Consider the following 288358-nt stretch of genomic DNA (forward strand, 5'->3'; position numbering starts at 1 on the left):
CCGGGTGACTGTCTGTGAGGAGTGTGGTGTGTTCTCCCTGTGTCTGCGTGGGTTTCCTCCGGGTGACTGTCTGTGAGGAGTGTGGTGTGTTCTCTCTGTGTCTGCGTGGGTTTCCTCCGGGTGACTGTCTGTGAGGAGTGTGGTGTGTTCTCTCTGTGTCTGCATGGGTTTCCTCCGGGTGACTGTCTGTGAGGAGTGTGTGATGAAGTGGTGGCATGTGTGTGTATGACTGTTTATGTGCTAGAAGACACATTGTGAGTGAAATAAGCGACTGATGCCAAGGCTGAACATTTCTAATATTAAACTGTATTTGTCCAAAGACAATAACATGGGCAAAATCAGACAGCCAGGATTTCTTACATCATAAACCTAATGAACCAATCCCAACACCTTGTATGGCACAGCTTTCAAGCTTCAGGTGAGCAACAGAGGAGAGAATGGAGACAGAAGTGCAGACATGCACAGACTGGTAAGACATTTGGAGATTGGTTTATTGGAAATGATTTGATGAAGAGAGGTGAGTTTTTATAAGTTATTTGTTTTAAACATCAGTGAATATGAGCGTTATGTTGCTACAGAGCAGCATCGGTAGCGGCCTAAAGCCACACACTGACAAAGCACCACAAGGGTGACAGATCTGGTGGTCCCATAATCCCTTATAAATTGCCCACAACCTGTCACACACTGCCCGACCCTGTTGCTGGTGGAGTGCTGTGTGAGGGGTATGTGGAGGGGCCGGCTTCAGTGGGGCTCTGAGGGGCCGCTGGGGCCTGGCCTGACTCACCAGCGCCAGACGTGAGCACTCCTCTAAGAGACGGGGGGCGAACATATGCCCTGGGGCTGCCCGAAACCTGGAACATTAAGTCTTGCCATGGTGGCTCAGCTCAGCTGTGAACCCTGAGCTAGTCTGGCAGCTTGGCTGGGAGTGAGGATCTAAAGCCTGGACCACCGAGCCTGGTGTTATGGCCTTTGAGTGGAGAGGGAGTTCATGGGCTGATTTTTATTTTATTTTTTGTTGTTGTAGGAGAAAGTTCGAAGACAAGAAGCAGCCTCCAAAGCCAAGCCAAGTTCTGAGGGCAGAAGACTCACTCTCTGCAAACCAAACCAAACCAAACCACTGCTTCTTAAGATGGAACCAGCAAAATCGTGGTCTGCAGAATCCCACCAAGGTGTCGTCTTGATTACACACAGGACCAAAGGGCGGCCAGATGAATTGACTGAAATTTTGCTGAAGATGATGATATTGATGCTCATGATGCCAAACCAATTTTTGCCTCTGTGAAGTGGAGGAGAAACTTGAAGCAGATTTACAGAGAGGTAGAATGAAAGTGAGGCCTGTCGCCTGGCCCCAGACGGACGCGACGGCCACCAGCCGAGAGAAATGGGAGGATGAGGGAAGGATGAGTGCCCAAATAAAAAAAAAAAAAAGCTTTTTCATCTCGCCTAAATCTTCACTCCAGCATTTGATAACTCGCTCTTGATTATGCAGTGGGAACTGCATAAGGACATCAGTGCACTCGTCTGAGGCACTGAAGCATTTTTTCCCTCTCTCTCTGCACAGCCCTCGCTGTGTTTTTGGCAGTTACAACTGACCATCATGTGCCGCGGTGCCAATTTTTGTGAAAACTGGCACATATGGCAGCTGAAGTGCCATATGCCATAACAGAATATTTTTGGCTGTTTCCACCATTTGTATAATCGCTGGATCCGGTTTAAAAGTGGCTCATTATTAATTTATTCTTTTTCTCTCCCCATTTTGTTCCCCTCCAGATGAACCATTTGATGTGAATGCATCTCAGAGTGTTAATTTAAGGTAGACTGATGGGAGAAACAGCACTCAGTGACCTGCAGAGGAATATAAAAGTGGACTACATGGTTGTGCTAACTGTGGCTTTCATGTGTGGGATTGGTGTAGGAAGCAATGTGCAGAGAGAGAGAGAGAGAGAGAGAGAGAGACAGACCTCTCTCCTTCTGCTCTCAATAGACACTTGGAACTTGCCTTCTTCGCTGCCGTCAGGTCTCTGACTCCTCTTCCTTTTCCTCTTCTGCCCTCCATTGGAAAAAGAATGGAAATCCTTCAGCGCTGCTGACAGAGCGCTGCTCTAATCTGCTTTGCTGCTGATTTATGAGATCACTTTTAATACAAGCATCACAGAAACCTTCCTCTGTTGTACATGGCCACTCTCTGACCTGAGGGTCCCCTCTCTCCATGCTGTGTCTTTAAGGCAATCACACGGGGGCTCCTCCACACATAGATGAGTGTCAATCCACTGTAAATCAACAGAGGAGTCATTTTAAATGTGGCGTATATAAAAAAGACAAAAGGGTATTTGTTTATGACACACTTCCTGAATATCAATTTGTGTTTATTGCTCAATAAAATGACAGACATTTCAAGATAATGTTTCAAGTCTCTTATATATTTTACTACATTCATTCATATGTTAATTGTCTGTAATCACTTGGGGTTATTTTATTGCACTGAGCCAAAAATCATAACCACATTAAGCTTAAAAACATCTTAGTTACATACACCATTGATTTGCATTAATATAATCATCCTCTCTCCTATTTCCTCACATTTACACATTAATCTATTAAAGTCCTATATGTTCTGAAATTTGCAACTAAATGGTGGCAAGGCTTATATAAACAACATGGCCAAAAGTGTGTGGACAGCTGCTTATCCAACATTTCCTCTCACAATAATAAAAGTATCACTAGGTCCTCTTCTTGCTAAACTTTAGACTATAGGCTGAAACATTGCTGTGACGATTTGATTGCCTATCAGCCATTAGACCTTTAGTAAGTGCCGGTGCTGATGATGGATGGATAGTTTTGATTTGATGCCACTCCAAACTCAACCCAAATCTACTGGATGGTGCTCCTTGACTCCAGAGAATACAGTCGCCCTGCTCCACTGCCCTGTGCTGAGGGGGGTTTACGCCCCTGTAGCTCACTGTTCACAGGAAAATATAGAGATTAGACGAGAAATAAATGGAATATATAGGACTGGCCATGTAAAACCACACCAAACTTTTAAATATACTTTGTTAAATTGCCTATAGCCTCCTGAATTATGATTTATATATTTAGTCTTTTTTTGCACTGTCGTAGGTTCACTTCAAATCCAATGAGTCCGAGCATGAAGCCGAAAATAACAAAACCTATGTCATGCTCTGAATATTTATGGACCCCACTGTCTGAGGTATATTCTACTTCACCCATATCCTAATCCCTATTGTAATTTTGGTATGAAGTATACATCATCAACCATAATCTCTTACAAGAAAATGCCTCCTACAAGATGACAACGCACCAGTTGAAATCATTAAACAAAAAACAAAACAAATCCTCAGTGCTTTGTAATTATTTCAAGTATTAAATCTATAGCCTTTAATGGTAAATATGCAAATCTCCTCCTTCTGTTAATAAAAATATCATTGTAGGTTACCAGACAGCCTGTCATTGTCATAAGACACACAATGGATGAGCTGCTAATCCGATGACAGCTTACTATATTTTCTTTGTCCTTCTTACGTGAAAGATTACATACGTGTGCCTGGTATAATATATATCTGAGCTGAAAGTGTCCTCAGATTTGGCACATTTTTAGACCATGCAATTGTTGCTTCTAAAAGCAGACATGGATGCAGACTGGTAGTGGCTTGACCTCAAAGCACTACAATTAGCCTTAATACGGGTGTCATAGATCTGAAATCTGTGCCGTGCCATATTTGACGCACAGAGGAGGCGGTCTGTCCCTGTAAAAACACTGGTGTTAATGGGGGCTATTTGTTGTAAAACAATGAGGGAGGAAAAGGGGGGGAAGACTCGTTCTGTCCGCTGTGTGGCCTCTGCCTGCCACCATGAGCCTGTAGTTCACAGCTCAAGCAGATGGCTACTGATTGGGCAAGCTTTGTGGCTTTATTTCAGAGCACTGTATGGGGGGAAAAAGGTCCTTATCATGCTTGGCTAGGCAAGAGAGAGAGAGAGGACCAGGAGGAGATTTACGGCTAAGAAAGCGTAAATCCTTATAGACCTATGCCACCCTCTTATAATACGGCAAACGCATGAACTGGGAGGAAAACTCCACCAATTTGAAATGCTTAGTGCAAATTACATTTTGTATTTTATGTGTCATTTAGCGTCTATTCGGAACAAGAGGACAATTGTGCTTGACTGCCTACATTTCTGTGTGTGTGTGTGTGTGCGTGTGTGAGCGCATGATTGTCAGAGTGTGTGAAATGTGCTCATGATTAAAAAACAAAAAAGTGTTGCACAAAAATAGTCTGCGAGGTAAATAACTTTTTTTTGTTCTTTAACCGAAAAGACATCCATCCCATTAGCCTACTCAGTTCCACTTTAACATCCAGCTAACACCTGAACACGTTATACCATAATTTACCATGGAGGCTCTTTAAATTGATGGAAATAGTGGTAGAAACAAAATGGAATTATATAATTTCTTCTAAATCTAAGAGTCATATTTACAATATAGTACAGAGGATCTAAATTTTATAAAGTGTTTCAAATTGACTTATACAGACCATCACACAACTCAAAAACACCACCTTTCTGGTAAAGAAAAAAAAAATCATAGCATCCATGCTCCTGGCTGTGAAAATACAAGAATGTCTGATATGAATGAGCAAAATATAAATTCAAGAAACATGACAATTGCTTTGGCTTATCATGAATTATGAGGAGATCCAATTAAATAAGTTTAGACTAGCCTTGTCTTGATTTTCCCCTTTTAGAGGCAATATTAAGAACTCACCTTTAGTCTATATTTTAGTACATTTACAGCATTTAGCAGACACTAAACAGGCAAATTACAAATGTGTTTAACTGAAGGATGGACAATGCATCCTAGATCATGTGAATAGAGTCCAAAACACTCAAACCAATACAGTTAGAATCAAGAGCCAGGTACCTACAATAGAGGGATACAACATATAGTGCAGTACCAGATCAGAGTCAGGACGAAATAGCCATAAAAGAGAACCAGTAGTGCAATAGCTACAAGACATTTCAGTAAATGATAGATTAATATATACTGAAATACTGCACAAAGAGATTGGCCTTGAAGTCTGCATTGTAAAGTGCTCCGGTCAAGTTCACTTGATGTAACCTTACAAAATATACTCTGAAAAGGGACAGGGCTAAAAAATGTAGGTCTTTCCTATCTACAGATAATCTATATCTTGATATTTTCCTAGAGTTGTGTTCCTGCTACCCAACACCAGCGTTCAAATGTCTGTTTGGCTTTAAGGAGTTGTTGCGTTAGCGTAGACGCATGAGGTAAATTTAATACTTGTTTTATATGATTTTTTTTCACTTGCTAAATGAGGAATTCAGAAAATAGATGCTTGAATGAAGTAAGGGCAACTTCTTTTTAAACTGTATCCTAAGACTGGGTTGCGTTAAAATTAGATAATTAAAAAAATTAAACTCGTTCCCACAGTAGCTACATGCTAACTTCTTGGTGTGGACCCCTCTCGCCTTCCCCTCAGGTGTTCATTTAAGATGCGCGTTTCTAAAAAGCAAGCTGTACGTGTAAATCGCCGCAGATTAAATCCAGAACGGAGATTAATTCCAATTTTTCCAGTGATTCAGTTCTATCTGCTCACTGTCGTTACAAACGGAGGGAATGCGGAAGGAGAGATGGGTTTAAAAGGTAGAGAGCCGTTAGGAATAAAACGGTTTTAGAAATACTGAGGTAAAACAAGCTCTCTGTTGACGGACGGTGTCTAGGTTAACTGCAGTGGGTTTAAGGGTACAATAACGACTGTTCTGGGGCCTGTTGAAAACCAAGTATCAATAGTAATAGTCGAAATAGAGCTGCATTTGATGTAATAATCATCATTACATTGTTTTATAGCAAGGTGAATGACTACTGTTAGGCTGCTACAGCTAATTACAATTACTACTCCAAGCCCCCACTTATAATGGTATTACTTATTCAGCCACTACTATTAATATCGTTATTACAAATACAATAATACTAAGGCTAATAATTCTTTACAAAAAAATAGTACTACTAATGCTAACACAGCTACAAGTGCACACTTAGCAACAGTATTTGTAATGCACCCAAGTGCTTACACTTTTAAAACTTTCTGAAGGAACCACTTGCAACATGTTTTCTATCATGGGAAGGAACCATGGTTATTTGGGTCATCATGGTTCTAGATATCAGTGCTATTACACGGCACTGAAGACTGCTCTTGCTACAACAGCACCATAAGTGTTCTTCATGGTATAGAACACTAGATAAAATGCACTAAATAAATATGAAGAGCTGAGACAAAACTCTGTTTGTCAATGTTTAAAGAATGATTTTAACAGCACACATCATCTTGTATATTATTACCAGAAGTAAAATAGTGATTATAAATATGCTACATAAAATGGAGCAATTATATGTTATATATATATATATATATATATATATATATATATATATATATATATATATATTTATAATATAAATGAAATACATTTTACTTTGACTCATTGGCAATTTCACTGTGGTTGTACAATGACGGAAAAGTTCTTGAATCTTGGGTCTAAAGGAAAGACTTTAGTGACTTTCAGCAGAACAATTAATAATATTGGTTTACCATCCTCATACTGTATGCTCAATCTCAATCACCTACCAATAAAAACAGTGACAGTAATGGGTTCTATCAGCATACACCCATCCATAGAATTAGCATTATTTTCCTTACATTATACAGTAACCAGAAGCTCTGTCCTACATTTGTGTACATTAGATGTGCATCAAAAGCTGTGGACCTGCTACTACACTACACCTCAAAAACTGTTGTAGAAGAGTCGAGGAGCAATATGTGAGCAGTTGTAGTGATCTCTCTCTCTCTCTCTCTCTCTCTCTCTCTCTGTGTGTGTGTGTGTGTGCTGGGCTCGGTCAGTAAGGAGTTAAAGGGCGGAGTCGCTGGAGGACACGCCTCATTGGGCAGATTATGCGCAGCAAACAAAACGTGTGTGTGTGAGGCGGAGAGGCCGTCAGTGTGTGTGTGTGATTCAGTCCCATCTGCGCTCCCTCTCTCTCTCTTTATCTCTCTCTCTCTCCCCCTCTCTTCTCTCTCCATCGCTCTGTCTCTATCCTTCTGTGAGTGTGTGTGCGCGCGCGCGTGCGAGATGAACTGACGGAGCCTGGGAGCCCTGCTGGATTATTACTATTCTGATTATCATCATTATCACCATCATCTCCATCACTGTTTTCCACCTTCACTGAAGCAGGTGAGTACGCGCGGTTCACTGCAGCTGCACGGAGCAGCGGCTTCAGGTTTTCAGGGGCAACTGACACTTCTCTGGGCTTTTGAGAGAGATACGAGTTACGCCTTAAAAGTTGGAATAATAACAAAAGCAGGAGGAGGTTATAAATCTCGCCGAGGTCAGCGGGTTCAGCCTGGGGCTGCGGGGCTCTCCAGTGTTTCCACTATTTTAGCTCAGATGCATATTCATTGGGCTCTTTTGTGTGATTTTGGTCTCGTCTCTGAGAGAGAGAGAGAGACTAACAGCTGCCAGAAAGAAAGGGGTGTCCGCTGAACCGGGGCTCTACTGAAAGAGTTAAACAATAATAAAAATAACACTAAGAAGGATTTTTAGCAAAGGAAATCTTCGTAGAGGAAGTGAATCAAAGCTGAAAGGCAGAGGGTCCAACTCGTGTGGAGACTGTGTGGAGTCCGCGGAGATGGTGAGGATGTGAAGTTTTGTCTCCGCGCTACTCTTACAGCATATTAATGTGTTGCGTTTTAGAGGAACGTGTGTGTGTGTGTGTGTGTGTGTGTGTGTGTGGTAGTGTGATTAAATTACCGTCATGAGACCATTCTCCAAGAAAAAAGAAAACTCGACAATAAAAAATGTAATAACTTTAGAGATAAAATTATTATACAATTTATTATTATTATTAAAATTATTGTTATAATTATTATTTATATTATTATTATTATTATTATTAAAATACAAACGAGGTTCATTCTATTTCAATTTCAAAATTAAGAATTGTAAAACAAAATAAATAAAATCCACCCAAAAACAAAACAATGTGGCAATGTGCCTCATTGGAAACTGTCTTACACAGCTTTAATATCCGCCTCCCTCAAGGTTTTTTTAGTAAGGTGTTTTTAGGGGTGGTTCTACAAAGAAACATTAATTGACTGTATTTGACCGTTTCCTTCTGAAATATGTGGCTGTCCTCTAGGGAAAATCTGTCGTAAACGGTCCTCAGTGACATTCAAGTGCTCTCCAAAACTAATTTTTGGTTCTGTACACAACAGAACTACATTTACGGGCCGTGTCCACCACCGAGGGCCATTAAATTAAGGAGTGGGACACTTGATTGTAAACTGCCTGGATTCTTTCAACACTGTGGGAAAAAAAAGTACAAATAAAAGACATCAGATAATATTTTAATATTTAATAAAGCTCCCTTCACAAATTAAACGTCGCTTAAAATCGCTTACAAATTGCAGTATTAAAGCCCCAGCTCCTGTAAGCTCCTAAAGGCGAGCAGTAAGGCAGTGTGCAGGGAGCGCTGGGAATAAATGTGGGATAAAGAGGTTTAGAGCAAAAGAGATTAGAGTCTGGGTGGTTATCAAAGGAGAGGCGTGTGGATTTTTATAAAATTTAGCGTCTGGATGTTAGCCTTCCCTTTATTCGTTTAATAATAAGTTAGGACAGTGAATTACGGACTCTCTCTCTCTCTCTCTCTCTCTCTCTCGTTTTATCAGTGTCTCTGTGCCTCTCTCGGTGTTTTTCTCGGTGTTTCTTAGGCGGAAATCGCACGGTTAGTAAATGTGAGCTGAGGAAAGAGTCATTAACTGTGTGTGCTGCTTTAATTAGTGTGTGTGTGTGTGTGTGAGAGAGAGAGAGAGAGAGAGAGAGAGAGAGAGAGAGAGGTGGATTATGGTAATGAACGCAGCAAATAAAAACACTGGGAGACTTAAAAAAAACAATCCATTTTTTTTAAACGTATAAAATATTTAAAAAAAAAAAGAAAATAAAAAATCTAAATAAAAAATATGAGAAGAAACAGCTGACAATTCAGTTATGGATTGTATTATAAACATATTATTATTTTTATGATTATTAATTGTTATTGTTATTATTATTGCTTTGCCGTTTTATTATTTTATTATTGCTGTATAATTTTCTATTATTATTAGAACTAGTAGCTGTAGTAAGATGAATATGTGGCATAATAATTATTGCCATTTTTTACTTTAGTGTTTGTGTATTTTATTCTCACTATTTTAACTTTTTTAGGGGGGGGGGGTTGTTGCTAAGTTACTGTAAGTGCTGTTAAATATTATTAGTAGCAGTAACTATTACTTTTGCATGGTTTCTTTCTATAAATCGTTCACTGTCTCTGTAGCTTACGATAGAAAAAATATGTTTTGTGTAAAAAAAATGTTTTGTTTCTCAGACCCGCTTTAATAGAGCGTTAAAATAATATGAAGCATTATATATAACATAATATGAAAAACGGCATAGTCACATTTAGGGAGTTGAACCTAACAGCCTTTATTTCGTCCCGGAAATACATCACGGGGGATCCGTTCAATCAATAGCTGAGCTGGTTATGCGGGGTCATAAAGGGTTAAAACAGAAATGTACCGTTAATAAGTCAGAGGCCGCTAAAAGTCCGGAGAAATGCTCGGTTACTGCGAAGTTAGTGTTAATCCGAGCACAACTCCTCGAGCTCCCGGGTTAGTGTCGAATTTTATAACGTCACGCCTATCAAAAACTTTTTATCCTATACAAAAAATTGTAAAAAAAAAAAAAAAAAAAAGCTGCGCCCAGAGCAAACCGCAGGGAAAACAGAGAAAACGTTCTTTGAATGTTGGTGCTACATATACAGCCAATTAAAAACATCTTACGTCAGTTAATCAGACTGATAGTCAGAAGGTGAAATGGTCATCTGAGTGTTCACAATTCAGCGCAGACCCGCCGTCTTTAATAAAGAGTTGAACTGAACAAACACAGGGTTAAACGGAGGCTGTGGGCGTGCACTGAAGCACAGCTGGACATAAACGAGCATTGTGGGGTTTTTCAGTGATGAGGATTTTACTAAAGAGGAGCAGTACATGTCTGACGTGCTGAAAGAGGCAGGCTCGTGTGCAAAAATACTAACACCCCTTGTGTGTTTTGTGGATTGTATTAGTGAGCTCACCCTCAAAAGTCACTGTTCCTCTACGACTTGGAATGCATTTATTTGCAGTAAATAAAACATACAATTTCACCATGGGGTTCCCATACATTTGCAGCTGAATCTGGCTATAAATTTTTCTACACTACTTGAACACTCCAGCTGCTCTTTTAACGAATAGGAAAAATAGAAATGTCCCACAAGGCCATGGAATAGATTCTCTTAATTTCAGCCTGCATTCAGATCATTCTGAGATACATTTGGGGGTTGGATGTGTATTAAAATGGACCTTGCTAAAAGACCAGAAGCCACTGATATTAACTTTGACCCTCTCTTCGTCTTGTTCTGTGTGCGGAAGGTGATGATGGAGGAGTGCAGTTCTCAAAAGCTGTTATGGGACGGCGAGGCCAAGGCGATGCAGCAGTGTCTGACGGACATCTTCACCAGCGTCTACACAACCTGCGACATCCCAGAGAATGCAATTTTCGGACCCTGTGTCCTCAGCCACACGTCACTGTACGACAGCATCGCCTTCATCGCCCTCAAAGCCACCGACAAGAGGACTGCACCTTACATATTCAGAGTAAGACCTCATATCCAGATTCACCTCACACTCGGTGTCAGCTCTGAGCACACTTCAGTCCGGCAAAATGAGTTTAACACTGTGGAGAGTGTGCTTCCCTGCAGCTCTGAGAATATACAGTGTGCAAAGGCTTCATCATTCAGCAGCTTTGTTTATAATTAGTCTTTGTTAAATTGTAGCACAAGCATTACATTAAACACATTCTCTGCCTGTTTATGTGATCTCAATACTACAAAGCCTTTGAGAAAACTGGTCCCAAATCAGTGATTATACTGATGTTTATTAATGTGGAAGGCAAATTTGGATTGCCCTGTAACTGAATGAAAAATACAGGGCATACACATTTTACAGCAGTGGGTTTGCCGTTTCAACATTTGTTTCTCGCCGACCGTAGGTGGATACCTCAGCCGCGAACAGTTCCTCTGAGGGTCTAATGTGGCTGCGGCTCGTCCAGTCTGCGCGAGACAGGGAAGAGCAGAACCTAGAGGCCTACGTAAAGAACGGGCAGCTGTTCTACAGGTCGCTCAGGAGAATCGAGAAGGACGAGGAGCTGCTGGTGTGGTATGGAAAAGACCTGATGGAGCTTCTGCTACTGAGCTCCAGCAGAAACCAAGTCAAAGGCAAAGGTACATTCCTGAAAGTTTGTGTTAAATTTTGCTCATAATCTGTGCATTTTAAGAACTAGCTACATTTGCATCTGAGCAAGGATTCATCAAGATGAAGATGTTTTTAGAACAAGCTTAATTATATACAAAAAAAGAAATAGATTCATACACATGCACCACTGGTCTAAGTAGATGAGCAAGCCATGCGTAAAGTTAAAATGCCTTATTAAATTACTCCACAAAAGGGAAGTCAGGACTTGAATGGAATGAACTACTTTTGTTTAGAGGGTGGTACAGAACACGAATTTACATAGTAATTCTCTGAGATCATTGCTGTATCACTGCTACAATCTAATGCTAATATTTGACTGTTTGTTTGTCTAAGCAAAAATACATATCCAATACACAGAAGACATTTTTAATGGCCCATGACCATGACAATGAATACAGACAATGTGGCCTGTATCGTCTAAAAATACAGCAAATAAGAGAAAATGTGCTGAACGATGTTGGAGTTTTGTTCGTTTCCGTTAGAGGCTTCCATTGACCTATTTTTCCTTAGCCGTTTTTAATTTGATGTGAAATTTGGCTGATTATTGCTCATGTGCTTCTCTATTTTTACACACATGCAAATTGTAAATAAATCCCATTAACGTTACTTTAATTTGGGTTCTTCTAGGATCGCCGCCATACCTGTGTCCGGACTGTAGTCAACGGTTCCAGTTTGAGTTTCCTCTCACGGCTCACCTGCGATTCCGCTGCACCAAGAGACTTCAGAGCATGGCCAGCATGGAGGATGAGGCGAAGGAGGCAAGTGAACAAGCCAGCATTCCTCTGACAAGGTCTAGCCCCAAGCACGGCCGCTCGGAGGGCTTCTCCGGCTCCCAGGATGGAAAACCGTCCACAGACTTCCACAACCTCGCCAGAGACTTGGAGAATAACAGGACCAGTCCTCCCAGCGACAAAGAGGCCGAGATCTTGAGTGAGAGCTCGGGAAAGCGCAAGTTCTCTGAAATGGAGGACAGCAGGGGCATGGGACTGTCACAATCCCTGACAAAGTCGAAGGAGGAGCTGGTGAGCTCAGCTCAGCACTACCGTGGCGTGTATGGCCTGGAGGACAGTAGGCGGCCTTTCTCTCCCTCTGCCTCGGACGCACCCGAGGTGAAGCGGAGCGCCTTCACAGAGGTTAAGAAATCACCACAGACCTCAAAGCACGGTGGCAAGAACTCTGAGAACAAGGCAGACTCAGGGCGTCCGAGCGGGAACCTAAGCGAGAAGCATGTGAGCATCCGGCAGGTTCTGAGTGAGACGCAGCTGCCACAGTCACGTATCGAGAGCTCCACGGCAGGAAGCGCCTTCACCTCGGTTCTGCAGCAAGACACCGGGAGTTCAGAGCGTAAGAGTGCCTTCAGCCAGCCCTCGCGCTCCTTTGCACAGCTCTCACCGCTAGTCATGGCACCCAAGATCCTGTCCGCGGTTGACTGCCACCCGGCGGTGGGGGACACTGTCTCGTCTAGCCGACTCTACCAGGCCGACCACTTGGCCGCCAAGATTCAAAGCTCCGAACTGGGCAGTAACTGCCCTGTACCCGGAGCAATGGCCAAGCAGAGCCCCTTCCTGTATGCCACGGCCTTCTGGCCCAAAACATCAGGCCCCATCCAACTGCAGATGCCCTCAGCCCTCACTCTCCTTCCACCATCCTTCACCTCGCTCTGTCTCCCCGCTCAGAACTGGTGCGCAAAGTGCAACGCCTCCTTCCGCATGACCTCAGACCTGGTGTACCACATGCGCTCGCACCACAAAAAGGAGTATGCCATGGAGCCGCTGGTCAAGAGGAGGCGTGAGGAGAAGCTCAAGTGTCCCATCTGCAACGAGTCCTTCAGAGAGCGCCATCACCTCTCCCGCCACATGACATCCCACAACTGACATCTCACGGATTTTTACTCTTTACTCTTCACTTGTCAATGGCTTTGTTTCCCTGTTTTTTGGTTCTTTATTCCAACAAAGGAAACCAATCTGGAGAAATACTCACATATTTGATCTCACTTTCACAAGGACATTTCTACAGCATCCTTTCTTTCAAACGTCATATGAATATTATTATTATTTTATTTTTTTGTGTGTGTTTTTGACTCTAAATTATATTTATCATAAAGAAGCACTTACTATTTGGGTGAAAAACCAAGGAATAATAATAATAACAATGTGTATAATGTACTTTGTATTTTGTACATATTAATGTATAATGTATAGAAATTGAATTGAAATGTAGTTCCATTTCTTGAAAAGAAGGAAAAACAAAAAAAACTATTCACTATTGACTTTTCACGTCTATAGGCCTATGGGTGAAATCCTGAAAATACCTGAGAATATGATGTTGAACTATATTTAAGAATGCATGTAAATGATAGTTATTGGTTTCAGATTCAGTCTATTCACAACAATGTACATACTTGTTTTCGTTTGAATACAAAGTGTAATATTTTGTGTCGGTGAGGAATAGATTCAGTGTTTCTTCCTTTTTCTGAAATTTACTATTTGATAGTTTATCTAACCATGTTGAATGCATTGACAATAAAAATAGCTTTATTTTCATTGGACTGCGTGATTCATTCGGAAACATTATATAACGTGCCCTTTAAAGTCAGAAAAGGGTTAAACATGATTAGTTACTAAAGGACAGTTTGTTTTAATGTGAGTTTGCTGTGTTTGCAGATTATAAAGGTTTATAAACTAGTTATGTATTGTAATGTTTCACTGAAATGTACTGCAGCTTGATTCATTTATTCAAAATACAGTATAAAAACTAGAATAATAACTGACAGGAGTGGGTGTGTATGGTGATATTTAGTGTAGAGTTACACTGAGTTTATAGTGAATATGCTGTGAATATTAAATGGTGATATTACACAGTTTAAAAGCGTGTTTACAGTATTCTGTGATTTGAGTATGGTGACAGTTGTACTCTTGAGTGTGATATCTGTATCGTAATAGTTATAAACAGTGTACAATGAGTTGGTGATATTTAGTAGTTATACAGAGTGTATGATGGGTACGATGTAGCACAGGGTGATACGACACAGTGTTTAAGGGTTTACTGTGATACACTTATTGTGATAAGTGTACACTGTTTGTTGAGTGATATCCTGTATGGTGGTAGTTATGCGTTAAGTGTGATATATTGCATGGTTATAGTTGTACACTGTAGTGAGTATGATATACTCTATGAGGATTCTTTTACACTTATTGTGTAATAAGTGATATACTTTATGATGATGGTTCAGTGAGTGTGTAGCCAATGTGATACACTGTATGGTGAAAGTTGTACACTGGGTGTGTAGAGTGTGATAATCTATTGTGATGGTTGCACACTGAGTGTGTAGAGAGTGTGATAAACGATTGTGATAGTTGTACACTGAGTGTGTAGAGAGTGTGATAAACTATTGTGAAGGTTGCACACTGAGTGTGTAGTGAGTGTGATAAAATATTGTGATGATTGCACACTGAGTGTGTAGTGAGTGTGATAAACTATAGTGATGTTTGTACACTGAGTGTGTAGAGAGTGTGATATACTTTATTGTGATAATTATGCACTGAGTATGTAGTGAGTGTGATAAACTCTACCATGATGGTTGTACAGTAAATGTGTAGCGAGTGTGATATATTTTATTGTGATGGACATACACTGAGTGTGTAGAGAGTGTGATAAACTATTGTGATGTTTGTACACTGAGTGTGTAGAGAGTGTGATATACTTTATTGTGAAAGTTGTGCACTGAGTGTGTAGTGAGTGTGATAAACTATAGTGATGTTTGTACACTTAGTATGTAGTGAGTGTGATAAACTCCACGGTGGTTGTACAGTAAGTGTGTAGTGAGTGATATACCGTAATATGAGAGTTGTATACTGCGTGTGTGATTAGTAATGCAGGTTGTTGCAAATGTAGCGTAAGCTGTAGTGAACGTCTGCGACATCCTATAAAATGCGCGAGAGCGCACGAGCAAGACACGCCACGAAGTGCTTCCTCGGACCTCTGAGCGCGCGACTCACCGGAATCTCATTTTCATCGGTAAACAACGGCTACAAGTTCACAAGAAAGAAGAGAAAATGAATGTGTAGTTGACTTAGATGTGTACAAATATATCTACATATACTGAGAGAAAATGTGGCAAAGGACGTTATAATAATAATAATTATTATTATTTTTTTTATTATTAATAGTAGTAGTAGTAGCAGTAGTAGTGTTATATAGTACTAGGCCTACATAATACATATAAATTAAATAGTAAAATTAATAATCAAAAGAAGAATCATAATTTGTAAAACACAATACATAATATATATAGACTGTGTGATAATATAAAGCGTATACAATCATAGAAATGATCTGTCCAGACATTCTGCTCAATTTAAATAGCAATTTTATTATTTTAAAATAGATTTATTATAATTGAATAATTTAATTCAGCTAAAATTCTATATTAAATTTATATTTTTATATTAACTCATTATAAATACTGTACTGACGGTAAATTTACGAGTAACTTAATAGCGATAATAATATTAATAATAATAAAAATAAAAGCAATAAATATTATTTTCATAATACAAGCAATAAAAAAATAATAATAATTATTATTATTATATTATTATTAAAATAATAATAGCAACAACAACAACAACAACAACAACAATAATAATAATAGAAATAAAAGTCTTGTTATAATGCATACCTAATAAATGTCATTAAAATATTTAAAGCTGATAAATAACTTTAATTCTATTAATTCCAGCGGTGTATTCACGATGGTGCGGTGGTGCTAGGTTAATGTACTGATATTTTTAAAACATTTTATGTATTTGTTTCAGAGCTGTTGTTGTTAAAATGGATAAAGACACTGTAACGTGGTCTGCGCTGCTTTATGAAGCTGCTTTAAAGAGAGAGAACTCAACACGAGTCATTTAACCACAAAAATAATATGGCCCTCCAAAACAGAGCTTAATGAAAAGATACATCACAGGCTTCTGCGAGTGTAAAACAGGGTCATAACCCGAGCAGGGGCTCAGTGTAAACAGGACAGGATTTACAGCCACGACGGTCGCTTTATAATCAATAGCTACCAGCATATGACTGTTTTCTTTACATTTTATTACATTCGTATGTCTCTCTCAGGACGAAATGCAAATCATTATTTAGTCTATGGGATGGAAATAGTCTGCAGGGTATGTGTGTGTGTATGTGTGTGTGTGTGTGTGTGTGTGAGAGAGAGAGAGAGAGAGAGAGAGAGAGAGAGAGAGAGAGAGAGAGAGAGAGAGAGAGAGAGAGAGAGAGAAGAGACTAAAATAGCTCAACAGTGACACCAAGCGTTCACAGTGAGAATTCTCTTCAGAACAGCTTATTAAATTCTACCGTCCGGAGAAACCTGACCCTCACTCTGCATTAGTCCTTACCCAGACGTTAGGAGGCACTCCACATAGCAGCGTTTCTCAGACTATCCCGATAACTTAAACATCCAGTCAGACGTTAAGGTTTGGGATATGTTATTTGCTGAGTTGTGTCCAATGCCGTTTCTACCGGAAGTGAACTTATTGTGAACTCAGGCATATACACTCATAATTGACATTACATAATAAACTTTGATTCTTGGTTCCTATAGCCATCTTTTCTTCAGGCGTTTACTAAGTTGTTCTTTGTAGTTTTTTTTTTCTGCCCATTTTCTCCGGTGACACATTAAGGGTCCCCAGTAAACAAGGAACGTTCCCTGGACGTTCAAAATAGGTCTAAAAGTAGTCTGTCCGTCAAGGACATATTTTAAACGTCAATGGACGTCCAAAATCCATCTTAATAAGTTAGTTAAGTGGTGACCAATTGATAACGTCAGTGGACGTCCAAAACGCGTTTTATACAAGTAATTTATTTCGGGACCAATTAATAACGTCAATGGACGTCCAAAATACGTCTAATAGTCGTCTTTTCAATGTCTGTGTTTGGACGTCTTTTCAACTTTCATTTTCAACCTTAAGAGAACGTTGATTAGACGGCAGTCATTACGTTATTTCCACGTTGAATCAACGGCTAAATGTTTACTGGGTCTGGACCCATGACTTTATAAAAATGATTTGTTCTTAACTGGACTGTGCTAAACGCGACCCTGAATTGGATAAGCGGTTAATGAGAATGAATGAATGAATGCATGAATGAACGAATGAATGAATGGACTGTGCTATACTCTTACTGCATGGCTGTTATTTTTCATCAAGCATGTAATAAAAGTACAGAAATGCCTGAAATGCTTTTACTGTGCTCCCTCACAGCTCCACCCTGAGAGCAAGAAGATGGCGGACCACTGTTGGTGACTGAGGGCAAAGTTGGAGGTCCACTAGTGTTTTGCACAGCGTTTTCTGGGCGGATCACTAGTGATTAAACTGAATTTTAGAGAAAAATGCCGCATTTTAGCACTTTTCCATTCACAGTCCAATTTACATTTTTTTTCCTTCATTAGGTTTTTTTTGTTGTTATTCTTTATAAATAAGATTAGTATATAATTTTAATCCAGCACAGTGTCAACATTTTTAGCATTTAATCATTTTATATCAGTTTTATACTCATTATTATATCTCTCAGAGTTGTTGGTAATATTTGTATTAGTTTGTTTTTTACAATAAAAGTCTCTTTGAATGTAAAATCTGTTTGAGGAGATTATAAATGAGTTATATCCTGTACAGGACAGTAATCTGAGTGGCCCCCTGGTGGAACAGCAGTGGTCTACAGTCAGTGGTGTGCCAGCCTTTTTATGCCATCCATCCATCCATCCATCCATTATTTATAACCCTTATCCAGTTCAGGGTCGTGGTGGGTCCAGAGCCTACCTGGAATCATTGGGCGCAAGGCGGGAATACACCCTGGAGGGGGCGCCAGTCCTTCACAAGGCTTTTTATGCCAGTGGACTGATATATGCTTGCTGTCTGGGCAGGGTTTCATAGTCCTGGATTCTAACCAATACAAACTAGTTAAGGATAAGGGAAAGCACTTTTGTAAGTTGCTTTGGATAAGAGAAACTGCTGAATGCTCTAAATGTAAAATGGGTCGGCTCCTTGCTGCACTGTTTTTGAGGCTGTGATATGTTCTTCCTGTGTTTGCGCGGGCTTCTTCCGGGTTCTCCAGTTTCCTTTACTTTAAAAACATTCATAACTCCCAGAGCAATGATTGATGAGGTTTGCAAAGCAGAGCTAAATCCGTAAATATAAGCCAGGTAAAAAAAAAAAAAAAACGATGTTTTGAGAGCCCAGTGCTCCCTCTACAGGAGAAATAAGGAACCAGAAACGTTGTCCCAAACAAATTTGCTTGGAACTTAGTCTACATTCAAGACTGAATACAATAACAACAGTCCCAGTCTACAGTCAACAGCATGATGTTTATACAAATGCTGTCCGTAGCTGACGAAGCACTCTGTATTTTTCTGCTGTGAAATAGTTCTCTGGGAAAATGGAGTAAACTCAGCAGGGGAATCTTGATGATCTCCTGGAGCTGTGTTCACCTCTGCTTACAGAGATATTTACTGCCCCCTGTCCCATGCTTTGAGGCTTGGGTCATGGTCTCCTCACTAAGCTCCAGTTACATTTGTCACCGTATCACTCAGCACTCAGGGGTCAGGCCTTCTCGCATGCGACCAATGCGGTCACCCTTGGCCAAACCAGCCGGCCTGCTTCTCATAGTTAGCGCATGATTGTGTCCTATGTTGAACTTCACCTCCATCAATAGCCAAGTTTAAAACACCCCTGCTCCAATTACGTTATTTTGTTGATTTTCACACTGATAGGTCATAGATGTTACCTCTTATAATTCACAGCTTCCAGACCGTCTACATTTAAAGGTCAAGTGTAAAATCATTAGCTTAAAGTGTGTGGACACACTGCTAATCCGGTATATTTTCTGAAATGAAGGGTATTAATAGTTTAAAGCCTTCTCAGAAGAGCCTCCTGTCCATGTTTTCCTGCAGTAACAGCCCCTGCTCTTCTAAGAAGGCTTTATGCTGTATGTTGGAACACTGCAGATTCTGCAGATTTAATAGCATTCAGTCACAGACGGAGATGGAGATCCGTCACTCCAGAGAACACAATTCTTTGTACTCCTCTATCTATAAGTTTGGCAATGAGTATGGTGGCCTCAGACTCATGTACAGCTGCTCCAGGACATTCCATTTTAGCGGTGAATGCTGCAAATACATCCCTGCCATTGCACACGTTTCAGTAGGACCATTACATTTCTATTTAGAGAAAAATAAGTGGATTTTAAACCATTCACAATCCTCTTCTGTAACTGCTCTCCCTGTGTCTGCATGGGTTTCCTCTGGGTGCCACGGTCTAAAAAATATATGGGTTAGGATGAAACAGTTCAAGACAATGAATAAATAAATAATTACTGATAATATAGCCAACAAACATTAAGTATTTATTACAACATGCAGATTAAGATGCACACAATTCTATACTTCCTCTGTTCTTGTTTTGTAACCTCTTGGCAACTCTCTCTCTCTCATTAAAACAGGTCAACACGATCTGAATTAAGAGTGTGTAAAGCTGGATTCCAGTATTAATAGATTCCTCACACTCACAACACTGTGACACCCGAGAGGACCGTGGAGACCATCTGAAGCCAAAAGAGTGATTTACACCCATACATTTCTGATCACTATAGGAAACTTCATTCAGCACTCCGCACACCCAGCTATATTTATATATTACACACTGTACTGCACGCAGACTTCATAACACTTGATATTGTCGGTGTACATTTCCAAATTCGCATCTACACTAGTTTTAAAAAAAGGAAATTCAAAAAGGAAATTAGTTAATTCTGCTGTTTAAAGACACTCCCAGATTTCCAGTTGTTTGAGCTCCATAATAAAAAAGAAAATAAGAAGCATTGCAAAAAATGGGATTTTCACATGTGAGTCTTAGTTCACCACAATCGTTACCACGAAAGGAGGGGGGGTGCCTCTCCTCGCAACCAGGTCTTATGATGTAAGTTGCCGCAGTAACAGATTTAAGATGCTACTGGATATAAGCATTTGATGATATTCAACCACAACATTAGGAAACCGACGCAGACACAGGGAGAACACACCACACTTCTCACAGACAGTCACCCGGAGGAAACCCACGCAGACACAGGGAGAACACACCACACTTCTCACAGACAGTCACCCGGAGGAAACCAACACAGACACAGGGAGAACACACCACACTCCTCACAGACAGTCACCTGGAGGAAACCCACGCAGACACAGAGAACACAGCACACTCCTTGCAGACAGTCACCTGGAGGAAACCAACACAGACACAGGGAGAACACACCACACTCCTCACAGACAGTCACCCAGAGTAAACCCACGCAGACACAGGGAGAACACACCACACTCCTCACAGACAGTCACCTGGAGGAAACCAACACAGACACGGGGAGAACACACCACACTCCTCACAGACAGTCACCCAGAGTAAACCCACGCAGACACGGTGAGAACATGGGAACTCCACCCAGATGGGACTTGAACCCAAGATCCCAGGCGAACGTGCTAACCACTAAGCCACCGTGCCGCCCAGTATATCACTTGTTAGAAGGTCCAGTCAATGTCTTCAATAACAGACACCCAATAAAATTTTCCTCTGGGAGATATTTGGTTTTTACTAAGCAACAGGTTTCTTCAGATGTTTATTATTATTATGGTTTTTACAAAATCAACGTATGCCATCCAGAAGCAATGACTGCATTATATCTTTGAAATTGAAATGACTTTGAAGTTGAATAAGGCCCTCAGGAATAACCTTAACCAATGCATTCATTCATTCATTCATTATCTGTAACCCTTATCCGGTTCAGGGTCGCGGTGGGTCCAGAGCCTACGCAGAATCACTATGCGCATGGCAGGAACACACCCTGCAGGGGGCGCCAGTCCTTCACAGGGCCTTAACCAATACAATTTATTCAAATACCAGGGAAGTTAGAAGTCATATGAAAGTACATTGCTAGTATTATCTACAAAAACCAGATAATATAGTAATTATATTAGAATTAATTAGCTGCAATGGCTAATGCACCTGACTGGCCAAGTAGAGTGTCACACTAACCGGCTGTTGTGAACAGTCTGGATTTCATGACCTCTGGTTTAAAGACTTCCAAGAGACTCACAACGTCGTCCTTACAGCAGCGAAAGCAGACAAACGAATTTCAGGTGCCCACAACATTTTGGCTGTAAACATGTTTTTTTTTTAATAGTTTCTAAGTGCACAGTCGTAGTGGACATTATTTTGTCCAAAACAGAATATGCCCCATACAGCAGTGGACTGCGGCTATTTTAACACAGAACCCACTGAGCCCGTGTCTGCGCTGACAGGCACAAATTTACACACAGCATGCACTGTAAAGACTTTATAGAGCCGCTGTGTTCCTCCTCTCTGTCTGATGACTGCTCAGTAACTGCACACACACATAACACACACCGCGCAGACACACACAAGCTGTACACGCACACACATGCCTTTCAGATTCTCAGTATTACACGAAAACAACAATCACGGAGTCTGTGGATTGCACCTGTTACTCTTCCTCGAACTAACACTTCGCATCAGCTGCAGATACGGCTGGGTTTCTCATTAACGGAAAGCAAGACTTTTTAATGCAAAACGTGGAGCAGCTGCCCATGAGTCTAAGGTCACCATGCTCAATGCCAAGTGTCAGTTAGTGGGGTATAAACCGTCTCAGCATTGGGGAGCAGGAACTTTGTTCACTAGGGCAATGCAGATATATGGAGCTGGAGTGGTATATGGAATCCACCCTCACTACCCGACCACATCAATGTGTAAGTGGCTGAATGTCATCAAATCCTTACAGCAAATATCCCAATAAGTACTCTAAAGCCTTTCCAGATGAGTCCAAGCTGTTACTGCAGCAAAGTGGAGACACAGTCCTTATGAACAGCCTGGATTTGAGAAGAAACACTTTTAATATAGTTGCTGTTATAATTTACAAGCGTGAGCCTTGTGACTAGAAACCCAATAAAACAATGTGAATACTGATACAGTTCTTAGAGGACTGTGGTCACAGGGCCCCGTCCACATCAGTCTCTTGTTACAGTCCGGTCTATACCTTATGAAAACATGCTCATCTTTTTTTAGCTGATAGATCAGCCGTGAGCAGGCATCTGCACTCAAAGCAAATATCTCCGGTTCACATGCCGCAGGGCAGAGTCATCCATGCCGAGGACATGTCACTGCTTCGGACGCTAACAATGCCACACAGCTGCTGTGACCCTGCCGCGCCGCTTATCTGCAAACTGCACCCAGACATTATCTGTCCAAAGTGTCCACCACAGCTCTCGCCTCCTCTGTGGGAAGGGAGTGAGTTAAATGTTTTTATAAATCACATTTAAAACAACTGACACTGAGACAAGTGTTTACAGTATGAGGTGTACAAATAGGTTTTAAAGCATTTTTTTTGTGAGTGTAACATTTAATTGTAATTCAAACATTCTCTTGCTCTTTTGTGATTTTATAGTAACTTGCGTAGTATTTAAAAAATTAATTCGTTTTGAAAACTGTGAGTGAAGGATTTATTGGTCACTGCCTTTGTTATGAGCTCCATTAAAATAGTGATTTATTTTTTAACAATTGTAAATGTATTGTATTAATTCTTAATCTTAAAAATGACAATCATCGAATCTAGTACTGTGCAGTTACCATAAAACAACAAAAGATCAGGATAATGTTTGAATTCATTCATTCATTATCTGTAACCCTTATCCAGTTCAGGGTCACGGTGGGTCCAGAGCCTACCTGGAATCATTGGGCGCAAGGCGGGAATACACCCTGGAGGGGGCGCCAGTCCTTTACAGGGCAACACAGACACACACACCTACGGACACTTTTGAGTCGCCAATCCACCTACCAATGTGTGTTTTTGGACTGTGGGAGGAACCCGAGCACCCCGAGGAAACCCATGCGGACACAGGGAGAACACAGACAGTCACCCAGAGCGGGAATCGAACCCATAACCTCCAGGTCCCTGGAGCTGTGTGACTGTGACACTAACCTGCTGCACCACCGTGCCGCCCGAATTTTCAAAATGAAAACATTAAATGTAAAACCCACATGCTCACAATCCCATGTTGTATGCTACTTTTTAAAATGAAAAATCATCTTATCTTTTAATGTTTAATCATTATTATATATGTTAGTAACAGATAAGAAACTGACAATGTCTACATTTGTTTAAAGCACAAAATATACTCTGTTGGTTGTTAGTTATTAATTATTTTAATTACCAGAAGTGTAATATATTTCTGTAATAAGGCATGATATTATCAATGAATTTGTCATTACTTTTATTGTTATTAAATCAGTGTGGGGACTTCATTACTTTACTGAGCTTTCCTTACATCTCTGGGTTTATTATTATCTACTTTTTTTAGTATACATATTTGAAATAGAGCAATAAAACATTCTTTCATTCAAAATACGTGGAAAGAACAGGGGATTGTTTCCCTCACACGGAGTTATATATCAATTGTAAAGTTCTGTGACTGAAAACTATTATTGTTCACAAAAAGCACACATAATTAATAGATGCTATGTTCATTTTTATATCTACACCTTTAAATCTAGGACTGTAAGTTTACAGCTGTTTGTCCAAGAACCATTAAAAAAGTTTTATTTTTAAGGGTGTACCATGAAGATGATGCCCTGAGATTTCCTTCCACCAGAGTAAAAATACGAGCCCGCGGAAATCCACTGTAAATCTATACTCAGCTAATCTGTGTCTCCTCTGGAGGTGTTCTGGATCTCTCTCTCTCTCTCTCTCTCTCTCTCTCTCTCTCTCTCTCTCTCCCCCTGATAGGTACAGATGAAGCCTGATTTACTGCAGGGGAGATTCCCTGCTAATCACACAAGCCATAAAAAGACTCTGTTTGTGGTTTTTATTTTCTACAAGGCCACAACATTCGTCACGCATTACTCTCTCCACACAGAAGACGACTGACCAGCATCAGAGCCAGAATACACTGACGTGAGGAATGACACCTGTGCAAGAGGCCAACACTCGGATGACGACCAAGAGAGGGACAAAAACACACACAGGAAGAGAAGACTGAGTGGGTACAGTTCTGCTAGCAACAGTCAGAGAAGTGTCTGAAGGGTTGTGATCTTTGAGCTGAAGGTTGTAAACACAAATCTACAAGTGTCATTCATTCATTCATCCATCCATCCATCCATTATCTGTAACCGCTTATCCAATTTAGGGTCGCGGGGGGTCCAGAGCCTACCTGGAATCATCGGGCGCAAGGCGGGAATACACCCTGGAGGGGGCGCCAGTCCTTCACAAGGCAACACACACACACACACACACACATTCACTCACACCTATGGACACTTTTGAGTCGCCAATCCACCTACCAACGTGTGTTTTTGGACTGTGGGGGGGAAACCGGAGCACCCGGAGGAAACCCATGCAGACACAGGGAAAACACACCACACTCCTCACAGACAGTCACTCGGAGGAAACCCACGCAGACACAGGGACAACACACCACACTCCTCACAGACAGTCACTCGGAGGAAACCCATACGGACACAGGGAGAACCCACCACACTCCTCACAGACAGTCACTCGGAGGAAACCCATACGGACACAGGGAGAACACACCACACTCCTCACAGACAGTCACCCGGAGGAAACCCATGCAGACACAGGGAGAACCCACCACACTCCTCACAGACAGTCACCCGGAGGAAACCCATACGGACACAGGGAGAACACACCACACTCCTCACAGACAGTCACCTGGAGGAAACCCACGCAGACACAGGGACAACACACCACACTCCTCACAGACAGTCACCCGGAGGAAACCCACGCAGACACAGGGAGAACAAACCACACTCCTCACAGACAGTCACCCGGAGGAAACCAACGCAGACACAGGGACAACACACCACACTCCTCACAGACAGTCACCCGGAGGAAACCAACGCAGACACAGGGAGAACACACCACACTCCTCACAGACAGTCACCCGGAGGAAACCAACGCAGACACAGGGAGAACACACCACACTCCTCACAGACAGTCACCCGGAGGAAACCAACGCAGACACAGGGAGAACACTACAAGTGTCATTATACGGCAAAAATAAAAAGTCTTGCTCATCGCATGTTTCTTCTGAAATGAGGGGCCTTATGTAGGTTGCTTCAGTAACAGATTTAAGATGCTACTGGATATAAGCATTTGATGATATTCAGCCACAACATTAATAGGGGTGGGGTGCTGATGTTTGACAGTGATTTCCAGGTCACAAACACCACTCCAAGGCATTCCAGAGGTATTGGATGCGGCGCCATCACTTTAGAGAATGTTGCTCAGTTTGGATACTCCCCCATTAGCTGATGATTGGCATTGGGCATTGTGACCTTAGGCTCATGTATAACTGCTCCAGTGTGTCTCATTGTGTTTCCTGCTTTACGCTGTGGGAATATACGCTGTGATATATGGAGATATATAAGCTGTGTGTATGTGTGAAATCTGTGTGCATAATGGCTGCACCGTAACTTAGCTGGATTCACTAGTTATTGGAAACAAAGTGTGTGCGATCATCTTTAAGTGCCGTTTGTTGTTCTGTCCAAATGCTGGCGCAGTTTGGTCTTTATTTTTGTTTATTTTATTCCCATTTTCCATTCACAGAAACGGCTGACAGTGGCTAGTTCTGAGCTAATGCCTTCATTCGACAGGTGGCTGTGTCTGTAGCAAGTGAACAGGTGCTTCTTTGTTCTTCACCAAATGCACTGGGCCAGTGCCGAGACCCGCAGTCATTCCCACACACACATTAATGAGCCTCGCTTTGTCCTCTGCAAACATTTAGATCTTTTGCGCCGATTAAACGCTCGGCTGATCCGCAGACTGTTTTGACGTGACGTGTAGGAATTGAGTGGCTCTACTCACGTCTGGGTGAGAGGAAAGTGGGGTATAATGGAGGGGGGCAGGGAAATGGGTGTATGGAGGAGTCAGAGTGAGGGGCGTTGACCCCTGAAGCCTGAAAATATGTCTGTGGGTTTGGAGTAAAGAAGGGGATATAAACAGAGCAGCTGGGATAAAAGCGGGGGCTAAGCTCTCCCCATTACTTAAAATGACAGCAAAATAAGGTTTAATTCTTGGCATCTATCCCAGTAAACATTTAGCCGTTGATTCAACGTTGAAACAACGTAAGGTCTGCCGTCTAAACAACTTTCTCTTAAAGTTGAAAAAGAAAGTTGAAAAGACGTCCAAACACAGACATTGAAAAGACGATTATTAGACGTATTTTGGACGTCCATTGACGTTATTAATTGGTCCCGAAATAAATTACTTGTATAAAACGCGTTTTGGACATCTACTGACGTTATCGATTGGTCACCACTTAACTAACTTATTAAGATGGGTTTTGGACGTCCATTGACGTTTAAAATATGTCCTTGACGGACAGACTACTTTTAGACCTATTTTGAACGTCCAGGGATGTTCCTTGTTTACTGGGATATGTTTGTATTTGGAGTTCATAAATATTCCCCATGATCCATTATCCATTTGTACATAACGTTTTTTGCGTCCACTACACCTAGTTTTACCTTTGCAGAGTTTGCAGTCACAATTTTGGGTGCGGAAAATAAAGTAAAATTATGTTGTTTACACATATTTACCTCATTACCCCTTTTCCACAAGGGAACACAGTTCAGGTTGAAACATCTGTGACCTGCTTTGGTCAAAATAACATTAGAACCAGACACCCCAGCAGTGTTTGCTCCGTCTGATCAGCTCTGTTCAGAAGGGCGAGTTTCACGCCTGTTCCTTTAAATGATAATGAGCTGCTGTTCACCCCACAGCAGTGAGGAGCGAGGGACATTTTCACCTGGTAATTTTCCCTCTCTGTTTTAACCAATACACATATTTGTGTCAGCGCATGTTGTGTCTGTTCTGTTCCAGTTTAACATTGTTTTGGTATTCTTATATTAATGCAGGTCCAGGGCTGTGATTGGAGAGACTCAGACCAGGAGGTGGGACTACTAACCCAGGAAACATTTAGCTGTTGATTCAACGTTGAAATAATGACTATGACTGCCGTCTAATCAACGTTCTCTTAAGGTTGAAAATGAAAGTTGAAAAGACGTCCAAACACGGACATTGAAAAGACGACTATTAGACGTATTTTGGACGTCCATTGATGTTATTAATTGGTCCCGGAATAAATTACTTGTATAAAACGCATTTTGGACGTCCACTGACGTTTAAAATATGTCCTTGACGGACAGACTACTTTTAGACCTATTTTGAACGTCCAGGGACTTTCCTTGTTTACTGGGAACCTCTGTACTCTATGTAAGAATCAGCACAAAATCAGAGCGTATAACTCTATACCACATATTCTAAATTACAAAGCCCAAAAATGACTGACGTAGTCTGAGGGTGCATCTAATTTCACCCCTTCGCCCTACCTTAGTTTTACCTAGAGGAAGGGGTGTCTTGATTGTTGTTGGCTTCAAACAAATGGCTATGAATTCCTTGTGAATCACTGGCAATATTGGCTGTACGTGTAACCAAAGAAAGCAACAAATGTCAGTGTTTTCTCCTTTAAAAGCTGTGATAAACATTGTATTATCTTATTTTAATGTAGTTTCAGTGTATTACAATCCTTTACCTGATTAGCTTAACAAGAACAAGCTTAAAACACTGATAGTAGTATGCAGATGTCTCAGAATCTCCAGTTCCCCCTTAAACAATGAAGCAATTTCATTCTAGCATCTGTGGCTACTGCAGCATTTAAGGTGGAAGTGGAAGCTTCAAGCAGAAACCCAGTAAATAAGCAGCTCAATTCAGCTTCATATCACAGAAAGTTAGGTGTTGAGAGATAATACAGGTTGTCCAATGCTTTTGAAGGCATATGATGCCCTAAATTTATTGTTTAATTTATTGTTAAAGTAGAGCAGTTTCATGCTAACGGTGTAGCTAATACTTGAGCTTATACCACAGCTGCTCAACTTAAGAAATTTAGGAAATATTTTATAACACATGGTCCTTCTTTAAGTATTTAAACTAAATCCTAGTCCTAGTCATATTCACTTCATACTGAGATTCATAAAATGTTTACACTGCCGTGGAATAATCTGACTGATCTGTTAGCTTGCAAAGCTATAAGCTAATAGTAGACATAACCCTTCAAACATTCAAGTGTAGGCTGGTGTTATCATTCACTTCTACGTTTCACTGATGTAACTGGGAAGCAGCTCTCAAATATGATGCTACAGTATGTAAACTATTGAAAGGTGTTATTTTTAGCCTCCCGTCCAATATTATGAGTAGCGGCGACTGGATATAACCCAGAATGTCCCTCCACGGTTCTGCCTTGCTCGGGTGGAATGTTCTGGATGACTGAAGGCATGTTCACAAGGCCCACGGGGCAGAGGATCACATACACCACTCCACCGCTGTTTTAATTAAACAGTCCACGCAAGTCATCAGACTTGTGGTGCAAAGTAACAGTGAACTTCCAAACAGTGAAATGTCAAACAATAATTAAAAGACAACCATTAGAGATTCCCAATTGTCTCCACCACAATCCTAATCACATGCTCATCGGAACATCAAAAACTAAAGAGAAACAGCATTTTATACCTTGCTGGTGTTGTTATTTGAAAAGTGAAGTGTGGAGTTTGCTCACAGGGCTTGGTATACACCACAAGATCAGACAGAAGATTAAAACCACTGAAGGTCTGGTGTATAACATTGATAATATCATTTCAATGACTCATGTGAAGGAGTAAACGGTTTGTGGCAGTCGGTGAACAGTTATTGATGTTTTTGGTGGTGTCTTAAACAGCAGGTAGCAATCTTGATGTCTTGCCCCACCCCCCCTCAGAGGGCAGTGAGACATTTAAAGGGGGGGTCAAATATTTCTCCAGGACATAAAGCGAAGACAGTACAGCGCAGATGTATTCTTCAGTGGAATCTTACAGTCCTTACATTATTGCATTTTAGTTAACCTTTATTTAAGCTCTAGCTCTGTTTTACTTAGAGTTTCAACAAAAAAATATACACAAGAACATAGTAAAAGTCATTATGTAAAGTACTTTAGATATAACGTCTAAACAAAATAATCTAGACTCAACTGACTTCTCAACTGGCACGGTGGCGCAGCAGGTAGTGTTGCAGTCACACAGCTTCAGGGACCTGGAGGTTGTGGGTTTGATTCCCGCTCCTGGTGACTGTCTGTGAGGAGTGTAGTGTGTTCTCCCTGTGTCTGCGTGGGTTTCATCCGGGTGACTGCCTGTGTGGTGTGTTCTCCCTGTGTCCGCGTGGGTTTCCTCCGGGTGACTGTCTGTGTGGTGTGTTCTCGCTGTGTCCACGTGGGTTTCCTCCGGGTGACTGTCTGTGAGGAGTGTGGTGTGTTCTCCCTGTGTCTGCGTGGGTTTCCTCCGGGTGACTGTCTGTGAGGAGTGTGGTGTGTTCTCCCGGAGGAAACCCACGAGGACACGGGGAGAACACACCACACTCCTCACAGACAGTCACCCGGAGCGGGAATCTAACCCACAACCTCCAGGTCCCTGGAGCTGTGTGACTGCGACACTAACCTGCTGCACCACCGTGCCTAAAACAAGGTACCAACACAATCTTTTGATCATTTCTAGTAGGAGTCTTTCTCAGTCTGTGCAGAAATTCTTGTTCATCAGTGTGTTTTTATCTGCATTGAAGGCAAAGATGCTCTTGTGCTTTATCAAACGCATGCTGGAGATACTCAAAGGCTTTAGCAGATGTAGGTGCACAGCAGTAAATGAAAATTTTGAAAAGAAAAAGATTTGCATTCGGAATAGGTAAATAATAAAGCTAAACTAGCTGATGTTAGCATTCACCTATATACAGTTGACTTAATCAAATTCAGACACATTCAGACAGCAAAAAGTAGTGTTTAAAACTAAGCTTAGATAGGTAACTACGTACATTAACCTACAGGGCCTTCTCTAGCTGCACAACAGCAATTATAATGAAGACATGAACTAATGTTTAGTTAACTAAAGTGCAGATGAGAAATGCTATGGCCTACTTTAGGGGTGTCAGAAATCATATTACAAAATTCTTCCAGACATGAATATGGCAAATACACCGTCCTCCAAAATTACATAATGCAGTTTCAACATTCCTGAGCCAGGGGAGGCAATAACAGGCATTTACAGGTCAGTGGAGCATCACAATGATTTTGAGGCTGTAAATTTAAGGAGAAATATTACAGAGTGACTTTAACAAGGGCTAAATAGTGATGGCCATAGGTCGTTTTTTTCCCCTCAAATTCTCTCCAATATCGCAGGTTTTCTCAGTGTGCAGTGGTCAGTACCAACCAAAAACGGTACAAAGGAGGGCCACTGATGAACTGGCAACAGAGAACATGGGCGCCTGGGTCTCACCAATGTGAGTGGGGTTCAAAGGCTATCTTGTCCTTTCTGTTCCCACAGAAAAGACTATTGTAGCACAAAGTCCTGAACAAGTTCATGCTGGCTCTGATAGAACAGGATGAGATCACACACTTCATCAGTCAGTGCTTCAGTAGTTTACGATCTTCTGTCGGACTCGAGCAGATGGACGCGCCCTTGCTCCCTACTCATTCCAAGGAGAGCCTTGGATGTCTGTAACCCTGCCACTGGTTCACGGGTTGTGCTTCCACAGGGAGTTTGTTTCCCCTTGTGATGGTCTGGGAAGGCTTTAGACTAGATGTTGAAACATTGCTGCTTGGTTTTGATTGCATTCAGCCATAGTCATAAGTGGGTTCAGGTCCCAAACACACCACTCCATCTCATCTCAGAAATACTGGATGGAGCTCCGTCACTCCAGAGAGTGCTGCTCTACTGCTACACAACCTAATGTGGTGGCGTGACGAAGCAGTTGTTTTGGGTTGGGCGTGGTGGGCTTAGATTCATGTGCAGCTGCTCCGGAGTGTCAAATTCTGCTGTATCATCAGGAGATCACAAGCTTGACCCACAGTGATGCCTCTGGGCCAATATTACGTCTGGCAGTATCCCGTAACCTGCCTTGATGCATGGGCCCTGTCATTGGCCAGATAGTGATCAAGCGTGTGAAAGAAATACAAATGTTTTTCTGGTGATGGGGAGATGAATCCATTTGTACACTCACTGTTTATACACATCTGGGGGATTACCTCACTCTAGATACTGCAGGAAGGAATGACTCTCACGATTTAGAAGGTAAACTCTTCCACACTGTTTACATTAAAGTCATCCATCGAGGGTCCTGTGAGGAGAGGAACAGGATTTGCAGATGTCTCCGTCATCCTGGGACTAAGATTAGAACGTCTTCATCACACAGTCCTTTGAAAACCCCAGAGAACCATCTAAATAAGGATGTCATTACATTCTGGTGGAGAAGGTTTCAATCACACGATTCAAGGTGCTGGTGCGAGCGCAGGACTGTGCAGAAGGCCACCCTATATGTTATGACCAGTCAAAATAGTGTGTTATGTTATGACCAGTCAAAATAGTAACTATGTACATGTTATTTGTGTTTCTGCAGCAGGCATTAGCACAAAGACTTAACCATTCATTCAGTCATTCATTATCTGTAACCGCTTTTCCAATTCAGGGGTCTGGAGCCTACCCAGAATCACTGGACACATTCACACCCGTTGACACTTTTGAGTCGCCAATCCACCTACCAATGTGTGTTTTTGGATCATGGGAGGAAACTGGAGCACCCGTAGGAAATCCACGCAGACACAGGGAGAACACACACAGGAAACCCACACAGACACAGGGAGAACAGACCACAATCCTCACAGACAGTCACCCGGAGGAAACCCACACAGACACAGGGAGAACACACCACAATCCTCACAGACAGTCAACCGGAGGAAACCCACGCAGACACAGGGAGAACAAACCACACTCCTCACAGACAGTCACCCGAAGGAAACCCACATAGACACAGGGAGAACACACCACACTCCTCACAGACAGTCACCCAGAGGAAACCCACACAGACACAGGGAGAACACACCACACACCTCACAGACAGTCACCCGGAGCAGGAATCGAACCCACAACCTCCAGGTCCCTGGAGCTGTGAGACAGAGACACTACCTGCTGCGCCACCGTGCCGCCCTTAAGACTTAACCAAAAATTATTATTTAATATTGAATATTTCAGCATGAGTTTCATTTTTTCTAGTGTACTCCCCAGCTGCCTGCATTAAAGGAACACTATAGGCTTTTGTATGTTCTGATTTAACTTCTTGGATCCCTCTAGATTTACAGAGTGTAATTCACATTTACAGCACTGCCTTTACCTCAAGGGAGAGGAGGAAGGGGATGGGTGGTTTCCTACCCTCCTCCAAAATGTACCTAGTGCATTTTCTGCAGTGCTTAGCCCAGAGTAGCAATGACATTACCTGCATTTCCCCTGTTACAGCTCAGTGGAACATCACAATGATTTTAAAGCTGTAATTTTTAAGTACAAATACTACCTACTGTTACTTTAAGGAGACTTAAGCCTCCAAATTTAGAAGTCTTAGAAGTTGGCTGGATTTTCCAATCACACACAATGCTCCAACCCATCCCAACTCATGCACTCCAGAGAATGCAATGGTCCACAATCCACTGTTGGTTCCTTTTTATGTTTAAACTTGGAACTTGATGGTGACCTCTGAGCCATTTTTTCCCTGTGGACATTATACATTCGATTATTCAATTGTTCATTCATCTTCTGTAAGTGCTTTGTCCTGATCAGTGTTGCAGTGTGTCCAGGTGTGTGTGTGTGTGCAGCTAAAAATAGCTGAGTAGAGTGTATCTGCATAAATACATCTTTAAAAAATAAACTACATTCATTGTAATGCCTAAAAGTAAGGCTGAAATCCAATGGAAAACTGAATAACAGATTGCCAGAATTACTGACACCTTCACTGCAGCTCTGATCATACTTAACCATATGGCCCAGACACCTCAGAACCCCATGAAGGGTCCCATGTGCTCCCAAGAAAATGAGCTCTTCTCAGTGAGCAGCTAAGAGAGGACCACTGCTCTGGACAATGTCTTTGTTTGGTCTTCAGAGGACTGCTGGACATTTCAAGGGTCGTTTAAAAAGCCTCTTCAAACTGTGATTACTTACATTATTCATGTATGTTTTCATCTGTCATTTGCATATGTTTCTGTTTAGTTTGTACCCGAGTTTGGACATGCAATAGACTTTCATATAAATAGTAAGTAACTGGATCTGTTTCCTTTGAGTAAATGTTTGTTTATTTTAGTATGTTTAGGCTGTAGTGTAGTATGATAGTGTATTTATTTTACTTCAGATTTGCAAAGAAAACTTGTGTGTGGTGGAGCTGGGCTGTGCAAAGCATGCCCCATGGCCCTGGTAAAGGCTGCTGCTGTATTGTGGTTTATTTGGTACTTCTTGTTGTTGTTGATGCTGTAATTCAGTAGTAGTGTTGCTGTGTATGATCACAATGCTTTTTGTTGTGATTTGCTAATCCACTGTCCTCGTGTCTTACCCTGTATTGTCCAGGTGTTTGTTCCCATGTTTTACTGTGGTGGGTGTTTCCCATAAGCCAGTTACTAGGCTATTGCCATGTGGTCATTTGGATGAAGTTTCTTAAGTGGTTGCTATGGTTACTAACTGGGTGTTGTGGTGTTGTAAAGGTGTATCTTGATTTTTACCTTTTTATTAAATGTATTTTGGTGATTTCAAGTGGTTGCTACAGTGTAGGTAAGCTGTTGCTATGGCATCCCAGGTGATTGCTAGGCTGTTACATTGATGTCACAAGAGATTTTTATGGTGTTGCCAGGTTGCTGCTACCATACCAGGTGCTTGCTTAAGCGTTGCTAGGTTGCTGCTCTGGTGTCCCTGGTGATTGCTAAAGTGTTGTTTTAGGTTGTTGTTGTGTTGTCTTAGGCGGTTGCTATGGCAGTCGCTGTGGTATTACAAGTGGTGGCTTAATTGTACTAGATGGCTGCCAATGAGTTGCTAAGAGGGTGCTATGGTAAATGTTACTATAAAGTGTTCCTAGATGTTTGCTATGGTATCCCAGGTTGTTGCTAGGCTGTTCTCAGAGGTTAGACGTCTAAAGGTCGGTTCCCTGTGCTGGGTTCATCACACCCTATACCCCGAAGCCCCCTTCCCGGCGGGTGGGCTAATGGAGGGCTGATGTGGCGCCGTGGAGTGAAAGCAAAGGCCCAGGCGTATCTCCCGAACCCGAGCCTTTCACGATGAAATATTGAAGTCAGTCTGACTAATGGCGCGCGAGGCGGAAGGAGCCGGATGAATAAGTGAAAACGTCTTTAAAGTGTCACGTGCGCATGGGCAAGGCGCCACCTGACCGCTTGCGCGAGGGTCCTTCCTCAAACTCCGCAAAACAGGCGCCGCAGTCCCTACAGTCTCCAGCGCTCGCGCGTAAATGGCGCGGCATCGCTTGGGAGAGCCACTGCTGGCCGCGCGCGTGTATGTGTGTGTTTGAGAAAGAGAGAGGGGGGGGTGCACCGACATAGAGACAGGGGGAGAGAAAGTGAGTCAGAAAGAGACAAAGTGGGACAGAGAAAGAGAGAGACATTTGGGGAGATACAGAAAGAGAGACAAAAAGTGTGTGTGTGTGTGTGTGTGTGAAAGAGAGAGAGAGAGAGAGAGAGAGAGAGAGAGAGACCTTCCCAACTCATGAGACCCGCATCAAGCAGTGAGATCATTTGTGATATAAATATCTCGCGCTCTGCTCTTGGGCACATGCCGTCGGTGCTCTGCGCGCGCGGAGAACAGCACCATGCTGCAAGTTTTCTAACCACAGAGAGAGAGACCGACAGAGAGACAGGTAGAGCGCGCGCTCTGGGGAAGAATGCATGCTCCTCTCTTGGTTGTTGTGTTTTCTCAGCTGATTGGCACCACACTTTCCGCGCGAGACGAGAGAGTCTCCGGCCGCAGGACCGGGAGTCTGTACTGCAGGGTGGGCATCGGCTTCCACCTTCAGATTCACCCCAACGGACGAGTGAACGGGAGTCACGAGCCCACTCACTTAAGTAAGTAGCTGTCTATGGCTCAGAGACATTTCTGATACGGCGTGAGTTCCGCTGAACCTCTGTGTCCACCACAGTTTGAGTAACCTCCTCAGAACAGCATGATTGGGGGAGGAAAGCTCTGAAGCAGCTGCACAAGAGCCTAGGGTCACCATGCCCAGTGCCATGTATCGTCTAGAAGGGGATAAAGACCCAGGAACCGAGGTGTGCAACAGAGGCGAAGAGCGTTGCTTTTGAACATTTGTTTGCGCGTTGGTGCAGAATAAGAGCTTAGAACCTAGAACCTAGATCTCAGAGTTTCTGTGAAGAACTCTTAAAATGGGACCTGTACATGATTTTTAAGATTCGGTTTTATGTTATTTTATATTTATTATAATATATTTATTAGTGTGATTTTTAAAATTATATTTATTTAAAGAACTTAATTAATATATCCATGGATTTTTAATTTTTTTTATCTTGTAACAACAGCAAATCCATTTTCAGAAGGTGAGAGCTCCACTGAGCTTTAAAGAACTATAGTTTCCCTAAGAAACACACACACATATAAAACCCTGTTTAATGATACAGAACCCTTGAGGAATTACTAGCGAACCCTTGAAAATGAGCTCATAATTTTTTAAAAGCATCCATTTTGTGAGGCTAGATCATACTTTGCAAACTTACAGTCGTCTAAAGTGATTGTTATTAAAGCACTTGTCATGTGGTCATCCACTGGTCTGAGTGTGTTTACTGGGAAGTTCAGAAGTTGGGACTCCTTGGGCAGGAGGAAACTCCAACCTGGAAGAACAGGATAGCCTTGCTTTTAAGTGAGTGGACATTGTCTCACCTTGTGGAACCTTAATCCACAATCCTGAGCGAGCTCTTCCAAACCCCCAGAGGTGGTATAAGAATCAGGTTTGCATTGCATGCTTCATATTCCACCTCTGGCAAGTTGAAAGTGGTCTTTTGGGATTGTGGTTTTGGGGTTGGGATTCCTGGGAGTCAGAGGGTCTGGAACTGTGGTAGCAGACCAGAGGACCCCCCCCCCCCCCCCCCATGACAGTGCTGCGACATTCAGTGTCTATTTACTCCATTATTTACCCACTACTAAGCCAAGAAGTGGAGTGGTAGTAAAGCTTGTCAGTGTGAGTCAAAACACTGGTCTACATGATAACACTGGTATATAGTAGCAATGGCAGTGAAGCTGGTGGGCTGCTCTGAGCTGGTCAGAATGTTGTTATGTTTTTGCAGAAGCGAGCACAGATTATGCTGCTGCTCCGGGGTGAAACGCTTGTGACTGGGAGATGGGGTATGTAAACAGGTGTACCAGCTTAGAAGAGAATCTGATTTGGTAGAGAACCAGAATGACTGCCATCTTTAATATGCAATGCACTTGATAGCTGTTAATGGCTCTATGTTTGGGAGACATACCATAGTATTAAGTCTGTCCACAGGGCCCAGTGTGTGGATCGAATAAAAACAAAGGAGGTCACTGAGAATTAAAACCAAGTTGCAAAGAGGTCACTGGGAATTAGATCTAAATTCTTATGGCTGTTTAACAAAACACCTATCTGACCCAGGTCGGCCTCCCGCTCCCAGAAATGACTTAGGCCTACACCTAATATAACAATGAACAGAGTCAAAACATCTTGATAAACCTGGACACATAATTTTGAGGCCTGGGCTTTGCAGAATCAAAACAGTAAGATAGTGTTACGGTCATGAAGGCCCATCCAGAATGATGCCAAATTCATTTTCCATGTGGAAAGTAAGGCTGTTGTTCTCGTCAGAAATCCCAAGGAAATATATTTTGCATTTTGGTATGGCATTCTGCCACACTGTACATCCACAGCGCCCGTGTCTGATTTTGTGTCGCTGGGCTAGTTTGTTAGCTTTATGAGTATTATAACTATTTGATTTAATCCAGTAACTAATTAACTCTAGCTTACCAACAAATGTACATAATCTTAAATAGCCGACTACCATTTCAGAAATCCTGAGGAAACATAGAGTTTGGTACTGTGTCCCGCACTGTACCTCCACAGCATCTGCTTTTTATGTGGATCATGGAAATGAAAATAGACTTGACAACTGCTAGATTATTGAAACTAATAATTTTATATTTTGATTGAATCCTGTTAATTGTTAACTCTGGCTAGCCAACTAAGATACAGAGCATAGATGCTAGCATTTCAGAAGATATTTTTAGCATATGTTTCTGTATTTTCACAGCAATTGCACTTTATTTTGTGTGGGTTTCTAGGGAGTGAATTATGATATTATACTATTATTTTGATATTATATTTTTAATAAATTAATAATATCATTAATATAACAATTTAATTTAATCCTATAATTATTTAACTCTAACTAAACAGCTAAGATGCGCAGCATTAGTGAGTTGAATAGCATTTCAGAAATCTTGAGGAAATATATTTAGCATTCAGTTCTGTACATCCATAGGGTTTGCATCTGACTTGGATCTGGTGAGTGAAGCTGACCTAGTTAGATATTATTTATATGAGTTGACTTAATGCTTAGTTAACTATAAAGTACACAATTGTACTTAGCCGACGCATTGGCTAAGAAAATCCTGAGAGAAGTATATTTAGCATTTGGTACTGTGTCCAAATCTGGTTTTGTGTGAAAGCATCTGGTTTTGTATGAATCTTGGAAGTGAACATGGTGTTGACCTCTGCTAGCTTATTGCGATGAATAGTTTAGCTTTTTGATTGAATCTTATAATTAGTTCATTCTAGCTAGCCAGCTAACCTACACAGCATTAATTAGCTAGCTAGATTTTTAGAAGTCCAGGGGAAACATTAGCATTAGCATCCGGGGGAAACATTTGGGTTTCTTGTGAGTGAATTATGATATTATATTATTATTTTAATATTATTTTATTATGTTATATATTTGTATAATAGATGATTGATTTAATCTTATATTTAATTAACTCAAGCAAGCCAATTAAAGTAGACAGCATTAATTGGCCAACTAGCATTTAAGACAAGACTAGACAGTTACTAGCTTTATGATATTAATAATTATTCTATGTAATTATATATCTAGTCAACTCTAGATAGCCAGCTTGTACACAGCATAATTAATAGGCTAGCATTTGATCTGATGGAATGATATTGGGGAAGGACAAATGCCCTTAGGATTTTTTTTTCTGCATTTAGCCACATTAGCATTAGTAAACTCATGTACTGATGAAGAATGATTAGATCTGGATCAAAAACACTTTTCCAACGCATCCAAAAGCTTTTCAGTGGTGTTTCAGAAATAAGAGTTCCACTCCTCCACAAGCTTCCAGTGTCAGCAATGGGTGCTCCTTAAAGTAACAGCAAGTACTGCCACCCTTTGTATTTTCTGATGTTATTCACGGTGTAAGGCAAATCAGCTTTTGACAGAAATCCCTATCTCTATAACGTCTATTTGTGTCTGTCTGCAGGTGTGCTGGAACTATTCGCTGTGTCTCAAGGAGTCATAGGAATACGAGGTGTTTTCAGCAATCGTTTTCTAGCCATGAACAAGAGAGGATGGCTTCATGCTAGCGTAAGTCCAATTCAACACAATCCACATTCATATGAATCTATGAAGCCACAGCAGAGTTCTCACAGAAGGTCAAACATCCATTCATTCCCTGTATCCTCTGAGACGAAAGTTGACCGTCGCCTCACACGTGGTGCCGAATCTCGGCCAGGTCTGGCCTTTGTGTGGATCTCTGCATGTTGGCCTTGTTGGAGAACAGCAAAGATTTGCTCAGAACATCATGACAGCATGCCGGCTTTACCCACGATCATCCGTGGGGGTCCAGGCCGGCGGATAGAAGTCAGAGCTTATTAGCATGTGCTAATGGGAAAGGCAGATTAGACCAGAGCCTGGAATAGCTGATAATCTCACGTCAGAAGGGAAGGGGAAAAAATCAATATGGAGAGCAAACAGAAGCGTGCAGCTGCTGAGATGGAGAACTAGGAGCAGTGTCTGGATTCCAGCGGCGGTGTCAGAGATCTAAGAGAGAGCAGATCCTAAATGACTGATTGGAAGTCACTTTTCAGACTCGGGCGTCATGGAAACCAGACGTGTGTATGTAGCTGTGGCAATGAACTAATGCTGTTCTTTCATTAGAAGTAGAATCCCTCCCGTTATCGTATGTCTGTCCTGCAACATAGTGTAGTGTAGCCTGCATCAGTGATGGGTGTTAAAGTACATTTACAGATCAATTTTGTGATTGTGTTTTAAATGCAGTTAAGTTTATATTAAAGCCTAAGCACCAGCTCTATGAAAGTGTCAAACAAATAAATACAGTGGAATTTGAGTTCCTAACTTGTGTTTATTGATAGTCAGAAAACATGTTATTTCTTACTAATTCAAGGAATAAGGTTTAAAAGACCGTTGGTCCGCCCCCAAACGGTGTTGGGAAACTCTAATAGGCGTCTTGCCTGTGACGTAGATGGTGGACAACAACTCTAGAAGCTGCACTTAATTTAATGCAAAATGACGAAAAGGTGTGTTGTTTTTGGCTGCAATCATTCAATGTACAGTGGGACATCTGTGCACAAATGGCCCAAAGATCCCACAATATCCAGAAAATGGACTAAATTTGTCCACTTTAAACGGGCACTTCCGCTCACTCCGTTATCTGTAGCTCATTTCACTGGCGCTTTTCCAACAATGTGGGCATGTAAGGACACCAACGAAAGGTGTTCAAGAGCCTCTGTAACATGGAGGTAAACAGGACACTCACTTCGCCTGTTTTAGTTGGTGTTAGTTAACGTTAGCTTGACTTGCTAAACTCGGTGGCTCAGATTATACTCGGCTACGTAGCTGCATTACGGAGGTTTATAGTGTCGGATGAATTCGAGTTCGACTTCGATCACATTTACAAGAATAACGGTACCTCTAAATTTGAGTTTAGCTTATTGCTAGGCTATTGTCATGAATAATGTTGGTTATTTAACTAGATACTGTCATAACAGTCAGTCATAACGGTGTTTTACCGCGGCGTTGTTCAGCTGTTGTCCACCAGTGACGTCACGGTTGCATTCAAGAATTTCCGTAGCGAGCTCGGGTTTTTCCGTCAATTTAATAAAATTGTCAGTTTTAAAGCAAATTAAGCTGCTATTTTCATTTTAATTCATACTTATATCTGTCAGTAACTACAATAATGTGGAATATTCATGGAGGTCCATTAAGTGGTGCTTATCCTTTAATGTAGTCTACACTCTCCATAAGTAAATCTGTGTAAATGCGGCCTGATAACTTAAATGTATCTTGAAATATATGCCTATGTATGTATATTGCATAAATATATTTAAGTACTATTGTATAGGCACTTGCATTATATATGGATCATACATATAATTTTGAAAATGTAGGTAACATATCAGTTGTAGTACATCATTGATGTCCACAGAAAAAAAGTCCTATCTCCAAAATAGCACAATTAAAGCTGTAGAAAAAAACCTTATTAATTTTCATGGACGTCAATGTAAAAAATAAATTAATTTTTTTTGTCTGTAATTATAATTATTATTATTATTAAATTGTAATTATTCAAAACAAAATTTGCAGCATTTCTATTGGTCCATTCTTTGTGAAATTTTCACACAACACAAAGGACAGTTGCTGTGTTCAGTGAACTAAAAATTGGACAGTGATACAGTGTTACACGGGTGAGTATTTGAATATTTCCTAGTAATAGAGGTGCTACAGGTAGAGTGGCTCGCACACAGCTCCAGGGGCTTGGGGGTCATGGGTTCAATACTTGCCTGGGGTGTCTGTCTGTTAGGAGTTTGGTGTGTTCGGGGTAATGTGGATTGGCTAGGAGAAATTGTCCTCAGGTGTGAGTGTGTGTGAGAGTGTTTGTGTACACAGTGTAATCTATTACAGTTAACTTTAATATGATTCAATAATCAAAAAATACATTTAATGTTGGACACATTTTGATGATGTGAGACTGAAATATAAAAAAAGAAAGTAACTTTGCATACAAGTCCTTATGTGACAAATATAGTTTGGATATTCATGTATTTATATATATATTCATTCAGCTAAATATGGAAGAATATGCACAGTGACGTGAGGCAGATATTCAGGCTTCCACTTTTGGCTATATTGACGAATATATAAAACAAAGATGGCGCTGCTAGAGATTTTCTTAATTGTTACATTCCTTATTTGGGTGCATCCAAATTGATTTCACAGTTGGAATGTATCTGTCACGCCTTCGTCCTGTCATGTCTGTTGTCCCTGGCCATGTGCTTTTATAACATGGCTATGTTTTGTTTATGTCATTGTCTCCGCCCTCGTCCCGCCTCCTCGTCCGTGTCATGTGTTTACCTGTCCTCCTTTTTATCTGTATCAGGTGCGTCTCGTCAGTGTCTTGTATTTAAGTCCCCTTCCTGCACTTCCTGTTTGTTGGTCATTGTTCCCTGTATCATGTCAAGTCTGTCGTGTTCTCTTGTTCTCTCATTCTTTGTCATGTCAGTCGTGGTATCCAGTCTGTCTCTGTAAGTTCCCACGTTGTCGTTTCATTTCCTGTCGTCTCGTTCTTTAGTCTGTCTGTCCCGTCTTGCCCTGATTTGCTCCTTGTGTCCCGTTTATCCTGTTTGGCTCCCTGTTTGTTTTCGTTATGTTAAAGTCTCTTTGTTTTGTTGTTATCTTTCTTTATTAAATATACTGTGCTTTAGCGAGTGCGTCCGCTTCCCTCAATCCGCCCCTCGTTCCTGACAGTATCAATTTCCCATATTGTACCCAGTGATTCCGGGTAGGCTCTGGACCCACCGTGACCCTGAATTGGATAAACGGTTACAGACAATGAATGAATGAATTAATCAGATTTTACGGTCCAACATAAATGGTCCACTTATACTAAAAATCATTCCATGTTCTTGTGGATTAGGAAGCTGAGGAAGCTAATGCTACATCTTCAGTTTCCAACCATTTATACTGAGAAGTATATGCTGTGAATGCGTGATTATTGTAGGGAAGGTGCATTTTCACCCAGCCACAATATGGACATAGACACACATCATGTGTCAGGGAACAGGATGTTGGTCTTCCCTCAGACTCAGGGCAAAGTGACTTGCACTTCAATCCTGTCTGAAACCCATGATGGGTTCATTTAAAAATCTGTGGTTTGGGTTATAATTAGGAATTAACGTTTCACCTTGGGCTTACTCCCCCTATGAAGACTGTGGAGGGAGATCAGATAATCACCAATCCATTTGGATTAAAGTGCTCACAATATCAGTCTGATCTTAATGATCTCATTCACCCCTTTCTAAATCCAGAACATAATCCGTTTGCTGGAGAAACTGCGTGTTCGAGTTTCTGCAACAAATAAGTAACAGTGAGAACACAGTAACCGTCTGTAAACGTGAATCTGATCCAGTCCAGCATTGTTGTGTATGGGGTACGCACACATTAGGGACGGGAGATATCCCACACTTCCAAATTAACTTTGATTCGATGCAGTGGTGTCTGGATTTCTTGATTACAGCAAAAATAACGAGTGTCTGAAGTTGCTTTTGACCTAGCTTGCATGAAATATAAATGCTTACGTAACACTAAGCATTTATAAAAGTGAGTTAGAGTGCTGGAGAGAGACAGAGAGCGTAGGTCAAGGGGGGAAAGCAAGAAAAAAAAAACCCAGCTATAAATCTGAAGATGAGCCTCTAAGCCACTCCAGACATCATCAGCAATTAGAGCAGCTGCAGTGGCTCTGTCACTGTTGAATTAGGTTTGATTTTCCTTAGCCCAGCTACAGTTGCATAGGCTTATTTAATAGCCCTGTCAGCTTGGGTCTTAAACCCCGGAGCAGTGCTCTCTGCAGACCAGCCGGCCCAGCCAAGTAGGGATCGGATAACTGAGTGTCTGATGTTGCGCTGTCTGTCATATTTAATATTTAGATGTTTTCACAGGGGCAATTTATTGCTGAGATAATAGCAGGGAAGACAGATGTATATCGTGGCATGTGACCTACCCCCATAAGCCATTACTAACATAATCTTCCTGAAGGTTAAAGGGTCATCTGGATTTATAGAGCAAACAACAGGCCACGAGGGGGGACAGGGACAGATAGAGAGACACACACTTTATTTACTTCATCCCAGTGAATACTACCTGATAGGAGCCAATGGTGTGTTTTCAAATCCGTTTGTCTGACTGCAGGAGCTGTGTAAGTAAAATATAGGTTTACAACAGTTGAATTAATCAGCAGCAGGGCTCCAGCTACAGTGCCACAGTGGAGTAACTCTATACTAATGATGACAATGCTGAGAGATGGGAGACATCAAAGTGTTTCCTTGGTAATGTAATGTCTGTGACCTGCTTTGGTCAAAATACTACAAAGACCAAACACCACATCACAGTTATCCCCCTGTCTAAACAGTCCTGTTCTGAAGAGCCAGTTCCAGTGCCTGTCCCTTTCAGGGATAGATAATGAGCCGCTCACTGTTCGTCCCAACCTCGAGGGAGGGTACAGCAGTGAGGTGCAAATGGCGGAAGCTATATCATGGCCAAAATCAGGTCAAATCGCCTGATCAGCAGCATCACTGTGTTTTCTCAGATCAGCCACTGGTTAGTATGACGCTAGCCAATGCAGGCATCTTTTAGCTAGCATTACAGATTCGGACAGTTTGTGTGATCTCCAGTTGTATTGAGATCCAGATATGTATTAGCATCTGTTAGAAAATAAACAGTGGCTGGGTTCAGGTCTCACGTGAAGCATGTACTCGTCTTCACCCTCTCAGCTTGGTAGAGTACATGCGTACATACTTGGTACAGTTTGAGCCAAGTATATTTGTTGCTGTATTGTTGCTGTGTTCTTCTCCACAGGTGGGGAATGTAGACTTATTTTAGCTGTAGTTATTACCTAAGGTGGAAATGACTCCAAATTAGGTGGCACGGTGGTGCAGGTTAGTGTCGCAGTCACACAGCTCCAGGGACCTGGAGGTTGTGGGTTCGATTCCCGCTCCGGGTGACTGTCTGTGAGGAGTGTGGTGTGTTCTCCTTGTGTCCGCGTGGGTTTCCTCCGGGTGACTGTCTGTGAGGAGTGTGGTGTGTTCTCCCTGTGTCCGCGTGGGTTTCCTCCGGGTTACTGTCTGTGAGGAGTTTGGTGTGTTCTCCCTGTGTCTGCGTGGGTTTCCTCCAGGTGACTGTCAGTGAGGAGTTTAATGTGTTCTCTCTGTGTCTGCGTGGGTTTCCTCCGGGTTCTCCAGTTTCCTCCCATAGTCCAAAAACACACATTGGTAGGTGGATTGGTGACTCAAAAGTGTCTGTAGGTGTGAGTGAATATGTGTGTGTTGCCTTGTGAAGTACTGGCGCGCCCTCCAGTGTGTATTCCCACCTTGCGCCCAATGATTCCAGGTAGGCTCTGGACCCACCGTGACCCTGAACTGGATAAGGGTTACATATAATGAATGAATGAATGAATGAATGAATGACTCCAAATTCAGGAGACTGCTAACTGCATGAAAGTAAACACAGACCATCTTAATAGTCCAAGTTACAGGTAAGATCCAATAGTAATTCAGACAGTGAATAAAAACTTACAGAAGTTCAACTGCAGCTACAAAACAAAGTGTTCCACCTTAAAAGATTCTGAACATAAACAAATTTGAGAAGAGCAGTTCCCCACAATCGTCACCATTGTCTTTACGTGTCCGTTTTAAAAAATGTCTATAATTCTGTTCTGGAGCATTGTTGTCCACTGTGTCAGTATCAGTCTGGCAGGTTTGACCCCTTTGTTTTTTTTACCTAAACATTTCCATGGTCTGATCTGGTGAATGGATTCATGCTCTATATAGGAGGATCGTTCTGTTGGTTGTGTTTTTGTAAATTCACACTTACATCACGCTTACAACTTACATCCGTATGTAGCACACTTACAGAGTTCCAGAGTGTCCCCCAGGAAACACCACAGGAAAATCCAGAGTTATTGTGGGTGACTACACTATACACAGTGGAAGTGTGGGTATGAAGTTATGTTGGTTCAAGCTGTGACTGGCATGTTTAGTTAATATCTTAATGGCATGATTTTCTGCAATGCTGCACTCCTCAGTAAACCAGAACAAGCCTTTTACTATTATTTGTGTTATTATTATTATTATTATTTCAGTGGCTGGTGAAACTCGAGGCTCTGTACTGGGGAAAGCTATGCTTGGGCACACAGTATAGTTTCCCACCAGCTATATATATATGTGCAGAACCATGGGGCTAGGCCTCTGCAGGACTGGAAGATGGAGCTGTTTTGTCTTCTATTACTAGAGATAGGAAGGTTGGTCCATTTTCAAGGCCATTTTCCCCCCAGTTACACATTTGTTAGCTCTGTAATAATGTTTTGAATGCGATGTTGATCTGATATGAAAGTGGTTAAATGATATCATCAAAACAAACAAACAAAAAATTCAGGAGAAATGACGCAGCTACGAATTTCTGATTATTTTTCTTACCCTACGTTTATGTAAAACTATGAAGAATTGATTTGCCTGCTCTGGCCCATTTTGTGTTTTCTTTGCTTTAATCTCACACTCAACTCCTCAGTTCATAAAGGACTTTGTTATGCCTTGGATCAGCTGTAAGAGCAGGGAACTGACGTCCTCAGAAGAGAAAAAAACACTAATTTTAGGAATGTGTACAGATTTATTTGGAGGTTTATTTGCATACATACATTTTTCTTTTACTTTTATATAATGAAAACAAAGCTTTAAAGATGGGCGACTGGTTGTGTCACTGCTACACAGCTCCAGGGTCTCGGGGTCCTGGCATTAGCCCACACCGCGGGTCACTGTCTGGGAGGTTCTCCAGGTGTGTTCTCCAGGTGTCTGGGAGGTTCTCCAGGTGTGTTCTCCAGGTGTCTGGGAGGTTCTCCAGATGTGTTCTCCAGGTGTCTGGGAGGTTCTCCAGGTGTGTTCTCCAGGTGTCTGGGAGGGTTTCCTCAGAGTGCTCTGTTCTCCTCACACAGCACATGCTGGTAGGTGGAATGACGGTTTGAAATTGAGTGACTGGGTGAGTGCCCTGTCCATGATGTGTTCCTGCCTTGCATTCAGTGATTCTGGGAGGCCACCAGGCCCAGTGCACTCAAGATCAGGATGAAGGTGTTACAGTCGATGAATGAATGAATGAATAAATGAAGGATAAATGTCTTTGATGAGAGGCAAAGTGGAGCAGTGCCTAAATATTACAGTACTGTGATTGTTGTGTATAAGTGTGGTAAGCGAATGGCTTGGGGCCCTAAGGGTTAAATTGTTAATCGTCAGTGGCTGACCTTCTTTTATGAACAGAATTGTGGGTTCCTCCACTGCTCTCCACAGACAGATTGGGGTTTGATTCCTGGCTCAGATGAGCACATTAGTCCATACCAGTTAGGGACCTCGGGCAGGACTCCTAACATTACCCTAGTCTACATCGGCAAGGGCAACATGACTGAAATTGTAAGTCACTTTAGATGAAAGTATTTGCAAAATGCCATAAATAAACTCAGATCTAAAAGATGCCTCTGTGAGTTTGAAGGCTACGGCTGCATTTGTGAAACCTTAGCCACGCAGGAGAGATTGTTGACAAAAAAAAAAAAAAAAAGAGAACAGAACAGACAGAGCATCTGTCTTGCTTTGCTGTGCACCGGATTGATAAAGTTATTTCATGGACTAATGAGGTTTTTAGGCACCACAAAGGAAGCCCTGCTCCTGTCACTCACCGGAGCTCTTTGATAGGAAAGTCATTTTGATGACTTAGAGCTCGGCTGTGGATAAAAGTGAGACTCGCAATTATCCTGCAGCGCCTCGACGCGACTGTGTGGATGTCATCTCCTCACTGCTTTTCATTAGCTGCCTTTACGAGGGGCTAACTCAATCAGACTCAGAGAGCCCAGGCTCCAGCAGCTGCTAATGTGCCTTGTGTGTGTGTGTGTGTGTGTGTGTGTGGTAATTACCCAGCGTTTGCCCACTGTGTTCTAGCTTTCTGCTGATGCTGTGGCCTGTTAGCTGTCTATTTCTGTCCTGACTCTGAAGTGTAGCACAAAGATCATGACTGTTTTAACAGGAAATAATCCTGAGACACAAAGGCAGTGTATTTGTTGTTTTCTTCAGAACTAACACTTTGGCCTTGGGCTGGACAGTGGTCTCCTACAAATCTGAAGCCTATTAAATGAGCCCAGAGGCAAAAATTCTTCTCAAGAAGAAGAGTTTTTACTTCTTTGCCACAGTTATAACTTTGTGTGTGTGTGTGTGTGTGTGTGTTCGTGCAGAGTGTCACCGTGCAGTATATTAGTTCATTACTTATAAGGGGTGTCTACAACTTTTCGGTCATATATAATATTTTCCATTCATTCATTATCTGTAACCCTTATCCAGTTCAGGGTCACGGTGGGTCCAGAGTCTACCTGGAATCATTGGACGCAAGGCAGGAATACACCCTGGAGGGGGCGCCAGTCCTTCACAGGGCATGTATAATTATATAATTGCAATTTAAATATCAAACATTCTACTGCTCTTTTGTCGTTTTATGGTAAATGTTGTGCAGTATTAAAATTATAATTTAAATTTTATTTAAAAACTAAATTCATAATCTTTAATATTGAAATCACCATCTTTAAATCTTCTAAATCAAAACTCACATGTTCTTTTGGTTACAATATTATCCCCAAGAACAGAACAGATCAGTGCACACCTTTGCAGCCCTTTTTTTTCTGAGGGAACTCACAATGAAGGCAGTGACCAATACATTCTTCTTACTTGCCATTTAAAGTTAAAGGACTTGGTATTACACAATTATACAATTCACAAAAAGAAAAGCTTATTTGTACCTTAATAAAAATAGACTGTAATTAATAATGTGCAATTAAATTAAACACAATAATTTATTAGAAAATAGCAAATAGACAAAATATCACATTGAAACCTGTTTTTTAAGAAGCATTTTTAATTTGATGCTAAAAACTTTCCTCATGTTTTTATTACTGAAGTATTCTGATTAATCAAACAACACGAACGAATGGTCATTTCCTATTACAGCGTGACTGTGAAACAAAAGTGGCAGTGACTTTTATTTGAACAAAGCTCAGATCTGAGGAACTTTGTCAGTGTAAAATAAACAGACCCAGCTGACCTGGACTCGTACAAGAAGAAGTCAGAGTGAGATGCAGGAAGATTTCCAGAAAAAAAAAAGACCGGAGTGTGTTATTTTTCTAAGTGTAAAAGTAATTATCTCATTAGAGAAGTACAGGAGAAAAATAGCTGAGGAAACCTTACACTAAGCAAACAGCTCTGCCCTCACAGCTGTGCTCCAGCTGAGGCTCATGAGAAGACCATCAGAGAGTCGGCTTTGCTTCGTTAGATGTTCGGTGCCAGGGTCGGAGCCTTTGTGTCACATGACTCACTCTGGGGCCTTAAACGGAGTAATGAAGGAGTCTGTCTGTTTTGCACTGATTACAGAGATAGATTGGTTCTCTTTGAAACTATTGGCTTGTCCCATAGTTCACACTTGTGGTCTGTGGAGGAGATGCATTCTCGCTCTCTTATCTATTCTTTTTAAATATGATTCTTATTTTCTTTTGTCTTTCATTATGTCTGCATTAAAGTAAACACAGACTATCTAAATACTCCAAGTTACAGTTAAATTCTGTGGTAATTCAGACAGTGAATAAAAACTTTACAGAAGTTCAACTGCAGCTACAAAATAAAGTGTTCCACCTTAAAAGCTCTTGAACATGAACAAATACGAGAAGAGCAGTTCCCCAAAATCGTTGTCTTTAAGTGTCCATTTTTAAAAATGTCAATAATTATGTTCTTGAGCATTGTTGTCCAATTTACAACTATATACATTTGGCATTTTTAAATTCTTATTATGGGTGGCACAGTGGTGCAGCAGGTTAGTGTCGCAGTCACACAGCTCCAGGGACCTGATGGTTATGGGTTCGATTCCCGCTCTGGGTGACTTTCTGTGAGGAGTGTGGTGTGTTCTCCCTGTGTCTGCATGGGTTTCCTCCGGGTGACTGTCTGTGAGGAGTGTGGTGTGTTCTCCCTGTGTCTGCGTGGATTTCCTCCAGGTGACTGTCTGTGAGGAGTGTGGTGTGTTCTCCCTGTGTCTGCGTGGGTTTCCTCCGGGTGACTGTCTGTGAGGAGTGTGGTGTGTTCTCCCTGTGTCTGCGTGGGTTTCCTCCTGGTGACTGTCTGTGAGGAGTGTGGTGTGTTCTCCCTGTGTCTGCGTGGGTTTCCTCCGGGTTACTGTCTGTGAGGAGTGTGGTGTGTTCTCCCTGTGTCTGCGTGGGTTTCCTCCGGGTGACTGTCTGTGAGGAGTGTGGTGTGTTCTCCCTGTGTCTGCGTGGGTTTCCTCCGGGTGACTGTCTGTGAGGAGTGTGGTGTGTTCTCCCTGTGTCTGCGTGGGTTTCCTCCGGGTGACTGTCTGTGAGGAGTGTGGTGTGTTCTCCCTGTGTCTGCGTGGGTTTCCTCCGGGTGACTGTCTGTGAGGAGTGTGGTGTGTTCTCCCTGTGTCTGCGTGGGTTTCCTCCGGGTGACTGTCTGTGAGGAGTGTGGTGTGTTCTCCCTGTGTCTGCGTGGGTTTCCTCCGGGTGACTGTCTGTGAGGAGTGTGGTGTGTTCTCCCTGTGTCTGCGTGGGTTTCCTCTGGGTGCTCTGGTTCCTCCCACAGTCCAAAAACACATGTTGGTAGGTGGATTGGCGACTCAAAAGTGTCCATAAATGTGTGTGAATGTGTGAGTGTGTGTGTGTGTTGCCCTGTGAAGGACTGGCGCCCCCTCCAGGGTGTGTTCTCGTCTTACGCCCAATGATTCCAGGTAGGCTCTGGACCCACCGCGACCCTGAACTGGATAAGCGCTTACAGATAATGAATGAATGTATTTACTTGCTAGATTTTGCATATCCATTATCTGTTTTGTTTTTACTTTCTATTGCTTTTCTACTGTAAAACACTTTGAACTGCATTTTTAATGTATGAAAGTAGTTATCTCCATGGTTAATGTCAGAAACAGCGCAAAATCTGAGTGGCTAGTTTAATAATGAAGAAAATCAACTCATGGCTCCTTTTTTGTCTCTCTGTTACAGGAAAAACTTAGACCTGTAGGTTTTACACTGATTTGTTTTCTTTTTTACAGGAACATTTCTCAGACGACTGCAAGTTCAGGGAACGTTTTCAGGAGAACAGCTACAACACGTATGCCTCAGTGACCCACAAAAACCACAGGACTGGCAGAGAGTGGTTTGTGGCTCTTAACAAACGAGGAAAAGCCAAAATGGGCTCCAACCCTAGAGTGAAGCCCCAGCATGCGTCCACACATTTTCTGCCCAGGATGAGCCTGAACGAGAATTCGGAGCAAAGCTTCACAATAACAGACAAAAAGCAGGAAAAAGCACCACCAAAGCCCCCTGGCCCAAAAGTCACGGTCAACACAGGAACGCAGAAAAAGTCCCAAACTGTCAAATACTGGCCTAAATTTAGATTAGGATAGAACAGCGATGTCTTAAAATCGGACTAAACTTGAAAACAGGACACGGAAGTATTTGATTGTACTTAAGCAGCCGAAACGTTCTCCTCAAGAGGAATTATTCATGTAGTCTGATAAGCTCAGCATTCCAGTCATAAAAACAAAGCACTGAGAAATGTCCCGTGTGGAGCGTGTTGCTAAACATGATTGAGTAAGTGTGTGAGTGAGTGAGTGAGTGAGTGAGTGATTTACAAGCGAGGACAATGAGATGTTTCTCATCTAAAAAGGGCTCTACAATGCATTGGTGGAGCTGAAACGGAATGAACCTGCTTCCAGATTTTCACAAATGTCTTCCCTCAATCCCCACAACATGACATTACCATCTACATGCGGATTTAAATACTCCCTTTACTCGCTGAATTATAAATCCACATTATGATACCTCTATTTATGCAGTATACTGTATTTATGTTTGTATGTACAGTTTGTATGTCATTTGTATTGTCTTTTATGCTTCTTCAGATTCTGAGAATTTATTGTTTGTGATGAGAAGGAATGTGAATCTATTTTTTAACATCCATAAAATTTTAATACATTTACAAAACATCAACAGCACAGAGAATGTGTTTTTATTCTGCTATAATTCATTCATTCATTCATTCATTCATTCATTATCTGTAACCCCTATCCAAGTCACGGTCGCGGTGGGTCCAGAGCCTACCTGGAATCATTGGGCGCAAGGCGGGAATACACCCTGGAGGGGGCACCAGTCCTTTACAGGGCAACACAGACACACACACACACACTCACATACACACATTCACTCACACACTCACACCTACGGACACTTTTGAGTCGCCAATCCACCTACCAACGTGTGTTTTTGGACTGTGGGAGGAAACTGGAGCACCCGGAGGAAACCCACGCAGACAAAGGGAGAACACACCAACTCATCACAGACAGTCACCCAGAGAGGGAATCGAACCCACAACCTCCAGGTCCCTGGTGGTGTTCTCCCTGTGTCCGTGTGGGTTTCCTCCGGGTGCTCCAGTTTCCTCCCACAGTCCAAAAACACATGTTGGTAGGTGGATTGGCAACTCAAAAGTGTCCGTAGGTGTGAGTGTGTGAGTGAATGTGTGTGTTGCCCTGTGAAGGACCGGCACCCCCTCCAGGGTGTGTTCCCGCCTTGCGCCCAATGATTCCAGGTAGGCTCTGGACCCACATTTCCCTGAACTGGATAAGGGTTACAGATAATGAATGAATCAATGAATGATATTAATATTTGAGTGTATTTTGTGGTATAATCAAGTTTGTTGTATTATGCTTTAGCATGTTTTTTTTTTTTGCTTATGAGAAACTAATGTAACTTGTATCAGGGCAGGTAAAAAACAGGTTCACTTCCACACTTCATGCGACAGCGCCAATAACTAAACTCCAATATCACAATTGCATCATGGTGGCGCATCAGGTAGTGTCACTGTCACACAACTCCCAGGTCCTGGGGTTGTGGGTTTGAGTCCAGCTCCGGGTGACTGTATCTGTTCTCTCTGTGTCTGTGTGGACCTCCCATGGTCCAAAAACACATTGGCCACTCAAAAATGTTTCTAGGTGTGTGTGTGTGTGTGTGTGTGATGCCCTGTGAAGGACTGGCGGCCCTTTCGTTGTGTGTTTCCAACTTGCTCCCAGTGATTCCGGGTAGGCTCTGGACCCTCCATGACCCTGAGTTGGATAAGTGGTTACAGACAATGAATAAATTCTTTTGAATTCGCTAAACTAAAAAAGCTAATGAATCCTGGAGAAATATCCCTTTCGAGTATCTTCATTCGGACTTCTGGTCAAATGTTGGTAAGTGACAGGGAGATAAGTGTTCTTTGTTGGGGTTAGCTAAAGTAAGACACCTATAACGGGGGTTGCTTAGTAGAAGTAATAAAATTAGCCTTTGGTGTTAGCATGACACACCTTCTTAGCATGACTTTCTTTCCATGTTTATAGAGTGACTGGACCCTTGTGTGTGTATGTTTATTTTCCATAAACATAGAATTGTTATACTACTTCACAAATTAACAATGATGTGTCCAGAAATATACACCTCCCCATGTTTGTCTAGGGTGACCAGACGTCCTCTTTTACCCGGACATGTCCTCTTTTTTAGACTTAAAAAAATGTCCGGGCGGAATTTCACAAATGGAATTTCATTTTGTTTTTCTAGAGCTTACATAGAACTTTGAGAAGCATTTTGTTCACAAACTAGTCCCGCCCTCCCCTACTCCGATTGGTTCACTTGAGTGAGAAGGGGGCGTGGTGAAGTAGCCTAAAATCTTTTGACTGGACGGTCCGACTGTAGAGCTACCGTTATTGGTCGATAACCTTCTCTGTAAACATTTAATTGGTCAGTCTGCACGTCAGTAATCCTTATTTACGTCAGGCAAAGCTCACGTACCCACCCTCATCTCAAACAGCTATGCCGAAACGTAAATGTAAGTTCTCGGATGGATTAAAAAAGAAATTCCCATGTTTTGTGTAGCAAATAAAGATGTAAAGGATCTAAAAGCACACATAGGTTCAGCTAAGAATACAACGGCAGCGAGGGGCAAGAGCTCATCACTCCCCCCAAAACCCCCATCCCCTGAGACATGTCCTCTTTTTATGCTTCTCAAATCTGGTCACCCTATGTTTGTCCCTATATTACAAATAGGTGTGAGACCTGCTTGTCCCAAAAAGTAGATATTTTAGCTACGACAAAGTGGAACAAACTACCTGTGGATACTTTTGATTTCAGAAGAAATGTCGGAGGAGCAGGTGTAAAAAATGAAGTGTATTTTTACACACAGCCAGATACAGACTGTACAACATACAGCAACTGATGATAAAACTTAAATTCAAGCCGCCTCCTGCCTCTGCCCCCAAAGCATTCCACTGTGGAGGGTCTTCCTCTGAGGATAAACATGCTTCACAACTCAGCTTGATGTTTGAAAAGGGTTTGAGTCGTAGGTGGGTCCAATGACAAGCAGCTATGGTATGATCCATAACAAAACCACCTTAATGCCGTTTCTTTAAATCTGTGTGGTTGAGAGGCATTTCTAATCCTTTGCCGTGTAATGGTGTGTGACTGACACTGTTATTGACTGAGATTTAGGGTCTGCAGGGGCCCGTACATGGGCAAAGACTGTAAAGGAAAGTCTGTCTGGCGGCCATTTCGGAAGCGCCCCTGGGCAGTTATTTCCACTCATACAAGACCAGGCTCCTAGCTCTTTGAATGGGGGACCTACCTGTAAACGTGCCACAGTAAGATTTTAAAAGCATAGTTGAAGTCACTTTTAACATCTGACTAACACAAAAGAAACAAAGAAAGAAATCCATTAATAGTTTGTAGCCTTTGGCGTGGAAAATAACATAAGAACATGTTTCTTCAGCTTGTTCTGGTCTTCTCTTCATTGTGTCAGAGGGCCATTCAGTGTCATAGCTTTTGGGTGGGCTTTGGCAAGAGTAGGTGGGCACAACAACACTAATAATAATTCCTCCACAAATACGGCACAACTGCAAACCTTCTGAAGCCAAGGCTTGCTGGGTTTTAGTGTTGGCTCCCCACTGTGTTTCTCGCCCCTCCATCGCTCGTGATGTTTGTGTCGGTTAACATGGAAGCAACCGATTTAACAAACATCTTTTATGAATTCTTCAGCCTTCTCCCCTCCACCCCCCACCTCCTGTTGTTAAAGCCACACAGTTGGTCCTGAAGAAGTCAACAAGTCCATCAATGCGAGGCGAGCGTCCACTCCACCGTAAGTTTTATGCAGTTCACAAGAAGCAGCAGCAGATTCTCATGTACCTCGTGCTCCCCTCGCTTTGCCTCTTACACCAACTCTGAATCCAACGCATAGGACAGCCATGAAAAAGAGGCATTAGCTATGGCTAACTTGATGGGCCTTGGTCCAAATTGGGTGGCCTCCACATGGCTCCGCCTCTGGGGCTATTCCTGCAGACTGGCTCTTTGTACTGAAAGTCAGGACATTCCTAAAGTAACAGGCGCCATGTTGACTGTTACCAGGTCTCCTCCTTTTCATAATATCTGATCTGGGAAATAACTACAATTAACCTGTCAAAGCCACACAAAATAGGTTGTTTGTTGCAGATGTTGCAAGCTTGGATGTGTTCTTTGAATCCCATTCATTCAGTCATTCACTCATTCACTCATTCATTTTTAACACCTTTATCCTGATCAGGGTCACGGTAGGTCCAGAGCCTACCTGGAATCATTGGGCACAAGGCGAGAACACACCCTGGAGGGGGCACCAGTCCTTCACAGGGCAACACACTCACACATTCACTCACACACTCACACCTACAGACACTTTTGAGTCGCCAATCCACCTACCAACGTCTGTTTTGGAGCATGGGAGGAAGCCGGAGCACCTGGAGGAAACCAACATGGACACTGGGAGAACACACCACACTCCTCACAGTCACCCGGAGCGGGACTAGAACCCACAACTGGGTTTTATTGTGTGACTGCGACACTAACCTGCTGCACCACCGTGCCTCCCTGGGAGGAATCCCATTCTTCTTTAGAATGTCTTTAGAGTTATAGTGGAAATAGAATGGAATGTGTTATTGAATTTATATCACATGTATTCCCCCTGTCTGCTGAAGCTCACACAGTTAGACTTGACTGGCTGGAGTTCTCCTGTTGTGTCAGCAGGAGTTGTTGTTGATACCAGTCTGCCAGGTTAATGCTGCCTTTCAGACTGAAAGTCTGTGTTAAATATGTGGTCAAACCCTATAGATAACTCCATCGAAAAACCTAGATTCATTATGATCACGGTCAAGTGAAAGTATGAAGGGCACATTGGACTGTGGAGCTGGTGAACTGCATTCTCTGGACTGATGGAGCACCATCTAATACATCTGGAATGAGTTGAATGGCATTTTATGGATGAGGTGTTGCGTAAAGCTAACGAATTGAATGCAGCAAAGACCCTAGATGCAGCTGTAGTTAAAAAAAAAAAGAACACTAGATGTTGCAGGTCCTTCCTTCTTCCAAAGGCCATGGGAAACATCATCCTCTCTGTCAAGAACTGGGAGGTTTTCAAGCTAAATCTGGCAGGCTCTCAGTGCAGAGGCTAAAACCGGCTTGTTTTTGAAGTGTCAAGAAGGACAATGATCCAAAGCATTCCTCCAAAAACTGTTCAATGACCACAGATTGGAGCTTTTGTAATTAACATCCCTTCCCCCTTTGAAAATATCTGGGTCAAGTCCACGAGCAAGGAAAGTTTCTGAGTGTCCTGATTAGATATTGTTAAAATCACTAAAAGATTACAATGTGTGTCCAAATGTAGATGTGGGTTAAAGGGGTATATGGCCACCCAGCTGTGGACTGTAGAGAAGTGTTACACTTTTCACTTTGTGATTAGTTCTAGATCACAACTCAGGCCATTCCAACTCATCATCCAACATGAGCTCCTGACCTGACTAACATGGTGGTTGAATGTCATCAAATCCTATTAATACTCATGAAGAAATGCTGGAAAACTTTGGCTATGTAGTATGTCAGAGCGCAGATACACTTCCAGAAAAGGTTAAAATTGCGTGCTAAACTCGTCTTTCTTAATTCTGAAGGGACTCTGGCGATTCTGACATTACCTCTGCACTGTTCTGTCATCACACATTACTTAGATTATGTAACAGTCTGTTTTTGTATCCTAAATGAAACATTTAAAAATGTTCAGTAGCTCTGGGTTTTAAAGGTACGCTGTGAATGAGATTTCTGCTTGTATTTCTGATCCTCTGACTAATGCTTTTTGCTGTATTTTAAATAATTCATGATGTTTCTGCTGTCAGTGGCACAGCAGGCCGTCGTTGCCATGCAGTCCCATGTTCCTGTGGTCCTGGTTTTTCACTACTCACATCGGGTCACTGTCTGATTGGTGTGTTCTCTCGGTGTCTGCATGGATTTCTTCCGGATACTCCAGTTTCCTCCCACAGTCTAAAATATACTGGTAGGTGGATTGGCTCTGTGAAACTGAGTGTGTGAGTGTGTGAATTTGCCCACAGGTGTGTGTGTGTGAGTGACTGGGTGAGTGTGTAAAATTGGCCACAGGTGTGTGAAACTTCCTAATGTGTGAGTGTGTGAGTGACTGGGTGAGTGTGTGAAATTGGCCACAAGTGTGTGTGTGTAACCGGGTGAAACTGTCCACAGGTGTCAGTGAGTTGCCTCAGCCGCAGATGCTCCGCCCACAAGTTGAGGGAGGGTCTGATACATTCAATCCACAAACCTGGCCAGGATTCTGCCAGTTGCATTCTGATTGGCTCACTGTACATCCGCTTATACACACTTCCCTGTATCTTGGCTCTCACGGGTCCGACGTGAATCATAAAGACTGCCTCCTTCTACACGTCCTGCCAAAATAACAGACATGTGATTGTTCTTTTGCGTGTCAGTCAAATTTATTTTCCTGCAGTAATAGGCTGTTCTTGGCCACTTTAAATGGCGAAAGGTACCAGACTCTCCATACAGTGTTTGGCAATAGCGTGTGAGTGACTGGGTGAGTGTGTGAAATTGTCAACACAGTGTGTGAGTGACTAGGTGAGAGTGTGATCACACTAATGTGCACATGGGGAGTTTGTGCCAATAAACTAGACAACAATAAAGCCACATGAAACTAGATAAAAAGAATATAGGCCTGTACAACATCAGGAAGATGAAATGCTTGACATCGTTGAGACTAATTATTTATTTAAAAAACTTAATTAAATTTAGATATCAATACCTACCAATGCATCTTTTATGTCCTTAAAATGTCCTCTGGAGTTATAGAGATCTTTCTGGTTCATGACCTAGATTTACGTGCAAGGCTGGGAATTTATAAGAAGAGTAGGTTCCAATGCGCCTTCACAGATTAAATACAATAATTTGGCTTTTGCACAGTGAGTTGTGTTAAAGTTCTCCATAAAGAGCAGGATGTGTGATTTCAAAGCCATTATTAATTCAAATAAGATTCCCAATTTTTCCAGTATATTCCACATTTTTCAGCAGCATATCTACAGAGCTTATCTTAATGATGGAGTCTTAATTAAAATTTGGAAACGAAAATGGTGGAAATCCCCACTAAGCTCCCAATAGCCCAGAATAAAAGGGCATCTCTGGAGGATGGAGGCACCTCCAAGTTGGAGGTACAGTCTACCATTAAACTTATCCCTAAGCCTAAACCTAACACTTAACCTATCCCTAAGCCTAAACCTAACTCTAAACCTATCCTTAAGCCTAAACCTAACTCTAAACCTATTCCTAAGCCTAAAACTAACTCTAAACTACTATTAACCAAAAACATGGTTACAACTGTACTTCCTTCGAAATTATGTACATTAACATAATTAAACCCGCCACAAATAAGAACACTATCTCCTTATTAAACATTTATAGACCACCAGGGCCCTATTCAGAATTTATAAAAGAATTTGGTGAACTAGCTGCTAATTTAGCAGTGTCATGTGATAAGTTAATAATTGTAGGAAACTTTAACATTCATTTTGAGAAAGGTGATGATCCCCTAAAAAAGGCGTTCACATCAATCATAGATTCTGTTGGTTTCACACAAAATGTATCAGGTCCTACTCATTATTATAATCACACACTAGACTTGGTTTTGACCCTGGGCACGAACATAAAAAACCTAAATATTCTCCCTCCGTCTTCCACGGTCTCAGACCACTACCTAATTTCATATGAACTGAGTTTAGATATTAAAAAATGTACATGCCCACATTACAGCCCCTAAATTTACTGAAAACATCACTGATTTATTAACCTCAGTCAGCAGTCCAGCAAACCCACTGGAGCTGGACAGACTAACGGACTACTTAGATAACACTCTTCGATCAACTTTAGATAGTGTAGCACTGCTTAAGCGTAAAAAGCTACAACAGAAAAAAACTCGCTCCCTGGTATAATGAAGAAACACTCACCCTAAAACAAACCGTAAGGAAATTAGAGCGGAAATGGCGGTCGACTAAACTGGAAGTATTTCATTGTGCCTGGAAAGACAGCCTTATCCAATATAGAAGGGCACTCGTCAATGCACGGTCAGCACATCTGTCCTCACTGATTGAAAATAATAAACACAATCCTAGAGCACTCTTTAATGTAATCTCTAAACTTATAAACAATCGGGCAGCTGATCCACAGATCCCAGCCATTCACACCAGCAATGCTTTTATGGACCTTTTTAACAATAAGATTGAAAATATTAGACAAACAATAAATACCATATTACTAAATCCAGCCTGTCTGTCATCTGGTGTGGATGATATAGAACAAAACATAGAAGAAAGACTAGAGGACTTTGACCCACTACCACAGCTAGAACTGGAGAAAATCATCTACTCGTCAAATTGTACGACCTGCACACTTGATGCAATACCAACAAAACTATTTAAAGAAGTATTACCAGTCATAATCAATCCCATCTTAACAATCATAAATTTGTCCCTTAGACTAGGTCACATACCCAAAGCATTTAAACTAGCAGTTATTAAACCCCTGATCAAAAAACCGAATCTTGATCCTAGTGTACTATCCAATTACAGACCCATCTCTAACCTTCCCTTCATATCTAAGATCTTAGAAAAAGTTGTGGCCCAACAACTTAGGTCATACTTGCATAAGAATAACATATATGAAAAATTTCAATCTGGTTTTAGGCCACACCATAGCACTGAAACAGCTTTAGTTAAGATAACAAACGACCTTCTTCTCGCCTCTGATCGAGGCTGCGTATCCATGCTAGTCCTACTAGACCTCAGTGCAGCTTTCGATACAATTGATCATACTATTCTGCTAGAAAGATTAAAAAACATGGTTGGAATAACAGGAACAGCCCTATCATGTTTTAAGTCTTACCTCACAGATCGCTATCAGTTTGTAAACATAAATAATGTTTCTTCTACTCATACAAAAATGAGATTTGGAGTTCCCCAAGGCTCCATTATAGGACCTTTACTATTCATATTATATATGCTGCCACTGGGCAGAGTTATTAGCAGGCATGGCATTACCTTCCACAGTTATGCAGATGACACACAGTTATACATATCAGCCAAACCAGATGACAAACCTACACTAAAGAAAATGGAGGACTGTGTTAAAGAAGTGAAGCATTGGATGTCATACAATTTCCTTCTGCTAAACAGCGACAAAACCGAGGTTCTCCTTCTAGGTCCAAAACCTGCTATAAATAAGGTATCAGACTTAATACATAATTTTGACTTCCCTGTTCTCCCGAGCTCATCAGCTAAAAATCTGGGTGTTATAATTGATTCAGATCTATCATTTGATCAGCATATAGGTAACATTACATGAACAGCTTTCCTACATCTTCGGAACCTCGCTAAGTTAAGAAATTCCTTATCCCTCCCAGATGCGGAAAAATTAGTTCACGCTTTTATTACATCAAGATTAGATTATTGCAATGCACTTTTACCAGGATGCTCCAGCAGAAACTTGAGTAAACTCCAGTTAATTCAAAATGCTGCAGCCAGGGTCCTCACTAAAACTAGAAAATTTGATCATATCAGCCCAGTATAATCGGCCCTTCACTGGCTTCCAGTTAAATTCCGTATTGATTATAAAATTCTTTTACTCACGTATAAATCCTTACATGGTCTCGCCCCTGAATACTTGCAAGACCTCATCACACACTATGAACCACCAAGATTACTCAGATCTCAGGGCGCCGGCCTCTTACTAGTACCCAGAATTCATAAGACTTCAGCGGGGGGGAAAGCCTTCTCCTACAAAGCCCCTCAGCTCTGGAACAATCTTCCAGCTAGTGTTCGGGACGCAGACACAGTCACTATGTTTAAGTCTAGGCTCAAAACACACTTGTTCAGTTTAGCCTTTGGCAACTAACCTCTGTCTAGTTTAAGGTTGTCATTTCAGGAACCCATGGACATGGAGAATCAGGGTAAACATGGATGATGTGCTCACAATTTCTCTTGCTTGGAACGAAAGGATGTCTTTGCCTGAGCTCCTTCTGGTTTCCCTACTCCCAGTCTGTTACAGTCAGATCCCTCACTACACTAAAGAAAATAATCACATGCTCTTATTCTCTGCTGCACTCAACTAAACTAACTGCTTCCCTTTACTGTTTTCTGAGAGAATGGTGGCCCACTGATGGAAGATTGTTTGCTGAATTCTCCTGCAGACCAGAGCAGACCAGACCAGCTGCTCACCTTTTTATTATTATTATTATTATTATTATTATTATTATTATTATGTAGCATAATGACACTTCATTGGTGATCATTTAAAATTCAATCTATAGTTTGATCAGAGGAGGATGGGTCCCCTTTGTGAGTCTTGGTTCCTCCCAAGGTTTCTTCCTCCAGCCTCGAGGGAGTTTTTCCTTGCCACTGTCGCCTTCGGCTTGCTTGCATTGGGCTTTGATTTAAATGTTCTGTTTTGAAACTGTGAAGCTGCTTTGTGACAACGTCAGTTGTAAAAGGCGCTATACAAATAAATTTGATTTGATTTGATTAAACCTATCCCTATGCCTAAACCTAACTCCAAACCTATCCCTAAGCCTAAATCTAACACTAAACATATCCCTAAGTCTAAACCTAACTCTAAACCTATCCCTAAGCCTAAACCTAACACTAAACCTATCCCTAAGCCTAAACCTAACACTAAACCTATCACTAAGCCTAAACCTAACACTAAACCTATCCCTAAGCCTAAACCTAACACTAAACCTATCCCTAAGCCTAAACCTAACACTAAACCTCACATTTGCTGGTTATGATGCCTACTTACTGATCATGTCCCTTTCACATGCTGGTCTCTGGCCTGCAGAGATATACTCGGCCACGTTTCCACTAGGGGTCAGTAAAGGCCAGCAAAAATAAAGTCTGTGACAGCCTTGAGCCCTCAAGAAAAAACATCAGGCCTTAATTTCCCTGTGCATTATGGGTGTGCTTTTCTTATGATCTTACTGCCACAGTGCTTCTGAAACCATGCTAGTTTAAGACTTGTCATATTCATACTCAATATTTAACTATTAATATGATCTTCAGCATATAGTTATTAAATTATTGTGAAATTTCATCCTGACACAGTGGAAAATGTTTTATAAGAGTTTTCAGAGTAAGTGTTGCTTAGAATATATTGCAATCTGTGTATGCAGGGAAACATATGAAGTCCCAGGCATAATGGTGTCACAATTCACAATTTTACACACTCACCACTAATGAGCAGGAGTTCCACTACAATCTCACATTCAATCACTCTGAATGGCGGTTTATACACTGATCACTAAATAATTCTCAAAAATCGGTGGAATTCTCCTTTAAGTGCAAACAGAAAAATGTACATTGAATGTATTCATTCATCTTCACAAACCCACCATGGTACAACAATGTGTCACACTCTCACCCAGTCACTCACACACTGTACTGACAATTTCACACTCTCACCCAGTCACTCACACTCAGACGTATGGATAGTTGCACACACTCACCAAGTTACACACACACACCTGTGGGCAATTTCACACAGTCACTCACACATGAGAAAGTTTCACTCACTAATCCAGTTACTCACACACTCACCCAGTCACACTCATGGACCGTTTCACACACTCACCCAGTCACTCACACTCATGGACCCTTTCACACACTCATTCAGTCACTCACACTCATGGACCGTTTCACACACTCACCCAGTCACTCACACTCATGGACCCTTTCACACACTCACTCAGTCACTCACACTCATGGACCGTTTCACACACTCACCCATTCACTCACACTCATGGAACGTTTCACACACTCACCCATTCACTCACACTCATGGACCCTTTCACACACTCACTCAGTCACTCACACTCAAGGACCGTTTCACACACTCACTCAATCACTCACACTCATGGACTGTTTCACACACTCACGCAGTCACTCACACTCATGGACAGTTTCACACACTCACCCAGTCACTCACACTCATGGACCCTTTCACACACTCACTCAGTCACTCACACTCATGGACCGTTTCACACACTCACCCAGTCACTCACACTCATGGACCTTTCACACACTCACTCAGTGACTCACACTCATGGACCGTTTCACACACTCACTCAGTCACTCACAGTCATGGACCGTTTCACACACTCACTCAGTCACTCACACTCATGGACAGTTTCACACACTCACTCAGTCACTCACACTCATGGACCGTTTCACACACTCACTCAGTCACTCACACTCATGGACCGTTTCACACACTCACCCAGTCACTCACACTCATGGACCGTTTCACACACTCACCCAGTCACTCACACTCATGGACCGTTTCACACACTCACCCAGTCACTCACACTCATGGACCGTTTCACACACTCACGGACCGTTTCACACACTCACGCAGTCACTCACACTCATGGACCGTTTCACACACTCACCCAGTCACTCACACTCATGGACCGTTTCACACACTCACCCAGTCACTCACACTCATGGACCGTTTCACACACTCACGCAGTCACTCACACTCATGGACCGTTTCACACACTCACTCAGTCACTCACACTCATGGACCGTTTCACACACTCACTCAGTCACTCACACTCATGGACCGTTTCACACACTCACCCAGTCACTCACACTCATGGACCGTTTCACACACTCACGCAGTCACTCACACTCATGGACCGTTTCACACACTCACTCAGTCACTCACACTCATGGACCGTTTCACACACTCACGCAGTCACTCACACTCATGGACCGTTTCACACACTCACTCAGTCACTCACACTCATGGACCGTTTCACACACTCACCCAGTCACTCACACTCATGGACCGTTTCACACACTCACCCAGTCACTCACACTCATGGACCGTTTCACACACTCACCCAGTCACTCACACTCATGGACCGTTTCACACACTCACGCAGTCACTCACACTCATGGACCGTTTCACACACTCACCCAGTCACTCACACTCATGGACCGTTTCACACACTCACCCAGTCACTCACACTCTTGGACCGTTTCACACACTCACGCAGTCACTCACACTCATGGACCGTTTCACACACTCACTCAGTCACTCACACTCATGGACCGTTTCACACACTCACGCAGTCACTCACACTCATGGACAGTTTCACACACTCACTATGTTCAACTCCAGCCAGCTGCTACAGACGAATTTATAAGCAGGATTTCAAGATGACAAAACTCTACAGACGTCTGGTTCCCATCGCCCCAACTGTGACAAATTGTACATTTTTACTTAAAAAGTTCTTTTCATTTCAAACCATTCGGATTGACTGTATCCACACGAATGTCTTAATTATAGAGATTGTTAAAATGCCCTTTGGATTTTCTGTAATAGCTCTTTATTTATATTCCTGCACATTCTCTGCTTGTTTCTATTAGCCCTTTCCTAAACCAAGTGCGCACTCGCTCCCTTAAGTCTCCTAGACGCTGTTGCTGTAGAAACCAGGCAGCCAGCGTTAGCTAACAAAATGGAGGAAGAGAGCTCCGCCGCCGCTGTGGACAGTATTGTAAATGAATTTCACTCTTATGAAGACTTTCTAGACTCTCAGATAACACCATTAGACCGCTACTATCTCGAGGTAAATACGGCCATTCTTTCACCGCAACAGAAAGCGTTTTCCTTCGCTGTTTTTTTCCCCTTCACTCTCTGACTGTGTAGTTCACCCTAAACCGTAGGGGACTTGGGATGTGTCCCAAATTGCTCCCCGTGCGTTGCACATTTTTAGATCATAACAGATGTTACACACACACACACACACAACATTATATAGGAAGTCGTTTATATTTATTTATTTATTCATTCATTTATTACATGACAAACATGACAACGTGGTTTAATGCAGATATAGGCTACAGCTCCCTAAACATTTATGAAATGTTTGAGGGATGACTCCATTGAGTGTGAGTGGGACAGTTCACTCTTCTTCCTCAGCGCTAGATGGCGCCACGAATGTTTCTTAAAGTGAGACACTACAGGTGTCAAACTGTCATTTTTAAAGACAAACAGTATTTGAAATTAATTGTATTCGGTTTTTATTGTATGGTTCATATAAATCACTATATATTTAAATTGTATTTTATCTCATGAAAAGTGATAATTTAATTGCAAAGGCACACTTTAGAGAAAGGATTAACAGAACAGATTTATTTGTTTAGTTAAGACAACACTATGCACCATTTTACTACATTTCCCTGGTCATTTTAGTATAAACAATTATAGCTTAAATTATAGTATGATTATATTATAGTATGAGTAATATTTTAGCAAATACCTCTCTCTCTCTCTCTCTCTCTCTCTCTCTCTCTCTCTCTCTCACACACACACACACACACACACACACACACACACACACACTCCTATGGGAGCAGGTTTGAAAGATATGCTATATATATTCAGCTAATTCAGAAACCTCAAGAATGGGATTGAAATGGTCTATTTTGTCTGCACTGTCTTGCCTTAAAGCTCATTTGTTGTTTAGTTTTTAAGAGGGCTGAACATCACTCATGGTTTTATTCATTCATCTTCCGTAACTGCTTCATCCTGATCAGGTTTGCACTTTCCCACACTCACCCAGTCACTCACCCACACCTGTGGACAATTTCAAACCACCAAAATGGACAATTGGTAGCTTTTGCTACCAAGATTGGAAGGTTACGGCTAGCAAGATCTTCAGGGACAGAAGTCAGCCACCTCGTTGTTTCAAACTGCTTCCAGCACATCACAGGAATTCATCATGCTTGGAGGAGAGCAATTACAGCCCAAAACGTATATTAGCTAAAGGACACACACGCTGGCTAGCACCATGCTTGGTGATGCACAGGGAGAGGAAATGCCATCCAACCCACCTAGAGAGTGAGGACCATTGATCTCTCCTGGACTCCCAACCATGGATGGCTGAGGCATCACTCTGAAACTCTGGCATTCGCTGCAGTAGTCAGAATAGCTGTGATTTGAAGTCTCCACTGTTTTTCCTGGTTTTTTTTTATTTATTTGTCCCTTTGTTCAACTGCTAATCTACTGCCAGTCATGTTACTGTCACAGTGGGGGTGACCAACATTGGACATGACACAAAGAAGAACCCAGTGGTCAGCAGCAGCTCAAAAAACAAGAAAGTTTTCCTCTTTTTTTTTTATTTAAAGTAGGACCTAAGTTATGCACTGGCTATTTCTACCTGGTCTGAATCCTGGAAACGCCCCCCCCCATGGACCTAAGACAGATTTCCAAATAACATTTTTCCATCTGACTGCTTGCTTACTTGGGATTTGCTAATGTGGTGCTCAGGAGATGAGGTTTATAAATAATTCAAACATTAGGTGGAGGAATTGCCCATAATAGTGAACTCAGTGTGTGTTTTGTTAACTATGATTACACCCCAAGGGGACGGTTTTAGACACATGTTATGGATCAGTTTTCGTTGGAGAGAGAGGTCTTTTTGAGTCGCTGGAATGTGTGTGTCCTAAACTATATGGTGTTGCATATCCACAGTAGTGATTTTACTGCCACAGTTCTGAGATCTTTGCTGTTGTATAGCTGTATTATTATTTAGCTAATCTGTTTCTAAGCTACTGCATTATAGAGCATTAAAATTTAGGCCTGTTCTAATTTGTAGATAGTTCTAAAGCAGGGATAGATTGGAATAATATGAAGTGAAATGCTATAAATTGTCTTAATGGTTCTGTTGTTATGGGTTAAAACCCAGCTTTCAATCAATGTCTGTGACAAGTGTGGTGTGTTCTCTTTGTGCCTGCTTGGGTTTCCTCCCAAAAAGATTCCAGAGCCTACCTGGAATCATTGGGCGCAAAGCAGGAATTCACCCTGGAGGGGGCGCCAGTCCTTCACATGGCAATACACACACATTCACTCACACACTCTACACCTACGGACACTTTAGAGTTGCCAATCCACCTACCAACGTGTGTTTTTGGACTGTGGGAGGAAACCGGAAACCGGAGGAAACCCACGCAGACACAGAGAGAACACACCACACTCCTCACAGACAGTCACCCGGAGGAAACCCATGCAGACACAGGGAGAACACACCACACTCCTCACAGACAGTCACCTGGAGGAAACCCACGCAGACACAGGGAGAACACACCACACTCCTCACAGACAGTCACCCGGAGGAAACCCATGCAGACACAGGGAGAACACACCACACTCCTCACAGACAGTCACCCGGAGGAAATCCACGCAGACACAGAGAGAACACACCACACTCCTCACAGACAGTCACCCGGAGGAAACCCACGCAGACACAGAGAGAACACACCACACTGCTCACAGACAGTCCCCCGGAGGAAACCCACGCAGACACAGGGAGAACACACCACACTCCTCACAGACAGTCACCGGAGTGGGAATCGAACCCACAACCTTCAGGCCCCTGGAGCTGTGTGACTGCAACACTAACTGCTGCACCATAAGTAGCTTAAATAACTTGAATTTAAAGCTCATCTAGCTCATATTGTTAATATCGGGACTGATATCGGATCGGTGCATCCCTAGTACTAACCAAAATGGACCAGATTTAACACTTAATAAAGGTTTCTATGTATTCATTAGTATTTATATTCACAGATATCTGTATTTTCCCCACAGTCTTTTATTTATGTATTTATAATTTGTTTTAGATTTAGAGAGCTCTTTCTGTGTTTGTCACAGAGAGTGAGTCAGGCCACAGATCTGGTCTAAACTCTATTTGTTACGGCTCATTTTCTGTTTAATTGTATTCAGTGTTTTATCTGTTTTAGTTTTTATCTGTGTGTGCTTTGTTCCCTGTGACTTCAAAATGTAGCTCAGCCTTAAAATGGCACACTTTTACATTTGTCTTAATTTCAGTTCACGAACGAAGCCCAATTAACAGCTCTCATCGTGTTTACACAAAATTGGACGTTTGTGTTTAAAACAGAGCTGGACTCGCAGTTCATAACAACCAGAGCTTCACCGGCTCTGTGCTTCCTGGCCACATGAAAGCAGCCCCTTCGTTTGAAGGCCCAAAGAATCTCTCTCACTCAATCATCTGGAAACAGCACGGTCCATGTTGAGTGGGCTGCAGTGACATGTGGCACAAATCCTTGATCCAGAAAGCCACAGCCATGTCCTCAGCCCCGCTCTGATTAACCCTTTAAAGGCTAACCCTGTATACCCACATCCTCTCTAAAGGCTTGTTATTTAGTAACCAAAAGGATTGCATTATTGTGAATTGGCTTGAGGAGGGAGGAAGTGAAGTTTGGAAGTCCAGACCTGGACATGCTTGTTTTATGGAGAGCACCAAGCTATGACCAGCACAACGTATATTCTTGTATGGTATTTTGCTATACCGTTCTTCCAGCACATGTTCCTCCACCACTTTGTATTTCAAGACGATGCCCTAGAAGTCAAGTTCAATTGGACAGACTTGCTCATATTGTTCATTCAGTTGTAACCACCCCCTCTTGGCCTCTGTGATGTTCACTAGATCTCTTTCATTGCTCCTCCAGGACGAGGAGTTGGCCCGCCAGCTGGTGGAGCTAGGCTTGAGGGGCAGTGGCGAGGTCCTGAAGAGGGAGGAATTCCAGACAAGGAAAGCAGCTGCGGAGGCCTTGAGGCTCTCCAACAGGACCCAGCAGAAGTAAGTTCACGTCCGCTGCCTGCGGAGATGGACGATCTTCACACCAGAGCGTGACCTTGAGAGCGCACGTTTGTCCGTATGTTTTCCAGTAAATATACAAGTTGAATGTAAACGTGAATGCTGATTTACACATTTATGGCAAATCGCAAAGGACAATAGGTCACATTAGGTCCGGTTTAGGTTCAAGTTTAACTTTCCTGAACATCTTCACAAACCCAGCAGGCTTTGCAAACATCACAAGAATATAAACATCACAAAAATGTTCATTGAATCATTCTTTAAATAACCATTTTTTTTGCTAATACCACTTGGGTCCTAAACTTTTAAATATTTCATACAACTTTTCATGAATCCAAGACAAAAGCTTGTACTTTAAGACAGCTCTGCGTAGGTGTTCTTTAAAGGCTAAGCACCAGCTCTATGAAAGTGTCAAACAAATAAACACAGTGGAATTTGAGTTCCTAACTTGTGTTTATTGATAGTCAGAAAACATGTTATTTCTCACTAATTCAAGGAATAAGGTTTAAAAGACCGTTTGTCCCCCCCCCAACGGTGTTCGGAAACTCTAATAGGCGTCTTGCCTGTGACGTAGATGGTGGACAACAACTCTAGAAGTTGCACTTAATTTAATGCAAAATGAGGAAAAGGTGAGTTGTTTTTGGCTGCAATCATTCAATGTACAGTGGGACATCTGTGCACAAATGGCCCAAAGATCCCAAAATATCCAGAAAATGGACTAAATTTGTCAACTTTAAACGGGCACTTTGGAAAGGACCATCCGCTCACTCCGTTATCTGTAGCTCATTTCACTGGCGCTTTTCCAACAATATGGGCATGTAAGGACACCAACGAAAGGTGTTCAAGAGCCTCTGTAACATGGAGGTAAACAGGGTAAGGACACTCACTTCGCCTGTTTTAGTTGGTGTTATTTAACGTTAGCTTGACTTGCTAAACTCGGTGGCTCAGATTATACTCGGCTACGTAGCTGCATTACGGAGGTTTATAGTGTCGGATGAATTCGAGTTCGACTTCGATCACATTTACAAGAATAACGGTACCTCTACATTTGAGTTTAGCTTATTGCTAGGCTATTGTCATGAATAGTGTTGGTTATTTAGCTAGATACTGTCATAACAGTCAGTCATAACGGTGTTTTACCGCGGCGTTGTTCAGCTGTTGTCCACCAGTGACGTCACGGTTGCATTCAAGAATTTCCGTAGCGAGCTTGGGTTTTTCCGTCAGTTTAATAAAATTGTCAGTTTTAAAACAAATTAAGCTGCTATTTTCATTTTAATTCATACTTATATATGTCAGTAACTAAAATAATGTGGAATATTCATGGAGGTCCATTAAGTGGTGCTTAGCCTTTAAACTTCAAAAGGGTTTCTGACCAAACATCACACTCACAACATCGTTATTTAAAGAACCATCCTCTATTACTAAATGCTTTTATATAAAAAAAAATAATAATAAAGAAATTAAAAAATCTCTGTGTCCTTTTGGGTCACAAAAGCATAACCCCAAAGTGGGACTTCTATAGTATCTCTCCCTTCAGTAGAACACTTCAGTAGCTTTATTTTTTAAGAGTGCAGGAAATCAAATAAGCAACACTCCGCTCCACAGTGGCCTTTGAGTGATTGTGGTCGTAGCTGGCCATTATGTGATTCACTGCAATGAAATGACAAACTTCTCTCTCACTTCTCCAAAGAGGAGGGTTTACACCACGCTGGTTGTGCTGTGTGCTGGGGCAAAGTCTTCACTGAAGGCCCTTGGCCAAAAGCTGTCACCACATGAGTCCCTGGTGTGAGATTCTGGGGCTATATCTTCTGCTCTGGGAAGAGAGTGAAGCTTGTGTTTTCTGTGTGTTTGTGGGAGTTTTGGGATGCTGTAAACTTGGACTTGGACTTGGCCGATGATTGCATAGTTGGTGCGGTCAGCCTTCAGGAAACATTTTTGGAGGACTATATTTGTGTTTTCTCGGGCTGGTTGTGGCCAGCTCCCCTGCCTAACCACCTGTAGACGTGTCCCTTTGGCATTCAACCCTACTAAAACATGGCCGGAGGTTCTTGCTCTCGGCTAAAGTGAAATAATAAATCAGAATTGAACAAATTCCCCAGTGCTTCTCAACCAAATCTCTGTCTGCCACTTCTATATTGTGCAGTTGATCATTTTTACAGGGCTTTTCAGGTGTTTTCTTGTATTTATTGAAGGAAGAGAAAACCTGTTAAATCAAACACAGTGGAAACCAGTGGGAAAGCAATGCAGTATTCCAGTAAGATCCCAGTGTTTCAGCTATCATTTAATGTCGATGAGTTACACACATTACTTAATTACACAAATTACTTAAGTTCTAATAAATTAATAGAAATTCACCTCTATAAACTTGTCTTTTTGGATTGAAATGGGATAGGAATCTAAATATGAACGTCTACATCACTCTTTAAAAGAGACATTTTGTACATTTCCTCAAGAAAACACAGTTATTACACTTAATTACACTTAATGGAACATCTTCAGCATACTATGGCCAAAATACCACAAGGCTCCAAGCCCACATCAGCGTTCTCCCCCTGTCCACACAAATCTGTTCACACCATCTATTTTAAGACCCTGTTTCTATTAATAATTATGATTCACTGTTCACCCCGACGTGAACACCCAATAGTGAGGAGCAAAGAGCAGAAGCTGATGTTTTTAGCTGTTTTTGCTGGGTTCTCTTTTCCTCTGTTCTGGTTTTCTCGTTTTTAACCTTGACTGTGCTCTCTCACATAATCGCGGGTCCAGCGCTGTGACTGAAGAGACTTAGATAAGAGGCCGGACATGTAAAAAGTCTCTGCCCTTGATGTCAGAAGTGAAGCAAAATCAGAAAGACTTCCCATGTATTATGACTGATGGGTCCTGTTTCACAGTTTGAGGGTTGGTAGACTACAAATATACACATTATTGCACTGAACAAATGATTGTTTCATAATATGTCCCCTTTAAGTAAATGCTCTTAAAGGTGAAGTTCACAATTGTAATCAAAAAAATACTTTTTATAAAATTCAGAAGATGTTTTCTCAACATTTGCTGCTCCCCAGTTTTTGTAAATGAGTAAAAAAACAAATCGGTAAGTCCGGTATGCTAGGCTCTCTCGCTCTCTCTCTCCCTGCTCATGGCAGAGGCATCTAGAGTTTGTTTAGACAACGGTAAGAACTACAAACTTTGAAAAGCATGAACCTTAAAAGACGCTGAGTGTAGAGTTCAAGGATTGTACTTAAGCCTTTATAAGAGATCCATGTGAATCATTTTTAGCCACATAACTTCGTTTTAATAATTTGATAATCATTTTAATCAATAATCATTTGTTTTGATATAATCCTTGCAGCTACAATGCAACTGGTAACATTTCCATAGTAGTAACTGCTTTCATCTGATCATAGATGAATGGGGATGGAACCCTGTTAATAATAGTCCAGCAGCACTGGAAAAGACATGGCGTTTGTCAGTCTGGAGTTTTTATCCATTTAATAAATCTGCTCCAAACACATTAAACTGTTAGAAGACAGGGTAAGTTAATAGGCCACATGCACGCTGAAACATTAAAATAGTCTGATGGAGCACCGATGAACGTTTAATTAGAGATGTGGAACAGCTTCCAGAATGGCCGTCCCCTGTGACACCCCAGAGCTCAAAGTGAACAGAGAACATTTCAGTGATGCCATAACATCTATGACATATTTATGTAAAATATTTATCTCATCATTAACACACGTCATAAAACTGTTAATTTTTCACCATTCTATGGCAGAGATACAGGAAAAATATATTATTTGATTAGATAAATTACAAATTCATAACACAATTCTTCTAATGTACTCGTTATGGCCAGGAGACACTGCACCTGTATGCAAGCCTGTTTCTGCCACATGAAATAATACAAAAAAGGCACCAGTTTTTATTTTTCATTAATATTCAATTAGCTATCTCAATATTTTGAGATACTATCTCATTATTTTGAGATACTAAGTCAATATATTGTGGTACTATCTCATTATTCTGAGATTCTAAGTCAATATATTGAGATTGTATACTATCTCAATATATTGACATATTATCTAAAATAATGAGATACTGTCTCAAAACAATAATATAGTATCTCAATATATTGACTTAGTATCTCAAAATAATGAGATAGTATCACAATATATTGACTTAGTATATCAAAATAATGAGATAGTATCACAATATATTGACTTAGTATCTCAAAATAATGAGATGGTATCACAATATATTGACTTAGTATATCAAAATAATGAGATAGTATCACAATATATTGACTTAGTATATCAAAATAATGAGATAGTATCTCAATATATTGACTTAGTATCTCAAAATAATGAGATAGTATCACAATATATTGACTTAGTGTCTCAAAATAATGAGATATTATCACAATATATTGACTTAGTATCTCAAAATAATGAGATAGTATCACAATATATTGACTTAGTATCTCAAAATAATGAGATAGTATCACAATTAAATTGACTTAGTATCTCAAAATAATGAGATAGTATCTCAATATGTTGAGATAGCAAATAGCATATTAATGAAAAGTAAAATTTGGCGCCTTTATTAAAATTATTTTAAGTGGTGGAATTATTTCATGTGGCTTCCATAGCACCTGAGCACAAGAACACCAGAACATGCAGCTAAGTGACTTTGGACCAGGCCAGTACTTGGATGGGTGACCTCCTAGAAAAGCTAGGGTGGCTGCTGGAAGTTGTGTTGGCGGGGTAAACAGGACGCTGTCCCTCTGCTCTATGTGGATCCAAGTGACTCAATGTGAACAAATGGCACCGTCCTTCTGATGAGACAAAACAAAACAGGTCCTGCCTCTGTCATAAAACTTTCATGAATAGAGTAGGAATGTTTCCCCAGCTAATAGCTGATGTAAGGTAAGCCTGCTGGTGCAGATTGACTGCAGTCGTTATCTTCCAGATGGACACTACACACTGGACGTTTTCGAGGCTACTCCCTAATGTACCAAAGGAGTTAAAATGCTATGGGAGTCTAGAAAGGCACTGCATAAGTGTAACTTACTAACTTTAGTGACACCTATAGTAGTGCTGGGCGATATGAGTGCAATATCAATATCACGATGAATTGTACCTTATACCACGATTACAATTAATGAACTATTATTTTTTGTGTTTTTGACCCTCACAGTTCAGTGACGAGGCTTGTGCTGTAAATATGCTCCAGTGTTAAAGCTGGCGTATTTTTTCTAATGTTGCCGGGAGCTTTTTTCTTCTCTTGTTTTCTGAGCACTGTTTAGATTTGGTGTTTGATTGTGCTTTGGCTGAAACTGTTTTTTCCTCAGAGTTTACATTTGACTTCTTTTTGTTCAGTGTCGTCTTAATTATAGTCAAAGCACAGCATGCCCACACCACAGATGCTTTGTTTTTCTTTTGTACGAGCTGCTCGAGTCGCTCGGTCGGCCTCAGCATTTATGTTGTTTCCATGTGGCAAATAGGGGCAGAATCATGTGACTACAGCTTGATAGAGTGGTTTTAAAGAGGCAGTACATGAACACGCAGTGGGGTCATAACAGAATAAAAAAGCTGTTAAAAAACTGATATAATCGATATAGACTGAATGATTAATTTGATTCATTGATTCATTTTCAATAAATTGCCCAGTCCTAACTTATAGGTATAATTTGACACAATATAATGTCGGCTCCAGTGTCCTACGCTTGTGGGTTCAAAGTGTCTTGAAGAGTGTGTGAAACTGCCCAGAGTTGTGACTGGGTGTGATGCCCAGCGATGGATTGTCCTGTCCAGGGTGTGCTCTTGCCTTGTGCCCAGTCTTCTGGGTGGTCTCTGGACCCACCACGACCCTGAGTAGGATGAAGCAGTTATAGAAAATGAATGATTGAAGGTATAGACGCCTCAGAAAAACACAAAATGAATGAGGATGCTCTGGAGGTGCTGCACCGGTGTACGATCACTATACTCAAATTCATACATAGGTTAGAGGGGACGGTTTGAACCATCTAAAGCCTTCGCAGAGGTTACTGCTGCCAAGGGGCACTGCTTTTTAATACCCTTCAATTCAGGACCTGTCCATGCGGATTTTTTAATATCCTCTCCAGACGAATAAGAAAACGACTGTATTCTCACGCCAGTCCAGTAGGGGGCCATAGTACCTCTTAAAGAGGGGCATTAAAACACCATGACACATGAGAGAAACACAGGTTTAATCCCAAATCACTCCATCCTCCCTAAGTAGTGCACTACACATGTCATGAAATGACTGAATCTAGGTCCTAACAGTGCATTATATATTTCTAATACAGCATCATTTATATTCATTTGTGTGGGAATCTGAAATCTAGTGCTAGCTGCATGTATAGTGTAGTTTAATGAGTTATGTACATCACTATAGAAGGAGTGAGGAGGTATGTGCATTTCGGCCAGAGACAGACACTTGGTGTGACATCAGCGTTTTTGAAGATATTCCTTCCACAAGAGAACAGTGACAACGGCATTTTCAAAAATCTGCAGGGTTTTGGAAACCCCCATTTCCAGTGACCTAAAGAGCCATTTTCATGTGGATGGCTCAAATAAACGGATCAGTGTGGACAGGGCCTCAAACGACATTTTGATCAAACACGTGTCTACAAACTTTTGGCCAAATGTCACAGTCTGAAACTGTGTCTGTTGGTACTTTGTGTCTGATCATATTTTCTCCTGCAAAACATAATTAACCCGAGCATAAAGGACTTCATGAATGAGCCTTAAATAGACTGTTTTCATCACGTCTGGCCTCTCCAAGAGCTGCTGTTAAAGAGCACTTCTTTTGCATTTGTTCACAGTAACTCTCCTCATTTTTTCCCCTCTCTCTCTTTCTCTTCTTCCTCTTTCACTCTCCTTTCAGCAACCCCTCATGTTCGCTTGCTGAGACCTTTAGTGCCTGCAGGTGTATAAATAGAGCTGTTTTCAATTAGGACAAGCTTTGCCCATAGCGTGCATCTGATCAATGAATGCCCCTGCACCTGTGGTAATAAAATACTAAGGGAAGAGAGAGATTGTGCAGTGAATGCTAATCAGATGTTGCCCTTTTGTTACCCTGCTAAAGGCTAGTATATAACATGCTCCATTTGACAGCTCGGCGTGGAGGTATCTTGCCAGCAAATCGCAAAACGAACAAATGAAGGGATTTTGCTGGGAGAGGACTTGTGTGAAACCCAATCCTCAAGCCAACGAAGAAAACTTTGAATGAAAGAGATGCCTGAATGAATGATGGCTGTTTCGGTGAATAGAAGTTCCGCATTTAGTTATGACTGCATTCAATCAAGGACAACAGCAAATTCAAGGTTCTCTTTGTGCGATTAAATGGAGACCAGGGACTGTTTGAATGACTGACCCTGTCTTTGCCAGCTCGCATTCTCTTTCTCTCTCTCTCTCTCTCTCTCTCTCTCTCTCACTGTTTTAAAATAACAGATACTAGTGAACTGCATAAATGAAAGCGTTCAGTTCCACACTCTTCCATCCAGCAACTGCAAGGGGGTAGAACTGATACTATGCCCTGTGTTTTTAAGCTTTTTTTTTATCTGAAGCATTCTCAAAGCCACATTCAGCTATAAGTGCCATCTTTAGAGTTTCCAATAGATGGATAGATAGATAAATAAATAGTTAGATTGATAGATTCACCTATATTGTCATTGCTCAGTACAAGGCAACGGAATGCATCTCCCAGAAGTGCAAAACAGAACCATGTAAATATTCATAAATTTTAATATGGTTATGATATTATATGTTAGTATAATGTAATACAGCAAGAAACACATACACTGCAACCAATCAGTGTTTCAGTTTTTGAACACTTTGTTAAAGGCTAAGCACCACTTAATGGACCTCCATAAATATTTCACATTATTTTAGTTACTGACAGATATAAGTATGAATTAAAATGAAAATAGCAGCTTAATTTGCTTTAAAACGGACAATTTTATTAAATTGACGGAAAAACCCGAGCTCGCTACGGAAATTCTGTTATGACAGTCTCTAGCTAAATAACCAACATTATTCATGACAATAGCCTAGCAATAAGCTAAACTCAAATGTAGAGGTACCGTTATTCTTGTAAATGTGATCGAAGTCGAACTCGAATTCATCCGACACTATAAACCTCCGTAATGCAGCTACGTAGCCGAGTATAATCTGAGCCACCGAGTTTAGCAAGTCAAGCTAACATTAACTAACACCAACTAAAACAGGCGAAGTGAGTGTCCTTACCCTGTTTACCTCCATGTTACAGAGGCTCTTGAACACCTTTCGTTGGTGTCCTTACATGCCCATATTGTTGGAAAAGCGCCAGTGAAATGAGCTACAGATAACGGAGTGAGCGGATGGTCCTTTCCAAAGTGCCCGTTTAAAGTTGACAAATTTAGTCCATTTTCTGGATATTTTGGGATCTTTGGGCCATTTGTGCACAGATCCCACTGTACATTGAATGATTGCAGCCAAAAACAACACACCTTTTCATCATTTTGCATTAAATTAAGTGCAACTTCTAGAGTTGTTATCCACCATCTACGTCACAGGCAAGACGCCTATTAGAGTTTCCCAACACCGTTGGGGGGGGGGGGACAAACGGTCTTTTAAACCTTATTCCTTGAATTAGTAAGAAATAACATGTTTTCTGACTATCAATAAACACATGTTAGGAACTCAAATTCCACTGTATTTATTTGTTTGACACTTTCATAGAGCTGGTGCTTAGCCTTTAATATTATCAGTGTTATTGTTTGCAAATGTAGAGAACATTTAAATACAGATTTATATTGTTTTAGAGAAGCTCTGTGTTTATGAGAATCACTCTTATTTACTGTTCCCTAACTTTTCATTCTGCTGTTACATGCAGTTCTCAGTGTTTCAGGTGAGACTTCTCATAGAATCATATTTGTTCTCTTCGTTGGTAAAGGAAATAAAAAAGTGCTGAGCACACCCTGCTGCATTTAAAGTTAAACAGGCTTGCTGTTAAAGTGCACTTCTGTTTGATGGATTTTTAATAACATTGGCAACTTAAACAGTCAAAAGTCTGTGTGGTCAAATGTGAAGCCATACAGGGCACATATTTCTTATTTTCCTTGTGAGATATTAGTTTTAAAAGGCACACAAAACTTGGACTGTATTTACTGTTCGCACTGAAGTGCAAATACGTGAATTGAACAATTTCACTTAAACACTTAAAGCAAAGGTTGGTGAAAAATCAAATAAATCGGTTTATTCCAGTGTACTTAGCGCAACAAGTTTGGTGTCTGAAGTTTAACGTATGTTAGTGAAGTAATGGAAGCTTATACTCCTAAATTAGTATAGATCACACCCTGCTTGATAGCACTGAATGATTAAATAATTTCAAATAGTCCTCCATACTGCTTCATTATCTGAGCAGTAAGTGTTTATTTGCTATAAAACAAACAACAAATAATGTCCAACATTAGAATAAAACCTAATAACAATTGTTCAATGTGATATTCTGTGTGTGAATGTGTTGTTTAATTTTGTCCAACATTTTATTTGAGGTTATCATCCAATACCTAGTTTTAGCATATTTTAAAATAAATAATTAATTAAAAATGTTTAATTAATTAAATTAATAATTCAATTTTTAATAAATAATTAGCGTATATTTTAATAAATAATGATTTTATATAAGGTGTGCTGTTTGTTTAACAAATTCATGTAAATCAAGGGGAATCAGAACAAAACATTGTTCTTTTAACTCACACTCACCTACTACTTTATAGAAAACCTTATTTCTTATTTGTTTTATGTTATTTGTTGGTATTTTTTGTGATTATATATAACTTTATACAATCACCACACTCACTGAGAAGGCATTAGTTTAAATATATATCATTATCTTAGAGTCGTGGTGGGCCCGGAGCCTACCTGGAATCATTGGGCGCAAGGCGGGAATAAACCCTGGAGGGGGCGCCAGTCCTTTAAAGGGCAACACACACACATTTACACACTTACACATTCACTCACACCTACGGACACTTTTTGAGTCATCAATCCACCTACCAGCATGTGTTTTTTGGACTGTAGGAGGAAAACAGAGCACCCGGAGGAAGCTCATGCAGACATATTGTGGGGAACACACCTCACAGACAGTCACCTGGAGTGGGACTCCAACCCACAACCTCCAGGTCCCTGGACCTGTGTGACTGTGACCCTAACCTGCTGTGCCTATATACCATAAAAGAGTGTGTATGAGGTGTTTGTTAAAACGGAAGAAAGTCGCATTACTGAGTCAAGAAGAAAACATTCATTCATTATCTGTAACTCAGTGGGTCCAGAGCCTACCTGGAATCATTGGGCACAAGGCGGGAACACACCCTGGAGGGGGAGAACACACCACACTCCTCACAGACAGTCACCCGGAGGAAACCCACGCAGACACAGGGAGAACACACCACACTCCTCACAGACAGTCACCCGGAGGAAACCCACGCAGACACAGAGAGAACACACCACACTCCTCACAGACAGTCACCCGGAGGAAACCCACAAGGATACAGTGAGAACACACCAACTCCTCACAGACAGTCACCCGGAGGAAACCCACATGGACACGGGGAGAACACACCAACTCCCCACAGACAGTCACCCGGAGCGGGAATCGAACCCACAACCTCCAGGTCCCTGGAGCTGTGTGACTGCGACACTAACCTGCTGCCCCACCGTGCCACCTATATACCATAAAAGAGTGTGTATGAGGTGTTTGTTAAAACTGAAGAAAGTCGCATTACTGAGTCAAGAAGAAAACACGTATCTTCTAAAATATTGTCCTGCTGCTGTGAGTTGCCCTGTGAAGCCTGAACTATTCATTCAAAAGTCATAGCTGTCAAGTCAGATTTTATGAGAGTTTTTCGGACTACGTCAAATGTCTTTAAACATCTTAATGTCACACTCAAAGGTTTAAAAGAAGGTCCGGCTGGATGTGCTGGTAACCTGAGTGAAGTTATTGTGGGCATGGTTCAGAAATAAATGTGTGCAAACATTGAAAAATCGTTGTCCCAAGACAATTTTTTCTGTGGATAATTTTTTAACTCATACCTCTTGTGTTGTACATTTTCACATTAACTTACAGGTCCCAGGATTTGCTCCAGCTATCTGCCTCACACCAATAATAAGCATCAGGTCAGGTCCTCTCTAGACAGAATGTCAGCTTATTCATGTTCTGTGTCCAATTTGCTTCTCTCAGCATACAACCAAATACAAACTGTCATCCGTATTCTCCACATAATAATTGACTTTTTATTTAGATTAACATGCACCATCTAGACTGGCATATTAGCTCAGGGTCCACTCTCCAAGTTTACAATTCACAGTATCTTCTCAAATAGACAACTCCTAGCCTTGAATAAAAAAAAAAAAAAAAAAAGCACAGGGTCATTGGGATCCCAAGGGCTGTGGAGTGAGTCTCGAGGAGCTGGTGGTTTTACGGAGTGCTGATATGAGGGTCTGGCAGGAGCCCCGAAACCTGCAGCCTGGCCTGAACCCAGCAGTAAAATGTCAGCAGATGTCCTGACCTTGTGTGCCCGAGATGGGCCTGGGGGGGCCGCAGTTACCCCCCCCCCCACCACCCACTTCTCTCTACCACAGCCATGCTCTTTGTCCATTGTTTTGCTCCTTCCAAAAAAACTGCCTCTACAAACTCTAGCCTTTCTAACTCAGTGACTGGAGGAGCCATCACTCTCCAGCCAAGTAAAACCCTGCTGTGAACACACACTGTACACACGCACCTGAGTGTTAATCCTTCACTCGCATAGACTGAAATCAGACCTTCTGCCCTGTTATTCAGGGCACACTCAGCTTTGCCTGGGTGAAGATGGCTTGGCATTCTGGTGGTCCTGCTGCAGAAATTCTGGCACCTCAAGTTTTACATAACGCTAACTGGATGGGACGTTAGTTTAAATATCCGTGTTTCACATTCAATCTGTATTTTAAGGCTGGCTGAGAACATTTGTGGTTGAGGGAGACAGAATTACTCTGTTTCGCAATTCTAAAGACATTTTGCAATATGTCATATACATCACAATGCATCTTTTTTATTTTTTAGATTTAATTACTAAAAGCATAATATAGCTAAGGGCGACACGGTGGTGCAGCAGGTTAATGTCGCAGTCACAGCTCCAGGGGCCTGGAGGTTCCCGCTCCGGGTGACTGTCTGTGAGTAATGTGGTGTGTTCTCTCTGTGTCTGCGTGGGTTTCCTCCAGGTGACTGTCTGTGAGGAGTGTGGTGTGTTCTTCCTGTGTCTGCGTGGGTTTCCTCTGGGTGCTCTGGTTACCTCCCACAGTCCAAAAGCACACGTTGGTAGGTGGATTGGCGACTCAAAAATGTCCATAGATGTGAGTGAATGTGTGTGTGTGTTTCCCGGTGAAGGACTGGCGACCCCTCCAGGGTGTGTTCCTGCCTTGCGCCCAATGATTCCAGGTAGGCTCTGGACCCACCGCGACCCTGAACTGGATAAGGGTTACAGATAATGAATGAATGAATGAATGAATAATATAGCTATATTCATAGCTATTCATAGCTTTTTGATTCAACACATTTAAGTTAGTGTTAGGGTTAAAAAAATATTTATGCTCTCTTAGTAATAAAACTAGAGAGTCAGCTAACAACTAAGAGTCAGGTCAGTGTTCTTTAAGTACTCACACTATCCACAATATTCTTAATGAAATCACATCATATCCCATGATGATTTTCTATTTACAATGACTGTGAATATTATCATCAGTACAGACCACCTCTAGTTTACGATAAATGTTCACAGTGCCATCAAAAGCCCTAAATATTACATGTAGTAATGTAAAGTAAAGTAGGTTGATGCTAAGGTCATCATAAGAACCACTATATATTCCTTGATGAACCTCTTCTTAAAGAGTTCTTTGGTGTACTGTTTTTGCAAATAAAGTTTATCGTATACTACTGATTAAGAACAAATATGCTGCATTTTGTTTCAGCAGAATCCATTAAAAAAAAAAAGAAAGTCACGTGTTGGATATTATTGCATTCCCACTGCTTTGTACTCAATTTAACTCTGGAAGTGAGCTATATTTAAATCAGCTGAATAAATATCCATAGTCACAGGGCTTAAACGCCAGCGCTCTCGTTCAACTTGTTAGCGTTGAAAAGAATTGAGAGTTTGGCAAAAGTGGGACTCTCCTGTTTCAGCTTCCCTGATAGAGATTTGCAATGCATCGGTGCAATCTGGAACAAATGTTCTTCTGAACTATGTACATGCACAAGTCTTGAACCCAGTTGATAGGTTTCACTGTGCTACGTGCTGTTTTGAATAAAACTTGGCTTCGCAGAAATTAGCCCGGCACATGTGTGTGGCAAGGACCAGAGAGCTGAAGGATTTTTTTGTGTTTTATTTTTTTTAAGATGAAGCTCTTGTCACGAAAGCAGCTCTGAGACTTGTTCTTTGTATGACACTGTCCGTGGGGGAGCATGTCCGCAAAGCTGATCTGTGCGATGATTTGCTAACGGAAATAAAAAATGCTGAGCGCAGTCCACTGCACTTACAGTTAAAGGACTTACTGTAAAAGGTGCACTTGAGTTGGATGGATTTTTAATAACGTTGGCTTACCTCAACACGGCAACATTCCAGCAGCTTTTCTAGTCAAAATTTGAAACCGTGCTTGCACATATTCTTTGTTTTCCTCATAAAATATTAGTTCTGAAGGACTGGCATTTGAAACAAATATTTTGAACCAAACAAAGTATGCAGAAATACACTGTGACATTTAGATCTGGGCAAAAGCCACTGCTTTTGTTCTGTATTTGCAATAGTTATACAGCTACAGAACAGGTATGCACTTGTTCACTTTATTTAATTGTTATACTATTATCTTGCACTATTGTTTACACTGCCTTGTACATCCAGTATCCTACCTCCTTCTATTACAATTATCTTGCACTTTTGTTTACACTTGTACATCCAGTATCCTACCTCCTTCTATTACGATTATCTTGCACTATTGTTCACACTTGTACATCCATTGTCCTACCTCCTTCTATTACGATTATCTTGCACTATTGTTCACACTTGTACATCCATTGTCCTATCTTCTTCTATTACAATTATCTTGCACTATTGTTCACACTTGTACATCCATTGTCCTACCTCCAAATCAGGTTATTGTCTTCAGTCAGTGTCCCATTGTCTCATGTATGTCTATCAGTGAGCTGCTGGTATCGTATGTCCTGCACTTGTCTTCTGTTTCTTTCACTTTCATATATTTATATACTTAGTTTAGTTGAATTTAGTCTATTTTTGTTAAATATTACTGCATCTTGACGAAGAGAGTAACGTAATTTCACTCCTTTGTATGTCCTGTACATATGCAGAATTGACAATAAAACTTGACTTGAACTTTAAATTCACCTTGGATTTGGTGATAAATTAGATGTACTCCACAACTTGTCTGTGGAACAGTGGAACTACGTACCTTTTGGAATTCTAGGGGTTGATTCTAGGAGTCTACAGGAGCTGGAGTGGCTTTTGTGACCCAGAGCTAAACATCTACCATCTGTACCTGACTTCACTAATCTCCTTGTTGCTGAATGCCATCAAACCCCACAGTGAAAATGTTCCAACATCTAGTGTCAAGCCTTCACAGGAGAGTAAAAGCTCTTACTGCTGTAAAGAGGCACACATTCCTCTTCTGATACCCTTAACTTTAGAAGAAATGTTAGATGAATAAGCATCTTCCATTATTGTAGCTTCTAGCTCCAGAAGACTGAGAAGTAAATTAATGGGCATTAACCGATGCTGATTCTCTTATAAACACATTCATGGCTGTAGAAATGTACTGGTTTATTGATTTTGTTGCATTTTTAAATGTATAATGACTGATCACCTGTCAAAACCTCATACAAGTGTTTGCTATATTATTCTCACATGAGTTTTACAGCTTTACAGAAGATCAACAAGACTAAAGAGTCTGTTTGATTTAAACTTTAATGAAATAAGTATTTGAACAATACTGTAATAATGTTGCGGCACGGTGGTGCAGAAGGTAGTGTCGCAGTCACACAGCTCCAGGGGCCTGGAGGTTGTGGGTTTGATTCCCGCTCCGGGTGACTCTCTGTGAGGAGTTGTTGTGTTCTCCCCATGTCCACGTGGGTTTCCTCCGGGTGCTCCGGTTTCCTCCCACAGTCCAAAAACACACGTTGGTAGGTGGATTGGCGACTCAAAATTGTCCGTAGGGGTGAGTGTGAGTGAATGTGTGTATGTGTGTGTCTGTGTTGCCCTGTGAAGGACTGGCACCGCCTCCAGGGTGTATTCCCGCCTTGCGCCCAATGATTTCAGGTAGGCTCTGGACCCACCGCGACCCTGAACTGGATAAGCGGTTTCAGATAATGAATGAATGAATGAATGAATGAATGTAATAATGTTGATCCGTTGTACTTTTGGCCATGATCATTGTGATTAACAAACTCCTTGGGGGTAGGGCCCCGGGGGTTGATGAAGTTTGCCCCGGGTTCCTCAAGGCTCTGGATGTTGTGGGGCTGTCCTGGCTGACACGACTTTCCATCACGTGGACATCAGGGGCAGTGCCTCTGGACTGGCAGACTGGGGTGGTGGTTCCCTTTTTTAAAAAGGGGGATCGGAGGGTGTGTTCCAACTATAGGGGGATCACACTCCTCAGCCTCCTCGGTAAGGTCTATGTGGGGGTACTGGAGAAGAGAGTCCGACTGATAGTTGAACCTCGGATCCAGGAGGAACAATGCGGATTCCGCCCCGTTTGTGGAACACAGGACTAGCTCTTTACGCTCGCTAGGATCCTGGAGGGTGCATGGGAGTTTGCTCAACCAGTCTACATGTGTTTTGTGGATCTGGAGAAGGCATTCGACCGTGTCCCTCGGGGTATTCTGTGGGGGGTGCTCTGGGAGTATGGGGTACTGGGCTCTTTGCTACGAGCCATCCAGTCCCTGTATAAACAGAGCAGGAGTCTGGTTCGTATGGCTGACAGTAAGTCCGACTGGTTTCCCGTCAGAGTTGGACTCCATCAGGGCTGCCCGTTGTCACCGGTGCTGTTCATAATTTTTATGTACATAATTTCTCTGCGTAGCCAAGTGGCAGAAGGTGTCCGGTTTGGTGGTCTTAGGATTCGATGTCTGCTTTTTGCGGATGATGTGGTCTTGTTGGCTTCATCGAGCCAAGACCTCCAGCTCTTGCTGGACCAGTTTTCAGCCGAGTGTGAAGGGTAGGGATGAGGATCAGTACCTCGGAAGAGAGATCCTGCCTCAAGTGTAGGAGTTTAAATACCTCGGGGTCTTGTTCACGAGTGAGGGAAAGATAGAGCGGGAGATTGACAGGCGGAACGGTGCAGCGTCAGCAGTAATGCGGGCTCTGTACCGGTCCGTTGTGGTGAAGTGAGAGCTGAGCAAAAAAGCAAAGCTCTCGATTTACCGTTCAATCTACGTCCCAACCCTCACCTATGGTCATGAGCTTTGGGTAGTGACCGAAAGAATGAGATCGCGTGTCCAAGCGGTTTTCTCCGCAGGGTGTCTGGATTCTCCCTTAGAGACAGGGTTAGGAACTCGGACATCCGGGAGTGACTCGGAGTGGAGCCGCTGCTCCTCCACGTCGAGAGGGGCCAGTTGAGCTGGTTTGGGCATCTGGTCCGGATGCCTCCTGGACGCCTACTTGGTGAGGTGTTCCGGGCATGTCCAACGGGGAGGAGGCCCCGGGGCAGACTACATGTCTCGACTGGCCTGGGAACGCCTCAGTATACCCCCGGAGGAGCTGGAGACGGTGGCTGGGGAGAGGGAGGTCTGGGTTTCTTTGCTCCGACTGCTTCCCGGACCCGGATAAGCGGTGGATAATGGATGGATGGATGGATGAATTGTGATAAACAATATTCCTTTCTATGTCTGTTTGCTACTTTAGTCATGAAGCTCAAGTGCTAAACTACATAAGCAAATGTGAGTAAATTAACATGTCTCTACAAACCTGTAACACAACTTAATCAGTACTAGGATAATAAATCTGTGTTGTACTTGACCGTTTCTCATTAGGTTATGTTTTTGTTTTTGTTTTTTTCTTTTTCTTCAGAGCCCTTTAATGCTTGTCCAATTTAGCAACAGTTGCTACTAACAGAAAACAAATTAGTTGGTGGGGCATTGATTGATCAGTTACATAAATCAGATTACATTTTTATTTCATTTATTTTGTGCTGAACTCTGGGTCTCTTTGAGACACTAAAGTCCAGTCGTGTCTAAAAAGGACATTAGTGGGTATTCTCAGTGAGTTTAATTGGAAGGACCTAATTCACAGGGCTCTTTTTAATTACTATGAATCTGATTACCAGATGAACAGACCTCAGTTTGGTTTGTCTCGCAATCTTCTAGGCCCTGTGTTTCTGTGATCATTTCAACACCACATGTAACAACAGTGCGGTCAAGTCCTACAGAGCGAGACTTGGAGTCCATCATCAACTCTGCTTTTGTAACTGATTAATCCTCATTGAATCTATATCAACGCTGAGATTAAAAGGGATTAAGTCAGTTCCTCTGACCATACGTTCTGGAAACGAGACGCAAAAGAAAAAGTCTCTGCCGACGGATTTTCCTTCTCCGCTGTAACGAAACCATCTGTTTGCTTATTGTTCTACTTTTAGCCATTTCCTCTTTGCATGCCATTTGTCATGTAAGCAGCATTTTTGGTTGAGGGGTCCTTCATGGATGTGGTGCTCCCTCCCCCCCCTTGACCTCAAGCTCCGTAGCGCCCCCCCTCCCCCAAGCCCCCACCACCCACAGGCCAGACTCTGGACTTTGTAAACTGCTTTTATCATGAGCTGTTAGTGCTAAGTGGCAGTGTGGAGGGAGGTACATATTTAGCTTTATCCCCTATATCCTTTACCTTTAGGCTGCAAGGCCTGTGATGTTCGGTGACTCATGACTTGGCGTCCCGGAGCCCAGAGCAGATTTACAAATGGTTTTCACATTATGTTAACCTTCTACAATAGCTCGCCATGGAGATACAACACAGCACCGTCTTCGTCCACTTTGCAGTTTGGCCACTCTCACACGGCGGATGTATATGATGGATTCGGCAGTGAATGGCGTATATTCTGTTACATGGAAGGTTAGCCTGAACTGCTAACTAAGCGAGGACCACCTTTTACTTTGGATAGGTTTGAGGCATAGAACAGAAATCTGGCAAATTGAATGCAATTTATTAAGTCATGAATTTAACCTGTTGACCATGCTTTTTCCTTAATGACTTGTCACCTTCTGTGGGGTTAAAGGTTTATAAAAGTCAGGAGTACAATTGGTTCTTGTGAGATATCTTGCATTTATAAATCCACAAAAATATCAAAATCTGATTTATTTCCCTGCCTCAGGTGGAACATTATAGGATAAATAGGAATTGCTGTTTTAATCCAGGTGTAATCATCCAACATCAGCACCTGATCTCACCCTCAGAAAGGTGGAGGTTGAAAACAGATATTACTGAAAACATATAAATGCAAGACCAAGTCCATGTGGAAAGTGCTGTACATACAGGAGCTGCCCTGAACAGTCCAGGATTCACGATGCTTTAAAGTTACAGTGTGGTTAATGACCACGGCGCTGAAGTATGATTAGAAGCCCCTGCCGCCTGATGAGGCTAAAACCATGAAGCCAACATGTGCAAAGCAGATTAATCTTACGGCACATGATTGTGTGTAATAAAGGAATGCAGCTACTGAGCACGAGTAAAAACTGTGCTCATGTTCCAGCCTGAAATTTCAGCCAGAGTTCTGCTGAATTTAAACTCAAGTCGACGTGGTGGTTCATCTGGTACAGTCACTGAGACACACAGCTCCAGGTTCATGGGGTCCTGGTTTTGGTTCTGGCTTAGGATCACGGTCTTTGAGGAGTTTGGTGTGTTCTCCCCGTGGTTGTGTGAGACAGTCCACAGGTGTATGTGTGTGTGTGTGAGAGAGAGAGTGGGTGAGACTGGGTGAATGTGTGATTTTTTTTCACAAGTGTGAATGTGTGAGTGAGTGGGTGAATTCGTCCAAAGTTATGAGTTACTGTGTGAGTGACTGAGTGAGTGTATGAAGTTGTACACAGGTGTGAGTGACTGAGTGAGTGTATGAAGTTGTACACAGGTGTGAGTGACTGAGTGAGTGTGTGAAGTTGTACACAGGTGTGAGTGACTGAGTGAGTGTGTGAAGTTGTACACAGGTGTGAGTGACTGAGTGAGTGTATGAAGTTGTACACAGGTGTGAGTGACTGAGTGTGTGTGTGAAGTTGTACACAGGTGTGAGTGACTGAGTGAGTGTATGAAGCTGTACACAGGTGTGAGTGACTGAATGTGTGAAGTTGTACACAGGTGTGAGTGACTGAGTGAGTGTGTGAAGTTGCACACAGGTGTGAGTGACTGAGTGAGTGTATGAAGTTGTACACAGGTGTGAGTGACTGAGTGAGTGTATGAAGTTGTACACAGGTGTGAGTGACTGAGTGAGTGTGTGAAGTTGTACACAGGTGTGAGTGACTGAGTGAGTGTGTGAAGTTGTACACAGGTGTGAGTGACTGAGTGAGTGTATGAAGTTGTACACAGGTGTGAGTGACCGAGTGTGTGTGTGAAGTTGTACACAGGTGTGAGTGACTGAGTAAGTGTATGAAGCTGTACACAGGTGTGAGTGACTGAGTGAGTGTATGAAGCTGTACACAGGTGTGAGTGACTGAGTGTGTGAAGTTGTACACAGGTGTGAGTGACTGAGTGAGTGTATGAAGCTGTACACAGGTGTGAGTGACTGAGTGAGTGTGTGAAGTTGTACACAGGTGTGAGTGACTGAGTGAGTGTGTGAATTTGTACACAGGTGTGAGTGACTGAGTGAGTGTATGAAGCTGTACACAGGTGTGAGTGACTGAGTGAGTGTGTGAAGTTGTACACAGGTGTGAGTGACTGAGTGAGTGTATGAAGCTGTACACAGGTGTGAGTGACTGAGTGAGTGTATGAAGTTGTACACAGGTGTGAGTGACTGAGTGAGTGTATGAAGTTGTACACAGGTGTGAGTGACTGAGTGAGTGTGTGAAGTTGTACACAGGTGTGAGTGACTGAGTGAGTGTGTGAAGTTGTACACAGGTGTGAGTGACTGAGTAAGTGTATGAAGCTGTACACAGGTGTGAGTGACTGAGTGAGTGTATGAAGCTGTACACAGGTGTGAGTGACTGAGTGTGTGAAGTTGTACACAGGTGTGAGTGACTGAGTGAGTGTATGAAGCTGTACACAGGTGTGAGTGACTGAGTGAGTGTATGAAGTTGTACACAGGTGTGAGTGACCGAGTGAGTGTGTGAAGTTGTACACAGGTGTGAGTGACTGAGTGAGTGTATGAAGTTTTACACAGGTGTGAGTGACCGAGTGAGTGTGTGAAGTTGTACACAGGTGTGAGTGACTGAGTGAGTGTATGAAGTTGTACACAGGTGTGAGTGACTGAGTGAGTGTATGAAGCTGTACACAGGTATGAGTATCACTGGGTGAGTGTGTGATGCTCTGTGGTCCAGGATATGTTCACTTCTTGCACCTAATGCAAACCTGATCATGATGAAGCAGTTACAGAAAATGAGTGAATGAATGAATGAATGAATGAATCATTTAGGCCAGGTACCACCCTACATAATCGGAATGAAATTCACTCCACATTTAAATGTGTTTATTTTTTGTGAGTTAAGAAGTGCTGAGCAAGTTTCCGTTTTCATTGTGAAGTTAAGGCGTGAATCTTTGTGGCGATGTTCATTAACGAGTCAGTAAACAGGAGCTTACCTTTTAAAAGTCAGGTCTGAGTGCAGGCGATCTTTAAGGATTTTCTCTTCATATCCTGTATGTGTTTTCGTTTACTTGGCACCTCCTGACACACACATCCAGCATCAGTAATGAGGGGCCCAGGTAAAGCAGGGGGACAGCATGTGTAATTGATACAGTGGCCTCAGTTTAATCAGAGGTGACAGAGGATGTGAAAAAAAAGGAGTTAAGTAAATTGTCATGCTGTGTGGAATTTCCCCTGACGTTCGAAAGCCCAAAATAATATTTTACATAAGATTCTTTTCCCTCTCAAGTGCCCTCCGGAAAAATATTCCAAGTACTGTAAGTGCTTATTTTTTAGAAATCACACATATTAGAGAAAGTTGCCATCTGCCAGGCCTTCGAGAGCTCTGAAAACTTTTTTTTAAACTTAAAGACAAGGAGTAATTCTTAACACATTCTGTACATCTGTTGCTCCTTGTGATACCTCAGCCTTCTTTTTCAGGGGTCTCTTTATTGGGGAGAACTCTGCCAATTGCTGAGTAATTTGTTTGCAAAATGGGGACAGAGCCAAGAATTAGTGATGGATGTCAAGCATTTTCCAGCAAAGACATTTTAACGACGTTTCATCAATAACGGTGGAAATTATTTGCCGTAACAAATTCCGGGGTGGAAGGTGAAGGAGCTGCCCTTTAATGATAATTAGACGTCGGTGCGTATCAGATTTGTTTGGCGTAGGTGATAGAATAGCAGTGAGGTAGAGCTCTGGGCAGTGTGCTGGATTGAATTTCTTTTATTCCAGGCGTTAAACACTGCCTCTCCTCTCAGCTGTACAAACAGATAGCAGAATTGAGCTTGAGTGCACAGTAGATAAATCATTATTGAGCGTGCTGCTCTGTGCACAGTCAGGAGACTGCTACAGGGAACACGTCTGAACTGTGCCTGATAAAACGTGTTTATTTGGCTGGGTGGCCTTAGTCATGAGGGTCCAGAGCTGAGCTTAAACACACCTATGTGTTGGAAAATGTTGGAGTCAAACGTTTGGGGGACAGATGTTTTCTTTGTCAGTTTACGGAATCATTAATAGACATCAAAACAGACAAATATAAATGTATCTTGGCAATGTCCCATGCATATTGCCCTGTTGTTGTGATGCCAGATAAAGGTGAAGCCTTTGTAAAGTAATGTAGAGTGATCTATGTGCACCTCAGACCGTTTTGATTTGAATGCTTCCAGTTTTAAAAGATTTAGCTTCTTCTCAAATCATGATTGTTTTATAACACAACAATAATCCAAAAAACATCATACATAATTTTGCTAATGCTAATATTCTTTTTCCTAAATGTATAAAACAGTAAAAAAAAACAACACAGACCTACATTTCTTTGCGATGGTCAAAGTAGCCTCAACATGGTTGGCCTTTTCTCTTCTTCATGGCTCATAGTTGTGAGGTGCTGGACGTGGGACAAACTGCTCTGTTTTTTCTATTGACTTCCAACAAAAAGAAATCACACCTTTTTGAAATGCACTGTTTTGGTTTCAGCAGCTGATTATCTCACTCAGTGTGGACGCCCCTTGATGGAGATTTGTATCAAATTTGTATGATTCAAGTGTGCAAAGGCAGTTAAATAGCTTTAGCCTGCACAAATGCCTTTTCATGAACAAGAATGTTGGAAGTCATTAGCTTATTATATGGGTTTTGCACATGATTGGAGTCCAAAGAGAGGTCTGGAGCAGCTTTATCTGACTTAGTTTTAACAAATCACCAAGCAGCTGATATAAAAACCGTCTGAAATTAACCTTAAATTGTTTAAATTTGTTCCTATATAAAAACGTCTTTAAATATAACAGCTGTTTTATTCTCAATTTTTCTCAAAATTTATACGTAAATTCTACCCTCCGTTCCTTTTTAAGACAGTGATCTGTGACCCTGTCGTACCAACAAGGCGTCTTTTCCAGGGACTTGACTAGTGTCCTCTCAATGGCCAGCAGAGCTAGGCTGCTTAAATGGCCTTGGCCCATGTGAAGTGTGTCCGCCTGTGAGTGCTTTGTGACGGTGGAGGGGCTCAGCAGCACCCGCTGGACAGAAACTGAGATAGAAGTCAGAAAGAGTGATAGACGTCAGTCTCCAAACACAAGCAGCTACAAAAAACCCACCAGAAATAGAAGCTCGATTTATCGCTAGTCGTTTTTAACAAAGAAAATGCCGCTAAGAGGATTAAGAAATTCTACGGTTCAGCTCAGAACAGAATGAAAATGTAATGCTCTGAAGGATCTTTACACCAAAGGATCGCTGATTCGCTCATTTCGCTGTCAATCAAAAAGGGATACAGCCCACTGCCTCATAGACCCCCAGAGACACTGAGCGTCCGATGGGCGGGACAAAGCCCAGCATTTATCCAATGACTCGTCTCGTTTCGCTGCACTTCGCTGCTTCCCTATTGAACTCTGTGGACGCTCAGCGTCCTCACTGTTTAAAGCACTGTGAAACTGCGGGAATGATTGAGAGGAAAGCCGCGTCTTTACCAGTGATAAGAAGCTGATTTTGAACAAAAGTTGAGCGCGTTGTAGTGCATATTTATTCAATGACATGTACACACAACAGTATATATTTGATCACTTATTTTTGGACATTTTAGGGGAAGCTGGGCTTCCCTTGCAGTCTTAGAGCAATCGCCTCTGTATCCCTAGCAATAATCCTCACATTATATAGAACTCAGAAACTCAGAAAAGCTGTGCCCAAATTTTAAATACGCAGTGTATGTGCTAAAGTTGAATTCAACCTCTCTGTCATTTGTATTTACTAAAACGCAACTCTCATGTCTAAAACGCAACCTGTTCTCATGTCAGGAGGCAGGATGTCTTAAAAGTGAAGCATCATGTAAAACCTGTTTAGAGTCAAATGAGCATGTGGAAAAAGGTAGAGTGTAAAGTACAGTTAAACATCTGCTCAGGGAAGGAGGATTTATGAGGAACTTTGGCCTCCTTGTGTTAGTGGTCATCTGTCCAAAGCAAGCAGCTCCCTCTGAATCCTGTTTACCCTGGGCTTTCATGCGAGAGAGAGAAAGAGAGAGAGAGAGAGAGAGAGAGAGAGAGAGAGAGAGAGAGAGAGAGAGAATATGAGCATGAGAGAAGAGAGAGAGAAAAAAGGGTAAAGCTAAGAGAATAGAGTGAGAGGAGGTAGAGAAGAGGTCGAGAGAGAGAGAGCGCAGGGAAAAGACCAAGAAAATGAAGGGAGAGAAGAGGAGGTAAAGAAGAGGTCAAGAGAGAGGAAGACAACAAGCAAGCAAGAGAGGAGAGAAAATGGAGGGAAAGGTCGAGAGAGTGAGAGGAGAGGAGGTGAAAAAAGGTAGAGAGGAAGAGAGAGAGCATATGAGGAAGAGAGGGGGGATAAAATGGGAAAAACTGAGAATAGAGTGAGAGGAGAAGCGGTGGAGAGAGAGAGAGAGAGAGAGAGAGAGAGAGATGGAAAGATTATATGAGCAAGAGAGGAGAGAAGGAAAGCCCAAGAGAATGGATGGAAGGAGAAGAGAAGAGAGGAGGTAAAGAAGAGGTAGAGAGAGAGAGAGAGAGAGCACAAGAAAACAAGAACAGATTGAACACCATCAGCCGTATTTGACAGAATCCATCCAACACACACATAATAAAACACGGATGATTATAAACATATTCAGTTGATGTTTTATTCGGTTGTGTTTTCAGCTGATCTCTTTTATTCTTTTTTTCTTGCCTAATAACCTTTGTGTGTTTGAAAGAGCGAGTGAAGGAGTGAGGTGGGTAACAGTGGAGCTGACAATGGTCACTGCCACCCCATGTGCAGTGACTTCAGCCAGGACAAAAACAGCTCTCGTTCTTTGCACTTCCACCTATTAATCATTAAGCTATTTGCAGAGTGTGTTCACATCTCTGTTCACATTAGCTCCTCCCTTTCATGGACTAACGATCCATGGACTGTGCTTTTTAGACATGTATTAAATTTACAATGAATTTAAAAGAAACCAAAAGTGAACACAGTTCAGGGTTCTGTTTAGAACGGTTTGGCTTTGTGCTCTCACATAAACCCGGGTCCAGCGCTGTGATTGGAGAGAGTTCATACGCCAGAATCAGCACAAAACCAGAATGGATCATTTTATCATCTACTAATTTAGATAAAACACAAAAAAATAACCTAACACTGGTAACGTTTAATAATTTGTGGGTTGGTAGAGTTTCCAGATCCTCAAATGAATGTGCACATGTGGGTAATGTGTCTCTTTTTACCTTCATTCATTCAGTACAATATGGACATTAACTAAAAGATATTCTGTGTTCATTGTCAGAAAAATAAAACCACATACTTTAAAGAAAATTAAACCAAAGCCTCTAGATCAACTAGATCTGGATTTTTTCCCCCAAAACTTAATTTGACCATTTGCCTTTACTACAGAAATCTGAGATACTGAGATATTTTCCAAAGCTCAGTCTGAGAAGTTGGTTCAATGTTCTGTTTTTCTGTACTCTAGAAAATATTAGCAATCGGGAGTTTCACACACTTGGGCTGTGTCCGAAACTGACAGCAGCAGGGACCTTGCCCTCTTGTTGCCTCACAACGCAGCATTTTGAAATGAATGTTTGTAACCGAGACATTCGAGTACAAGTGTACACTAGCGCCCCCTAGCCATGACTCTGCTCTTTCCTCCCTCAGATTACTGCCTGAGTACTCCACTCGTTTCAGACACAGCCTGGATGTAAACAAACACTGTGAAGTAATCCCAGCTTTCATTGGTTTATCATCTTTCAGGCCTGACGTTAACGATGGCGTATTACACCTGAGAATCAGCATCCACCCCACACTACAGGGCTCCGAGTCATAAACACTGAACATGCTTCATATTTCCATCCATCCATCCATTATCTGTAAGCGCTTATCCAATTCAGGGTCACGGTGGGTCCAGAGCCTACCTGGAATCATTGGGCGCAAGGCGGGAACACACCCTGGAGGGGGCGCCAGTCCTTCACAGGGCATGTTTCATATTTATTATTCACAATTACGTATCTAATTCGGCAAGTGACATGAATGTGAATCATCGGAATGTTTTTTATTCAAAACACTCGAGCTGCGTATCAAATAGTGCCATACACTCTCTGTAATGCAGTTCACAAATTATAAAATTGAGCACCTACACAGAGAGTGGGCATTTATTCGAAAGGTGTGAAGTTTATAGTTGAATATAAACAGTTTTATATTTCTACAAAGTTCTACATGAGTGCAGAAACGTTTAACATACACTGTGCACTACATAGCGCCTAGGGAGACATCTGGGATTCAGCCGATCTCTTGCCACATCAAGCTGGAACGTTTTCACCTTAAAAAATCCAATATAATTTAAACTTCATCTTAACCAGAATCAGGAACATTTCCACAAACAAACGTTCCCTAGCATCCTGTAAGTGTGTTTTCAGTGTATCTGCCATTGGGCTGCAGGATGGAACATGCCAAGCCATTTGCTGAATAAACTGTTTGAAAAGATTATTATAGAAGGAAGAAGCTCCCATGGTTTTGCCTTGGACCATATTGCTGTGAGCATCCTTCTCACTAATGTGCTGTTTACACTGCTGTAAACACACTCAGAGATCCTCAGGGCCCAGTGACAGGCCGTTTACCCCCAACAGACATTCATTCTCTGTGGAGGGTCTAGATTAGGACAAGGCCTCATTCCTGCCCGGTTCAAAGTATGGAACAAGTATGAGTACAATCTTCACTGATCTGTTGGTCATTATCATTTCAGAATTCAAACTTAAATCATAAACACTGTAATGTTGTCCTTAATGTTTACAGAACCTGAATCCTTCATTCACGGGCTCCCTGGCTCAGTCTTGCTGACCCATATTGAAAATGTGCTGACATCTACATGGACCACAGTTTGTGGGCACCTGCTCCTTCAGCATTTCTTCTGAAATCAGGAGTTTTATTCATTAATATTAGGCAAGGACTGACTGTGGATGATTAGTTTTGAACTCCAAAAGCTACTCAAATTCATCCCAAAGGTATGCGATGATGCTCCATCACTCGCAGTGCCTTTATAGCCCTGTAGCCAACACATTTCATTTAGTTTTGCCTTATGTCCTTCAATCTGACGAGTTTTATAGAGGCCATTAAGTCAGTCACTACTTGCTGCTACTTGTATACAGATTGAATATGCTAATTTAAATATAAAACAAATCCAAATCTAACCTTGTTGTAAATGATAATGATTGTAATGGATAACAGTAAATAACAGCAATAATAATGGTTGTAAATATTAATTATGACTATCGATCGATTAAAATTTTTTTTTTTTTTAAATCTCAGTTTGCTGAGATTAATCGTGATTAATTGTATTGTCCCTTCTTAAGAATAAAGCTTTTAATAATGGTTATTTAAATATAAAATTAAGAATCAATATAAGATCCACGCTATGGATATATATTTATATTCGTATTGTCTATTGATTTAAAAATGTAATCACCACAATATAGTTAAAATGCCAGTACAGTACAACCCCGAAAGTCGACGGTAATCTGTTCCGAAACTTGCGTTGACAACCGATGCGGTAGAGTTTCGAATCAATTTTTGACGCGTAAAATATGCAAAAACTTGGAGCACAACCTCAAAAAGCTTCCAACCTTGCAGAACAACGCCGTAAACTGTCGCCAAGTAGCGTCAGTTAAGTTTAACACGAACGGCGTTTGTTTACAAAAGGTGGGTTGGGTCGGGTTCAGAGTTTTAACGTGGACCTCCGAGTCGAAATTCTCTCGACATTTGGCGTCGACTTCCGATTATGTCGACTTCAGAAACAGTCGACTTTCGGGGTTCTACTGTACGTTCTTGTAATTTTGGAAGGGAGATAAATGTTATAAATGTTAGTGTGATATGCATGACAAACTGGTGGAGTTGGTGTGTTCTCTCTGTGTCTGCGTGGGTTTCTTCCGGGTGCTCCGGTTTCCTCCCACAGTCCAAAAACACACGTTGGTAGGTGGATTGGCAACTCAAAAGTGTCCATGGGTGTGAGTGAAAGTGTGAGTGTGTGTTGCCCTGTGAAGGACTGGCGCCCCCTCCAGGGTGTATTCCCGCCTTGCGCCCAATGACTCCAAGTAGGCTCTGGACCCACCGTGACCCTGAATTGGATAAGGGTTACAGATAATGGATGGATGGATGGATAATATCTCTGTAGTTTTGATGATTTTTGAATTAGTATCTCTTAATTTGCTGAGTTCCAGAAGGGCTTTAGCATTGGACACAGAAGTTTTAATAGAGAAAATGAATGCTACAGCGCAGCTCGTGGCTAAACTTGATGTTACACCAAATTAAAACCAAAACCTGAATGTCTTGAGGAAATATGGCAACACAAGATAAATGATGAACACGTTGGCAAATGACTCTGCTGATCATTAGCTGCAACAACCGCTCTCCAATAGCTAAACCTAGTTAATGAGCCTGAATGAAGAGCCCTGTCAATTTGAAAAGAGAAGCGCGAGTCCAGTCTGTTTTTGTGTTACTTAGGAGCTATTTTGCGTCTCAAAGCGTGACTTTCAGTGTTTCTCTTGCTACTGGATGGGGGTAACCCCATTTATGCAGCTCCTCAGCACCTGTGTTTACATTGGGGCCTCGGCCTCCATGACCTAGCAGCAGACCCTAACTCACGCTGAAGATGAAGTGGGCTTCCAGTCTTCAAATATGTGCTGCCCATGCACTTTTACCACTTTCACGCAGATTGCTCTAAGACTTCCATTATGGGCACTGGCCTGAGACTGGTATAAATTACATTCCTCCTTCAAATTCAAGTTTATTTGAACATGGAGGGGGGCAAAATAGGGCAAACCTGCACCTTATTAATACCGCATGAAGCATGTTGTGTAGGAAAAGACACATTCGAATGTACTGGTGGCCCATCAAAGCTCTTTGAAGTATAATGTAGGAAAGCAGGACCATCTCGGGCCCAAGAGGAAAATATCATATTGTCTCAACTTTTTTTTCCAACTGTCAGTTTCACTGAAGACAGTAATTGTAGTTATCATTGTAATAGTCAAATATATACTCTGTGCTCAAGGAAAGTATTTACGCAGTCCTGTTTCTGACACTGATAATTATAATATACAAATCGACAACACAGAAAATCAGATTTCAACACCAGAAACCTTTATTTTGACATTTTGATATACTGTTTATGGCTGTTGCAAAATCCCTTAAAGCATCCATTACACATTTTTGTTATTTACAAATATACAACAAGTTACTCAGAACTGACGAAAGATTTCTGACGCTATGGAGGTAGTGTAATCAATAAGATTAATGAACATTGCTGAATTCTAAAACACAGTGGACACACAAACTGAATAGAATTTGACTGAAGCCTGAGTAACTTGAGTGTGGAAGGATCATAAAAATTTTTCCAAAAAAGCATTTGCTTCTGGGAGCAGTTAATTTCGCGTGATCTAGGTCGACTTTAATGTCTTCACTATCAGAGGCCAAGAGAAAACCAGAGAAAACTCAATAACACAAGAACATTTCATCGTTAAAAACAGTTGTCTGTTGCCAGCTTTCATACATAATGTTATATAGACTGAGAAACCACAAGAGATTATTTAACTAGATGCCATTTAAGACTAGTTATCATTTCTGCTTGTGTATTGTATGATTCTTATGAGTGGCTGTAAATGTATGTTGTCATGAATTAGCAGTTTACCAGGGCATTTCTCTGAAAAACATGTTAAAACAAATACATAAAACATATATCGAAATTGTTCAAGAACGTTTATACCATGACTTTTAAGTATATATTGTACAACACTGGAAAATCACATTCAGAAATACGGCATCGTCTCAAGTCACGTGATCAAAAACAAAGGGGGCTTGCCTCAAAACACTTTCGGAACTCAAAACATCTGGAATGCCAAACATTTGAGTTAAGGACCTTTGACAGGTCCAATATATTTCATGACAGGGGTTGGATACTGGTATTAAAGTGTAACGCACACTGTTGGAGTTGGTTTACATCGGGAACCTTTCACTTTACAGGAATGAAAAGCATCTATTCATTCAGAGAATTATACTGACGTTTGTGGTGTGAGACTTGAAGCCCCTTACGGTTTCTGTCTTGTCGCTCTTTGACATTTTTTAACTTTTGCATCGCACTAATAATGTCATTATATACTTTCCGCGCCCCTCCCCCGGCTTCCCTTTGTTATTGTGACAGTTCCACTGGAGGCCTGTATATCAAGTGTAAAGACCATCTGAAATCCATTCCCAGAAAGAATCCCTTTTATTATGCTTCTCTGTGATTAATTACTTCTGTGGGCTCATGGCTAGTCTAAATAATTCCCATCTTTTGTGGTCCTGAATTCAAGATTGACCAGTGCACATGTGCTGAGATCTACAGATCTAAGGTCCACAGCTGAAAATCTGCTATTTGCAGAATAAAGCATAATGAAAAAGTGTTTACTGAATATATGGTTGGTTTTTTTTATTTCCTAGACCTTTTAGAGGATGAATGTGTAGGGTCCACTCCCACACACACACACAAACACTGTAACCTCAGTCTTTGATTTGACATCGCACAGCTGAGTGGCATGCCTTACGTCCAAAAACACCCTCAAATTGGAGGTAAATAACCAGGCCCACCATGTGCATCAACACCATATTTCAAGGCCACTTAGGCTTGTCCTCTAAGGGCCATATATCATGACCCTATAAAAATAGTGACTGATTCAGTTGCTCTGAGACTTTGTGTCTAGTCCAAAAGCATACACACACACACACACACACACACACACACACACACACACATATGTGACTATATTTTCATTATTCAGTTATATCCCACACCCTGGCGTTTCCCAGCTTCGTCCTGAAATCTGCTCTGACAGAACTGCATACGATCATGGGTGGAATCATAATCAAAAGCATAAACACGAGCAGCTATCTTCAGCTCCATCTCCACCACACATAGCTGAACCGCTGCTGCCAAAAACTAACAAGTTTTAAAGGTATGCCGGATATGGGGAACAGTGTGGTCAATTTTGTTGGATGTAAATGATGTTTTCTCAGAACCCTTTACCCCCACCCACCCCCCACACCCAATGCATTGTGGCATCTGGCGAGTGAATAAATGTGTACTTTCCAATTTGCTATGTAAAAAAGTAATTAAGGCACATCTGTTTGACACCCGCCTCAGAATCCAAACATTGCCCAGATGTGCGATTCTGTCGTTTCCTCAAAAGCAAGATACACACAGAACCCACAAGTGGAGCAATGAGTTTTGCACGGGTTCTTCAGCCTTAAGAAACATCACCCAGAATAATTAAAATAACCTAAATATAATAGCCTTTCAAATGTTCATATGTGAACACACCCTAGGCCACCCACCTACCCACCCACCAATATCTGTGCCTAGCAGTATCTGTGCCTAGTACCAAGACTACAAGGGAAGCTCAGCTTCCCCTAAAATGTTAAAAAATAAGTGATCAAATATATACTGTTGTGTGTACATGTCATTGAACAAATATGCACTACAACTTTTGTTCAGAATCAGCTTCTTATCACTGGTAAAGACGCGGCTTTCCTCTCAATCATTCCCGCAGTTTCACAGTGCTTTAAACAGTGAGGACGCTGAGCGTCCACAGAGTTCAATAGCGAAGCAGCGAAGTGCAGCGAAACGAGACGAGTCATTATATAAATGCTGGGCTTTGTCCCGCCCATCGGACGCTCAGCATCTCTGGGGGTCTATGGGGCAGTGGGCTGGCCTCGGCTGGCCCAGACGCTCAGCTTCTGCATGATGATTGGATGATCTGTCTGAGGCTGAATCCCTTTTTGATTGACAGCGAAATGAACGAATCAGCGATCCTTTGGTGTAAACATCCGTGGGAGCACAGGCGGACACACTTCACATGGGCCAAGGCCGTTTAAGCAGCCTAGCTCTGCTGGCCATTGAGAGGACACTAGTCAAGTCCCTGGAAAAGACGCCTTGTTGGTACGACAGGGTCACAGATCATTTTCTTAAAAAGGAACGGAGGGTAGAATTTACGTATAAATAAACCGACACATTTTATGATGTAGGCCGAAATTGAGCTTCCGCTCCTTGAAAGACCAGCATCCGCCACTGGTGCCTAGCCAACTGTTTTTCAGGTATCATACTGGGAAGACTTAAGGCTAAAATGCTTAAACAGTTCATCTCAATTAACTCAAAGTCCCACTGCTCCACAGTCCAATGCTGGTGGGATTAATAACCTTCTAACCCATGCCTATATTGGGCATGCTGATGTTATGATCATGTGCAGCTGCTCCATGTCATTTCATGCTCTTTCTATTGAATTATATTATATTTCCTATTAGCTCATTACCATTCATTTTTTAATCAAATCAGATTGTATGGTTTGGGATATATTTGAAGACCCCTTGAGGACATTAGACGATGGTGAACAATAAACGACTCTGGGCTATGAATTACACCCGAGTCTTAAATAACGAGAACCAACACAGCTGCTCATATCTCACTGGCCATCAATAACCCTGCACTTCTGTTTGCGTAATTGATAAAGTAGATGTGAATGAACAAAATGCTTGTTAATTGCATTGCGATTTAAGCAATGTCAGAGTAATCAACACAGTGGTCGCTATTGACTTCATCCACGATGACATGTTAGCATATTCTCAGTGAAGAATGTCAGCCGTCAGTGCGGAGGAACGGCAACACGAAAACCTCCAGCACATTCTTCAAATACAGCACGAGTGAGGTCATTTCTAAGATTAACCTGTCCAGCTAATAATTGTCCAACACCTCTACTTGTTGACATTTTGTTTGACACGTTTGTGCTCCCTGGGTGGTGAATCCAGACCTCACATAGCTTTCTGTAATCTGCTTTCATCATCTTTCCAGGCCAAAATACGTTCCGTGACTTGGAAATATGAAACTACAGACAGTGTTCATGATGTCATGTGTGTGCGAAATTGGTGATTTGTTGCCCTTATGAATTTTCTATCATGACATCACGTAAACTGTTTTAACATTTATTGTGAATTTCAGTTTTGTAAAAATAAATAAATAAATAAATAAATAAATCACTGAAAATCATTCCTTCTGGAAGAAAGGGTATCCGTATGTAATACATTCTGCTCGTCTGGAAACACTTTACACTAGATGTTGGAACAGTGCTGTGAGGATTCAGCATTCAGTCACATGCAATTTAATGAGGTCAGGTTTACTTCTGGATCACGAGTGCCACTCCAACTCATCCCAGAGGTATTTTATGGCACTTTGTCCTTCGAGCGAACACCGTTTCCCTGCTTCACAGCCAGCTGCTGGTGGGCTTTATGCCCTTAAATGGATTCTGAAATTTCAGTCAGTACCTCCTTAGTTTTGTAAACAGAGGAGGGGATATTGTGTGATGATTTGAATTTGATGAAAAGTTATTGTTGACTGAAATGCCACCCTTTACATGTTTGCCCTGGGGGCTGTGAAATGATTAAAGTAAAATATCACTGAAGGTATTTCTTAAAAACCATGATCATTAGACAGCCGCATTTGTTGTCATTGAATCAAATGGAGGAAAAAAAAAGACTGGAATAGGAGGCTAATGTTCTGGGATAGAACATATATCCAATAGCAGGCTTCACCAAATACAGACCTCAGTCTAGACCTGGATTGAGTTATGATTTGACCTCAATCCATGACCAATGTTTGATAAATATATGAGAATTAATAAAATAGTTATAAAAAATAGTATATTTTTTTTTATAATATTAAGAGAATGATATTAAGCCAGTAAAAATGTTTATTTAGCTTGTGTGGCCAGTTCACTAGAGAGAGCAAGAGGTACGTGAAAGTGAGGACAGTGTCACTGGCTCCAAAATGATAATAAACAATAAATACTATTGAAATAAATAATAATAATAGTAATAATATATGTTTTTATTTGAGGTATGTCTAGATTATAAGACGCTATTTAAACATAATTAATTTAGACCTCTACTAGGAGGGAATTTTAACAACTGGATCTCGTTTCATTTTAATAGCGAATCCCAGATATAAAACATAACGCTATGTCATACATTTAATAGTATAGGAAGTCTTAAGATGGGAATCAAGCATAAGAATTGCACAGGCCAAGTTTTACCTGCTCCACATTGTTCCAGGGCAGTGTTCCGTGTTTAGAAATGCGGCAGTCACTTCTTGCTAATGTTACCGTACTTGGCATGTGACTGCACATTTATGAACTGCAGGCAGCCAAGTAGCTTTTGAGGGAAATAAATGGCATGTGTGTGTTCCATTTACTTAGATCGTTTCCCCCCCGCTTTCTTTTCATCATCCAGAATAAACAGAAGAGGGCCCCAAGCGCATCATGGTCCGCTAAATCCTTTCTAAGCGGCCGGTCCTGTTTGTAAAAGCCCCCCTACCTGTCCCTCTGTAACGTGAGTGGAGCAACACTGGATGCCTGTTAACCCTAGAGAGAGGGGGAGGGGGGGGGGGGTTGGGCTCATTAGGAATATTAAACCTTCTGGCTTGTGCAGGTGCATGACTTCTGACTTCACATCCATTTGCATAATGGCCAGTACTGAGTGGTCATATGACTCGAATAAAAACCCAGTCCTTTAACTGTTGTTGCAGCAAGATTTCCTGTGCAGTGTAAGTATGTAATATGCAAATGAGCCTCTAAATAATACCCGTAGCATCTTGGTCAATTGGGGCGGTACGGTGGTTTCGCAGTCACACAGCTCCAGGGACCTGGAGGTTGTGGGTTCGATTCCCGCTCCGGGTGACTGTCTGTGAGGAGTGTGGTGTGTTCTCCCTGTGTCTGCGCGGGTTTCCTCCGGGTGACTGTCTGTGAGGACTGTGGTGTGTTTCCTCCAGGTGCTCTGGTTTCCTCCCACAGTCCAAAAACACGTTGGTAGGTGGATTGGCAACTCAAAACTGTCCTTAGGTGTGAGTGTGTGTGTTGCTCTGTGAAGGACTGGTGCCCCCTCCAGGGTGTATTCCTGCCTTGCGCCAAATGATTCCAGGTAGGTTCTGGACCCACCGTGACCCTGAACTGGATAAGCGCTTACAGATATTGAATGGATGGATCTTGGTCAATCACATCACTGAATAAATATAAATACTTCCTGGTAAAAATAAATCAGTCCAATTCTGTAAAACAAAAGGAGGTCTCATATAGGAAGATCCCATGCAGTACTTCCAATGTAGGGGCAGCCATGACCTAACGGTTAGAGAAGGAAGCTTGGGACCAAAACGTCATTGGGTCAATCGAATTATATCGTATCGACCAAAATTAATAATTATATTGGGATATAAATTTCGACCACATTGTCCAGCCCTGTGTTTACTGCCACAGATGGGTTGGGCACTTGGGCACTGAGTTTGCAAGTGAAACCCCATTAGTTTATAGCATTAGAATGAATTCAATTCACTCAAGTGTCCTAAAAATGTACGTTTTTAAAAAGTAGCTGATATTAAAAGAACCCCTCAATGATCAGAACCTTTCTACGGATTGTGATCAATTCCATCATCAACATTTAATAAAAAAAAAACCCTCTACATTTATATCACAGTTGGCAGTGTTCAGGGTCAGGGCATGCCCCAGTATTACACGTCTCCTGACTTTGGGAAGGTGATTGCCGTCCCAGTGTGTAATTTCACTCCCAGGAAGAATGTAATGGTCATATAGAGTGTGAGCAGGTGAAGACTGGTTATTCTGTACCCAGCTCCCCTTTTCACCTCTCCATGCCCCTCACAGAGGAGTGTGTAAACTCGAGCAAGCTCTCAAATCGCTGTTTACTGGCAAGCAGGTGATTCTGCAGGTATACTGCAGACATTATGAAAGGTGAGCAAAGTGAGGGCTGGGGTGAATGACAAGGCGCTATTGCTGGTACTGCACTGCGAAAAGGTGCGAGATGAGTGCCAGTGTTTTGTCAGGTGCCGTGGCTCCTGGAGAATGCCAGAACTTTGCTTCCATGGAAGGGGGCCAGGTCCCATCGAAAATAAAGCATCGTTCAACACAAAACAGGCCTGAAATTCGGGAGAGAGAGAGAAATTCATCCAACAGCATTTCCCACTGTGATTAATTACAGTATTGTAGAGCTGAACTGAAATCACTCACGGGGGCTGTTCTTATTTTTTGATCCATAAATCAGATCTGTAGAGGTTTTGGCTGCATTTACTTTCAGCGGCAACTCTCTTAAAAGTTTGTTTGGTTTATTTTAAAATTCAGAGCAGTATCCTGCTGCAGTTTCAGCGGTGTCAGCTAAGGGTTTGCCTTCTCTTTTGGTGTGAACTGTGACGCTCTTCTTCTACAGTTAAACAAATTTAATGACTGCCACAAGTAGTTTTGTGTAAATGAATGATTACTTGGTGAAACTCTGGCAAGCGTCGTTCGCTTCTTTATTACGTTTCTCTTTTTAATTTCATCATTGCGACTATTTATTCACATCCACTCAAGCCAAATGTAGAAGCAGTGTCAGTACAGATGTGAAATAGGGAGCGGAACCGCTGAAAAGGGGTAATTACTGCTGTAATAAATTAATATCAGCATCAGTTTGAGCTTTCTTATAATAATGGAACAAACTTACACAGACAACATTTTAGGCTTTAAATACTTTTTTTAAGGAACATTTCAAACCTTTTCATTGTTGACTTTTCCAGGACCCTGGCAAGTGCAGGAAAAGAACTCAAAGATAACTTCCTGAGAGCGCTGGCTGAGCGTGAGGAGGCCAACCGCAGTGGGAAAATGACTGTGAGTACACTATTCCAGCTCTGCTTTCACTACGTAACGGGATTCCCCCCTGAAAAAATGGCATCAATTCCATTAGAGCACGAACAAAATCTGCACTGTGTCAGACAGGTTGGGGACTACAACATCTACACACCCCCTGCACATGCACAAACACACGGATGGCACACAAGATCCACTGTGATCCACAAGTCTACCTTTCTTCCATATTCTTACAAATGTTGAAAAATCTAAAAACATCTCTTTATCATTTAGCTCTACACACTTTATCTCTACATTTAACTCTTCCCTTCACTCATGTTGGCTCTAGTTAGTATTAAGTTATGGCTTGGCAGCCAATAGGCTAAAAAAAAACGTAAACTACGCTGTTAGCTGAATAATAATCTATTGCATGATCTGATTTTAAATTAATTGAACATTGCTACATTGCAGTGGCGGATGCTGGTCTTTCAAGGAGGGGAAGCTCAATTTCGGCCTACATCATAAAATGTGTCGGTTTATTTATACGTAAATTCTACCCTCCGTTCCTTTTCAAGAAAATGATCTGTGACCCTGTCGTACCAACAAGGCGTCTTTTCCGGGGACTTGACTAGTGTCCTCTCAATGGCCAGCAGAGCTAGGCTGCTTAAACGGCCTTGGCCCATGTGAAGTGTGTCCGCCTGTGCTCCCATGGATCTTTACACCAAAGGATCGCTGATTAGCTCACTTCGCTGTCAATCAAAAAGGGATTCAGCCTCAGACAGATCATCCAATCATCATGCAGAAGCTGAGCGTCCGGGCCAGCCGAGGCCAGCCCACTGCCCCATAGACCCCCAGAGACGCTGATCCGATGGGCGGAACAAAGCCCAGCATTTATCCAATGACTCGTCTCGTTTCGCTGCACTTCGCTGCTTCGCTATTGAACTGTTTAAAGCACTGTGAAGCTGCGGGAATGATTGAGAGGAAAGCCGCGTCTTTACCAGTGATAAGAAGCTGATTCTGAACTCGTTCTGAGCTTGTTGTATTTATTCAATGACATGTACACACAACAGTATATATTTGATCACTTATTTTTTTACATTTTAGGGGAAGCTGAGCTTCCCTTGCAGTCTTAGAGCAATCGCCTGTGCTACATTGCTACATACCAAACTCTATGCCCTTTACCATAGGCAAAAAAAATAGGTCCTCGTAGCAAATTGCTGTATTTTGACATTGCTTGATTATGCTACTTCAAACAGACCGGGCCAAAATGCGTCGTTAGCACAAGCTGGAGAATGTTGGATTTAGTTTCTTGTGTAGTTTTTGCACATTGACATTTGTTAACATTTGATTTAATGGAACGGCTAGGGCCTGCAATACATATAACACTCTTCCGGGAGAGCTTCATTTGTCATGAATTGAGGGCAGAAAGGACGTGTTTGGGGTTCTGACCTCCAACAGAGGGCCAAGTGTTTATTGTCACTACTGTGGACACTAGGTCACGTGGGTCAAACGCTGACAGCATTACACGGCTTTAATAAAACAATACCCCCCACAAACATGAGGGCAAATAAATAAATGACAAATGGAATGTAAACCAACACAGTGTTGTGTTCTAACCAACTAGGGACAAGTACCCTGACGCCACGATTTGTCAAGAGGAGTCCCAAAGCGAGCTTTATATGTGACCTCTCAGCCGTCCCAGTGGGAGTGGTGAAGATGGGATCAGATGGAGTGCAGGGCAAGCGTAGACACATTTCCCTTTAAAATGTTGATGCTGTAAACAATACAATACTGTGCAAGCCAGTGTTACCAAAGCTGCCATAAAAGACTGGGTTACAGCCTGCCTCTCGCTCAGATATTAAAACCGCTGCAGCTCCAGAAACGACAGCTCTGTCTAATATACCTCTTCCTGTGTTTAGAAATGAGGAGCAGAGGGAAAAAAAACAGCAGAACTAGTCAGCGTTGTGTATTAGCAGCAGTAGTATTGCTGACATGATCTTCAGAGTCTCATTTTGCATTTTTTCCCTCTCCAAAGTGCTTCCTCTGATGAAAAATTGGGTTGGAAAAATGTTTATTTTCCTCTGACCATCCCCCCCACCCCCACTCAACCCCCCGACCCTCCCTCTGACCCCCTTCTAAAATCAAACCCACATTTGAGCACCTAATACCATGTCCCTCAGAAGTTGTTTGAATAACAGGTAATCGTAATAGTCCGACAAGCTTAGACCTTGTTGGTATGTTTTTGCTTCTTAACCTACTGCTGCCAACATTTACCGTGAGATACATGGTCCTAAAGGTATCCAGTGTACATAATGTTATAGACGGCTGCTTTTTCATGATTGGAAAATGTACTATTTGATGTGCACTTGTAAATATTGTTCTATGGATGCTATATTTACTTGTATCAGAAGTGGTGTTGAGTGCTATTGGCCAAACACAGAGCATTTATAATTGTGCATGTTTATAAAAGGGGCTTTTATGGCTTCCTGGGTCATAATTAAAATTTCCTAGGCCCCGGTGGTGTGTGATATTTACACCATTAAGCGCTGTCAATGGTTACAGTGGCGCCACCGGGCTTGCAACATCTCCGTCAAGGTTGAAAAAAAATTGAGATTGTGTAGATCAAGCAAATCAAGCGGACAGAAAGGAGACTGAATTACACACACTGCGCTTACCCTCTATCCTATAACATTATTTCTACCTGAAAACATCCTTCCTGAACCCCTGACATGATCTGAGTTTTACCTCCTTTGAGCTGTATGAGGCATTGCAAGGGTTCTGTTACAGAATCGCATTACCAAATTAATCTTGGATAAAGCAGCATAGTAGGACCACCCACTAGTGTAAACTACACTGTAAAGTAGTTCGTCTGAGCGCTCAGGTTTGGCCGATCAAACATCTCGTACACAGCATAATGGGCCTTGTTACCGCTGTATGAATTATTGGCCTTTGGTTGAATGGGATATGTGATACGTAAAGAAGGCTGCTAAATCACCAAAGACACCACACACACACACACACACAAATCCTCTCTGACTGAGATTCACAGGCATTATGTCCATAAAAGTGAGCATGAAAAAAGTATATAAATAAAATGTAACTATTCCTACTTATGTATTGTGTCAGCCATGAAGTGGCAGACCAAGTAAAAATACAAAGTCGCCAAAATGTCCTGCTGACTCAGTTTCAAACCTCCTCTGGCATTAACATCAACACCAGGAACCTCATGCAGGCCTTACATCACTGAGCACAATGCCAAGCATCAGATAGAGTGGTGTAAATATGCCGCCACTGGACTCCATAGCAGGGAAAGTGTGTTCTGTGGAGGGGCGAATCATGCTTCTATATCTGACAGTGTAATGACTGATTCTTAGTGTGGCAAATGCTAGGAGAATGTTACCTGGCTGACTGCTTTTTGCCAACTATAACATTTGGTGGACGAGGGATAATGCTATGGCTTTGTAGATAGCCTTCCCAAAAGAGTGGAAGATGCTATAGCTGCAAACAGGGAACTCCATATTAATGCCTATGGATTTAGAATGGGGGTGGCATGGTGGCACAGCAGGTAGGTATCGCAGTCACACAGCTCCATGGACTTGGAGGTTGTGGGTTTGATTCCTGCTCTGGGTGACTGTCTGTGAGGAGTGTGGTGTGTTCTCCCTGTGTCTGCGTGGGTTTCCTCCGGGTGACTGTCTGTGAGGAGTGTGGTGTGTTCTCCCTGTGTCTGCGTGGGTTTCCTCCGGGTGACTGTCTGTGAGGAGTGTGGTGTGTTCTTCCTGTGTCTGCGTGGGTTTCCTCCGAGTGACTGTCTGTGAGGAGTGTGGTGTGTTCTCCCTGTGTCTGCGTGGGTTTCCTCTGGGTGACTGTCTGTGAGGAGAGTGGTGTATTCTCCCTGTGTCTGCGTGGGTTTCCTCTGGGTGACTGTCTGTGAGGAGTGTGGTGTGTGCTCCCTGTGTCTGCGTGGGTTTCCTCTGGGTGACTGTCTGTGAGGAGTGTGGTGTGTTCTCCCTGTGTCTGCTTGGGTTTCCTCCGGGTGACTGTCTGTGAGGAGTGTGGTGTGTTCTCCCAGTGTCCGCGTGGGTTTCCTCCGGGTACTCCGGTTTCCTCCCACAGTCCAAAAACACACGTTGGTAGGTGGATTGGCGACTCAAAAGTGACCATAGGTGTGAGTGTGTAAGTGAATGTGTGTGTGTGTTGCCCTGTGAAGGACTGGCGCCCCCCCCCCAGGGTATAGTCCTGCCTTGCGCCCAATGATTCCGGGTAGGCTTTGAACCCACCGTGCCCCTGAATTGGATAAGCAGTTACAGATAATGGATGGATGGATGTCATAAAATCTCATGTAGATGTAATGTAATGGTCTCCTAGTGCATTTGTCCATATAGTGTTTGTGTATGGGGGTCGGTGCATACTGAGCATAGTAGGAGAAAATGTTGAAGGATGAAAATGCAGGTGTATGTCACAGTGTCAAGGCTAAGGGATTTTACACTAATGCCCCTCAGATCTAAACACTAATAGCAGATAAATTTCAAACAGACCATTTTATGTTATGAAATCTTTTCCAATAGTCCTTGTTGAATATGGAAGCATTCTACCCCTTACATCTGTTAATAAGTTTAAGAGGAATGAAACATGGCATGGAGATTAGTTTCCTATTGTCATTAAATCTGGTTTCCCCACATAAATCCTTTGCATCCCACTTGAGACCACACAGCATTTGTATACATACAGTCCCGGTTCATGAGTGTATTTGGACTTTAAACCACTCTTATTTGTGCTGCAGCCGTATCGTTGGCTAACAGACTGCTATATGAAGTCCAAATCATACTTGTCAAGTCTGTCAAGACCTGAGTCAAACAAATGACTCCCTAATAATCTGCTGACAGCTTAAAAAATGGCATTATAACCGTTTTGTTTGTGTAGCCTGCGGACAAAACCTGGAACCTCTGTTCTATCAGGAAATGTGCAGCAGTGACAGAAGCTAGCAAATCACAACCATCATTAAACTTCTTAAACAATCCCAGCAGAATCTGGGCGTGTTGAGGGAGCGACTCTCAAGCCTTCCGTTATCTGTCCCATCAGCTGAGCTCATAAAGCCTGGAGCTCTGCTGCTTTGTGTTGTTTCTCCTCCCCCGGCCCTGTTGCGAAAGTTGCGCCGCTGCCAAAAGTCACACACAAACAAAAGGTGCACCTGGGCAGCTCTGGCATTATTTACTCTGGGTAAGAAGTTAAGTTTATCAAATCCAGGTCACACCTGTGCTAGGAGCCTCAGGGGCTCCTTTGTTGGGAAGTACACATTTGAAACCGAAGGTGCTCTAACCCCTCACCCGCCACCATCCCACCCCATCCTCCTGTTTGTTTTTACTCTTTAGCAAGTGATACAGTGATGTCAGAGCTTGAGCCACTCTGCATTTAAGCAGGCAGTTAACGCGGGAGATAACCACCGTTTTCAACATTTTCAGACCATCACACACACACACACTCTTTGGTTGGCAAGCAGTTTAGATTATCTATTACTTCCACTGACTGAGGTTGTGAGGGAAATGGATCCCTTTTCCCCAATACATTATTTCAGGCACATTCTCATCATCTGTCAGTGGTCACTAGTTGCTTACACAAACTGAGATTAACCACCTGAGAAATGCTAATGCAATGGTTCCCAAAGTGCGGGGCTATTTTTGTGGGGGTACACAAAGATGTACATAATGCATGTCACTTGTAATAATTCCACTGTAAATATGACTTTTCACATTATTTTGCTTTGATTTATAAGACGAAAAAAGTTGGGGAACCACTGGGCTAAGGTATCCTGAGTTGCATTTTCTGTTGCTTAGCATTAGGACACTGCCTGATTGGTGTTTCATGTCCAGTATCGGTGACAAACAAATATTTAAAATATATTAAAAAAAACAACAAAAACAACAAATATCCAGTGGATACTTTTAGAGTCCTTAAAATCATCCTGAAACTCCATTTTACAATTCCTTTACTAAGAAAAAAAAGTTGACTCGCGCAATAGCATCCTTGAGTTAATAGCGGTCTGTAGACCATTGACATTACTCAAATTTACATGCAAGTGTTTTGTTTATTCATTGTCTGTAACTGCTTATCCAGTCGCGGTGGGTCCGGAGCCTACCTGGAATGACTGGGCGGGAACTGAACCTGGAGGGGGACCTCGTTCTTTGCAGGGTGACACACATTCACACACTTACACCTATGGACACATTTGAGTCACCAATCCACCTACCAACGTGTGTTTTTCAACCGTTGGAGGAAACTTGAGCACCCAGAGGAAACTCACACAGACACAGGGAGAACACACCACACTCCTCACAGACAGTCACCCGGAGGAAACTCACACAGACACAGGGAGAACACACCACACTCCTCACAGACAGTCACCCGGAGGAAACTCACACAGACACAGGGAGAACACACCACACTCCTCACAGACAGTCACCCGGATGAAAGCCATGCAGACACAGGGAGAACACACCACACTCCTCACAGACAGTCACCCGGAGGAAATCCACGCAGACACAGGGAGAACACACCACACTCCTCACAGACAGTCACCCGGAGGAAACCCACGCAGACACAGGGAGAACACACCACACTCCTCACAGACAGTCACCCGGAGGAAACCCAAGCAGACACAGGGAGAACACACCACACTCCTCACAGACAGTCACCCAGAGGAAACCCACGCAGACACAGGGAGCACACACCACACTCCTCACAGACAGTCACCCGGAGGAAACTCACACAGACACAGGGAGAACACACCACACTCCTCACAGACAGTCACCTGGATGAAACCCACGCAGACACAGGGAGAACACACCACACTCCTCACAGACAGTTACCCGGAGGAAACCTACGTAGACACAGGGAGAACACACCACACTCCTCACAGACAGTCACCCAGAGGAAACCCATGCAGACACAGGGAGAAAACACCACACTCCTCACAGACAGTCACCCGGAGGAAACCCATGCAGACACAGGGAGAACACACCACACTCCTCACAGACAGTCACCCAGAGGAAACCCATGCAAACACAGGGAGAACACACCACACTCCACACAGACAGTCATACATTTGTCACTGGTAAAGAACCTTTACATTAAGGTCTTCAAAATGTACAAAAGTGATTTCCAGATACTCACATATATATTAAGCATTCACAACTTATCAATGACGCTGCGGTGTTATTGACACAGATCTTATCAGGAATGATGCAGGACTGTGGATAGTATTTTCTAGCTTTAGGCTTCACAGATAATACACTTAGAATTGGCTTTTTTCTTAATTACACCTTCGTAAGTGGTTTGGTTTTAGTAGTTTATTAGTTTGACATGAATCAGGAAATGAATGCAGACTTGTACTGCTAATGACTTGTTGTTGAAGGTTATGCTACAGAGCTTCAAGTCTAACCACGTGAAGCCTCTATGGCCTTTTGTTCCTCTTGAGTTAAACCTAGATAACCTGAAGTCTGATAATGTCATATCCTCAACTCTGAGTCCATTTTCAAAAACTAATAAACTTCAAATTGCTTACAGACATCATTCCCTTAAAGTAAACATTACAAACATTATTAAGATTGATAGGAAAATATATATCCTTCTAGCTTTCTAAGGTGTTTTTCTCTGGTCTGTGAAGGAACGTTAGTCTTTGGAGAAAGATTCCTGGAAAGGTTGAAGAAAGGTTTTTTCTCCAAGAGCCTTCAAGAACATTGAACGGACCACATCATTTTTTTGTTTGCTTGTTTTCTTGTTGGAATTTGTGCTAAAAAGGACCAGCTACTTTTGATTTTGTGGGAACACTTAGGAATAGGCCGCTCAACAGGGTCCCAACATACAATTCTGCTGTGTTAAAGTTCTCGTATAAAGTTACCATTGCGAGGTTTGCTGTGACTGACAAATGTGGTTTGGATTAAATCTGTCTCACTGCCATTTAACTGTGTTTTTCCCTGTTTAATTTTCTAGCAAGTCTGTCTTTTGCTGAATGCTTGAATGAAATGAATTTCACAGGGCTACAATGCGGTGAAACTTCCTGTACAAAGCAGGTGTTTGTCTTTGGTCTGCGGAGCTGGTACGCTCTGTATTGATAAGCCTGCTTCATGTATGGATAATAAGGTGGTCAGTCATGCAGTCCAAAGATCACATTTAGCATAGAATGAGGGAGAAATTCCCAGCCATATAGCGTTACAGTGTGTGTGTGCGCGAGTCGGTCAGTTAGTCCTTTGTCCCAGTCATAGCCAGTAAAATAACAATAGCATGTTGGTTTCAAAGCACTTGACCAAAGGTGAGAGCACCTTCAAAAAGTCATGCCGAGCTATCGTGTGACCCTCGCCTTGAAAGCCACACAAAGATTTTCAAAGGACTCGGGGGTTGGGGTATATGACCCCACAGTTTAGCCTTTCAGGGAGTGGACAATGGTATCCTTTGGTGAAATGTGTTGGCTGTGAATATTTTGGCATTTAGTGTTTCTGTAGAAATCGCTGCTCTGTTTGCTGATTGGTTGTAGCTTCCTCACGCTGATTTTGCAGTTGAAAAGTACCTGTAATGATTACAGCTTGTCATTTCACATGTAAGACGCACCACATCTCTTTTTAATAAGAAGCAGGACCCACGTTTTTGGGCCAGAATTATTCCTTCGGTAAAAATGTGGCAAACCAATGATCACCAATCATTTTTGGATGAAAACCAATTGCAAAGCGTGAACCATGCTTTATTGTTCATTGCAGTGCAATCAATTGTGCAAATGGCAACACACACACACTAGTGATAGGCAGCAAACATACACACATGGAGCAGCACCCAGGGAGTAGTTGGCTATTAGGGGTCTTGCTCAAGGGCACTTCATCCGTTGATGCCAAGGGAGGAGAAATGGCTATTCCTTCACTCCCCGTTTTTAAGGATATTGCTGTAAAAGTGAATTACGACTGTAGGGGGCGCCCAGGAGCAAAAATAACAAATCTTACCTAGTGTTCCGCTAAGGTGCTGACACAATACACATAGCTTGTACAAACCTCTGATCAGTAAAATAAGGCCCCATATTATGAATGAGGCCCTGCTTCATCTTTATTATCATTCATCTTTATTAAACGACGCAGCTTCAGTTGCACAAGTGTGATAGCAACGTCGAGGGTCACGTACTTCTTATGGATGCATTGCCAGTGCGGCGCCCTCCTGAAAATGTTGTGCCTATTTAAAAACCATTCCTGTATTTTTTTTTTTTATGCACAGATGTATAAGGAAAGAAATTTACCATAATTTTGCAGCCATCACTTTATAGTGACATGTTTGATGTTCCCTTCAAAGCCCAGAGACACAGCACAGATCCCGTGCCTCCATTTTCTCAGCACATATTTGAGATAATTGGCCGCAGTTTGAAGAAGCAGCTGTCATTAATGAAAAGCCTGCTTCCTTCGCCATATCCCTGAAATTAAAGGCTCAGTGGACATGAGGTCCAGTTTCATGCTTATGGATCATGGACCAAACCCCCGAAAGACACGCACTTAGCCAAAATTGAGTCTGACAGAATGTGGACAAGGCAGCCTGTTGCCGGCGCGTAAGAGGCCGTGATGCCCCAGCACTGCTCCCTGCTGTTGCCACTGACACTAAATGCCTGGGAGCTGACCTGCTTGATAGTTTTCTCTGCTCTGTCCCTGTAAGGAACAGCTGGAAGGCCTTCATCGCAGAAACATCTTCAGAAAAGATGAAAAGGGATCCTCTTAATCTCATCACTGAAGATTTGGATTTGGAGTTTTTGTGTGTCACATTCTCTCACAGGGTTGTGGTCTGAGGCTGAGGAGAGGGTAATGTCTCATCTGGATTTCTCCCTGAGAGATATGGATTCCCAATGATCTCAGCACCTCGTATCAAATATCAAGAGAAATTCCGGCCTTGTGTATTTTAGGGTACAATTGATTGGTTTTGAATCGTTTTCAGTGACACTCCCTGCTAAGGAAGTACGTCTGAGGATGGACACTGGTGATTTGTTGCACTGTTTTGGTATTGGGCCCTAATTGAATACAGACCTGTGTCATTCTTGTCCTAACTGAGGATCACGAAAGTAGCTTCTCAAAACAACACATGAACAGAAGTGATATTGAATGTTGAAGATATTGGCAAAAACTCTCAGCAATGTACGTTCGTTTATTAATTGACTCATTCGACTTCTGGAACCAGTTCATCCTGATCAGAGCCGAGGTGAGTCAGGAGCCCACCCAGAATCGTTCAGCTCTAGAGAGGAGCACTCCCTGGACAGAGAACCAGAACATCACACACTAAACCAGTGGACAATCTGTGGACAGTATTGCACAGTTACACACAACCAATCCACCTACCAACGTGTTTTTTGGACTCTGAGAGAGACAGTAGCACCCGGAGGAAACCCACACAGACACCAGGAGAACACACCACTCTCCTCACACCAAGGAGCAAGCATTCATTCATTATCTGTAACCCTTATCCAGTTCAGGGTCGCGGTGGGTCCAGAGCCTACCTGGAATCATTGGGCGCAAGGCGGGAATACACCCTGGAGGGGGCGCCTGTCCTTCACAGAGCAACACAGACACACACACACACACACACACACACACACACACACACATTCACTCACCCACTCACACCTACGGACACTTTTGAGTCGCCAATCCACCTACCAACGTGTGTTTTTTTTGGACTGTGGGAGGAAACCGGAGCACCCAGAGGAACACGGGGAGAACACACCAAACCCCTCACAGACAGTCACCCGGAGCGGGAAATGAACCCACAACCTCCAGGTCCCTGGAGCTGTGTGACTGCAACACTACCTGCTGCGCCACCGTGCTGTCCAAGAAGCAAACAGAACATGTTTATTTGTGTGGTCATGTTTTGTATGTGCTGCTGTGGTGTTTTAGTTGGTTGTCGTTGGTTATTTTTTTTGAAGCACGATGACTTATTGGAGTTATGTCAGTACCTTTGTACCCTTGGGCTTGATTGAGTCAGGGTTTAATAATCAGAAGCTCCTCCCTTCCTCAGACCATGAGGCCAGAGCTGGAAAACCACTGGGACATATTTGGAGAAGGGTCATCAGTCCTGATTCCTTTTTGTGCCTTCGGAATACCAGCGGCACCATGAATGGCACTTGAACCTGCTGTTATGAAGATGTTTTTATACACTTCCAATGCATTCCTTTCATCCACGTTCACTTGATAGCTTCCCCATGCACCTGTTTGTCAGCCGTGACTCTGGAATTCCAGCTCATCCACTTTCCGACATCATAATGTTATTCCTGCTACTCCCATCCACAGCCATCATTTTTCACCATGACACATGACATGTGTGCACGTACGTGTAAGGAACCGTTTAACCTCCCTGCACTGAAGGTTTCCTGGCTCTTCTTCCTGAGGAATGTACACCTGCTCTATCACAGCCTACACTACGACTAAGTCTCGTTTAATTCAAGAAACATCACAGAAAATGATCATTGAACTACACTCGAAGAGGCCCAGAAGGGGGTTCTTTTGAGGGTCGTCCTTAAAGAAAGCACCTTTGGTTCCCTCAGAGTACTTCATGGGGATATATTATAAAATCTCACTTGTTTAGAGCAATGTGCACATAAATGTGCATTTAAAGGAGCAATATGTAATATATTTACTGGTGTAAACCATAAAACAACTCTTCAAAGATTAAGGAAACACGATAAGCTGAAGCACTGGCTTCTCTGACAGTAGTGCTGCAGCCAGTCTATTACTCTTTGAGGAGTTTCCGTTCCAGAGCGGAACTCGATTTGTGTAATCGTACAGACAACAAGGAATAAGAGTTTCAAAAGGGTCTTCAGCCTTGCTTAGTTGTCTATTTAATATTCAAATAAGAAGTTGTCAAATAATGACGACATTAGCCTCGCAGACTGACCCATTTAAGGTGGAACTAAACATTTGCGTACGAACAAGCAACAGTCTGCCTCCTAAAATGAGACTTTTTGCCTTTCACAAGTGTAGGTAGATATTCTAGGGAAAGTTTTCAGTTTTCTGTGTAAAGAGGTTGATTATAGCACATTACTTTTACCAAAAATGTCCACATTTCTTAAGGTGGACTCCATATTCAGGAGACTGCTAACTGCATGAACTAAATGCATACTGAGGGTGCTCCACAACTAAACAGCTCAAGTTACAAATAATGGATATTTGGTAAACCGTGAATAAAAAGGTACACACAAGTTAAACTTGAACCACAAACAAGCTACAGTTGGCCGTTCCACACGGGTGGGGGTGTTGGGGTGGTTTGTTTTGCTGTGAGAACAGTACATCTCCAGAATCGTCTACGTTGCCTTTAACACCTGCCTAAATATTTTTCAATGAGATGTGCAAATGTGAAGAGCATATTTAAAGATTCAATGCCAATTAAAGGTTTTCTCCCCACAACCATATGTCCAGGCCAAGAACCACAGAGGAACCCTTACTCTGAAGAGTGTGGACACCGAAGCACTGTGGAATTGCCGAGATAAAAATGTTTCCATGCGGCGATGAATCATCTCTTCTAGCACAGGACGAGGGTTCACACGTTCCCTCATGAGTGATATCACATCGCTGGGACGGCAGAGTTATGACCGGGGCTTTTGCATTGGACCTCCGTTGTTGGTCAAGGCTGACCATCCAACTGGGAAATGCAATTACACTTGAGCGGGCTTAGGAGCACACGGAGCACATTCTTTGGAATCCTCTTTGTTTTATCACCACACAGTGGCCTGCTTAGATGTGTATTATTCCACCTGAGTAAATACTGTGCAGCATTTCTTCCACATAGGTTTAAACACGTCTTCCACAAGAGGCTTTTTCTCTCTCGCTTTCTCTTCTAACTCCCACGCGTTTATCAGACTAATCACAGCACCTCTGAACATCTCTGTCATTGGAGTGCAGATTGAGAAAATGCTTTTCCACCATTCTACACGAGGCTCTGAAAAGCATGAGGTGAATTAGGCGAGGTGTGGAAGATAAATTCCTTGTGAGCTATTGGCTTTTATGTGCGCACCAATACATTTCCTGCTTTGTGTGACTTGAATTTGCAGAACCGCGTTCTGCAAACTTGATGTGCCAAATTCCTCGCATAGCGGCTTCTTATTGTAATGTGTAATAACAGGTGCACGGACGGCCAAATCCTGCAAGGTCCATCTGCTGGAAAGTCAGACTGCATTAAATGAATGAATGAACCCGATATTCCTCCGTACACTTCGGAGCTTCATGTTTCAGACTTGTTTACAAGGGAACTCTGAAAATCGTGAATGCAGATTATGTAACGCCACGTTCCATAGCACCGTGTGACACATTCATTTCAGGTTAAAACAAATTAAGTGCGGTCTCAGATTCTGACCTGTGCTGAATCACCAGTCTTAATTTAAACCTTGACCTCCCTGCAGGTTGTGTTTTACATTATATATCAAATTAAATCCAACTGTATTTGTCACATACAGAGTCATACACTACAGCTAGTGACGAAATGTTCTGATATCTGTTCACATGCATGAGAAAAGAACCCAGAGTCTAATAAATATAATTCTATACAATAAGAATATTAGGAAAATATATAAGTAATATATAAACATACTATAAAAATACATTACTGTGCAGAAGGCTTAAGCACCTAAGATAACAATGATATATATATAAACTAATGCCTTCTCAGTGAGTGTGGTGCTTGTATAAAGTTATATATAATCACAGTAAATACAAACAAATAACAATATAAAACAAATAAGAAATGTAAGATTTTTTTTTCTATAAAGTAGTAAGTGACTGAGTTTAAAGAACAATGTTTTGTTCAGATTCTCCTTGATTTGCATGAATTTGTTAAATCCACAGCACACATTATTTAAAATCATTATTTATTCACCACTAAAACTAGGTACTGGATGTTAACCTCAAATAATATAGACTCCACGAGGAGAGATTTGGACAAAGTTAAACAAACACATTCACACACAGAGTTTCACACTGGAATAATGTGATTTTACTCTAATGGTTGGCATTATTTGTTGTCTGTTTGTTCATTCATTCATTATCTGTAACCCTTATCCAGTTCAGGGTCGCGGTGGGTCCAGAGCCTACCTGGAATCATTGGGCGCAAGGCAGGAATACACCCTGGAGGGGGCGCCAGTCCTTCACAGGGCAACACACACTCACACATTCACTCACACACTCACACCTACGGTCACTTTTTAGTCGCCAATCAACCTACCAACGTGTGTTTTTGGACTGTGGGAGGAAACCGGAGCACCCAGAGGAAACCCACACAGACACAGGGAGAACACACCAACTCCTCACAGACAGTCACCTGGAGGAAACCCACGCAGACACAGGGAGAACACACCACACTCCTCACAGACAGTCACCTGGAGGAAACCCACGCAGACACAGGGAGAATACACCACTCTCCTCACAGACAGTCACCTGGAGGAAACCCACGCAGACACAGGGAGAACACACCACACTCCTCACAGACAGTCACCTGGAGGAAACCTACACAGACACAGGGAGAACACACCACACTCCTCACAGATAGTCACCTGGAGGAAACCCACGCAGACACAGGGAGAACACACCACACTCCTCACAGACAGTCACCCGGAGGAAACCCACGCAGACACAGGGAGAACACACCACACTCCTCACAGACAGTCACCTGGAGTAAACCACGCAGACACAGGGAGAACACACCACACTCCTCACAGACAGTCACCCGGAGGAAACCCACGCAGACACAGGGAGAACACACCACACTCCTCACAGACAGTCACCCAGAGAAAACTGACGCAGACACAGGGAGAACACACCACACTCCTCACAGACAGTCACCTGGAGGAAACCACGCAGACACAGGGAGAACACACCACACTCCTCACAGACAGTCACCCGGAGGAAACCCACGCAGACACAGGGAGAACACACCACACTCCTCACAGACAGTCACCCGGAGCGGGAATCGAACCCACAACCGCCAGGTCCCTGGAGCTGTGTGACTGCGACACCTACCTGCAGCAGATAAATAGCTTTTTAAATCCCATAATCTCTGCTTCCTAAAACGTTTGCACAGTGCTGTACATACAGAGATAATAACATAATTTAACTAAGGAAAATGTGGAACTGTATAGTAAACAGAAGTATAAAATACAGGGATGAATTGTAACATAAACTGAGAGTAAAACATTTACAAAAATTGTATAAAATAGAAGGTTATAAATTTTATTTGGATTATTATTGGATAGTTCCTCTTAGGAAAGTACTGCTCCTTCTTGTTTAGTATTTATATATATATTTATAATTATTTTACTAAAATACAAGGATTTTAATTTTCAGTGTTCAGTTACTGCCCATGAAAACTCTTCAATCTTAAATAATGTCCATGTTTTAGGCTTTTCCAAAAGTTAAAAAAAAAATTAAATATATAAAAACCCGTTGGTTTCTATTGGTGACGCTAACAAACACTCCTTTTCCTGTTAATGTAAGAGTGAAAATGTCATCACTCTGCTATTGAATTCCACTTATCAGCTTCCTGTTCCCAGACACCACCCGGCCAAGCTGATATCATCAAACACTTCTCGGTGCAAGAGTCTTCCTTCAATTCCTCACCAAGCAAAGCTGCTCCTCTTCCTCAAACCGAAGGCCTGCAGTCCGTCGATGAAGACTGACAGCAGAGCTAAAGTAAACACCTCAGTAGCACTGATCCCTGCTCCAACTGCGGCTGAAATGATAATGGACTTCCTTCATATATACAGTAGTTAGTAAGAGAGTAAATGTTTTAGCTTCATACTCCATATGGTATACAGACATTATGGCAGGTCTGGAGCGTGCCAGATGGGAACCTCACCAGTGTTACTCACTAGTTTTATTACCCATTCACTTTGACACTGGCAGAACTGGCTGTTAGGTTTGTAAAAAAGAAAACAGTGTTGTAATTCATCAGCAGTCAATTGGGAACCCACAGTTGATTAAATTAAATTCTGCACCCCCCACCCCCAGGGGACACCACTGAGGTGTTTGATGCTTGTGTTATTTTGAACAAAGCAGATCTGAAATGAGGCGGCACGGTAGCGCAGCAGGTAGGTGTCGCAGTCACACAGCTCCAGGGACCTGGAGGTTGTGGGTTCGATTCCCGCTCCGGGTGACTGTCTGTGAGTTGGTGTGTTCTCTCCGTGTCCGCATGGGTTTCCTCCGGGTGCTCCGGTTTCCTCCTACAGTCCACAAACACACGTTGGTAGGTGGATTGCTGACTCAAAAATGTCCGTAGGTGTGTGAGTGTATATGTGTTTGTGTGTGTTGCCCTGTGAAGGACTGGCGCCCCCTCCAGGGTGTATTCTTGCTTTGCGCCCAATGATTCCAGGTAGGCTCTGGACCCACCGCGACCCTGAACTGGATAAGCGCTTACAGATAATGAATGAATGAAAGGTCTGAAATGAGGAAAGAAAAGTGTAAGAAAAAAGTAACCAGACCAGGACATAGCCGTGTAGTGCCATGGGCAGAAAAGTGTTTTGAAAACAGTGAAGCCTTAAGGCCCATGCTGCACCAGCACAAAGACTTCTGGGTCTCATCGTCCATCCGATGGGAGCTTCTCGCTGGAGTCTCGGCTAATCCAAACAGTGTCATGTTTGAACACCTATTTCCACAGGGAGGAGGAAAAAAGCTGCAGTGCTTTAATCAGAAACCTACAAACAGGCAGGCCTTTGATAAGGGCCCACGCTGGCCATTTATCTTACTGCACTGAAGGGTGCACTGGCTTATGTCACCCACTTTGATCCTGCTTTTTTGGAACATGATGTAGCACATATCTCTTGTTTGCGGTGAGCTCTCGATAACAACCCTTAGTTCAGGATGTGTTGCAAAATCCGCTACAGAAATGTTAATCCCTGACACTTCCTCCGTGTGGTGCGAGATAGGGCTATCTTTCCACCTCCGTACTGCCGCAGCGTGCGGTTTGTTTTCCGAACCTGTCATAACCGTCCTGACCTCTCTGGCTAAAGAGGAGCTGCGGTGCTGTATTCGCAGCACTGTGAAGTAGAAGGGCAACAATATTTGTCTTGGACGGTCTCCTGGTGATGAGGCCAATAACAGCAACAGGTCTCCTGGCAGGTGTCATGGACGGGGGTTCTTACAATAACGCAGTCACACTGCTTTGCATCTGCGGCGGAAAGAGGGAAACTGGAGCGTTTACCGAGCGCAGCCGCGCAAATCATGCTTACTTTGACTTCCATTACGATTCCTTTAAGGGACATTTAGCATGAGTGTAGGTGCTCCCTCAACGAATTTCAACACCTGGTTCAACAAATTAGTGTGTTCCCTCAGCCCAAGGCCCAGCATAATTAACCAAAGCAGGACATGCAATACATACACATGCATACGTACACTTGACACATAATTAACCTTTAAAAATAAGCTGATTTTTCGTTTTACTCAACAGAGATCATGGAAAATACTAATACTAAAGAGGATTGTTAAGGTTTAAACATATTTACTAGAACATCTCAGACAAGATTTATGGCTTCAAACGGTTCTTGTGATGCTCAAGCCATGTTTGTACCCTAAGAAAAATCAGTTTAAACACAATGTAAATACACTCATCGGTGGACTGTGTTGGGGTTTAATCTCTGTGGACAAGTGAAGCAAATCTTGTCTCTTTTTTAATTTATTTATTTATATAAATATTTTTAACTGTTATTAAATCATTGAGACTTTTGTAGCTCATGATCTTTCAGAGGCCTGTTAATCACATGTTAAAAGTAAACATATCTCCGTCCAGACGAATACAAAAACAACTGCATTATCTATGCCAGTCCAGTAGGGGGCCATAGTACCTCTTAAAGAGAGACATCAAAACACCACGACATATCAAAAAAATATGCTGGTTAATCTTAAGTCACACCATACTCACTGTGTAACTGTGTACTAAGAAATTAAATTATTAAATTATAATCTAATCATTAAATTACTGAATCTAGATCTTAATAGTGCAATCTGATGTATTTTATTAAAACATTTTTTATTGCTTATTATTTATTTGTTTACATTATTACATATTTTATCAAGAGGAATACAAGGCGACATATTCTCCCCTTTCCATGAGTGAACATATTTCTGGGGTCTAAATGAAAAGTCGATGACCTGCTTTGGTCAAAATACCCCCCCCCCCCCCCCCCATTTAAGCAGCCCTGTTCAGAATGGGCAGCTTCAGCACCTGTTCCTTTAAATGAGGTTGGGCCACACACAGCTCACTGTCCAAGCAAGCAGCACAGTCAAGTGAGGCACTCAGACGCTCTTGTTTTTGATGGTTTAGCTCAGTTCTCTTCCTTCGATTCCATTCTCTGCTCTCATTTTGGCAGTTTTTGATCAGTTGTCTCAATTTCTGTCCATTTTACGATTTAACCCTCCTTTGCTCTCTCATACAAATATGGATCTGGTGCAGTGATTGTATATAAGTGGAACAAATGAGTTTTTAATAATGTGTTCCCAAAAAAGTCATTCATCATTTAAACTTAATGTGTCACTTTTCATAATCCTGTCACAAACAGGGTTTCATACAAAAAGCCTATGAGCCAAGCATGTTTTTATGGCATTGGAAATTGTTCTTTGTTCATTTTACGGTAGCCACTAATTTGGCCACCACCACCAGTGCAAAGATTATGTCTTGTGTTTCCCATGGGTAATTAGCACCTCTAAATAAATCTGACTTTAAAGGGGAAGTTTAAGATTTTAATCAAAAAACAGTTTTTTAAATAAAATTCAGAAGATGCGTCCTCACAGTTTGCTAGCTCTCGTCTGTCTGCATGTTAGAAAAAGCTCCTATGTTTATACACAGGCCTGGCTCTGTAAAAGGGTAAAAAAAAAAGTGTCTCAGGCTTTTCCTCTGTGCATCGCTGGCAGAGCCATGAGAAATTGCTTCTTAAAGCATTTGGATGTCAGGATGTTTGCTGAGAAAACAGTAATTGTCTAAGTTTCCTTTAAACACTCAGTTTTGTGTGAGCTACCCTGAGAAGACGGAGATACAAGATTTACATTTAATGAAACCTATACCAATATCCACTCAGGAGACTCTTGGCTTGAGTTCAAAGACAAACACATGCATTATGAGGACTCCTGCTGACATGAAGAAGACAATGAGAGTACAGCTGGCTTAGTGGTGCCTCGTTAGACTGGTCCAGAATTAGCGGCAGCTTCCTGTTTTGCAGATGATTAGCACCAGGCCGAGCTTACGCAGTGTTTATGCAAAAGCCGCCCATGGTCTCTGAGAGGTGAGGGCCATGTTTTCCTTCCAGTGACACATACAGCTGCCACTTATCCAGATTGACTCCAGGGCTGCCTCTGGCCAGACTCAGCAATTAAAAAAACTGATACCAAAAAGTAGTTTAATAATTTTTAAAGTACAGGGAGTCTAAGAAACCTCTTGTCAGTGTCACAGGGCAGCGGTCATTCTGGCTCTTCAGATGTTAAAGGCTGCAGGTGGGACCTGTTAAGCAGTGAGTCCTGTGGCAGTTAACCCTTGTTATCACTGCACATCACTAAGGCGCTGTCAACACATTTTCTAGCCACTCCATTTTATTTATAGCCATGAAGTGTCAGCTATTTGTCACAATGATGGTGAAAAGTTCCACCTTGCTGGATATTAGGGCCCATATGGGCAGACAACTTGTGCAATGCTGTTTGGTCATGTGTTTGCATAGGCAACCATCTGCATTGTGAATGTAACTGTTCACATATAAGTGCTATGCTTGTAACTGGAGGCTCCCACTACAGTGCAGACCAGAGAAAGACGCAGGATACGTGAGGCAGCCATGGAGCATATGTGAATGCGCAGTTAACAGCAAGAATATTTCTACCTTAAGGGTTTTTACCCTAGGCAGTTTTGGTTTAATTAAAACAAGCCCTGGTGTGACTGATCAAGTTGATCTCAAACCACTTCCAAACAAACTCTGCTGCAAAAACGCTGCAATTTGGTTGAATTCTAAATGCTTATTGGGCCAAAGAAGGCTCTGTTTTATGTATACGTATGTATCATCTGGTTTTACTTGTGCAAAAGATCTTCATACGATCAAACGTCTTAAACATGCTGAGGTATCTTCAACAACATCTAAGAAACACTCAATCTTCACATTTACCATGTGATCACACATCAGTTTTGTTATGTATTAATACACCAAGCCTTACAAAAACACCAACTTAGGTGTGTTACACATATTTCACTATGCTTCACGTAAATATGAAACTTAAATCAATATAGATCAATATATTGTCCCAGAAATAATTGCAATAAACAAGCGGTTACAGACAATAAATAATTGAATGTATATTACTGTCGCTTTAAGACACTAATTACGTCACTGATTTAAAAATATTGTAATAGTTTAGTCATGTAATTCCATCCATCCATTATCTGTAACCGCTTATCCAGTTCAGGGACACGGTGGGTCCAGAGCCTACCTGGAATCATTGGGCGCAAGGCAGGAATAAACCCTGGAGGGGGCGCCAGTCCTTCACAGGGCAACACACACACATTCACTCACACCTACAGACACTTTTGAGTCGCCAATCCACCAACCAACGTGTGTTTTTGGACTGTGGGAGGAAACCGGAGCACCCAGAGGAAACCCACGCAGACACAGGGAGAACACACCACACTCCTCACAGACAGTCACCCAGAGGAAACCCACGCAGACACAGGGAAAACACACCACACTCCTCACAGAGAATCACCCAAAGGAAACCCACGCAGACACAGGGAGAACACACCACACTCCTCACAGACAGCCACCCAGAGGAAACCCACGCAGACACAGGGAAAACACACCACACTCCTCACAGACAGTCACCCGGAGGAAACCCACGCAGACACAGGGAGAACACACCACACTCCTCACAGACAGTCACCCGGAGGAAACCCACGCAGACACAGGGAGAACACACCACACTCCTCACAGACAGTCACCTGGAAGAAACCCACGCAGGCACAGGGAGAACACACCACACTCCTCACAGACAGTCACCTGGAGGAAACCCACGCAGACACAGAGAGAACACACCACACTCCTCACAGACAGTCACCCGGAGGAAACCCACGCAGGCACAGGGAAAACACACCACACTCCTCACAGACAGTCACCTGGAGGAAACCCACGCAGACACAGAGAGAACACACCACACTCCTCACAGACAGTCACCCGGAGCGGGAATCGAACCCACAACCTGGAGCTGTGTGACTGCGACAATGACTTAGACAATAGGAATAGTATATAAACATATTTGAATGCATTTGAATGTATTTATAAATAAATAAATTAAATACAGACACATTTTTTACAGAAATCCACATAATGTCTCCAGATAAGAGAGACCAGAGGAAGGAAAAAAAAAGAGCAGAGAATGTAGCTAAAATATTGGTGCCATTCAATTTCATGGAACCAAAAATGGCATTAAACACAATGGGGAAAATATGATTGAGGCAATAACCATAGAGTTGCTGTCCACAGGAAAAATAATTTTTTGTCAATTTTTAGTTTACAACATCATTTAAACACAGCAGCTGTCCTTCACACTTTGCGTTTTGATGAATGGACCAATAGAAATACTCCAAAATCTTTTTTCATTAACTTACATTGAAAGTTAAGAGGGTTTTCTACTTCTTCTACAAAGTCAGTTTTTTTGGAGATACATCTTATTATTTGAATGGTGCTGATATATATTTTATGCATCATTTATTTCCAGAATATAAACTGTTCTTTTGCGTAAAATGAATATGCAGACGTTTGATCTCTATGACATAGGTGCACTTATTTTCGTCAAACCAAATCAGACCTGCTAGGAGTGAGCCACATCTACAGTGTCATTTGAGACTCAGATTGAATAAGATGGCGCTAATCCAGCTGTGGTAATCCTACAGGAACATGCTGTGTACATTTAACCTGGATCTAACAAACAGCTTCTTCTTGGAAATATTTACAACATCAGTCAACAGGAAGAGGAACGCCTGGAGAAGGCTGAAACCCGAGTGAAATGTATATGGAAAGATTTTCATTGCACTTGCCGAGTGTTGGGGCGTATCTGTACAGAGTTTGAGGGCTGCGTGAAAGAGTATGAACTTATCAGTTTGGACAGCATCCATTTTCAGCTCAAGGCATCGTAACGCTACACAGAGCGGCTTGTCTAAAGTCCAGAAAAACTGCCTCTTGTTTTTAAGCTCAACGTTGGATGAGACCCAACAGAGATGCGGTCTTTCAAGGTCAGTTTTGTGCCCTCCCTCCATTATAACCACATTTCCCGTCATTTTGCATATCAGTACGCTTTCAAATTCCTACATTTGCGTAAGCACAACCACAGCGTTCCCACAAAAACACACTTTCAGACGTGCTGAGACATCACTTAGAACAAAAAAATAAATGTCACACTGCAACTTAGCTTGGACTTCCAGTCCAATCAAATGCATTCTGCTCTGTTTGTGCTCACAGCTAAGTCAGTATTCCAGCGTCCAGTGCAACATCTGCTTCTTAACAATCAAGACTCTTAACACAAAGAGAAAAATATAGCTCTGCTTAGGGAAGTTAATGTAAAGCCATTTTATTTCATGTCATTTTGGAGCTCATATTTAAACGGGTTTATTTATAAATATATATATTTATGAATACTTTATTTACAGGGGGAAGGATGGTGGAGCTGAAAGTATAGAGTTTCTTCCACACCGCTTCAGGGTCTTGGGATCCAGGGTTCAATCTTCCCCTCAATTCTCTCTCTGTGTGGAGTGTTCTCCTGGTGTCTGTGTGGGTTTCCTCTGGGTGCTTTGGTTTCCTTCCACAATCCAAAAACACGTAGGTGGATTGTCTGTGTGATGTTGTCCACAGGTGCGAGTGTGTGAGTGACTGGGTGACTTTATGAAACTGAGTTTGTTGGACTAGCAACTTCCTCATGCCCAATGGACCCAGACACGCTTATAATGCTTATAAACATGGCTGTTTAAGGTGGCAAGGTGGTGCAGCAGGTAGTGTCGTGGTCACATAGCTCCAGGTACCTGGAGGTTATGGGTTTAAGTCCCGCTCTGGGTGACTGTCTGTGAGGGGTGTGGTGTGTTCTCCCTGTGTCTGTGTGGGTTTCCTCCGGGTGCTCCGGTTTCCTCCCACAGTCCAAAAACACATGTAGGTATAGGAGAATTGGTGACTCAAAAAGTGTCCGTAGTTGTGAGTGTGTGAGTGACTGTGTGAGTGCGTGTCACACTGTGAAGGACTGGCGTCCCCTCCAGGGTGTGTTCCCGCCTTGTGCCCAGTGATTCCTGGTGGGCTCCGGACCCACCGTGACCCTGAACTGGATAAGGGTTACAGACAATGAATGAATGAATGAACATGGCTGTTTACTATTCTCACTATTTTCACACAAAGTAAACGTGGAGCAGTCCACATCTTTCTTTTAGCTCAGTATAACCTCCAGCCCTGTACTTGATCCTGTTAGGTGGGTGGCAGTGGTGAAGTGGTCACATTTATGAGGCTAAGCCTGGTTACTTCATTAAAAATCACACTCGTGTAATGTTGCACTTATTCCTGAATTATAGTGTTGACATAGACAGGTCTTTCACCTCACACAGTGACTTATGTTTCGCTGTCATCGTTGTTTGTTGCATATTTAATTCACTTCTACTCTGTGGGTATAAGCCATTGGATGAAGTCATGTTTTCAATCCTAAATATAGGGCAGTCTCGTCTTCCTACTTAAGCCTATCGTACTTTTCAAAGGTCTAATCATATCCTGGTTTCCCTGCCGTGTTTATTTTTGTACATTGAACCTTTAATTACCAGAGTAAGAATCAATCTTTAACAGGTCTTTCATTTGTTAAATCGTTTTTGACCACTGAAATTATTATCTGGATTTAGCTTCCAATAAAATGGTACCACATTTTCAAGTACTTACGCCAAAGATCTGCATGGAAACGTCAGACCTTTTAACTGCTGTATCTTCGGCATAGATTAAAGCTCCACTCCTGGTGGTCCCAGTTTGGTCCTACAGATCTGAAATATGCTTATTCTAATTAGTTATTAATATACAATTGTAATCCTTGCCTAATTCTGTCATTTGTGTCATGAGTGAAGTTAATACAGGACATTTCAGTAATTTGGACCCACCGTGACCCTGAACTGAAATGACTTGTAAACACATGCAGCGATTCTTGTAGTTCTTGTAGTTCATAATTAATAACTGTATATATCAATGCTTTTGATGCTGTTTCCATGCATTCATTCCTGTTCTGTAAGTGCATTAATTGTGATCAGGGTCAGGGTGGTGCAGAGTCTACCTGCAATCACTAAACCCAAAGCAAGAAATCAGTGTGTCCCAAATATTCTTTATTACATATTTAATTTGTTTCAGGAGATTTGCTTTCCATCTTTCAGTGAAATCAACGGAATGTTTCAGAGAAATGTTTCTTCCATGCCTCCAACTTTTTCTAAACATCTTCATCTAAAAACAAAGCCCTGCTAAGTTTTTTTATTATTTGAGAAAAGTCCTTGCTGTTTTGGGTAATAAGTAATGTTTTGAGCATTCTTGCTTCGTTGTGCCATTGCAGGCATGATGCAGATATTGACTTTTAGTCACATTCTGTGTGCTTTATTTTATGGAAGGTTAACTAAGTCCTGTTAACATTCTTCACAGAACATTTGAACTGTGGTGAGTGCAGAGCTATTAGTAATTAAGTATATTTGGCCCAGATTTGTAAGAATTGTATGTGCACAAGTCTCTCTCTCTCTCTCTCTCTCTCTCTCTCTGTATGCACTCTATATCTTTACAGTCCGTCATGTTTTTTCTCAGTGTGATTACCAAAGTGAGGAAGGCGAAAGGAATATTTTGTTTTCTTTGTTCTTTTGTGTAATGAACACTAGCCTTTGCACTTTTTAAAGGCTAAGCACCACTTAATGGACCTCCATGAATATTTCACATTATTGTAGTTACTGACAGATATAAGTATGAATTAAAATGAAAATAGCAGCTTAATTTGCTTTAAAACTGACAATTTTATTAAATTGACGGAAAAACCCGAGCTCGCTACGGAAATTCTTGAAAGCGACCGTGACGTCACTGGTGAACAACAGCTGAACAACGCCGCGGTAAAACACCCTTATGACTGACTGTTATGACAGTATCTAGCTAAATAACCAACATTATTCATGACAATAGCCTAGCAATAAGCTAAACTCAAATTTAGAGGTACCGTTATTCTTGTAAATGTGATCGAAGTCGAACTCGAATTCATCCGACACTATAAACCTCCGTAATGCAGCTACGTAGCCGAGTATAATCTGAGCCACCGAGTTTAGCGAGTCAAGCTAACGTTAACTAACACCAACTAAAACAGGCGAAGTGAGTGTCCTTACCCTCTTCACCTCCATGTTACAGAGGCTCTTGAACACCTTTCGTTGGTGTCCTTACATGCCCATATTGTTGGAAAAGCGCCAGTGAAATCAGCTACAGATAACGGAGTGAGCGGATGGTCCTTTCCAAAGTGCCCGTTTAAAGTGGACAAATTTAGTCCATTTTCTGGATATTTTGGGATCTTTGGGCCATTTGTGCACAGATGTCCCACTGTACATTGAATGATTGCAGCCAAAAACAACACACCTTTTCCTCATTTTGCATTAAATTAAGTGCAGCTTCTAGAGTTGTTGTCCACCAGCTACGTCACAGGCAAGACGCCTATTACAGTTTCCCAACACCGTTGGGGGAACTCAAATTCCACTGTATTTATTTCTTTGACACTTTCATATCGCTGGTGCTTAGCCTTTAAAGGTGTCTTTTTAGAAGCAGTGGCTGTGTACAGAGAAAGGGTTAATGAACTGTGCCACACAAGTAGATACTGGATTAGTCACTAAACTCAACTCTGCCAGCCGTTGCAGCACTTTGCCACTTGCCATGTCACAGCAAGTTCCTATAAAAAGTGCAACCAAACCACATGAAGTGCAGCTTCAGAAAAGAACTGCTTCCAGGATTTTACAGATCTGGCCTGAGTTTATCCATTTTTATCCAAAGATCCCCTGCATTTAAAATGTGTTTAAAGGGCTGTCTCCATTCAGAGGGTTTGTTGTGATTAGAGAGATTAATGTGTGTCAAATAAGAGGACATCGTATTGACTGAGGGAACTTACAGCACAGTGGGGCTCCAGGTTTTGCCCCTGCCACACCGCTTCAGGATCTCAGGGTCATGGGTTTAGTGCTACCTTGCGTCACTGTGTGTGTGTGTGTTTCCTCTGGGTTTCCTCCCAACATCCAACAAACACACGTTGCCAGGTGGATTGGCTGGTGAAATTATCCAGAGGTGTGAGTGTGTGGGGGGCATCGCGGTGGCAGAGCAGGTTAGTGTCGCAGTCACACAGCTCCAGGGACCTGGAGGTTGTGGGTTCGAGTCCCACTTTGAGTGTCTGTCTGTGAGGAGTTTGGTGTGTTCTCCCTGTGTCCGCGTGGGTTTCCTCTGGTTGCTGTGGTTTCCTCTCACGGTGGATAGGTGGATTGGCGACTCAAAAGTGCATGTAAGAGTGAGTGTGTATTGCCCTGTGAAGGACTGGCGCCCCCTCCAGGGTGTGATCCTGTTCTGCACCCTGTGATTCCGGGTAGGCTTTGGACCCACCGTGACCCTGAACTGGATAAGCGCTTACAGACAATGAATGAATGAGAGTGAGTGAGGGACTGGGTACACGTGTGAAATTATTCACAGGTGTTACGGTGTGTGTTACTGTGTGTGTGTAATCATCCACAGGTTTGAAGGTAAAAGTCCCTATACCGAATACCTTTTATTTAACTTTCTTTATTCAGTATATTTTATATTTATTTCATTTCAAATATTAACAACCTGCTTTGCTCAAATACCCAGAAAAAGTTACATCCATGCATTTAATAAAATGTTCTTTCTCTAAAAGCTGCCTTTCACAAGGTCTTTTTGCCACAGGAAAACAGTTAATGGGACGGTGGGAATCTTCCGTAGTGGACAGAGCTTTTTCTTTTGTTTTAATATTCCAATGATAAACAACTCTCAAGAGAGGTGACCAAAAGTCCTACAATCTGAGGTTTAACTGAGGTTCAGCCTTGATGTTCTTGGACCATCATCAGATCTTCCCACCTTATCAGAACTTGTGAACAAAATGGCTAATGATGCTTGACGTGAGGGCATGTGAAGAATACATGCTTTCTTTTAGGGCCAGTAGCAACTTTTTGCTCAACTTGTAAAGATGTAAACATTCAAGGGTGGAAATTGCGCTCCACCCAGTGCTTTGAAGTCACGCATCCTGCCCTTTTTTGTGCACTTTTTTTTGGGGCCTAATGATTTATAGCAAGTTTTGTGCTTGTCACAAAGTACAGGAAGTATAGTTCGATGTGTATTAATCTGAGCAGCAAAGAACACTGCTTGGGGTTGAAGCCAACGACTTTCATGAGCTTTTCCTTGTTGCAGAATTTTAGGAAACTGTGCCAATCCGTGCAAAATAGGATCCATAATGAAACGTGAACATGTGTAAAGATATCACTAATGTCACATCTGATTACCATAATCATATGTGGTTAGAACTATGCCGTGGCATGCTGCAATTTTGGTTTGTAGCCAGATCTACCTGAATGTTTAAGGTCTCCGATCCCAGCACTGCCCAAATGAATCCCAGAGGCCCGAGTGGGCAGATGAAAAGCATTCCTTGCCTCCTAACTGTAGAGTAAACAACTCAACTATCACGACTATTTCATCACCATTGTGTAATTTACGGTGGAGAACATCAAAGCCGGGATTGCATCGGGTCGCATGGATTGAAGCGTTCCTGCCATGAGCGGTGTGGGCCATGTAATGAATTTCCAGAGTCCTACATTTAGAGCTCGTCCAGACGAATAAATGCCTAAAGTAAACGTTCTTTTTCTGAGATTATATGAACATTTAACGCGCTGTTTGTGTGGCTGGACGTTCAAAGATCTTTCCCAGAACTCTAAGGCCAGTTATGAAAACGTTACCAAACCTGCCTGCTCAAATCAGGTTACACCTTTTGGGCTTTTTGTTGGGGGAAAAAAGAGCTAGGTACAAGGAAAAATCTCTCAACACGTGGTCAGACAAGTCCTGCGGTGGTTTCCGAGCAGCCGTGTGGTCAGATAAAATGTGGGAATTAGAGAAATATCTCAGCAGTGTTCAAGAAAAAGAGGGAGAGAAAATAATTGCTTCTCCAGGGTTTTCGGAGTGGTGTTTTCACAGAGGTGCAGCCGACTACACCCTATACGCACGCCTCACCCAAAGCCCCCCACACTCTCAGCCAAAGCCCCATTGTGAATTCAACCCGCACCTGTGCGGGCTTCTTTTGACACCTCCCATGACATTTGTGGAATCACACCCCTCCTGATCAAAGTGTGCAGGAATCGTCTCTAGCAGTGATATTAGATCGTGCTGAGATAGGCTGTGGTGGGGGTTTCCTCTGGGTGCTTGTCAGCTTCTCTGAGAACAATGAGTCAACCACTGTTATGCGAGAATGAAATGGCCACACAGTGTCTGCTTTGTAAACGCTGCAGGAGCCGCAGTAGTAAGATTGTCAGTCAGATAAGACGGTAAGCAGTTTGCGTCTTTACATTTGCATTGAAGTTATTTGCTAATGTAAAGGGAGTATATACTCCACCCTTGGGTTAAGCCATTGTTGCAGAGTAACGAAATTTTCACTTACACCCGACTGTTACATTACCCCAATACAGTCGAATAGACTCTTCAGACAAGGGTTTAAAAATGAGTTTGGGCTTCCATCTTTATTAAGGCAGGTTAAGGTTCAAAGCAGCATTCACACTACCCTAATCAAACAGCCCTCCTCCTTACATTCCAGTCCTTCTGTTAGTGACCGTTACCGTCAAAACTGACAATTACCTAAATATAACATAGCGTCACTTGCACACCCAAATTGGGATGACACCTTTTTAAAGAACGCCTTCATCATTTTTTCCAAAGACAGCCTTACACCTCCTGTGAGAGTCTGCTACTGGAAAACATCTTTACTTACATCTTTACTTACACAGGGGCTCACAGATCATGTGCTTTCTGGATGTAAGCACTGTATATATTCCAAAGGTTTCACTGATTTTATGGAAATGTCTTTTATTAATACAGTTTCATAATTTTTAAAATTTTAATCATCAAATTAGGCCTCTGTGTTTACGTTATTTGTCTCTGTCACCATAACTGGGGCAGCCATGGCCTAGTGCTTGGGGATGCAGGACGAGAACTGTGCTGATTTAGTTCCTCAGCTAATGTGCCCTGGAGTGGGGCACCTAACCCCCAGTGTAACATATTATTATTAGTGTTGTTGCTATAATTGTTGGTGTTTTATAATTGTTGCACAAATTGTGGTGCAGCAGGTTAGTGTTGCAGTCACACAGCTCCAGGGACCTGGAGGTTGTGGGTTCGATTCCCGCTCCGGGTGACTGTCTGTGAGGAGTTGAGGTGTTCTCCCTGTGTCCACGTAGGTTTCCTCCAGGTGACTGTCTGTGAGGACTGTGGTGTGTTCTCCCTGTGTCCGCGTGGGTTTCCTCCGGGTGACTGTCTGTGAGGAGTGTGGTGTGTTCTCCCTATGTCCGCATGGGTTTTCTCTGTGAATGTGTGTGTGTGTTGCCCTGTGAAGGACTGGCGCCCCCTCCAGGGTGTGTTCCCGCCTTGCGCCCAATGATTCCAGGTAGGCTCTGGACCCACCGCGACCCTGAACTGGATAAGGGTTACAGATAATGAATGAATTAATTAATTTTGTATTGTCTGCCTGAAATACACTGAAGTGTATGACAATATCATCTATAAAATGGCAGCACATCCGAGATGCAGCAGTTGACGTAGCAGTCGAGTCTCGAGTCAGTGTGGTGCAAAACTCACTGTGAAAGTTTTTATTCATTTACCACACCAAGGTTGGTGGTCCTCATTAGTAGTGTTGTTTTTGATTAGATCAGTGTTGTGAGTCAGTTCATGGTCTGGTTTTGTAGAGTCAAGAGTGAGTCAACATGCAACTCGAGTCAGAAGCCACATAAGCAGGTCTATTAGAGATAACAGCTTGAAAGTTCAAGGCAAGTGTGGCCTTCTGTGGCCTGTGTGAGTCTGTGCGGCTATAAGCTGCCATTACTAATTAGCAACATTGGCTTTGTCGAACCTCAGAGTGTGACTCAAGTCCCCATGTAACTACATAAGCAACTCTGTTAGGGATCACTAAATAACATTTTGGGGGCAATTGTTTGGGGCAACATTATCTTCATAGCCCCAAGACAAGGCAAGTTTGTTTATATAGCACCATATACACTGAAGCCATTCAGAATGCTTTACAAAAGAAACAATACTAAGATAAGAGATGCAGGAGACTAAAATCTCTGACTCCAACCTAGCCCTGTCTAATCAATGACTTGGTTATGTGCTTCCTCTCTCTCTTCGCCCCTGTCTTTCTCTCATTCTGCCTGAGCTAGACGAGACCACCTGGCAGCGCTGGCACTATGTCTGAAAACACAAGCTGAAAATAGACAAACATGTTCAAACTCGGCTCAATTTAGTGAATAACCAGGACTAATTACACAGTCAGCAGCTAGGCCAGAGCAGCAGAGTAGTCCTGAGCCCCTGAGCTAAAGCCTTTTTAGCCTCATTCCATGTGAACGGAGAGAGAATGGAACCGGCGGGCTGAAGCAGTAGGGCAGAAGAGAAGACTGTCCCTCTGCACGCTGGCCAGACGGGAGAATTCCAGTGTTCACAGGGCAGGAATGTTATCACAGCACATTTGGGACTGTCCCTCCTAATTGCAGGAGTACTGCTTTGCTCAGGCCAGAGGCACTGTGTAATTATCATGATTGCAATGCATTAGGCTTTATTGAACTCCTTTTTTTTCTTATGAAGAGGCTTATGAAGATATGACTTAATTTGTACAGACTTTTAGTTGTTTTCTCTAAGTGAGGGAAAATATTAAATAAATACATCGAGCATATCATTGCTATCATCACAGACCCAAGCTGCCATTTCCTCCATGAACATAGACTCCAACATGAAACGACCATAGAAATAACAAATACAAAGATAAGATAGAAATACCATGTACTCAGTGTACTCTAAACAGACAGCAGGTGATTTGTTTATATTTCAGGAGGTATTTATTTGAAGATAAGAAAGGTTAAATCAAAGAAAACCAACCTGGCCAGTCACCAAAAGAGTCCCCAGCAGATAAACGGTACGTACTGCTTTTCAGAGACAGGAGAAGAATCAAGCTCTACCTTATTTCAGCTCTGAACTCATCTCTCACGTGTCCATCTTTCCACCATGAGAAATCAACTCTGTGTCCAAAAGTATGTCGTATGTGTGAGCTGTGGTTTAGACTTAAGTTAAAGATTGTGATTTCAATGAACATAGCATAATAATAGTGAGCTATTTGTAGGTAGTTGTCATTTTCAATGTAATGCAGCCATTTACCATAAAATGACAAAAGAGCTGGAATTACAATTAAATGTTATGCCCCCTCCAGGGTGTGTCCCGCCTTACGCCCAATGATTCCAGGTAGGCTCTGGATCCACCGGGACCCTGAACTGGATAAGCGCTTACAGACAATGAATGAACACTTTATAACTTATTTGTACACCTTATAACAAGCAGAAAATACAAATCTCTAACTGGAATTTGTGTTCAAAATTAATAGAAAGTCTCCAAACAAGAATGTAGGCTGTAGAAAAAGACAGTACATACACACTAAGAGTTCACGTGACATTAAAGAGCCACTTTTAATAGACACGAGGTTTTGTTTGTAAAGCAGTGTTGTGTAAATAGTTGTTTCCCTCTTCATCATTTCTGTAATCTGGCCAGTATCATTTAAACAGTCTGTGGATTGTTACTGGATAGAAGGCTGTTCTTATTTGCACCCCCCACCCTCTCTCTCTCTCTCTCTCTCTCTCTCTTTCTTTTCCTGTGGTTGAGAATAATGAAAGGAATGTCAAAGGGAGTCACCCTCCGTGTTGTCCAGCTGCAGCAGACCTCTCTGCACATTCAGATCTCGACATGGCACCCATCCCTTGTGCCTTGTTTTTTAATTGCTCCCAGGGAATATCTATGTGCCACATTTATTTGCCCCATACTCAATTTAAAACATCCCTCCTAAATAACAGGAAGGGAGTAAACTCCAAAATAAAGCTGAATGTGGCTGACTTTTATGTCCAACCAAGGAAATCGAGAAGCTTGGTTTGTCACATAAACGTTCCTCTTGTGTTAGGCTCGGGGCAGATGGCTGCTGTGTGTGGCTCTAATTATATGAGGTTACGTTTTAGTAGCAAGTGACTCACAATTGTCATTGCACTTCATTCATAGAAGTCTATAGGTGAGTTGGGTTTGGAATTGGTTTGAAATCGTTTTTGAATTTACCTGCTCGCTTATTCATTCATTCATTCATTATCTGTAACCCTTATCCAGTTCAGGGTCGCGGTGGGTCCAGAGCCTACCTGGAATCATTGGATGCAAGGCGGGAATACACCCTGGAGGGGGCGCCAGTCCTTCACAGGGTAACACAGACACACACATTCACACCTACAGACACTTTTGAGTCGCCAATCCACCTACCAACGTGTGTTTTTGGACTGTGGAGGAAACCCACACGGACACAGGAAGAACACACCACACTCCTCACAGACAGTCACCCGGAGGAAACCCACGCGAACACAGGGAGAACACACCAACTCCTCACAGACAGTCACCCGGAGGAAACCCACGCAGACACAGGGAGAACACACCACACTCCTCACAGACAGTCACCCGGAGGAAACCCACGCAGACACAGGGAGAACACACCACACTCCTCACAGACAGTCACCCGGAGGAAACCCATGCAGACACAGGGAGAACACACCACACTCCTCACAGAGAGTCACCCGGAGGAAACCCAAGCAGACACAGGGAGAACACACCACACTCCTCACAGACAGTCACCCGGAGGAAACCCACGCGGACACAGAGAGAACACACCACACTCCTCACAGACAGTCACCCGGAGCGGGAATCGAACCCATAACCTCTAGGACCCTGGAGCTGTGTGACTGCAACACTAACCTGCGCCACCGTGCCGCCTACCTGCTCGCTTATTTTCAGCTTATTACCTTAAAATCCTATTCTTCAATAACTGTGCAGAAATGGGACTTGGGACTTTGACCATTTCCTTTTTACATTATGTAGAGGTTCTTTAAGTTTGAAAATATTTCAAAAACATTTTTAAAGTTTAGAATTTTTAAGGAGGCAAAAAGCTGGTCCAAACCAACATAGGGTTCTAGTTCTAGACATTACTTGGCCATATTGTATCTGAATATGATCATGCGAGTCAGTCTTATTGAACTGAATTTACAACTACAATGGGCTACAAAATAAAAAAATAAGTTTAGCTTTAGCTCCAAAACTAGTAAAATATCATCTTAGTTTACCTCTTTACAAAGTGATGATTCTGAAAATAGCAGGAGACATCAACATAGAGTTCTACTTTAGGTTCTAGAGCATGGGATAGTGCAACCTAAAGGTTATATTGTGATTATTTAACACAGTTGTGTTATTGTGAAATTTTTACTATTAGTTATGAAGTTATCAGTAATAAAATGAAGATTTGAATACTCTGAATAACAAAACACTACACGCAGTTCTTCATTTTTCCTTGGATCTGTTTTCTCCAAGTTTTAATCAACAGTAATCTGTTCAAAATGTTTTAAAAAAAAGGGTGAACTTAACTCATCAGCAAGAACATAGTGCTAAACTAACAAATGGTAACTTAGAAATCAACACATCGCAGCTTCAGTCATCTCTGCTGTTTGGATGCTTCTACTTTACCCAGGCGCATGTTGAGTTCAGGACACGCTCAGAGCCAGGTCAGATTTCTTGGCTATGATCCAGTGAGAGTACTCAGTTCTGTGGTCCGAATCATCCTCCACAAAAATCAAGGAGAGCAATAATGAATAAAGCTAATGTGCAAGGCACACGATCGCCTTCGCAAGCCTTCCCATCTTGATAAAAGACACTCAACAAATCCCAGCACTGCTGCTGCTCAAGTGCACCTGCACAAGCAAGGATGTGGTGCGTGTAGGCTTTCAGCTTGCTGTTAATCTCCCAGATGAGGGGAAAAAAGACTCTGCCCTCACATTTGATTAATCTGCTCCAAAAAGGAATTGTTTCTCAAGTGAGCAAGCAACTGCAACAACAAAGAGAGTATTCTTCATGCTCAGTTTTTTTTTTTACTTTTATTTGGGTCAGTCAGTGCAGAGGACACTGGAAATCAGAGGTGGCTAAAGTAGCCTGGATCTATATTTTATAATTTTTAATGCAGTAGAAGGATTGTTATTTGAGTCAAATAATAATAACTGCAGTGAAATATGAGTAGACCAGAAAAACACCCACACAAATAGAAGTACAAAAGTAGCAGCAGACTTTAGAGTATATTATCACTGTCCAGTTAAAGACTTGTATCTTTCAAAATTGTAACTTTACAATAGAAAAAAAACCTTCATAACTTTCAATGGAAGTAAATGTAAAAAGATTGTATTCCAAGTAATTTTTGGAGCATTTCTATTGGTCCATTCATTATGCAATGTTCACACAGTGTGAAGGATAGCTGCTGTGTTTTTAATGAGGTAGCAAATTAAGAATCCACAGACATGGAGATACATGTTTTAAATGAAAGGATAATGGAGCGTAAAGGAGATAAATTTGGGGTTTATATGAAAAAAATAGCTTGAAATCATATATTTGCAGAATTTATTGAGGCATTGTAGCTCTTAAAAGAACAGCAAACATTTTAATTTCTGAGAAGGGTGATGAGTATTATTTGTTTATTTGATCTTTAGTAGTATTTACCATTACTTCCTGTCGAATGGGAAGCTAGGCTATAGGCCTATAGGTCAGCTTTAGGGTTGCACTTAACGAGGTGCATATAATAAACCAAAAAAGATATAGTTAATCACATTTATTTAAAATGTAAATGCAGCTAAAATATTTTAGCCTCAACTGGTAATATGGCAGTCTCAAATCAGGGTAAAAATTAGCTTCTTCCAATATTATGCCACTCCAAAAACCAAGGGCCCTCGAATAAGTTCACTCTCATAACTTACTGGTTCTTCACTCATCACAGGGTTACTGCACCTACTGAATAATAAATCTTAAGGTTAATTCACTGAATAATAAGATTACAGTGCACTTGGTTAAAAGAAGTGAACTGATTATTCCTTGTGGATGAATTATAACTCATGCACTGTCAAACTTAGTCTGTTTTTTATAACACTCGAGAAGCCAGATTTCTCAGGCTTTGGCATAGAGCAGTTTTGCATGTTTCTAGTCACCCCTGGTTAACCTCAACTTTGTTTTGCCTTACTCTCTTGTGCAGGTGGTGGATTTTTCTAATAAAGGCAGGCTTTGCAAACAATGTCGTTTCCTTCTCTGGCCAAAAGAGAATTCTTCATTAGCTTGCAAAAAGGAGCCAGGGTCACATAAGAAAAGGCAGCTCAATTCCGGAAAAAGTTGCGATGCCCTGTCATAATAGGGTGTGTAACGTTAAACATTGTGGTCAGGAGCGCTTTTGCAAGTTTAGAGCTTTTGTGAACAGAAACACAAAGCCAAAAAGAGTAGAAACTCAAGGTGTAGATATGGAATTATGTACACATAAGATAGCAGACTTAGAAGAAGAAGAAGACGTAATGAAGCAGCTTAGAACGGTTGTATTGTAGTTGTCTGCATCTGGCAGATCTTTTCTGTCTTCAGAACATTGCTTAATGTGTTTTCTCGGTGTTGCATAAAAGTCAACAATGTGCAAAAATCATAAAATGTTATGACTTAAAGTGGGGGGCGCTGGTAAAATAGATGATCCCATAATCCACAGATGTCATTCTTTGGAAAGGTCTCTAACAGATTCTCAAATATAGAAGTCCCTCTGTCCCCTAAGGGCTGTGCTACTCTGCACATGTTTGAGCTAAACTTAAATCTTCTTTCCCATAAGTAATTTGGAAGCCAAAAGTATGTGGAAAATGGTTGTAGTAGCAGCACTGGAGGGGAAAGCTGCGTCTGTGTTTAGTCACATCGGTGTCGGAAATCTCAAACAGAGTCTTAAGCTTGACTGATTTGCGTTTTTGCCACTGGTGCCAAACTCCACTACTTAGTTTTTGAACCTGTAATTCTTGATATAATTCAGTCATATGTCTATTTCAAGACATTCTTTTTATTTTCCTTCTTCTGGCAGAAGATACTGCTTTTCTGCAGCTCTGCAGATCTCTTAGTTAAACACGAGAATCAGTTTCACTTGCTCAGAAATCCCCCACCTGCCGCAGAACCATACTGAATCTGTAAATAGCAGACAAGTGCCTCCCACTAGAACTGCACGAGAGGTAGCACTGTTACAACAGACAAAAATTAACATGAAACCTATGCCTTTGCAAGTTTTTCTTTGTGATTTTGGGAGGAAATCCCTTAAAGGCTTTTTGATGAACTGTTATCTGTAAAAGAGGTCTGTAAGATTAAAAAAAAAAAAAAAATCCGTTCAAATTCTGTTTTACAAGTTGGGCCAATCGTCCAAGTGCCTTTTACACTTGCAATTCCATGCAATCATCTCTGAACAATTCATAGATAAGATTCTGCTTTCATGCCAAGCCTTATAAATTCATCTCTACTAGACAGATAGAAATCAGATTTCCCCTAGCTCTGCATGTCCTCCATTACATGAACATCCAAGGAATTCTCTTCTGGAAGCTTCTTAGGTGGTTTCAGGAGAAGGGATGTGCATTCCATTTTATTTTGAGATTCAAGTATGTGTTAGAGTTAATGAACAGATATTCAGGTAACTGCAGAGAAGGGAGAAAGCCATGAGTTCTTGCTCATATTTCACAAGCAGAGGAATAAAGGAATACAATTATTAGAGGAATAAAATCTCAGTAAAATGTTTAGGACCTTTTTCTCAGTTTAAGATCAAGACTAAACAGAGACTTTAAGATTTATGACACTTGGCAGTTGCTCTTATCCAGAAAGATTTACAGCTTTATTAGGTGTACATGAAGTTATGAAGTTGTTTTTTGTTCCTTGTTTTATATTTAAAAACAATAATAAATTAATTAAATAAAATATAAATATATACACTTAATTATCCATACAATACTTTCACGTCCGCTAGCATCTTTAAATTGTCTAAAGCAAAACTCACACATGCTTTTGGATACAGCATTATGCCCTAGAAGAAAAATTTTTCCTGATTATTAAATATTAAATAGTTTGAGAATTTATTAATCACTTCATTCATTGTGAAGTGATTAATAAATTCTCAAACTATTTAATTACTTAAATACTACATTATTTTTTAATTGAATAAAAACACAGTTGGGCGGCACGGTGGCAGTCACACAGCTCCAGGGACCTGGAGGTTGTGGGTTCGATTCCCGCTCCGGGTGACTGTCTGTGAGGAGTTGATGTGTTCTCCCTGTGTCTGCATGGGTTTCCTCCGGGTGACTGTCTGTGAGGAGTGTGGTGTGTTCTCCCTGTGTCTGTGTGGGTTTCCTCCGGGTCACTGTCTGTGAGGAGTGAGGTGTGTTCTCTCTCTGTCTGTGTGGGTTTCCTCCGGGTGACTGTCTTTGAGGAGTGTGGTGTGTTCTACATGTGTCCGGGTGGGTTTCCTCCGGGTGCTCCGATTTCCTCCCACAGTCCAAAAACACACGTTGGTAGGTTGATTGGCGACTCAAATGTGACCATAGGTGTGAGTGAATGTGTGTGTGTGTGTTGCCCTGTGAAGGACTGGCGCCCCCTCCAGGGTGTATTCCCGCCTTGCGCCCAATGATTCCAGGTAGGCTCTGGACCCACTGTGACCCTGAATTGGATAAGTGGTTACAGATAATGGATGGATGGATGGAAAAACACAGTTGTTATTTTTATACTATATAACAGCAGATGAATGTTTGAATCTTTAATTTAAAACTCATTTGTACACCTAATAATCATGTTATAGAGGTAGATAAATGTAGTGTTAGAAATCTTGCTTATGGACTCTTATTGGTAGAACCCTAGACTGGGAACTGAGTCCATGAAGAGTGGTGGTGTTATCCGCAACACTACACCAACTGGACTAAAATTATACTTCCCTATGGTGATTCACCATTGGCACTACAGTTTAGTCCAAGCCAAGTCTTAGTCCAGGTCTAGTAAACCAGTTGTGAAAGTGATATTACTTAAACTGAGTGTTATGTGTTGTTATAGTAACTCAATAGGATCAGGAATGTTTCATGAACCTCAACGCCAATGATGCTTCTGTTTTAACAAAGACCAAGAGGCTGAAGAGTTGTGCAGGGGGAGTGGGCACTCCTACTCTGCACCTACTCTACCGGCTGAGAAAACAGCAGATGGCCTAGTGGTTTGGACGTCCCACAGGTCACACACCACATGCTGCCCTACAACACTCTTCATTTATTGCTCAGAGACAGTGGCCAGAAGGAGTAGGAGGTGTTGGATGTTTGTAGTCACCAATCAACAGCACACAGATCGAACAGGTTACGTTATGTTTCCAATGCAAGAGGTTTTTTCAGGATTCAGGCGTGTAATAAGATGTTGAGATGATCTTTTACGATGGAACAGATCTCTAGTGACTCGGTTTCTTTACATTATTTCCATATGGCAGAATGTGGAGCCGCTCTGTGGTTTTCAGATCTGTTAGCCATATAGAGGGTTTTTATGAGAATGTCTTTATGTCTTCCTGATTGCGCCGCAAGACAGAGACATTAGCCAGAAGCAATCGGAGGAAAAGGAAGGTACAGAGAGTTCGGTAAATGTTTTAAAACCTTTGAGGAAAAGGGGAGAGATGAAAAATGAAGGGGAAAAAAAGGATAGCATTTCTGATCCAGAGCGCCTTTTAATTTGATGTATGTGGGCTCGCGAAACCACTTATTTTGTGGCTTGGTCTCCGCTGGCAACTTCTCTGCAGAACAGGGGCCAAAGTGCTGCTCTGAGCCGTACGCCAGACTGATTGACCAACTCAACGGCCACAGTTGTTCCATCCTGTCCCAGAGTTCATCGCGGAACTGGACTGCTGGACATTTGCTCAAGGGATCAGCACACACCTGCCCGAGCCATGTTTGTTTTCCCTCACAAACAACCCAAGACCAGAGATGGGTAAACAAGTGCTTAAATCCACTCTTTCCTTCCGCCTGCTTATAAACAAGTTTGCACTGCTTTCCTCCCCTTTTTTTGGGGAAGCACATTCTGCACTACTAGCGACCATACAGTATGAAACAATACTTCTCCCTTCTTTAAAAACAAAACAAACAAAAAAAAAACACAGACCCTAGCCCACAACCTGCTTCAAATTTGCAGTCTAATGGTAACAGGTCTTGTTTCGTTTACCCTCTGTACAGTTCCTTTCTTTGAAAGTGTTTCAGACTATTTTTAAGTGGCATTTGATCACACAATGCTAAGACGTGCTCAAAGTAAATACAGATTTAAATGGCTAACCACCCGGGCCGAGCAAGCAGTCTTTTGGTGCAGCTAAGTTGTACTTTTTATTTTTTCTTTCCTGTGCCAAGACATCTGTCTGGAGACACACCCTGTGATTATAAGCAAAAGGAAGCAGCATCTTTTGATTATTTTCATCCATACTGCATACATATGCACCGAAAATCAAGTCTGTCAAAGCCATTAAAATCAGATGTAGAACACTGCCAGATTTGATTCATTTGCCCTTGTGGTCCTGCAAGATGTTGTATCCAGCACAGACCTCAGCAGGGACTGTAAACTGCAAGAGGACCATCAACAACCCACTATAATCACGGATTTAAGAGCTGAAGCCACAAGCTGCAGATGCAAACACATAAAACTAAATAAGTGAATCATCAATGTCAACATACTATAGCATTAGATGTCCTCAGGATTAAAATGGCATTCTGGTTTTCCTTTGAGCTTAGTCTGACCTGCCCTTTCTGAAACAGGTGAATTCTGCTTACCACAGCAAAAATCAAATACGGCAATTTTAAATGTTAAAATCAGGCAACTGAAAAATAACCTGGTCAGACTGTGTATTAATGCTGGTACACAGTAATTTTGAATCCTATTTAAACTGCAGCAGTTGAGTTCAGTGAACCATGTATGGCCCAGTCCAGAGCAACAGAGCCTTATACAGACCCAGTACTTGTTTGACAGAGGGGTAAGAGTACATTGGTGAGTATGTTGTGAACTACAAAGACAGAGATGAGCGTTAGCCATGTTCATCATGAATCAGTGCACAAAAATCTCTCTGCTTACAATGTGGTGCAAATCTGTGGAGTGCCTTAGGCTAGTCAATTTATTTTTTTTGCTCATGACTGATGGTGATAAAATTACTGATTAGATCATGCTGATCTTTAAAAACTGTTGGCAAAAAACTTCAAATAGACACAGTTTTTCTTTAGCCAAAATCCGGCTGACCACCCAAGACAGAGAGCATGAACTTTTCTCTTTTAATGGTTTTTATACTGGAGATCTAAGGCTGAAGTAGCTAATAAGACATTAAAGCTTATTCAGAAGTAGGTGGAGCTGGAAGGTTGGTTAATTTTGGTGCTTTAAAGTAACAAACCAGATAACTCAGTCACCAAATATAAATAGTAAAAAAAGTACACGTGGCCACAATTAACATTTCCTTCATACTGGATCTACAGTTCTGATGTACAAAAGCCTAGTCCCTTCAGTTAACAACAGCCAATGTGGCAACACTACTGTTCAAGAATGTGACTTCATCTAAGTGCTAATCATTCACCCTGGATATCTGCAGACAGAATCATTTATCAAGGTAAATTCTATTAAAATGAATGGGATTTCGCATGAGAAAGTGACCCCAGCTTCAAATGTAAAACATTTTTAACAGGGATTAGTTATCTTGATTAAACATCATGGTGGATAGAGCGAGTGAAACGTGATATTTCCCTTTGGCAAGAACAAAAATATCACATTAAAAATTAAGAAGACATTAACGAAGTGTAAAATAGTATTTTTTTGTTGAAAGTTTAAAAGAAAGTGAATGCACTTAATATGACCAGGGACTAAAACTAGCAAAAAAGCATTGATACAGGGTTGATTTTATATAATCTCCAGTGCCAGTTGTGAGCACCCAGGGTTTGTACGAGTCACCCCAAGCAAGTGTAATTCTGGTAGATCCCGACAGAAGCAGCGCATCTCGGCACATCTGGTTTCCACTGCTGCATCTATTACACAAGCCCCACTGTGTGAAGTCACTTCCAAGTCAAATAAGCAACCTCCTTCCATCCCCTCACCCCCACCCTCCTTCCTCAACCCCTGAAGAACACCTAAAGAGGGACAAGAGTTAGCCTGCCAGAAAAAAAAAGGAACTAGGCCTTCAAACATTCCTGTCATCTAGGCCATGTTTTCATTACCCCAACAAATTTACACAGTTGTTAGTGATGGCCCGGGATTCCTCCTAAAGCACAACCCACCAATAATAAACAGAGGCCAGCTGACACCCTCAGACACCTGCGCAGGCCTCCCTGACAGTGCGGGATTGTTCCCTGGGTGAGGGGGTTGAGGAGGAGAGCAGGCCTCAACGTTCCTGTGAAAGAGGGTCCTGCCATTATAAAACCCTACCTCTTGCCTCACAGATAAAAACGTCTCAGTGGAAAATACTACCACTGAGATACACCCTTGTCCACAGTGATAAAAGCTGTTCAGAAGAACCTGGCCAACAGCAACGACACCAAACTCCATTCTGACTCTATTTTAAGACTATATTGATGCTAGCTTGGGCCAATTGATGCTTCTGCCAGAGATAATATGTAGGTCTCATTTGGCCTGTACCCCACACGGTACCCTATGCTTTACCCTGCCACACACCTCATCAGAAATGTAACTATGTGACTTAATGACTCACACCACAGTGCAGTCAGATGAACATAGATCAAGCTGAGGAAGTCCAGACATATGAGCTACACTACAAAGTCTGCAGACAGCAGCAAACGCTCTGCAAGCGATTTCCTCAGACTTTGTTTTGGATGTCAAGGAACAAATTAAAAGGTGGAATAACATGACAGAAAATATGGACACTTCTGGAAATGTTTATTACAAGGTGTGGGGACCTTTATTTTGGACAAAAGTGCCATTGTGGTATTTGTTTCTTTCCTGGTGCCACATGTAAAATACCCTTCATTCAGAATAGAGCCCTTATCTCTACATAGTGTACTTCACTGATCGTAAAACTAATACCACTACATCACTGCACTGTGTATTACAAAGGGCCGAAGTAGTTATTTGTGATTCAGCCCTAGAGTTTTAAAGGCCGATGTTAGCAGAGTAACACAGACAACGCAGAATCATAAATGCTCACTACGCAGAAGCATAAACCTGTCTTTTTTAGTGCATAAAGTGCTGAATCTACGTTGGCTGTCTAGCCAGTGCTGATCTATTATCCATCCATCCATTATCTGTAAGCGTTTATCCAGTTCAGGGTTGCGGTGGGTCCAGAGCCTACCTGGAATCATTGGGCGCAAGGGGGGAATACACCCTGGAGGGGGCGCCAGTCCTTAACAAGGCAACACACACACTCACACATTCACTCACACACTCACACCTACGGACACTTTTGAGTCGCCAATCAACCTACCAACATGTGTTTTTGGACTGTGGGAGGAAACAGGAGCACCCGGAAGAAACCCACACGGACACAGGGAGAACACACCACACTCCTCACAGACAGTCACCCGGAGGAAACCCACGCAGACACAGGGAGAACACACCACACTCCTTACAGACAGTCACCCGGAGCGGGAATCAAACCCACAACCTCCAGGTCCCTGGAGCTGTGTGACTGCAACATTAACCTGCTGCGCCACCGTGCCGCCCACTGATCTATCATATTTTTTTCATTCCAAGTCCAAAATAAAAGTCAATTCTTGCTGATGTTAAAGCAGCCATTCTTTTAGGCCTTTGTTAATAGTTTTCATTGTAATAATTATTGAACTGTTGATAAACGTTTGTAAAGCTACAGACCTTTTAAAGAAACAACTCCCTTCACTCTCACCAAAAACATGCTTGTTCCTGCCATCTACGCTATAATTCTACAAAATATGTCTCAATGTAATACTCAAATTCCTGAAATTTAAACACCCTTGTTCTTATGTTCTGGAAGAGAATGTCCTAGAAATGAATCAGTGTCATGTCCTCAGTTTAAGGTCGCTCACTCCCAGTTCATCATTGCTGGGTTTTGCTGGCTAACTAACCACTGGCCTCACCGCTCCCATTTAGCTCCACCCAAACACATCCTCCTCATCATTACCTACACCTGTTTCTCATTCATGGACTCATTAGGGCTAAGCTGTATGTGCTGCCTTCACATTCTCAGTGGATGATCAGATTTCCCAAAGTCATAATTACAAAGACTTTACATTCAAGTGCTTTGTAGTCAGAAGCATGGAATATATCAAAAGGTTGTTGTGTATGTTTAGAAAGACTTATTTCACGAATGTTTGTTTCAACCGTAAATCCTATCAAACATACCATTAGCTACGTTAATATACCTTTCCCTCTTTTCACCTCTCAGTATATCTATCGTTTCAAAATTAAAGCCCTCGGCAGAGATCTGTAATTGCGATTCACTGACTGTATGATCCAATTCTACAGTCAGCTGCACAACACGTAAAACTATGCTTAATTACAGTTAAAGTACTTGTGCAATTCAGTACCATCTCAAAATGGAGGACCCAGTGCCAGTCGACTAGTAAAAATTACTTGTTGTGCAACCCCTACCCTCAACAGGGCACCACTCCTTTGCAGGGCATCACACAGTCACCCATTTACTCACACCAGTGGGCAGTTTTACACAGCCAGTTCATATCAACACGTGGTTTTGTCCTTGAGGAACCCCACATGCAAAAAAAATATATATATCACCTTGGTGATATAGTCCTTGGTGAGGACCAAACCCAGGACCCAGAAATCCTGATGGTCTGTGGTAATGTGCAATGTGCAGTAACTCCCTGCCATCCTGTAGTGACCCAACACAATTCTGAGGGTCTTAATTGTTACCCAGTAAACAAGGAACGTCCCTGGACGTTCAAAATAGGTCTAAAAATAGTCTGTCCGTCAAGGACATATTTTAAACGTCCAGGGACATCCAAATTCCATCTTAATAAGTTAGTTAAGTGGTGACAAATCGATAACGTCAGTGGACGTCCAAAATGAGTTTTATACAAGTCATTTATTTCGGGACCGATTAATAACATCAACGGACATCCAAAATACGTCTAATAGTCGTCTTTTCAATGTCTGTGTTTGGACGTCTTTTCAACTTTCATTTTCAACCTTAAGAGAACGTTGATTAGATGGCAGTCATTATGTTATTTCAACATTGAATCAACAACTAAATGTTTACTAGGTATGTTCTTATGTTTTATCGTAAAGGAATACACAGCAAGCTATTTGTTACTGAGATCATTTTTAGCTAATTACTGTAAAAACATAAGATCCAGGATATATTATCCACTAGTTTGAAGTGATATTTATAGGATTTAATTTAAAGGTAGTTTAAAGAGTTAAACAATAAACTCAGACGATCTTGACCTCACTCCTGAAAGCTTACTCTGGCTTACAGTGAGACTCAGTCACGTCCTTGTGAGCAGATTGAACACCTGTTCTAAAAACTACTTGACAGAACCATGCGGTTCCATTGAGCTGTGCTTTTTATTGCTTTGGTGCTTGAGTTATGAGGGTGAAGGTAAGCTTTCCACCATGGTGTAGCTGTGGGCTGGAGGGGTTTTGATTCCCTTTTTTGTGATTGAAAGACGATCTGCACGCCTTGCTCTTCCCACTGTATTTCTTAGCCCCCGTCTGATGATTTCTTTTCAAGGATGACGGGGGAGCACAGAAGCCACAGATAAGGTGGAAGGCTCGGCCCCTGGCCAGCTGCTAACCCGATAGCATCTGTTTAAAGTATATAAAGAGGAGCGCCCTTCCTTTTTAAGTCTGCAGCGCTAGTTATCTCACTTTTATCCCACACATGTAAAGGGAATCCACAGATGGCCGGGGTTCTGACAGAAATACAAATGCGATAGTGACCGTACTGAGTGAGAGAGGGGAGAAGACAAAGAGACGCTTTCACAAGGGAAGTGTGACTCTCTTACTCTGAAGTAAACACACAAGCCAAAACAATGTCCCTCTTCGCAGAACGTTGTTCTAAGTCACTCTTTCATCATTATCATCCAGACAAAAATAACCAAAAAAACGAATTTAAAGGGGATATATTTGGCATCAGATTGACTCAATATGGCTCTCTGGGTTGTTGTCAATCTGACATCTGAACCACACTCTGATCTTTAATCTCATAAAATTGTAATAAAAATTACTTTTGAATTTGGAATTATTTACAGTTCTTCTTTCAAGACTGTTTTCTCAACATAGCATATTTCCGATTATTCATACTTCATACTCTCCTGTTTTTTCTTTGTAGTCCATCATTTTCATAAGGGACCACAATTCTCGTGGACAGGAAATATCTGGGTATATAGACTACTCCCACAGACTCCAATCCGAAGACTTTGAACCATATTTCAGTGGAAAGAAACGACTTTTGCCAAGACTGACCGATTTAAGGTAAGCCATCTTGTATGGTTATGTGCTAAAACTGGACTCCAGTAAGTAGTGTTGAGCCACAGCTGGATTCTTAAGGTTAAGCCCTGTCATGTACTGTTTGTATTCACATTCAAATAGAGCTGAGAAACTGCACTCTGCTATAGATCTACATTGCAAAGAATATAAGTGTGGGGGTCTATTTTGTTCCTAATTTTCTGTATTTATGATGATTTTGGAAGCCATTCTCTGGGTGTTGTCAACTTTTTTATTAGGCTGCTGAGTGTGGTTCCATTTTATATACTGGCCACGCCTCCTAATTAGTATAGTACTTTACAATACACTCTTTTAAACATTGAATCATTTAAATTTATGTTCAATGTTTGCTTAAATGCATGCTGTTTCTGGCCATGTTTAAGGACACTGAGGACCTCTGTTGTGTGTACAGCCTGTGAAAGGTCCGTTTGGGTGTGAGGACATAGAAGAGACTTGATGCTAACACAATACCATAAGCTCAAAAAGCTTGACTTTCTGATCAGGTTTTCACCACTGCATCAGAAACTGCAGCGCCATAACAGTTGCAAGAGCCTCGTGTCTCACAGAAGAGAACTAGTCAGGAGTGAGCTACGTAAGTCAAGTCTTAAGATGCAAAGAAATAAAAAAGTGGAAAGGGGTAAAGGAGAAACCTCTATGACTGAGTCAGGTTAAAAACATGAGAGAAGAATCATAACTGGTCATCCAAAGATACATTAAGACTGTGAGCAGCTTTGGTAGGAGTGACAAAAGGGTTCTTATGAAAAGGTACAAGATCTTAGTAAGGACTTCTGGAATTTACAGTACCCGTCTTTTGATTCAACTTCAAGTGGTGGGCAGTCATCCGTGAGGAGGTGTCAGCCATACGAGCCAAGATTATATACGATCTGTCCCAAAACTTAGTGAGCTGTCTACAAAAAGAGCATTTTATGTCATAGTGTGCGCGCTCCCAACACATAGCCGCTGAGGTAAGTAAACACATTTAGAACGCCGCTCACTTAAATATATCTAATAATGTCACTTATCAACAAATGAAAATCCGGGGAGAAGCACATGGCCAATGCTAAATGCTTTTCTTTTACCTGTGAAGGTGTAAACTCCCCAGTGTTGGAGCATCTTTGCTTACCTTTCGGATGAGTTGAAATATGTGTTTTGGTTCAGAAGTGATCATTCAACACCAGTACCTAAGCACACTAATGCTCTGGTCCCTGAATACCATCCTCACAAAATTTGTGAGGATGGTATTATTCCAACATCTAGTAATGCAGCAAATGGGGAAGGAACTATCCATCAATCGTCTTCATTTCTTGGATGAGCAAGTCTTTGGTAGTACCTTTGGTACTCCTTTGGTAGTAGTGTATTACTTCTGCCAGGCATGCCTTCTGTGCTGAGCTCAGTAAAACATACACTAGAGAGCTCGGCTCTGTTTGGTACTGTTTGCTAAGGTCATATTTACATCACTGCTCAGTGAAGAGACTTATCATTGAATGCCTGCATAAAAAGCACATTTTCTGGACTTGCATTTCAGCCACAAAAAAGGGCCTTCGCAAATGTCTTCTTCATTTAGAGCATAGCTGTTTCTGTCGTGTGCTGGCAAGGATTCATTTGAACCTTCAAACATTCCACATGTGCCTACCCAGTGGCAAATCTGATACATCTCAAACATGTGCTAGAGATCCCGTGAAACTGGTGCTTTTGGAAAGAAGTATTTACTCTGTGTGTGAGAGAGAGTTCATGTTGTGTGTCTCTACTGTTGCTGTTGGAACAACATCATTTCTTTTAGTTTTTGATGTAATTTGACTTGGTCAGCTGCTCTATACACTGTGTAACCATCGACTAATTGAAATAGTTCAAAGTTACAACAAACCCTACCTTCATTAGCTACATAAAAAATGGTTTATATCCGGTCTGACTGAAGGTTTTATTGTTCTCACATTTTTTTTAAGCCAAGACGATGGGTTAGAAAATGGGATTAGTCTGTCTCAGAGTGTTTGCCAGCTTCAGAAGGAAGACCCTGGGGACTAGTGGTGTAATAGATCAAATAAAAAAGTCAAATAAAACATACGATCTGAGCTAACAGGGTGCTTTAAGTGCACTCATATTGCCCAACATTACAGTGAGCATACATCTAAACACACCATACAGTCCCAACCAAACACAAACAGCGAAAACAACAGAGTCATGCAAATACAGCGGCTTCCCAGAGTCCATTTTGGCACCCACGCCCTCCAAAGTCCATAGCCAATGCTACACTATTTTGTGTTGCTTCTTTGTTGTGTTAGTAGCCTTTATACACTCTAAAAATGGTTGGGTTGAAATAACCCAAGTTGGTTCAATTTGTCAACCCAGCGCTGGGTCAAATAGGGACAAACCCAGCATTAGTTATTTTACCAGTTTAACCCAACAGGCTGGGTTATTGACATTGACCCACTATTGGGTAAAAACAACTATATTGTTGGGTTACGGCAACCTTTGGGTTGGTTCATTTTTAATCAATTTAATGCAAGCATGTACACAAATATTACTCCAGAATATTTTTATTAATAAGCCAACAAACAAAAATAAAAATATAATCAGTGTCTAGCTGGAATAAAAGACATACGTACAATAGTCAAGTTATCAAAGTATTGTAGATTTTTATACATTTAAAATATTCAAAAATAAAATGTAAAGTGTATTTATATTGTTTGTACACATGAACAACAGGAGAATCAAGCAACACAAAATAATTTACCAAGAAACACATCTAGTCCAGAAGTCCACAAAAAACAAGTTCAAATTATTTTTCTTCAGGTTATAAATGTTATTGAAAATACAATTAATAAATGACAACAAGATATTGGAGGTCAAATACGTACAATGCTTTGAAGCAAACATCCACTGCTCTCAGTAGTGTGCTCTGCTCCAGAGCTTCTCCACTGATGATTACAAAAGCTTGAGAACAACGACTGCAGTCCCCAAGCATCAGAACATATGGAAGCTCCCTGGTGTCCTTGGTATGTCTTAAATACTCAGCCATATTACTTCCAACCTAGGAAAACAAGTTGAGCAAAGGTGGGAAAGAGGAAATTGAATTGATGTATGAATGAGTGAATAAATTAACAAAATCACAAACTAACTCACATGGAATTCCAGGGTACAGCCCACAATAGATTAAGCATTTGTACTATATAACAGATCCCCTCCAGGGTGTATTCCCGCCTTGTGCCCGATGATTCCAGGTAGGCTCTGGACCCCCCGCGACCCTAAATTGGATAAGCGGTTACAGATAATGGATGGATGGACTATATAACAGAAATAAAAAGCACCTGCACATTTGTGGCCTACAGCCTGGACACTAAGCTTTTAGAGTAATGATATGTTTGGACAGATGCTAGCTTTGATAGCGTATCAGTTGCTTTTGTTTGTTATGTTTATCCCAACTTTACATTATATTTTACTGATTTTTCCCATGTTCGCACATTTAAAATAAAAATGCTTTAAATGTAATTGTCTAAAGCCCATAAGAATAAAAAAGTCACAGACAAAAATACACTAAGCCTAAATCAAGTGGCGCTGTTTCATCTCTTATGTATATTATTTAATATAATACATATTAAGGAGTCTATGTTACTAGATAACATGACAGACTTTAAATTGATTATGGCCAGCAAGAAGAATGTATTGGTCAATGCATTCATTATGCATTACATAAGAAAATCAGCTGCAAAAGCATAAAAATCTATTTTTTCTGTTTCTAGGGAACAGCTTCAAATATATCTCTATATTTTCCTGTTTGAAAACAAAAATTATGAATAAAAAGCAAACATCTGCCTTTTAAAATGAGGATGTGGGTAATGTTCTGAATGTGGAGTGCACTACTCATTTTAACCACTTGCTGTCAGCATTAAAGATTACTCCTTTAATTAAAGTGTATAATTAGCACATTTCAACACACATTTCTCATGACTAATAAACATACATCTATCAGATCTTGAACATTTTAATATTTGTATTCCAAACTGGCTATATATACTTTGCCAGTATATGTACCTGCTGGCCACTTTTGTGGATCAGGCTGCATTTGTATTTGGATCGAGTGAAATGCGAGAGGAATGTCTCAAAATCCAAAAACCTGCCAGAGAAAATGAACAAATGCACGTCACGGAAAACACGTGAGTGACTCTTCACAAACGCAGATTCAACAATTTACAAATAAATTTTAAATTCGAGACTTCGACTTTACAAATATTTACAATGTAAATTTAAACAAATGTATTTATTTTTGCATAAAATTGTGATATGTCTATGAAAAACAAACACATGTATTTATGAATGTAACTGTATTTGTAAAAACTGCAGACTGTGAGACACAGCTTGGGATGTGTTCATTTGTGAACAGTGAAACAAATTTATGACTTGTGTTTAATTTGTGGATTAACATTTACACATTTGTAAAGTATTTTGAGACTAATCTCTCTCCATATGCGGTGTCCAACAGACGTGGATATTCTTGTAGTATTTCTACAACTGTTTTGGTCCGATTCTCCCTTATCCATTAGCTCTATGCAGTCACCTTCATGTATTGTCTAACCTGGCTTGGTGGATGAATGTTGTCCTTAAGCCTCTCTTGCATAGCCCTGTCCACAGTCACAGCAGACGCTGAGGAGTAGAGGTAATAAAATACATTTTTTAAATATATTTAAAAAAAAAAAGAAATTTGATTATTTATTTATATGTGAAGATTTTAAACCTAAATATAAAACAAAACTTTCCAGGTCAGTGCTCTGGGGACAAATACATGCTTTATACATACCTCAATATGTGTACAAAAGTTTAAAGTGTTGTGTACCAAATAGTTGTCATTTAAAGGTCATCACTGATTTTTAAGGTAACTGTTGTGTAATATTAAAAACAAATATTAAAAAAGTAAAGAATTTAATTACCAAAAGCGCTACAAAACTTAACTACTCGAGTTATAAATGAGTTTCTGTGGTAATTCAAACAAAGAATAAAACTTACAGTTTTCTCCCCCTCAAACGTGGCGTTTACCTTAAAAGACGCAAAACTTACGAATGTAAACAAAACGGAGAGAACTGTGTTTTCCAACAAATGTAGACATTCCCTTTAAGCGGGACATCAAAACACCATGAAGCCTGAGTTTTAATCCCAAATCACTCAATACTCCCTATGTAGTGCACTACGCAAGTCATTGACTTACTGAATCTAAATCTTAACAGTGCATTATATATTCCTAATACAACATCATTTATATTTATTCATATGTGGGAATCTGAAATCTATTGCTATCTGCTTTTGTACAGTGTAGTGTATGACTGATGTAATTTAATATAGAGAAAGTGAAAAGCTATTTGTATTTCAGACAAAGACAGATGTGCTGTCTCAGTTTTCCTCATCCACGTGAGCACAGTGACAACCATGTTTTTAAAAGTCTCCACCTTGGGAGAGCATTTTTGCAAAATCTCAATTTTCAGTGACCTAAAACACTGTGTGGGGATGGGAGGCCAAAACCGAGACAAAACCTTGTTTTTTTTATGTATAGACAAAACGTCTATACCTGAAAACTCACTGTCCTTAAACATTATATACATTGTTGCAAAACTAAAATTGAGTAAGAGAGAGAGAGAGAGAGAGAGAGAGAGAGAGAGAGAGGATGCACACAAAAATTTTACATACCTTTGATTTTAGGAATTAATGTTTGAAGATTCCAGTCTTCGTTTGAACAAATTCATCCATGTGTCACTGCAGATATCAACATAACATTTTAGAAAGACATGTACAATACTTCATAGTACAAGACCAAATAAAAAAAACACCATGTGTAAAGTTAGAAAGTCAAGATGATCCACTGTGTTGACATAATATTGTTGACATAGTATTACGCATTTATTAATGGGTTACATTAACGTCACATTGCCGACGTGCATGACGTCACATTGCCGAGTACCCATCATGTTCATGGGTTGAAATGACAATTTTTTCGGCGTGGGCACCATATTGGGGTGCGATTGTCTGGTTTCAAGGTGCAACACTAATGAATATGAACAGGAAATATGAATATATTTATCTCATACGCAGCTCCTGTTAACAACTAGGTAAAGTTAGTGTAGTACATGTTTTATAAGAGGTACATGAGGAATAAAGGGTATTAAAAGGTAAAATATTTTTGGTTTGTTTTTACGAATATAACGAGTGGTATTAAAAGGTGTTTAATGCATTTTGAACAAAGAAAATGAGGAAAGAGACTTTTTTAAAAAAAGCTAACAATCATCGCAGTTACCCCTTTTAAGATGGAACTACTAATTCAAACAAGAAGATAGTGAATTACGCCAATGTTAGCCTCATATACTGACAGGTTTAAGGTAGAAATAATCATTTGAACACGAAAAATGGAGAATAAAAAGCAAACGTCTTCCGAAAATAGCATTTAAGGTGGAAGGGGGAAAAATAAATAAGGAAGGAAACATCAGCTTCGACTAGTGACAATTTTAACACTAGGAGCACAGAGAGCCGGTGTGTATTTGAGCCTGTGACTGACTTTACTCCGTGTGTTGTGTTGGTTTTGGTGCGGAAGGGAGACTTTAGTCACAGCTGTGAAACCAGCGGCTCTCTTTGGTCTCAGTCAGTCAAATAAGCGCGATGCTTCTAGTGTTGAGGTGGAAATGAAAATTCTAATACGAAGATGGAAAGCTATTTTCTGATTTCACATCGTAATTTTTATCACTCTTTTCATATAAGTAAAAAAACAAGCAAAGGAGGTATTCATTTCAAAGGAATCACAAGCACTGGTTAAGGAGTGCTGTACAGATATTTTTTTTTTTAGCGCATTGGCTTTCATATAAAAAGCGAACATCCCAACAGGGATAAAGCATGACATACCCTAAGGCTACCACACACGGGCCACATCAGTCCATGAACGGCAGAAGTGAACTTAAGTCAGGTGGAAGCTAATTCAACTCAGCTAACGCTATCTAGTGCTACCTCACGGAGGCGCAGAGCAGGACATTTATCTGAGGTACCGCTAGCGTAACTGACCTAGCGTTAGCAGGCAAGAAATAACATCAAAGCAACGCCAATGTTAATAAACACAGTGCTTCCAAATTGGATACACTAGAAGATACATCGATAAACATCATAAATATAGGTTTAGTAAAATCAACCTGACTTAGGTAGCTAGTGACGTTAGCCTGGGTCTTTATTTCCTTCGGCAGAATGATAATGTCCGTTAGTCAGGAAACTGGGATTTACTCGCTCCCAGAAATATGAACTCAACTAAGATCCCGATTAATACAAAACGGTTTTAATCTATATATTAAACTTATGTAAATGAAAAAAAACTTACAAATATGCTCGCGGCCAAAAGAAATTCTTCTCCTCTGGTGTTCAGCTTCGGTTTCTTCTTTTCTCTCGAGCTTCTCGGCTTCCCGCCTATTCCGACGCACGACGTGACTGTTCCCTTTCAGGTCCGCATACACAACCCAACGCTGCTGGGTTGCTTGTTATTAACCCAATTTAAGTCAAAATAACCCAACATCATGACCCAACATGCTCAACCCAGCAATTGGGTTATATAAAAAAAACAGCATTTTTTAGAGTGTATTGATGTGTTCTTTTTTTTATTATTACTTTTCACATTAAAATAGTCAGGTTCATAGCTCTGGGGTTGATTTACTGATTTCCTTTTTGCACCCATCCCTCGCATTCTCCGAAACTCTCTTTGACCCTTCAGGGTTTTCTTACTGAGCTTGGACCAGTAGGTACTGTCCGGAGGAGGAGTGTTATGTGGCTTGGAGCTTGGCTACAGGGTGTGCCTCCCGAGTTTATATTAATGCTTCTTCCCCAGCTCATTACCTTGCATGGGAGTTGGGGCTGAGTCAGTGACAAGGCTTTAGTGAGCCCTTTCCATTCGGACTCTGGGGGCTCGGGCCAAATCTTCCTAAACAAATGTAGAGCATGATACACACAGACACTCTGAGCAAGAAACAGTATAATCCTGTCTCACAGCACGGGTCAGATTCCAGTGCCTTCGGGCCACAGCGCTGCAGACGTCAGAGTTCAGGCTCATTAAGATGCACCTGATTCAGTGAGTCACTAAACGTCCAAGGCTTTCCCAAGTTGAATTTAAAGTGATAGACAAAGGAAAACTCTCATTGTCACAGAGTTCTCTGTCACTGTTTTCAGAGGAAAGCAAATGTAATGTAATGTCATTTCTTTATTTTTCCTCTTTCAAATCTCTCCTTTATACTTGTGTCCCTCCTTTTACTTCCTTCCCTCTTTCTCTCTCTCTCTCCATTCTCAAGCTCTTTTTTTCTTATTTTGGCTTCAGTCTTTCTCTCTCTCTCATCTTCTCTTTCTCTCCTTTTTCTCCCTTTTGCTCTTTTTCCTTCCTTCCTTTCCTTGCTCCTCCTTTTTGCTTTTTTTCTTCACCCTCAGTCCTTTCTTATCTTTAAGTCCCTTTTCAGTCATGATGAATCCATACCTGTGTGTGAATAAATCAGAGAGAACGGTGATCCATTGTGAAGCAGTGTTCCAGATGTTATACGGCCAGAGTTCACGTGAAACAGTGTCCACACCTGTGCTACTGCAGGACAGAAACACACTCCAGCATTTGGCTTACCAGAGTAAGCTAAGGAAGTAAAATGCACTTTAGAGTAAGCAGCTGCACCCCAACCCCCCTCTCCATCTCTCTCTCTCTCTCTCTGGAAAAATAAGAGGCAGTGCTTGCGGTTGCCACTAACATGGAGCAGATGAGTTCTTCCCGTACAGATGCACAGCTCCACACCACAGTTGGACTCTGTTCCCCTCATCACAGAGAGGGTGGGGGTGGGTGGCAACAAAAAAAATCCATGACCACCAGCTGAGGACATATTCAGATCCTCGGCCAGTTCAAGCAATAATCTGTAGCTAAAGACTAAAGAAATGGCCGCTGTCCAGCATAGTTTGGTGATTCCTGCCCTTAAACACACCCACTAAACCAGGCATTTAACAGATGAGATGAATCCGATTATTTGAGAAAGAGGGAAAAAAAAGCACCAAAACAAGACACCACAACTGGTGGGACTTAGGACTGGACTTGCGCTGTACTGCGTTAGAGCTGAGTATTCATTTAGTGTTTGTTTAACTTGTTTATTTATTTATTTAAAGGATCAATAATTGTCGAGAACCACCTTCACCAGTTAGTTATTGCATTCCAAAAAGCTGCAGGGTCCTGGGGTTCCCCTGCCTCGAGTCACTGTGTGGTGTGTTCTCCATGTGTCTGCGCTGGTTTCCTCTGGATGATCTGGTTCATTCGCACAGTCCACAAACATATGCTGGTAGGTTGTGTGATGCCCTGTGATGGACTGGTGTCCTGTCCTGGCTGTGTTCCTGCTTAGGTCCAGTGATCCCAGGTAGGCAGCAGTAAACAGTTTAATGCTTGATCAAAATACAAATGCTTCAGCTTCAAAGTAAAGAGGGCTGTAATACAGGGTTTTTGTTGTTGTTTTTAAAGATACTTTTAGAGTTGAATAAAATAACTGCTGATTATTAAATTAAGTACTTTTTTGTTTAACCAATATTTTTATAAAGTGTAACTCTAAATATGCTCTCATTATTATACTAAATAATAACTAAACATCTTTCAGACACAGCATCAGTAGAAGCCTACTCCATGCAGTAACAGATTAGGCGTAAAATTAGGTGTTTCTTCTGCTCTTTTGTCGTTTTACAGTAACTGTTGCATAGGCTTTTTTAGCAATAAAATAGCAATTATAATTTATTGTAAAAAAGTATTAATATGCTAAACTGAAATCAGTTTAAACTTTAAACCCCCAAAACCAAAACTCACACCTTCTTTTGGATAAAATATTATCCCCAAGAACAAATTGATGTACATACTTTTGCAGCACTTTTTCCTGATGGAGCTCATAACGACAGCAGTGACCAATAAATTCTTCTCACTTGCCATTTTCAAACAACTTCATATTTACATTATTCTTTGTTGAATAAAATGACAATTGTCATTCTAACTAGTACACAAACAGTTCAATTGTGTAGTGTTTATAAAATAAATTTCATTCGTTCAATCATTATCTGTAACCCTTATCCAGTTCAGGGTCACGGTTGGTCCAGAGCCTACCTGGAATCATTGGGCGCAAGGCGGGAATACACCCTGGAGGGGGCGCCAGTCCTTCAAAGGGCAACACAGACACACACACACTCACACCTACGGACACTTTTGAGTCGCCAATCCACCTACCAACATGTGTTTTTGGACCGTGGGAGGAAACCAGAGCACCCGGAGGAAACCCACACAGGCACAAGGAGAACACACCACACTCCTCACAGACAGTCACCCGGAGGAAACCCACACAGACACAGGGAGAACACACCAAATTCCTCACAGACAGTCACCCAGAGAAAACCCCTTCAGACACAGAGAGAACACACCACACTCCTCACCGACAGTCACCCGGAGGAAACCCAGGCAGACACAGAGAGAACACAACACACTCCTCACAGACAGTCACCCAGAGGAAACCCACGCAGACACAGGGAGAACACACCACACTCCTCACAGACAGTCACCCAGAGGAAACCCACGCAGACACAGGGAGAACACACCACACTCCTCACCGACAGTCACCCGGAGGAAACCCAGGCAGACACAGAGAGAACACAACACACTCCTCACAGACAGTCACCCAGAGGAAACCCACGCAGACACAGGGAGAACACACCACACTCCTCACAGACAGTCACCCAGAGGAAACTCACGCAGACACAGGGAGAACACACCACACTCCTCACAGACAGTCACCCGGAGGAAACCCACACAGACACAGGGAGAACACACCAAATTCCTCACAGACAGTCACCCAGAGAAAACCCCTCCAGACACAGAGAGAACACAACACACTCCTTACAGACAGTCACCCAGAGGAAACCCACGCAGACACAGGGAGAACACACCACACTCCTCACAGACAGTCACCCAGAGGAACCCCACGCAGACACAGGGAGAACACACCACACTCCTCACAGACAGTCACCCGGAGGAAACCCACACAGACACAGGGAGAACACACAAAATTCCTCACAGACAGTCACCCAGAGAAAACCCCTTCAGACACAGGGAGAACACACCACACTCCTCACCGACAGTCACCCGGAGGAAACCCAGGCAGACACAGAGAGAACACAACACACTCCTCACAGACAGTCACCCAGAGAAAACCCATGCAGACACAGGGAGAACACACCACACTCCTCACAGACAGTCACCCAGAGGAACCCCACGCAGACACAGGGAGAACACACCACACTCCTCACAGACAGTCACCCAGAGGAAACCCACACAGACACAGGGAGAACACACCACACTCCTCACAGACAGTCACCCGGAGGAAACCCACACAGACACAGGGAGAACACACAAAATTCCTCACAGACAGTCACCCAGAGAAAACCCCTTCAGACACAGGGAGAACACACCACACTCCTCACCGACAGTCACCCGGAGGAAACCCAGGCAGACACAAAGAGAACACACCACACTCCTCACAGACAGTCACCCAGAGAAAACCCATGCAGACACAGGGAGAACACACCACACTCCTCACAGACAGTCACCCGGAGGAAACCCACACAGACACAGGGAGAACACACCAAATTCCTCACAGACAGTCACCCAGAGAAAACCCCTTCAGACACAGGGAGAACACACCACACTCCTCACCGACAGTCACCCGGAGGAAACCCAGGCAGACACAGAGAGAACACAACACACTCCTCACAGACAGTCACCCAGAGGAAACCCACGCAGACACAGGGAGAACACACCACACTCCTCACAGACAGTCACCCAGAGGAAACCCACGCAGACACAGGGAGAACACACCACACTCCTCACAGACAGTCACCCGGAGGAAACCCACACAGACACAGGGAGAACACACCAAATTCCTCACAGACAGTCACCCAGAGAAAACCCCTTCAGACACAGGGAGAACACACCACACTCCTCACCGACAGTCACCCGGAGGAAACCCAGGCAGACACAGAGAGAACACAACACATTCCTCACAGACAGTCACCCAGAGGAACCCCACGCAGACACAGGGAGAACACACCACACTCCTCACAGACAGTCACCCAGAGGAAACCTACGCAGACACATTTCATTCATTAAAATTTGCAGAATTGCTTTCTCTTCAGAGAATGTGTACTTTCTGTCTCTTTGAAAATGATTTTAACGTCATTTGACCTGTGGTGTGCCACCTTTTTCATGCCACTTTAGGGAGCCATCTGAGATGTGGACCAATTACAGGGGTAATGCAGTGATTACGTTTCTGTTCAGCAGCAAGGACACACAGCACTCCAGTGTTCAAAGCGCTACTTCAGTTTGGCCAAAGAGACGTCACTTTGTCTTAAAACATTGTTTTCATTTGAAGTTGCCTGCTGTTTTAGGAATTACTCAAGTCAAGAATTCACGCCTCTCCAGCCTGGAGGAGGTCTGAAGCATTTTTGACTGAGAAATCCTCCATTGTACAACCTGGGATATATGACCTCATGTTCATAGCCCAACAAAAATGGTCCTGAAGGGCTTTAAACAAGTCTTTGTAACAGTATTTTCCACCATGTTTTTCAGGGGGATAGGTTTATATGCACCTCATTTGAATGCAAGCCGGCTTAAACCTACTTGAAGTACTTCTAGACAATTCTGTTGTAGAAGCCTCTGAAATGTAATCCATTTGAGAAGAATCTAAAGCGTAATATACACACACTCCATGGTCGATTTCCTCCCTCTGTCCGTGTGTTTATCCCTCAGTGATCATCCAGACAGATGTTTAGATGCACGGACTCTTTTGGTATATCCGATTTTACCACACATTGTCAAGGACTTTGGAGTGTGTTTGTGTTTGTACATCTACATACCTACATATGTGCATGCATTTGAGGCACTATTAGACCTGAAGACCTTTCACAGCAGAAATACAGCATGCTTCAGTGAACAAAACCATCTGGTACCAAGCAAGCAGAATTTCGGCAGTGCACCTGCGGCTAAGGTCAACTCTACCGCTGTAAAGACTGCTGTCCTACTTTACTGAGGATAACTGGTTCCAGACACTTAGAAGAATGCCCGGTTTGCATGGTACCACTATTCACAAATCTTCATGGTCTAAGATATTTCAGTTGTGGGATGCTTTGTCAGTAATGTACTGGGGAGAATATGAGAGCCAATATGAAAGTCTTGTTTAATCTGGGTTATTCATGTTGTAGGCCCTAACAAATGAAAAAGTGAGCAACAAAATAATAAACCTTCCAGACACACACCAAATATTAGTACATTCCGGAACCATCCACCACAGTGGCGGATGCTGGTCTTTCAAGGAGGGGAAGATCAATTTCAGCCTAAATCATAAAATGTATTTATACATTATACATTATATTCTACCCTCTGTTCCTTTTCAAGAAAATGATCTGTGACCCTGTCGTACCTGTCGTTTTTTCCAGGGATTTGACCTAGTGACTTCTCAATGGCCAGCAGAGCTAGGCTGCTTAAACGGCCTTGGCCCATGTGCTTTGTGACGGGGGAGGGTCTCAGCAGCACCCGCTGGTCAGAAAGTGCAATAGAAGTCAGAAAGAGTGATAGAAGTCAGTCTCCAGACACAAGCAGCTACAAAAAAAAACCCACCAGAAATAGAAGCTCGATTTGTCACTAGTCGTTTTTAACAAAGAAAATGCCGCTAAGAGGATTAAGAAAGTTTCCGGTTCAACTCAGAACAGAATGAAAATTTAATGCTCCCACGGATCTTTACACCAAAGGATCGCTGATTCGCTCATTTCGCTGTCAATCAAAAAGGCATTCAGCCTCAGACAGATCATCCTCAGACATCAGACATCAGACATCATCATGCAGAAGCTGAGCGTCCGGGCCAGCCGAGGCCAGCCCACTGCCCCATAGACCCCCAGAGACGCTGAGCATCCAATGGGCGGGACAAGGCCCAGCATTTATCCAATGACTTGTCTTGTTTCGCTGCACTTCGCTGCTTCGCTATTGAACTCTGTGGACGCTCAGCGTCCTCACTGTTTAAAGCACTGTGAAACTGCGGGAATGATTGAGAGGAAAGCTGCGTCTTTACCAGCGATAAGAAGCTGATTCAGAACAAAAGTTGAGCACGTTGTAGTGCATATTTATTCAATGACATGTACACACAACAGTATATATTTGATCACTTATTTTTTGACATTTTAGGGGAAGCTGAGCTTCCCTTGTAGTCTTAGAGCAATCGCTCCTGATCCACCAAATTACCAAAGGGCCAAATGTGTGACAGCATTGCAATAGATTTACACAGTCATGGTAAGTGAGTTTTCCATCAGCATTGAGCCATGAAAATAGAGCCTAGGCTGTTCCAAGGGTACATTTTTATGTCATATTTATATATGTGTTTATATGTGTATATGGATTTCCTTTGCCAAAGCTAGAGTAATAGGATGTATCTTTTTTTCTCAGACTGTAAGATGGCTGAACTTCTCCCTAAAACACATTCAGGGAAGAAAAAAACTGCTTTTGTATAGTAACCATGGAAATGTACAGATTTCCCTTTTCCTCTTTTCCCAGCTTCAGGTTTTATAGTAAAGGCACAGGTCTATTATTAACAGCTGAGTTTCCACAAAACCCAGCTTTTTCACACATTTGCGAGGCAGCGAGGGTGTGGTGCCATCGCCGTGGTTGATGTTAAGCATTTGACGTTGCTGGGTGACATCTCTTCAGGGACAGCAAGGGGCCACAAGTGTTGGAGAACATGTCCAAATCGCACATGTGTGTTGCATTGTTTGTGTGTGTTCCAGTCACGGAACGAACAGACGCTGAGCTCTGGAGCAACTGGCCGACCTTCCAGCCCACTCCGACTCGCAAATTTAAAGGCTGTGGAACACTGTTCTGCCCATCTTTTCATGTTCCCTGTTAAAATATCTCACATCTGTCCTGTTGCCTCGACCCAAAAGTGAGTGGTTCACCAGTGCATAAAAGTGGTCTACCCAAAAATGTTAATTGCTATATGGCATTTCAGTATAAATAGACACTGAAAAAAAAAACGCTGTCAAACCTTTCTAAAAAAAAGAGGAAGTGCATATGCATCTCTGCTTCTGAACGCCTCACAAGATCCGTTTTGTTGTGTTTACATTCGAAGCCATATGGAAGGAAAGAGGAGAGGGAAGTCAGTGCTGGTCACTCGGGACGTTCCCCAGAACTAGTTTGTTTGATATAAAGTGCAAATGGAGCATGGGCTAAACTTATGATTTCATGCACCACTGTATTCCCCCCACGGAATCTAGCCTCTAGTGTGAAAAGCTGCCATGTTTACTGCAAAGGCAGAGAGAGCCTCCACTGGCTGACCGCATGCGAAGGAAGAAAGGTCTTTCCAGTGATGGCAAGAAGGGATCCTCTGAGGATGTTTAATTCCATCCGTTACATTTAGTTTAGTTCCGATTACCCAGCCTTTCATCAGAAGCACTCTTTGTTTGCTTTGGTGTTGCCACCAGGCCGTTTCTGGTCACCTCAGCTGTTTGAGAAGGAAACTTTAAGCCACATCTTTCTGCTCTGCCTGCGAAAGCTATGGTGAAAATCTGGCAATACTTCAAGATGTTACAGCCATGGAATGGATGGACTTTAGCCTCTTGGTTCAGCTTGAATAACTCATGTTGGGTGCGCAAAAAGGAACTGGTTGAGCCCTGTGGGTGAGAATGTACAGAATAATAATGAAAGTATGATGAAAAATTGTGACCATACTCATATTTGTTATTCACACCGATAATTTACACTTTAACTCTGCAATAATTAAGTCTGGAATTACAATTATAATGATTGTTATTCATGTTTATATAAGTGTCACAGTTACACAACTCCAGGGTCCCATGGTTGAGGGTTTGAGCCCCGCTCAGGGTGACTGTCTGTGAGGACTTTGGTGTCTTCTCCCTGTGTCCGCATGGGTTTCCTCCAGGTGCTCCTCCTGGATTGGCTACTCAAAAGTGTCCAAAGGTGTGAGTATGTGTGTGTTGGTGTTGCCCTGCGAAGGACTCACGCCCCCTCCAGTGTGTGTTCCCGCCCAGTGGCTCCGGGAATTAATTAATAAAAACAAACACACACACACTGAATGATCACTGGATTAGGACACTGAATGATCACTGGATTAGGAAAACATACCTTCTATCTACCCTATCTACACTCATTGTCCATTCACTCAGCTCCACTGACCACAGTTCAGTTCCACCCTGCTCTTCAATGGTGGGTGATGGATCATTATGTGCACTGCAGTGACACTGAGTGGATCAGACACAGCAGTGGTGCTGGAGTTTTTAAACACCTTATTGGACAGAGAATAGTACACAAGAATAGAATAGACCAAGACAATAGATGAGCTCCTGTCACTGACTTATCATGAGGTAGAGTGAACAGTGAATAGACAAAGTCTTTAAAAACACAGCACAGAATGATGTATGATCCACCACCCAAACCATACTTGCTTTGTGGTGGTCCCTATATATAAAATATCATTTATCAGTGATGGCATAAGTAAAGAGAAGAAAATTACCTCTTTCTTTCATTATATCATGGCAATTTTCAGTAAAATGATTGCGACTTTTCCTTTCCTTGACTGCTCCGCCACAACCCCGTCACTTCAAATATAACTCAGAGTCCTACCTCTGTTCATCTAGCAGGGGTTCTGTCTTCTAGATTAAAGCAGAGTCCGCCCAGAACCCCACTTCAAGTTCCAAGAATAGTCTCCCAAACAGCCTCTCTCTTCTGACCATATGTCAAAGACATGATCTGAGGTTGCACAACAGTAATAGAACCCAATAGACAGTGTGCTCTGGGTCAACAGGATTAGGCTGAAGAATGTGGGATGGTTCCATACAATGCACTGAAAATGTCTTTAAAGAAATAAGTGATTGTTTTTCTGTGTTTATGCCCTAAAAGAACCGTCTTTGGCACCTCTGTCTATCAACAGTTGAGATGGTTTAGCCGTAGTGCAGTTTGTTCTCTTGTCCACGATTTTGGCAAAATGTTTACAGATGATTTGTGGATGAGTTAAATGCTTTAACGTCTAGAGAATATTTTTATGACCAATATGCAAATGACTAATTCTTAATGCTTCACAAGAGACCAGCTACTGAATTACACCAAATACACCAAAAGCCATTGCCTCTGCCAAACGGAGCCGGTGTCCGAGTTTAGGGGTCACGCTCAGTGATTTATTGGCTTAAGGGTTAAGGTCATTGATATTTTACATCTGTTGTTTATAACACATTGGCAGTAAGGCAACATAACAGGACTCCAGAATGCACTGTGCACTGGACAGACGCCAATGGGATATCACAAAGTATATGTTGCTCATTCTCTCTCGCTCTCTTTCTATCTCTTCCATGTGCCTCTCCCATAGATTTATAAAGGGCCTCCTCCCTGAGGTCCAACTTTGTTCTTGGACCACAAACTACTGCTTGGGAATAGCTGAGGTCCACTTGTGCAACCCTCAGCGCCTCGAAGTGTGACATTTGGAGTTGTGTTTCTGCAAAGCAGCTGTCTTCCAGCACTTCAGCTAGTGATGAGAACCACTAACAGGGGCCAGGCTGACAGTTTTGGACCAGGCTGCTCCAATAGCCTCAATGTGCATTTTATTACCACTCCGTTTCTTGCATCAATAACAGTCAGATATGTTCTCGCTGCCACCTTAAATGGACTGCTGCACTTCAGCATATTCCTGATTGATACGGACAGCAGACTTTTCTGCTACGTTTGTGTGTGTCTGTATGTTTGTTTGTTTCACTGGCTGTTGTTCACCTGTAACACTTCATTTCAAGTCATGGCATAATCTCAGATTTGATAATTAATAAAATAAACTTCTGAAATGGGAAGTTTGTCCACAAATATAGCTCCACAAACAGCGCAAAGTCTACGTAGCCAGTTCGGAAATGTAGCATGAAAGTGAAAGTTCGATCCAGTCTACACAACAAATATTTGCTCACAGTAGTCCTGGCACTTCACAGTGTTTTCCAAAGAAATGCAAATGCTAATGGTTTTATTTTGAATGCGACCCAAGAACCACAATGGAACGATCACTTATTCATCCTTATTTTTTCCTCATGAAGGAGCATTTCTATTTGAAAATGAAACGTTATTTTCTCCGAAATTTCATGTTCATGTGTTGCACTTCTACTAAAAGGCAGTTTGTGTTCTTGTTGGACTCTCGGCCTTGGTTGGGTGAAGCGTCACAGGGGATTGATACGATCTTCCAATGATAAAGGCCAATGCTCAGGCTCCTGGAACACTTGGAAAAGCCTACATCCTAGATATAATCCATCCATCCATCCATTACCTGTAACCGCTTATCCAATTCAGGGTCACGGTGGGTCCATTCAAATGCCTTGAATGGACTAAATATTGATTAATTTTGAGGGTTCCATTATCACCTTGCTTTTAACGAATGCAAAATATTCCTGGATCAAACTGAGAACAGTCATCATTTCTCTGTTTTTGTATGTTTAAAGAAATGTAATGTTAGCTTTTTGCTTTTACCACCCATTTCAAATGTTGTTAATGACATTTAAAATATTAACCACTGCCAATATATTTCCATTGCATTAATATATTCACTCATTAATTTTTTGTAACCGTTTGAGCCTTTTCCAGAGCCCACACCAAATCTTTGAGTACAGTCTGGACTGGGGGACATTACACACTCGACCGGTCACTCACATGGTCACACCTATTGGGCCCTCTACTTACCAACAACTGGAGGAAACCCACACAGACAGAGGGAGAACACACCACACTCCCCATTAACAGAGACCCACAACCCTAGAACTGTTTAATACAAAGGGAGTGTTGAATAAATGCATTTGTTATTTGTATCTAACTGTTTTCAGTTTCTACAACTGGAAGACACAAGTTTCTACTTCAAACGACACTGCTAACTACCAGGTGATCACAGACAATCCAGCTGGTTTACTCTTCAAGAATAAGATCGACAGAAAAACCCTCAACGTTGATCCTAAGGTAAGAACGTGTAAATTGGTTTTGAGAACTTTGTGAAACAAAACACATAAATATGGTTAAACATAGCATCATCTGTATCACTGTAACAATAGTAACGCATCACTCATTGTAATTGTAATTGTAATTGTAATTGTGTTAAACAAACTCCAGTTGAAAAATACAGGGGTTAGACAATGAAGCTGAAACACTTGTCATTGTAGTGTGGGAGGTTTCATGGCTAAATTGGAGCAGCCTGGTGACCAATCTTCGTTAATTACACATTGCACCAGTAAGACCATGTGCATCCAATGGTTCAAACATTGTGTCCTGAAGGCGGTGCCGTGTATCAGGACGACAATGCACCAATACACACAGCAAGACTGGTGAAAGACTGGTTTGATGAACATGAAAGTGAAGTTGAACATCTCCCATGGCCTGCACAGTCACCAGATCTAAATATTATTGAGCCACTTTGGGGTGTTTTGGAGGAGCGAGTCAGGAAACGTTTTCCTCCACCAGCATCACGTAGAGACCTGGCCACTATCCTGCAAGAAGAATGGCTTACAATCCCTCTGACCACTGTGCAGGACTTGTATATGTCATTCCCAAGACGAACTGACGCTGTATTGGCCGCAAAAGGAGGCCCTACACCGTACTAATAAATTATTGTGGTCTAAAACCAGGTTTTTCACTTTCATTGTCCAACCCCTGTAGTTGTTGGAGAAAAACTGTGAATCTGAAACTGTAACAAACCTATCCTGAAATAGCTGATTCTGCCACTGTGTGATGTGAGGTTGTTTGTTTCTGTCACAAAAGGGAACGTAATATCGTGCCATCTCAGAACAAGACTCTAGACTCCTACTTTATTTCTTGGATAACACATGAGGTACACAGTCTGACCATGTCATATTACTTTAGCCCTGAATTCCAGATGAAAGCATTTCATGGATTCCATACAAACAAGCAACAGGCTTCCACTGTGGAGGCGTGCAAAATTTTTCTTTTTTAAACTGAAGTTTATTTATTTATCGTGAATTATATGCCCACCCAGGCTGGACGGATAATGGACTGGCACTGAGGAGCTGTGCTGTCATTCCAGCAGTTTCCATTCGTGAATTGCACATTTCCAGAATGTGTGTCACATCAAGGCATTCAGAAAGTCATGACGGTTGGAATCCAGACAGAATCGGACTTGGGCGAGGGTCCTGAGACAGGTGCTTCCTCTGCCTCTCTCTCTCTCATCTCCGCGCTGGTCTGACCAAGCATGTGAGAATGCGTGGTGAATTCTGGGCCGGAAACCCATGCCACTCTGGTCTCACTCTCTGTGCCCGGGGGCTGTGAGGACGGACTATTTTAGTAAAAACAGCAGCGCTGCAGACGGGTTGCTTTGAACGCGAGCTCGCCCAGGCTGCCTCGTTGAGGGCAAGATGGCAGAGGCCAATTTTGCCTGTGGTCGAGCACGCCCCGACCAGGCCAGCTATTAAAAAACGAGGCTCGAGAACCCAGACACTGAAACCACCCCTGCGCCCAGAAAACCCAGCCCAGGCCCCTACCAGCCATGACCTCATTGCCCATCTGGACACTTTCCTTTAGAGACAAAATGGCAGATCTGTGGAGTCCTTACACAGTGATGGACTCTTTGATTAAATAATTGTGCCTCGTGCCATTGTCAATCAAGACTTGACACTGGAATAAAACTTTGAAGAACTGATTTTTTTTTCAAAACTTGATAACGGAATTCAGCCAAGACATTAATTATCAATAGAAAAGCTACAGAGATTGATACAAGGAAAAAGTAAGGCAATTGACCATTAGCAAGTAATTGCTATTTTAACAGTTTAATAGTTTTGTGATCAAGTGATTTTAAGGTTTAAGAGGTCAACAAAAGACAAAACTTACTAAATCAGAAAACAAATACCAACACTGCAGTGGTGTTCTCAGTTATTTCATTTACTCAGACTATCCCTTTACTACACATTAAATACTGGAAATGAAGGTTAATGTAACATTTAAAATGGTAGCAGCAGGATTCTTACATAAGTGGAGAACTGAGCCACCAATCTTTGCATTACACTCGGGTTGAAAGAGTGAGCAAATCTACAACTTAAAAAAAAATGTTGCTAATATTGGACTAGCGACAGGTGACTGTCTTTGAGGAATCTGGTGTGTTGTCCCAGTGTCCTCTTGGGTTTCCTCCGGGTACTCCAGTTTCCTCAAACAGTCCAAAAACACACTTTGGTAGGTGGATTAGCTTCTCAAAAGTATCCATAGGTGTAAGTGTGTGAGTGAATGCGTGAGTGTGTGTTGACCTGTGAAGAACTCGTGCCCCCTCCAGGGTGTATTCCCGCTTTGCAGGGTAGACAATGCGCTTACAGACAATGAATGAATTAATGAATAATTGGACCAACTCCAGCAGCACTGCTGTATCTAATCCACACCTACGAACGCTGAGAATGATCCGCCACCCAAATCATACCTGCTTTCTGTTGGTTCTGATCATTGAAGAGCAGGGTGAAACAGGACAAACAAAGTATGTAGAGAAACAGATGGACCACTTCCTGTAATTGTAGAGCTACAAAGTGCTCCTGTATGGACAGTGAGTGAAGAAACAAGGACGTGGTCATAATGTTTTGGCTGATCTGTGAATATCATGTGCCTTAATTCTTTTTTTTATTGCTCCATAAAAACTGCCCCCATATCGGAAATATCTCAGAACCCAAAGCCCACTTGGCTGTGATGTCAAACTGGGTTTGGGTGAAGTATGCATTCCTTCATCCTCAATACTGGTGGTTGGAGGTTAACTCACAGGTCATAAATCAGCGCTCAGTCAGTCTGGTTGCTTGCTTGTTTGTTTGCTTCCTCTTTATCAGTGTTAGGTTGCAGTCAGCATGTTCCTGCCCTCCTCTGTTCTTGCTGAACTCAGGAAAAAAGTCTTAATAGATCACCCATGTAAAAAGGTAGTCTGATAAGTTCCATCCGCCTTAAATCTTCTGACACACTTTGTCTTTAATGAGACATTACAGCTGGCAGTAGCTTTTTTTATACAGACTTTTTGAGTGGAAGGCTTCTGTGAAGTCACACCCAGAGTAAAGCTGAAGAATGTACTGATATGGATATTTTATACCAGCGCCAATATACAGGGTGAGTCAAAAGTCGCAGGACACCCTTTTATCTGAATACACACCAGTAAGTGATGAGTGTGGGCGACATCTTTTAGGCTACGTAAGGGACATGGCCGCCATCTTGAAAGCCACCATTTTGGTTCAAGGGCAAGTTGCGTGGTTTTCCTCCGGGTGACTGTCTGTGAGGAGTGTGGTGTGTTCTCCCTGTGTCTGTGTGGTTTTCCTCCGGGTGACTATCTGTGAGGAGTGTGGTGTGTTCTCCCTGTGTCTGTGTGGTTTTCCTCCGGGTGACTGTCTGTGAGGAGTGTGGTGTGTTCTCCCTGTGTCAGCGTGGATTTCCTCCGGGTGACTGTCTGTGAAAAGTGTGGTGTGTTCTCTCTGTGTCTGTGTGGGTTTCCTCCGGGTGCTCCGGTTTCCTCCCACAGTCCAAAAACACACGTTGGTAGGTGGATTGGTGACTCAAAAGTGTCCGTAGGTGTGAGTGTGTGTGTTGCCCTGTGAAGGACTGGCACCCCCTCCTGGCTGTATTCCCGACTTGCGCCCAATGATTCCAGGGTGGCTCTGGACCCACCGCGACCCTGAATTGGATAAGCGGTTACAGATAATGAATGAATGAATAAAATGTATAAGCGAGGAAAATTGAGCAGTTTCTATATTGGGGGCGGGGCTTGGGGGGCAGAACAAACTTTTTCGGCAGGTGTCAGTATTGTTTAACAGCATGAACATGACTCCCTTAAAAGTAACAGTGACATGACATACATTTTTCATTTCAGCTCTAACCCTCCTGTTTTTTCTACAGGTGTCTCCAGGAGACAACTCGACCCGATCTCCCCTCCACTCTGACCTCTACATTCAGGTTGTCATCTATGACCACTTCACCAGAGAGAAAGTCTAAGCCATTGCCTGAGGCACACTCTGCAATTAAAGCACATTAAAAAGCACATGCAGCCTTTAATCTACATCTACAAAAACAAGTTGTTTTAATCCCACGTCTGCTGCATGCTTCAGCCTTAACATCAGGCTTAACATCTGGGTGTGGAATTGATGCAGTGATGGTCAACTTGGACTTTGTGTCCTAAAAGCAAAAATGTCAGAGAGGAGCCAAGAGTAAGATTCCTCCGATGGTTCTGGTCATAAATATTTTAAATAGTTTAGGAATATGCAGCGAGACAGTTTAGGGATTTGTTTGTTTGTTTTTGTTTTTATAAATGTATCACAATCCTTCCATACATTCACAGTAGAACAATATGTATACCACCTTATCTATAAAAATAGTTTGTTTAATTAAAATGATATAATTACAAATTTTACCCAATTTTCTCCCTCCATTTCACTCGTCATCTTTTTCAGCCACTTCCTTGACTCTTTCAGTAGCACTGATGCTAACAAAACATCACCAGATAGCTCAATGTACTTAAGAACAATGCTGTAATGTCAGCACACAGACGTTCACACCGGCCATCATCATGTAGTGGCCAGTAGCACAGCACACCACTACATCTAATTAAATAGGACTAATTATGTTCTCTTTAAAATGAAACGAAGGTCGGTTCATTCCAAATACCTTTTATTTTTAAAGGCTAAGCACCACTTAATGGACCTCCATGAATATTTCACGTTATTGTAGTTACTGACATATATAAGTATGAATTAAAATGAAAATAGCAGCTTAATTTGCTTTAAAACTGACAATTTTATTAAATTGACGGAAAAACCCGAGCTCGCTACGGAAATTCTTGAACGCGACCGTGACGTCACTGGTGGACAACAGCTGAACAACGCCGCGGTAAAACACCGTTATGACTGATTGTTATGACAGTATCTAGCTAGCTAAATAACCAACATTATTCATGACAATAGCCTAGCAATAAGCTAAACTCAGATTTAGAGGTACCGTTATTCTTGTAAATGTGATCGAAGTCGAACTCGAATTCATCCGACACTATAAACCTCCGTAATGCAGCTACGTAGCCGAGTATAATCTGAGCCACCGAGTTTAGCAAGTCAAGCTAACATTAACTAACACCAACTAAAACAGGCGAAGTGAGTGTCCTTACCCTGTTTACCTCCATGTTACAGAGGCTCTTGAACACCTTTCGTTGGTGTCCTTACATGCCCATATTGTTGGAAAAGCGCCAGTGAAATGAGCTACAGATAACGGAGTGAGTGGATGGTCCTTTCCAAAGTGCCCGTTTAAAGTGGACAAATTTAGTCCATTTTCTGGATATTTTGGGATCTTTGGGCCATTTGTGCACAGATGTCCCACTGTACATTGAATGATTGCAGCCAAAAACAACACACCTTTTCCTCATTTTGCATTAAATTAAGCGCAACTTCTAGAGTTGTTGTCCACCATCTACGTCACAGGCAAGACGCTGTTTGACTGGAGAACATGGCATCTGTGAAGCTGCTTTGTAACAACATCGGTTGTAAAAATCGCTATACAAATACATTTGATTTGATTCGATCTGACACTGATCAAACACATTTGTTGAACGACTCTCTAAAGTACATCCACATTGGCTGCGAAAGGCAGCACGGTAGAGTTAATGAAGCCAGTAATGAAGAGCAGCACTGTACTGAATGACAGCGCTGGCTGTATACTGTTTGTCAACTGAAATATCCAGTTTAATTCTGGGTCAAGTTCATCCTTCTCTTTACACGCATCGTAACAGTAACATTGCACTAAATGGTTCATCATCACATGTAGTGCACATGCAGTTAGAATTCCAGAACAATTCCATTTAATGACAAGGCAGACATGCAGTGCTGGGTGGCGAAGAAACTTTGCACCCACAATTAAAACGTTTTAACTTTACCCTTCAGCCACATGAAAATGGTGAGTGGTTTACAGTGTAAACACTGCCCTTTCCAAGCTTTAAATGTGAAATCATACAATTCAAACACCTACACATCAAAACAGCAAAGGGGTGCATGCGCGTGTGTGTGAGTGTTTGTGTGTTTGTGTGTGTGTGTGTGTGTGTATGTGTGTATGTGTGTGTGTGTGTGTGTGTGTAAAAGCAGAAAAGAAACACTCAATAATCAGCTGTTAAAATCAAAGGTGCATAGTAGCATATTTCTGTGAAAGCAGTGCAATGTTAATTAAATGATAAATAAAAAGAAACACTAATAAAAAATAAATCAAGGGGCAGCACAGTGGTGCAGCAGGTAGCAGGCGCAGTGACACAACTCCAAGGACCTGGAGGTTGTGGGTTCGAGTCCCACTCCGGGTGACTGTCTGTGAGGAGTGTGGTGTGTTCTCCCTGTGTCTGCGTGGGTTTCCTCCGTGTGACTGTCTGTGGGGAGTGTGGTGTGTTCTCCCTGTGTCTGCGTGGGTCTCCTCCGTGTGACTGTCTGTGGGTCTCCTCTGGGTGCTCCGGCTTCCTCCCACGGTCCAAAAACACATGTTTGTAGGTGGATTGGCGACTCAAAAGTGTCTGTAGGTGTGAGTGTGTGTGTTGCCCTGTGAAGGACTGGCGCCCCCTCCAGGGTGTGTTCCCGCCTGCACCCAATGATTCCAGGTAGGCTCTGGACCCACCACGACCCTGAACTGGATAAGTGGTTACAGATAATGAATGAATGAATGAATGAATGAATAAAAGTGTATTGATTCTTTAAAATACTTCAAAGTTTGTGGACTACATTCTGCCTAAATAAATGTCCATAAATGCATGTTTATGTGTGTATGTGTGTGTGTGTGTGTGTGTGTGTGTGTGTGTGATTGCACACTGAAAAAACAAAAAGAGGACTCCTAAATCAACCAATAGTACATGGTGGTATGTATGAAAATTTAATACGCATGTGTACATAAAAATACAAACATTCATTATGATTCAGTTAATGACATTTTAAAGTTTTCATTGGCTGATATTTTAGCCAATATTATTAAACAAAGAACACATTGCCCAAATATAAATATACACCTCACTTACCAAGCTGCTAAGAGACATGCTCGACTCGAGATAGCATTTCAGTTAGCATTAGCACATCAGTGGTAGCTAGCATTCCAGCTAGTGTTAACTTAATGTGTTAGTATTAGCTGAATTCCTAGATGAATTAGTGCTACTAAAGTTGTGGGAAAAGAGCCTTGAGCAAAGGCTGGAGCCAAACAGACACTCTAGAAATTTCTTGGGGAGTTTTTAAGCAAAAGAATTTACTTACACTTAGTTTTAATTTACTTTGCATCAGATATTTTTCAGGATACATTCACCAGAGCTTTAGGTACAGAACTGAAAAGTGTCATTTCTTTCAGTTTAAGGCTCTACTGCTGAGGCAGCTGTTCACTCCAGGTCTTGGTCCAGTTCAGGGTCTGTGCTTCATGGGAGAATTCCTTTATATATATATATATATATATATATATATATATATATATATATATATATATATATATATATATATACAGTAATAGTGTTCACAGTTTGGAACTGAATCCTACCTCGTTAAACACAGTCGCTCAACTGTACATACCATTTTACAACCAATAAAAACAAACACAGAGGAAGATATAGAGTAACATGAAGTGACACTGTTGTGCTGGGGCGAGTGGATCAGACACAGCAGTGCTGCTGGAGTTTTTAAACCCTGTTTCCACTCTGTGAGACACTCCTCCCTCGTTGGTCCATCTTGTAGATGTAAAGTCAGAGACAATAGCTCATCTGTCGCTGCACAGTGTGTGTCGGTCGTCCTCACACAGGACGCTGTCGGCTGGATGTTTTTGGCCGGTGGACCATTCTCAGTCCAGCTTTTAAAGCTTTAAAACTGAGAGCTTTCAAATCTCCAGCAGCACTGCTGTGTCTGATCCACTCATACCAGTACAACTCACATTAACACACCACCAGCACCACAACAGTGTCACGCAGCGCTGAGAATGATCCACCGTCCAACTCACACCTGCTCTGTGGGGTCCGGACCATTAAAGAACATGGTGAAAAGGGGGAAAACAAGGTATACAGAGCAACTGTTTGACTACAATTGACTCTGTAATTGTAGAGCTACAAACTGCTCCTCAGTGGTCATTGGAGCTGAAATATTGTACAGAGGGTGTAAAAATAAGGCGGTCATTTTAATGTTAAGTTTCAGTGAAGGGTTCTGACCCAGTCCCTCTGTCCAAATCATATCTTGATTTGATATAACTCCCCTGGCACCAGATATCTGGATGGGTCGATCATTTCCTGCCCCACTGGGCCTGAAAGAACCGTAGTGACAGGGGCTATTCAGAGGCTGGAGCCTGGGGCAGTGCAGGGCCATCCGGACCAGCCTCTGCTGTACAGGATGTGTCTGCTCAACACCATTGAACATAACAAAACCAGGCTGAGAGCCCTGAATGCCCCCCGTAAGCCCCTCATTCAGCCCCTCATCCCAGACACACAGCTTTGTTGAGAGACATTTCACGGATCTTAAAAACAATCTAAACCAGCCACCCCCCCCACACACACACACACACACACACACACACACACTCACACAGACCTCATTGGTCAGTGAAGGTCGGTGAAGACGTGAGCTGTAAATGTCTGTTTTGTTTTGTCTGAGGGGTACAGTGACTGTTTGTTTGTTTGCTTTGTTTGGGTACATGTTGTCTGTGAAAAAAAATGAGGTGCTCTCTCTCTATATATTTTTATCAGTATCTTTTATTTTTAATCTATCTCTCTCTCTAGTGCTCTCTCTCTCTAGCTCTAGCTCTCTCTCTAGCACTCTCTAGCGCTCTCTCTCTCTCTCTCTAGCTCTTTCTCTCTCTCTCTCTGTCTCTCTCTCTAGTTCTCTCTCTCTCTCTCTCTCTCTAGTTCTCTCTCTCTCTCTCTCTCTCTCTCTAGCTCTCTCTCTCTCTCTCTCTCTCTCTAGCTCTCTCTAGCTCGCTCACACTCACACACACACTGCTTTTATAGTTTCTCCCTCACTGTCTCCAGCCTTCTATTTAACTCTATTTCTCATACTACTTTCTCTCTTTCCGTCTCTCTCTTCTGTCTGTCCTTCTCTTTTTGTCTCACATTCTTCCCTTTTCTCCATCACACTATCTTTTTCTGTCTTGCTTTCAAATTTTCTCATTCTCTTTTCCTTCGTTTCACCATCTCTCTCTCTCTCCCTCATCTCTTATCTCCCACTATAGTCCCCTCTTCTGCTCTTTCACTTGTCTCTTCTTCCTCTACTCTGTTTCTTATTCTTCCTCCTTTGACTCCCTCACATTCTCTATCCATTCTCACTATCTCTCTGCCCCCCCCCCCCTCTCTGAGTGTGAGATTTGGACCCAAACAGCAGCGCCCCTATATATATTTTCCAACCAGCGCGTGCTTTTTCTCCTCAATGAGCGAGCGTGTGCGCGCAGGGCTGCGATTGGTTGTCCATTCAGCCTCGGCGTGGAGCTACAAAACCAACACAGCGCGCGCCCCCCGACACATTCACTCGCTCGCTCGTACACACACACACACACGCGCGCGAGCGCGCGTGCACCTCACTACCAGGAGCTCGAGCCTGCGTTTCAGTCCAGTCCGCGTCTCGCGCTCAGGTGATGCGCTCTCAGTGGAGGGGGAAGCGCGCTTTGGAGCCTCCGTCTCGAGACTAGATTTATCCTCCCGCCACAGACACACACACACACACAAGTGAGCCGCTGAAGGAGTGCGGCATGGCCTCGTGTCGGCGACTGTTCGCGCTGCTCGTGTTCGTGACCTGTGCGCGCTGTGGACGGTGCGCGCGCCTGAAGGAGCAGCTCGCCGGACTGAGCGGGCTGGCCCTCGCGGAGCTGGGATCCCCGGAGAAAACGGCACAGGACACGGTCTCCGAGCACATGCAGATGCTCTACCACAAATACACGAGCGCGAGCTCTCCGCTCAGGGACGGGAATACGGTCCGCAGCTTTAAAGCACAACCGGGTACGTACTCAGCGTGCACTGGGAACAGGCCGTTTTAATTAATAGTTAATAATTAATAATAATAACAACTGCATTTAAACTTTTGACTTTTCTAATATTTACTTTTAACCAGGAGTAAGTCTTTTCACCTGGTATTGGAACATTTCTGTGAGGATTTGATGGCATATATCCATGCGAATATTTATTTTTATGTTTGTGATCCAATGGTGATGTAAAGTTCATCTGCTCCACAGCCCCAGTGCTTGTGGTGGGTTGTACACGCTAAGCTTTGGGCATGGTGACCTTCGGCTCATGTGCAGCTGCTTTTGAATTGAGACAGATGCTATACGCTCTGTGCTGTAGATAAGCGGTAGGCTAGTGGTCCCTGATGATGAAAATGGAAGTGGAAGATTGACTGCAATGGTTTAGTGCCCTGTGGAGTTTATCTTGAGGCACTTCCTAGAACCAGATTAGGCCTAAACCAAAAGGGTCAGATACCAGACAGAGACTAAACCTATACTGATTACAACACTGGCCCATAATCTACATTTTCCTACCAGAAGATAAACTGCACAGTCCAGGATTAGGCTTAATCCCTGTCTGGAGACTGACCTAAAAAGACTAGGTTTACTCTGTGGACTGTGTGTGTGTGTGTGTGTGTGTGAGAGAGAGAGAGAGAGAGAGAGAGAGAAAGAGAGAGAGAGAGAGAGAGAGAGAGAGAGAGAGAGAGAGGTGGAAATCCACCTGCTTCACCTATCTGTTTCCTCTTTATGCAGTTAATATCTTTGCTGTTGTCACTTGGTTATGGCGCCGATCCTAGGAGCTGTAGATCAGAGGTCTATTCTCTAGTGAATGGATGGGTATTCATTTGGATTGGGTGGTCATTTAGTGCTTTCTGGACTTCGGAACGTCCCCTGAACATTCCTTGCTGTTCCTTTGGGTCCACTGTTGTGTACAGGACTTTAAGAATACACCTAGTGCAGAGAGGACAGTCAGGACATACAACAGCAAATACACCTCACTGTGCAAAAGCTATAGGCTCCTGAGAAAATGAGAACGAATAATTAATAAGCTATTTATCTGAGCAGTAAGAGTTTATTTACTTGAAAGCATAATAATTCTATAATATTAGAAGAAATCTAATGAGATTAGAGTGATATTCTGTGTGAATGTGTTGGTTTTACTTTTCCAATCCCTCCTAGTGTCCGTCCAGTCTTATCCGAGGTTATCATCCGATACCGAGTGTTACTGGATCATAAATACTTTATTATGTTAAATCAAGAGTGCTGCCGAAAACAAACTGTTGTTCACAACAAATCAACTACGGTTTAAGGCAAAAAACTCATTTTAACTTTAAACTTTTAACTTTATAAAAACAGACGCCTATTGAACAATACCTGGGACCCTACAGAATTAAGCCTTTGCCGATTGGACATCCTAGAGACATCAGTTTGTTGCTGAGCTTGGCCTGAAGTGTTGTTCCCCAGAGGAGGATTAAGCCTGATTCTGGTATAGGCAAAATTTCCCTTCACATAAATCATCTCTATACTCTATACAGGAGTAGGCTTAATACTGTCCCAAACTGACCCAAAGAGACTAGACTGAACCTTGGGGCTCTTTGTGTGAGGTGTTGCAACAGCATTCTCTTCATGTAGGCCTAGTTTAAACCTAGCTACAGCCCTGATTCCTGAGAGATACTGTGTAAAAACGCTATATCTCCTTGTTAAACAGCACACTTGGAAATTATGAGGTGTATATAATGTATTTTTATAGCCTACGCTTAGAGAGCTGCTTCGTTATTAGCATTAGCCTGTCTTGTTTTTCTGAGCTGCCAATCCCTACTGGTGACTTGTGGTATTGCATTAGATTTGTCGAGGCAAACAAGACTTTGTTGCCTCCTGTCATAGCTAGTGAATTCAACTAATTGAATGTGCACCCACTGCAGTTATAGCTTTTTAAACGTCCAAACATAGCGTATAAAATCTCCATAGAAATCAATAGAAAATGTACATCTCTGGAGCAACTGTACATAGTCTAAGTTTAGGTCGCCATACCCAAAGATAAGCATCTGCTAGAGGAATTCAAATCACCACTGGGCTGTGGAGAAGTGGGGCCTTGTTCTCTGAAACGGTCGAGCTCCATCAAATGCCATCAAATCCTCAGATTTCCAACTGTAGTTTTAAACCTTAATAATGTTCTTGAAATATACCCTGTTTTAATACTGTGATATGGACGAGATCTCTATAACCTGCCTATCTCCATCCAGGGACCATCAACAACAAGCATCTTCAGATCTTCAACCTAACTTCCCTGGCCAAGTCAGAGGACGTTCTCTCTGCAACTCTGCACTACCACATCGGGGACCTGCAGAACATCAGTCGCGGCTGCACCAGGCCCAAGAGCTGCCGCCCTGGCTTTCGACGCCAAGCTCACATTCACCTAAGCATCTGGAGCTTTGCCTCCATGGCCAACAGCACCAGGACTCTGGGCCACTTCCTTATTAACGTGTCCTCAATGTACCGGGACTTAGTATCTTGGCAGTGGAAGGACATCACCCGTGCGGTCAACCAAGCCAAACATCACGACGAGCTTCTCATCGGCGTTACCATCGACTCCCAAGGACGACAGCCTCGGAAAAAGCTGTTGTCTTACATCTTGGTTTACGCCAACGACTCGGCCATCTCGGAGCCTGAAAGTGTGGTCAGCACCCTTCAGAGGCACAAAGGGAACCTAGTGCCAGGTCTTCACAAACTGGGACTACACAACCGTAACATCTCTGGTCCTCACAGGACGAGGCGCTCGGCCAGCGTCCTCCTCCCCCTGCAGAACAACGAGCTGCCGGGTCCTGAGTACCCTTATGAGATCAATACCTGGGACGAGACCAGCCCTTATGACCCCATTGAGAGTAAGCCAGCCAAACGTCCTCGCAAGAAACCACGCAAGAAACCAGGTCACAAGAATCCGCTGCTGCAGTTTGATGAGCAGACCATTAAGAAAGCCCGGAAGAAGCAGTGGAATGAGCCCCGGAACTGTGCTCGGAGATATCTGAAGGTGGACTTTGCAGACATTGGCTGGAGTGAGTGGATTATCTCCCCCAAGTCGTTTGATGCCTATTACTGCTCAGGATCCTGTCAGTTTCCAATTGCAAAGGTAGGTCATTGACGTATGGTCAGCACCTTTCTTCACAGACTATTGATCCTGTCTTTATCTTCCTTAGGATTGCGTTTCGTATCGGGAGAAAGTCGCTTACTCTGTGAGCTCAAAGCTGTTTATTTGGACAACCTTTGGAAGCAGAGTTTCAGTTGTGAAACACCACAGATTGTGATATTTTTTTTTTGCTCTGAGACACAGCTACCTGCTCTGTAGACACACACACACCAAATCAGGGAATGGGACAAGGCCCATATATGACATGGATAATCAGCTCCACCTAGTGGTGGGTTGATGTCAATTACAGAGACGTGGGGATGGAGTACCTTGGCTTCCAAACACGCTTTGCATAGGAATTCATGATAAGTAACACTTCAGTGTGTGTGTACTGCAATTTGATACATTTATCTCCGGATATAATCCCACATTAATATTCCCACCTCGCCGGAATGTGTGGTGGCATCAACCTTGAAGTACAGAGGTTGTTCAGCTCTCATGCTTATATTGTTCATGGAAAATCCAGGGTACTGTTATACCCCCCACTTTTCAATTAACCTGTAAAGAGGGAGTCTCTGCTCTCAGGTACATTCCAGAAAAAACTGCTACTGCTTGAGCAGAGCTTCCCTTCTCAGTACTGCAGAGTTCGAGGGAATTCTGATCTCCGTTTAATGACTTCTGATAAACTGTCTGCTCTCTTCTTTCACTTCACAAGCCTGTGAGGATCCGTAATCACCTCCATGGCTCCTACAACATCCAGGAGCTGCTCGTTCAGTGTTAGTAGATAGTTTGCCCTTCTTTGCTGCAGTAACAGATGTTGGAATATTCCTGTGAGCCACGGAAAGTTAGTGTGGTCTAGTGCTGGTGTTGTATATACCCCAAAGTACACAGTCCTGCTCCAAAGCTCAGTGCTGGGGGTTTTAAACCACTGTGGGCAGTTACATGGACTGCAGCTGTGTATGAGCACCCCTTTTCTTTAGTGATTATACAAAGCTGCAGCCTTAAAATAACTATGATGCTTCACTGACCTGTAATAGGGAGAATGGTGCCTTGGTCATTGCTACTCTGGGCTCGGCCCTGCAGAAACAGCACTATGTAACTTAGAAGAAGAGTCTACCCATTGCTATAAATGTAAGGCAGGGTTGTGCATTAGACCGAAGCTTTAATCCCAAGCGACATACCGTTTTTGATTATGCTACAGAAGATTGGGGAATGCAGTGGCTGTATTGTTATTGGTCTACAGAAGTGTAGTTACCCAAGTCTGGGTTAAATCCCTCACAGAGAACAGTGGGGGTAACCCACTACACCACACAAACCACGTTATGATCTTGTCTAACTCTTGTGACCATTTGTATCATCCGCAGTCTCTGAAACCCTCAAACCATGCCACCATCCAAAGCATCGTCCGGGCGGTGGGCGTAGTCCCCGGTATTCCTGAGCCCTGCTGCGTTCCCGAGAAGATGTCCTCCCTCAGCATCCTCTTCCTCGACGAGGACAAGAACGTGGTCCTCAAGGTCTATCCCAACATGACTGTGGACTCCTGCGCTTGCCGGTAATGCCTTAAAACGTCTGGACACTTTTCTTCCCCCATCAATCTGATCCCCATTTTGCACTGGACGAGAGACTACACCGCTGTAGCCACCTGGAAGATGATTTATTCCGTGAACAGACTTTAAGGACGTGTTTGGTTCTGGAAGATGGAGGTCTGAAGGGAACTCGCATAAGCCCCCCGAATGAACAAAGAGTCGCTCCTTATTAAGATGGTGTTTCTGAACTTTTAATGAGACCTCTTCCCTGAGCTACTGGACAAGTAAAGTCTTACCGTTGTTTGTCCTCAAGGATCCAGGGATGAAACTCTCACTGTCGACCAACGTGAATTGGTACAGTTCTTCTTTGCTCTCCTTATAATACTGTTACTCCTATGTCATGTTTACTTTAACATATCAGTCATTTTCTTTGAATAATCCTATCTATTGCTGCTATAAACAAGAGGTATATTTTACTCCAAAGCAAAACCGTGAGCTTGAGAGGTGTTTCTGTGTTTTGAAACAGTGCCCAGTGACTAACTCTAAACTGTACATTAATGATGCAGTAAGCTATTCGTAGTAATGTCTTCGGCGGGGATCAATTCTGAATGTTTTTGTCAAAAAACTAAAAGAGAAAACAAGTTGGTGAAGGTCGTATTTATTTTTACTGAGGGGTTTGAAGCAAAACTGCTCCATGGACACATCAAATGTCACAGTACGGTCCTTCCACCATCAAGATGACCTCGATTGGTGTTGCTCATATTGATCTATAGTTTTTGATAGCGTCACCGTGCGCTTTCAGCTGCCTTCAGAACAATATTTCACCGTGGTTCAGGTTGCCACTGATAATTCAATATTAACTATTTGGATACTGCAGTACACTTCATGAGCAATTATGAGTTTATCAAGTTCTCAGAATATATCACTGCTGTCGTGTAAAAAATTTGTAGCTTGATTTTTTGGCCTTTTGCTACATTTTGAAAACTCTAGTTCAAATTCTGTGATGAGCGGACCGGCAGAAACGGCCCAAATTACGTAGAACAGAACACTGTTTGATGGACTTCCGCAGTACTTCACCTGTAATGCCGTTAAAGTCCAAAAAAACGTCTGCAGATGAACCCCTGTCTGTAGCTGTTATTTCTGAATGGAGCCAGTTTGACCAAAGTAAATGTACTGTCTCTAAACCAAATAACCATGAGGTCTCACACGCCACAGAAACAGGTAAATATATAAGCCTAGAGATGTGTATATGTTGTATATTGCTCATGTGATTCTTGTTAAACAAACTGAAGTGCCTTAGATACAAAATGATGATGATAATCATGAAAATAAATGAAGAAAAGCTAGTGCGAAAGGTGTGTTCAGACATAAGTATTGTATTTACATTGCAGGACATGGTTTGCATTGCTTTTTTTTGAGTGTGTTATGAATATTTTCCATTTTTTTGTCCAAATTATTTTCAGTAATTTCACTAACTTGATGCTTGGTTATAAATGTGATGCTGTGTCGTACAGTCCCTCTGTCCTTTATTTTTGCTCCTGTATTGTTGTATTGATCTGAAGCCAATGCTAGAACGAGTTCTAATGCATGATAATAGATCTGTGTTTTCTAGTTGGACATTTTATACACAGCCTTAAAATGTGCAGTAATATATTCCACATCAATCCCAAACTGAGGCGTATCTCGAGCACTCCTTCGATATCTGTATAATATATATTTTTATAGAAGGGCTTTCTCTCACACACACGGTGTAATCTATTGTGTAAATGGAAATGTTAGGCGAACGTTTGTGCTTGTATAATAAGCTTCATAAGAAATTATATTTGTATATGGAAATGACCTTTAAAATGCATTTATTTATTTTCTGTACGTTGCAGACCTTGCCGTTTTTTCAGGTGCAAGGAAAGCCTTAACTGAGCTGGGATTGGAGCCTTAATAAACAAAGCATTGATGTCGCATGATCGTTACGGATGAACATGTTTTCTGTAACGCACTCTTTCCACAGACCATCAATAAAGCTGTATATGTTTCAGTCTTCTGCATTTTTCTTATGAACATCTATAATGTTATCTTTATATGATCCAGGTGTTAAGATGAATATAGAGAGAATGTATGTATCTTTACACTTATATAGCGCCTTTCTAGGCACCCAAGGTCGCTTTACAATCCACACACACACTGGCGAGAAGAGGCAGCCAATCCATATCTGGGCTCACCCACATTCACTCACACAAACAGACAGACATTCATTCACATAAACACTCATTCACTCACACACCAGGACATTTATTAGAGAAGCCAATTCACCTACCCTCCATGTTTTTTGGACTGTGGGAGGAAACCGAAGACCCCCGGAGGAAACCCATGCAGACACAGAGAGAACACACCACACTCCTCACAGACACTCACCCGGAGGAAACCCACACAGACACAGGGAGAACACACCACACTCCTCACAGACAGACACCCGGAGGAAACCCGCGCAGACACAGAGAGAACACACCACACTCCTCACAGACAGTCACCCGGAGGAAACCCACACAGACACAGGGAGAACACACCACACTCCTCACAGACAGACACCCGGAGGAAACCCGCGCAGACACAGAGAGAACACACCACACTCCTCACAGACAGTCACCCGGAGGAAACCCACACAGACACAGGGAGAACACACCACACTCCTCACAGACAGTCACCCGGAGGAAACCCACGCAGACACAGAGAACACACCACACTCCTCACAGACAGTCACCCGGAGGAAACCCACGCAGACACAGGGAGAACACACCACACTCCTCACAGACAGTCACCCGGGGGAAACCCACGCAGACACAGGGAGAACACACCACACTCCTCACAGACAGTCACCCGGAGGAAACCCACGCAGACACAGGGAGAACACACCACACTCCTCACAGACACTCACCCGGAGGAAACCCACGCAGACACAGGGAGAACATGGAAACTCCACCCAGATGTGACTTGCATCCCACCATGCCACCCCAATGTTGCATCATGGGCCATGACGTTTGTAATGAGTTTAAATCAATAACACCTCACTCTCCACACAAAGCCAGTCAGCTTTCAGTATCTCATTTTATTCATTTACATCAAAATATAAACACAAAAGCCCACCATTTCCCCTCAGTAGATCCCACAGTTTCACACTATATGCCCAATGTTTATGGACGCCAATATTTTCTCTGGAAATGAGGGGTACTATCAGGTCATTAACAGCTTCTACTCTTTCTGGAAAGTCTTTACACTGAAACACTGCTGTGAGGAGTTTATGGCATTCAGTCAACCTTTAGTGAGGTCAGGTGCTGAGAATGGATTGATAGTTCCCCATCACTCTGGAGCAGCTCTTCTCAATTCTAATGTTGCTGACACAAAAATGAACATCAGTCACAAAACTGCAGCTATGACAGCTTTGTGATTAAATTTGGACACATTTGTGAATGAAGCAATAACAGGCCTATTTCAAATTTAAAGTCAGAATAAGTTGAGGATAAGATCAGAATATTTAGAGAAATACATTCTGAGCTTGTTTCCCAGCATCTACAAATTCAGCGCAGTGGGTGGATGGGTTTACCTTGTGAGTGGAAACAGCAGATGCAGCCAAAAACATATTTTAAATTTCATTTTCAAGCAAATGATTCAATAAATAATCCAATTTTTCTGCTGCCGTCACAATTTTATTTTAAAGGAAGGATGTTTAAAAGAATGAGGTTCTAGAGTACAGCTCTAGTCCAAGTCTGGTACTAAGTCACACAAAATGCCACCGACACTGGAAGGGTGGGTACAAGCACATGCCTCCTCTGACACACATAGGGTGACCAGACGTCCTCTTTTACCCGGACATGTCCTCTTTTTTAGACTTAAAAAAATGTCCGGGCAGAATTTCACAAACGTCCGGGATGTTGTTTTTCTAGAGCTTACGTAGAACTTCGAGAAGTTTCGTTCACAAACTAGTCCCGCCCTCCCCTACTCCGATTGGTTCGCTTGAGTGAGAAGGGGGCGTGGTGAAGTAGCCTAATATCTTCTGATTGGACGGTCTGACTGTAGAGCTACCGTTATTGGTCGATAACCTTCTCTGTAAACATTTAATTGGTCAGTCTGCACGTCAGTAGTCCTTGTTTACGTCAGGCAAAGCTCATGTACCCACCCTCATCTCGAGCAGCTATGCTGAAACGGAAATGTAAGTTCTCGGATGAATTAAAAGAGAAATTCCCAAGTTTTGTGTAGAAAATAAAGGTGTAAAGGACCTAAAAGCACACAAAGGTTCAGCTAAGCGTACAATGGCAGCGAGGGGCGTGACCTCATCACCAGTTCTCTCAAAGTGCCCCTTATCCACAGTCACCAGACAGACCAGTGTGCCGGAGGAGAGTGCTCTGATCTGATCTGCAGTGTCTTCAATGCATGCAGCTTAACATTGTGTTATTCCCTAATTATTACAGGTGTCTACAAACATTTGGGCATTTGTATCTTAATAAATAGTAGAAACTAACATATAATGTACAGATCTGGGTTAGAAAATGTCTTTGGCTCAAAGAAACTGAAAATAGCACATCTGTGTCTCTAGAAAGTCACACCATTCCTCTGTAAACACAGATATAAATATACACAATTCACACAATTCCACTCGAGTTACAGAAACTGCAGCTGTACTCATCTCCTGTGGTCAACTGTCTGAGGTCACATTATTGGCCTTCACACCCACAGGCTGTTACTGAGCTCAAGAGTGTGGCGGTTAGTGAGCTGTCACTTCTAAAAACCAAGCACCTCTCACCTTCTTGTTTGTCCACAGAAATTCAACACGTCAGATGGTAAATATTGCCTCTGCTTTCACACGATTTAAGCCAGAACTCAAACCCTAAAAGAACGATGAGGGAGGGAAGCTCCTGGGAGAGCTCTGTGGCACCTAAGAGCCTCCAAAAGAAAAAAAAATAGATCAACAAACGGCAACAGGATGAAAGCAGCCAGTAACACTAAGGTCATCATTTCATGGTGTGGACCACAACTGGACAAAGCCACTGATATCACTGAATCAACATGGGCCCAGTCCATTCCAGTGCCACATTCCCTTTGGCTCTACCTCCTCCACTCTGCCTCCCACTCCACCACTAACACAGCGCGCTTTGAAGGCAGTGCTCTGTGAAGAGCTTTGTGTTGCACATTGTGATTATAAAGGCTTTGTGGCTACAGAAGAAGGATGGTGGAGATGTTTTGGCTGTATTCACTTGGAGGTAAGTTGAGGAGGGAAAGAGATGAAACAAAATAGCCAAACAAAAAAATAAAAAATGCTGCTAGAAGTCTTCGTCCCAACCCGAGAGTTCATCAGGAGGAATCTCGTCTTCAGGAGGGTAGTTGTCAAAGTGGCTATGGTCTGTAGGTCCTTTCACCTAACGAGGGCAAGAAACAAATATTAGCTTTGATCCTTGGAGCCTATATATATATTTATATTTCATATGTGCTCCCCAATCCCATGAATGACACCATTAAGCCCGGAGACTGATGATCTCCACGTGCTTCCTCAGAAATGTTGGAAACTAGTTTTAGTTTTTAAAATTAGTTTTGAGTTGCTGCCTCTTAACGGCTCAACATGCTCAGAGGAGAACACTAACTAACTGCCCAGATCATACTTTAGATCATCATCTCATTTTGGGTACACTATTATCCCCAAGAACAGAACACACTGGTCACATGCTTTTCCTGATGAAACTCATAACAAATGCAGTGACCAATAAATTCTACTCATTCGCCATATTATAAAGATTTTTTTTGTTGAATAAAACTGTAATTTTCAATGCAACAGTTACCACAAAATGACGAAAAAGCAGGAGAAAGTTTGAATTTTGAATCACAATTATACATTACAAAAAAATGATCTATTTGTACACCTACTCTATCAGCTAAAAGATGCCTGTGTTGGAGGTCATAGTGCTGACTGACAGGGGAAGGAGGGCCATCCTGTCCTTCCAGAGAGAGGGCAAATGTTATCTCTGTACTCAGAAACAGCTTAGAGACTCAGATATAGCCGTGCAGGCCGGATGTAATGTGGCAATACACATCTGTTGATGACCTTTGACACTCAACTGCCACAAAATATGTCACAAACAATGGGAAGTCCCTCCAAAACATGTCCCCAGATTCATCTAGCCTGCACTATGTAATCAATATGTGTAATTAGCTGCGTAATCAATAACAGAATTGCATTAAGCGCTTGCACAACACTATCCTAAGCTAACAACCGTTCTCCCCTTAGAAGTAATGTCTGTTTTCACTCCATGTAATGGGTTGCGTGCAAAAACCAGCGATTGCCCAAAGGTTCGAGAAGCAGATTTGGGATCAGAAAGTTGCTGGTTAGGAATGGCAGGAAGAAATGCAGCAGTGTGTGTGTGGATACAGGTTTGATTTACTGCTGAAAATAAAAGTACATTTCACCTTCACTACACTCCTTATAAAGGAATACACTCCTTAATTTCAGAAGAAATGCTGAAGGACCAGTTGTCCAGAAACGGTAGACCATCACGCCTAGAGCAATGCATAAATAGTCTCTAGCAGTCTTTTTAAAGACAGTAAATCTTTAACCATGCTCCTCCACATCAGGAAAGCTTTAGTTTTCTTACCTCTCTTTTCAGAGGGGAGCTCAAAGTCCTGGCTTTCAGACCGGTCCAGCTGAAACCAGTGAACCACCTACAGATAAAACACAGACATCTGTAATACACAGATGGTTTCTGTACATTACTGCACATCACAGTCAGAATCAAAACCTAGTGTCTCCTAATTTGAAGATGTTCAGGAGGACCATAAAACATCCCTAAATTTCAACTGAGATGAATGGTCTTTAAAGTGTTTCCATTGGTCAATTCATCAAGAAATTATTCTTTTTCATTTACAAGGATTTGTTCCAACACTCATTCATTCATTTGTGCATTCATTCATCTTCTGTAACCACTTCATCCTGATCAGGGTTAATCTTTAAAGTCATTAGGCACAAGGCAGGAACACATCTTGGACGGGGCGCCACACACTCACCCCATCAAGCACACACTCGCATTTACGGACAATTACACACAGCCATCGTACTGTAGGAGGAAACCCACACAGACACCGGGAGAATACACCAAACTCCTAACAGAGAGTGATCTGAGGTGAGGTTAGATCCCAGCACCCCAAGAGACAACCATCTCTCCCCGGTTCTGACAGCATTGATAGATTCCACCTTTATTCTTTATTTACAACTTGGAGGAGAAGAAATTGCTGTTGTCTGTTATCAGACCATTCTCAGGGGATGAGTACTACAAATCTCATCAGGCCATTATGTGCCGTCCTGAGGTTCCACAGAAGTTTGTGGAAACTTCTCCTCAGTGATGCTCTCCTCACCTGTGCTTCTTTATGTCTGTAATTCCATTTTTCATATTCCCAAGTCTCTCTGAGGGGTTTTGTCTGTGGAAAGGAAGAAGAAAACAAAATTGGGTGCTTTAATGTGCATCCACACTGTTCTTGTTTTTCCACACTAAGAAATAATCTTACGTTTGAATAAAAACAGCTACGGTGGCCAAAAGAGTCCAAACACGAACTCCAAAGTAAACAAAAGCTGAGAACCCATTAATTAAAGGAACACTAGGTGAGATTGTGTATTTTTGACTCTGGGCTCCCCTTAGAGTTGTAGAGTTTTACTCACTTTTACAGCACTGTGTTGAAATCAGGAGGAATTGGGGGGTCATGTTCTAATTTACATAGTGCAGTTTCTGCAGTGCTGAGCCCAGAGTAGCATTGACAGAGGCTGTATTATCTCCATTACTGGTCAGAGGAGCATCACAGTGTTTTTGAATATGTAATTATAAGGTAAATATACAACCTAGTGTTGCTTTAAAGGAGATGTCACGCTCTTTCACTGATTTTTGTTTTCCCACTTTGGTTTTGTTTCCTGGTCAGTCATGTGATTGAGGAGCTCCGCCTTGTAATCAGTGTCTTCACTTGTGTCTCCTTTGTTGCCCTGCGCTCTCATTATCCTTCCCATGCGTTTCTTGTCTGTGTTCTTGTTAATAAGCCCCCTGTTTCTGTGTTGTCTTTAGTGGACATGGTTCCTTTTTGGGGCTGCTCTTGATGTTCCTGTTCTGAGTTCCCAGGCCTTAGCTCTGTGTCTTTGTCCTAACATTAGTTTACTGTGCAGCTGGTTTAGTTCCCTGTTTGAGACTCTTGTTAGCTTTTAGTTTGGGATCCAGTTTTGTTCTTTCTAGTGTTTGTTTGTTAGCATTTAGTCCTAGTTAGTCAGTCTCTTGTTTATTTCAGTTTGTAGTCCTTTTGTGTAGTTCTACAGTGTCTTGTTGTTATACATGTTCCTGTCTGTTATCAAAATTAAACTCAGTTCCCTGGTTTTCTTTTCATTTAGCGGCAGTGTTAGATTCATTCTGAGTCTGTTTCTGTTAGTCTTGCTTGGTTCTTTGGTTTTCTTTTGTTTCAATCTGCGTCCAACTCCTTCAGTCCACCCACCGTTACAGGAGAACTGCAATATATTACTAGCATTCCCCTCCAGAAGGCCCACTTGCTAGTATAAATTTTTTTAATAATGTATTTTTGCTGTTGTTAACTGGATAATAAAATAAACAGCAGCACATGAATATATTATATTTACTCTTCTGTTCATATGAACACCCAGGTCTGTTCTGGGGGTCCATCAGCACCCCAAACTCCAAAAAAAAAAGAGGAGAATCCCTGTCTCATGATGTATATGTGTTCTCCCTAAAAACTCTAATGTTCCTAGCTTTTGTTTCGTAAGTTGACTCTCTGGGCCGCCATAAACCATCAGCTGTTCTTGACCATCGTACTTGCAGAGCCTTCGTATAAGGTCCCCTGGCCTCTTGGAGATCTTCTTTGGGAAGTCCATCTTCTCCATGCCCTTCAGAATGAAGGTATATGTCATCATCTGATCGGAACCAGAGAAGGGGGGGCTGTGGGAAGAGTTTGGATTTTTAAAATTAGGTTTGAAATCCCAGTCGCTAATAAGTTACACACACAAATGGGAATCTTCTGAAATATTGGTTATTGACTTGAACGATTTATCCTAGAAGTTGAGGCATTCCTTGTAAGGATCCGATGGCCTCCAGTCACAAGAGCATTAATCAGATTAGTCTTGTAGCTCCAGACAAGTGAGAAGAGTTAATTAATACAAACCTTCCAGTTAAAAGCTCAAAGATGAGGATTCCTAGTGCCCAGAAGTCCACGCTGTGACCATGGCCTTTGTTCAGAATAATCTCAGGGGCGACATATTCAGGAGTCCCACAGAACGTCCAAGTCTTCTGACCACACTTGATCTTCTTAGCAAAGCCAAAGTCCACCTGAAGGAGAAAATAAAGCAAACATTGTACTGAAAAACCAGTATAAACCAGTTACCAGCAAAATCTAGCAAGTGTAGTGTTGTGGATATTGCTACGCTCATGATAGGTGACCATGTTTCAGCCAGGTTTTAGATAACAAACAAATTGTGCTGATGCTATTGTTAAAATCACTTTCTTCAAACGCTACCGTGAATCTGTACGAGTTGGAGGACTAAATAAAATTGCTTGAAATGCAAACTTATCAGTGCTGGTTTCTTCAATGTGCATGTCATGAACTCTAACAGTCAGAGCATTGTATTAACCTTACCCACCAGTTTTACATATCCTTCTGAGTCCAGCATGAGGTTCTCAGGCTTCAGGTCTCTGTAGATGACTCCTTTGTTGTGGAGGTATTCGAATGCTTCAGTCACACATCCCACACAGAACTTAGTGGTGTTTTCATCAAAGCTTCCCCTAAAAAAGGAACATGCTAACTTACAAGGCACATCCAAATTAGAGTTAGAATTAAAATCACTTTATTGGCATCATTATCTGCATTTAACCCAATCCATGCAGTGAAACAAACATTTTACACACACTAGTGAACGCTAGGGGGCAGTGAGCACACATGCCTGGAGCGGTGGCCAGCCCTAGCCACGGCGCCCCAGGAGTATTTGGGGGTTAGGTGCCTTGCTCAAGGGCACGTCAGTCATGTCCATGGGGATGCAACCAGCAACCTTCCAGTTACAAGCCCAGTTCCCTAACCACCAGGCCATGACTGCCCCTTACAGATCCCACAGGACATCAGGGTGTAGACAGTTACTGATATATAGATTTAGATGTAGACATATAGATACAGACACTGATGGAGATATAGCCTAGAATTATAGTTATAGAAATGGCTATGTAAAGAAACACAGAACTTTACAGGAGACGCTAAAAAAATGTATTTTTATTGCGAGTTATGGGAATGGGATTTTTTTTTGTAAAAAACACTATTGGAACATTTCTATTAATCCATTCTCTATGAAACTAACACCAAACAGAGCAGTACTGTCAAATCAGGTCAAATTATTGCTAGTAAACTAACCTGTCTCTCAGTAGGCTCCAGATCTCTCCACCCAGACACGCCTCCAACAGCATGTACACGTACTTACTGTCCTTAAAGGTGCGGTACAGTCTAGAAAAGAAAAGAAAAAAACAGTTACTGGGACGAACACCTTTCTGTATTTTTATCCATCCATTATCTGTAACCCTTATCCAATTCAGGGTCACGGTGGGTCCCTGAATTGGACCTGTCCTACCTGGAATCATTGGGCGCAAGGTGGGAACACACCCTGGAGGGGGCGCCAGTCTTTCACAGGGCAACACACACACACACATTCACTCACACATACGAACAATTTTGAGTTGCCAATCCACCTACCAACGTGTGTTTTTGGACTGTGGGAGGAAACCGGAGCACCCGGAGGAAACCCACGCAGACACAGGGAGAACACAACACACTCCTCACAGACAGTCACCCGGAGGAAACCCACGCAGACACAGGGAGAACACACCCTACTCCTCACAGACAGTCACCCGGAGGAAACCCACGCAGACACAGGGAGAACACACCACACTCCTCACAGACAGTCACCTGGAGAGGGAATCGAACCCACAACCTCCAAGCCCCTGGAGCTGTGTGACTGTGACACTACCTGCTGCACCACCGTGCCGCCAAAGCGTTATACAAATGAATTTAATTTGATTTGATGTTTCTACTCTCTATAAAATACATCTATAAACATACAGATCATATTCGCTCAGTAAAATGAACAGCTACACAATGTGTCCAAAACTTTGTGGACACTAGGTTCACATAGGAGACTATAAGATTGGGGACAAACTCCTTATTATTATTCATAATTTCAGAAGAAAAATTGGACAAGTCCTTGTGTAGGAGCAAACCCGACGATAGAGTGCAGTTTATCACATTCAGGATCTTATTGCTGTGCTGCTCAGCACCAAAATAAAGCTCCTATTATTCTCAGAGAGAAACTCACTTAACAATGAAGGGAGTGTTGGTTTCGCTCAGGATTCTCCGCTCTGAGTGGATGTGCTCCTCCTGTCTGTTGTCCACAATATGACGCTTCTTAATACATTTCAGGGCAAAGGTCACATTCTCATTCTTCACTTTAACCTGTGGAGGATGCACATTACCACAATGTGAAAAGACATGTTTACTCCAAACATCTTTCCTCAATATGTTTATTCCTCAAATCCAAAAATATATTTACAGATATACAAATATACTTACAAATTTATTTTAGCAAAGGCACATGCTAACTTACAAGGCACATCCAAATTAGAGTTAGAATTAAAATCACTTTATTGGCCACTGTGCTCACACACAGAGGAATTTGTTATCTGCATTTAACCCAATCCATGCAGTGAAACAAACATTTTACACACACTAGTGAACGCTAGGGGGCAGTGAGCACACATGCCTGGAGCGGTGGCCAGCCCTAGCCACGGCACCCCAGGAGTATTTGGGGGTTAGGTGCCTTGCTCAAGGGCACGTCAGTCATGTCCATGGGGATGCAACCAGCAACCTTCCAGTTACAAGCCCAGTTCCCTAACCACCAGGCCATGACTGCCCCTTACACTAAAAAACGTTACTGTAAAAGCATCTTATTTCTAGCTCTTGTAAACCATTTCTGTTACTCTTTTCCTCATCAAGCTTTGTGTATGAGAGCTGAGATTTTCACGTTATGTCACAATATGTAAAAAAGACAGCACTGTGAATATGTTTCAAAAGTTGGGCCAAAAAAGTTAAGCTGAAATTTAAATGTTACATTTTAAACTAAGCCACAGAGTCAAAATGTGAGAGACCACTGCAGATGTGTTTCTGACCAGTTCAACTCTGCCGAACCCTCCGATCCCCAGAGTGGCGATTATCTCCAGGTGACTGAAGGATATAGAGGAGGTAATATCTTTATCTTTGAGCTGGATTCGGTCGAGAGACAGGGGTGAACTGGGAGGAGTGCTGCTCCCTGAACGCCTGCAAGAGAAACCAGAAAGGTTTAAGGAATAATAATCGCTGTCTCTTGTATGATGTTGTTTGATAACCCGGGGTGGCTGCACTAATACTAGCTTGGTATTGTTTGATCAGATAGCAAACAGGTGGAAACTGCAGGGTGGAATTAGGACTGTGTCAGCTTGCAACATGAGTATAGCACATTTTACTTGCCCCACGGTTGCTCACAGTGCAGGCCATGTGAGAATAAACACCCCTCTACTGCCATGGTACCTAGTAAACATTTAGCTGTTGATTCAACGTTGAAACAACGTAATGTCTGCCGTCTAATCAACGTTCTCTTAAGGTTGAAAATGAAAGTTGAAAAGACGTCCAAACACAGACATTGAAAAGACGACTATTAGACGTATTTTGGACGTCCACTGACGTTATCGGTTGGTCACCACTTAACTAACTTATTAAGATGGATTTTGGACGTCCATTGATGTTTAAAATATGTCCTTGACGGACAGACCACTTTTAGACCCAGGGATGTTCCTTGTTTACTGGGTAGTTCATGGGGCAGGCAGAGTTGGATTTAACAGCCTCACGATAGCATATGAAGCACGCGAGTCTTAATCAAACCTTTGTAGCTCATAGAGCAGGAGATTTTATCACACAGAGTTCCAGATCACCACTCACTTGGCATTTCTCTTCTTGTCGTCACGAGCCAGAGTCTCAACATAACCTTGAAGATATTTCTTCAACTCCTCGAAGGTTCCAACAGTCTGAGTGAACGTCCTGAGGGTAAACGTACATTTCTTTAGAAACAGCATAAAGCTCAGATATGCTCCATTTAAGTCACACTGCTGGAAAAGGAAAGTCTGTGTTCTTACTCTCTGTCAATGACGAGGCATTCTACTCCATCCTCGTCTGCAATTATATTCGCTGACCTCACATCATCACTGGAAAGAAGAGTGGGAAATGTGCATTTAGACCTGAGTAAAACCACATTGGAACATTGGAATTCTCTGGAATGATACATCAGCTTAATAAACCAGTAAGAGACATTCCACTGACACATACATCCATAAATACTTCACAAATACATGCACAGGATCATAATAAAAATAATTAATCATTCCAGAAGTTCTGGGGAAAAAAGGTTCAGTATAAAACTGTTTTTAAAAGTAGATTACGTGCACCTTTTTTACATTTCCATCTATGGTATTTGGCAGATGCACTTATTCAGAGCAGATTACAGTTTGAATCCATTCACAGGTTTGAGCTAATGCAGTTTTAGGGGTCTTGAATGAGGACTCTTATTACTGTAATATGGTGTGTTACATGGGCTGGGTACCTAGATTTTTGCTTGGTATGCAGCTTCGTAACCCACTGTATTAAACCATGTAAATGTGAAAAGTTTCACCCGCTACATATAAACAACAATATTTTAAATATTTTCAAATACACACAAATTTTGTCCTATTATGTTTAAGATTTTGAAAAAAAAAACATGGGTAATGTTCATGAAGGAACTTCTAAACTGACCTGAAAAGCGTTTCTACACTGTTGCCATGGTTTGTACTGTAGTTGCTAGATAATAAATATGGTGTCCTAGGTGTTTGCCAAGGTGCTGCTGTTGCTAGGCATTTGCGATAGTATCTTAGGTGCTTGTTAATGTTGGTAGTGGCTATATTAGTCAAGGTGGGTGCTAAGGTATCGTTAGGCTATTGCTGTGATATACAAGGCTGTTCATAAGCTGTTATTATTTGATTGCTATGCTATACAAGGTAGTTGCTAGCATGTTGCTAGGTGGTTGCTAAGCTAATGGTAATATATGTCATGTGGTGGATAGGTGTTGCCACATGTCCTGGTTTTCCCAGGATTGTTCCCTTTAACTGACTGTCCCGGAAAATTATTCATCCTTCTCGGGACGCCTATTGTCCCGGTTTTTCGTGAAAACACACTTCCATTCACATATTCATTCACCTTTACATAAACATATATTCTACTGTTGCATCAGTGTTCTCTTCCCCGCACCTACACAGGCGTAGCGTGCTGGTCCCCCTCACCATATACTCAGATGTGGCAACCCTAATAGGTGTTGCTAACATGTTTCTACAATATTAACAGTGGTTGCTAAGGTGTTGTTAAGCAGTTGCTGTGTTATCAAGTTGTTGTGGAGTTGTTACTAAGCCATACATACTGTATTCATAGTGGTTGCTAAGGTATTGCTCAGTTTTCTCAGGTGGTTGAAGGAAAATACCTGATAAGGGCCTTCTCCCCGAAGTAGTCTCCTTTCTGGAGGGCGTTGATGACCTGTGGGTCCTCGTGGTCCTTTGTGCTTTGTGTCACTTTGACCTGGGCAGCAAACCATCAGCCAGAATACACTTATCTTTACATATACTGTATGGCCAAATATTTTTTGATTATTGCATTCAGCCTCTTTAAATATTATATAATAGACATATTATACAATTTGTCTGTAAAAAAAAAATAATAAATCACATGCTCAGTGCATGTGTGCATCAATTTGGGGACCCACACAATGTAAAAAAAGACCATTGAGTTTGTTTTCTGTAATTTGCCTAAGCCAAAAACATGGGATAAAATGAGCCATTCTGATTTTGTGCTGCTTCCTTTGTAGTCTGTGTGCACTTTAGAACTGTTCCACCCCTCGACTGAGTTCCTCCAATCACAGCGCTGGACCAGCGCTTATGTGAGAACACAAAGACAAGGAAAAACGAAGAAAACACAAACAGAGTAGAAAGAGAACCAAGCAAAAACAAATTTAAAAATTTGCTCCTCGCTGTTCACTGCTGTGCGCTCGGCGTCGGGGCGAGCGGCTTATTATCATTTAAAGGAACAGGCTCTGAAAGTGGCCGTTCTGAACAGGGCTGTTTAGATGTGGGAGAACACTGTTGTGGGGGTTGATTACTGTGGTTTTTTGACCAAAGTATTCAGACTTTTCATGAAGAGCCAATGTGGGAATGGGGTAGAATCAGTGCCCTTTAAAGCACTGAGACTGTAGACACATTTTTGCACTGTTAAATACTACCATAGAAAAGCATGTAAGAAATGTAGGATGCTGTGTCCACTGACTAATGATCCAAAATTAAATATCTAACATCAATAACAGACCTTAGCTATGTCCTTGATGCCATCAAACCTTCACAGCAATGTCCCTACACCTAGTGCGAAAACACCAGGAGCTGTTACTGGAGCAAAGGGGGACCATGTTGCGTTGTATATACCCTTGATTTCAGAAGAATAGAATCAGCTGGAGGCCACAAACAGCTGCTTTTAAAGTACCTTATCTATCTCTCTATCCATCTCTCTACAGCCACAATGAGACATCTGCATCCTCCTCGCTTCTGTAAATTGATCCGTGACTGACCCTCTTGACCTGACACTCAGATTTTCAGTGAGTAAATCTAATGGTGTTTTATTCCCAACACACCATCATGGACACGGTGGCGACAGGCTGACGAGAGGCATCATTTCCGCCACTTAACCCCAACCCCCCCCACACACACACACACACACTTCCGAAAAAACATCTGTCCTCCCCCTCTCCCAATTAGGGCCACAGTGAGCCTGGAGAGCTCACGGAGAGCTGATGCTAAACGGTTCCTGTCGCTTCCCAGCGGAAGAACTCTGTCTCTTAACCCCTGTAGTGTCAGGTTACTGATTTACCTTAACACCCTCTACCTCCCACAGAAGTGGCCAAGAGTGTCCTATACAGCCCCTCTGAGGGTCAGGCAGGTCAAGGGGAACATGTCCACAGCAGAGTACTTTCTCCACTAAGTTTCCATATTTTCTCCTGTTGAAATGGTTAGTGAAAGTGGGTAAGCAACAGGGGGCAACTTCTAGGCAGCGGGATTTAGAGGACAAGATAAACACTGAATAATACATACTGTAACCTTCAGCAAACAGAGATCAGAGAAAAGACTAGCGGAAAAGGGCTGGCATTATTATATGGATTTAGCCCTGGATTTAGACGTCTAGTGTTATTATTTCTTCTTATTATAATACCACTGAAATATCCAGATGACGACTAAGAAATAACAGCTGATGATAACATGCAACATTCATAGCCCATTTACACCAAAATGTTGGTCTAATTCTTTCAAAAATGCCATTCTTGTTTATCTATTCTTTGTATCTATTGCACCGTTATCTGCTGTTCTTCTGTGCGAAATGTAGAACCGTTTTCTGGAGCATCTTTATTGTGTTTGTCACTCAGCACATCTGCGGTGATAAAGCACGTCAATAAAATTGACTTTGACTTCACATGTAATGGTAATTACGTAATTCATAACAAAGCCAGTTATGTAATGAACAGTGTTCAATGCATGTTGGAGGTACCACACAATTTTAACACTGCAGTTATACCACTTTTAGAAAGCAATAAGGTCATGAATTACATACATTTGATTCACATTCTGTTTTAAATTCCATGGTTAATTATAAGTTAATTATAAAATGTATTAATGTAAAAAAGAGGAATATCAGGAATATATTTACTCTTTTATATTGAAAAGCAGTACCAGTACCTGATGTTGGATATTAATTTCTGGATCCTAAACCCAATTCCAACTCATTGAAAACGAATGGGATTGAGCTCCATGGCTTCAGAGAACAGAGTTATAGCAATTTCCACTGCACTGTTCCTACTCTCCTCCACTCTACTTTCTTGCTTTTCCATTAGACAAACCTGGTACCTGAAATCGGGCACTTTTTTTAAGCACCTGCTTGCTTATGGTTCCAAGTGAGCTGAGTAAAGACTTAACCATGTCGTGTAAACCTTGCAGAGCTCTGATTGGCCAGAGAGAAATGTGTTGATCCTGAAAAAATGCAGACAGTAAGTACAAACTACAGTAGAGATCACGTTTGTTTTTGTCCGACTCACAACGGCCGTCGTTTTTTTGAAGAGGTTCCAATGCCCCTTGGATCTGTGACTGAGCGCTGTAGTAGAAAACAAAAAAGCGAGAAGACTCCTGTAGAGCATGTACCGTGTAGTAGAAAAGCGCCATTACACAGCTCCACAGTCCAGTGCTGGGGATTTTATACTCATCTAGTACATGCTTGGCATTGGACATGGTGATGTTAAGCTCATATGCGCGGCACGGTGGCTTAGTGGTGAGCACGTTCGCCTCCCAGTGCTGGGATCTTGGGTTCAAGTCCCATCTGGGTGGAGTTTACATTAATTTCCTCCCACAGTCCAAAAACATGGAGGGTAGGTGAATTGGCTTCTGTCTAATAACGGTCCTGGTGTGTGAGAGAATGAGTGTGTATGTGAATGAATGTCTGTGTGTGTGTGTGTGCCCAGATATGGATTGGCGCTCTGTCCTGGGTGAAATCCTAGTGCCCGATGCAGTCCTCCAGGTGGACGGTCGTTTCTGGTCGAGAGTAGGCTTTGCGCGTTTGGCTGCCACTTCTCACCAGTGTGTGTGTGGATTGAGTGTTCTGAGTGTTCTGAGCAGTGTGGATTGTAAAGCGTCCTTGGGTGTCTAGAAAGGCGCTATATAAGTGTAACGATAGATAGATAGATAGATATGCTGCACCAGAGTGTCCCATTTCATTACATACTTTTCTGTTCAGATGATATAAGCTGTATGTGGAGGGTTAAACATCAGAGTTGGGGATGGGAGCCTAAACATATAGGTGAATTTGCTAATAATGCGGACTGTATACAAAAGTTTATGTGAACGGGTCATGATGAATGGGCCAGTATATAAAATGTTATGATATTCACATCCATTTAAGTTAATAAAGCTGTTTCCTTCTTCCATAAAGTTACCATTCCTGAGATACACCTTGTTTTTATGACACTGACTATTGGGCAATTATGCATTTCGTCGCATGCAATAAACAACATGATATGGCTACAATTCTTTCAGCAAAACACGCTGAGGTAAATTGCTAAGCTTTATTTCAAAGCCAAAAAGTAATGACTTGTGTCTGTTTTTACCTTTCCGTTGGCGATAATGTAGAAGGTGTTTCCTTCCTCTCCCTCCCGGATGACATAGTCTCCTTTGTCATAATACTCCTAATGAGGAAACACAAGAAAGATCTCATTTAGTTATTGATTTCCCATTGAGTCACTGCTGACCCGTTCCCGGAGAGACTGTCCCAGAGGAGACTCCACAGGAAGGCTGCTCTTTTTCAATGGGTGGTTCAGTATGAAGCTCTGAGCTGCTCAGAAACCCCTGATGACTGTGGAGAACATTGTCTTAATTCATGAGAAATTTTAAAATGACCTGCTAAACGACTGCCAGTAAAAAGGTAAAACACATGTTTTTGTTGCTCATCATCATCTCTCATTTAAACATTATTTTCCACAGCTTGGAACCAACCAGAGGGAGAATGGGAGTTGGACTCATTGTGTAGTTTTGTGGGTCTGAAAGAATGTTCTCAGCACTTGGAGCTAGGACACAGAAACAGGGCATTAGAGAGGGTTGAAGTTTAATTGAAATGTCTTACTGCGAGGACTTGGTAAAGAATTGAAGCTGTTAAAAGAGCAAAGAGTGAACACATGATGTTTTCACCCCCCCCCCCCCCCGATAATGAAAAATGAACATACGTTGTGGTCTCCGTCTGCACAGCACTGTGGATCATACCTAAAATTACATATGATATAACTATGACATCACAGCCATGTTCTATGTCTGTAACATATTGTCTGTGGTCATCGGAGAGCAGTTGGTGATTCTTGGAAGCTGCGGAAAGCCATGTTAGTTCTGGTCATTCTCTGTAGATAAGCACGATTCCTATCAGTCTGTCCACGAACCAAGCACGCGTCCTCCTGGCCGGACCCTGAGAGCTTCTCCAGGCGAGCCCTGGACCTCTTTATAGCAGCAACTCCACAACGTTTGTCCACTCCAAGACTCCCTCGCCACATTCCATTCCCCACTGTTTAATGATGGAGCTCCACATTATCTGCATTTTGCAGGCTGAAACATCTGTGCCACTATTGAGTTACATTGCTTCCCAACCCCTCGGGAGGGAATATAATCAACTCCATCGGAATGATTGAATAACAGAATTCTCCCATTTGACCCCGGGGACCGACAATCGAGAGGAATGTCCTTGAAGTTTTTTCAGGAGGTGGGGAATGCAAGGAAGGTTATTTGACACAAAGCTGACAAAGCCCACACTCTTTCAGAAAAACTGGCTTTTTCGGCCCCTCTGAGAGCCATGGAATAAATCAGTCAGCAGCTTGTATTGGCTGTCACGCACATCTTTAACAAATCACAGCCCTCCGTCCCTCCCTCCACCTCCTTGCCCCCAAAACTTCCACCATCCACCTCCAAACGCAGGGCCGTTTCACTTGGCCTTAGTCAAATAATTAAAGGAACAATGTCAAAAAATTATGATAACAATCAACGGGGCCAGGAGATGACAGACTTAATATCTGCCCTGTCCAACAACAGGATCATTGATGGTGGGTGTAACATTTTTCTGGCCTCATGTTCAATCGCATATCAAATCAACTATGAGCAGATAAGATCTTCACTTACCACCTCCAGACAGTCAACAATCTTCGTCAGTTTGTCCTCTGGTAGGTTGGCCAAAAGTGAAACGCTGGAATTTTAGGAAAGGAAGAGAAGCTATCAATGACTGCCAAGCATCTCTAGAGCATGATAAAGATCTGGTGAAGAGTGAAGATCTGGTACAGGGGAAATAAAGAACACTTGTGTTTATTTCAGCTCAAATTAGATTATCTCAACCATTTATTTTTTTTTCTATTAACATGACTAGATTAGCCTTCAGACAGAATCTGTCCACTGGGTTCCAGTCCTGGTTTCTATCCAAAATTGTATATATAGGGTCAAGGAGGGCATTTCCAACATACTTCTAAGACCCTGATCGTGGTCCTAAAGTACCCCTATCTGGCATGGCTGTGCATTTCCCCTGTGAACCCAAATCGACTAAAACTAAACACCTTGACATCTGAGAAGTTTTCACATGGTGTGTTGTCATTTAGGGATTTGATAGGTTCATACAAACAGGAAGGCACCAGGTGTTCCAGATTTAAAGAGGCGATATTCTAACTTTTTCTTGTTATTTTACCACATAACATTTGTGTGGTTAGATATAAGCTCCAATCTACGTGGGGTAGCCGTGGCCTAAAGGTCTGAGGAGCACAGTTGAGACTGAAGAGTTGCCAGTTCGATCCCCATGACCATTGCTTTCTCCTCCCTCGTTATTCACAGATGAAGCGCTCTTGAGAAAGGCAACTAACCCCCAACTGCTACCTAGGTGCTGAGGGCTGCCTCCTGCTCCTGTTCTGTGTAAATCCACTGATCCACCAAAAGATATTCTGAGGGTGTTCACTGCCTTGGATGGGTTAAGTGTTATTTTGTTGTACTACTGTGCAATGGTGATTAAAATATGTTCAATTCTAAATGGCTGCCCAGACATCATGCCTTATTTAAGTAGCTCTCCTGTGTGAAACACTCTTTATAACTTCAGCATGAATGGCTGATGTTAAACAGCTTTGGTAGGTCTACAGCTTTGGTGTCATCTAGAACAGGAGCCATGTTTCTACGCCAATTTTTCTCAGTGGACTTAAAGAATTTTAACAGCTTTCACAACAATTTTGAGGTCTCTCTTTCTTGTTGAACCTCGCCTTGTTTGGGGAAATCTCTCTTTGATGGCCTTGGAAGCTGGGACTGTAACATGAGGCTATTATGGACTCTGGGGTGTGGTTTTTAATCTGTTGGATCACCTTCTGAGGAAGTTGCGGTGCTGCTCATGCCGAGCCTCTGCAGTCATCCTCATGATGTTGTGGAACACCTCTCGGTCCAGGACCCAGGTCTTCACGTTGCTGGCCGCTGCAACAACAACAACAAGACAGTAGGAGGCAAGACAGGTTAGGAGGAAAGGGGGCGTGCTGCCAGAACTTGACCTCTGCCTCGCTGCTGGAGACCAGATTAACTTGCAGTGAACCAGTCACCAGGAAACAACAGCTGCTTCCAATAGTGTTCTTAGGAAGTGGTTACGTTTGATTGCAGGGTGTCAGGTCAAGGGAAGTCTACAGGACTGATTAACCACTGCCAAGATTAAGAAGTTACAATGGTTAAGATTTATTAATCAAAGTGGTTTGCCAACGGTGTGGTATTAATTAAGTGATCAGCTGAGACAACTGTAGATGGGGGCATTGTCATCTCGGAAGGGACCACTTCCTTTAGGGGACGTGGACTCAAATCATGCTAGAACATACATCTCAGCAAAATTGAGCCCCCAGACCCCCTCACAGTGGAGGGTCAAGCGTTCAGGTCTGTTCTTTTACCTTGGGGCATGGCCCCAACGATGACTTTCCACATCTCTTTAAACGGGTGCCTATCATTTTTAGACCACTGAACTCCCAGATGTAATGCAGGGAGTGACCCTACAATAAGAGATACTCCTCTAAATCACACAGATGAATGAGCCTCAACTATATTTACTAAAGTCTTTAACTATGGTGTATTGGCTTTGGAGCATTTGGACGAAACCCACACAGAGGAAAGGAGAACACACCACACTCCTCACAGACATTGACCCTGGGTGTGCGTTTTGAACCCATAACTGCAAGAGCCTGAAGCTGTGTGGCAGCTAAACTACCTGCAGCACCGGCCTGCCACACTGAACTCATCACAGAATATGTTTAAATTGTAGCTACTGTCTTATTAATAATTTTTCTCCTATTAGTACATCTTAAATAAATATCTTACTCGACACCAGAAATATTATTTTGAATGAACTCAAATATGATTATCTTGACTTGATGTGTCGGGGTTGACACGGCCAGAAGTTCATTTGTGCTCCGTGTTCTTCTCGGAGTTTATATTGCGGTTCATGAACAGGTTTCTTCTTAGAGCCACTCTATAAATACCTGACATCATCATGGTCATTTGATTGGAGAAAGTTCTTTGAGCCAAAACAAACTAAATTGCTGATTTATCCAAAACGTTGCACTGCAGAGAAACCAGGAGCGTACAAGGTGTTCCAGTATTTTCTCTTTGCCTTTATTTGATGGCTGCGGGCAGCAGTGTGTTTAAACGTCAGAGTGTGAAATGTCCTCCAAGTCTGAACTCACTGTGTTTACATAAGACACCAGTGTAGCCGGCGCTGTCCAAGCAGAATTCTGAGCTCAGGATAAACAATAGATCTACCATTTTACCTGAAGTGGGAGAATGATATGCACATTTCACTTTATCTCTGCTGGTGATTTCCTAGTCTAGTCACATTTTTAATATGTCTGATCTCATATTTAGAAGAAGGGAATGTTCCTTTAAGAATGTCTGCTCTTGCTATCACACAATTAATCTCCCGTTCTGAAGAGCTATGACACACTTTACCTTTCACTGATGCCGTCCTGGTGCAGTTGTATAAAATGGCCAGTTCACCAAAAGTTGTCCAGACTGTGATGGATGTGAGCAGTTTGGTGTTCTGATAGACTTCTAGGTTGCCATCTGTATAATAATAATAATAAATTAAAAACAGTCCAGGGTAGTCACTTTCCACTCACTGTGTGTGAGCTCTTGATGCTGAGTGGGAAATTCTTGTGGCTTGCACCCAGAATTGTAAATAAAAATCTCAATATGTTGCCCTTGCCTCTTTCAAAACAAATACCACTGTATGTTATTCATACAATTATACTTTATTTGCTTGTGCAAAATCTTAGATATCCTGGCAACACTCATACATCATACAACCACAAAACAAATTCAGCTATTAGTTAATCTAGACAGCTAGCGTAGCATGCTAATAAATAGCTAGGTGGTATCTATTAGCCTAACATTTTTAGTCAGTGGTCAGTTTTATCTTCTCCATTTTTAACCAGCACAAAATGGACACTAAATAAATTTTAGCCCTTTCAGCCAAAGGACATAAGCCAAACTAATGTAAGGTGTTTTGATAGAGAGCTACCAAAACCACCTGCTAACATTGGAGGGAGATTTCTCCATTATAAAAAGGATAAAAAGATGTTAAACCTTTTAGCCACAATGCTAGCCATCTGCCAGTCTTTCTGTTTTTTTTTTTTTCAAATCTCATCACACCAAGATACATAATTACAAGGGCTATGTGCTGTATATATGTAAAACTAAAGAAGAAAGTTATTTGGACACCTTGGCTGTGTCTGCTGAGAATCTGAGAGAAAAGAAAACTGTACATTTGAATTTTGCCAAACAGTTCCTTTTAACTAGCAACAAAAACAAGGGCAACTCATGGAATGTGTCATGGAAAATGCATTTGCACTACCTGCCAGTACAAACAGGTGGTTCCCTGGCTCTCCTTGCTTGATGACAAGTTCTCCCTGCTGGTAGGTCCTCTCATACATACACTCCACCATGTCTTTGATCTGCTGTCCCTCCAGCTTCTTCAGATAGCGGTTTTTATTCAGGGCATCTGTCAAGAGCTTCTTTACACTGTCAGATCACACATTCTTCAAAGTTACACCACTGACATTATTGTTAACTTTCTACACAAATATGTACAATAAAATATGAGATAAACTACATGAAGATGATTCTAAAAAAAAAACTGCCCTAAAAATAACATATTTTATAACATAAAAATAATTTCTGTGTTTCCTAAAAGGCTAAAAGCCCCTGAGGGATGTATGCACTAACAAGACCTCAGACTACTGTTTGCTTTAGAAGAGGTCATTGTAGCAGATTTAGTATAATATTCAGTAAATAAACTATCAGTCCAGAAGCTTATACACACTTTCTCTAATTGAGGAATACAGCTGCTTTACACATTCATCGCTGATGTAAACATTCACTCATTTATCATCTGTAACCACTTCAGTGTGATCCGTGTTGTTTTGGATCAAGAACACAGTCTGCACAGGGTGCCAATCCATTACAGGACATCACACGTTCACCCACACACACACACACTTATGGACAATTTTACAAACTCATCTAGTCAGACCAGTGGACATTATCACACAGCCAAATCATCTACCAACACTTTTTGGTGCCACAGAGACAGGAAGAACACCCACAACTCCTCACAGACGGTGACCCGATGCAAGGTTCAAACTAGGATCCCAGGGCCCTGGTGCTGTGTGGCAGTGACGCTACCTGAAACTCCACCATGCCAGGGAAATAGACACCATGCCCTATGGCAAACATGGGCTAGAAAGGGCCCTTGGGCCTCTTAGCACTGGCTGTGGAGCAGTAGAGCTGTGCTCTCTAAAGGAAAATGTCTTTTGGGATGTGTTGGAGTGGTGTTTATGGTCCAGAACTAATCACCCAACATGAGGACCTGACTCCCTCATGTTCATGGCTGAATGGAATCAGATCTGCACTGCATTGTAAAAACATCTTGAAGAAAGCCTTTTCAGAATTGTAGAAGCTTCTTCTGCATCAAAGCGGAGACAAAGAAGAAATGCTGGATGAGCTGGTGTCGGTAAACTTTGGATCATATAAAGTAGTTCTAATTGTCCTGGTTCAACACTGCAATAAATGATCAGACCTATACAAGCCTATAATTATGTAGCATTATGCTCAGTCTGTGTCTGATTGTTGGGTAAATTAAGGCAGCTGGGCAATCACTGCAGTTGTATTGTGCATTTGTGGTGAATATTTAACTTAATTATTCAAGACAACCTAATTAAAGTGCTCTTCAGGCTCTTTCTCTCAGTTATCAAGTGCACCAGTTGTTTTTTGTCTACACCAGCATGGAGAACAAATAATTAGTCTCCAAACGGTGTTTCATGAGCTGAACATTTGGCCAACATGAGTGACCTGCTGTAATGAGAGCTTCCCCACCACAGTCCCAGTAGAGATTAGCATCTGAATGGCACACATTAATTAGGCATGCATTAGGACCAAGGAGCAATCAGTTAACTACTGAATCAGTAACAAACATTCATTCATTTATTCATCGTCTGTAACCAATTTCACACACTCACCCTGTCACTCACACCTGTGGACAGTTTCACACACTCACCCTGTCACTCACACCTGTGCACAGTTTCACACACTCACCCTGTCACTCACACCTGTGGACAGTTTCACACACTCACCCTGTCACTCACACCTGTGGACAGTTTCACACACTCACCCTGTCACTCACACCTGTGCACAGTTTCACACACTCACCCTGTCACTCACACCTGTGCACAGTTTCACACACTCACACACTGACTACTGTCAGTGACCACCATTTTGACTACCACCGACTACAGTCAGAATCTGGGCTTCATTTATGTTTGAAGTTAACCCCTTCCTAAACTCTGAAGGCAAAATACAAACTGTGGGAGCAAGGTTCTAGGTAAGATTTGAGAATTTTGCTCATGAGATCCCCCTGCAGTTGCAGAATGTAAAAATTGATGGAATTTCCTTTTAACAACAGCATAACCTCAGTATTAGCATTGCAGCTGGATATATATTAATCACCATAGACCTTTTAGTGAAATATTTGACCAAAGGACTAACCTGGGCTCTTTCCACACTCGTGCACTCTCAAAGTAGAACTTGGGCATGGTGCTGGAGTCATAGGTCCTAGAGGAAGGTTCTGCAGAGACCCCAGCTTTAGCTCCTTTTCTCTTATTGAGGGTCTCGCGCAGCAGGCCACTGAGTCTCTGGCTGAACTTGGTCTTTGTTGGTGAAGACAAGAGCTCCACATCACCCTGATTTTTCAGAGCCTCCTGGAGCTTGCTGATCTGAAGGCACTTGTTCCTCAGAGTGTCCGAGATGTCAGCGATGGCTTGGTGCTGTTGGGCCAGCTGTTCTTCCAGCTGTTTGATCTGGAGCTGCTGAGAGGCCAGTTCTTCATCCTTCTTCTTCAGCTGGCTCTCCAGCTCCTCCACCTTCATCCTGAGGATCTGGGAACCGCCGTTTGACTCCGAGTTGACCTTGGATTTGGCCGATCCATTGACATGTATGAAGGGATTCAGTTTGACGGAGCCGTTTCCCATGTTGGTGAACTACAGGAGTAACAACAAAGAGGACAACATGTTAGTAATGAAAGTATGACATTAAACTATGCCTATTTGTTTGCAGTTTTTGTTATTGCTACATCCACTCAATAGCTAGGATCACAAGCTCAATACACTGGTCTGTACTTCATTAACACAGAAGGGTTTGTGTGTATAACTCTGTATCAACTGTTTTTTAGAAAATGCTGACCAGTGTATTAACATATGCACAACAGCTGTGCTGCTGTAGACGTACAATACCAAATTCTCCCTGTTCTTTCCAATGGCTACAGAAATGAGAGATGACATTAAAGCTGATGGTTATATGACAAGTATGATAGTGATAATTATGATACTCATGACAATGTCTGGGTGAGCTGTTGTTATTTATTAATATCAGATTCGGTGCTGGCATTTACACCACAAAATCTGTTTGATGACAAAGGTTAGGCGTCTCTTATCTGTTAATGAATCATCCCCCAAAATGTGAGAGAGACGGAGAGAGAGAGACAAAGAGAGACAGAGAGACACAGAGGCAAATACAGAGAGTGAGATTTAAATGAGACCGGGGGCCTGAAGTGATAGAGTGGATTGATCAATAATTCAGTAGCCCCCGAGTGGTGTTGAATGGCTCCGGTGGGTTCAGTGCTGCTCAGTGATGTCATTCTTTCTGGGAAGTCACTGGTGAAACACACACAACATTCACACCTATCAACCCCCCCTGGTCTCTTCCCCTCTAAATGAACATAAATGTGTGGCCACAACTTACTAAAGTGTGGGATAAGTATTCCTAAACCATGGACAGAACTGGATATAGTGTGGGAACCAGATCATTCATTTGTGACAGGTCATTTAGTAACGTGTGGGAACAAAATAGCAAAGTCATTCTTACGGCTTACTAAGATAAGGGCACAATTTATCACAGTTTTCTTAGGTCTATTTTGTTATATTTTACATTACTCATCTTATTCTCACTACTTAAAGGCAAACGTCTGCAATTGTGGGGAAATGCAGTTCTCTCGTTTGTTTACATTCAGAAGATCCTTGTATTTTAGAGTGGAATGGTGTGTTTGAGGAGAAAAAACATGACGTTTAACTTGTCTGTTTGAATTAGCACAGAAACTCATTCGTTACAGGAGTTGTTTATTTCTGTGGCACGTTTGGTCTGCGTTTACTTTCATGCAGTTAGCGCTCTGCTGAATTTAGAGTAGGTTGCATCTACAGCCAAAACTAGGTCAATATTACCCACCGATGAAGCAGGAATAGAGCAATGTCCTTATCGTTGTTCATGCTTTTCAATGTTTGGACGTCTTTAAAAACCTCCAGATGCCATTTCTCTGCCGTGAGCAGAGAGAGAGAAAAAGACAGACAGACACCGGGGCTTCAGAAACACATTATTTCCAGCAAACAAACGAACTGGAGAGCAGCAAAGAGTGAGGAAACATTCTCAGAATCATATAAAAAAGTACTTTTTGATTAAAACTGAATGTTGCCTTTAATAAAGTTGTAGAAATAATGTAATCATTTGGTTGCTGTACCTCTAAGTCGTAGCCCTCCACAGCACCAGGCCTCAATAGAAACTTCATTTCGCACTGGACCCACCCACTCAGAGACAAAAATGCTCAAGACACACAGTGTTTACTATAATGGACTTCTGACCGAACAAGAGAGCAATGCCCACACACTATTACACCATACACATCGAGGAAAGCACACGCATGTTAATTTCCATACATTGTGGGTACATTACATTCACTCACATTCATTTCAGAGAAACTCATTTTGACAATGACTACCACTAAACACACTTAACCCTACCCCTAACCCTTAAACTAGTACTAACCCTAAGCTTAGCCTAACACAAACCTTGACCAAAACCTCTTCAACCCTCACCTTAACCAGAAGCCTCCATAAAACCAGTCTTCATCTAAAACTGCAGTGATATAATTTGTGGGGATGAGCTTGTGAGCATATAAACAGATTTTGGTCCCCATAACTTAAGGGAAACATGGAATACACATACACACATACACACACACACAGTGAATATAGCTGTTGTTTGACGTGTGCTGAGGGATGTTTCAAAGTCAGTGTCTGTGGTACTGAATTCATCACAGTGTTGTAATATCCGCCATGACGTGAAACAAATGTAACATGACTGTGAACATGCTACAGCATCTGTCCAGAATTTGTAGACACTGCTTATGATAAAGTGAACTTGACTATGTTCAAGTGCTCACACAATGAAATGGGAGAAACAGCAGCGCCAGTTTCAGTTAGCCATGCTCAGTGCCAAGTGCCAGCCAGAGGGGTATACAGGCCTCCTGCATTGGGCAGTGGAGCAGTGCCCAAGAGCTCCATTCAATCTCTTTGGGGTGAGTTAGTGGTGATCCAGGGCTAATCATCCGACATCAGCAACTGCTCTTTTGGTTGTATGCAACCAAATCCTCACAGCAAGAATCCAAAGTCATCAGAAACAAAGGGAGTCAAACTCTGCATTTGTTTTGAACGCATTTGATTCCTGACTTCAGTTCATCACTGATACACACACTGAAATATTCCTGTAATAGCTGTACATTATTAATGATGGTGTGTGTGCGCATGGAGTGTGTAGAGAAGTCAGCTCTTGCCCGAGTGTAAAACACACTGCGGGACGTTGAGTTGTGTCTCTAACGAGAGCTGCACCTGTTTTATTTCCGGGATTCTACGGCTGCACTGAAGTTTTTCTCCGGACTCTAAACGCGTAAAAGACGTTCACTCACCTCTGCGCGTTCACGATGCCTCGCGGAGCTTCATCTGAGAGAGACGAGAATCAGAGAGTCCGCGTGATGTTGCTTGTGAATGAAGGGCATCAGCCACACGCCCGGGCGCGCGCGCAGATACACAGACACACTGCTCGAGTCACTTCACGTCACTCACACAACAACTGACCCGCCCGCGAGCTGCTGCTGGAACTGAGCCAACATCGAGCTCTGTAAACCAATCAGGAGAACGATGATCAGGATGAGGATGATGACAATAATGAAGATGATGATGTCAGTTAATGGAAATGATGATGATGATGGGAGTGGTTGTAGAACTGATAATGATGAAGATAACAGTGGTTGTACTGATGAAGATGATGAGGATGATGATGATGATGATGATAATGTAAATCCATTCCATGAAGCTCTCCATGCACTGTCCTTGAGCTACTTTGAAGGCCAAGTGAAGTTTGGAAGTTTGCAGTGATTGACTCTGCGAACAATGCCCCTCAGAATCTGCTGACCCACCTTTGTAATTTTACGTGGCCTACCACTTCATGGCCGAGTTGCTGTCGTTCCCAGTCCCTTCCACTTTGTTACCACTGACAGTTGACTGTGGAATATTTAGTATCAAGGACATTTCACAACTGGACTTGTTGCACAGGTGGCATCCTGGTACAACTCTGGAATTCACTGAGCTCCTGAGAGCGACTCTTTCTTTCACAAACCTTTGTGAAAGCAGTCTGCATGCCTAGGGGCTTGGCTTTATACACATTTGGCCAGGGAAGTGATTGGAGCACCTGAATTCAATCATTTGGATGGCAATATAGTGTATTATCACTACTTTGTATTATATACTCTCTATGTCTGTTGTGGTTTGTTGTTTTCCCTGGCCTCGAGATAATTTCTCTCCTTACATTTTACCTTCATTGATGGTCACAGGAGTATTGTTCGTGATAGTGACAGTGCTGATGATGATGATGGTGATAAATATGATAAGGAGGAGAAGGACAATGAAGATGATGCCATAAAGCACACAAACAATTCTCACCTCTTTTGTTATTACCCAGTCCCACATTATTTTCACAAAGACACTCAAGCTTTGGAATTTCTTTTAAAATAATAATGTTATAAATATCTTTCTGATTATTATAAAGATGATGTGCCATAACCATGGTGCACTGCAGCACTCAGGCTTTACATCGCTGCTGTATCAGGGCCTTATATAATCTCCAAAGTGTTCAATACACACACAGCCATTTGTGGACACACTCCCTTCAGAGGATTTTTTCAAAGCCTGAGACTCATCACTGCATTAAGCTCCAATCCTTTCCGACTGAAATCTGTCTAGAGACGCATTTAATGTCCATTTCTGCTTCGCTGAGCAGTCTGTTCAAACCACAAATCAGCCTTAAAGAGGAAGCGATGGGAATGGACATCGTGGCCATTTTGCAGGTCATTCGCAGCATTATTTCCGCCATTGATCTCAAAGCTGTTTGGATTGATCTGTATGTATTAAAGCTGGACAGTAGCCAGTGTGTTACATCAGCAGAGCTACAGCTTCAGGCTATAGAACTATCCCAGAATACACATCTATGCTTCACAAAGAGAACATACAGTGGCAAAGTTATAAAATCAACATGCACTCTATACATTATCCATAAGTATATAACCACCTCTTTGTTTCTACACTCACTGTCCATTCTCTCAGCTCCACTGACCACACAGGTATGATGTGGGCGGTGGATCATTCTCAGTGCTGCAGTCACACTAACGTGGTGGCGGTGTGTTAGTGTGTGTTGGGCTGGTAAGAGTGGATCAGACACAGCAGTGCTGCTAGGGTTTTTTTAAAACCTGAGTGTCACTGCTGGACTGAGCAACCAGTGAACACTGACGCAAGACTTGAGAAAAACCAACACAAACTGTGCAACAACAGATCAACTACTGCCTCTGACTTTACTTCTACAAGCTGGACCCACAAGGTAGGCGTGTCTAAGAGACTGGACATTCATTCATTATCTGTAACCCTTATCCAGTTCAGGGTCATGGTGGGTCCAGAGCCTACCTGGAATCATTGGGCGCAAGGCGAGAATACACCCTGGAGGGGGCGCCAGTCCTTCACAGGGCAACACACCTTCACTCACACCTACGGACACTTTTGAGTCGCCAATCCACCTACCAACGTGTGTTTTTGGACTGTGGGAGGAAACCGGAGGAAACCCACGCAGACACAGGGAGAACACACCACACTCCTCACAGACAGTCACCCGGAGGAAACCCACACAGACACAGGGAGAACACACCACACTCCTCACAGACCGTCACCCGGAGGAAACCCACGCAGACACAGGGAGAACACACCACACTCCTCACAGACAGTCACCCGGAGCAGGAATCGAACCCACAACCTCCAGGTCCCTGGAGCTGTGTGACTGCGACACTAACCTGCTGCGCCACCGTGCCGCCCAGAGACTGGACAGTGAGTGTTAAATAAATAAATACATAAATAAAAAAAATAAAATAAATAAATAATAATAAAATAAATAAATAAAATAAAATAATAATTTAAAAAAGTATATATATATATATATATATATGTGTGTGTGTGTGTGTGTGTGTGTGTGCTGATTTTGAACCACAAACACCATTCCAACTCATCCCAAAAAGTATTGGATGGCACTCCACCACTCCAAAGTTTACACCTCTCCAGCCACAGCTTTTGAGGATGCTCTAGCATGTCCTGTATCATTTCATGCTGTATTATTTTATTATTTTCCTCCAGAAGCTCAATGATAAAGGTTGTCAAAACTGTATCATAAAAAGAGTCAGTTGACTGGTGAAAATTGCCACTAGATGGAGCCATAGCCTCGAATGTCTCCAGCTGGGTGTTTTGCAGTAAATTTACATTTCAGAAGGTACACCATTAAAGTGAGATACAGAATATAGCCAACAGAGTTAAAAAACAGTGAGTAGTGCCCCGTACCCTGCAGTCTACCGCTGTCCAACACTGTAGTGACGTCAAAAACTGAGCGGATATCCAGTGCAGTTAAATATCCCACAGTGCACTGCAAACAGTAGTGTACCACCAGTGTGCCCTAGTGGACAGTGTATAAACTGCACTCCATTGTTCGGTTTGAAGATTGAAGGACAGTTTCTCAGAGGAGGTTCACTACATTTATATTTACTAAGCAGTATATACCAGTGATAAACAATACATGTATTTGGAGAGTACAGTTTACAATTTGTCTTCTTTATCTGGGACTGTAACTTAAGTTCCCGCCATTTACACATTGCTCTGTGGCATTCAGTTATTTATATTTATTTGTTTGTTTGATTAGGGCGGCACGGTGGCGCAGCAGGTAGGTGTCGCAGTCGCACAGCTCCAGAGGCCTGGAGGTTGTGGGTTTGATTCCCACTCCGGGTGACTGTCTGTGAGGAGTGTGGTGTGTTCTCCCTGTGTCTGCGTGGGTTTCCTCCGGGTGACGGTCTGTGAGGAGTGTGGTGTGTTCTCCCTGTGTCTGCGTGGGTTTCCTCCGGGTGACTGTCTGTGAGGAGTGTGGTGTGTTCTCCCTGTGTCTGCGTGGGTTTCCTCCGGGTGACTGTCTGTGAGGAGTGTGGTGTGTTCTCCCTGTGTCTGCGTGGGTTTCCTCCGGGTGACTGTCTGTGAGGAGTGTGGTGTCTTCTCCCTGTGTCTGCATGGGTTTCCTCCCACAGTCCAAAATCACACGTTGGTAGGTGGATTGGCTACTCAAAAGTGTCCGTGTGTGAGTGTGTGTAGCCCTGTGAAGGACTGGTGCCCCCTCCAGGGTGTATTCCCGCCTTGCGCCCAATGATTCCAGGTAGGCTCTGGACCCACCGCGACCGTGAACTGGATAAGGGTTACAGATAATGAATGAATGAATGAATGTTTGTTTGATTATTGTGTGTGTGAAATTATTCTTTTATTATTATTATTATTATGATTTTTTCCCACTTTTAAAAGACTTTTTCTTTTGTGGACACCATATCCATTCCCAATATTTAGAAAGGACACTCTTATTTTCCGCAGATTACATACACGCCGCTTTTTAAAAATGCACACAAATGATATACAGTAAGCTACCGTATTTCTCTCACTGCTAACTACTAGAACGGGGATAACGTATAAAATGCAGCCAAATAAAATGTAATTGAATTAGGTGCTAAGAATCCTGCACAGAAATAACTAAAGCTGTATCTCGAACAGTTATATTAGTAAAACTCTCCTTTAGTGTCCAAGAATGACTGAAAAAATACTCTCACCATTTTTCCCCTCAGACTGAAGGCCGTGAAGAGCTTTAATTGATTTCACCTGAACTCCGAACATCTCCATTTAACACAGATGTTATTCTCATTTTCAGGCAATAGGTGGCGCCAAGAGCAAACCCATCAAACCGGAAACCTACTGCAATGTGCTGAGGGAAGCTCTCCGTCTCAGGAGTTGATGCTGGTGTTGAGTTAATTTTTCAGCGTCAGTAAAACGGTAGAAAATAAATTCATCTGGAAACTGACGATCGAGAACTGATTTTATTAACATTTATTTAACCGGGTTAGCCTCATTGATATCACTGATCTCGTTTACAAGGGAGACCTGGCCAAACAATGGCAGAAACACAGAATTACAGCAAATAATACACACAAAAACATATTCAGATAAATACATCTTGTGTAAAACATCTACACAAGAACAATCTGGACCCAATGGACTTCACCATAGCCTGTAGAAATAGCACAAAGTTTTCAATCTTAAGTTCGTTTTTGTAAATTGTCTTAAGTAGTAGCCTCAGTTTCAGCATCCATTCTTTTGTGCTTGTTTCTTCTTGCTTTGGGCCTATTTCCTTTTTCTCAGTGCAGGGATTCTGACAGCTCCACATCATTTCATTCATTCATTCATTCATTGTCTGTAACCCTTATCCAGTTCAGGGTCGCAGTGGGTCCGGAGTCTACCTGGAATCATTGGGCACAAAGCAGGAATACACCCTGGAGGGGGCGCCAGTCCTTCACAGGGCAACACAGACACACACATTCACTCACACACTCACACCTATGGACACTTTTTAGTTGGCAGTCCACCTACCAACGTGTGTTTTTGGAGCGTGGGAGGAAACTGGAGCACCCGGAGGAAACCCACACAGACACAGGGAGAATACACACTTCTCACAGACAGTCATCCGGAGGCAACCCACGCAGACACAGGGAGAACACACCACACTTCTCACAGACAGTCACCCGGAGGAAACCCATGCAGACACAGAGAGAACACACCACACTTCTCACAGACAGTCATCCGGAGGAAACCCACGCAGACACAGGGAGAACACACCACACTTCTCACAGACAGTCATCTGGAGGAAACCCACGCAGACACAGGGAGAACACACCACACTTCTCACAGTCACCCGGAGGAAACCCACACAGACACAGGGTGAACACCACATCATGTCTGATCCAGAGTTTTAACATGGCTTCTCATAGTTGATATTGCTGTTGATTTATTGAGCTCTGAATCTAAAGTGGAGTTTAGTTTTCTCCTGTCTCTGTACTGTTTAATGTTACCTCTGAAAGCTTTAAATGGTGTTTATCTGATGGTGACAGGCTCAAAGTTTTTGTCTTTCTTTGCAGTTAAATTCTTTTAAATGCAACCTCTTTAATAATGTCTTATACACAACAGCTGTTTTGACAGGAAAACTGAAACAAAGGGTTGTCTCTGATTTTGCACAGTTCTGTAATTTTCTGTGGGCTGTGCATCTCCTAAATCAGTTCCTAAAAAGCAGATGCATGTTGTGTTTGTAAACGCGTTACTGCACTTTACTTTTATGATACCTTTTAATCATAGTTCGGTCGCTATGGAAGGTCCAGCTTTGCAAAGTATCCTGTTATTGTTAAGATTCACATCGTGCATGACCCTTAAAACAAACCCAGGCAGTAATCACACACAGAAGCTGCATATTTACACAAGTGTTCTTTTATTGAAGTATGTTTTTATCCTAGGCCACAACTATTTCAGAGGCTCTCTAACCCATCAGAACAGTCAAAATACATAGTAGTGTACACGGGGGAGAGAAAAGACACTGGGTATTTACATCGCAAACCACAGTATGTTTGTGTGGAAAACTTTGTCTAAGCAAAAAGAACTAACAGGGAGAACTAGACGTCGAGCGTCTTCATTAACTTCATATTTTGTGGTAGTATCATAATAATTAGCCTCATACTAAGCTTTATAAATATAAAATATTAGTTTAGGGCAAGATCTGGCAACTATAAAATATTTTATGTAACAAGTACAAAATAATATACAACAAAAGTATAATAAAATATTTAAAAATGAGCAAATACCTTAAAGAAAATGACAAAGGTTTATGTATAATAATAACAACAATAACAATATTAATAATAATAGTAAACCTTTGTACTGATGCAGGATCTTGAATTCTAGATATGGAGAACCTTCATGTTTTTGTGTACCATGCCCTTTTCCACACTAATGTCCACTTAGCCATGACTTCATTCTTTCTTTACCCACCAGGGGGAGACAAACATCGTTGTAAATGCTAGCTTGAGTGGACAGTAAAATTAAACAGGGCAGTAATGTGTTCCATTTCAAACCGTTACAGTACGCACTGCACAGAGTGGAAAATAACATTTCTGTATTAACACTGCTTACAATTAATGTGGGACCTTCAGCAGCCCATAGGAGTATAATAAGATCTGAAGGGAAGAACGACAGACAAAAGAAAACCATGTCACGAAAACGTGTCGAAATATCACAAAACAGGTGATAACACAACAGTCGTTATTATCAGATGCACCCAGTGCATTCAGCAGATCTCCAAGATCTTCTCTCGTCCACTCTCTACGCTCACACGCACACGTAAGAGAAACTTATCACATACAACCCGTACGTATAAAAACAACAGCAACAAATACAACCGAAAAAATAGGGACAAAATAGATCTATACTTAAATTAATGCTGTACAGTTCAGTACTGGAGGCCAGTACACAATGCTGGTTTTAATATTCCTTATTTCAGCTCGTCTCACAGAGTCCGCCAACCAGCAGCGAACCCGTGCTGTCTAAAAAAAGGAGAAAAAAAACAGGGTCCGAAAAGGTCAGGAATCATGAAACCGCTTTGGCCGAGCATCGACCACACTGAGGCTCTTTCTCTCCGCTCCAAACAAGTCTGTTTTTGTTGTTTTAGAGAAAATAAAGGGTACAAAGTCTTTACAAAGAGATGAAAAAACTGTTCTGAAATATCCAGTATATATCGGGAAGAAGGTCATCGTCTCGTAAAAATAGGAAACAATCATTTCCAGCAAAGTAGAGATTGTCGTTTCCCTTGAAAAACAGGGATACTTCTCACTTTCCGAGCGGACAAAACGGGTCACAGCTGGCTTTCCAGAAGCTTCACTTCACACACCTGGGCTTCTTTAGAGAAACTATGTCCTGTTCAGCAAAGAAGACCTGCAAGAGAGCAGATTTGCAGCTATTAGAGCCAAGGAAAAACAGTAGGTAACACCAATGAGCAAAAAGGTGAGCAGATACTCAGATACTGAAAGCCTGTGCTAGCATTTCTCCTGCGGTGTTGCTATCAGTGTGTGAAGAGTGGGAGCATTGACAATCCAACACAATGGGCAGCACTTTGAACACATTTTATAAGTGGTCAGAAACTTGTAAATAACTCATGAAAGAATAAAGTTACATTAAAACCAAGCACACCGTTGTTTTTCTTATGAAATTCCCAAGAAGTTTGACGTGTCACATGACCCTCTTCCCATTTGAAAAAACAAAAGTTGGATCCAGAATGGCCGACTTCAAAATGGCCGCCATGGTCACCACCCATCTTGAAAAGTATATCACCAACCATTCCCATTTTATTAAGGTGTATCCATATAAATGGCCCACCCTGTACACAAGAGCGTGGAGAAATAAGAGCACTGCGTAAAAACAGAAAACGAGAACGAGAAGAAAGAACTGAACGAAAAAAGGGGAAGAATATGTCATCTTTAAATACGGCTACAGTTATTTCCAACCTGATCTACACTACACTAGAGTACCACAAGTGTAGGACACTGAGAGCGGCCACATATAAAAGCGGCTGAATTCTTTAATCACGAGGGATGTCTGGACACTTTGTACACCATATGGCCAAACATTTATGAACACCTGCTTATCCAGCAGTTCTCCTCCCAACTCCTCCCAGAGGCATTGGATGAGGCTCCATCACTGCAGAAAAGCAGTTCCACTGCTACACAGGGCTTTGTACCCCTCTAGACGGTGCTTTCTTAGCATAGTGAGCTTAGGCTTTGACCAATAATCTGATCTGCTTTTTCCGGACTCTTTTCTGCGCTGGCCAGCAGAGGGTTAATTTCCTTTTGGCTGTACTGGACACGTTCTGCTGACCCACACAGAATCTGGTGAAGTGACAGATCCTGTCGCAGTGGGGAAAACGCCTTTCTCTATCATCATCTCTCTCTCTTGCTCCCCCTACCCCTCCCTGTCCTCTCCCTCTGGGCTGGACGGCTGTAGGGAAACGTGACTAAGCGGATGGCCAAGTGGACCAGGCCCTCGCCAGACTCTGAGGGTGGGTTGTGTTTGGTCATCTACTGCTAATATTATCACACTCTCTCTTCTCAGTACGGTAGCGGAGCCTTCTGTTTGTTCTCCAGGTTTATGGTCCAATGTGATGTTTTGCTGCTTTTATTAAAAGAGCTAAAATATGTGGACACCTCCTCATCCAATGTAATATGTGACGGTTTCTACTCTAGTGTGACACTTGATTTTGGAACATTGTTGTCAGACTTGATGGCATACAGACACATGAGGACCAGTGCGGTCAAGTATCGGTGGTGGACGATTACTTCTAGATCACAAAATCCACTTCAAGCCCTACTTAAACTATTGGATGGAGCTCTACCACTTTAAAGTATGTAACACACGGCACATGGCACTGAACCTCCCATTCATTTCAATGGCTATGTACATTTGGACATAAATATTCATATAAACACACGTTGGTAGGTGGATTGGCGACTCAAAAGTGTCCGTAGGTGTGAGTGAATGTGTGAGAGAATGTGTGAGTGTGTGTCGCCCTATGAAGGACTGGCGTCCCCTTCAGGGTGTGTTCCCGCCTTGCGCCCAATGATTCCAGGTAGGCTCTGGACCCACCGTGACCCTGAACTGGATAAGGGTTACAGATAATGAATGAATGAATGACAGAGCTAAAGTTAAGGCACATTTCTTCACAGTCATCAGGCCAATCACAACACAGAGCTTTATTTTCTACATCCATCCGAGAAACACGAGGGCAAATTGTGTTAAACCCTCTAAAGCTCATTAAAAACGCCACTGGCTTCCTCCCAGTTCCTACATCAGCAAATCTTTCAGCTGAGTGACACAAAATCCAAAAGCAGCCTATTGCTCCTGTTCCACAGCACAGACCCAGACACAGACTGTATTACAGTCCACACACCAGTCTGACCCAGATACCACACCAAAGCTGTCAGTCACCAGCAGCTGTACAGCTGTGACGAATGAGCTCTCACGCACACACACCCACTCAAACACACCTGAGAGATTTCCATCTGTCCTTCTCCATGTTGTTCTCCGGTCCCTCGCTCTCGTAGGACGCCAGATACAGAGCTGTAGGAGATGAGAGTGAGAGAGAGAGAGAGATGAGGATGTGTCACCAGCCGCTTCACTCAAGTCCGTGTTTTGTTTTTGACTCATTTCTGTCTCTGCTTTCTCACGTCGGGGAATTCTTCACACTCGGGGAGAAGATCACTGATCTGAGATCAGTCCACGCGCATGTCTACAGGCACTGGGTTCTCAAGTTACTCATCCAGTCTCAGGTTTATGTGATGAGGAATGTCATGTTGTGTCCTGAGGGTAATGTGTGTGTGTGTGTGTGTGTGTGTGTGTGTGTGTGTGTGTGTGTGTGTGTGAGGGAGGGGCGGGTTGTGATTTACACACACTAAAGAAGTTTGTTGGCAGCAGGTGAAAGGAGTTCTACTACTAGAGTCATGACGGTCAGGTGAGAAAACACGGGCTCATGATGTTTCAGAAGCTCACTGGCCGTATGGAATAAAGGAAGACTGGTCAGTGGTCAGTTAGACAGTGCTCATTAAAAAACACCTGATTGGTAAAGCTTTCATGCATGGAGCTTGATATTAGATCAAGGCAAATTTGCTAAAGTGGGGTCCTGTGGTAATGATCAACTAATGTAACTCTATGCAGCAAGTAAAGGACACGTCTACAGTGGCTATACTGGCTCATTAGCGATGTGGCTTTTTAGCTGCTGATTAAATGGAGGCACAGCTCAATCTTAAGAATCAAACATTACTCACTGTCGCCCTCTAAAGGTGTTACAGCGCCATTTGGAATATGCTTTTTGTGTATATTTTTCTTTGTTTACTTGCACTTACCGTCCTCACTGAAGACAGGGGCGGTCAGGAGGTACTGCAGGATTTTGCGATCCCTCTCAAAGGGGCACTCCACCTTCTTCCAGGTCATGAATTCGCTCACCTGTTTGGCCAGCTCCCAGAATTTCTGTAGAGGCGGAGGGGGTCAGATCAGTTCCTTTTCCATTATTTTGCAGAAACTAAACTCAGAAATCCCAATCACAGCATTTAGAACTTCCCTATTCTGTAATGCTTTCTTGCAATTGCCTGTTTTGGCCTAAACGAGCAGTGGCCGTTGCTATGAGGAATCAGGGGTTTTTTTTATCTGTGCTGTTGTGCAATGTTTAAAATGGGTATTTTCCTTCCACTTTTATGTTAAAGGACAAAAAAGGAAATGATAAAAACAGAAGTACCTCAAAATTGACGTGTCCGCTCGGCAGCCGATTGGAGCATCCTTCGTTGAGGAAGTAAATGTCCTTGATTAAGAGGCTGAAGAAAGGAATGACAATCTGGAAGAGAAAAAGACTCCAGTTAAGTCAGTGAGTCATGGCTGTTTTTGAGGGAACTGTACTCGTTACTAGGCACATGCACAAACATTCAGGCAGGGTTTTGTTTCTCCCTGTGTCTGTGTGGGTTTCCTCCGGGTGACTGTCTGTGAGGAGTGTGGTGTGTTCTCCCTGTGTCCGCGTGGGTTTCCTCCGGGTGACTGTCTGTGAGGAGTGTGGTGTGTTCTCCCTGTGTCTGCGTGGGTTTCCACCGGGCGACTGTCTGTGAGGAGTGTGGTGTGTTCTCCCTGTTTCTGCGTGGGTTTCCATTGAATAAAAAGTTATTAGTATAAAAATATTTGTTTTCCTACAACAGCAAATATTTGTAGATGGACAACCAGAGAGAAGTAGTGATTTCTTTCGGATCAAAATAAGCTCTGGAGTCACACCAGACAGGTGAGATTTACAGTCGGGTTTATTTAACCTCTATACACCTGTTTAAAATAGTCACAACAGGATCTACCACATAAGCATGAAACTCTGTGATTGACAGGAGGAGGAGCTGTCACTCACACACAATTGTGACACACACAACTCAGCTGTCACGCAAACACCTGAGCTAGGTCCTCTGACCGAGCAAAGAAAACAAAAAAACTTCCTAAATATAGAGAGGCTCTGACGCCTGAGCATTTAGAACAGAAAAAACTACAGCCGCCCTGCGGTGAAGAACCTGTCAAAATTAAAAAAAAAAAAGAAAAACAAACAAAAAAAAAAAACAAACAAACCCATAGTGTGTTAAAAAAAACAAAAAAAAAACCAACAACGCTAGTTTTAAAAGAAACAATAACTTTCGCCAACAATCACAAAAAACAGTTAGTGTTTTTAAAACATCAAACACAAATGGAACTTTGAAAAGAAATGATCGCTTGAGGCAGGTCAGTAATTATAAGTATGAAATGAATATTAATTTTATATAAAAAAAAAACCTTCAGTCATAAAATAAAGTGACTAAGAGTTACTAAGAGAACTTTTAAATTACAAGACAATTACTAAAACAATAACCACAATGGTTGTGATTTGAGTTGTTTATTGAGCAAAACCTGGTCATGGGACAAAAAAAAGGACTTATTTTTGGTCCAGTGTGTCCCTGGAGAGACAGTTCAAACCAAAACCAAAACACAGCTCACTTGGGGCAAAACCAAGTTCCTGAAGCGAAGAGGAAAGAAATAACTAGACGATGTTGGGAGAACTCTGTCAACAAACGCCCCCACACCCAGTGCGCTGAGATGGATTCCTAAGTTGGGAACATTCCTAACTCGGGAACATTGCGTCTCCTGACCCTGAAAAGTCAGAGAAAGTCTTCCCAGTGCTTCTTTACAGGAAGACAGTGTCTGGTCTCAGTGTGTTAAGGCATGACAGTCCAACAGTCACCACCTAAGGCATTACATGCTCTTGAACCCCCAGTTGTTGCTGTCCGTACAAAATAATACATCTCAAAAAAGGAGGTTTGTCATCAAACCGTACCACAATGTAAATGGTAGCTGTCGTGTTAAAATGAAGAAGGAAACACAAATGGTGAGTAGCTGTACGTCTAGCGCTGCCTGAGGCCTGTGTGTGATGTGTTTAAGTGAAACCGAAGCATCATGGTGGGACAAATATGTTCATCATTTGTGAAGCCCTTTGGTTTTTAACATGCTATATAAATCATTCTGAACAAGCCGGTCTGCTATGTTGAGTGGTTCTGCTAGAGGCCAGATAACAGAGGCAGGTCACTCTCGGACAGGGAACGTAGGAACATTCAGGGAGTCTGGCCATTTGCCATGTTTCTCCAAAAGAGAACAGAACATATTTTGCGGAGGAAGCAGCACGTCCCCTCTGACGTCTCGCCCACCAAAGCCTGACCCATTTAAGGCCTGGACTGTCCACTCCTTTGCCTCAGAAACCTCGTTACATAACCCCCCTTTTTTGCCCAAAGTTGACAGCAGACAAAGTTCTTGATGCACTGATAACCACGGGGCCCCTCCGAGGGCAGACTTCTCTCTGTGTCTGCGCTCCCACCAGAGTCGTCGTTTTCCAGCTGGTTGAAAGAGCAGAGGGGTGATATGATCTCCCCCTCTGTGTCACTGTAATCAGCTCTTATCTCTTAAGAAGTGATCTTTTTTACTGGTTGGACACTTCCCAGTGCCCAGTGTGGCATCTAACACTTCAAAAGCTGTTTTGAGAAATGCGTTCAAAACAGGGCTAAATGGAGAATGCACTTACGTAAATAAGTTCGTGCCAAGGCTCGGTGTAAGATAAACATAGTGAGAAATGCTTAAAGAAACAAGAAAAACCTGCGCAGTGAGTACATTTTGGACTTTGAGTGCTTTGAGACATACCTTCTCTCTGCTGCTGTGAGCCGTAATAGATCTCTGTGTGGCTCCACGCAGTGCCGTTCTGTAGTTGTAGAAGTTGCTGGAAGGGTCCATCTGGTGCTAAAGAGAGAATAGAAGATATGGATTTAATCCTCCGGAGGGATCTTCATAAACCTACTTCCAACAGATGTTCCCGTCAACGTCTCCTCATCAAAAAAGCTTACGTTACGGTCCCAAGCGCTGATTCAACCAAAAAGGCAGAGCAGAGCCCCTCGTAGGGACATTGTTTCATGGGAACTGAGAAATATGATCCTATATCAAGAGATATGTCCCCAGGACTAGGCATTTCAAGTCACCTTCATCAGATATCAATCTGACACGCCTTGCTTTAACAGCAGATAGACCGTGAAATTGGGTACAGGGTCATGTCAAGACCTCCATAAAGCTAGGGGAGGGGACCTCAGTGTGAAACAAAAACACCCAAAGAAATTCAGCTTCCTCTGAAGATTTGTGGGCAACACCTGCAGCTTTGACTCTCGAGGTTTTGGCCAGGGAAAGTCCTTTAATCTCAGAGCCGTCAGATCTCAGAACGCGTGGAGAACTGATTTTTTTACTGTCTACTATCCACTAGAGTCATGTGATCTGAGAGGAGAGGAAGCATAAGGCTACCCCTGCATTTCCACATCAAAATGCCATAAACCCCAAAGACTGAGGAGGAACCTTGTGGTTGCAGTGGGAATGAAAAGGGGGAGGGGACGGAGGTTTACTTTTCCCTAGTCAATTATCCTGCTCATTGGCTTTGCCGGTCTAAAGGAGTTAGATTAGAGCGGTTCTAGACAGTAAATACACAGTGTCTGGGTAGAATCAAATTCAAAGCCTTAAATGACTTTCATGACCTTTCATGACTTTCAAGCCTGGCCAGGCTGTTTTATAAACACATACGAGCCCACTCAAAGGCTGGATTACTGTATTCGAGAACGATGATGGCACTAGAGCGGTAATTCCAGCCCACGGAAGGTTTATTTGGAACGAATGGGTCCCCATATTGTCGGGGGCTGAGCGAGCGTGCAAACGTGAGTCACTGGAATAATGGCCAACTTGCACAGCATTGGTTCTGTGTGTTTGAAGTGCTGTTGCACCACATCTTCTGCGGTTTGCCATTGTTGTTTTTCCCACTCCTATTATCCCAAAAGCTCCTACACATTTTAATCTCACTCATTTAATGACTCACATCCACCCACCAGAACATGACATGAGCAACAACAAATGGGAAAATGTGGCCATGTAGTGAGAGAGTGTTTCATCATCATCATCACTTTTATGTAATATCGAAAATACTTTCCCAGGGACGCTTTAGAATCAGGAGGTAAACAAGTAACGAGCACATGGCTAGCAGTGGCCCACTGGGAGAACACACAGGACGAGAGCGGAGTGGTGTAACAAGAATATTATCAATGGATGTACGAGTTTCTACATCTTGTAAGATAAGGCATGCAATATTCTGAGACTGAAATGTGAATATCAACATTAGTGTGTTGTGTCAAAGCAAGCTCAAAGACATATGCACATACACACCTCCAAAATATCAAACTTGGCTGTTTTGACCTTGCCCCAGGTCTTCTTTAGCCGGGAGACTGGACTCATGTTCATGCCAGCTGTAAAGGAAAAACACAGACAGGTCAGAAAGGGACAATGACCAACTCCCATTTCCTGCCACAGCTGCAGTTTCTCAGGGGCTTGGCTCCATAACAATAGCATTAGTGGCTGCATCACTTCTCTCCAACAGTATGGTTAGCATATGGCATTGAGGCTCGCTATAGCCGGGTGGGGTCAGCAGCAGAGAAGCAATGAGGTCACTGCACCGGTCAGTGTATCAGATCAAACTCTCTTTACAGCACTGATCCCTCCAGTGATGACTGAAACAAGAATCATTCAGTTGTCTTTATCTGATGGCTGAGAGACTGTGGACGTGGATAAGCTGCTGTTTGTGGATTCTCTTGTCGCAGTTATATGGGGCGGGTTTAGTTTTCAGGTTTCTCTTCAGGGTGTGGTGGACAGTCGTGTGCAATAAAGTAAAACTGTTCACAACAACACAGGCTTGATATGACGAATGTGGAAGGCCCTTCCGCTTACGACATTTTCCCCTAACCCCTAACTATTTAAGGTGGAATTCTGTAGTTCCACCTTAAGCCCCGGTTCTCTGGGTCCCCAAGGCAGGTGGGTACCCGGGCTTGGGGTCCCCTAGGACGGGTTAAGTTTCACGAGGTCCCCAGGCTTCATAGAAACCCATTGTATAACGAATGTGGAAGGCCCTTCCACTAACGACATACTTTCCCCCTAATCCCTAACTATTTAAGGGGGAATTCCGTAGTTCCACCTTAAGCCCCGGGACTAGCATCAAACTGTGCTTGTGTTATTTAAAGGAGACACAGTCCTGGGGTCTTAACTCAACGTACGTGATGTGATTTGGTCAAAATACCACATGGATCAAACATTACAGAAACATTCTACCCGTCCCCCAGTCCTGTTCCGAATGGCCAGTTTCAACGACTGTTCCTTTAAGTGATAATGAGCTGCTTTCCACCCTACCCCGAGTGCACAGCAGTGAGGAACGAGGAGCAGGCTTATAGCGGTTTTTGTTTTCTCCATTTTTACTCAGCGCTATTATTTCTTCGCTCTTATCAACCTCGCCTTTGCGCTGTGATTGGAGAGACTCAGACGAGAGGGCGGGACAATTCTAAAGTCTCGGATCTTCATGTAAAGAGCAGTACCAAATCAGAACCACTAATTTTATGTTGTGTTTTTCAGATTTAGACTGCCCATAAAAACCGACTGGGTACTGTTGTTTTAAAATGTGTGGGTTGGTAGGCTTCAGATACACGTTTCCTTTAAAATTACATTTATTTGGGTAAATTGTTATTTATCAGGGTCATTTCTCAGAGGATATATATTTTTCTCAAGAATGAAGTTGAAGAATTGCGTCAGAAATATTATATTCCCCGCTGTTTATTTAAAATATCAGCATTGTCTCTTTGTCTTCCCAAAAACAACACACAAACAACAGCAGTGATAGCATCCCACACAAAGGGCTGCTGATACCATTCATAAACAGATAGAGAGTCTGTACAAAAGAACGCCGCTTCAGAGCCGACAGGTGTAAGGGTCAGATGACTTCTGAGACACCACTATCAGTGACAATAGCGAGAATGATGTTCCAGCCTCAGACACGTGCTCCTTCTCTCCCCATTCACCCGAACAATGTCCCTGCGCCCAAACAAACGTGGCCTGGTGGTTCTCAGCCTTTTCCCATGACTTGTTTGTTCTCCTAAGGCAACTCTAATAAGTGCCCTGGATCTCCAGGGAGAGGGGCTTGTGTAACAGCCCCAGTCTGTTGGGCTTTTTCGCCTCCAGGGATTGACCAGGAAAGGGACAGCTGGTTCCACCCCTCCTCTCTTTCTTTCTCTCTCTCTACTCAGGCTAGCTCTCTCTTTCTCTCATCTATCGAGCTGGTCAACTCTGACCATCTGCCTGCAGGCGGCAGCTCCTTCGCTCCGGTGCAGCTGCCATCTCCCCTGACTGTCCACTCTCCAAACAGCACCCCCCCACCCCTATTCCCATACTGCCCTATACATGAGCCTGGAAGACAACAACAGCTTTTTTCACTATGTCAAAATGTGTCTGTGTCTGCCAATCACACACTACTTGATGTTTACTACAGACAATTCCGGCATGCCTCTCTAAATGACACAGTATGTAAGTCTTTTTAAGGGAGGTTTAAAGGGTTAAATATAGAGCCATGAATCACACTGAATGCAGCGTCCTCCACCAAATGCAGATTACTCTGAACAAAGAAATGTGCCACTGAATCATTTGCAGGGAACTCAGCAGTGTGCCATGCTCGTGTCTTTGTGGAGTGGCAGGGTGTGGATTAGAGAAGCACAGGCACAAGCCTGGCTCAACAGCAGTTTGCATTATTCAGACAGATTTGTGGGCAACAAAGGGCTTTCTCTGTGTACAGGAGCAGGAATGAAAACACTCACAAATGATAGCCATGAGAGAGTTGAAGTTCCCGATATTGAAGCACTCGCGCGCCACGTCGATGAAGAACTCGATGACTCTGGCTCGATGCTTCTTCTTCACCGGCTGCGTGATTGAAAAAGAGAAATGAGGATTCTCATTTGTAGATGTTATTTCATGCAAAAGCTGCCTCATGCATCTTAAAGGCTGTTGTTAACATTTTATTTCAAAGCTACCTACGCAGAAGCTTATTAACATATGCATAAACAAGAGCCTGTGTGTGTTCTCCCTGTGTCTGCGTGAGTTTCCTCCGGGTGACTGTCTGTGAGGAGTGTGGTGTGTTCTCCCTGTGTCTGCGTGGGTTTCCTCTGGGTGACTGTCTGTGTGGAGTGTGGTGTGTTCTCCCGGTGTCTGCGTGGGTTTCCTCCGGGTGAATCTCTGTGAGGTGTGTGGTGTGTTCTCCCTGTGTCTGCGTGGGTTTCCTCTGGGTGACTGTCTGTGAGGAGTGTGGTGTGTTCTCCCTGTGTCTGCGTGGGTTTCCTCCGGGTGCTCCGGTTCCTCTCACAGTCCAAAAAAAACACACATTGGTAGGTGGATTGGCTACTCAAAAAAGTGTCCGTAGGTGTAAGTGAATGTATGAGTGTGTGTTGCACTGTGAAGGACTGGCGCCCCCTCCAGGGTGTATTCCTGCCCTGCGCACAATGATTCCAGGTAGGCTCTGGACCCACCGCGACCCTGAACTGGATAAGGGTTACATTTAATGAATGAATGAATGAATGAAGAGCCTGCAAGACTGCATAAGTTAACCTCACTGTATTGATAGTATTGTTGAGTATCATTAAAATAAATCAGTTTATAATACTGAGGTATTACTATTCAGAGCTTATGCATTTAAACATGGGTTGTGACATCTGTTTGCAAACCTTCAGACACAGTGCATTCACAGACACTTTCCTATTTGATAATTACAAGAAATGACAGAGCCATCCCCAGGGGCCTATGGCAAATGGACAGTTGCTTTGACGCGTTTGTACTTTGTAATTTACCTTATTATGAAAGGTTTAATGGCGTAATAGCCCAGGTAATTAAAGAGGAGAGATATTCTGTCATAATAAAAGTCACTCACCATGCAGATCTCTGTAGCGACCAAGTAGCTGAGTCTGTTGAACCACTCCACATATGCCTCCAGGTTACTGGCTTTCTTGTGATCGCTGAAACAGCTCTGCAGAGACATTTTTAAAAGATTACCAACACACTTAAACGCTTACACTGTCAAATACAAGATACAGACAGCTGTGTAGCCAGGAGGCCTGAGGTCCAATGCCCCCCCTCCTGACTTTTTATCTAAAATTAGTTTTCTCTGATCTGGATTTTTTGTATATTTATGCATTGAAATTATAATCCTCTAAAAGAACTGGAAACCTGTAAAACCCCAAAGACTTTCATCTGCACAGAGCTCTACGGTTTACGAAACACAGCAAAAACCCCACTCTCTGTGGGCAGTGGGCATTGTCTATTCATATAGATGCTCTGTGGACTTTTTTCTCCCTCGCATTCTTAGCATTCTTTTGGACTGACCACGCTCCCCCTCACCCCCCACAAAGGCCAGTCTGGGGTGATCTCTGTTTGATGGACAGCTTCGCTGAGACACGCCTGAGGATCAGGACATCAGAGAGACCACTAAAACAGACAAAGAGAAAAGCGCGCCAACACGGCCATGCCTCTGTGCTGTTGCTTAGCAGCCGAATGCCGCTGAGATTTCTCGGACAATGCGGTAGGGCCCTAGAAAAGAGACTTCTTATGGGTGGGCTTTGGTGCTAAGATGCAGCCATAAAGGAATCGCTGATTGTGATGGATGGAGAGACAGGAATGTCTGAGCTTCACTGTGTGAAACACGTGACACTTCATCGACCTCAGTCTAATGTAAATATTGTCCTTATTGATCTAGGGCTGGCTATTTGCTGTTCTCTGTGACCGAATCCAAACCCTACCAAGAATCTCATCATTTAAACCTACAGAAGGTGATGTGTTACCTTGTCATTGTCCAGAGGGTCCTTCTGGACAAAGGCCTGGATGAATTCCTCAGGTCCGATGTAACTCAGTCTCTCCTGAGGGGAGGGGAAAAAAAGAAGAAAGGCGTCATCAGTCAAAATGTTTCCAATGGTCACCTTGAGAACATCAGAGTCAATTTAAATAATGAGATCAATAAGGTCAACAAATCCACTCTCGACCACCAGAAGTCAATATCTGAAGCATAACTGTTAGGACAAGGCAGAAAATCAGAGGTGGGCTCAGATGATATTGTATTGTCACTAAAGTGGTCATTGTTTTCATGCAATACTACAACACACTACTCAATTCAGCAGACACTCTTATCAAGAGTGACTTACAGTTATTAGCCATAGCACATAGCAATAGTGTAGGCTAATCTCTACTTTGCATAGTGCTGAGACTCGAACCCCTGTCTGCTGTGTGGAGGGCAGTGGTATTATCCACTACTCTACGCCAAACCGCAACACTTTAAGATGTTCCTCTCACCAGTTCTATGTGTGTGAGTTGCTGGGCCAGAGTGAAGGGGTCACTGCAGATGGTCAGGATGTCCCTCTGGATGGAATGAGGCTTGGTTTTCAGCACCGTTAGCCTGTCCGTCACCGTGGAGTTGATCTTGGCAAGGGCTTCTTCGTACTGACTCACAGTGGTCAGTTTACGGATCAGGGTTTGTGTCATCTGCTGCACGGTTTTGCGATACAGCTGGAGAGAGAGAGAGAGAGAGAGAGAGAGAGAGAGAGAGAGAGAGAGAGAGACAGACATTAGTGCTGAGCTTGCAGCTCTCAGCTATCAGCACAGGTCATTATGGAGTAATGATTAACTGGACGTGGATGTGTCCTGCTGAGATAAGAAAGGCGAGAAAGGCATCAGATATTCCTCCTGCAAGCATTTGATGACCCAGCACTTTTGCTGAACACGGGGGCTAGGGCGGCACACATGCCCAGTGAAGGAGAACAGCAGTTTCACTTGACTGGTCAGAAACACCAGGGGAAAAGCACCAAAAGTCCTCTTGGTCTGGTCCAGAATGGGATCTACTGTGGGTTACGTAAAGAGTTCCTGTAGTGTAATGAAAGAGTGGCCTTCTCCCCACGGACGTCCCTTGAAAGAGCCACTAACAGAACCCTGGGTCCAGACGGCCGCCCACTGGTTTGTGTTATCTAATACTAGGCGCTTGACAAGCCTCTGGACAGCAGTTGCATAACAGCATGGACAGTGGAGGCTATGCCCTATTTCAACTGAGTCAAGCTGAGGAGGTACAGAAAGGGGCTGCTCAAGTATTCAGATCCTGTCTGGCTGCTGTTTTTAGCCTATAGGCTCGAAGAAGAGGGTTCTGTAAACATACTTGCGCAGCTAGTTTCACACGAACGTGTGTTTCTTTCTGGACTGGGAATCCGATTCTGGGAATTTAGGACCTAGATCACAACCGCAGCCTCAAACGTCTCCAGTGATGGATGTGAACGGTAAAGAAACGCAGCTGGCTGGACTTTTTCATCCCTCCAGCTCTTGACAGGCACATGGGAAACTGAAAGGTAGCCCATCAGTCAATCTGGTGACGAGCTTGTAATGACACAGGAGATGGAGCCGACTTTTCATGACCCACCAGCCCAGGGGCAGTAATAAAACGCCCTACTCTTCAGGACCATGTATTTTTGTGCTGTTTGGCTTCCACTGCACCCAGATCTTTCTCGTCTTTCCTCTGTCTCTCTAGTCACAATATTGGCTTTTGCGATTTAAATTGCAGAGTGCTGTAAAATACACCTTCATCTCCAGAGCACAATGGTGAGTTGTATGCCCTTCTACCTGGAGTCACCTGGATATCACTGCATAATTTACACCTTTGTTTCAGTACATTGTGCACGGAAAAGGCCAAAGTGCAATAGATCAAAGCCTCAGTAGTTGCCTCTTCATGGGCCGCCATATGGGGAAGCTTCTGTCCTCACCACAAATAGAGAATGGGAGGATTATTTTTAAAAACAATTCATGCAGATAACTGGCTGACATTTTGAAGCAGTGTGGGGAGGCTCCTCACTTGTTCGTTGGAGAAAGCAAGCCTCTTCTGCCCTGCATCCGTGTCTTAAACCTGGCATCAGTGTGTGTGACAGCCGGTCTCATGGTAGCACCTCGGTATGAGCTTCGGCTTGAGCTCAGATCACACTCAGCTGAAGGGTGAAAACTCTCCAGAGCTTGGAGTAAACACAGGCTGCACAAAAGGCGACCAAATGTGCCCTGAATCCACCGGTCAGGCCTAGATCACAGAGCTCGGTTACACTGGGTACAGCCTTCTCTATATAGATGACCACATCCATAATGACAGTCTGAGCAGCCTGGAGGCCTGGAGACCATTCTGTGGTCTGGAGGCAGATGTTTCGGCATCTATTCTAAGCTCACAGGCTAAAAAGCAGTTGTACTTCCGTACAGTGTTAAACGCTTGTGTGTGGTTCGCTTCGCTATCGTTTGCTTGATGTATTTGGTTTGTTTTTGGGGGTGTTTCATTAGTAATGGCCTTGGTGACCAAGTTCTCATTTCAAATCCTGTTGTAGCTAGAAATATCTTTCTTTATATTGTGTCAGTAATAATGTATGGTGACATGGTGACCTTGACAGTTAGAGACGAATTACAGTAGCACAGTTCATGCACCAACTTCTGATTTTATTCATGTAATTATATTTGATTTTGTAGCACACTTGGGTGTGTTTTCATAAGCCGTGCTGTTATTAGTCCGTAACATGTAAGAATGTTACTGAGCAACAGCCAGATATTAACAAAATGGGTTTTTTCAACACTGGATTACATTAATTCATCCATTATCTGTAAGCTCTTATCCAGTTCAGGGTCCAGAGCCTACCTGGAATCATTGGGAGCATGGCAGGAACACACCCTGGAGGGGGCGCCAGTCCTACACAGGGCAACACACACATTCACTCACACACTCACACCTACACCTACCTACGGACACTTTTGAGTCGCCAATCCACCTACCAACGTGTGTTTTTGGACTGTGGATGGAAACCGGAGCACCCGGAGGAAACCCATGCAGACACAGGGAGAACACACCACACTCCTCCCAGACAGTCACCCGGAGCGGGAATTGAACCCACAACCTCCAGGTCCCTGCAGCTGTGTGACTGCGACACTAACCTGCTGCGCCACTGGATTACATCGAACCCAAATGATTACTAACAATAGTCATACTCCTACATACAGCATGTGTGCTTTAATCCAAACTGAAATTTCACCCATATTTCCCTTATTTTATTCCTTATCCTTAGGCCTTAAGTGTATGTTATAAATCCTCCACGTTGACCTCGAACACTCGAGTCCAGCTCTAAATACAGTCATTGTCCGATGTGCATCTGGCTGCAGTGAAAGTCCAAAGCCTGTAACCTGCTGTAAAAAAGAGGCTTTGCTAATGCTATTTCATTAAGGCTAAACAGAGTTCACAGAGCAGAAAATACCAGACAGTGCAGGGTAATGGACGACACAGACGGAGCATTGATGCATTGCGTGAAAGAATGCATTATTCAAGAAAACAGAGAGTACCATGACTGCGCAGTCACAGATACAGATCTGCCACCCAGACGAGACGCACAGAGCAACACCGAGACTGTATCTCGCTAGTGCCGCAAGTGGAAATACAACATGATTTGTTCCTTTTCACCCGAAGCATTGATTGGTCTCAGGTGCAGTCGCAAAACATAAAACGACCACTTGACCCTAAAAGTGCCAGCTTCTCTGTGTACGTGCTCCATCCATTAAATAACCAGGTCTCCTCACTAAGCCTCTACCTCCTGAATGAATGGAGTGTAAACAACAGGGTGCAGAAGTCATTGATCGTTCAGGTCAGATCAATCACCACACATCTCCTTATTAGAGTCACAGGAGACGGAAAGGTTTTTTTCCCCTCCGTTTCCACTTCCAGAAGCTTCATTTGTTTTGAACTGTTAGATACAAGTCCTCCGTCTTCAACTGTCTTCCTTAACCAAGCCCCCTGCTGCTAGTCTTCCACTAATGCCCCAACCCAGCTTGAGACCACTGCGGAAGGCTTTGGAACATCAATTTTTCATTCGATTTCTCTGCACAGAATCAAGCATCCACACTGTTTAGGGAAATAACAGCTTGGCTATGAGCAGAAAATGAGGAAAAAAGGTCCATCTGGGACCTAATTCATGTGGAACTGAGTAACTGAATGCCTCAGCTAAGGCAGTCAAGAGGGGGCAGTCTTAATGGACGCAGAGAAAACCCATAACCCAGAATGAAGAAGAAAATCCCAATCACTTAAAATGAATCAGGGTCCTTTAGAACTGGTTCAGAGTCATTTACATGAGGTTAACAAAATGGAAAAAATAAAGGCAAGATACATTGAAAAAAAAAATTTTAAATGATGCCATGATGACCTTTTTTCTCCAAAGAAAAAAGTCCCCTTTTGGGAAAATAAAAGCTAAGCCAGTGACACTGGAGTCAGCGCTAATGGAACTATTTAAATGCAGCCTGTGGAAGAGCACCAGGGGAGACAAAAGCTGCTGAACAATAGAGCTTTCTTCGCCTCCACTTGTCAGACTCGACAAACTGCTTTGAGACTAAAGAAATTTCCCCATCCCCCTAAGAACTGACTCCAGCTTTACCACATGTGCTGGGAGCAGGACCTCCACCACAGTTGACTGGCGTTGACTGGAAAAGTGTCTATGAGGAAAAAAATCTACATTTTTATTCTGCTATAGTTTAACTGCTCAGTTCTAGATGTTACTCTGTGCTTACGTTTTTTAAGCTATTACTTTCATACTTTTATTCAGTCACTCAGGTGGGAACACACCCTAAAGGACACACACTCACACATTCACTCCCACACTCACACCTACGGACGCTTTTGAGTGGCCAATCCACCTACCAACGTGTGTTTTTGGACTATGGGAGGAAAACAGTGCACCCGGAGGAAACCCACGCAGACACAGGGAGAACACACCACACTCCTCACAGACAGTCACCCGGAGGAAACCCACGCAGACACAGGGAGAACACACCACACTCCTCACAGACAGTCACCCGGAGGAAACCCACGCAGACACAGGGGAGAACACACCACACTCCTCACAGACAGTCACCAGGAGGAAACCCACGCAGACACAGGGAGAACACACCACACTCCTCACAGACAGTCACCCGGAGCGGGACTCGAACCCACAACCTCCAGGATCCTGGAGCTGTGTGACAAAGACAGAAGATATTTTAGGAAGAAGCACTCACCTCTTCTCCGGTACTCAGACGATGTGTGAGCTCCTTCAGACTCCTCATCATCCTCTCATCCCGGAAATCATAGGGAAAGGTCTCCGTCCACTCCGTCAGCAGCTGCAAGATCTTGGGGGCAATCTTCCGGATTCTTACCTGAAAATCCCAAAAACCAACTGTGAATTTCCAATAAAGGGTCCTCGACCTCCTGGCGTCTGGAACTAAATTCTAATTGCGGTTCTTTCCAGCTGCTCTAACTGATCATTAACAGCCAGGCCTGTGATCACATGCACTAAAAACGCAGTGTAATAACAGCGCAAAGACACACTCCTGTCCGTTACCTTGTCTGCCTGAGGGTCGCTGAGTCTCTGATGTTCCGTGCACAAGTGGCACACTTTGGCCATGAGCTCATATGGATGGATGAACAACCGGGAACTGAGCAAGAATGTGAAGATGTACGTCCTCTGTTGATTGAAAGGGAATTGGAATTAATTAAACGGTCATTTACAGAACCTCTCACTTGGCCACTGCATGGTAATTAAGGCCAAAGCCTGGAAACCTGGTTACTAAGAAAAGAGAAGAAATGTGTCCTCACATCAGGGTAGTAGGCCACCGTGGGGACTAAGTGCTGAATGAGGGCCTCCAGAGACCCTGACACGAGGTTGTTGTCATGGTAATACAGGCCCCCATAGTCCTCCTCTTTTGTCTGGTACAGGTTCTTGTTGTAGCCGCTGGAGCCGAACATCCCTGGGAAGGGTGGCGTTTGAGGCATCTTGTCCTATTGAATGGAGACAAGGTTGTAATTAGGAATGTTTTTAAGGAGGTTTAAAAGCCGCGGATCGACCAGAGCACAAATAAAAAATGACAACAGACCCGAGTTAATGTCGGTCCTTCACCTTGATTGCAGTTTGTGTTTACCGTTGTGTAAAACTCAAGGTCCCCTAAATCATTATGAGAAGTTGAGTAGAAAATGACTCTTCTTCAGAGCTACGCCTGGGGATATCCAGTGGGATTAATCGTGATTAATCACAAACACCTTCTCTGATTTACTCGCTCTGTTTTCACTTAATCCCAACTCTGTAGTAATGTCAACCATGAGGATAGAGCACATGATTGCAAACACTAACACACACACACACACACTAATCCATGGTAATAGCACAACGGGGTCGGACTCGCTGCTGGCATAACGACCTTTTTGGTGGATTAAGAACAAAATAAGCTTTGCCATGCTCCAAACTCACATGGCTACACAACACAGAGCAGCCATTTACGGTAGGCACAAACAACATGTTTTGACCTATGAGAAACGGCACTTGTGAAAAGAGTTATTCTTTGTTAAAACAGGAAAACGTGTTCTGGCACTGGAGTCGAGTTCTGTGAGTGAAAACACAAGTGGTATCTTGCTTTTTCCCCAAACCCTAGACCTCCAACCTCGTGCCTCAGTTTCTTCCAGATTCACAAAGAGTTTGTGTACTCTGAACAACCCTCAGTTCATCCAACCACCTGACCATCAGGGCTAGCACCGATGTGCTGCTGTGCCACCTCACACTGCAGCCTTCTGGGGCAGCGTCCAGATTCCGGGAGACGAAGGAAAGAGCCTCAGGAGAACACACGAGGCCCTCAATGGAGGCATTCACAGTCTCGGCACGGGCACCCGGGGATCTGCAAACAATCGGCAGCCCCAGTGGCCGCCTGCCTATTCAGGCCGGTGTTTAGCCACAAGCGTCCAAGTGCCAGTGCTGGACCGGGAGGGGGGGTGGGGGATGCAGGATTCCCAGGGGTTGTATACACACCCTTCTTTTTTTCCTCCTTTCTCATAAGACTACAGAGATTAGCATGAAAAAGGGAGCCTGAAAGTCAGCGCCTTACCCCCACCCCAGCATCTGTTGCGGCATGTGTTCCAGCACTCTGGCACGTCAACGTGATAAAGGGGAGCGGCGGAATAATCAAGAGTCAAGAGTGTGCCGCGTCATCGCTAATACTGCCATACAACAAAGTGCACGTGCCTCAGTTTTGTTGAAATCAGTTTGAAATCTGAACAAAAAAAAATAAAAACAGGCTGGTGAACAGAGGCAGCCCTGGAGATGCTTTAATGCCTGAACTTTGTTGCCAGCCACCACTAGTGCCTTGGAAAATATCCAGTGTACAAGCTTTCAAGCGCATCTGACTACAGAGCTGCTGAGACCACACTAAGGGCCAAAGTGCGGAAGGGCCAGCCGCTAGCCCTGAGGGCATGATGCAAATGCAACTGCATGTCCTCACTAGCACAAGCTGTTGAAGCCCTTTCTTCGGGCCCATTGAGAAGGGCCAGCTGCAACACAACCTAATCCTATAAAAGTATAAAACAAAGCTGGGGCTGATTATGAGTGAGCCATCTGAACCCGTCTGCTGTTTGTTCGTATGTGTCAAGCACTCTCTTCAGGGTCATGCTGTTGCTATTCTGTTCAGCAAAAGCAATCATGAGAAATTTTGCCGATTTTCCACTGCATGGTCCCCACACAATTCCACTCCACTCGACTCTACTCACTCTTTTGTACCTGGTTCCTTGTTCGTTTTCCTATACCATGGCTGCCCCTGAAATTTAGCCATTGACGTTGCTAAACAACGTCTCTAGTAGGAACAGCGGGCTTTGGAACCCCAACAAAGGCAGCTGTAACATTAAGCGTTTATTCATTGTGTATTTGTGTTTTGTTTTCAGTACAGACAGATCAATAGAGCTTTTGCATTCCTTGATGCACCGTCCAGCTCTTAGTGGAGGCTTTCGTCACCACTCCACAAAGCGCTTGAACATCTTCAAAAGACCATGGCATAATTTACAAGCTGCCATTGTTTATCAGATAAAAACACATGTGATCTCTGTTTACAGATGGCAAGTTAGTGCTGGATGTCTGCATTTTGTGATTAACAAGTCTCTCTGACCAATCTGTGATCTGCAAGGATTCCACGTCATGGTTTAGTCCCTACTCAGCTCTCGTGGGACCACGAGAGAGCAGGGCTTAAAAAAAGAACCATGTACCAGGTCTGAACGGAAAAGCAAAAACGCAGAGTAGAACCGGGTGGGTTCAGAGTAGTGTAGGAATTCTCCTGTGTAATACGCTGCTGTGTTGTGCAAACCGTGGTCCTGAACAGTGCCATGTCTTTGTAATGTGTACAAGGTATTAACATATTGACCTCTTGACCTGGCTTAACTATTGCAGAAATCTAAATAGGGAATGGAACGTTCTATATTTGGCTTAAGACACTATAAATTGTTGGAAACTAAGGTAATGATCACATGCTGACCATTTTCCAAGTGACTTTGCTGGTCATCACTGACGTAAACAGGGACTTTCTCTTCAACGGGGAACTCCTAGCAACATGAAAATGGACACTTCTCTAAACCCGCCCAGTAAACTTAGTATGCTTCTGTGTTCTAACACAAGCCCGGTGCTGTGCTGTGTGTGAGCTAGTGTCATTACAAATTACTTGGCAGAGCCTATGACAAGCTGTGGTGGCACTTGCTCTATTGTGGCATTCCTATCTCCACTTTAAGGTGTGGTAGCCACTTGCTCAATTATTAAACGCCTCTGGGTTAAAGCGTTCCCGCCCGGGCTGTGAGGTGCTAACAACTCACCGTGAGGGTCAGTTAGGGGCGAAAGGGTGGACAACAAATGACCATGATGACAGGAAGAGGGAGATCAATCTCACACGTCTTCTCTGGGAGAGGCCGCAGCTAAGCTGCTGCTGAAAGGCGCTCAGAAGAAACTAAGCAAACACAGCTCCTCCTTGTTTACAGTGCTTTAGGCCTGAGGAATCTCAGCTTGCCACAAGATGTGGAAGAGTGAAAACAGACCCACCCTATTATGACACTACTACTGGAATAATGAAGCAGCAGCAGCAACAACAACAATAAAAAACAAGTATAGGATCCAGTAGGAACAGTCCAGACAGGAAACGTTTAACATGGATATTAAAGGGAAAATGAGAATGAATAGGACTAGTGTAACAAATCTATCATGAAATTGGCCACACTCACATTATGGGATGTCAATTTGGCAGCAAAGTGGTAGAATAGTGTGAAATTAAACTGATTTAAATTACAGAATTAAAAGATCTAATTAGATACAAATCCGATTTTTATATTACTACTTTATTTGAACACAAAAGCTGTCCTTAAAACTATGTGAACATTTAATGATGAAGCGACCAATAGAAATGCTCCAAATTTACTCTGAATAAAGCATTTTTACATTGACTTCCTGTAAAATTGCAATTTTTCAAGATACTATTTTTAATTGAACAGCGATGATATAAAGCATATATGACATGTGATTTGTAGTCCTGACACTGTACAAAAACAAATGTGTGTGTGAATGTGAGAGAGAGAGAGAGAGAGAGAGAGAGAGAGAGAGAGAGAGAGAGAGAAATAGAGGGAGAAAGAGAGAGAGGGAGAAAGAAAGAAAGAGAAAGAAAGAAAGAGAGAGAGAGAAAGAGATAGAGAGAAAAAAGAGAGAGAAAGAAAGAGAGAGAGAGAGAAAAAAGAGAGAGAACGAGAGAGAGAGAGAGAAAGAAAGAGAGAGAGAAAGAGAGATAGAGAGAAAAAAGAGAGAGAACGAGAGAGAGAGAGAGAGAAAAAAAGAAAGAGAGAGAGATAGAGAGAAAAAAGAGAGAGAGAGAGAAAGAAAGAGAGATAGAGAGAAAAAAGAGAGAGAACGAGAGAGAGAAAGAAAGAGAGAGAAAGAGAGATAGAGAGAAAAAAGAGAGAGAACGAGAGAGAGAGAGAGAAAGAAAGAAATAGAGAGAAAAAAGAGAGAGAACGAGAGAGAGAGAGAGAGAGAGAGTGAGAGAGATAGAGAGAAAAAAGAGAGAGAGCAAGAGGGAGGGAGAGAGAGGAGAGAGAGAGAAAAAGAGAGAGAGAAAAAAAAAAAAGAGAGAGAGAGAGAGAGAGAGAGAGAGAGAGATAGATAGTTTCTTGGGGGAAGGGAAGGTGTTTCACTGATACTGAAGTGTGATACTGGGGTCTCTCTTTGGGCAAAACACTTCTGGCCAGAAAAGGAAGGCTTCCATTTAAAGCATGGCTGTGCATTACGTTTGGCTTCAATTAACTCCTGGGTCAGCTAATGGATAAAGAGTCCAACAAGAGGCCACTGATGTAAAGCCACAGCAGATTAATGTGAACCACTGTGGTCTCTCTCTTGAAAGAGGAATCCACTTAGTGTAGTTTAGTACTAGGAGATAAAAATAGCTCCCAATACAACTGCCACATTGCTCTGTAGACTAAAGCATGGGATAACAATTAGTAACCTGGGGTATCACAGACACTCGCAGACTACACACATAGTACACAATCAGCAGTGTCTCTGTGCATTGATTTATGTGGTAATATGTATAAGCACATAAGGCAAGAACCATTTCAAAACTGTGTGCTTCTCTGTCAAATAACTGACACATTCAAACTATGTAAATACAAACTGTATTGTTATCATACGGTCCACAGAAATTTGAGTAACATGTACTCAGTCAAATTATATATCAGGACGTAGAGGCTAAAAAATACATTCATTGAAACATTACACAAATTCGAAGTGACATTTTGTTGAGTGCATTAGTAAATTAGTTGAGAAAAGAGACCGTTTTGAATCCACTGTTTTTATGATGTCACAAAACCAACATGTTTACAGATCCATTACAAAGAGGGTAAATGAGATACAGTACTGTGTATGTCTGTCTGCTTTAAAGGCAAGGCTTTAAAGGCTGTTTTTGGGGTATGTAAATAATCCCCTCTTTCTCCAAGTACAATGACCAATCATCAGCTCTTACAGTAATACACCACACTAAAGAGCTCAGTGTAGATAAGGAAATCAGTGAGTCCTAATGAAATCAATCTGTTATTCCAAAGACTCTGTGCAGCCAAGTGGTTTCCGTGAGGTTTATTCACCAAACAATCGACTACAGGTACAAAATAAAACACCATTCATGATTACATCACCATGCCACAACTTGTATGTATATGTAAATGATGTATTTTCTGATTGGCTGCACAGCGTTGTAACACATTCAAAAACAAATAATGTTTTGAAGACCTTTAAACACCATTGGCTATTTAACATCAACAATTTCATTCCAAAATCCTGCAACAAAGTAATTTTGAATGATTGTAAATGGTCAGTGATGCGTTTAAATGATGAGCAATTGTTAAAAAAAATTTTATTTTAAAATCAGCACGAGATTAATAACCAATAAATAAAGGATGCAACGTGAGGATGCAACACCTGCTTCACAGAAACTGCTTAAAAGATCTCACCTCGCTTAAAGAACCACCCTCCTCTTCGTCCTGGTATATTTAATAATCCTTCTGAGCGTTAAAGTATTCGACAAACACTCCAAACTCGCGTGCAATCGCGTCGCAAACACGTAGCCACAGCGTGGGACTCAACAGCGCGTGAACTGACGCTCCGCTTTCCTCGCGCGCTCTTCACACGGTCCAACACCAGCGTACGCTTCGCAAGAGCTCCACAGAATGATAAGAGCGCGGGCTGAAGCGCGCGCTCTACTGTACCCACCAGCGGGGAGGGGGTGAGGGGGGGTCCTCCAATAAGAGAAGAGCAAGGCTGATACAGCCAATCAGAGGACAGCAACACAAGCTCCAGCCAAGAGGAATAGAGAATGGCTAAAGCGAGGAAATCAGAGAATTCGAGCCAATCAGTGAGGAGTATAGACCAATCTAGCCAATCAGCGAAGGGCCACCTTCAGCATGAGAGGCGGTATCTGATTAAAGTGAAAAACAGCGTTGCGGTGTGGAAAAGAGAAACGAAAAGAGAAAGTGTGGCGAAGGAGTGAAGTTGAAGGAGGTGGAGGAGGTGGATTCCGTGGATCAATGGGGGAAATATTTTCTGTTAAAGATCCTTCTTCTTAGCAATGACGTTTAATCATGTGTTTGCACGCGGAATACACACGAGTCTATTTCCTAGAAATCGTGGATTTCTTTTTTTTTTTTTTTTGGAGAAAGTAAAGAAATCACTCCTAATTTGTCACTGACCATCCTGGAAATAAAGGGTGTTTTATAAAGTACGTAGTTTTTAAAAATGCAATAAATCAGCCAAAATCGAAGCAAAATTAGATTTATTTTTAAATTTCATTCAACATATGCTTCAATTTAATAATGAAAAATGATATTGAGCATATGACCACATCCACTTTCTCTGCAGGCAGTCATCTAATCGTTAAAAATTAACGATAACTCTTTTTTATCGTCCTCTTGTTGTCAGGTCAAAATCCAATCGGTGAATCTTCTCAGTTTTGTATGATCTGCTGGTTTCAGCTCTTATATCAACTGAATCTTGTAGGGGTGCATATGAAGATCTTTTTTCAGTATTTGATGCACAGATGTTGACATACCCAGCTGTTGTGAACAGGGCTCATTTTCACACTGTCTTGCACTACCACAATGTTTTGTTGGGTACTAGCTTGGGTACTAGCTTGAAAGCCTAGATAATGACAACAGAGAAAAAACAGAGAGCCTTTGTTGCTTGTGAGCTCTCTGGGAGAAGACAATCAAAAAACAGAGACAGAAAAGGAAAAAATGCTCTGTATACAGCATTGTTCCAATACATTAAACATGATCTGGCTGTAACCTCAGCTATGACCCATTTCTGCCAAGTTCTAAAGTAGGTCAAGAAAACAATTCTCCATCGTCTAAAGATAAAAGGATTTGCTACACCACTTTTTCATTATAGCTTTATACTGTACGTCCTCAAACTCCTGTTACTAGCAACAAACTGCAGAGCCAGTGTTTCTAAAGAACACATTCTCAGAGTTAAAGGTTCCCATATCACCAGGAGCTCGCCAGACTGATCCCTCACGCTGTCTCAGCTGTCCAAGAGAGTCCTATTGGCCTTGCTCTCCTCCTTCTCTATCACAAGCACAATGATAGCCAGAGATGTATGTTAACAGGTGAAGCAAAAGAAACACAGATAGTGCTAGAGAGGTTGGCGTGCTATGAGACTGGGACTTTACTGGTCTTGATCATATTAAAAAGAACATTCGCCTATAGACAAGGTCATTACAAGGGTCTTTAGAAAAACCTTTAGGGCACATTTTAAGAGTGAGTCAATCCACATCTTGGACACATATCTATTGTGCTACTAAGGAAGTCAAAACTACAGGGCCACATATCAGATGATAAGAGAAACTCTTGAGCCCCAGAGGCTACAAACAAATACCAGATACAGTTCACTAAAAGGTCCGCCTTCTCCTGTTACAGCTTACGGACGAGAGGTCATCCACTTGCTTACCTTCAGTAGGTCTGCTAACAGAAACTGAGCTCCTGTCACTGGAAAAAAAGAATGCTATTCATAGGGTAAAGACTGAATACACATGTACGTGTATCTACACTGAAATGGCCAGACGATACCACTGTGGCTCTTTAGTGTGCAAATAGACAGGGATTTAAGAGTTTGGTAACACAATTCTACATTTGCATACACACACACACACACACATATTTATTTTTTAATGCATTTCTCTCTCCCTCTCTCTCTATTTCTCTCTCTCTATTTCTTTCTCTCTCTGTTTCTATTTCTCTCTCTCTCTATTTATATATATATATATATATTTTTCAATTATTTTTTAAGAAGAAGCACACACTCTCTCTCTTTCTCTCTCTCTCTCTCTCTCTCTCTCTCTCTCTCTCACACACACACACACACACACACACACACACACATCTGGGGTAGATCTTTAAATGAGCAGGATATTTTATACTCTGAGATCTAAAGGACTCGATCTAGTGGCCAAGAACTGAGTGATTTAACACTAACATTAAACAGAGTGTTACACCAAAGACTACATCTTATATCATCATTGAAACTGGAAACTTTGTGCTTCCTATGTGCTAAGTCAAGGCTTGAGGAAATAACTGTGCTTCTTTCACACCATTTTGAACAGAACAGCAGGGAAACACACCGCCTGGAACCACAGAACGAATCTGAATCATCATCTCAATCTGCATCAGAAAAGGTCCAGGGCAGGTCAAGGTGAAAGAGGAAGTGCTCCCCCTGACTTCAGTGGCATTCTCTCCAAAGAAGCTGCAGAGCTGTTACATCTGACACAAACAACTTTTCAACACCTACAACAAGGGCCCACAGTTGCGTAACGACTGCTTAAAGAAAGTATTGTTCTTGGCGAGTGAGTGGTGTGTGGAGGTGTGTGGAAATCAGCTAAAGCTCCAAGCTCAAGGAAAGTGGTGTATTTCACAGTTTTTTAAAATGGTACAAACACAGCAAAGAGGCTGCCGTTTTATAGTTTTGTCAATAGACTCTGTTTTGTAGAAACTGCTGTGGTGGGATGATATGTAAATTTAGTAAATTTGTAAATCAGTTATCATATGCAAGATAAATGACTTTAAACTATACTGTAATAATATAAGGGCGGCACGGTGGTGCAGCAGGTTAGTGTCGCAGTCACACAGCTCCAGGGACCTGGAGGTTGTGGGTTCGATTCCCGCTCCGGGTGACTGCCTGTGAGGAGTGTGGTGTGTTCTCTCTGTGTCTGCGTGGGTTTCCTCCAGGTGACTGCCTGTGAGGAGTGTGGTGTGTTCTCTCTGTGTCCGCATGGGTTTCCTCCGGGTGACTGTCTGTGAGGAGTGTGGTGTGTTCTCCCCGTGTCCGCATGGGTTTCCTCCGGGTGACTGTCTGTGAGGAGTGTGGTGTGTTCTCCCCGTGTCCGCATGGGTTTCCTCCGGGTGACTGTCTGTGAGGTGTGTGGTGTGCTCTCCCCGTGTCCGCATGGGTTTCCTCCGGGTGACTATCTGTGAGGAGTGTGGTGTGTTCTCCCCGTGTCCGCGTGGGTTTCCTCCGGGTGACTGTCTGTGAGGAGTGTGGTGTGTTCTCCCTGTGTCCACGTGGGTTTCCTCCGGGTGACTGTCTGTGAGGAGTGTGGTGTGTTCTCCCCGTGTCCGCGTGGGTTTCCTCCGGGTGACTGTCTGTGAGGAGTGTGGTGTGTTCTCTCTGTGTCCGCATGGGTTTCCTCCGGGTGACTGTCTGTGAGGAGTGTGGTGTGTTCTCCCTGTGTCCGCGTGGGTTTCCTCCGGGTGACTGTCTTTGAGGAGTGTGGTGTGTTCTCCCAGTGTCCGCATGGGTTTCCTCCGGGTGACTGTCTGTGAGGAGTGTGGTGTGTTCTCTCTGTGTCCGCATGGGTTTCCTCCGGGTGACTGTCTGTGAGGAGTGTGGTGTGTTCTCCCTGTGTCCGCGTGGGTTTCCTCCGGGGCACTGTCTTTGAGGAGTGTGGTGTGTTCTCCCCGTGTCCGCGTGGGTTTCCTCCGGGTGACTGTCTGTGAGGAGTGTGGTGTGTTCTCCCCGTGTCCGCGTGGGTTTCCTCCGGGTGACTGTCTGTGAGGAGTGTGGTGTGTTCTCCCCGTGTCCGCGTGGGTTTCCTCCGGGTGACTGTCTGTGAGGAGTGTGGTGTGTTCTCCCCGTGTCCGCATGAGTTTCCTCCGGGTGACTGTCTGTGAGGAGTGTGGTGTGTTCTCCCTGTATCCGTGTGGGTTTCCTCCGGGTGACTGTCTGTGAGGAGTGTGGTGTGTTCTCCCCGTGTCCGCATGGGTTTCCTCCGGGTGACTGTCTGTGAGGAGTGTGGTGTGTTCTCCCTGTGTCCGCGTGGGTTTCCTCCGGGGCACTGTCTTTGAGGAGTGTGGTGTGTTCTCCCCGTGTCCGCGTGGGTTTCCTCCGGGTGACTGTCTGTGAGGAGTGTGGTGTGTTCTCCCCGTGTCCGCGTGGGTTTCCTCCGGGTGACTGTCTGTGAGGAGTGTGGTGTGTTCTCCCCGTGTCCGCATGAGTTTCCTCCGGGTGACTGTCTGTGAGGAGTGTGGTGTGTTCTCCCTGTATCCGTGTGGGTTTCCTCCGGGTGACTGTCTGTGAGGAGTGTGGTGTGTTCTCCCCGTGTCCGCATGGGTTTCCTCCGGGTGACTGTCTGTGAGGAGTGTGGTGTGTTCTCCCTGTGTCCGCGTGGGTTTCCTCCGGGTGACTGTCTGTGAGGAGTGTGGTGTGTTCTCCCTGTGTCCGCGTGGGTTTCCTCCGGGGCACTGTCTTTGAGGAGTGTGGTGTGTTCTCCCCGTGTCCGCGTGGGTTTCCTCCGGGTGACTGTCTGTGAGGAGTGTGGTGTGTTCTCCCCGTGTCCGCGTGGGTTTCCTCCGGGTGACTGTCTGTGAGGAGTGTGGTGTGTTCTCCCCGTGTCCGCGTGGGTTTCCTCCAGGTGACTGTCTGTGAGGAGTGTGGTGTGTTCTCCCCGTGTCCGCATGAGTTTCCTCCGGGTGACTGTCTGTGAGGAGTGTGGTGTGTTCTCCCTGTATCCGTGTGGGTTTCCTCCGGGTGACTGTCTGTGAGGAGTGTGGTGTGTTCTCCCCGTGTCCGCATGGGTTTCCTCCGGGTGACTGTCTGTGAGGAGTGTGGTGTGTTCTCCCTGTGTCCGCGTGGGTTTCCTCCGGGTGACTGTCTGTGAGGACTGTGGTGTGTTGTCCCCGTGTCCGCATGAGTTTCCTCCGGGTGACTGTCTGTGAGGAGTGTGGTGTGTTTTCCATGTGTCCGCGTGGGTTTCCTCCGGGTGACTGTCTGTGAGGAGTGTGGTGTGTTCTCCCCGTGTCCACATGGGTTTCCTCCGGGTGACTGTCTGTGAGGAGTGTGGTGTGTTCTCCCTGTGTCTGCGTGGGTTTCCTCCGGGTGACAGTCTGTGAGGAGTGTGGTGTGTTCTCCCCGTGTCCACATGGGTTTCCTCCGGGTGACTGTCTGTGAGGAGTGTGGTGTGTTCTCCCCGTGTCCGCATGAGTTTCCTCCGGGTGACTGTCTGTGAGGAGTGTGGTGTGTTCTCCCCGTGTCCGCATGGGTGTCCTCCGGGTGCTCCGGTTTCCTACCATTGTAGAAAAACACACGTTAGTAGGTGGATTGGCGACTCAAAAGTGTGTGTGTGTGTGTGTGTGTGTGGGGGGGGGGGGGGGGGGGGGGCTTAGTATGTGTTGGGCAAATATTAACACTACTGTGGTCTTAAGTGATTACTTGTAAGGGCTAAGAATAAGTTCAGCAGAGTAGCTGTCTTTCTTTTTTTTAAATGTGAATGTTAATATAGATGAAGGAGTCACAGTGCACCTCCATATTTACAAACGTGATTAACTGTTACTTTTATATTTTCCTACAATCTTTAACATGTTCAAGATAATGACTCAAACAGGTTAGCGGACAAAAACAGTTTATGTCTCACGTAAAGGATCTCCCACATGCTTAAATATGTTTAGCACAGAATCTCAGATAAATCCTTATATACTTCATAGTTTGTGGGGGGTGGGCAGCACTAGTTCTATGTCGGGAATTCAAAGCCATTTGAGCTTGCTGCCATTCTGTTTATTCTGACCTTGTTCTGGGGGGTTGACCTTGCTCCTCTTGGGGTATTCACACCCCTGGTTCCACGGCACTTGACCGAGCATGAGGAATGCTGAAAGTGAGAGACTGACCTAATTATTTCAAGGTCAGGACTGCGGAGAAGAATGCAAGGAGCCTTGTTTTAATTTAGGGGTTTTATATAATGATTGCGTCAACATGCCGCTCCTCTAAAAACCCTGAGCACAGCGATCATAAATTAAACGTTTAAATACGTTCAGTAGAGCCGAGCAGCGAAGATTGAGTTGTGTACCCTTTGGATCAACATTTTCCTTCTTCCATCTTCATGCACTTTTCAAAAAGACATGACATGCCAAATCCCTCTTTCATGTCTGGAGAAATAAATGTATTTGGAGAACAGGAACACGTTATTATACTCACGCCTATGATGCCTCTGGATTTAAGAATGGTACTCGTATGTGGAGACTTGGCTTTGTAGATCATTCCGAATACTTCCAGCTCCTTTGATGGTGCGCCACCTTTATGGGCCTGAATGGGAGGATCTTCTTCTGTCTAAGTGCGTTCATAAAATCATCTCAACTGTTTCAGCTTCACGATTTTCAGAGTAGACACTACACACCCAAGAATCCAGAAAAGCCACAATTACTGTAATTACTACATTCAAATCCTTTTTTTAGAAGAATAATGTCTTATCTCCAGGAAGAAGGTGGCAGTGGGTTTAATGGAGAACAAGTGAGTTTTTGATTAATTTAGTGTAGGCACTGGTATTTTGCATTATTTTAATGATTAAAAGTCTAAAATACAGTAGACTAAAAGACTTGAACTATATTAATCGTCATAAATCTATAACTGGTTTCCTTCTGCGTGGATGGCGTGTGCAAATTCTAGCCAACACGGGTGTCCATCCATCCATCCATCCATTATCCACCGCTTATCCGGGTCCGGGTCGCAGGGGAAGCAGTCGGAGCAAAGAAACCCAGACCTCCCTCTCCCCAGCCACCGACTCCAGCTCCTCCGGGGGTATACTGAGGCGTTCCCAGGCCAGTCGAGACATGTAGTCTCTCCAGCGTGTTCTTGGTCTGCCCCGGGGCCTCCTCCCCGTTGGACATGCCCGGAACACCTCTCCAGGAAGGTGTCCAGGAGGCATCCGAACCAGATGCCCGAACCACCTCGACTGGCTCCTCTCGACGTGGAGGAGCAGCGACTCCACTCCGAGCCTCTCGCGGATGTCCGAGCTCCTAACCCTGTCTCTAAGGGAGGATCCAGACACCCTGCGGAGAAAACTCATTTCAGCCGCTTGTACCCGCGATCTCGTTCTTTCGGTCACTACCCAAAGCTCGTGACCATAGGTGAGGGTTGGGACGTAGATTGAACGGTAAATCGAGAGCTTTGCTTTTCTGCTCAGCTCTCTCTTCACCACAACGGACTGGTACAGAGCCCGCATTACTGCTGACGCTGCACCGATCCGCGGGTGTCTTTTAACTAAAAACATAATTATTAGTAATGGCTTTCCTCCAAACATTTTATGATGCAACGGTAGCAGTTTAAAAAAATGCAGTTTTTATATGTGGTCAGAGTCAGCATTTGATTAAACAGAGTATAGGTGGTCGTTGCATTGGTCCTGTCACTGTGGGTTTGATGTCCAAGGCTTGAAGTCCTAAGCCACATATGAACTCCAGAGAAACTCTAGAGAACCTTGTAAGTATCAGGACCGGAGATGTATCGGAGTTGTCCTTTCACATGCAGCGCACAGCAGGAGATATTCTGTGTTTGAAATGTGCCACATGGGTAGAGCATATGCTACATTCACACGTGCTGTGTTTTCACTGAGCTTAGGAGGATAGATTCCACGTAAAATGTGGGACAAATGTTGCGGGTGTTCACAATCAAACATACAGCTATGCTGGAGCATTTCTGGGTTACTGTGCATGTCATGACTACAAACTGAGATCCGGGTGCTCTGGTTTCCTCCCATGGTCCAAAAACACTCTTTGGTAGGTGGATTGGCAACTCAAAGTGTCCACAGGCGAGAGTGTGTAAGTGTATGTTTGTGTGTGTGTTGCCCTCCAATGGATGGGCGCCTCCTCCATGGTGTGTTTCCACCTTGCGCCCAGTGCGACCCTGAAATGTTGCAGATAATGAACGAATTACTGAATAAATCAGTAGAAAGAAAATATATTACATTCACTTCCAAATTTAAGGCAATAATTTTACAATAAATTACTATTATTTATTTTAAAATATACATTTTATATACAATTTGGAAAATACAAGAATTTGTTACAATAGCAGCAGTGTACAACACCCTCAAACAGAATAATTCATTGCCAAATGAACAAGGTGGTGGATTTAAGGCCTAGTCCTGCACCATTGTTTTATTTATTTATGGGTTAGGTTTATTTGATTAACCGACAGCTGTAATTACATTAATGCTATGCATGAATCCCGCATGACTTCTGCTCATTCAATGTCAATACTAGCCTCGGACTAAAAAAAAAAAAAACAGCTGAACTTTTCAACCTCAAGTCAGTGAGTTGAGTTACGTAAGTAATTGTGTTTACATCTCCACACTCTCTGCTTCTCTCTGATCTGAGACGTGTTCATGGTCAGACAAACAGCCCAAACCCTGCCCAGTTCAGTAACAAAGGGCAGAGCTCATATTTGCAGGGCGGCAGAAGGTCAGTATGGTCGACTGGACCATTACTCAGTGCCTGCTTTAGATCCTCACATGTTACATCATGGGACCACACGCTCGGAAAAGTCTGCACGGACACTGTAGACGAGTGTGAATCACTGCTCCAGTTTAGAGACTTGTCCAGGCAGGGAGGAAGCACTCTGCTTCCTGAGATCAAGACTCGTTAAAGGAGCTGTCAGTCCTTTCTGAAACCAAAAAGTAGCAGGCAATGCATCAAAAAAACATTTATTAAATGTATATATGTATATTTTGTATATTAGAATTATTTTATTGGCCACTGTGCTTGCCACATTTACCCAATCCGTGCAGTGAAACAAACATTTACACACACTAGTGAACACTACGGGGAACTTGCCCAGAGTGGCAGCCCTAGCCACAGCACCCGGGGAACAGTTAGGGGTTTGGTGCCTTGTTCAAGGGCACTCCAGTCATGACCTGCCGGATCTGGGATCAAACCAGCAACCTTCTGGTTACAAGCTCAGTTCCCTAACCACAAGGCCGCCGTATGAACAGGGGGTTATTTAAAAACATGTTTAGTGTTTGTCTCACTAACTCAAGGTTAGTGAAAATGGCTTAATTATGACAGTTCTGTCAAAAGATTCAAGGGATTTGGTGCAAGGCAGGAACACACACTGGACATGACACCAGTCCATCACAGTACACACTCGCAGCTCTGGACCTACCATCATGTGTGTTTGGACACAAAAGAAACCCCTACAAACACAGGAAGAACACACCAAACTTCCACAGACCAAAGTGAGTATAGAACCCAGGCCTTCGAGACCCTGGATGATCTGCACTTAGAAATCAGTATAGCACACCTTATTACTAGTGATACCAAACATTTTAATTTGAAATTTAACAGACAATAAATAGAATTAAAGTATGTACAAAGAGAACTATAACGAGATGCAAACATATGTAAATGCTGTTCATCAGGATGATCCTGACCCCTAAAGGGCCCTTAGTCTTGTCAGCATTCTTAAGGCTGCTCTATACAAGCCCACAGAAACCTGTTGAAGGGTTAAGAATGTCTTCAGCCCTTTTCTCCCCTCAGTTAATGCAGCTTTACGTTACCGAGTAAAGTGATCCAACCACACAAGTGGAACTGAGTCTCCATCAGGTCCATGACTCTCAGACCCCACCCTCTGATCAGATCCATATGGAAATATCACTGCCTTCCATTTGCCAGGAATGTGAGCCATATACATTTCAACTGTAATTTCAATGTCTGCTTTGTTTGCAATTCCCTGCTCATGCATTTTCAGAGAGTGTTTTGACGGTACTGTGCAGAGTCTGCTACTGAAGAGAGACTATTTTTATGGCAATATGCCTATAAACTACTTACAGACAGTTTTTGAGTACTTTGTCTAACTGGGAGAGCCAAGTACTTCTGCTCCTTAAAGGACCTTTCAGAGGCACTAACTAGAACCTAAAAGCCCTTAGAGAATTTTTTAAAACCAAATAATTGTAAAACATTCATTCATTATCTGTAACCCTTATCCAGTTGAGGGTCGCGGTGGGTCCAGAGCCTACCTGGAATCATTGGGCGCAAGGCAGGAATACAACCTGGAGGGGGTGCCAGTCCTTCACAGGGCAACACACATTCACACCTAGTCGTCAATCTCAAAAGTGTGTTTTTGGACTGGGAGGAAACCGGAGCACCCGGAGGAAACCCACGCAGACACAGGGAGAACACACCACACTCCTCACAGACAGTCTCCCGGAGGAAACCCATGCGGACACAGGGAGAACACACCACACTCCTCACAGACAGTCACCTGGAGGAATCCCACACAGACACAGGGAAAACACACCACACTCCTCACAGTCACCCAGAGGAATCCCACACGGACACAGGGAGAACACACCACACTCCTCACAGACAGTCACCCGGAGGAAACCCACGCAGACACAGGAAGAACACACCACACTCCTCACAGACAGTCACCCGGAGGAAACCCACGTGGACACATGGGAGAACACACCACACTCCTCACAGACAGTCACCCGGAGCGGGAATCGAACCCACAATCTCCAGGCCCCTGGAACTGTGTGACAGCGACACTACCTGCTGCGCCACCGTGCAGCCCAAGGCTATGTGGTGTATATATACCTACCTACTCCCACCTTCTGTGTTAGCTGTTCTCCATGAGATACATGTAAATAACTCAATACAATGGATCACAAATGAACAATGTTTTATCTCATCGTTCTTTGAAGAATTAGCCCTGAATGTAAAGAAACCTGAACACAATGTAGAACTTGATTCCCAAAGCTTTGTTCAGCCAAAAAAAAATATTAAGAGACCATTATTATCAGGACATTAGAAGTCCAAAAACCAAGACAAGACAGCTCTGCCTGGAGAAGAAAGCAAAAACAATCCACATTCAAATTCCAGGTCTGCCACAGAGATGCAGCAATTAACATCACCGCCAGGAGCGGACATTATTGAAATGACCTTCCTCTCTCTCGGCTTTGTGGCCATTTGATGTGGATCACAGAGGCAGTTAATAACCCATTAAACACATCGTTGGAGGCTCCTCGGATCTCTTTCCCCTCTCTCCTTCCCACACAGACGACAATAGCAGATGCCAGGCATGATAAAACAGGCCCGAACGCGGGCAGATAAGATCAGTTGAGAGGTATGAGACAAAAGAAGAAAGAGAAACAAGCAGTCGTCTTATTTCTCGCATCCAAAATTATCGGGAAACTTTATTTCAGGAGTTGGCCCTGATCCAGGGGATTACACTGAAAGAACCTGTCTGGGTTTTTTGGTAAAGCTCCCTAAGATTCTTGTATTCATATTTCTTTATGAATGTATGCCTTTGTGTGTCGTGGCATACATTATTGCCAGAAAAACGTTTGCATAGTTAAAGTTGAGTGATACTTTAAAGATCCATGCCTCACAATGGTGCCACATGTAGTGTCTCTGTCACTAAGCTTCTGATGTTTTGGATTCAGTCCCTGCCTTGGGTGACTGTCTGTGAGGAGTGTGGTGTGTTCTCCCTGTGTCTGCATGGGTTTCCTCCGGGTGACTATCTGTGAGGAGTGTGGTGTGTCCTCCCTGTGTCTGCGTGGGTTTCCTCCGGGTGACTATCTATGAGGAGTGTGGTGTGTTCTCTCTATGTCTGCGTGGGTTTCCTCCGGGTGACTATCTGTGAGGAGTGTGGGGTGTTCTCTCTGTGTCTGCGTGGGTTTCCTCCGGGTGACTGTCCGTGAGGAGTGTGGTGTGTTCTCTCTGTGTCTGCCTGGGTTTCCTCCGGGTGACTGTCTGTGAGGAGTGTGGTGTGTGCTCCCTGTGTCTGCGTGGGTTTCCTTTGGGTGACTGTCTGTGAGGAGTGTGGTGTGTGCTCCCTGTGTCTGCGTGGGTTTCCTTTGGGTGACTGTCTGTGAGGAGTGTGGTGCGTTCTCCCTGTGTCTGCGTGGATTTACTCTTACAATCTTATACGACAGGACATTTTAAAACTACATATTACCTCAGTCTCTACACGTTTACATACACAGAGCACAGTCCTCTATCTCTAGGGATCACCGGACAAATAGCAAGACAGCACACGGGCCGAGTTAATTTCAGGTTCTGTGGGTTTAACATGTGATCAGACTCGACTCTACCTCCGCTGAGGGGGAGGAAGGAAAAGTAAACAGTTATAGCCAGCTTTAAAGAGAGAATGTCAGTGTGTTTGTTATGTAAGATCTATGAGAACACGTTGTTAGCTGTGCCCACTGTTGGCCCATAATAGCTCCTGATTATTTTTTTAAAGTGTTATACCTTCACCCTTGATCCTCAAAGTTTTCTTTATTCAAGGCGGTTGTTAAAAACTGAACAATAAGTAGTCAAATTATCAGCTGAATGCATTAGTGGTTTCTCCATGATGTGTAGCTTGCCATGTTTGGTTCATTAAAGAATACCTTGCTTCAAAATTAAATCTACTTTTGTAAATTACTTTTTGACTGATCAAAACACCTCAGGCCAGTAAAAAAGTAGCACAGAATAGGAATTAGTAAACTAAGGGTTAATGTCTAAAGTAGAGTTCTGTCCTCACTAATACACTTAAGAACATGTAAATATACTCCAAAAAAGTTGAGATGTTGTGTTAAATGTGAATAAACATAAATAAACACAGCCCTGTGAAGGACTGGCGCCCCCTCCAGGGTGTGTTCCTGCCTTGCACCCAGTGATTCCAGGTAGGCTCTGGACCCACCTCGACCCTGAACTGCATAAGCGCTTACAGGCAATGAATGAATGAATAAATAAAACAGAATGCAATGATCTGCAAATCTCATAGACCCATATTTTATTCACAATAGAACTTAAACCACACATCAGACATGGAATCAGAATCATTCATTCATTCATCTCTATTACTGCTTCGTCCTGATCAGGGTCACAGTGGGTCTTATCAGGAACCATTGGGCACAAGGCAGGAAGGCACCAGTGGATCACAGGTCATCACACACTCACCCAGTCACTCACTCACACTCACGACTGGGGAGGAAACTGGAGTACGTAGAGGAAACCCACATTGATATGAGGTGAAACAATCTGAGGTGGTGTTTGAACCCAGGACCCCATGACCCCATGACCCTGGAGCTGTGTGGATGAGATTCTACCTGCAATGCTACAGTGCCATTCAACTCGGATGGTTCTTAAACAGACAAATAAACAAACAAATAAAGTGCAAAACCGGTCCAAACAAACTGTTCAGCTCACTGTGCTTTAGGAGTTTCTTTATTATTTAATCTGTAAGTGAAATCAGCATCTAAATTTTCCATCTACAACCAAGCTATTTACTTCCATTTACCTGTAAGTGCCATTAACTGAGCTACTTCAGCAAAAAGACTGAAAAAACACATCAGAGATCTCTCTTTCAGATTCTTCGGTGAAATTGTCGTTAAAGAACGCGAATCATTCCAATGTTTAAACCATTTGAAAGAAGGCCTTTGAGAAAACACCTGCTTGTATGGGTTTATTTGGTGACACCATATGAGTGAGTACTTCACCAGCTGTCCCCAACATCACCAAACCCTGATCCTCTTCCCACACCGGCCACAGACTCTATATGAGTGTTTCTGTCCTCCCAGTTCCCATCTGGGCTAGAGTGTGTGTGCGTGCGTGTGGGGCTGGGGACACAGCCATGCCTCCATCTGTGACCCGAGCATCCAGAAAACACCACTGACAGTTTAATTACCTTTAATTGAAGCCCCCCAGTCTGGAAGAAATGTCCTGACAAAAGAGCGTTTGAGAAGTGTCCATGGGACACGCCAATACTCCATATGTCTGATGGAACAACAGTCGGCATGAAGAGAGAAGAAAGGAGGCCCTGCTTCAGGCGTAGGTACGGCTGGGGGTGGGGTGTTATCGGAACATTTTGGTTTGCTGTGATAGATAGATTTGGAAAAACAAAGAGAAGTGAAATGGAGATAGTTTCACTCAGACTGTGGAAAACGTGGGTTTAAAAGGAGACTTTAATGCAGAGGGTCAATAACTTAACAACTTTCCTGGTTTAAAAAATAGAAAAGAAAAGGACCCTGCTATTTAATATATTAATATTTAACGCACCTGTAATCTGTGCTATTCAGTGATTGGTTACAGGTTCATTTGCATATTGTATAACTCAGCTGAGCAGCATTTAGGAGGCTAATGGCGCTTTTCCACTGCATGGTATCTTCTCGACTCTTTTGCTTTTAAACTGGATTAGGGAAATCTGGTCCCTGGTGCATGGAACTGGGGATTTTTAGACCTTTTTAGGGACTAAACTATGACGTGTAAAATCTTGCAGAGCGCTGATTGGCCAGAGAGACATACCAATCACCATAATATGCAAAAAAGTTACAGCAGAGATCTCATTTGTATTTATCTGACTCACAATATCAGCTCATTTTTTTTGAAGAGTTTCAAACGTTCCTTGGATCATTGGCCAAAAAAAAAAAACTCTGCAAGAACCACAAGGGGCAACAAGGAATAATATACTACACTGATCTGGGGCATGGAGCTGTGTTCAGTCTCAAAAAACAACATGTGGCTACATTATTCGCATTGTTGTTATGGTTTCCAAAGCCCCAGTTAGAGACTGTTCCCATTAGAGATCACTTCCATTACAGACCACACTAAATAAAGATGATTCTTTTGGGGGGTTGGGGGTGCCAAGAGGGTAGAGCCGAGTAGAGCCATGTAAAGTGAAGTACAGTAAATACCAAACAGTGAAAAACCGACAGAACCTATGGCTGTTTTTAAATAAATGTCACACGTTTTTTATGCTGTCATCAGGAGCTTGAGGAGGTTTGTGAGAAACTTGTCTCTTTGATTAGAGCAGCTGGGAAGAAGCAGTGTGTGTGTGTTGGGAGGGGTTGTGTGCACTTTAGGAAATGGAGGAAACTGGAAGACAACACCCAGACACACTTATTCCAACCCTTCCTACCCATAACCCCCACCCAACCCCAAAACACCCACACTCCTCCTCCCCCAGCCCCACCCCCAACAACCCCATGTGAGATTGGGAACTAATCTGAGCCCCCCCCCCCCCCCCCCCCCAATAAACAACAGGGGGCACTAAAGAAGAAAGTGTTTAATCTGTCTTTTCTTTTCCAGACCAAGGGCCCGCCTCTTTCACATTCCACTGGAACCACATCACTCTCAGAGCCTTTGAAATGGTCTGGGTTTAAACGCTTAAGCAAGGGCCCAAACGATTGGAGATTGTGATCTTTTGTGGTGGAGGAAATGGTCAATGCACCCAAAGACACTCAATGCTACCAGTCTACCATTTTCTAAAGGGAACTGTTACAATGTAAATATCACAAAGAATCGCTAAACATCAGTCATTTATAAAGTTAAATATATGTGTGGCTGTCAACATTAACCTTAACCCAAGTGATTAATAACGTTAACCCAAGTGATTAATACCGTCAACCCAAGTGATTAATACCGTCAAGCCAAGTGATTAATAACGTTAACCCAAGTGATTATTAATGTTAACCCAAGTGATTAATAACGTTAACCCAAGTGATTATTAATGTTAACCCAAGTGATTAATAACGTTAACCCAAGTGATTATTAATGTCAACCCAAGTGATTAATACCGTCAACCCAAGTGATTAATAACGTTAACCCAAGTGATTATTAATGTTAACCCAAGTGATTAATAACGTTAACCCAAGTGATTAATAACGTTAACCCAAGTGATTATTAATGTCAACCCAAGTGATTATTAATGTCAACCCAAGTGATTAATAACGTCAACCCAAGTGATTATTAATGTTAACCCAAGTGATTAATAACGTCAACCCAAGTGATTAATAACATTAACCCAAGTGATTAATAACATCAACCCAAGTGATTAATAACGTTAACCCAAGTGATTATTAATGTTAACCCAAGTGATTATTAATGTCAACCCAAGTGATTAATAACGTTAACCCAAGTGATTATTAATGTTAACCCAAGTGATTAATAACGTCAACCCAAGTGATTAATAACGTCAACCCAAGTGATTATTAATGTCAACCCAAGTGATTAATAACGTTAACCCAAGTGATTATTAATGTTAACCCAAGTGATTAATAACGTCAACCCAAGTGATTAATACCGTCAACCCAAGTGATTAATAACGTTAACCCAAGTGATTATTAATGTTAACCCAAGTGATTAATAACGTTAACCCAAGTGATTATTAATGTTAACCCAAGTGATTAATAACGTCAACCCAAGTGATTAATACCGTCAACCCAAGTGATTAATAACGTTAACCCAAGTGATTATTAATGTTAACCCAAGTGATTAATAACGTCAACCCAAGTGATTATTAATGTTAACCCAAGTGATTAATAACGTCAAACCAAGTGATTAATAACATTAACCCAAGTGATTAATAACGTCAACCCAAGTGATTAATAACGTTAACCCAAGTGATTATTAATGTTAACCCAAGTGATTAATAACGTTAACCCAAGTGATTATTAATGTTAAACCAAGTGATTAATAACGTCAACCCAAGTGATTAATAACGTCAACCCAAGTGATTATTAATGTCAACCCAAGTGATTAATAACGTTAACCCAAGTGATTATTAATGTTAACCCAAGTGATTAATAACGTCAACCCAAGTGATTAATACCGTCAACCCAAGTGATTAATAACGTTAACCCAAGTGATTATTAATGTTAACCCAAGTGAATATCTGGAAACTGAAACATTTTTTCACGCAAATAAACAATTTTAGCAAATTTGGCCACAACTTCCTCTCACTTATACCACTTTCTCTCTCTCTCCCTCTCTCTCTCTCTCATTTTTTTTCTTGTACCTGCCTTTATCCACACATTTACCACTTATAAAGTCGTTGAAGCTCAAATATGGAGGTGTTTTATTGTCTGAGCTGGGAGCTGCACGCTGCAATTTTCTCAATTAAAGCTTGCATCTGAGCTTCGTTGTGTCTGACGTTAACTCTCTCCCTGAAACTTATCCTCAGCAAATTAAAAAAAATAATTGAAACATCATAAAAAACACTCTGAAATGTAACAGCAAAGTAAAAAGAACAGTTTCCTTTGACCACTTTATAGTGAATACCAATCTAAATATTTATTTGTTTTATCTCCTTTTCAAAAAGCACTGACATACTGTAGTTTTAACTTGCGATTAATCGTGATTAATCAGAGAATGTTGATATAATTAACGCAAACAAATTTTGTATTTGACTGACAGTACTAATGTATACAGATAGCACTTTCGTGTAGTGTTACAGTTTGTGTTGTGCTGGTATGAGTGGATCAGACACAGCACAGCTACTGGAGTTTTTAACTGCTCCTGTGTGGTCAATGGAGCTGAGAGAATGGACAGCGATTGTAGAAATATGGAGACTGTCATAATATTATGGCTAATCAGTATAACACTTTGCAAAAGTCAGAGAAAAACAATCTGTTTATTCATTCATTCATTCAGTGTCTGTAACCGTTTACAAGATTCAGGATTGCAGTGGGCCAGGATAGTACCGGGAATCACAGTGTGCAAGACACAATATGTTCTTATCAGCCAAATGTGTTGTGTTTATAAATTATTCTATTCAAATTGATGCTTTATAAATAGCACGATTCTGATACTAAAATATGGGTGATTTTCTTTTAAGGAAGATAATAAACTAAAGCCTTCAGACATGGTGGCTACGCAATAACAACAGGCATTCCCGACAAGACCAAGGGTGGTCTTACTCTCCACCGTCTCCACTGAGACAGCTGAGCAAGCCCAGTTGTGCGTCTGGGTCTCTATTTATTCAAAGAATGCAAAGAACACTTGAGCAGCCAAGTGGTGTTGACTCTGCAAATTTTCCCATCACTATGCAGCTTTTTTTAATATCGCTTCAGCATTGCACCATCACATGATATAATATCACAACTAATTACCCCCTACCCCCCCCCACCTCAACCACCACCACACTGTCAGTCAGCAATCAGAAGGAATTACATAAGTCCTTTCACTGCCTCCTTTCAAATATGTCCAAGTCCAGCAGACAGGGCCCGATCGCCTGGGGCTAAACCGGACCACTGAAGATGAAGAAGATAAAGATGAAGAAGATGTCCAGTGCACTCCATTACATAATTCAGATCCTTTATGTAACTGCCAGTGCTCTTTTTGCCTGAAAGAGACCCTTAAAAAGAAGGTTTTTTTCTAGGTCGTGTTTCCAGCAGCTCATCTGACGAGCAGAGAGACCGCCTGCCTGGTCTCAGCAATGCCCTCCGAGCCTGAAAGAATGTAGAGGCAGATGGCGTAGATGCCGTGCCAAATGCCAAACAAAGCGGGCTCAAATGGAGGCAGCAGTACTATGATCTGCCCAACGAAAAAGGGAAAGTGGCATCACACTGTCCCATGACACAAATACAGTCCACTATCTGTGTACGACAAGGCTGTTCAATTAGAAACAACAGCAACATTAATAACTATACAAAAAGGTTTGACCTAATTTGATTTGAATGTGATTATTTGAGGCCGGATGCAGGGATAATTTCTCTAATTCTGTCAAATTTCAATTCAGTCATTTAATGTTGATTTGGAATTAGGTTTTAAAAATTCAACTCATACAAAAGTCAGAGTCCACCATCCATTTATGTTTTATGTATGTGTAGACTATTAATTCATTCATTACCTGTAAACGCTTATCCAGTTCAGGGTCGCGGTGGGTCAGAAGCCTACCCGGAATCATTGAGCGCAAGGCAGGAATACACCCTGGAGGGGGCGCCAGTCCTTCACAGGGCAACACACACACACACACCTACGGACACTTTTGAGTCACCAATCCAACAACGTGTGTTTTTAGACTGTGAGAGAAAACCCACGCAGACACAGGGAGAACACACCACACTCCTCACAGACAGTCACCTGGAGGAAACCCACGCAGACACAGGGAGAACACACCACACTCCTCACAGACAGTCGCCTGGAGGAAACCCACGCAGACACAGGGAGAACACACCACACTCCTCACAGACAGTCACCCGGAGGAAACCCACGCAGACACAGGGAGAACACACCACACTCTTCACAGACAGTCACCCGGAGGAAACCCACGCAGACACAGGGAGAACACACCACACTCCTCACAGACAGTCACCCGGAGGAAACCCACGCAGATACAGGGAGAACACACCACACTCCTCACAGACAGTCACCCGGAGGAAACCCACGCGGACACAGGGAGAACACACCACACTCCTCACAGACAGTCACCCGGTGGAAACCCACGCGGACACAGGGAGAACACACCACACTCCTCACAGACAGTCACCCGTAGGAAACCCACGCAGACACAGGGAGAACACACCACACTCCTCACAGACAGTCACCCGGAGGAAACCCACACAGACACAGGGAGAACACACCACACTCCTCACAGACAGTCACCCGGAGCGGGACTCCAACCCACAACCTTCAGTTCCCTGGAGTTGTGCGACTGCACCGCTACCTGCTGTAATTAAAGTGGCCAGGGATCCCTACGCTAGTATCCAACTGTACATGCGAGTTTTGTTTTAGACGATTTAAAAATGGAGGTTTCAATGTTAGCGTTCGTGAATATAGTGATATAATACTTTGTTTTTATTTGTTTATTTATTTAATTGTTTTTTTGTTTTTAATAAATTGACATTTGTCATTTTTAATAAATGCAACAGCTACCAAAAAATGAAAAAAGAGCAGGAATTCAGAATTACAATGACACACTCCTAATACAACAACCTACTACACAAACATTTTTTAATTAATATAGAACAAGTGAGTGTCCAAACAACTACGCAAGACCTGGTTGACCCCAAATACTTTCACCCACTCTACTCACCACATATTCATTACAGAATAATCTGCAGGGGTTCAAAGCGGGGGGTCTTCGTATGTCAAAATGTCAGTAAACAAGAGTTCATAAAGTGTAAAGGAGGAGCATGTCACACATTTTTGGAGTCACACTGCCAAACCAAACATTCAAAACCACGACCCAGGCTATGTTATTGTATCGTTGTTCATGTTCTGCACACGCAATGATGAAAGTGCTGGAAAAACAGGCGCAGATTACTCAAGACCTGGCCGAGAAGAGAGGAAGCTGGACTTCAGAACAATGGAGAGCTTACGCAACCAAGAGTCCCAAAGTAGTGCTGTCTCTGCCCGGGATGTTTGGGTTCTCACAAGTCTGGCTTCAGATCCTTTATTCTTTTTTTTTCTCCTTCCCTCACAAACACACCGTAAATATGTTTTAAATTTAGCTGCACTAAAAACAGAGACCCGGGGAAGTGATTGGCAGCGTGGTAAACAAAGCTGTTTAACCCAGTCCTGCATTCTAGAGGAACAGGAGCGGGACACGGCTGAATGAAACAAAACCAAGTGGTGGAAATGAAAGTAACCAAAAGGAAGACTGTAGAGGAATATCAAAAAACAAGGCCCTTTCAGCATCTGTACACGATTAGCCTACATTATATAACAAACTGGCTAATTCTACATGGGAAAACATGAGGGTAGGGTCGGGGTGGATAACTCACCCGCCAAAAGTGGTCCAACAGCAGGGAGAGGTCCAGACAAACCAACTACTGTCCCTGTAAAATCTAACGCTAAAGAAAATGTGGAACATACCTGAGCTGGGACTTGAACCCATGACCTTTTAAACTCCACATCCTTCAAAGTCAGAGGAAATTTTGGCTTACGATGGACTTGATTATGCTTCTGTACCATTCCGAGAAAACAAGGAATCCTTTCAAAAGGTGTAAAAGACTGAGATTAGGATCGGGAAGAACAGTGTTTATCTTCCGTGCACTGTTTTTAAAGCAAATATTTTCCAAACCTCGGATTTCCTTCAGAGCTTAATGAAGATGTCTGAGTCAATGGGGAATGTTTGTGCTAAACCGTGTGACCTCTTATTGCAGCTATTTGGTCTCTATATCTAATCACACGATAGATCCAAAAGTACTTAGACAATAAATGAATTCAGATAGTTTAAAGGAACGTACTATGACAAAATCACATGTTCAATGCATGTACACATCATTTTGAGGATCTGGAGCGAATACCCAACCCACACACTGAAACACGACCACCCAGTCAGTTTTGTGGCTTGCTTGAATCTGAAAACTTAGGATAAACCTAGACTTTCTGATTTTGTGTTGCATCTTACATGGACTACAGAGACTTAGGGCAGCTTGGTCTCAATATCCCACATCCTCGTCTGAGTATCTCCAACAATCACAAGATTAAATAGAGCCAAACTGACTCAATGGGAATGGAGAATTAAGAGCACTGAGTAAAAACGAAGAAGAACAGAGCGAAAACGACTAAAAACCAGAGCTTCTGCTCCTCACTGCCTTACTCTCAGGTCAGAATGAACAGCGAGCACCTCATTATCATTTAAAGGTACAGGGGTTGAAAGAGGCTGTCCTGAACAGGGCTATTCAGACGGGGAGAACGCTGCTGTGGTGTTTGATCCTTGTGGTATTTTGGCAAAAGCATATCACAGACATTTCATTAAGACCACAGATTGGTGGTCACTTGTGAAGAAGGCGTAGAATATGTTATGACCCCTTTAAGGTGCCCATGTGCATTCATTCATGCACATACAGTTTTTATAATCTACACAAGAAAAGCATGATACGGGATGGGCTTGAGCACAAAGTCGGAATGCCCAATGCCAGATGAGAGCTAGAGATGTATACAGCCCACCAGCTGTGTGGACAGGGCCCCAGTCCACCACAGAGCATCACACTCAAACCTGTGGACAGTTGGACTGAGGGAGGAAACCCACGCAGACACAGGAAGAACACAAACTCCACCAGAAATGAGGCAAAGACTGAAGCCAGGACCCCAGATCTATGTCCGCAACCTAACAGGTGCTAATATCTCACAAGAACAACCGTTGTATAAAGACAACCACAAAAAAAAAAACACATCCAAGATGCGCTACTTTGGGGTTTCTGTTAAACCAAAGCTTTTCACTGGAAAAAAAAAATCATCACAAAAATAGCTACGTTTGTTCAGGAGTTTAACAGTAGCTTGTTTACAAGGAACAGTACAATGAGGCTTTGACAAATCAGGGGTCAGCTCATTTGCATGTGTTTAAGTGTCTGCGTGACACACTGCTGGCCTCTTGTCTCTGTTTGTGTGCGTTTTGCTCACGCTGTTTTCCTACTGCTGTGGCATGTGGAGGAAGCTGACACTGAGAATATCACGTCCTGACCATAGGGCAGTTCCCGGCGTTCCAAAACACACTCATTAACACACTCCCCCCCTCCCCACACCAGCAGATACAATTGGTTCTCAGTCTCTCCCTACTTTCAAGGAATCACTTGACGTCAAAGTCAAACCAAACAAGACTCTTCAGTCACCTCCTCATCCAGCATTTCCTTTGAACTGAAAGGTATTAAATGGGATTCCTCCACCCTTTGCTGCAGTAACACATTCTACTCTTCTGAAAAAAGGTGGTACAGTAGATGATGGAACACCGATATTAAGATTTGATGGCATTCAGCCACAAAGTCCTGTACTGATGTTGCATAAATAGTTCTGCCCCAGTGTATCCCAATGGTATGAGATGCAGGTTGGAAGTGAGATCCTGCCTCAAATGGAGGAGTTTAAATACCTCGGGGTCTTGTTCACGAGAAAGATGGAGCGGGAGATTGACAGGCGGATCGGTGCAGCGTCAGCAGTAATGCGGGCTCTGTACCAGTCCGTTGTGGTGAAGAGAGAGCTGAGCAGAAAAGCAAAGCTCTCGATTTACCGTTCGATCTACGTCCCAACCCTCACCTATGGTCACGAGCTTTGGGTAGTGACCGAAAGAACGAGATCGCAGGTACAAGCGGCTGAAATGAGTTTTCTCCGCAGGGTGTCTGGATTCTCCCTTAGAGACAGGGTTAGGAGCTCGGACGTCCGGGAGAGACTCTCCTCCATGTTGAGAGGAGCCAGTTGAGGTGGTTCGGGCGTCTGGTTTGGACGCCTCCCTGACGCCTTCCTGGTGAGGTGTCCAACAGGGAGGAGGCCCCGGGCCAGACCAAGAAAACGCTGGAGAGACTATATGTCTCGACTGGCCTGAGAACGCCTCGGTATACCCCCGGAGGAGCTGGAGACGGTGGCTGGGGAGAGGGAGGTCTGGGTTTCTTTGCTCCGACTGCTTCCCCCGCGACCCGGACCCGGATAAGTGGTGGATAATGGATGGATGGATGGATGGATGGTATGAGATGCAACTTAAAAAACACTAGGTGGTATTGGGTAATTTTGCTCCTGGGCTCCCTCTAGCTCCCTACCCTCCTTTAGAATGTTACATAGTGCTGTTTCTGCAGTGCTGATCCCAGAGTAGCAACAACAGAAGCTCTATTCACTCACTCTCTGTTCTCAATCTACTTTTAATAAACAGGTCGGTTCGGGGATCGCCAAGGAATTTGAAGTATACATAAAATCACACTTTTTGGTGATAAAAATATTCTCCCACCTCTTTACATCTAGTTACAATCTGATGAAAAGTAGTGTCTACAAATGTTTGGCCATAACGTGAACCAGGACTTTAGTCAGTACTCACAGCTAATGCTGAACATAGGGATATTACTGCATTACTGAGGATTTCTACTACACCTCAAACATCTCACAGTGGACAGATTTCCTCCTGGAGTTCCACTGATCCACTCTCGTAAAGCACAATCTGCCCCGACCCCCGAGGGGAGCGGGGGAGATCCTAATAACAGAAAGACAGCATGTGCTGATGAGAAGGATAATCCCCTTACTGTAGCCTGAACTTCCCGTCAGAGAGTATTCACCGCCGGCTCAGACTCCACAGATTCACTCAGAGCTCAAAGACGACACGCAACACAACACACAGCCACAACACAAACCAACAGCAGCTTTAGTCGCAAATTAAAGGGTCCATATCCCAATGGAAGTGATTCTGGAAGTGATTTTTCCCCCCTAAAGTCCACTTTTGGTTTTGCTGTTATTCGATTGACAAAAAACACAATTTTTTTATGTTTTTATTATTTTTCACCCAGCAGGTGTTTTTATGTCTTTACACATGCACGTCTTGCTTAAAGTGTATGAACCCAGTAGGCCCTCAGATGGCTCAGGACTGGTCAGTTAGCAGTGTCCCAGGTCAGAACCACACAGAGTGCCCCCTGGAGGGGGCGCCAGTCCTTCACAGGGCAACACAGACACACACACACACACATTCACTCACACCTATGGACACTTTTGAGTCGACAATCCACCTACCAACGTGTGTTTTTGGACTGTAGAAGGAAACAGGAGCACCCGAAGGAAACCCACGCAGACACAGGGAGAACACAACTCCTCACAGACAGTCACCCGGAGGAAACCCACACAGACACAGGGAGAACACACCACACTCCTCACAGACAGTCACCCGGGGGAAACCCACACAGACACAGGGAGAACACACCACACTCCTCACATACAGTCACCCGGAGGAAACCCACGCAGACACAGGGAGAACACACCACACTCCTCACAGACAGTCACCCGGAGGAAACCCATGCAGATACAGGGAGAACACTCCACACTCCTCACAGACAGGGAATTGAACCCACAACCTCCAGGCGCCTGGAGCTGTGTGACTGCGACACTACCTGCTGTGCCACCTTGCTGCCATGATTGAAAATTATTCACAATTATTATAAATTAAAATAACCATGAAAAAAAAGGCATTAGACCTACTTTTAATTCCTATTCTTAATGAAACAATTTTAGTGTTCTTTTGTCTCTGTAAAGCACTTTGAATTGACACTGCGTATGAAAGGTGGCCTATAAACAAACTTGACTTGCCTGAAGTGTCAAATTATGATCATTGCTGCAGTACAAGTGCCATAACACCGCGTAAACATCAGACATAAGAGGCTTTCAATGATGCACCTTGTACTTGTGAATGCTGGGCTTCCTGATCAATGTTCCTCTCTCCATCTCCTCAGCAGTGTTTATCTCACTGGCAGAAGATCAGCTCTCATGGACCGGCATGAGTCGATACTTCACAAAGACAAACTCATACCACAGCTTCACTCTGCAGTCAGACACACTTAAAGAAAAAGCCTGGCCTCGAATAAATGAATAATAATTCACAGATCAGTCAGATGTAGCCACTTAGCCAATTCTGTGGTGCATGAAGTCTGCTTCTTTAGTTCTGCGCTGGAGCTACAGGGCTCCAAAACCAAGATTTAGGAGGGATGCTTAAGTTCAGATAGACTCCATTTGCACATGTTTTAGACACGGTCTAATTCTCAGTGTCAAATTCAGTTTGAGGTCATCGATGACACCGGTGTTGAACTGTATAACACCCACAGGAATGCACTGCCCTAAGATAGGGGATGCTCTGAAGCCCAAGGCCATCATGGTCAATGTCAAGTGTTGGAAACCGGGTGTGAAGCCCCCCAGAATCAGGCAGTGGAGCAGTGGAACTAAGGTCTGTGGAGAGATGGAGCTCTAGCCAATACATCTGGGAGGAATTAGAGTGGAGTTTCCTCTTCACAGATGACTGTGATTGGCTGAGAGGTGTGGCAGTTGTAATTTAGCAAATGGTCACATGGTATGTGCCAAACTATTCATTTAACAGATGCACTGACACTTGGTCCTATTATACAACACACACACACACGATTACCATGATTACCATTCAGTACCTATTTTCGTGCAATTCTCCTGCAGCTCAGATAAGAGCTTTTATCCTGATGTTCTGTGATTTTATCCCGGACCTCTCGCCTCAAGGCATCAGAGCCAAGTAAAGGCAACTGCAGTAGTGTGTTTGTGTGTGTGTGTGTGTGTGAGAGAGAGAGAGAGAGAGAGAGAGAGAGACAGACAGACAGACAGAATGGGGCTACATCACTAAAAACACACACACATCTGGGCTGATGCGTAGCTCCTCACAAAACAACACAGCCCGAGGAAACGTCCTCGGAAAAACAAATAAACCAACAAGTTGTTTGTTGCTGGCTTTTTCTCAGAGAAATTGAATGAAATCCAGTTAAGATTATCTTCCCACAGAGAAAGCTTAAGTGAGCCGGCGAACTCCTGAAATCCTGCGTCGTGGAACAGCTCCTCTGTGTTTTTAAACTGTCAGAAAGTTAAAAAAAATAAACACCGAGATATAAGTCAGAACCCCATATCAATAAGAATATCACCACCATCATTTCCGTTGAATTCACTTCAGTACTCAGTACAATTCATCTGTATTAAATATTCGGTAGCAATTGTACTTACTCAACTACAATGTACATCGCCTATAATACAACATATACTACCTCAACTACAACGTACACCGCCTATAATACAACATATACTACCTCAACTACAACGTACACCGCCTATAATACAACATATACTACCTCAACTACAACGTACACCGCCTATAATACAACATATACTACCTCAACTACAACGTACACCGCCTATAATACAACGTATACTACCTCAACTACAACGTACACCGCCTATAATACAACATATACTACCTCAACTACAACGTACACCGCCTATAATACAACATATACTACCTGAACTGCAACGTACCCAGCCTATAATACAACATATACTACCTCAACTGCAACGTACACCGCCTATAATACAACATATACTACCTCAACTACAACGTACACCGCCTATAATACAACATATACTACCTCAACTACAACGTACACCGCCTATAATACAACATATACTACCTGAACTGCAACGTACACCGCCTATAATACAACATATACTACCTGAACTGCAACGTACCCAGCCTATAATACAACATATACTACCTCAACTGCAACGTACACCGCCTATAATACAACATATACTACCTCAACTACAACGTACACCGCCTATAATACAACATATACTACCTCAACTACAACGTAAACCGCCTATAATACAACATATACTACCTGAACTGCAACGTACACAGCCTATAATACAACATATACTACCTCAACTGCAACGTACACCGCCTATAATACGACGTATACTACCTCAACTACAATGTACACCACCTATAATACAACGTATACTACCTCAACTACAACATACACCGCCTATAATACAACATATACTACCTCAACTGCAACGTACACCGCCTATAATACAACGTATACTACCTCAACTACAACATACACCGCCTATAATACAACATATACTACCTCAACTGCAACGTACACCACCTATAATACAACGTATACTACCTCAACTACAACATACACCGCCTATAATACAACATATACTACCTCAACTACAACGTACACCGCCTATAATACAACATATACTACCTCAACTACAACGTACACCGCCTATAATACAACATATACTACCTCAACTACAACGTACACCGCCTATAATACAACATATACTACCTCAACTACAACGTACACCGCCTATAATACAACATATACTACCTCAACTACAACGTACACCGCCTATAATACAACATATACTACCTCAACTACAACGTACACCGCCTATAATACAACATATACTACCTGAACTGCAACGTACACAGCCTATAATACAACATATACTACCTCAACTGCAACGTACACCGCCTATAATACAACATATACTACCTCAACTACAACGTACACCGCCTATAATACAACGTATACTACCTCAACTACAACGTACACCGCCTATAATACAACATATACTACCTCAACTACAACGTACACCGCCTATAATACAACATATACTACCTGAACTGCAACGTACACAGCCTATAATACAACATATACTACCTCAACTGCAACGTACACCGCCTATAATACGACGTATACTACCTCAACTACAATGTACACCACCTATAATACAACATATACTACCTCAACTGCAACGTACACCGCCTATAATACAACGTATACTACCTCAACTACAACATACACCGCCTATAATACAACATATACTACCTCAACTGCAACGTACACCGCCTATAATACAACGTATACTACCTCAACTACAACATACACCGCCTATAATACAACATATACTACCTCAACTACAACGTACACCGCCTATAATACAACATATACTACCTGAACTGCAACGTACACAGCCTATAATACAACATATACTACCTCAACTGCAACGTACACCGCCTATAATACGACGTATACTACCTCAACTACAATGTACACCACCTATAATACAACATATACTACCTCAACTACAACGTACACCGCCTATAATACAACGTATACTACCTCAACTACAACGTACACCGCCTATAATACAACATATACTACCTCAACTACAACGTACACCGCCTATAATACAACATATACTACCTGAACTGCAACGTACACAGCCTATAATACAACATATACTACCTCAACTACAACGTACACCGCCTATAATACAACATATACTACCTCAACTACAACGTACACCGCCTATAATACAACGTATACTACCTCAACTACAACGTACACCACTACCTCAACTACAACGTACACCGCCTATAATACAACATATACTACCTCAACTACAACGTACACCGCCTATAATACAACATATACTACCTCAACTACAACGTACACCGCCTATAATACAACGTATACTACCTCAACTACAACGTACACCGCCTATAATACAACATATACTACCTCAACTACAACGTACACCGCCTATAATACAACATATACTACCTGAACTGCAACGTACCCAGCCTATAATACAACATATACTACCTCAACTGCAACGTACACCGCCTATAATACAACATATACTACCTCAACTACAACGTACACCGCCTATAATACAACATATACTACCTCAACTACAACGTACACCGCCTATAATACAACATATACTACCTGAACTGCAACGTACACCGCCTATAATACAACATATACTACCTGAACTGCAACGTACCCAGCCTATAATACAACATATACTACCTCAACTGCAACGTACACCGCCTATAATACAACATATACTACCTCAACTACAACGTACACCGCCTATAATACAACATATACTACCTCAACTACAACGTAAACCGCCTATAATACAACATATACTACCTGAACTGCAACGTACACCGCCTATAATACAACGTATACTACCTCAACTACAATGTACACCACCTATAATACAACGTATACTACCTCAACTACAACATACACCGCCTATAATACAACATATACTACCTCAACTGCAACGTACACCGCCTATAATACAACGTATACTACCTCAACTACAACATACACCGCCTATAATACAACATATACTACCTCAACTGCAACGTACACCACCTATAATACAACGTATACTACCTCAACTACAACATACACCGCCTATAATACAACATATACTACCTCAACTACAACGTACACCGCCTATAATACAACATATACTACCTCAACTACAACGTACACCGCCTATAATACAACATATACTACCTCAACTACAACGTACACCGCCTATAATACAACATATACTACCTCAACTACAACGTACACCGCCTATAATACAACATATACTACCTCAACTACAACGTACACCGCCTATAATACAACATATACTACCTCAACTACAACGTACACCGCCTATAATACAACATATACTACCTGAACTGCAACGTACACAGCCTATAATACAACATATACTACCTCAACTGCAACGTACACCGCCTATAATACAACATATACTACCTCAACTACAACGTACACCGCCTATAATACAACGTATACTACCTCAACTACAACGTACACCGCCTATAATACAACATATACTACCTCAACTACAACGTACACCGCCTATAATACAACATATACTACCTGAACTGCAACGTACACAGCCTATAATACAACATATACTACCTCAACTGCAACGTACACCGCCTATAATACGACGTATACTACCTCAACTACAATGTACACCACCTATAATACAACATATACTACCTCAACTGCAACGTACACCGCCTATAATACAACGTATACTACCTCAACTACAACATACACCGCCTATAATACAACATATACTACCTCAACTGCAACGTACACCGCCTATAATACAACGTATACTACCTCAACTACAACATACACCGCCTATAATACAACATATACTACCTCAACTACAACGTACACCGCCTATAATACAACATATACTACCTGAACTGCAACGTACACAGCCTATAATACAACATATACTACCTCAACTGCAACGTACACCGCCTATAATACGACGTATACTACCTCAACTACAATGTACACCACCTATAATACAACATATACTACCTCAACTACAACGTACACCGCCTATAATACAACGTATACTACCTCAACTACAACGTACACCGCCTATAATACAACATATACTACCTCAACTACAACGTACACAGCCTATAATACAACATATACTACCTGAACTGCAACGTACACAGCCTATAATACAACATATACTACCTCAACTACAACGTACACCGCCTATAATACAACATATACTACCTCAACTACAACGTACACCGCCTATAATACAACGTATACTACCTCAACTACAACGTACACCACTACCTCAACTACAACGTACACCGCCTATAATACAACATATACTACCTCAACTACAACGTACACCGCCTATAATACAACGTATACTACCTCAACTACAATGTACACCGCCTATAATACAACATATACTACCTCAACTGCAACGTACACCACCTATAATACAACATATACTACCTCAACTACAACGTACACCGCCTATAATACAACGTATACTACCTCAACTACAACGTACACAGCCTATAATACAAAGCATACTACCTCAACTACAATGTACACCGCCTATAATACAACATATACTACCTCAACTACAACATACACCGCCTATAATACAACATATACTACCTCAACTACAACATACATCGCCTATAATACAACGTATACTACCTCAACTACAACGTACACCGCCTATAATACAACATATACTACCTCAACTACAACATACACTGCCTATAATACAACGGATACTACCTCAACTACAAGGTACACCGCCTATAATACAACATATACTACCTCAACTACAACGTACATCGCCTATAATACAACGTATACTACCTCAACTACAACGTACACCGCCTATAATACAACATATACTACCTCAAGTACAACGTACACCGCCTATAATACAACATATACTACCTCAACTACAACGTACATCGCCTATAATACAACGTATACTACCTCAACTACAACGTACACCGCCTATAATACAACATATACTACCTCAACTACAACATACACTGCCTATAATACAACGGATACTACCTCAACTACAAGGTACACCGCCTATAATACACCATATACTACCTCAACTACAACGTACATCGCCTATAATACAACGTATACTACCTCAACTACAACGTACACCGCCTATAATACAACATATACTACCTCAAGTACAACGTACACCGCCTACAATACAACATATACTACCTCAACTACAACGTACACTGCCTATTAAACAACGTATACTACCTCAACTACAATGTACACCGCCTATAATACAACGCATACTACCTCAACTACAACGTACACCGCCTATAATTCAACATATACTACCTCAACAACAACGTACACCGCCTATAATACAACATATACTACCTCAACTACAACGTACACCGCCTATAATACAACGTATACTACCTCAACTACAACGTACACAGCCTATAATACAAAGCATACTACCTCAACTACAATGTACACCACCTATAATACAACATATACTACCTCAACTACAACGTACACAGCCTATAATACAAAGCATACTACCTCAACTACAATGTACACCACCTATAATACAACGCATACTACCTCAACTACAATGTACACCGCCTATAATACAACATATACTACCTCAACTACAACGTACATCGCCTATAATACAACGTATACTACCTCAACTACAACGTACACCGCCTATAATACAACATATACTACCTCAACTACAACGTACACTGCCTATAATACAACATATACTATCTCAACTACAACGTACACCGCCAATAATACAACATATACTACCTCAACTACAACGTTCACCACCTATAATACAACATATACTACCTCAACTACAACGTACACCGCCTATAATACAACATATACTACCTCAACTACAAAGCATACTACCTCAACTACAATGTACACCGCCTATAATACAACGTATACTACCTCAACTACAACGTACACAGCCTATAATACAAAGCATACTACCTCAACTAGAATGTACACCGCCTATAATACAACATATACTACCTCAACTACAACGTACACCGCCTATAATACAACATATACTACCTCAACTACAACGTACATCGCCTATAATACAACGTATACTACCTCAACTACAACGTACACCGCCTATAATACAACATATACTACCTCAACTACAACATACACTGCCTATAATACAACGGATACTACCTCAACTACAAGGTACACCGCCTATAATACAACATATAATACCTCAACTACAACGTACATCGCCTATAATACAACGTATACTACCTCAACTACAACGTACACCGCCTATAATACAACATATACTACCTCAAGTACAACGTACACCGCCTACAATACAACATATACTACCTCAACTACAACGTACACTGCCTATAATACAACGTATACTACCTCAACCACAACGTACATTGCCTATAATACAACGCATACTACCTCAACTACAACGTACACCGCCTATAATTCAACATATACTACCTCAACAACAACGTACACCGCCTATAATACAACATATACTACCTCAACTACAACGTACACCGCCTATAATACGACGTATACTACCTCAACTACAACGTACACTGCCTATAATACAACATATACTATCTCAACTACAACGTACACCGCCTATAATACAACATATACTACCTCAACTACAACGTTCACCGCCTATAATACAACATATACTACCTCAACTACAACGTACACCGCCTATAATACAACATATACTACCTCAACTACAACGTACACCGCCTATAACACAACGTATACTACCTCAACTAGATTGTACACCGCCTATAATACAACATATACTACCTCAACTACAATGAACACCGCCTATAATACAACATATACTACCTCAACTACAACATACACTGCCCATAATACAACGTATACTACCCAAACTACAACGTACACCACCTACAATACAACATATACTACCTCAAATACAACGTACACCGCCTATAATACAACATATACAACCTCAACTACAATCTACACCGCCTATAATACAACGTATACTACCTCAACTACAATGTACACCACCTATAATACAACATATACTACCTCTAGAAAAATGGCTTCAGTGTATGTACAGTCCTCTGTTTATATTTAAAGGGGAATTCCATCTATTTGGGATCATTTAGGCCACTAATATCAGGACAAGCTCGAGTTACAATGACCAAATAGTGCACACACTTGCTGCTGTCGTATTAAAGCTGACGATAGCCATCAGTAAAACAGCTGGTGAATGTGGTGCAAATGGCTGATAAATTTAAAAGCAACAAATCGTTCCCTGCAGACACACTGTTCAGCAAGAAGTGTTTTTCTGACACCTGCTCATCCAACATTTCTGAAATGAAGGGTATTAATAGAGGGCTTGCCCTTCTGTGCTGCAGTAACGATTCCTACTCCTCTGGGAAGAGGGCTATGAGGATTTGATGCCATTCAAACATGAGGATGTTAGGGCTTTATACACATCCAGCCAGTGTTGGGCATATGGTGTTGTAAGGTTCATGTACAGCTGCTCCAGATTTGTTTTGTTATGCTTTTTTTCTATGGATATTATAGAAGTAGTGCATGCCCATTTTAATTAGAGGTTTATTGTATTTATCTGGGGTGGCACGGTGGCGCAGCAGGTTAGTGTCGCAGTCACACAGCTCCAGGGGCCTGGAGGTTGTGGGTTCGGTTCCCGCTCTGTGAGGAGTTGGTGTGTTCTCCTTGTGTCTGCGTGGGTTTCCTCCGGGTGACTGTCTGTGAGGAGTGTGGTGTGTTCTCCCTGTGTCCGCGTGGGTTTCCTCCGGGTGACTGTCTGTGAGGAGTGTGGTGTGTTCTCCCTGTGTCTGCGTGGGTTTCCTCCGGGTGCTCCGGTTTCCTCCCACAGTCCAAAAACACACATTGGTAGGTGGATTGGCGACTCAAAAGTGTCCGTAGGTGTGAGTGTGTGAGTGAATGTGTGCGTTGCCCTGTAAAGGACTGGCGCCCCCTCCAGGGTGTATTCCCGCCTTGTGCCCAATGATTCCAGGTAGGCTCTGGACCCACCGTGACCCTGAACTGGATAAGGGTTACAGATAATGAGTGAATGAATGTATTTATCTGGGTACCAACTAAAGAATATGGCAGGTGTAAATGTGTCATATTCAGTAGGATATTCACTGTGAAAATGACTTACAGTTGTTCCACTGTAAATGAAACACTCAACAATCACAGAACTGCAGCCGTTCTTCTCTCACTGAGGATCCCGCTTGTTAAAAAAATAATACTGAAGACGAGTATGTTAGGAGACAACAGCCAGATTTAAAGGCGTGCAATTACAGGAAAAGAGCCCTGGAAGTCGCTTTCATTACGAGACTCGGACCCTGAGACGACAGTCCGGGTCTGAGATGGACACGACTGGCCAATGTGATTATGTAAGATCAGGCTCATCAGAAACACTCTGTCGACAAAGTTCATTTTCTACACAACCCACTACATCTGTCCACTGGCCGTCAACTTCACAGCTCGGAGAGTAGAGGACAGAAATCTTTATTGCCTAACACTAAGACTTTAGACGTTACACGAGTTGATGAAACAAGCTGAAACAGGGCAGACGTTGATGCTAAGTGTTTTTGAGGTTTGAAAGGATGTAAAAAATCAGTTTTGTCCATTACATCTAACATCTTTATTTGTGTCAAGATATTCTGTTTGAGTACGAACCCAATTTAACTGAGTGTAGCACATGAAATCTGATTTAGATTAAATTACTGAGCCCTTTATACTGTTCTCATTGTAGGAGATTTCAAAAGGAAGCTGATTTCAACTGCGATGAAGTGACTGATAACTGTTTATTGAAGGTCTATATTTGATTTGAAATAAAACATTTAAATGGTGTCCACCTGAGGCATATTCTCAGTCTGTATGAGGCTGTAAAGGACTGGAAGTGAGACGATAAAGACATCCTGCTGCTTTTGAGCAAGAGGAACCAAATTGCATTGGAAGCCACAGCATTAAACAGTCACGCTTTAGAAATGGAGAAGTGGTAAAAGTTTTGAAACAGCAGTTATTTCAGACATTTACAGCCATTACAGCTGTTTATAGTAGTATGGGTTTATTTTCTCTAGAGGGAAATACAGGAAAAAGCCCCTTAAGAACAATATCTGAGTATCCACCTACCAACGTGAGTTTTTGGAGCACCCAGAGGAAATCCACGTAGACACAGGGAGAACACACCACACTCCTCACAGACAGTCACCCGGAGGAAACCCACGCAGACACAGAGAGAACACACCACACTCCTCACAGACAGTCACCCGGAGGAAACCCACGCAGACACAGAGAGAACACACCACACTCCTCACAGACAGTCACCCGGAGGAAACCCTCGCAGACACAGGGAGAACACACCACACTCCTCACAGACAGTCACCCGGAGGAAACCCTCGCAGACACAGGGAGAACACACCACACTCCTCACAGACAGTCACCCGGAGGAAACCCACGCAGACACAGAGAGAAAACACCACACTCCTCGCAGACACAGGGAGAACACACCACACTCCTCACAGACAGTCACCCGGAGGAAACCCACACAGACACAGGGAGAACACACCACACTCCTAACAGACAGTCACCCGGAGGAAACCCACGCAGACATAGGGAGAACACACCACACTCCTCACAGACAGACACCCCGAGCGGGAATCGAACCCACAGCCTCCAGGTCCCTGGAGCTGTGTGACTGCAACACTACCTGCTGCACCACCGTGCCGCCCCTGAACTTTCATTAATATTTAATTATTTTAAAGTTGTTGTTTTTTTAAATAAAATAACGATTTAATGATTCTACTTCATTTTAAGGGAATCGTTTGGCAGAAAAGGCTCATTTACATGTTTTTCTCTCACCCCAGACACAGTCGATCAGCCAAAAAGATATTGTTGTGGCCAAATTTTGCTTCTTTCATCTAGAACTACAGCTACAACGTTGCTAACAAACACTGGAAATCAACAGCAACCCAACATAGCCGTTTGTAAATACATCCTCCCAAACTCCTCTCGGCCCTCTCAGACAGCCTCCAGGTCTTAATTATGGAGGAACACACAGGTCAGTGTATTTCAGGATGCAGTAGGACTTACTGCAAATTACAAAAGTGAATAAAACTCCCATTGTGGCTGAATGCTAAACGAAGCCATTCATGTTATGAATGCTGCAGACAACTATACACAACTTCTTCAACGTAGTACATCTGGTCGAAATCAGTTTCAGAGACAGTGATCGTCATATAAACAGAAGAATCTGATCTGTGATCAGTCCTGTGATGAAAGAGCTCTGTGAATAGGAGCCCTGCTTGTGTCTGAAATCCCTGCCTGTATCTGTGAAGTTTAGCTGTGTTTGTTCAGTTCTATACGGGGGTCCCCTGCCAGGGTGGCCCCTCCTACGTGGTGGTCCAAATTTCTAAAGAAAATATTTATATTTATAAATATACGGTCCAAAAACACACGTTGGTAGGTGAATTGGCGACTCAAAAGTGTTCGTGGGTGAGAGTGTGAGTGTGTGTGTCGCCCTGTGAAGGACTGGCGCCCCCTGCAGGGTGTGTTTCTGCCTGGCACCCAGTGATTCCGGGTAGACTCCGGACCCACCGCGACCCTGAACTGGATAAGGCTTACAGATAATAAATGAATGAAGATATTTTCAGATTTACCAGCATGATTTCAACCTAACAAACACTACTGATACAATCTCAGAAAACATATAGACTACACTTTTGTGACCTTTGGATCCCATCAACACAAATCTAATGAAATATTAGTGAATAGTGTATGTTTTCTAAAACCTAATTTCACATAAATTCACTCTGAATGAGCTGATGAATGAATTATAAAAAATTAGAGGAAAAATATGGAATTTTCCTTAAAATATTTACAGAAGAAAATGTTGTTTTAAGAACTGTATTGCAATGAACAGCAGCAATTTACACTGGCCTTTGTTTTTACCTCTGTTTACCCATTTTTGGAAGTGAACAGCATCTTTATTGACAGTTTCCAACAGTTCCTCAGCTTCCGTCTCTCCTCCGGCAGTTCCTCTTGCATAACGAGGTTTGTTTACAGAAATGGTGAGAGCCCTGACATGGACGTTTCTGAAACAGACCTCCAAGATGAGCGCAGAAATGTAGCGAATGTTTCCGAATGTCACTCAGCTTAAGCTCACACGACACAGGCCTGGTTGCATAACCTCATATTTACCCCTACGTACATAGCCCGGTCATTTATGTAATGTGGACTGACCCCGTTTCCGATCGGTGTGATGTGTGACTGTGGTCATGTTGTGATGGAATTTGGGTCTAATGCGTTAAATGAATCTGAAAATTAGAGCGATGGGGTCAACAACTGTGAAGTGGCACTTTAGTCAAAACATAAACATTCCCAAGTCTAAAACAACAGGGAAAATTAAACTCAGTGTACTGTAATAACAGCTCCAGGACTTCCAAAGAATGAGCTAACACAGAAATGCTTAAAAGAAAATAAACAAGATCTTCTTATTATATCTCTTTACAACCCCTTATTATCGCTCTTGTTCTTTTTTAATTTCAAGTGGACAAAAGTGTTTTGTGTAATGTATTATTGTAATTCAAAATCAGGGCGGCACGGTGTCGTAGTCACACAGCTCCAGGGACCTGGAGGTTGTGGGTTCGATTCCCGCTCCGGGTGACTGTCTGTGAGGAGTGTGGTGCGTTCTCCCTGTGTCTGCGTGGGTTTCCTCCAGGTGACTGTCTGTGAGGAGTGTGGTGTGTTCTCCCTGTGTCTGTGTGGGTTTCCTTCGGGTGACTGTCTGTGAGGAGTGTGGTGTGTTCTCCCAGTGTCTGCGTGGGTTTCCTCCAGGTGACTGTCTGTGAGGAGTGTGGTGTGTTCTCCCTGTGTCTGCGTGGGTTTCCTCCAGGTGACTGTCTGTGAGGAGTGTGGTGTGTTGTCCCTGAATGTCTGAATTTTAAAGTACAATTTAATCTTACACAAAAAATATTATTTTTACACGTAATATCTCTGTAGCTTCTCCTGTGTTAATACATCACGTGTCTCCTCTTGAACTGAAGTGGAGATTTCAGCTGAGTCTCCCACTGGGCTCTACACCTTCTCCTTGGCATCACTGTATTTTGTCTTTAATATTCGTGTTTGAGTTTTGTGATAAGGGTGCACAAGTCTGCCCACACTAGCCCAGATCCCGTCCCCCTGAGGAACCCTGAAACTTGGAATGGGGGGAACCCCTGGTGATAGGAAACAACTGAAAGTACACAAGTCGTTTTTGATTTTGTCCAATCTACAAAACTGAAAGACACAGATGACGTCTTCCAAAATTACAAAATGTTAAGCACATCTATAATACCACTCGACATGACGTGACCTGCCTAGAGTTCATCCGTGAGACTGAGCATTTACCTCAGGGTCTCTTAGCTTTTAGCAGCTGGAAAGTCAATGACAAATGAAAGTCATGGTTTCAGACAGAGTGACACAGCACTGTAGATTTAAATGTAAGACTCTAGTGCCAAATACATGAATAACACATGACATCAATCTCACTTTCTGTGGATGTGGGCGTGTACAGTGTTGCGTGATGTAATGGCTACTACATGAAGAGATAGAGAGAGCAATAGTCATACAGGCTGAATCAGAGTCTATTGGTAAACATGCTCATGGTAGTGACATCACAACAATGTTTTTGCTGTGGACAAAACTGACAAAGACTACGAGCTGGTGTCTCTACATGAAGGCTGTCAGTGACTGAGCAGTGGATGTAAGATGACTGATATTTTTTCTCAGCTAATCTACAGCTATTACAGTAGTGTGAGCAGTGACTAGTTGATGATGTAACCAGACATGGGTTTGGTCTTCATGAGTCAGGCATTTAAAAGCCTTGATCTCTTCAGGTTTGTTGAAGTCAAAGACACACACACACACACACACACACACACACACACACACACAAACAATTGTGGGAACACTATTTAGACTTACATTCATGTTGTGGAGAATGTAACAAGGACATTTCCATAATTACAACCGTCTTAAGCATAACCATAACCCTTAACTTTAACCCATTGCTTCCCAAAATGTTTGTGCAGTGCCTCTCCTTCAGTATTTGAGTATATTTTCAAGCCTTCCACCTCCCCAAACTCTGAAACACACACACACACACACACCTTTTGCTTCCAGATTCCACTGGATATTATTTTAAACACTAAAATACCTAACCGCAACTTCTTATTGAACAAACCACAGATCACTTTAACAAGGAGTTATTACAAGTGAGATGCATTTTGCATCTTAATAGCTCCCCCCCCCCATTACATACTGACTTAACCATGGTTTAACACTTGTCTTCACATTAAAATATATTGCTTTACATTGTGGGGACAAGCTGAGTGACATTACAAGGAAGACATGCCCCCAAAATGAGTTTGCAAACATGTTTAGGTCCCCACAATGTGATATATATTTGACACACACACACACACAGCAGGTTTGATGATAATAGGCTGTGAGTCTCCCTCTCCTCTCATCTGTTGCCACTCAGGCTGCCGTGTCCCCAGCGAGACCTCTGAGAAAACACAATCTGAAGCAGAGTCTCGCAGAAAAGCAGCACAGTTGACCAGCGCCACCTCAAACGTTCCTCATTCGGTTTCAAAAATGAAACTTAATCATAGATAACACCAGCACAGCACTCGCACAAACAGGGCTCTCACCAGGTCCAGAGAGATCCCACTGAGGCAAACTTACACACAGAATGTATGAGATTTAAGGACACGGTAAAATGTCTACGAAAATGACCTACGAAATAAAAGAGTCATTTGTGCACGTTCATTTGGGGACCTGGAGCCCACACCAACCCACACACTGAAATAAAATAACCCAGTTAGTTATTTATAAGCAGTCTAACTCAGAAAACCTGGGATACAACAAATCATTCTGATTTTGTGCTGCATCTTGAGTCAAGTGCAGACAGTTCTTAAGATCTTAAGTGGATTGTCCTGCCTCTTCAATCCAGTCTCTCCAATCACAGCACTATACCTGGGTTTACGTCAGTGCAAAGGTGAGGTTCAACGAAGCAAAACAAACAAAAGCAATGTAGAGGCACTGAGTAAAAACTGAAAAAACGAGGACATAGAAGAAAGACAACTGAGCAAAAACAGCTATAATCCAGAGCTTCTGCTCCTCACAGCTGTGCGCTCGAGTCGAGTAGAGGTGGTCGGATCGATCCAAATATCGATAATATCGATACCAATGCTGGTATTGGTATTGATCAATACTCGTGGAAAAGGTCGAAACTCAAGCTTTTTTTCTGGCCCTGTATTTACTTGGTATCGGATCGATACCAAAACTCCCGGTATCGCCCACCTCTAGAGTCGAGGTGAACCATAGCTCATTATCGTTTAAAGGAACTGAGGCTGAACCCAGCCGTTCCGAACAGGGCTGTATACATCGGGAGAACGCTCCTGTGAGGTTTGATCCCTGTAGCTATGTTTAATTTCATTGTTCCCTTGTAGAAAAAGGGTAGAATATGTCCCTCATAACATTTTGATATTTTATAAACAATTATTTTGAGAAAGAAATCAATATTTCATTATAATTTGGCATTCAATGAATGACCAACCTCACAACCTTAGGATTAACTGCAATTATTTATAGATTAGAGTCTAAAAGAGTCTATTGGGGAAGTGACCCCAGTAAACATTTAGCCGTTGATTCAACATTGAAACAACGTAATGACTGCCGTCTAATCAACGTTCTCTTAAGGTTGAAAATGAAAGTTGAAAAGACGTCCAAACACAGACATTGAAAAGACGACTATTAGACGTATTTTGGACGTCCATTGACGTTATTAATTGGTCCCGAAAAAAATTACTTGTATAAAACGCATTTTGGACGTCCACTGACGTTATCGATTGGTCACCACTTAACTAACTTATTAAGATGGATTTTGGACATCCATTGACGTTTAAAACATGTCCTTGATGGACAGACTACCTTTAGACCTATTTTGAACGTCCAGGGACGTTCCTTGTTTACTGGGGACATTTCCATATTTTAATACTTTCATTCATATTCTGTAACGGCTGGATCCAGAGCCTACACCGAATCATTGAGCGCAAGGCAAGAATACACCCTGGACAGAGCACCAGGACATCATACACTCACAGACTCACATATGTAGACCCTTTCAAAAAGCCCCTCCACCTTACGTCTTGTGGGAAGAAACCGGAGCTGTAACCCACACAGACACAGGGGTTTAAATGAACTAGTGCTACGGTTACAGTTTGGTCAGCACTAGAATGGAACTGCAACATTTAACGTGGACCAGAGACACCAGGATGTAGTTTCCAAAGCATTTAATGTGAACAAGAAGGTGGCAAATAGGAAGCCAGCTTCAGCCTCATTCTTCGTTGTCCCTCTGACTTAAAGGCACATTTAATGACTAATTAATTTTTTAGTCCATTTTGCATCTTGGTAAGTATGTATAGTAAGTGTTAGCAGCAGGGTACAGTCGTGAGTCGTTACTTAGCAACCTCTTCTTGAACTCGTCCCACCCTCCTCTCATCCTCTGCCCCATTAGTTACAAAGCCCAGAGCACACACAGTTCCTGCATCTGCTCTATCTCATGCTCTCTCTCTCTCTCTCTCACACACACACACACACTGCAGTAAGTACTGTCCTATTAAATGGCCACTATTGCTTGGTTCCTCCTTCTAAGTCTGGCTTTGTCCTACCACCAAAAATGTAACCAGTGTGTAATTGTTAAAATCAAAACACACCTGATTCATCTCTGACATATTCAGGTATTTCAAAGCAACCAATGAAAATGGGTGATTCCAGAGGGTTCTGGTCCCAGTGCAACCCTGAACAGGATGATGCAGGTGCAGAAATTACTGAAATGAATGAACAAAGGAAGAAAACAATAAATAAAATTCCACCAAAGCTCAGGAAGCCCTCTGAATGATGCCACTACAGTACAGCGCCCCAGAGAGGACAAGACCAAGAAGACATTGTATTCTGATGGAATCATTTGCAGTTTGTGTGCATGTTTAGCATTTTATAACCGTTCCCACAAATTACAAATGGACCTGCAGTTGTCTAAATATTGTGTGCGCATCTGATTTTTATTTGAAGCCATCATCGTTTGATTTCCTTTCCAAAGCTTTAGCTAAATGTGTAACATCACAAGCAACCCTTTAAATAAATCTTAAAAATCTGTTCATTTTTACATATGCATTTACAGCATTTAGCAGACGCTCTTATGTTCAGACAGAACGTGTATCATGGCTAGTACAAACAGCATAAAATGCATACCCAGGGGTGGGCGATATGGCCCTACAATAATATCACGATATTTCAGGGTATTTTGGTGATAACGATACTCTTGGCGATATAAAAACACTGAAAATAATTGTATTGCGTTAAACACACTATTACAACAAAATAAATTGAAATGTTAATATTAATTATATTAATTAAATAATATATTTAATTTCTTATTTCAATTATATTTAATTACATTTTATTTTAGTACAAATCTAACAACTTCAAACATTCAGAAGACACAACAAATAAATGTGTAAACATTTGCTTGTTTTGTTAACAACAAAACCATAAATCACCAAGATTCTGACACTGTATTAAAAATATTTAGATAATTTATATTTTATATCCAAACCGCCTCCACATGACTGAAGTCGCTTGTCTTGACTGTCTGTGAGGAGTGTGGTGTGTTCTCCCTGTGTCTGTGTGGGTTTCCTCCGGGTGACTGTCTGTGAGGAGTGTGGTGTGTTCTCCCTGTGTCTGCGTGGATGTCCTCCGGGTGACTGTCTGTGAGGAGTGTGGTGTGTTCTCCCTGTGTCCGTGTGGGTTTCCTCCGGGTGACTGTCTGTGAGGAGTGTGGTGTGTTCTCCCTGTGTCCGTGTGGGTTTCCTCCGGGTGACTGTCTGTGAGGAGTGTGGTGTTGTAGTGGATGTTGGTCATACACCCCGATACATATACATATAATTTTATAATTTGTTTTATAGCCTTGACCTTATTCAAACTCCTCCAACCTCTGATATTTGACTTAATGATATTAATTAAGATTTATAATTGGTTTAAGCAATTAAAACATTAATAATTAGTTTGAGAATGAATAATAATCATGCTAAATGAGTTCTTCAGGATTTTCAGAAATTCTAATGAATAAATTGCAAACACTGTGACTTCAAATAATGAGAGTTTTATTAATAAAAAGAAGATATTTAGTTAACATAGCACAACCTTGTAATCTCACGGTGTCCGGCAGGGGGAACTGATTTTGACCTTAAGGTGAGCTAGGCACTTCTAACTTGTGACTAAATTGTTGCTAACTAAGGTTAATAAATGGTAAATTATAAAGAGGGTTTGTTTGGACATCAGCTACTGAAAAGGTGTTAAATACGCTAGCTTACTCGTTCGCCGTTTCACCGAGCCGTCGCGTCCTGTTGTTTAATCTCCGTGTCCCGGGGTGTTCTCGTCGTTCCCACGTGGTGAGAAGCAGGCCCGCTTATGGAGGATCTCTTTACAGTCGATTTGAAGACCCTCGATTCCGAGCTGAGCTGCGTTGATCGAGATTTCCCTTCTTCGGTTTTTCACAGGCGTGGCTGGTTTTCCACCGTAGTGGAAAGGCTTTTTCAGAGTATTAGCTAGTCTCGTTGTTCAGCTTTCCAGGATTGATGTCTTCAGGAATCAGCTTATAACGTTAATATATCTGTTATCG

General features: G+C 42.5%; 6 protein-coding genes and 1 long non-coding RNA gene across 9 annotated transcripts; 4 read left to right on the forward strand and 3 right to left on the reverse strand.

The window, feature by feature from the left end:
- Window positions 1-7077: 7077 nt before the first annotated feature.
- Window positions 7078-13932, forward strand: LOC136677063 (PR domain zinc finger protein 8-like). 3 transcript variants are annotated; one of them, XM_066654444.1, is made up of 4 exons: window positions 7078-7266; window positions 10536-10760; window positions 11155-11386; window positions 12045-13932. In XM_066654444.1, the coding sequence occupies exons 2-4, from the start codon at window positions 10539-10541 to the stop codon at window positions 13289-13291; spliced, it is 1701 nt and encodes a 566-aa protein (XP_066510541.1). In that variant the 5' UTR covers window positions 7078-7266; window positions 10536-10538; the 3' UTR covers window positions 13292-13932. The 3 variants fall into 3 exon arrangements, with proteins under 3 accessions (XP_066510541.1, XP_066510540.1, XP_066510542.1); XM_066654443.1 differs by lacking the exon at window positions 7078-7266 and adding an exon at window positions 7647-7723; XM_066654445.1 differs by lacking the exon at window positions 7078-7266 and adding an exon at window positions 9635-9737.
- A 21338-nt stretch (window positions 13933-35270) lies between these two features.
- LOC136677283 (fibroblast growth factor 5-like) lies at window positions 35271-51133 on the forward strand. The gene is made up of 3 exons (XM_066654777.1): window positions 35271-35451; window positions 38888-38991; window positions 50551-51133. The coding sequence occupies exons 1-3, from the start codon at window positions 35271-35273 to the stop codon at window positions 50902-50904; spliced, it is 639 nt and encodes a 212-aa protein (XP_066510874.1). The 3' UTR covers window positions 50905-51133.
- Window positions 51134-64390: 13257 nt separating this feature from the next.
- Window positions 64391-174031, forward strand: LOC136677282 (cilia- and flagella-associated protein 299-like). Its single transcript, XM_066654776.1, has 6 exons — window positions 64391-64514; window positions 68419-68549; window positions 105012-105102; window positions 150486-150628; window positions 169544-169673; window positions 173574-174031. The coding sequence occupies exons 1-6, from the start codon at window positions 64404-64406 to the stop codon at window positions 173667-173669; spliced, it is 702 nt and encodes a 233-aa protein (XP_066510873.1). The 5' UTR covers window positions 64391-64403; the 3' UTR covers window positions 173670-174031.
- On the reverse strand, window positions 153394-158054 carry LOC136676197 (uncharacterized). Its single transcript, XR_010796256.1, has 5 exons — window positions 157980-158054; window positions 156314-156379; window positions 155211-155278; window positions 154670-154751; window positions 153394-153882 (listed from the first exon to the last, which is right to left on the reverse strand). It is a non-coding gene; the product is annotated as an uncharacterized lncRNA (long non-coding RNA).
- A 5154-nt stretch (window positions 174032-179185) lies between the features above and the next one.
- Window positions 179186-186307, forward strand: LOC136676931 (bone morphogenetic protein 3-like). The gene is made up of 3 exons (XM_066654235.1): window positions 179186-179640; window positions 181886-182769; window positions 184131-186307. The coding sequence occupies exons 1-3, from the start codon at window positions 179394-179396 to the stop codon at window positions 184320-184322; spliced, it is 1323 nt and encodes a 440-aa protein (XP_066510332.1). The 5' UTR covers window positions 179186-179393; the 3' UTR covers window positions 184323-186307.
- A 3294-nt stretch (window positions 186308-189601) lies between these two features.
- LOC136677193 (cGMP-dependent protein kinase 2-like) lies at window positions 189602-217579 on the reverse strand. The gene is made up of 19 exons (XM_066654653.1): window positions 217569-217579; window positions 210062-210552; window positions 207873-208039; window positions 206969-207082; window positions 205354-205459; window positions 204143-204206; window positions 202594-202671; window positions 198886-198980; window positions 197513-197581; window positions 197319-197417; window positions 196514-196661; window positions 195664-195800; window positions 194709-194798; window positions 193951-194092; window positions 193476-193639; window positions 193130-193252; window positions 191682-191744; window positions 190925-190991; window positions 189602-189697 (listed from the first exon to the last, which is right to left on the reverse strand). The coding sequence occupies exons 1-19, from the start codon at window positions 217569-217571 to the stop codon at window positions 189602-189604; spliced, it is 2316 nt and encodes a 771-aa protein (XP_066510750.1). The 5' UTR covers window positions 217572-217579.
- Window positions 217580-219264: 1685 nt separating this feature from the next.
- Window positions 219265-244355, reverse strand: LOC136676235 (ras-GEF domain-containing family member 1B-A). Its single transcript, XM_066653088.1, has 14 exons — window positions 244118-244355; window positions 238427-238609; window positions 238173-238295; window positions 237850-237987; window positions 233098-233310; window positions 232593-232667; window positions 231686-231781; window positions 230583-230685; window positions 228118-228197; window positions 226567-226662; window positions 224117-224212; window positions 223728-223851; window positions 222873-222945; window positions 219265-220767 (listed from the first exon to the last, which is right to left on the reverse strand). The coding sequence occupies exons 2-14, from the start codon at window positions 238601-238603 to the stop codon at window positions 220743-220745; spliced, it is 1419 nt and encodes a 472-aa protein (XP_066509185.1). The 5' UTR covers window positions 238604-238609; window positions 244118-244355; the 3' UTR covers window positions 219265-220742.
- Between the last annotated feature and the right edge of the window lie 44003 nt (window positions 244356-288358).

Source organism: Hoplias malabaricus, chromosome X2 (assembly GCF_029633855.1).
Source record: "Hoplias malabaricus isolate fHopMal1 chromosome X2, fHopMal1.hap1, whole genome shotgun sequence".
NCBI classification, from domain to species: Eukaryota; Metazoa; Chordata; class Actinopteri; order Characiformes; family Erythrinidae; genus Hoplias; species Hoplias malabaricus.

Excerpts from the sequence above, each read along its gene's own strand:
- LOC136677283 (XM_066654777.1), top strand. The coding sequence starts at position 35,271 with ATGCATGCTCCTCTCTTGGTTGTTGTGTTTTCTCAGCTGATTGGCACC. Across the intron at positions 35,452-38,887 it reads TCACGAGCCCACTCACTTAA|GTGTGCTGGAACTATTCGCT; the intron begins GTAAGTAGCTGT and ends GTCTGTCTGCAG. Across the intron at positions 38,992-50,550 it reads GAGGATGGCTTCATGCTAGC|GAACATTTCTCAGACGACTG; the intron begins GTAAGTCCAATT and ends TCTTTTTTACAG.
- LOC136677193 (XM_066654653.1), bottom strand. Across the intron at positions 207,083-207,872 it reads CCACCTGTTTGTACTGGCAG|ATGGCAACCTAGAAGTCTAT; the intron begins GTAGTGCAAATG and ends ATTATTATACAG. Across the intron at positions 197,418-197,512 it reads TGCCTCGTCATTGACAGAGA|GACGTTCACTCAGACTGTTG; the intron begins GTAAGAACACAG and ends GTTTACCCTCAG.
- LOC136676931 (XM_066654235.1), top strand. The coding sequence starts at position 179,394 with ATGGCCTCGTGTCGGCGACTGTTCGCGCTGCTCGTGTTCGTGACCTGT. Across the intron at positions 179,641-181,885 it reads CAGCTTTAAAGCACAACCGG|GGACCATCAACAACAAGCAT; the intron begins GTACGTACTCAG and ends ATCTCCATCCAG. Across the intron at positions 182,770-184,130 it reads GTCAGTTTCCAATTGCAAAG|TCTCTGAAACCCTCAAACCA; the intron begins GTAGGTCATTGA and ends TATCATCCGCAG.
- LOC136676235 (XM_066653088.1), bottom strand. The coding sequence starts at position 238,603 with ATGCCTCAAACGCCACCCTTCCCAGGGATGTTCGGCTCCAGCGGCTAC. Across the intron at positions 233,311-237,849 it reads GTCTGAGTACCGGAGAAGAG|CTGTATCGCAAAACCGTGCA; the intron begins GTGAGTGCTTCT and ends CTCTCTCTCCAG. Across the intron at positions 222,946-223,727 it reads CCCTGTCTTCAGTGAGGACG|CTCTGTATCTGGCGTCCTAC; the intron begins GTAAGTGCAAGT and ends CATCTCCTACAG.
- LOC136677063 (XM_066654443.1), top strand. Across the intron at positions 10,761-11,154 it reads CTGCACCTTACATATTCAGA|GTGGATACCTCAGCCGCGAA; the intron begins GTAAGACCTCAT and ends CGCCGACCGTAG. Across the intron at positions 11,387-12,044 it reads AAACCAAGTCAAAGGCAAAG|GATCGCCGCCATACCTGTGT; the intron begins GTACATTCCTGA and ends GGGTTCTTCTAG.
- LOC136677282 (XM_066654776.1), top strand. The coding sequence starts at position 64,404 with ATGGAGGAAGAGAGCTCCGCCGCCGCTGTGGACAGTATTGTAAATGAA. Across the intron at positions 105,103-150,485 it reads ACCGCAGTGGGAAAATGACT|TCCATCATTTTCATAAGGGA; the intron begins GTGAGTACACTA and ends TTTTCTTTGTAG. Across the intron at positions 169,674-173,573 it reads CCCTCAACGTTGATCCTAAG|GTGTCTCCAGGAGACAACTC; the intron begins GTAAGAACGTGT and ends TTTTTTCTACAG.